Here is a 223068-nt window from a genome sequence, read left to right as displayed (position 1 = left end):
TACATTTTTGATTTTAGATCTTATTTTTTCCACGGACGAAAGGGGCGACGGATCCTTTCAAGGTTCCGATCTCCCCGAACCATCAACAGGCGAGTACGGAGTGTTGCTTCTCCGTATCCTCTCCTGCGACGGGGGATGCCAAGCCTGGGCTGATTCTTAGGGGCGACTGGTCCCTTCAAGGGCACCGATCTCCCCGCACCCTGATTGGAAGAGCACATGGAGTGCCGCCTCCACGTATCCTCTTCCGCAGCCCGGCCTATTGCCAGACAACTGGCTCTGTCCACCCGGGGGCTGAAGTCCATGGATGTACAGAGGCCCCCCTCTTCAGCGTCCGAGCAGCCCCCACTGTCCCACCACGGTTAAAGCGGATGGCACAAGGAGGCGGGACGGTTCCTCTCCACCTCCCTAACAAAGGGATGGTCGATTGAGGTTTACCCCTCTATCCCTGCACCGTCGACGCTGCAATACTTGACCTGCAGCAGAACAATAGAGTGCGCGCGCTTTCCTCAGCGCTGAAACCCAGTCATCCGCGGCGGCTCCATGCCAGGACGCGCACCCATGGTGAGGTAACGCTCCGGCCGGCTGCAAAAATTTAGCCCCCGGCTTCGGACGATGTGTAGGCCGCAGACGAATGGGGCAACGGATCCTTTCGAGGTTCCGATCTCCCTGAACCATCAGGCGAGCACGGAGAGTGTCGCCTCTCCGTATCCTCTCCTGCGATGTGGGATGCCAGGCCTGGGCTGATTCTTAGGGGCGACGGGCCCCTTCAAAGGCACCGATCTCTCCTGGAAGCCGCGCCCGCACTATGGCTAGCTAAGGCGGCTCCGCCTGCTTTTCTGGCGCTTCTCGCCTTCGACGGGAACACTCAATTTTCTCGACCACTACAACGCCCCTCACTTCTACCGCCCGCCGGCTGCAGAAATTTAGACCCTGGCTTGCGCCTATTCATGGAAGTCTTGAGGCTCCGCCCACATCGTGTCTGTGGCGCTTCTCGCTCTCTGCGAGATTTTACCACCTCTGCAACTCCCAGTGGCCATCTTGGTCCACCCGGCCGGCTCACACAGGGGCGACAGTTTTTGCATTAAAAGGGCACAACGACTCTACATCAGTACCTGAGTAAGGAAGTACCTGACCAGTATGCCCTGGTCTTTAAAGGCACATGACCAGCATGCCCTGGTCTTAAAGGGACATGACCAGTGTGCCCTGCTCCTAAACGCACATGACCAGTGTGCCCTGGTCTTAAACGCACATGACCAGTATGCCTTGGTCATAAAGGCACATGACCAGTATGCCCTGGTCTTAAAGGCACATGACCAGTATGCCCTGGTTCTTCACATGACCAGGAGGCCCTGCTCTTAAAGGCACATGAACAGTGTGCCCTCATCTTAAAGGCCCACAACCAGTATTCCCTAGTCTTAAAGGCGCACAACCAGTATTCCCTGGTCTTAAAGGCACATGACCAGTATTCACTGGTCTTAAGGGCACATGAAGATGGTCACCCTAAATGAGCTCAGAAGCCATCCGCCGCTGATCCCAGTTTATCCCAGAGTACCTAGTCCCCCTCAGTGGACTTTGTCACTAACCGCAATCCATGGTTTCTCTGACCAAGAGATTGAATCCCCCTCCGTGTACCCTCTGTGGCTCGGAGTGCTCGCAGGACCGATATACATGGTCCCTCTCCTACATGGGAGCCATTGGCTAGCAGGGGCCGCAAGTATTCTAGAAACGTACAGGCATCTAGAAACGTACAGGCATCTAGAAAACAGGAGTTTCATTTCCTGATTTCTCCCCAATGATTTGCTGAGAACAAGGCTCTGAATATGGATTGGATATTGCCTTGGATTGCCAGAGCTTCAGAAAAGGATGGACTCGCCTATTTATATCATCAACCAAATTGACGAGCGATTCACTGGACAGAAGCCTCTACATGGGATGCCATACCTGGTCTGATTTTTAAGGGTGACGGGTTCTTTAAAGGGCACCGACCTCCCCACACCATCAACAGACGAGCACATGGAGTGTCGCCTCCATGTATCCTTTTCTGCATCCAGGCCTAACACCAGACAACCTGCCCTGTCCACCTGGGGACCTCAACTCTGGGGATGTACAAAGGCACCCCTTTTTGGTGTCCGAGCACCCCCCTTTGCATCACCACTATAGCAGATGATGCAAGAAGGCGGATGATTCCTCTCCACTTCCCTCTTAAGAGGATGGTGGATCGAGGGTTCCTAATTTTCTACTCTGCACGACGATGGCAAGAGATGGTTTTTTTCCTGACCTGCTGGATGCAGCCCCGTATTCTGCCACTTGGCAGACTAACCGGGTAGAATTTCTTGTGGTATACCTACCAGTATCCCTGCCCGATTTATCATCAATTAAAATACCACGGACGGTCGGATAGCAAATCTGGTTCGTTCCGTCTTGTGGCTTCGGGTTCAGCGCTCTACCCTTCCTTAGCCGCCACATGGGTTGCTTGAGCAATAGTCTCCTGATCGGAGACCTTTAACTACTTCGATTCACACAAGTAACCTTTCCCCGAAGTCAGTACAGCTGGCCAATCAAATCTTCTGAGTGGGAGACTAACAAGGGATCGTATCATTTCTACAGACCCAACCAGCAGTGGAAGTGTTGTCCAGGACAGTCTAGATCTAAGGGATCATGGTTCCAAAAAGGGAATGAAAAGTAAGACCAATCCTGGACCTCAAACTTTTAACAACCTCTGACAAGGTCCTCCTTTTTCGGATGGAGTTCCTCCGCTCAGCCATTACTTCAACAGGAAAAGGTGGAGTTTCTGGCATCCATAGACATTTGGGATTCTTACCCTCACTGTTGTGAATTCTGCTTTTGGGTTCCCTCCGGTGGTAGTAGGTGGTAATGCAGTTGTCCCTGGGTTGCAGTCCTGTCAGGTGTGTCTGCTGATTGCAGAACTGACTGGGGTATTTAGGTGTGCAGGATTCATTAGTCCTTGCCAGTTGTCAATTGTTGTTGGGAGGTGTAGGACCTCTGCCTGGTTCCTCCTGCCTTTCTGCCAAATCAGCAAAGATAAGTGTCTGGTTTTTTTTTTCCTGTGGCACACATGCTGTGTGCTTCACAATTCAGTGCTATTCTTTGTGTTTTCTTGTCCAGCTTAGATTGTGTCAGTATTTTCTCAGTCTTGTTGGATTCTCTGGAGTGGCAGATATACATTCCATGTCTTTAGTTAGAGTGTGGAACTTTTTGTATTATCTGTTGTGGATATTTTTGGAAGGGTTTTAATACTGACCGCCTAGTAATCTGTCCTATCCCTTCCTATTTAGCTAGAGTGGCCTCTTTTGCTAAATCCTGCTTTCTACCTGCGTGTCTATTCTTCTCCTCCGTCATTATTCGTGGGGGGCTGCCTATCCTTTGGGGGTCTGCTCTGAGGCAAGATAGCATTCCTATTTCCATCTATAGGGGTATTTAGTCCTCCGGCTGTGTCGAGGTGTCTAGGGTTTGTTAGGCACACCCCACGGCTACTTCTAGTTGCGGTGTTAGTTCAGGATTTGCGGTCAGTACAGGTTCCACCGACTCCAGAGAAAGTTTTCATGTGGCTCCAAGGTCACCAGATCATATCAGTACAACTAGCCATTTGTCTGAGGATGAAATGCAGAAGAAAAAGACAAATCAATGCCCAGCCTAGCACAAAAGGCCCGCCAAAACCTAGAAACAAACTGGGAACCTCTGTCGGACACAATATTCTCCGGAATACCATGCAAACGAACCACATGCTGAAAAAACAACGGAACCAACTCTGAAGAGGAAGGCAATTTAGGCAAAGGCACCAAATGAACCATCTTGGAAAACCGGTCACAAACAACCCAGATAACCGACATCCTCTGGGAAACCGGAAGATCATAAATAAAATCCATAGAAATATGCGTCCAGGGCCTCTCAGGGACCGGCAATGGCAAAAGTAACCCACTAGCACGGGAACAACAAGGCTTGGCCTGCGCACAAGTCCCACAGGACTGCACAAAAGAACGCACATCACGTGACAACGAAGGCCACCAAAAGGACCTACCAACCAAATCTCTGGTACCAAAAATACCAGGATGACCAGCCAACACAGAATAGTGAACCTCAGAAATCACTCTACTAGTCCATCTGTCAGGAACAAACAATTTCCCCACAGGACAGCGATCAGGTCTATCAGCCTGAAATTCCTGAAGAACCCGCCGTAAATCAGGGGAAATAGCAGAAAGGACCACCCCTTCTTTCAGAATGCCGACCGGTTCAAGGACCTCAGGAGAATCAGGCAAAAAACTCCTAGAAAGGGCATCAGCCTTAATATTCTTAGAACCCGGAAGATACGAAACCACGAAATCAAAACAGGAAAAAAACAAGGACCATCGAGCCTGTCTAGGACTCAGCCGTTTGGCAGACTCGAGGTAAATCAAATTCTTATGATCGGTCAGGACCACAATATGGTGCTTAGCTCCCTCAAGCCAATGTCGCCACTCCTCAAACGCCCACTTCATAGCCAACAACTCCCGATTGCCAACATCATAATTGCGTTCAGCAGGCGAAAACTTGCGGGAGAAGAAGGCACACGGTTTCATCAAAGAACCAACAGAATCCCTCTGAGACAAAACGGCCCCTGCCCCAATCTCAGAAGCATCAATCTCAACCTGAAACGGAAGAGAAACATCTGGTTGGCGCAACACCGGAGCAGAAGTAAATCGACGTTTAAGCTCCTGAAAGGCAGAGACAGCCGCAGAAGACCAATTCGCCACATCAGCGCCCTTTTTCGTCAAATCAGTCAAGGGTTTAACCACGCTGGAGAAGTTAGCAATGAACCGGCGATAAAAATTTGCAAAACCCAAAAATTTCTGAAGGCTCTTCACGGATGTAGGTTGAATCCAATCATGAATGGCCTGAACCTTAACCGGATCCATCTCCATAGATGAGGGAGAAAAAATAAAGCCCAAAAAAGAAACCTTCTGCACCCCAAAGAGACACTTAGACCCCTTCACAAACAAAGCATTGTCACGAAGGATCTGAAATACCATCCTGACCTGTTCCACATGAGACTTCCAATCATCGGAAAAAATCAAAATATCGTCCAAATATACAATCAAAAATTTATCAATATAAGTCCGGAAGATGATATGCATGAAGGATTGAAAAACAGATGGAGCGTTAGTGAGCCCGAATGGCATCACAAGGTATTCAAAATGGCCTTCAGGCGTATTAAACGCAGTTTTCCATTCATCACCCTGCTTAATACGAACAAGATTATATGCCCCCCGAAGGTCAATCTTCGTAAACCAACTAGCCCCCTTAATCCTAGCAAACAAATCGGAAAGCAAAGGTAAAGGGTATTGAAACTTGACAGTGATCTTATTCAAGAGGCGATAATCAATACAAGGTCTCAAGGAGCCATCCTTCTTAGCAACAAAAAGAAAACCTGCTCCCAACAGTGAAGAAGATGGCCGAATATGCCCTTTCTCCAAAGACTCCTTAACATAACTCCGCATGGCGGTATGTTCAGGCACAGACAGGTTGAAAAGTCAGCCTTTAGGAAACTTACTGCCTGGAATCAAGTCAATCGCACAATCACAGTCCCTGTGCGGTGGAAGGGAACTGGACTTGGGCTCATCAAATACATCCTGAAAATCAGACAAAAACTCTGGAATTTCAGAAGAGGAAGAAGAGGAGATTGACATCAAAGGAACATCATTATGAACCCCCTGACAACCGCAACTAGTCACAGACATAGACTTCCAATCCAACACAGGATTATGTACCTGCAACCACGGGAAACCCAGCACGATAACATCATGCAAATTATGCAACACCAGAAATCGACAATCTTCCTGATGGGCTGGCACCATGTGCATGGTCACCTGTGTCCAAAACTGGGGCTTATTTTTAGCCAAAGGTGTAGCATCAATCCCCCTTAAAGGAATAGGGTTCTGCAAAGGCTGCAAGGGAAAACCACAACGCCTGGCAAACTCAAAATCCATTAAGTTCAAGGAGGCGCCTGAATCCACAAACGCCATGACAGAAAATGATGACAATGAGCAGATCAAGGACACCGATAACAGAAATTTAGGTTGTACAGTACTGATAGTAAATGAACTAGCGATCCTTTTTGTCCGCTTAGGGCAGACTGAAATGACATGAGAAGCGTCGCCACAATAATAACAACCTATTCTGACGTCTGAATCCTTGTCGTTCCGTTCTAGACAAAATCCTATCACACTGCATTGGCTCAGGACTTTGCTCTAAGGGCGACGCCACAGCGCGCACAGTTTGGTGCTCCCGCAAGCGCCGATCAATCTGAATGGCCAGAGACATAGAATCACTCAGACCGGAAGGCGTGGGAAACCCCACCATAACATCTTTAACGGATTCAGAAAGACCCTTTCTGAAAATTGCCGCCAAAGCATCATCATTCCATTTAGTCAACACAGACCATTTTCTAAATTTCTGACAATACAATTCTGCCGCCTCTTGACCCTGAGACAGGACCAACAAGGTTTTCTCCGCTTGATCCACAGAATTAGGTTCATCATATAATAATCCTAAAGCCTGAAAAAAGGAATCTACATTAAGCAAGGCCGGATTCCCAGATTCCAGGGAAAATGCCCAATCCTGTGGATCGCCACGCAGCAGGCAGATGACAATTTTAACCTGCTGAATGGAATCACCGGAGGATCGCGGTCTCAGAGCAAAAAACAGTTTACAATTGTTTTTAAAACCCAATAATTTGGACCTATCACCAAGAAACAAATCAGGGGTAGGAATCTTCGGCTCTAAAGCAAGAGTCTGAACAATATAATCAGAAATACCCTGTACCCAGGCAGCAAGCTGGTCTACACGAGAAGCTAATTCCTGAACATCCATGCTGGCCCAAGACTCCTCAGCCATCCATAAATAAAGAGGGAAGAAAAGACAGAACAGACTGCAGAAAAAAAAATGGCTCAACACCTTTCTTCCCTTCTTCTGAGATGCATTTAACTCATTATGGGCCAGTTGTACTGTTATGATCTGGTGACCTTGGAGCCGCATGAAAACTTTCTCTGGAGTCGGTGGAACCTGTACTGACCGCAAATCCTGAACTAACACCGCAACTAGAAGTAGCCGTGGGGTGTGCCTAACAAACCATAGACACCTCGACACAGCCGGAGGACTAAATACCCCTATAGATGGAAATAGGAATGCTATCTTGCCTCAGAGCAGACCCCCAAAGGATAGGCAGCCCCCGACGAATAATGACTGTGAGTAGGAGAAGAATAGACACACACAGGTAGAAAACAGGATTTAGCAAAAGAGGCCACTCTAGCTAAATAGGAAAGGATAGGACAGATTTTGGATTCTCGTTTTTCGAGGCGGAGGCTTCAGTACCTTGTCAAATGGAAGGGTTATGGCCAGGAGGATAATTCTTGGGTTTTTGCTTCTGATGTCCATGCTGCGGATCTGGTCCGTGCCTTTCATCTGGCTCGTCCTGATCGGCCTGGGGGCGCTGGTGAGGGTTCGGTGACCCCTCCTCAAGGGGAGGGTACTGTTGTGAATTCTGCTTTTGGGTTCCCTCCGGTGGTAGTAGGTGGTAATGCAGTTGTCCCTGGGTTGCAGTCCTGGTCAGGTGTGTCTGCTGATTGCAGTTCTGACTGGGGTATTTAGGTGTGCAGGATTCATTAGTCCTTGCCAGTTGTGAATTGTTGTTGGGAGGTGTAGGACCTCTGCCTGGTTCCTCCTGCCTTTCTGCCAAATCAGCAAAGATAAGTGTCTGGTTTTTTTTTCCTGTGGCACACATGCTGTGTGCTTCACAATTCAGTGCTATTCTTTGTGTTTTCTTGTCCAGCTTAGATTGTGTCAGTATTTTCTCAGTCTTGTTGGATTCTCTGGAGTGGCAGATATACATTCCATGTCTTTAGTTAGAGTGTGGAACTTTTTGTATTATCTGTTGTGGATATTTTTGGAAGGGTTTTAATACTGACCGCCTAGTAATCTGTCCTATCCTTTCCTATTTAGCTAGAGTGGCCTCTTTTGCTAATCCTGTTTTCTACCTGCGTGTGTCTATTCTTCTCCTACTCAGTCATTATTTGTGGGGGGCTGCCTATCCTTTGGGGGTCTGCTCTGAGGCAAGATAGCTTTCCTATTTCCATCTATAGGGGTATTTGGTCATCCGGCTGTGTCGAGGTGTCTAGGGTTTGTTAGGCACACCCCACGGCTACTTCTAGTTGCGGTGTTAGTTCAGGATTTGCGGTCAGTACAGGTTCCACCGACTCCAGAGAAAGTTTTCATGCGGCTCCAAGGTCACCAGATCATAACACCTCACATTCCTATTTTTCCCATCTACAATAATCACTTCGCCTTTCCATTCGCGAACCCAGAGTGTTCGCAAGGGTCATGGCGGTTGTCATGTTCCTCTTGCACCCTAGAAGCATGGTCGTCCTGCCCTATTTGGTCGACTTTCTAGCCGCTCTTTCAGGACTACGCTGAGTCCTCTATATCACCTGCGATACCTTCTCACCTGGGCTGGCAGCTAAACTTAGACAAGTTTTCCTCATTTCCAGCCCAGCAGATCCTTTTTGAGGATGATCCTGCACAAGAAGGATGGTAATTCTCTTTCTCTCGAGTCAAGGTCGTGGCCCTTCAACAGGGAGCTCGCACACTTGATCATTCATCCCCCTCAATTCATTCGATTCGCTAGGAGGGTTCTGAGGAAAAATGGTGACGACGATGGAAGCAGTTTCCTTAGCTCCGCTCGTTTTCAGCAAGTCAATCAGGCTTTAAAAGGGTAGTCTCTGAGCTCCTTCCTCATCCAGGGCCTTCTCCTGGTCCAATGGTTATTAGTGAATACCAATGCCAGTCTTCTCCCAATCATTGCTCTGGGGATCCGTACGGTTCGGCTAATCCTACAGCAGGTCCACTGCCTTCAGGCGGGTCAGACTTTACTATCAGGGAAAGTCGCTCCCTTTTTTCTCTGCGTTCCTGTCATCCTGATGAGTCTTCAGAGCTTGCCGCTCTGTTCTTTTAGACTTTTTTCCTTATTACCATCAAGGCAAGGTTGCCCTCAGGCCATCCCCTTCCCTTGCTACCAAGGTGGTATTATATTCCCACTGTTACAGGGGCATCGTCCTTCTCTCATCTCTTTCGGCTCCAGTCCACAAAACAGAATGGGTTCTCCATAATCTGGACAAAGTGAGTGCTCCGAGTAGGTACGTATCGAGGATGGCGTCCTTCCGAAGGTTGGACACTTTATTTGGGCTTCCCGACGGTAAGAAGAAGGCTTCCTGACGGTCACAGGAAGGGTTTAGCCGTTTCATCAGACATGCTAGCCTGGTGGATTCGTTTCACCATCCAGGAGTCCTTCCGTGCTAGAGGTCAGCCTATCTCCCTGTCTGAGGGCTCTAGGCACCAGACGTCGGCAAGCACGGCTGCAAGCTTGCGGATTCGTCCAGTCTGCATGCATTCTTGAAGCACTATAATTCCCACACTTCCACAGATGTGAGTCTGGGCAGGTGGACTCTGCAAGCCGCGGTGGCGCACTTGTAAGTAGCGGTTACACAGGGCCTGATCTATTGTTGTCCCCACACAGGGACTGCTTTGGGACATCCCACGGTCTGTGTCCCCCAATGAGGCGAAGGAGAAATATGGATTTTTGTGTACTCACCCTTAAATTCCTTTTCTCCAAGCCATTCATTGGGGACACAGCTCCCACCCTGTTATTAGCTTGTGCTTGTTTTTATAATTTGACATTCTATACTCTCATATATAATGTGACATGCTATACGCTCATATGTTGTTATTGATCTCCTACTGCTTTTGCACCAAACTGGTTAGCTGAGAGCCAGCAGGAGGGTGTATACTGCAAGGGAGGAGCTAACTTTTTTGTATCACTTAGTGTCAGCCTCCTAGTGGCAGCAGCATACACCCACGGTCTGTGTCCCCCAATGAATGGCTCGGAGAAAAGGATTTTATGGTGAGTACACAAAAATCCCTATTTTTTCCTCAGCCCAAGCCAGTCTTATGTGCACTGCTTCACAGAATAACATTGGTCCGAGTGCAACGTTTGTTGGATCACACTGGGACTGAAAATCCATCCATGTGCACAAGCCCTTAGAGATATGTTCCCCCACGGTAGATTGGGCTGGACCCAACAGCTCTCTATACCTGTACATGCCGAATAAACCATTTGCTTAATTCCAATTGAGGTATATTGGGCTATATTTAGATTCCCAATAAACCCAAAAGGCATGTCTTGGTTTCAGGGAAAAGTGATTTTTCCCATCAGTTTTTCATCAGCTTTTCCCATATAAAAAAAATCAATTGCAAAACTGCTACCCATTGGGCCAAGTTCACCAAACTATATTCTTGGTCTGTCTGTCAAACACCTGACATAACATTGACAGCAGAAGGACAAATCTTACTCAATTGAGCGGTGCAGATGAGCGTGTTTTTTTTTTTTTTTTTCTTTTCGAGGACAATCTTCACGTGGAAAAATAAAAATCTCAGCTTACACTCATTTTTTCCCATATATCAGATGAGTCTCACCTATTGAGGTCTATGGATGCTCAAAAAACATATCCCACACACACAGATCAACCTTGTAGAATCGGTATTTATGGATACATTGCCATACTTAAGAGGACATTGGATTTGGTCTTTTAAATCATAACTGCGGAGTTAAAGAAAAAAAACAAACAAACTGATGCCATACGAATCCTATACAGACCACCATACCAAAGGTCATTTTTTCTGAGTGAAAACTGTACAATATTCTTTTTATACGCTCATGTGAACTTAGCCTTACAATGATAAGGACAGCCCACTGACTACACACTGATGCTATTCAAGTGCTGTTTGCGATTTTACCGGAACCATAGACTTTTATGGGTAATTTTGATTTATGACATTAATAAAAAATCAGACACATGGCCAGTGTCCCATCCCCTGATAATGCGGTGAAACATGTTGGGGGACTAGTGTGATAAAACTGTGTCCTATTCTGCCAAATAGGTGTTAGCACCCCGGGGTGTTACCCATTAAATATAAGAGATTGAGCATCAAGCACTTTAATGACAAATTTAGGCAGATTAGGGACCCATTTATATACCCTGCAGCAATTTGTAATACTTATATAATAATAAAAGTTACATTTTAGGGTTTATTTGGGTTTCTTCACAATTTGTTAATAATATACAGTATAATTAGACTCACCAGATTCTCAACATCTAAATATTCATAATCTCTTATTTAATATGCCCTGTTCTTCAGGCGTCAATAATAATGTCTACAATTCTTATACTTATTTGTCGTATGACTGGGCAAGCGTTAATATTTGCATTTTTTTTAAGTTACTTTTCTTTTTTATCTTAAGGAAGTAGTCTTTTTTTTACACCAAATTCTTCAAAATGGCAGCACTGTTTTCTTAAATTATGTGCAAAGTGAAAAATGTCTTATGTTTGTTTTTAAAGGGAACCTGTGAGCAGGATTGTGCACAGTAACTTAAGGTACCGTCACACATTGAAATTTTAATCGCTGCGACGGCACGATTCGTGACGTCGCAGCGTCGTATAATCATCGCTCCAGCGTTGTAGACTGCGGTCACACGTTGCAATCACGGCGCTGGAGCGATGCCGAAGTCCCCGGGTAACCAGGGTAAACATCGGGTAACTAAGCGCAGGGCCGCGCTTAGTAACCCGATGTTTACCCTGGTTACCAGCGTAAACGTAAAAAAACAAACAGTACATACTCACCCGTCGGTGTCCTTCAGGTCCCTTGCCGTCTGCTTCCTGCTCTGAGTGCAGCCGTACAGTGAGAGCAGATCGCAGCACCGCTGTGATCTGCTCTCACTTTCCGGCTGGCACTCAGAGCAGGAAGCAGACGGCAAGGGACCTGAAGGACACCGACGGGTGAGTATGTACTGTTTGTTTTTTTACGTTTACGCTGGTAACCAGGGTAAACATCGGGTTACTAAGCGCGGCCCTGCGCTTAGTTACCCGATGTTTACCCTGGTTACAAGCGAAGACATCGCTGGATCACTGTCACACACAACGATCCAGCGATGTCAGCGGGTGATCAAGCGACGAAAGAAAGTTCCAAACGATCTGCTACGACGTACGATTCTCAGCAGGGTGTCTGATCGCAGTAGCGTGTCAGACACAGCGATATCGTAACGATATCGCTAGAACGTCACGAATCGTAACGTCGTAGCAATGGAAATTTCAATGTGTGACGGTACCCTTACAGACAGTGTCAGGTTGGTGCCGTTATACTGATTAAAATGATGACGAAATCCGTCTTGTGGTTGTTGTTTAGTCTTTATTTTCAGTTTTGAGTTAATGATATGCTCGTGCTCCGGGGCGGCCTGTGGGGGGGTCTTCATGTGGTGCTCTGCTTACATATTCATCTGTATGGCTTAAGACAGGTTACTGATCCCTCAGTGACCTGTCCTCTATTTTACATAACACACATATGGTTGATAATGCCTATAATATTGTTGGCTATTGTGAGGCTTAGAAAATAAAAAATACATCCAGCAAAATGGCACCGGTGCCGGCAGAGTAGCATCTATCTCTTTCTGATAGACAATACTGGGCACGCACTGCCGTAAAATAGTTTTTTCCTCCAGCAAAATGGCAATGGCTCATGCACAATAGCATCAATTGCTTGCCGATAGATGCTACTGCGCAAGCGCCACTGGCGACGCCATTTTGTTGAAGAAAAAAAAAACAATTGGTAGCAAAATGGCATCTATGGGCAAGCGATAGATGCTACTGCGCATGCGCCATTTTGCTGGAGGAAAAAACAAATTGGCTGCAGCAAAATGGCAACGCTTGTGCAGTAGCAGGCACCATTTTGCTGCAATAGCCGACAATAATATAGGTATTATCAACAATAATATTAACAATATTCTATGCGGTATGTAAAAATGTAAACTAGGGGGCAGGTCAGTGAAGGATCAGTGATCTGTCGTAAGTCGTACAGATTAATATGTAATCAGAGCACCACATAAAGACCCCTCACAGCACGAGCATATCATTAACTGAAAACTACTGTGTAGATCTCAGGTTGTGGGCTATAAAAATCACCTAGACAGGTTAACGATGCAGCTATTTTTATTCCATACATCCATGGTTGTACAATAAATCCAGGTAAATGGCCAAAATACAATGTCCTCAATACACAAGATCCCATCCCCCGGGTCAATAGTCCCACTGCCCAAGTATCGGGCAATACCCACTGTCTCCCAATTTTTGGTTGTCTCACAGATTTCATATCTCCTGCCAATATAGTCTGTAGTCACAGTCCAGGCTTCTCCAAACAACAAATATCACAACCGAAGTCCATGTAGCCAGGATCCAAAATCCTTAAGAAAATTTGTTAAATGTAAATGACAGATCCCTCAAACGTAGCATGAGGATCCAGCCCAGCCGGCAACAGATCTCCAAAACTCCATAGACCATCCATCCCAGCTTGGATCCTCTCTCTTCAAAGTCACTCCAAAAACTTCCTGATCCAAACCATGTGTCTTTTTCTCCCTCCCCATTAAGCCGGTTTCACACTCCCTGATATTTCCGGTACCGGAGATATCCGTGTCCGTTTGTCACATTCGTGTGGCATCTGTGTGCTGTCCATGTATTGAAACGATTTGTTTCAATTTAAACCCTATGACTTTAAAAATGTACACGGACAGCATCCGTGTGCAGTACGTGTTTACACGGACACATTGACTTGTATGGGTCCTTGTGATCCGTGCTGTCGCTCAAAAACGGACATGTCAGCGTGTTTTGCACACGGACACACGGTCCGTGAAAACACGCTGACATGTGCAGAGACCCATTCATTTGAATGGGTGTACGTGTACAGTGTCTCCGGTACGTGAGAAAACTGTCACCACACGTACTAGAGAAACTGACATGTGAAACCGGCCTTAGGCTACTTTCACACATTAGGCTTTTTGTTTCAGAATCCGGCACTTTAGATCAGTTTTTTTTGTACGCCGGATCAGTTTTTTTCCCATAGAGTTGTATTAGCGCCGGATTGTGCCTGATGATCAGGTTTTCACACCATTTTCTATGCAAATCTCTCTCTCTCTCGTCTCTCTCTCATCCCAGAACCAGGAAGTCCAAAAAAAATTCATGCGCATTAAAGAGGACCGGATCCAGCTAAAAAAAAAAACGGATCCGGCACATCAGTTTTTCGCAAAAAAAGACGGATCCGTTTTTTTACACATTAGCCGGATTTAGCCTGACACAAAAAGCCTGATGTGTGAAAGTAGCCTTAAGGTACCGTCACACTTAGCGACGCTGCAGCGATACAGACAAAGATCCCGATCGCTGCAGCGTCGCTGTTTGGTCGCTGGAGAGCTGTCACACAGACAGCTCTCCAGCGACCAACGATGCCGAGGTCCCCGGGTAACCAGGGTAAACATCGGGTTACTAAGCGCAGGGCCGCGCTTAGTAACCCGATGTTTACCCTGGTTACCAGCGTAAAAGTAAAAAAAAACAAACACTACATACTTACCTTCCGCTGTCTGTCCCCGTCAAAAAAACGGATCCGTCACATCAGTTTTTCACAATCTGCGCCGGATCCAGTTTTTCCAACATTCACCGGATTTAGCCTGACACCGAAAACCTGATGTGTGAAAGTAGCCTATCTCTTACAGCTGTGGACTACAAATACAGATTAAACAACAACCACAAGAGAGATCATCAGCCAAGGTACCATTTTAAACAGTATAACAGCGCCGACCTGACACTGCCTGTAGTTTACTGAGCAAAATGTTGCTGATAGGTTAATTGTAACCTTGTTTTGTGACTATTTTGCACATTTTTAAAAATGTCCTTAACCCCTTTCTGACAATAGACGTACTATCCCGTCGAGGTGGGGTGGGCCCGTATGACCACCGACGGGATAGTACGTCATATGCGATTGGCCGCGCTCACGGGGGGAGCGCGGCCGATCGTGGCCGGGTGTTAGCTGACTATCGCAGCTGACATCCGGCACTATGTGCCAGGAACGGTCACGGATCGCCCCGATACATTAACCCCAGGCACACTGCGATCAAACATGATCGCAGTGTTCCGGCGGTGTAGGGAAGCATCGTGCAGGGAGGGGTCTCCCTGCGTGCTTCCCTGAGACCCCTGGAGCAACGCGATGTGATCGCATTGCTCCGAGGGTCTCTTACCTCCTCCTCCCTGCAGCAGGCCCGGATCCAAAATGGCCGCTGTATCCGAGTCCTGCAGGGAGGTGGCTTCACAGCACCTGCTCAGAGCAGGTGCCGGGAAGCCTGGAGCTGTGCACGTCAGATCGCCAATCTGACACAGTGCACAGCAAAGTGTCAGATCGACGATCTTACACTATAACATGATGCCCCCCCCTGGGGCAATGTTATAGTGTTAAAAAAAAAAAATATTCACATGTGTAAAAAAATAAATAAATAAATTCCCCCCAAAAAATATATTGTTCCTATAAATACATTTCTTTATCTAAATTTAAAAAAAAACAATAAAAGTACACATATTTAGTATCGCCGCATTCGTAACGACCCGACCTATAAAACTGTCCCACTAGTTAACCCCTTCAGTGAACACCGTAAAAAAAAAAAAAAAAAAAAAAAAAGCAAAAAACAACGCAAAAACAAATTGTACAACAGCTTTTATGGTCCATTTTCTCCTGTTACCCTTGGTAAAATAAAACAAATTGGAGCTGAAGTAAATTTTTTGTGAAAAAAAGTTAAATGTTCATTTTTATTTAAACATTCCAAAAATTCCTGTGACACACCTGAAGGGTTAATAAACTTCTTGAATGTGGTTTTGAGCACCTTGAGGGGTGCAGTTTTTAGAATGGTGTCACACTTGGTTATTTTCTATCATATAGACCCCTCAAAATGACTTCAAATGAGATGTGGTCCCTAAAAAAAAATGGTGTTGTAAAAATGAGAAATTGCTGGTCAACTTTTAACCCTTATAACTCCCTAACAAAAAAAAATTTTGGCTCCAAAATTGTGCTGATGGTAAAGTAGACATGTGGGAAATGTTACTTATTAAGCATTTTCCGTGACATATCTCTGTGAATTAATTGCATAAAAATGTAAAGTTGGAAAATTGCGAAATTTTCAAAATTTTCGCCAAATTTCCATTTTTTTCACAAATAAACGCAGGTAATATCAAAGAAATTTTACCACTATCATGAAGTACAATATGTCACGAGAAAACAGTGTCAGAATCACTGGGATCCGTTGAAGCGTTCCAGAGTTATAACCTCATAAAGGGACAGCGGTCAGAATTGTAAAAATTGGCCCGGTCATTAACGTGCAAACCACCCTTGGGGGTAAAGGGGTTAAAATAACTCAAAAAATTTGTTGCATGCATAAAATCACTCTAAGGCAGGTTGGGCTATTGATTTTCCCAAGCGACCATATGAGAGACCTTGACTGTTGTGAAGGGCCGAACCAACAAACTGAAATTAATTTTGCTCAATATCAACATATTAATTATTTTATATTAACAATTATTGGATCACTTAATTTAGAGCAGAATTAAGTATTCTGACATCTCTTTTATACCGTATGAGCCCCCATATAACGCCCTCTATACCATATGAGCCCCCATATACATGCAAGCCACCCATCAAAAATACAACACATACCTCACTCCTGTTCCCCTGGTGCTCTGCTCCAGTCTGTGGTGCACCGACTCTGCACAAACCAGATGCGATGAAGTGCCGTCATCGCATCTGCTGGCTAAGGCTACTTTCACATTTCCGCCTTTCCTCTGCCATCGCAATACATTGATTTTTGAAAATGCAGGATCCTGCAATAAAATTTGCAGGATCCTGAATTTTCCAATAGACTTGTATTAGCGACGTATCGCGACGGATGGACACACGTTTCGTCCGTCGTGCACTGGATCCTGTGGAATGTGACGGCCCGTCTTTTGCAAAAAACGTTCAAGGGAACGTTTTTCTGTACGTTGAATCCAGTGTTTCCGACTGCGCATGCCCAGCAGGAAATCTCGCACTCACTCTTTCCTCCCCGGGCTACAGACGGAAATGTGATAGGACAAACTTCCGTCGGTACGTCGCGCCGATGCTTTGTGACGGGCGACTACCGACGGAAATGTGAAAGAAGCCTTAGGCTACTTTCACACTAGCGTCGTACGACGCAAGTCGCAATGCGACGTGACGACGTACCGACGCATACTGTGCCAAAAAAACACAACGGGAGCAGCGGATGCAGTTTTTCAACGCATCCGCTGCCCCATTGTGATGTCCGGGGAGGCGGGGGCGGAGTTCCGGCCGCGCATGCGCGGTCGGAAAAGGCGGACACGACGCACCAAAAACGTTACATGTAACTTTTTTTTGTGCCGACGGTCCGACGCATCCGTCGCACGACGGATGCAACTTGTGGCAATCCGTCGCAATGCGTCGTTAATGCAAGTCTATGGAGAAAAAACGCATCCTGCAAGCAATTTTGCAGGATGCGTTTTTTTTCCAAAACGACGCATTGCGACGTGCGTCGTACGACGCTAGTGTGAAAGCAGCCTTAGTCACACACGCTGACTGGTGGAAGGAGCCAGCGTCTCCATCCTCCACCAACATATTCACCGCTGTCTGCATCCTTAGGATGTGATAGGGGAGGCAGCGCACAGATGGCAAATGAAGGCATGGTGCAGCCTGTGGAACACCGTTTCAGCCCTTCACCTGTCTTGGTCCATGGCTCGGACTAGTACAGCCAAAGGGCCGGATATGGCGTTCGGGCCGCAGCTTGACCCAGCTCTACTCTAAGGGGGGGCTGAAGTATATTTTTAACAAATTTTGTGACTTTTAGAAAAGTCTCTCTGAACCAAGTGAAAAGATTTGGAATGCCTAAACATCACCCACAATGGTCAACTAAGAAAAAAAAAAGAAAAAAACATAAAAAGCTGACTTTAAAAAAGGTGCAAATGAAAAGATGCGTGAGACAAACCTGGGCGAACAAAAAAAAGCAATTTTGAATCGCCCACTATACGCTTTCTGTATCAGACAACAATTATCCCATATCCTCATTATAAGGCTACGGTCACACTAGCAGTATTTGGTCAGTATTTCACATCAGTATTTGTTAGCCAAAACCAGGAGTGGGAGATAAATACAGAAGTGATGTGTTTCTATTATACTTTTCCTCTGACTGTGCTGGTCCTGGTTTTGGCTTATAAATACTGATGTAAAATACTAGTGATGAGCGAACGTGATCGCCACTACTCGGTACTCACCCAAATATCACTGTTCTCGGTGTACTCGGCGAGCACCAAGCATTTCCGGGATTATTCGGCAGGAGCTCGGGTCTCCTTTTACTTTTGGCGCTTTTTAGAGCGCCAATGAACATGCAGGGATTGTCTCCCATGCACTGTAAGGCCGCAGCCATCTTTGTTGTGGTATTACATTGATTGGCTGGCCGCACAGCATCATCAGGTCTATAAGAGACCTGGCGCCGCCCTGCTCGCCGCATTCTGCTCCGGAATCGGATAGTGTAGGGCAGAGGTCTCAAACTGCATTCCTCAAGGGCCGCAAACAGGTCATGTTTTCAGGATTTCCTTGTACTGCACAGGTGATCATTTAATCACCTACACACATAATGATTACAGCACCTTGTGCAATGCTAAGGAAATCTTGAAAACAGGCATGGTTTGTGGCCCTCGAGGAATGCAGTTTGAGACCCCTGGTGTAGGGAGAGCTGCTGCTGAGATAGGGTCTGATTCTTTCTTTTATTAGTTAGTGTGGGTCTACCATCACAGAATCCACAAATCCAGATAAACCAACAGTCCTTTTTAGGGCTGATTCGGGGTACTGAGATTGCAGTGCTAGGTAGGCAGGGGAGTCTATGTGCTCATATCCTCATCAGTGCAAGGCATGCAGGCACCGTATGTGAGTATATAGATCTCACTGCATACATCAAAAATCTCCATTACTGTCTGCTGCTGTGTATTTTATATATACCTAGCTGCAAGTATCTGTGGCTAGGTTTTTTTTTTTTTTTGCACCTTATACCTGCTAATTTTATTACAAAGCAATCCATAGCCCCCTTTTTTCTACATTTATTTGCTTGGTCACACTGCAGACTACAGCCAGGTCATTTTAATACAAGAGCGTGAAAATCTAACAATTTAAAACAAGTTTTTTTTGTCCCAGGCATCAGATGTGAGTGCGCAGAAAATTCTGGCCTTTTTTTTGGTACTATAGTATGTTTTGGGGAGTGTCTTACAACATTTTTGGACATTTTGCTGGCCCAAAAATATTTAGCTACAGTTCTTATATTTATCACTGTGATTTGTACACCACACGCATCGCATATCATTGAGCTAAATATTTTACAATTTTAGTACTACAATTTTTTATTTTTTTAGTGTCATAGCCTACTTATTGACACAATTTTGGTGAGCCCAAAAAAATCAAGGCCACATTTTGATCAGTCTGTTATCTCAGTCAGACGCCCGGTCTATCTGAGCTCTACAAATACTTGCTTTTCAGGCATACATTCCACTTTTTTGTCTGTTTGCTACCCTAGGTCTATACAGTATTTTGGGGTAAAAAAATTTTAAAAACCTCCAGGCCACATATTGAAACAGTCTGTTATTTCAGTCAGATGCCCGGTCTATCTGTGCTCTACAAATCCTCGCTTTTCAGGTATACATTCCACTTTTTTGTCTGCTACCCTAGGTCTATACAGTATTTTGTGGTAAAAAAAATATTTTAAAAACTCCAGGCCACATATTGAAACAGTCTGTTATCTCAGTCAGACGCCTGGTCTATCCGTGCTCTACAACTACTTGCTTTTCAGGCATACATTCCACTTTTTTGTCTGTCTGCTACCCTAGGTCTATACAGTATTTTGGTGTAAATTTTTTTTTTTACATAAATCCAGGCCACATATTGAAACAATCTGTTATCTCAGTCAGACGCCCGGTCTACCTGTGCTCTACAAAAACTTGCTTTTCAGGCATACATTCCACTTTTTTGTCTGTCTGCTACCCTAGGTCTATACAGTATTTTGGGGTAAAAAATAATTTTAATAACTCCAGGCCACATATTGAAACAGTCTGTTATCTCAGTCAGACGCCCGGTCTATCTGTGCTCTACAAAAACTTGCTTTTGAGGCATACATTCCACTTTTTTGGCATTGTTAGCCTACTTCATGACAGTAATTTTCTTTTCAAAAAATAAAAAAAGGCCACATATTGAACATTGTAGTTTCTCTGTCAGACGCCTCGACTATCTGTGCGTTAAAAATTGTTGCATTTGAGTGCTCCTTTGAACTGGTTTTGGTGCGTCTTACCCTAGTTATTAATAAAATTTGTTAAAAAAAATTACCAACATTCCATTGAATTAAAAGTGTGTTTTTTCAGCACACTGATCACATATAAGTTTTCTCAAAATTAATCCATTTGTATTGAACTCTTAAAATATTTCATCAGTCCATTTAAAATGGGCAAGGCAAGGGACGGGGAAGTGGACGTGATGGTGCATGCAGAGGCCGAGGCCGTGGCCAAGCTGAAAGTGGGCCACAACAAAGACCCACATCTTCTCGCTTGACCTTCCTGTTCCAATTTCTAGGGGACCGCAGCACACCACTATTGAAGCCAGAGCAGTGTGAAACGGATGTTGGTTGGATAGCAGATAATGCTTCCAGTCACTTTGCCACAACCACCACCATGTCTTCCACATGGTCAAGTCTGAGTAGCCGTAAGTTTGGACCGCATATTACTCACCCTGATCCTCCTTCCTCCCACCATGCCAAGTGCCCTGAGACAACTGATCCCACATTGGACACTCCGAAGAGCTGTTCACTTTTCCCTTTAAACATTCCAGACTCTCGGCCGGTCAACTTAAAAGTAGGGCAAGATAAGATTGCATATAGCGATGCCCAAAGATTTGAGCAGCCACGGTCACATGAAGGCGCTGGTGGGAAAGTGTCACAAGAGGTGAACGATGATGAGACACAATTGCCAGAAAGTCAGGAGGAGGAGCAAGGTGCAGATGTGGAAGTTGAGGTGGTGGATGACATAGTAACTGACCCAACCTGGCAGGAGGACATGCAGAGCGAGGACAGCAGCACACATAGGGAAGGAGGCATAGCACCCCAACAGGCAGGAAGAAGCAGTGTGGTGGCCGCAGACAGAAGGCGTGCATCCGTTCCCCGTAACACCAACATGACGGAAGTCGCTATTCCAACTGTTAGATCTTCCCGAGTCTGGTTATTTTTTAAAGACTGTGACGATAACCCCAAACAGGCCATTTGCAGCACCTGTCATGCCCGCATCAGCAGGAGTAGCAAAACTACCAGCCTGACCACCACCAGCATGATCAGGCACATGGCAGCAAAGCACCCGACTTTGTGGGCCGAACCCCAGGCTCCAGGAACACTGTCTGCAGGTGCCACCACTGCTTCCACTGTTTTGCGTACAAGCCAATCCCCAGTCCATGGTGCATGCGAAGATGCCTCGTGCCCTGAACCTGTTGTTTCCCACAGTCAACTAGCACCATCATCAAGCCCGTCCACGTCCTTGTCCCAGCGCAGCCTTCAGTTGTCTATACCCCAGTCATTGGAACGCAAGCACGCAGCCAATGCTCCACAGGCCACAGTACTAAATTCTCACATTCCTCGTCGGCTTGCGCTCGAAATGTTGCTTTTTAGGCTTGTTGAGACTGAAGCTTTCCACAACCTGATGGCGGTGGCCATCCCAAGGTTCTCGGTCCCCAGTCACTATTTCTCCCGGTGTGTCGTACTAGCATTACACCAGCGCGTGTGCCACATTACCCATGCCCTCAACAATGCTTACTGGGAAAGTCCACCTAACCACGGACACGTGGACAAGTGCTTGTGGGCAGGGACGGTACATCTCACCGACGGCACACTGGGTTAAAATAGTGGAAGCCAGGACCCAGTTGGACCTTGGGATGGAACGCATCCTCCCGACACCGAGGATTGCGGACCCTATGTCAATCAGGGTTGCACTCAGTGTACAGATCCTGCACCACCTCCTCCTTTTCAGCCTCCATCTCTGAAATGAGCACATCAGTCAGAAGCTGGAAGCACTGCCTCAGTCAAGCGGCAACAGGCTGTGCTGAACCTAATCTGCTTAGGTGACACATCGCACAATGCTGAAGAGTTGTGGACAGCGTTCAAAGAGCAGTCAGATTTTTGGCTTACACCGCTGAACCTACAGCCAGGCATGGTCGTGTGTGACAATGGCCGGAACCTGGTGGCGGCTCTGAGGCAAGGTAAGCTCACACACGTACCTTGCCTGGCCCATGTGCTTAACCTCGTCATTCAACTTTTTCTCAAAAGCTACCTGGAGCTGCTGGATCTGCTAGTGAAAGTACGCTGCCTGTCTGCCCATTTTAGAAAGTCAGCTACAGCTTCAGCTGCCCTTGCCGTGCTTCAGCAGCATTTGCAGCTTCCAGTTCACCGACTGGTGTGTGATGTCCCCACGCATTGGAACTCTACAATGCATATGTTGGAAAGGATTTGTGAGCGAAAGATGATAATAATAATAATAATTTTTATTTATATACATTTACATATTCCGCAGCGCTTTACAACTTATAGAGGGGACTTGTACAGACAATAGACATTACAGCATAACAGAAATCACAGTTCAAAACAGATACCAGGAGGAATGAGGGGCCCTGCTCGCAAGCTTACAAACTATGAGGAAAAGGGGAGACACGAGAGGTGGATGGTAACAATTGCTTTAGTTATTTGGACCAGCCATAGTGTAAGGCTCGGGTGTTCATGTAAAGCTGCATGAACCAGTTAACTGCCTAAGTATGTAGCAGTACAGACACAGAGGGCTATTAACTGCATAAAGTGTATGAGAACATGATGCAAGGAACCAGCATCAACAAGGCTGTCGTTATTCAGTTCAGACTCCACACTTAAGACCTAGGTAGTGGACATGGAAGTCAAACATATGTACCATCCTCCAAAACTTGGAGGACTGCACCAAGATGGTGAGCGGCAATGACGCCATAATTAGCATCACTATCCCGCTTCTCTGCATTCTGAAAACCTCTCTGCTCACAAAGAGGATGCATTGCAGACGGAGCACAAGGACATGGAGCAAGGAACCATACAGAGTGATTGCACACAGCACAGCCTCATGTCTTCCCAACGTGGATTGGTAGATGAGGAAGAGGAGTAGAACAGGAGCTACTTTCATGCACTATAGACGGTACTACAAGCACAACTGTCATACCATCTGTTCAGCGTGGATGGCCTGAGGACAGGGAGGAGAACAGCACGGTCAGTCGTCCTGTTGGTGAGGACACGGAAGTCTTGCCAGTTAGCAGCCTGGCACACATGGCTGACTTTATGTTGCGTTTCCCGTGACCCTCGAATTATTAAAAATTTTGGTGACAGCCATTACTGTTTGGTAACACTTCTAGACCCACGCTACAAGGAGCACTTTCAATCTCATCTTCCAGGGGCAGACAGGTGTACTAAAATGGCGCAGTACCAGAGGGCCCTTGTAGCGGAATTACTAAAAAAATTCCCATCTGAGAACGCTGGCAGCAGACGTCAGAGTTTGTTGTACAACCAAGGAGTCCAAGCGAGAGAGACAGAAGTACAATCCAGCACAGGCAGGGGAACAATGGCCAAGTTCTGGGACAGTTTTCTCAGACCCACTCATTGCGCCGACACAGAGGCAAGAGGTGCTGTCACAAGAAGTGCAATGTTTGGGAAGATGCTGAGGGAGTACCTTGCTGATTGTACAAACGTCCTCTGTGCCTTTTAATTATTGGGTATCCAAGCTGGACACGTGGCATGAACTGGCTCTCTATGCCATGGAGGTCCTGGCCTGCCCTGCTGCTAGCGTTCTGTCAGAGTGGGTTTTTAGTGCCGTTGGTGGAATTATAACTGATAAGCGCATCCACCTGTCAACTGAAAATGCTGACAGGCTGACTCTTATAAAAAATGAACAAGGGCTGGATTGGGCAAGACTTCTGTACACCACCAAGTGAAAACAGCGAAACATAACCTCAAATACATTGTCTTTTTTGGGGAGGTGTATTCTAATGCACCTCTTCACAACAACACATGGGTTTACCCTTCCTGATTTTGTCTATTTGGTGTTATCCTCCTCCTTAGGGCTCATTTCCACATGCGAGGCACACGTCCGTATCTCGCATGTGGAAACCAAGCTGTGGAGCCGGCACTCCAGAGCGGAGCGTGCGGCCGCATAGGAACACATGGAGCTGCACAGCTCCGCTCCAAAGTGCCGGCGCCAGAGCTTGTTTTCCACATGCGAGATACGGACGTGTGCCTCGCATGTGGAAATGAGCCCTTATCCTCATCCTCCACAACCACTATAACACCAGGGTGAACGTATTCCGTGATGCAAAAGTCACTCAATTTTTGTGCAACCCGCTCCTTTAATTTAGGAATAGAGACATATGAGGACATCCTTCACGTCTCTTCAGGCACCAGCACTAGAACACCAGGGTGAACGTATTCCGTGATGCAAAAGTCACTCAATTTTTGGGCAAGGGTGTTGTTATGATGTACGTAAATAATTAAAAAAAAAAAAGTGTACCCCCAGGGGGAAATGTTTGTTAGCCCATACACAGTGTATGGGCATTCCAAGTGTAGGTGAAGAGCTTCTTTTTAATGTGACAATTTTTTTATGAGACCCGCCTCCACGTTTCTTCCAAGGGGGATTGTGGTGCATGCAAATTACAGCCAGGCCTTGCATTCACTTCATTAATTTATGGTAATAAAATAAAATAGTAATAATCTGAACTTTTGTTTCATGTGGCCATCCAGTACGTGGTTTCAAAGAGTTATTGGAGTGCATGTAACATTGGTGCAGGGTAGGCCTTGCATTCAATGCATAAGAAAACAGTATGGGAGACACTTTCTTCTAATGGGAACAATTTTGACATGAGGCCCTCAAGTACGTCTGCAGAAATGGTTATTGGGGTACATGTAACTTTAGAGCAGGGCAGGCCTTGCATTCAATGCAACATTTTTTTCAGGAGGCCCTCCTGTATGTCTCGTGAAAGGGGTATTGGAGTGCGTCATAATTTTTGGCAGCCCAGCCACTCCAATACATATAACAGTATAGGAGACCCACTGTTTAATGGCTCTTTAAGAACATTAATGCCGTCTGATGCCCCTCGAAAAATAGGCTCTGTGACTTTAAGAGTCCCTCCTTCATAAATGAAACAAGATGTGTCTGCTTATGTGTCACACAACACATGGCCAGCTAGGGGTGTTAAATGCTACAATAACATTTCCCAGTGAATGCATTTGTATTGGTTGAAAGCATTGCTAAAGCTGAAAACCGCATCAAAAACGCTGTGTGTGAACATAGCCCAAGTGGTGGAGGAACATTCTTTGGTTGGGGTTACTTATTTTGCTTTAGATAATTCATTACCCTGGAAAGGATGTACCTTAACATATTTCCCAGCAAAATCCATTTTTGCTTTAGTTTTTGGTGCGCCTGTAAAAAAAAATGGCGTGAAACTCTGACAACATTGTTTACAGCTGTGACGTAGGAGTCAGAAATGCTTCCAGGGACAATCCCCATGATGTTCCTGTGTCATTTGAGCAGTGTTTCCATCATTTTCAGACCTTAAAAGGACCCCCGGGGGAGATCGCGGTAAAAATGCTCGGCTTTCCCATAGACTTACAATACAGACCAAAAGTTTGGACACACCTTCTCATTTAAAGATTTTTCTGTATTTTCAGGACTATGAAAATTGTACATTCACACTGAAGGCATCAAAACTATGAATTAACACATGTGGAATTATATACTTAACAAAAAAGTGTGAAACTGAAAATATGTCTTATATTCTAGATTCTTTAAAGTAGCCACCTTTTGCTTTGATGACTGCTTTGCACACTCTTGGCATTCTCTTGATGAGCTTCAAGAGGTAGTCACGGGAAATGGTCTTCCAACAATCTTGAAGGAGTTCCCAGAGATGCTTAGCACTTGTTGGCCCTTTTGCCTTCACTGTGGAGGCCAGGTCATCTGGCGTAGCACCCCATCACTCTCCTTCTTGGTCAAATAGCCTTTACACAGCCTGGAGGTGTGTTTGGGGTCATTGTCCTATTGAAAAATAAATGATGGTCCAACTAAACGCAAACCGGATAGAATAGCATGCCGCTGCAAGATGCTGTGGTAGCCATGCTGGCTCAGTATGCCTTCAGGACAGCTCAGGACATACACAGTAGGTGGGGTGCACAGACGCGGTGTGCATATAGACAAATTTTGTTTTTAAACACATTTAATATGAAAAAAAAAAATTTGACAATTTTTATTTATTTTTTTAAATACACATAACCTGATTTAAACAATAGGTAATTTTCTCATGGTGCATTTAAAGTTATTTTCCATCTATAAAAGCAGAAAAAAGGCTTGTCCAAAAGGATTGAAAAAAAAACAAACACCTCTCTCAAAATTATTTTGTATTGACAATAACTGTACCAGATGGACATATCCCTTAAAACAGACTCACATATGTAATGGGCACTGTACCCTGCATGCGTTCCCAAATATGAAGCATAGTGAAGAAAAATCAGCGTTATTGCCTTAGGGCAAATAATGATTTCCTTGTCCAATTTGTTACTTGCAAAATGAGAATTTAAATAACAGTGGAGACTACAGGAACGAGCAGTGCTTCTAGCTGCAATACTCTCAATAGATCAGTCAACTGCAGCAAACCACATTAGGGCAAACGCAGACAACTAGACTCGGCCTTTGCCAACGCATAAAAAAAAATAAATAAAAAACTGATAAAAAGGGATGGTGCGCTGAAGGAGTTTTTAACAGAACCTCATACATTGAATGGCCCATTCTGATAAATAAGAGTATACACACATGAAATCGATGGAAAAAAATAAAAAATAAAAATGGATGTGTGGAGTGCATATAGGTTCACTAAATATTACAGGTCTTATGGGTTTTAAGCCAGATTGTAAAAGGACAAGGAATATTGTTGTGTGAACATGTCCTTTCTCATGCTTGTGCTTTCACTGTACTGATCTCAAAACCGTACCCAGAAATAACTGCAGACATTCCAGCAGCCGATCTCATTTCTTGAGTTTACTACACAGCTGGAATATAACTTGATGAAAAAAACTCATAGTTACTGGTTTAGATATTGTCTGATTAGTACATTTAAGGCAACACTTCATAAAAAACACAACACCACATGTTTATTTCCATAGCAAGACTTATACTGTGTATAAGTCAAATTCAGCTTGTGTACATGGTCACTGTAGAACATCTCGTACAATAAGTTCTCCAATAGTCATTTTTCTTTGTGCCATCAGTGGTGTTGCACAGCTGTATCCACTATCGCTTCATAGAATTCTGGACATTTTGCACCTGAAACTCTGTAAGATGTGACGCAAATAAATGTAATCCTTAGTAGAAAAATTGTGATAATTTAGCAACAGTTCTCATACTTTATTACCAACCAATAAGGGTGGTGTCAAGATAAGTAAAGTCTATAAAATATATATTTTTTTATTGAGTGGAACTATTGATCAGAATCTTCCTCCTCTGAATCGCCAGCACTAGCTTCTGCCTCCTTCCCATTTTCCGTTTTTGTGGCACCAGCTAAAAAAAATAAAATAAAAATAGAATAAGAATTAGGAGGATGAGACTTTTATAATACAGCATAAGAAGTGCAGTAATCAGTCCTCTGCAGGTCAATAGCGGTTACTGCCTGTGCTTCCTTGGATAGTAGGCGAGTGCATTTACCCCAACTTCACCACGAGCTCCGGAAACCCTTAATCCATACATATATTCTGATATTTATCTACTTTATTTTTTTTTTTTACTTTTTGCATGCTTCAATACGCTTCCACAGAGACTAGAAGCTGCAGTACTTTGATCGCCTCTGCTACACACAGGCAATGATCAGAACGCCTGCATGTAGCAGAAAAGCTCACTTGCTATTAGCGCCAACCACAGGGCGGCACTCAATGCAATCTGGCCATGACAACCATAGAGGTCTGCTGATCATGTGACAGGGTCACCGATGGGTAGGATCAGTGATCCGCTTCCTGTAAGTGCAGAGATTGACAGCGGCATTTAACTAGTTAACAGCCACGGGTGGATCACTATATAGATCAGCTTTCATGTGCCTGGAAAGGAGCGAGCTCAGTGCCGAAGCCCACACCAAACGGGGATTCTGACATGTATGTCTTATTATGGCACATGTCAGGAAAGGGGTTAAGCTAGGAGTGCCTCCTCACCTGCAATTTCTTTTTCTGAGCTCAGATAGGGATGAGGAAAAAAAACAAACAACACAGTATTTTATTAACCAGCAGAAGGAAAGTTGACAGCTGGGGGCATATGTTTATAGCCTGGGAAGGGGGTAATACCTATGGAGCTTCCCAGGCTATTAATATCAGCTCATAGCTGTAAACCAAGCATTTACTGCTTATTAAAATGGTGAACTCCCCCCAAAAATATGACATAGCTGTCTGCCTAGCCTTTACTGGTTATTATAGGGGGACCCCAAGTACCAACAGGCGGGTAATTGCAACCTACCTGCCAGTTGTGCATGGCAAGAAAATCGCATGACCTCATCTTACTTTTCTGGACAGATATCGGACCTTTTTTTTTTTCTTAAGATGATGGGTATGAGTCCTAATACCGATTTTGTATTGTGGTATGACCACTATGTAGTGCTCAGTAAGTACTATATAGCAAACAGACAAACAGATGCTTCAGCAGGTCTGTAGGACCTGGCAATCACATGGTTTCTGGGTCTCTGCTGGTATATCAGGGTTGCTAGGTTATTTCAGACACAGATCAGCTCTACAGGGACTTGTGTAACTCTAATGGACTGTTTTCCCATGTAACTGGGACTCCTATGGATGACCGGTAACATTGGGAAAAAAAAAGATCTTTGATTATCTTTTGGGGAACAAACTGTGTATAAAAAAAAAAGTCGCAAAAACAATATATATTTATTTTTATTTTTTTTAAATGTTCCTACATTCAGTCAAAAACCCACCAATAATAGGAAGTGTATTTTATTAAGTATTACAAAAATAGTCATGGACAAGTAGAATGATAAAACCAGAAATGAAAACTCAGGTATAGCAAAAAGGGGTCGGCATAGGTGGACATACAGTGGGGGAAGTAAGTATTTCTCTTTCGCTTCATTGGGGGACACAGGAAACCATGGGTGTATGCTGCGGCCACTAGGAGGCTGACACTATGCACAAAAAAAAAAAGTTAGCTCCTCCTCTGCAGTGTACACCCCACCGACCGGCACTAGGATATTAAGTTTAGCTTAGCGTCAGTAGGAGGTGGACACGGGCCTTTTACTAGACGCATTTCTACCTCGGTTTTCGTCGTTTAACGTCTCTTCTTTTTCAGATAGATCTTCTACCCTTTCCTCTGGAGGTATACAGTGTGAACAGTCACAACTGTACTCTCAGGAAGAGACTGAGTACGGCATGTACTGCCATCCCGTAACCTCATACGTCTATTCGGCAGAACCCCCAACCCCTATCACAGAAGAGTGTTTAGGTGATCCGAACATTGGTCCTGGCCCCTGTCTCCTACCCACTCGCCCACCAGAGCCAGTCGGTTTCAGGAGGCATGGACGTCCCACATTCACAAGAGGCTTGGACGTCCAATGAAAGTCTGGATGTAGAGGTTCATCTCCCTTTCTTCTCACTCTGTCAGGTGACCAGAGGTGTCAGGGGAGAAGATCCGGACAAAGAAGAAGATGAAGAAGAAAAACAGAAGGATGAAGATGACAGAAGATCGATGAGTTTTACTGCCCCCCTATCCCTCTACTTGTTTATTGCTAGAGGGTTTGTAGATAGAGGGGCCTTCCTTTCCCCCTGACTTATTCAGGGTCAGTAGTACAGGGGCCTACCGGACAGGTAGTCCGGGCCTCTGCACTGTTCTCCCCCGTCTCCAGGGCCTCTGTTATAAATATAGGCCAAGGCTTCAGCGCGGCCTAACAGGGTTTGTAGTAGAGGGATTTTTACTTTCAGGTATAGACCGTTTTTGGTCTATAGGGGGTCTGTTTTTTCTCCTTTCTGGGTTATCTGACAGGCAGTCCAGGCCTCCATGCCACGCTCCCCTGTCTCTGGGGCCTCAGTTATAAATTTAGGCCCCAGCATGGCCTAACTCCAGCATTTGGCTCCGCCCCCTTCTCGGCATCTTTTCCCGCCCGTCGATAGCACACCCTCTCCTACTGTTTCCGGAGGTTAGCTCCGCCCCTTCATCTTGGATCTGCAGGTGTCCAGGGCATTGCTGTCTCGCTCCCTCTTGCTTACGGCAGCTAGCTCTGCCCACTTTCGTTACCTCCGTCCACTTCCCGGTGGTTAACTCCCCCCACTCGACGAGAGGGCTTTTGAAGTAACGCCCTCTCTTCTCTCTTGTGCGCACTTTCTCCCTGCAGGCCCACCTCTTCCTCCCTGTGGTTGCAATTTGCCAGCATCGGGTCTCGGAAGGTGACATCCCTGCAAGGAACGCTCTTCTCCTCCACGATTATCCTGCAGCCCTGGTTGTCTCCCGAGACCTCCACAGTCCGGAAGCAGACCTCCACAGTCCAGAAGCAGACCTCAGGACCTGCATCTTACTGTGAGTAGCTCTGCTCTGCAGACTGACACTCTCCTCAGCTCTCTGTCCCCTAACCTTCAGGCACCATCAGTTAGTGGGTCTGCTTCTCATCATGCCTAACCCTAAAGGAGAGTGGTCTCACCCTCCTGCCTCTTCTTCCTCTGCTCTTGTCAGACACTTTGTTTGCACCACATCTAATTGCAAACTCCCTTTTGCCCCAGGAGTGAGTGGTATCCTCATCCCAGTGTGGATTACCTCTCTGTCATAATTGGTCACGAACCTCACCAAGGTATCGCAGTCCCTGGTGTCCGTCCTTGACAGATTTTCCCTTCCTACTTCTGCCGTTACTAACGGATCACAGGAGTCTCTGGCTGTGCCTACCATCATGGTCCGTAATAGATCTAGGTGGGAGCGTCGATCTAGTGCTTCCTCCCACTCCCTCTGACCTCTGCCGACGGACAACTTTTTCCCTGGAGTCAGCTATGGTGGTTTTGGATGTCCTGTCCGAGGATTACTCAGACCTGGACTCTCACCAGGCCTCTAATAGGAAATACATGGTCCAGAGCCTCATTGTGGCTGCAGCACAGGTGCAAGCTACTGATGAGAACCACCCGCTCACTACCTGTGTGAATAGCATTTTATGCAAGCGCTACCTGTGTGCATTTTTGCTACTAGGCAGCCAACCCCTCTATTATTTAGGTGAGTGGGTGGTGCTGCTCCAGCCTTTATCAGTGGGGGCCTGCTGCACCCTGCTAGTGCATTTGTCATTTGACAAGGTTTTGGTGAGTCTTCTTTTTATGATGTGTTTTTTTGAGTTTCTCTATGTTAGCTAGGTTAATTTTAACATTCAGAGATAAAATATAAAAAATAAAATCCAGAAAATCACATTGTATAAATTATATAAATTTATTTGCCTTTAACTAGTTAATAGGCATGGGCGGATCGCGATTCCGTCCACGTCTATTGCGGGCACATGGCAGCTGTTCAAAACAGCCGACATGTCCCGGCTTTGAGGCGGGCTCCCGCGGTGAGCGGGGGTTCTGCCATCGGACGTGCTATTTTGTCCGATGGCAGAAAGGGGTTAAGCATCATGTTTCCTGCAAACACTTCGATTTTTGGTGGCGAAAAATCTGCTGCAAATACTCAACGTGTACACATACCCCAAAGCCCTCTGAGGGATGGTCACTTGGTGGGTTAAAGTTACAAAAGGATGTTATGTCATGGGAGATTTTAACTGTCCAGATATTTGTTGGGAATCTCTCTCAGGCAAAACTACCGGGTCCAGAAAATTCTTATCTTCTCTCATATCTTTCAACAGGTAGAAGAGAGAACAAGAGGATCTGCAATGTTGGACCTCATTCTTACCAACAGGGAGGAAATGGTTGAGGAAGTAAAGGTGGTTTGAATTTAGGAGTCAGTGATCATGCTATCCTCAAATTCTGAACTACAATAGGAGGTAGACCTGTGAGGACTCAGGCTTTAAGGTTGGACCTCAGAAAGGCAGATTTTAATAGACTCAGAAAAAGGATAGAAAAGGTCCAGTGGCTGGATGTTCTAAATGAAAAAAAAAATGTCCAAAAAGGATGGGAGATTTTGCTAAATTAAATTGTCATTGCACAATCCCAAAAAGAAGGAAGAATATGAAGCATTTAACGAGACCAGGACAGATGAACACAGAACTTAAACACTTGGTGAAAAAGAAATGTATATTAAATGAAAATGGGGGGGGGGGGGGGCATATCGGAAGAAGAATATAATGCTCTCTGCTGGGAATGCAAGGCAAGAGATAGAAAAGCTGAAGCCAGTAATGAAGTAAGGCTTGCAAGGGAGACCAAAAGCAGTAAAAAAGGATTTTTGGGGGTTGTCAAAAGCAAAAGAAAAGTCAAAGATGCTATAGGATTTTTATAAGATAAAAAGGGTGAAGTGGTCAAAAATTATGTTGAGAAGGCCGGACCTTTAAATTCCTATTTTACATCTACGTTCTCTAAGAAAGCAAATGTAACATCAACTGTAGCATCAACTGATCTTCACGATGCCATAGAAGGAATAAAAGAATCCACTCTATTCACAAAAAGCGAGATGGTGAGGGAACACTTACTAATTTAAATATCCTGGCCCAGATGAATTTCATCTAGGATACTGAAAAAGTTGGCAGAGGAAATTGCAGAACCACTAGCCAGAATAGCCACAGAAGATTGGAGAGGGCAAATTTTGTCCCCATCTTCAAAAAAGGAAGGAAGATGGAGCCAGGAAATTACAGGTCAGTGAGCTATACTTCCATGCCAGGAAATTTATTTGAGCAAATTATTAAACAGCATGTATGTAATTACTTGGATAAGAATACAGTATTAACCAGAGCCAGCATCGGTCTGTAGCAAAAAGTCATGCCAAACTAAACTAATTTCCTTCCATGATGGGATCACTGACTGGGTGGATCAGGGAAATGCAGTGCAGTATATCTCAACTTCAGCAAAGCATTCGATAAAGTATCTCATACTATCATTATTGAAAAGATAACCAAGTATGTTATTGACAAATTTACGGTTAGGTGGGTTCATAACTGGCTCAGTGATTATACTCTTAGAGTGGTGAGAAATGGTTGCACATCCAATTGGAAAAGTGTTTCAAGTGGGGTACCACAAGGCTCTGTTGCGGCTCCAGTGTTGTTCAACAATTTTATAATGATCTAGATAAGGGAACTGAAGGTAAACTAATCAAATTTGCAGACTATGCAAAGCTAGGAGGGATAGCTAACACTAGAGAAGGCAAAAAGGATTCAGAAGCATCTAAACAAGCTTGAACAATGGGTAGCGATTAATAGAATGGTATGTAACAGGGATAAATTCTAAATTCTACATCTAGGCAACAAAACGGACAATTACGGTACATCTATAGAATGGGAGAAATAGAACTAAGCAACATGCGAAAAAGACTTGGGCATACTAACAGATCACAGACTGCACATGAGTCAACAGTGTGATGCAGCAGCAAAAAAGGAGATTTTTGTGTACTCACCGTAAAATCTTTTTCTCCGAGTCATCATTGGGGGACACAGGACGAATGGGTGTTATGCTGCTGCCACCAGGAGGACACTAAGTTAAACACACACAAAAGATTAACTCCTCCCCTGCAGTATACACCCACAGGCTGGACAATCCAGAGCCAGTTCGGTAACAAAGCAGTAGGAGTAAACCAGTTAACAAAAAACAGAAAACATGTCATAGTCAAAACACAGACTGAAAAGAACAGTCGAGCCAACTAGGCTAACAGGGAGGGTGCTGTGTCCCCCAATGATGACTCGGAGAAAAAGATTTTACGGTGAGTACACAAAAATCTCCTTTTCTCCTACGTATCATTGGGGGACACAGGACGAATGGGACGTCCCAAAGCAGTCCCTGGGTGGGTAACCAAAAGTTATAAATGCTGTGCGTGCCTACGAGCTACAGATGAGACACAGCCGCTTGTAGGATTCGCCTACCGACGGAAGCATCTGCCGAGGCCTGAAAATGCACATGGTAGTGTTTCGTGAACGTATGAAGACTGGACCATGTAGCAGCCTTGCAGACCTGTGCTGCCGATGCCTGGTGCCGGATGGCCCAGGACGCGCCGACCGACCGGGTAGAATGAGCCTTGATCCCCGGAGGTGCGGCGTGACCCTTGACACGGTAGGACTCTTGGATGGCGGAACGAATCCACTTGGCAATGGAGGCCTTGGAAGCGGGAAGTCCCTTCCGTGGCCCTTCCGGAAGAACGAACAAGGCGTCTGACCTACGGAGAGACGCAGTCCTGGAGACGTAACGTCTGAGACCCCTCACTAAGTCCAGAGTGTGGAGCGCCCTTTCCGTGCGGTGGGAAGGAGCAGGGCACAGTGAGGGAAGGACAATCTCCTCATTAAGATGGAAGGAGGAAACGACCTTCGGAAGAAAAGTCGGACATGTCCGCAGAACCACCTTGTCCTGGTGGAACACGAGGAAAGGAGGCCGGCACGACAGAGCTGCCAGCTCAGAGACACGTCTAATAGACGTGACAGCCACGAGGAAGGCAATCTTCCAAGACAAGAACAGCAAAGACACTTCATGCAAGGGCTCAAAGGGGGGCTCCTGAAGAGCACAGAGAACTAGGTTCAGGTCCCATGGTTCCAAGGGCATCTTGTACGGCGGAACCATATGAGAAACACCCTGGATGAAGGTCCTGACCTGCAGCCTGTTTGCAATCCTTCTCTGAAAAAGAACCGAGAGAGCCGAAATTTGGCCTTTAAGAGAGCTGAGGGAAAAACCCAAGTCCACTCCTGATTGGAGGAATTCCAAAATGTGAGGGATAGAAAAACGGAGGGGGAAACGTCCCCGCTTCCTGCACCAGGCGAAGTATGCCTTCCAGGCGCGGTGGTAGATGCGCATAGAGGAAGGCTTGCGTGCGCGGAGCATGGTAGATATCACCGTCTGGGGCAACCCTTTCTGCCTCAGTACCCAGGACTCAACGGCCACGCCGTTAAACACAGGGCCTCTGAGTTCGGGTGGTAAATGGGCCCTTGAGACAGGAGGTCTGCGCGGCTCGGCAGCCTCCAAGGTACGTCTGAGACCAGTTGAACCATCTCGGCATACCATGTCCTGCGCGGCCAGTCCGGAGCGATGAGAATTACTGGAATCCGTTCTGCCTTGATCTTCCTGATCACCTTTGCCAGAAGAGGGATTGGGGGAAAGATGTATGGGAGTCTGAAACCCTGCCATGAGAGAACGAGAGCGTCGGCTCCGAAGGCTGAGGGGTCGTGAGACCTGGCCATGAAGACAGGAACCTGGCAATTGAAGCGAGATGCCATTAGGTCCACGTCCGGGGTCCCCCATCGAGAGCATATCTGGTAAAAGATTGCGGGATGGAGAGACCACTCTCCGGGATCGAGGCTGTGGCGACTTAGAAAGTCTGCTTCCCAGTTTTCCACGCCCGGGATGAAGACTGCTGAGAGTATGGAATAATTCGTCTCGGCCCAGCGGAGAATGAGCGTCACCTCGGCCATGGCCGCTTTGCTGCGAGTGCCCCCTTGGCGGTTGATGTAGGCTACCGCAGTGGCGTTGTCGGACTGGACTCTGACCGCACGTCCGGAGAGGAACTGCTGAAAATGATGGAGGGCTAGTCTGATTGCCCGAATCTCTAAGATATTGATGGGTAGCTGGGACTCCTGCGGCGACCAGCGACCCTGGGTCGAGTGGCGCTGGAACACTGCACCCCAGCCGAAGAGACTGGCGTCCGTTGTGACAACCAGCCAGTGCACCGGAAGGAAAGACTTCCCCCGAGTCAGGGAGGACCTCTCGGTCCACCACCTGAGGGATTGTCTGATTTGGCGAGAGAGAAGGAGACGGCGGTCGAGCGAGGCGGGATTCCTGTCCCATACTGCCAGAATGGCGTGTTGTAAGGGCCGGAGGTGAAAAACCGCAAAGGGCACTGCCTCCATTGCCGCCACCATCCTGCCGAGTACCCTCATGGAGAAGCGTAGGGAGTGAGAGCGAGGTTGAGCAAGCTTCCGGACTTCTCTCTGTAGAGTAGATACCTTTTCCGGAGGCAAGAGTACTAGACCCTGAGAGGAGTCTAAGATCATGCCCAGGTAGGGTATGGTTTGGGCCGGGACTGGGGAAGATTTTTTGAAATTGAGTTTCCAGCCCAGGCGTGAAAGAGTATTTATAGTGACATCTACCGCCTCTGAACAGGACCGGAAAGAGGGTCCCTTTATAAGAATGTCGTCCAGGTAGGGCAACACCACTATGCCTCGAGCATGGAGAATGGCCACGGCAGCCGCCATGACCTTGGTGAACACCCGAGGAGCGGTGGCCAGCCCGAACGGTAGGGCGACAAACTGAAAATGGTGGCCCTGGACCGCGAAGCGGAGAAAACGCTGATGAGACGGCAGAATGGGAATGTGCAGGTAAGCGTCTTGAACATCTAGAGATGCAAGAAACTCGCCCTCTTCCAGAGAGGCAATTACCGAGCGGAGGGACTCCATTCGGAATTGACGTACACGGACGTACCTGTTGAGGAGTTTGAGGTCCAATATCGGACGTACGGAGCCGTCCTTCTTTGGTACAATGAAAAGATTGGAATAAAAACCTTGGTACCTTTCGTCCTGAGGTACCGGGATGATGACCCCGTCGTCCCATAGCGATTTTATGGCCTGGAAATACTGACGGACCCTTGCTCTGGGAGGAGGGGACTGAAAGAAACGAGATGGGGGAAGAGAGACAAACTCTATCTTGTAACCGACGGATACCAGATCGCGGACCCATCGGTCGGGAACTACCGAGAGCCACGCGTCCCGAAAGAAGAGTAGGCGGCCGCCAACTCTGTCGGTGTCCTTTGGCGTCTGCCAAGAGTCATTGAGGAGGAGACCTGTTAGATCTGGACCCCCTGGACCCCTGTTGTCTGGGTCTGCCTCTCCAAGAGGGAGAAGGTTTGTAAGATGGCTGGGAGGTTCTGTCCTTGCGCTGACCTCTCCCGACGCCAGGTGGCGCGGAGGAAGGATTGGACCAGTTGGAACCGAAACGGAAATATCGGCCTCGGCCCTGTTGGTTGCGAAAGGGACGAAAGGTCCGTTGCTGGGGAAGGAATTTGCTCTTTCCCCCTGTGGAGTCTGCGATTATTTTATCTAGTTTGTCCCCAAAAAGGCGTTCGCCCTGGTATGGAAGGGACGTGAGAGATTTTTTGGAACCTGAGTCCGCTTTCCAGTCCCTGAGCCAAAGGGATCTGCGGATGGTGACAGCATTGGCCGCTGCCTGTGAGGCACAGTTGGCCGCGTCTAAGGAAGCGGAAACTACAAAGTCCCCCGCTCTGGCAATCTGGGTGGCCAGGTGTGAAACCTCGGGGGGTAGGTCGGCGTGAAGTGCTGTAGAGGCTAAAGACTCAGCCCAATGGGTCATGGCTTTTGCAACCCATGTGGCGGCAAACGAGGGGAAGAGAGAAGCCGAAGAAGCTTCAAAAGCCGAGCGAGCCATCTGTTCGATTTGTCTATCAGAGGGATGCTTAATGGACGCGCCCTCGGAGGAGGATAGAACCGCCTTAGTGGCTAGCCGCGACACTGGCGGGTCCACGGAGGGTGACAGACCACTCCTTAGCAAGGTCCTGAGCAAACGGATACTTCAATTGCATAGCCTTTTGCCCTGAGAAGCGTTTATCCGGACGGACTCTATGGAGATCGACAATGTCCTTGAATTGAGGATGCATAGGAAAAAATCTATGAGCCTTAGTGGTTCGCCCGAATGACACGGGATGAACCGCCTTGGACGGGGTTTCCTCCTCTAACTGTAGCGTCTGACTTACAGAGTCTATAAGAGAATCTAGGGTCTCTTGGTCGTGACGATACTCTGGGGAACAGGACACGCTGGATGCGTCGTCCAGAAAGGATTCCCTGCTATGAGCTGGAGATGAGTGACGAGAGACTTCGCTCTCTGAGCCGGAGGGCTGATCACGGACCGGAGATATTACCCTGGACCTCTTTCTAGATGAGTGAGGGCTTCTGGAAACGGTACGACCTCTAGGCCGAGAGGGGTTCTTAGGTCGCGTTGCATCATCCGTGGAAGTGCCCTGGGTAAGGGACGGCTCACGGAGGGACTGTATCGTCCTTTCCAAGGATGCCACAGAACGAGCAAGGGAGGACGCCCATGCGGGGGTACTAGGCTCAGTACATTCCGGGTCAGAGGCCGGAGTATCCTGTGCTGCAGACATTTCGCAGGCGGAGCACAGCGGGGTAGTGTGACCTCGGGGTAGAGATACCTTGCAGGAGGTGCACACAGCAAAAATAACAGAGTGGGTCTTTCCAGTCCGTCTTTGCTTAGACTGTGACATCTTTTCCCTTAAGTGAGTGTACTGGTAGGGGAAGAGACAATCGTAGTGAGTGCGTCTCACCAAGTTCAGCGATGCTTGGCAGGGAGATCCTGAGGTCCTGTGTGCTGTGGTGCTGCAGAGCCGCCAGCGCACTTCCTGGTCCAAGATGGCCGCCAAGATGTGGAAAGGGCGCTTCTCGGGAACGAGAGGCGCCCAGCGAGAGAGAGGGGGCGTGTCGTGGGCGGGCGGTGGATTCCCTGCAATGCGCGTCAGAACGCTGCCGTTGTAGCGCCGCCCTCCTTGTATGAAGGAGGGAGAATGATCGCCCGCGTTAGAGTCCGGCCCAGGGCCGGTAAACTGTGCCATCGCTCTAACAGAGTGCCGGATTGCCCGCCATGCTCCCATTATAAGGCTGCCCCGCGGCTGCAGCGCCACAATAGAAAGGGGATAAGGGATCCCTGAACAGGCGTCCTCTGACAGCTCGTCGGCCCCCGCACTTACCTTGTGCGATAGGGCCGATGCTCCATCCACCTTCACCTTAGTAGGGAGAGGGTGGAGAGCTTCTGCCGCCGTGCAACATCCGCTATCTTCAGTGGTGGTGCAGTGGGCGGCTGCACGGACGCCATATCATTAGTCCGGCTGTGCCCTGGCTCCAGGAGACTTAGGTGGATGATTAGTCCCCGTGGTCGCCTGAAAAGGAGGGAGGGAGATCGGAACGCTGAGGAACCGTCGCCACACTGGAAAGTGAGCCAGGGCTGGCATCCATCGTCGCGGGAAAGGATACAGGAGGAACGCTCCGTGTACTTGCCCGTTGTTGGTTCGGGAGAGATCAGAGCTGAAAATTTGCCTGTCGCTCCCTTCCGTTAAAATCAAAAAAATTGGTGGGGTCCTGAGGACCCAAGTGCCTCCTGAGACACTAAGTAAGAACTGGCTCTGGATTGTCCAGCCTGTGGGTGTATACTGCAGGGGAGGAGTTAATCTTTTGTGTGTGTTTAACTTAGTGTCCTCCTGGTGGCAGCAGCATAACACCCATTCGTCCTGTGTCCCCCAATGATACGTAGGAGAAAAAAAAAAAAGCAAACAGTTCTAGGATCTATTAACCCCTTAATGACAGCCAATACGTCTTTTAACTGACCTGAGATATAAGAGAATAGCATCCCCATACAGGTGACAATCCAGCAGCTGTCGGCTGTACACTATAGCTGACAACTTGCTGTATCAGCCATGATCAGTGTTTGCACCATCCAAATCTGTTTAACCCCTTAGATGCTGCTGTCAGTAGTGACTACATCATATAAATGGTTAACAGAGTGTGAGGGCTTCCTCTTTATCCAAATTGGTGCCCTCAGATCATGATTGTGTGGTCCTGATGTTTGCCATGTCAGTTCATGACCAAATAGCAGCCTTACAGTCTGACTGCTGTAGTAATCTGTTCAGAAGTTAGAGGCATTTAGGTGGTAAAAATACACATTTTCATTTCTGTCATGCCACTCTTCATTAATTCCTGTAAAGCACCTGAATGGTTAATAAACTACCTGACAGCAGTTTTCAATATGTCAAGGGGTACTGTTTTTAAAATGTTATCACTTTTGGGGTTTTTCTAATATATAGGACCCCTAAAGTCACTTCAAACATGGATAAGTCCCTAAAAAAAGAAATTGTGTAAATTTCCTTGAAAATATGAAAAATTTATGCTACATTTTTAAACCTCATAAAATGCTAAAAAAACAAAATAACATTTTACAAATGGTGCTGATGTAAAGCCGACATGTGGGAAATGTTATTTATTAATGGTTTGCTGTGGTATGACCATCTGGATTAAAGAGATAATCATTCAAATTTAGAAAAGTGCAAATTTTTTAACATTTTACTAAATTTTTTTATACTTTTTATAAATAAACACAAAACATATTGACCTAGATTTACCATTATCATAAAGCATAATGTGTCATGAAAAAACAGTCTCAAAATCACTGGGATTTGTTGAAGCGTTGCAGAGTTATTATCACATAAAGTGACACTGGTCAGATTTAAAAAATGTGGCTCCGTCACTAAGGGGTTAAGAGAAACATAGAGTCTAGAATAGATCATGTGAAGTAATTATCCCCCTTTTCTTCTCCTTGGTCAGGCCTCACCTGGAATACTGTGTCCAGTTTTGGGCACCACATTTTAAAAAAGACAAAAAAACTGGAGCAAGTTCAGAGAAGAGCTACCAGGATGGTGAGCAGACTGCAAGGTATGTCCTACGAGGAACGGTTATAGCATGCAAAATAGAAGGTTAAGTGGAGACTTAATAGCTGTTTACAAATATCTCAAGGGATTTCACAGTGTAGAGGGATCATCATTATTCTGATTTGCACAAGGAAACAGCAATGGAATGAAACTGAAAGGGAGAAAATATCTAATCTGTCTTAGAAAAAACTTTTTGACAGGGAGGGTGATCAATGAGTAGAACAGGCTGCCACGAGAGGTGGAGTTCTCCTTCAATGGAAGTCATCAAACAGAGGCTGGACAGACATCTGTCTGAGATGGGTTAGTGAATCCTGCATTGAGCAGGGGGTTGGACACGATGACCCTGGAGGTCCCTTCCAACTCTAATATTGTATCCATGCCATTATGCATTTCACTGAAATTAAAGGTTTTTTGTATTTGTAAAAACTATACCTTTTCCCTCTGTCTTTTTCATCTTTTTCTTCTCCTTGTTTTTAAGCCTGCAGAGGGAGAAAAAGTCCAGTGAATATCTAACCCTTTACCACCGAAGTCAGCATGGACCTTCCTGACAGCACAATCTTTAAGGGGAACATGTCACCAGGTTTGGCTGCTATAAGATGCGGCCACCGCCTTTCAGGGCTTATCTAATAATAATAATCTTTATTTTTATATAGCGCTAACATATTCCGCAGCGCTTTACAGGTTTGCACACATTATCGTCACTGTCCCCGTTGGGGTTCACAATCTAAATTCCCTATAAGTATGTCTTTGGAATGTGGGAGGAAACCGGAGCACCCGGAGGAAACCCACGCAAACACCATACAAACTCTTTGCAAATGTTGTCCTTAGTGGGGCTTGAACCCAGGACTCCAGCGCTGCAAGGCTGCTGTGCTATCCACTGCGCCGCTTGTCTACTGGGCCTCTCTGACCTTTCCCGGCGCTTACGCACTGCAGTACTTTGGTCTGCCCTCAACAGGGCAGGGAAGTACGCCTGCGCAGGAGTGCGATGCCGGGAGCGACAATGCAAGCAGGAGGGCAGCATTGCAAGAAGATGGGAAGTGCCAGACCCAGACCTGCAACACCCATCGGACCACACTGAAAACATTTCAACCCTGCTCACACTGATTTCTGTAGTATGTCTGGGTATTTTGTACGAATCCTCTGCCAACGGAGCCATACAGCTCATAGATTGGAAGCTTCTCTTGTCTGAATTGGTAAATAATGTATTGCTGTGTAATGTTTTACATAGTTCATACATATATATCCCCTCTGATTTTTAAAATTGCTGCAGAATATGTTGGTGGTATAAAAATAATATTACTAATAAAAAATGTTTTAATAAACTCTTTATGTGATTCACAGGAATTAGTGCAAAGTGGAATTTAAAAAATTACAGTCTTTCAACTAAAATCTTGCTTTAGCCTCTTTTTTCCAAGGGTAATGAGAAAAAAATGCACCCCAAAATCTACTGTTTGGATGCAGGGCACGGAAGGGAAAGGGCGCCATTTGACTTTTTGGAGCACACATTTCATTGAACTACATTACAGAAGCCATGTCGCATTTACAGAGGTCCAAATGTGCCAAAACAGCATAAATTCCCCCACAAGTGACCCCATGTTGTAAGCTACAGTCCACAGGAAATACTTCATGAAGGTGTGGGGAGAATTTTGAACCCACAGCTGTTTCATAGAATTCTATAATGCTGGTGTTTTGGAAACAAACATTTTCTCAAGTGGTTCTAAGAAAAAATGGACTATCATTTATATTGCAATTGATCCCAAATGCGACAATACCCAACATGTTGTCAGAAATTTCTGTTTGGACACATGGCGAGCGCCGAAGGAATGAGAAGCCAAAAGGCTTTCGAGTGCCAATTGTCCAGGATTTAAGAAGGTGGTTGTGCTGTCTTCTGGTGAAAGTCTGCAGTCACCATATAAGATTGCATCACTCTAAATCTTTATAGTAATCTCACGTAATATCCGGTCCTCCCAAGACCTCCTACTCTCTTCCACACTTATTCGTTCCTCACACAACCGCCTCCAAGATTTCTCCTGAATATCCCCCATCTTCTGGAATTCCATGCCTCAACACGTCCGACTATCCACCACCCCCAGATCCTTCAGACGGAACCTGAAAACCCATCTCTTCAAGAAAGCCTACAGCCTGCAATAACCATTCTGCCGCCTCGCCATCGCCAGGGCAGCCACCTCACCACCACCAGAGCTGCAGCACCCCCTACCTTCTGTCTCTTCCCCACTATCCCATAGAATGTAAGTCCGCAAGGACAGGGTCCTCTCCCCTCTGTACCAGTCTGTCACTGTAAACTTGTTTACTGTAAACGATATTTATAACCCTGTATGTAACCCCTTTCTCATGTACAGCACCATGGAATTAATGGTGCTATATAAATAAATAATAATAATATAGTGTGCGCATCGGTGTTGGCGGTGAGAGTGGGTGGTCATGTGACTGCCAGTGTCACGTGACAGCTAAACATGTGGCCACGTGCCGACTGGATGGGCATGGCCTGGCTGAATGCAAGTGTATTGAGCGAGGCTGAACAAGCCTGTTTGTTGGGCTCTCCATGCACGTGTTGTGACTGTCACACAGCCACGACATATGCAGCTGTGGAGCCGAACAGATGATCAGCCGAAGCGATCGAGGTATCCAGATTCCCGATGCAGCTATTCGGTAAGTTATCCGAAGCGATTCGCTAATCCCTACACACGATCAGTAAACGCTGCGGGCCAATTAACACATGCGGATTCACCTGTGTACAATAGCCGGCAGCGCTTTCAACTCAGTGAACATACACTGTGTCCAAAGCGCTGCCAATTCCTGATCGTGTGCACATACCCTTAGAGAGTGTGAAGGAATCTTTCAAGAACAATTACAATGCACAACTCTATTTTTCAAACTTGGCTTCCATTCACATCAGAGTGACAGGCGCCAGACACAACCACCAAAATCAGAGAGACCCATTTATAGCGAATGGAGTCTTTCAGATGTGTCCGTCATAAAAAGGACCAATTTGAATTAATTTTTCTGGTGCTATTACACAACCTAAAAAATAAATTTACTAGTGCAAATGTGAACTAATCCTTACCTACACACTGACATGCTGGAGTTTTACCATTACTAAACATACACTAAAAGTGTTTAAAAAAAATCTAAGCTTTACCGTTTTAATCGTCGCTTCGCTGTTCTCTCTTCAGCCTGGATTTGGTTCTCTCTTAATTTCTTTTGAAAGTCTTCATCTAATTTTTGCTAACAGAAAAAGATTGGACATAGTCAAGTTGAGAAACTCTATTTGATCTGTTTTATATGATAATCCCACATTTACTTTATGCAGTTCCCTTACAAACATCTCATATTACACCTTAAAAATACTTAAGTTTTCTAAAGTACTGATAGCAAAGTGTTGGTTGCCATTTAGGGCAAATACGACAACCATCAGATCACTTCTTGATTGAAGGCCATTACAACTCACCTTCTCAGACAGGGAATCCATAAAATCTTGTCTTTGATACTCTCTGCGACGAAGGTGTCTATAAACATGAAATTCTCCGCTGCCAGCCCCAGCACTGGACCCTAAAAGATAAAATGGTTAGACTGCACTGCTTAAAGGGAAGTGCTAAAATGACAAACTTACGGTCCTTCGCGCAATGCATCCTTGGGAACGGAGGCCGCCTCTTGCACCGCTAAGAGCCGGGGGCCGACGGAAGGTATGTCTAGCCATATTTTTTTTTACATGAATATGGATCCCAGGGCCTGAAGGAGAGCCTCCTCTCCTCCAGACCCTGGGAACCATCCAGGACCGCTTCCTGCACACGCCGTACCCGGCGTATAAGACGACCCCCGACTTTTGAGAAGATTTTCAGGGGTTAAAAAGTTGTCTTATACGCCGGAAAATACGGTAACTTACAATTTATACATCTTCAAATTTAAGAAAATCTAATCAAAAATTTAATTCTGCAATCCATCCTAATTGGGGTGTGTAAGTAGATTAAAATACTTAAAGGGAACCTGTCACCACGTTTTTGGAAGATGGGATAAAAATAGCGTTAAATAGGGGCAGAGGTGGGCATTACATTAGTGTGTTTGTTATGCGTTTATTACCCACCTAAGTTGCCGAAATACCTTTGCAAAGTCTCCGTTTTCGCCTGTCAATCAGGCTGGTCTGGTCAAAAGGGCGTCTTGTCTTCCCCCAGATTTTGCGTAGTTTTCCGTTGGTGGCGTAGTGGTGTGCGCATGCCCAAAGTCCTGAATCCTCTGCCAGGGGATTTAAAAGAGCGCGCTGTTCGTTTTCATTGGTGATCGGTGGGCGCGGCCATCTTCCTTTGGCCGCGCGTGCGCAGAAGCGGCGCTCTGCTGGCCGCGGCTTCAGGAAAATGGCCGCGGGATGCCGCGCGTGCGCAGATGGATATCGCGGCGGCCATTTTCCTGAAGCCGCGGCCAGCAGAGCGCCGCTTCTGCGCACGCGCGGCCAAAGGAAGATGGCCGCGCCCACCGATCACCAATGAAAACGAACAGCGCGCTCTTTTAAATCCCCTGGCAGAGGATTCGGGACCTTGGGCATGCGCACACCACTACGCCACCAACGGAAAACTACGCAAAATCTGGGGGAAGACAACGCCCTTTTGACCAGACCAGCCTGATTGACAGGCGAAAACGGAGACTTTGCAAAGGTATTTCGGCAACTTAGGTGGGTAATAAACGCATAACAAACACACTAATGTAATGCCCACCTCTGCCCCTATTTAACGCTATTTTTATCCCATCTTCCAAAAACGTGGTGACAGGTTCCCTTTAACGACCACTTTCCACAGGTTCCAGCATCACTCTTGACACAGGATTTTATTCACTGAATGGTTATGCTGAATATTTCCATTTTCACTCAATGTAAGTCTATGGAATCTAGCTCTGAGTCTCACAGGCTTACATTGAGAAAGAAGCTGCCAGTTCACATAGTAGATGCTGTAGGCGCCGGCAATGGAGCGGCGATGGAGAACGGAGCAAACCTCACTCAGTAAGGATTGTAATGTACTACACACCATTTTATACCTAATTAGGGCAGATGATGGAGTAAGAATTTTGTCCAGAACACATGATTGTATTGCACTAGTATAGACGCAAGGACTTCTAGAAATATTGAATGAATATGAACAACACTGAAGATTTCGGACTATTTCCATGAGTGACACTTTCAGCTCATCTGTGCTTTGGTGTTGCCCGTTTCACTTACTCTGCATAATGTATGTTTGCGCATTACGCCATGTCACATCTGTCTGCCATAGGGCAAGAGCCAATATTGCTGTGGTGCAATGAGACACTATAAAGCTTTACTTTAATGCCACGTTAAATAAGTGGAACGAGCTCATCAAAACTAAAAGAACGTCCCTTTATTTCAGCAGCTGCAAAACATTAGGCAAAGTCTAACTTTGTAGAAAGGAAAACAGAAGCACTTGCCGATCTATCAGGATTCCTCTTTCACACTCATTGTCATCTGAACGAAAACAAATGAACAAAAACAGAACTATTCACCCATAACGTCTCTGACAAACTCCGGGGCAGATCTTGGGGTCCATTCTTTTGGTTTTTCTGGTATTGGAGCGACCTTATCCTGTAATAAACAAAATTTATTGTAAGCAGTCTGATTAAAAAGATTAAAACAATACATTTCTCTATAGGTTTACCTTTAGGTGTTGTCACGGTTACCTCGCTGCTGCAGCTTGGGTTCACAATGCACCAGTTTATAGTTCCTACCATGACTTATGAGACCTGGCCAAACCATCACAGTCCGCACTAATGTAACAGCATTACACAATCATTTCCGTCAGCAGCTGTGCCCTACATAAAAACATCACCACTGAGTCAAAGAGATTGACTGCAGCGGTCACTGATGGATGGGATGACATCATTGCAGGGCTGGTGGCGAACAAGAGGGGTAATATAGAGGCGGTGCTGAGCACCATGGATACAAACATTTATTTTTTATACACACTAGTATATTGTATCATAAGCTTTGAAACCCTCTTTACCCTCATTGGTGACATCTGCCATGCATGGACTTGGCTCAGGAACTGAGCAGGTGTCGACTGTTATACAACTTGCACCCAAGAGTAACTGATGCCATTGGAGTTAGCTCTGATTGCAAAAGTTTAAATGCTCTTTCAATAGTGACAGACATTTAAAATACTTCAACATGGCAGCCATCAGTCCACACAAGACACGATCACATGGGACTACTGAAGACCCCCTGTGTCTGCTGAGATTGATAGATCAATTTCACAAGACCGTGAAATACTACAGTATTGCTTAGTTGATCACAGGTTCAAATCCTGCTATATACTATACAATACACTGCAACACTAATGTTATATTAAATACTGGGCAAGAAATAGGTTCAGTGTGTAGCGGCGCTAGTGTAAGTACATAGAGTCAGCTGCAAGTATAGCCCTAAACCACATAGGGAAGTATTAAACTATAAAGAAGAACACAGTATCTGCGCTATAAGACAATATGCATAAGTTAGACAATAGTACGATGTCAATTACCTGCTGAATGGGAGGAGACCTTATGATGTTTAGCAATGAAGGGAATTCAGATTGGCATGTGTTGACACAAACTGAAGTAAGAGGGGAAAGGGGTAATAAGTATAAATGCCACCTGTCTAAATACTACACAATATCTTAGAAGTATTTGAGTCCTCTTAAAAAAAAATATATATATTCTATCTATCTATCCATCTATCGATATATATATATTGTAGCACCAAGCGGCAATACTGGAGAGCTTAGTGCTGAAATACACAAAAATGGGCAAAAGGCAATAAGTATGTCTCCTGGTTGTGGAGCCTTAACATGCAGTGGACAAATAAAATAGCAGGGCTTCTGAATAAGAAGTTGTATGAAAACGGCTGGTTCCAGAAATGTCAAAGGCACCTTTGCTATTAGCAATAGAAAAATGATTTATACTTTGCTTCTCTTCCTCAGCAGTCGGCTTGTGTGTGAGTCCTGAGCGCGCTGTCCCGGCCCGTGACAGGCGCTCGTTCAGTAGGAAGTGTAGCGCTCGTTGCGGAGTGCTGTGCTGAGCAGCAGCTTGCAGAACCTGCGTGACGTTTGGGTCACGTGACTCACCTAGTCACGTGGTGCCCCTGTGAGCAGTACGGGATGCTGTAGGAGCCAATAACCAACGCGTTTCGGAATAGCAACGGATTCCTTCATCAGGGTTGGCTCCCCCTGTGTTAAAGGGCTTTAAATACCCATGGCTCATCGTGGAAGTGTCAATCAAATGCAAAAAGTTCGACTTCATTGTAAGTGTGTCCAGTTCAAAAATATATTGGGTTTCTTCCCTGGACATCTGCTTTATATAGTCCCCATTACGCCAATCCTTCTGGACCAACATAATGCCTGTTACTTTTACTCCCTGTATGGACCCCCCATGGCAAACTGAAAAATGCTTAGACAAAGGATGTTCATCGTATTTGTTTCTTATATTGCGTAGGTGTTCATTGATTCTTTTACATAGGGGACGTTTGGTTCGCCCCACATACAACTTTCTACAGGGGCACTCAATCACATAAATTACTCCCTGTGTGGTGCATGTAATGAAATCTGTGATTTGTATATGTATACCATTCTGCGATAGCACAGATTTCTGTTTTGTCAGATGTAGTGATTTGCACATGTTACACTTTTGACATGGGAAAAAACCTGTTATTAATTGTTTAAAAGGTCCTACATGTTTTTAAACTGGACACACTCAAACCTAAGGGTTTAAACAGTGAAGTCGAACTTTTTGCATTTGATTGACATTTCCACGATGAGCCATGGGTATTTAAAGCCCTTTAAAGGGCCACTGTCACCCCCCTCCAGCCGTTATAAACTAAAAGAGCCACCTTGTGCAGCAGTAATGCTGCAGTCTAACAAGGTGGCTCTTTTAGTTTTTGATTCAGTTATTCCCTCAATAAAGCGTTTTAAAATCTGTACAAAATAACCTGTCCTTAGACCTGGAGGCGGTCCGAAGCTTCCTCGGTGAATCTCCCAACGGCCGTCACTCTTCTCTTCTGGGGATGTGGTCGCCTCCCCCTGCGCGCTGTTTCTTCTTAAAGCCGGCGCCTGCGCTGTGCGTGCCTGCCTGGGGCAGGCGCAGTCTTCATTGTCCGTCATAGGTCAGATGCAGGGTGCCTGACTGCGCCTGTGCCGGCAGTGTGGCCACCCTGTTGCCGAATCCCCGCCCCGCACTGTCTTATTCATTATGCACAGTGCGGGGCTGGGGTTCCTGGGCATGCGCACTGCGCTGTTCAGACGCTCCCCCGGTCCCCTGCCTTCCAGCATTGCCGTAATATACAGGTTTCCTTGCCAGCGTTTGGAATGAAGCAGCCGCAAATAACAACGCTGGAAGGCGGGGGAGCTGGGGGAGCGTCTGAACAGCGCAGTGCGCATGCCCAGGAACCCCAGCCCCGCACTGTGCATAATGAATAACACAGTGCGGGGTGGGGATACAGCAACAGGGTGGCCGCACTGCCGGCACAGGCGCAGTCAGGCACCCTGCATCTGACCTATGACGGACAATGAAGACTGCGCCTGCCCCAGGCAGGCACGCACAGCGCAGGCGCCGGATTTAAGAAGAAACAGCGCGCAGGGGGCGGCGACCACATCCCCAGAAGAGAAGAGTGACGGCCGTTGGGAGATTCACCGAGGAAGCTTCGGACCACCTCCAGGTCTAAGGACAGGTTATTTTGTACAAATTATAAAACGCTTTACTGAGGGAATAACTGAATCAAAAACTAAAAGAGCCACCTTGTTAGACTGCAGCATTACTGCTGCACAAGGTGGCTCTTTTAGTTTATAACGGCTGGAGGGGGGTGACAGTGGCCCTTTAACACAGGGGGAGCCAACCCTGATGAAGGAATCCATTGTTATTCCGAAACGCATTGGTTATTGGCTCCTACAGCATCCCGTACTGCTCACAGGGGCACCACGTGACTAGGTGAGTCATGTGACCCGAACGTCATGCAGGTCCTGCAAGCTGCTGCTCAGCACAGCACTCCGCAACGAGCGCTACACTTCCTACTGAACGAGCGCCTGTCACCGGCCGGGACAGCGCGCTCAGGACTCACACACAAGCCGACTGCTGAGGAAGAGAAGCAAAGTATAAATCATTTTTCTATTGCTAACAGGAAAGGTGCCTTTGACATTTCTGGATCAAGCAGTTTCCATACCTATTAAACAGGTACTGAACTTTTTATTCAGAAGCCCTGCTATATTATTTGTCCACTGCATGTGAAGGCTCCACAACCAGGACACATACTTATTGCCTTTTGCACATTTTTGTTTATTTCAGCACTAAGCTCTCCAGTATTGCCACTTGGTGCTACGTTATATACCGGTATTTATTTTTTTAAGAGTACTCTAATACTTCTAAGATATCGTGTAGTATTTAGACAGGTGGCATTTATACTTATTACCCCTTTCCCCTCTTACTTCAGTTTGTGTCAACACATTCCGACCTGAATTCCCTTCATTGCTAAACATCATAAGGTCTCCTCCCATTCAACAGGTAATTAACATCGTACTATTGTCTAACTTATGCATATTGTCTTATAGCGCAGGTACTGTGTTCTTCTTTATAAATTAAATACTGTAGTAATTCCTAAAAAAAAAAAAAAAAGAAAAAGTAAAACACATATACAAACAGGCATTTTGCAAGGTGGAGGGGTTGAACTTTTTTTTATATCTGCATGCAGGTCATTGTAAAAATGACAATGGATTTACATTTCATCTTCTGTTGCTACATTCCTGAGTAATTAGCAGTTTTATTCATATGCAAATTAGACATTAAGTGCTCTGGATGCAACAAAGCACTTCCCAAGCCTCTTCCTCCAGATCTTGTTTCCCCAGCCAGCACCAGCTTCTTTAATTTGATTGCTGGCTCACGGTCTGCTTTCATTGCCCAATGCTACCCGAGCTAGCCAGGAAAACAAGCTCTGGAGGCAGAGGCTCAGATAGTGCTTTGTTAGGCCTCATTCAGAAGGCCATTTTTTTCATGGATACAGCACGTACCCATTAGAATTCATGGTGCTATGCATATGTCCGGGTGCATATGCACAGGAAGGGACATGCGGGGGGCTGCACGGAATGTGTGTCCGTGCAAAACACAGAGACATGTCTGTTTTATTCCAGTATCACAGATGACAAGGGCTAATGGAACGCCATTAACCTGCAGATTATCAGCGTTATTTTACATGAAAGAAGAGAATGTCCAGCTTCACCGAATCCGTAAAAAAGAGTTTTCTTTATTCGCAAACTTTAAACATAGAGGATACAGACTTCAGCACAAACCATATGGGTAAGAATCTCAACTCGTTTCTGGAGACTAAGCTCCCCTTAATCATGATGCCACAATGCCAGGGAGCCATGAAGAAGCAGAAGGGTGGCATTGCAAGAAGATGGGAGGTGCTGGACCTGCGACACCCATCTGACTGGACCGCTCAGGACTGCCCCCCGGGTGAGTATAATATCACTTATTTTTCTTCACTTGCAGGTGGGACCGGGGGCATATCTACAGCATTATAGAATGCTGAAGATAAGCCCTGAAAGGTGGTGGCCGCATCTTATAGCGGCAAAATCTGCCGACAGGTTCCCTTTAATAGATGTAACAGGGAACCCAAGAGAACATTTCTTTTTTGAAAGGCTTTACTATCCAATTTTTAAAAACAATGAAAATATTAACAATAACAAACTTCATATACTTAGTACATACAGCCGCAAACACAACACACAATCACACCGGTCCCCATGCCCATCCCCCAAAATGTAACTCATTACCATCTTTTGCAGACATATAATAGAACTAAATATACAGAATGCTATTGGGCAGTGTCTGCTATACCTAACCATCATCCCCAGACGGGACATGCGGGGGGGCCGCATGGGTCGTAGCATGCGGGGGGGACTACAGGGGACAGGACATGCGGGGGAACTACAGGGGACGGGACATGTGGGGGGCTGCACGGGACATGCAGGGGGGCCGCATGGGACGTGGCATGCGGGGGGGACTACAGGGGACAGGACATGCGGGGGGGACTACAGGGGACGGGACATGGGGGGCTGCATGAGACGGGGCATGCGGGGGGGGGCTGCACGGGACAGGACATGCGGGGGAACTACAGGGGACAGGACATGCGGGGGAACTACAGGGGACAGGACATGCGGGGGGCCGCATGGGACGTGGCATGCGGGGGGGACTACAGGGACGGGACATGCGGGGGAACTACAGGGACGGGACATGTGGGGGGGCTGCATGGGACATGTGGGGGGGCTGCGCGGTACGGGACATGCGGGGGGGCTGCACAGGAAGGAACATGCGGGGGGGGGCTGCACAGGAAGGAACATGCGGGGGGGGGGCTGCACGGGAAGGGACATGCGGGGGGGGGGGGCTGCGCGGTATGGGACATGCAGGGGGGCTGCACGAGACGGGACATGCGGGGGGGGGGGGGGGGTTGTATGTGACAGGACAGGACCTGCAGCTCTTGCTCCCTACAGAGGAATACTTTCCTAGTAACTGCTGTGGGGGGAGCCCTGCAGCTACTGCTCTGTACGGAGCCTGGACAGCACTGCATAATGTCAGCAGCTCACCGGATTCCTCAGCAGCCTCTCCAGCTTCAGCCTCTGCTCGTCGGTGGCATTTTTCGGGATAATCAGCGGCTGAGGCTCTTTTTTCGGTCGCGCCGGCTTTGTCGCCCCTGTCTCCGCTGCCATATTACGATTACTTGTTTACCTCGACCCGAACTAATGACGTCATCCACGAGGCGCCTTCTCTCAAACGCAACTATATTTATAACAGAGCTCGGCTGCCTCTAGTGGTCAAAAGCATAAACTACAACGTCTAGTGTGAGAATCGGCGTCTGAGGCCGTGCTGCTGTGTGCAGAGCCGCCATATTGGCGGTGCCTCCGTGCAGCCTTCAGTCCTGGAGGTAACTGAGCACTGGACTTACCTGTTGGATGAATGTTCATCCCATCCTTCTGATCTCTTCAGTTGATATATAGGGGAAATTAGAGGGATTGTCCACCTCCTAGAACAATTTCTTTTTACCTTATAACATGTATTTGGGGTAAAAATGATTTAGGCAATTCAGTTTTCTGTCTTTTACTGAGAGTTTTTCCAATGGTTTTGGCCGCGGGTGTTTATATGGGTTTTTTTCCATCATTTTTGTGATGTATTTTTTTACTGTCGTTCTCCAGTTGCCTTTTTCACTGTATTGAAAAATGAAGAAACCGGCAGTAAAATGCTCGAAAACACGTCCAGCCATCTTCCAGGCGTCGTCGGTGCTTTTCCATTGATTTGTCACCTAACCACTGGGCGTTTTTAGAAACTTGAAGTGGTTAAAAGACGTTTAAAAGCTTGAACGTACTGTGCTTTTTGGATTATGATGCACTTTTTTTCTTCAAAATTTGAAAGGAAAAGGGTGTACTTAAAATCCGAATATGTCTTATCTGGGGGGCGGTGGCAGTGGAGAGGCGTCACGGGAGCCACAGTCGCTGATTCAGGAGGTCAGCGGCGGCAGCAGGACGAGTGCTAAAGATGTCGGCACCAGTGAGTGGAGGTCCCCTCTCCCATACATAAACCTGTGGTTGGTTGTGGGAAAATGCCCTGCCAGAGGCAGTGCATGCTCAGATTGAGATCTCAGGAGACGAGATCTGCACAGCATCGCCCCAGCCCCCACTCCGAGGCGTAGCTAGGGTTTTGGTTCGGGGGGGGGGGGGGGGGGGCGAAGCCTCTGAGTGGGACCCTATCCAGATAACCTTGATTACAACTGGGTGACGCCCCCTAATAGTGGAGAACCTCAGCAGAAGACTGCGCTGTTACTGAAGATAATCTCTATATAAAGACCAATGTTGATATTACCGCCATATGGTCAGTGGTAGATTCCAGCCCTACAGAACATATAAGAGATCACTGCACAGTTACAGATAATGACTTACCACTGATGTCCTTTCTGATGGAATCGTTCACTTTTCCCGTCTTTTCTATCTGGCCCAGACTGACATGACAACTTCTCCAGTCACGACTCTGCTACAGAGAATACAACAACGACAAGTTTCACATCTCACATTCCAGCCATCGCCATCTATTCCCGACCCGCACACTCTTCATCCTGCAACCCTCTAGAATACAGTAATGCCGGGTGCAAGTGCCATAGAAAACAGTGCCCACATTTTGTCCTATAAAAAGTAATATTGTCCTGTATGTTCCCCTTTGACAGTCACAGTAACCTGAGTTCCCCTATAACAATAAGGGCCCACATTACATTGTATAATGTCCCGAGTCTCCCCCCTGTACAGCTCCCCCATACAGAGTATGATGCTCTTTTATACACAGTATAATGCCCCCCCTCACTGTATAGTACCACCCACACAGTATACTGGCCCTTTAGTAGCCCCCAAACTGTTTGATGGCTCCAACACTGTAAGATGATCTCCACACATATGATGGCCCCTAGATAGCCTCCATATAGTATAATGCACCAGATAGTCCTCAATATAGTATAATGCACTCCCCATAGGACTCCAAATAGTATAATGCACTCCCCATAGGCCTACTCTATATTATATAATGCACCCCCATAGGCAGACTCTATAGCGTAAGGCAGCTCCCATAGGCAGACCCTGTAGTATAAGGCAGCACCCCATAGGCAGACTCTTCAGTATAAGGCAGCGCCCCATAAGCAGACTCTGTAGTATAAGGCAGCGCCCCATAGGCAGACCCTGTAGTATAAGACAGCACCCCATAGGCAGACTCTGTAGTATGTTAGTCACCCATAGGCAGACTCTGTAGTATAAGTTAGCCCCCATAGGTAGACCCTGTAGTATAAGACAGCACCCCATAGGCAGACTCTGTAGTATACGACGTCCTCAATGCCCCCATTATGTACCTCCCGCTCCCCCGATTATATTTACATGCCCTACTCCGCCCCAATTCATTGTCATGTCTTCTCTCTCTCCCACCCTTCATTCATTATCAACTGCTCTTCCCCACATTCAATACATCATTTTCTCTCCCCCACCCTTAAAATTCATCATTATTTGCTGTCCCCTTAGGTCATCATTTGCTCTCCCCACCCCCCACTTCAATTCATCATTTGCAGACCCCCCTCACTTCATCATGTGCAGTCCCCACCCTCACCTTCAATTCATCATTTGTAGTACCCCTCCCCTTCATCATTTGCAGTCCCCTCCTCTCACTTCATCATTTGCAGTCCCCTTCTCCCTCACTTCATTTGCAGTCCCCCTCTCCCCACTTCATCATGTGCAGTCCCCCTCCATCTCCACTTCATCATTTGCAGTCCCACTCCCTTTCACTTCATCATTTGTAGGCCTCCTCCCCCTCTACCTCATCATTTGCAATCCCCCTCCACTAGCAGTGCATAGGTTAGGTCTGTTTAGTTGAGTCACAGAAGCTTTTCTGCTTTGATGGTCTCCGCTGTTCATTGTTGGCCACTCTCCTCTGCTCTATATACTCCCCTCTGGCAATCAGAATTGCTAGTGTTGGTTTTATACTGCCTGGTGTGGAGTTGGAGGTGTTTGGAGTGTTGTTGTAAAGACTGTTGCTTGGTGATTTGTCTGTATGCATCCTCTTCTATTTGGTTGTTTCTTGCTTTTACTTCCCGGTGTTTCACTCTGTAGTTTGTGAGTGCATATTTGTAGGATTGGTATTTTCATTTATCTGTGTATGTCTTCCCTTGCTAGTCTGGTTTGTGTATTCTTATATATAACTACTTCTTACTTCCCTGGGTGGGGGAGAGGACAGATAAAGGCTGATAAGGCAAGGTACATGGTCCTGGTCTCTACACTGTTAAGTAATCCGGGATGCAGGGATAGCTAGGATGCCCGTAGCTTTAGGGATAGGGAAGGAGCCCCTAGTCCTGGGATATCAAAATGCAGTCTCGTTACATTTATATAATTCTAGCTGAAGAGCCCGGCGTTGCCTGGGCATATTAACTAACTGTGGTTAGTTATAGCACCTCACATTTATAGAATATGCAGCATACAGGTAATTGTTATGCAACTGCACCAGTCCATTAGATTTTCTTCTGCTCCACGTCGTGCTTTGCAAGTAGCCTGGCGTTCTCCCATGTGTCGTATTTCTTAGGCCTGTACAATTCCTCCCAAGACACACACCTGTATCTTGGTATTGTGAGAACACTTTCTAGTAACTGTTTTAGTTTGAATGTGCACAGGGCGCAGTTTCCAGTAACCTTGCTATCTGTCAGTGGAGGACTTCACCTGTTCGTCTGCGGTTTCCAGTAAGCCCTCTACTTGCCAGTGGTTTTCAAGACTTCACCTGCTTGTCTGCAGTTTCCCTGTAACCTTGCTACCCCTCAGTGGTCTTCACTTGTTTGCCTGCAACTTCCATGCTATTTAACTCTCTTATTACTCTGAACGTCTATCTGCTACCTGTTTTCAGTCTTCTAGGACCTCTGCTGCGTGTCCAGTGGTTTTCAGGATGTCTCCTGTTCGCCTGTGGCTTCCATGGTGTTAAGACTTTTTTGTTACTCTGGAGTTTTGCATTCTGTCTGCCGTCTTCAGGACTCCTTTATGACTTCCAGATTGCCACTACATGTCCTCCTGCAGCTTTCAGGACCCCATTAAGACTTTCAGTCCACGTGTCTGTGTAACTCTGCGTGTGGCTGTTTTCCGTGTGTAACACCCATATGCTGCAATGACACTTGTGGCTTTTGTGCCCACACGGATATTGGGCTTAGAAAGTGTGTTCGTTCTCTGTAACAGTAATCACTAGTGACATTATACACAGGAGTGCTATATATAGTATAAAGTGTATAATGTAAATGTACAAGTAATAGAGTGACTTACCAGTGACATCTCTAAATGAAGTCCTTCCTCTTCGCTTTTCTTCTTCATCCAGAACAGACCACTGTGACTTTTTCCAACCAGAACTCGTCTCTGTAGAAAGCAACAGGCAGTCATCTATAGCTTCTGCAGCACATTCCCCAACTTCTACACTGCGCCAGATGGAGGAAAAAAAGCGACATAGGGCCGCCCTGCACAGTAACAGGACCTCCCTTTTGTTTCCCCTATAGAAAACAGTATCCTCAAAAGTAAATTTTATTTACAACAGTAATAATGTCCCCTGATTGGCTTCTACAGTAATTATGTCCCTCACTTGCCACCATCAACCAAATCTATGTTCTTCATTCTGGCCCCCATACAGTAACTGTCACCCATCATGGCTCCTTCCTGTAATAATGTCCTCCACCTTCTTGTAATAATGCCCCATCCTGGGCCACTATGTCCCCCATCCTGGGCCCTTATGTCCCCCATATGACATTCTTCTGTAACACACAAATAAAAGAAAATATCCTTCTTACCTGCCAGCATTCCCCCAACATCCTCTTGTTCCTGCTCCATATTCGGCGCGAAAAAGGCCGACAGCTGACGTCAGCACAAATGTCGCAGGCATTGCTTCTCGCCAAGGTGGCTAGCAATTTTAACAACCAGTTCCCCTAAATCAGTGAGAACTGGCTGAATTCCATCCCTGGAGAGAGAAGAAAGTCGCTGCAAGACTTATATTAGAAGCTTATCTTCCCTGAAAACAAAAAGATTTGGCATTGACATTTCAACTGCCTGATCCTTGTGCAGATGATATCAGACAACAGCTGATTATCTACTCTGAAAACCACATGGTGAAATTCCACCTTCTTGATTCTTGGCTTCTCCGATATCAGCTGTGGGGGGGGGGGGGGGGGGAGATTTGGGGAGGTACCCATACATTAAATTACATTATTTAACTACATGATAAATTACAGGTGATTACATATCACCTGGTCGTTCAGTCTCACCTAATTTGGCAGGTTTAGCTGACTTAGATATTACGAGTATCTACGATGTTGCAAAAGAGCATCTTAATATAACAATGTATATTGGATAAAATAATTTGATGGTTGACTGATAGTTAGGTCCTGCACACTGCAGCTCATATTGGCTGTTACAGTCATTCATTTTGGCCACACATATTCAACCAACTATTTTTCTTGTAAAATTGTTTCAAACAAGGGAAAAGATATTTCATTCCACTATCAGACAAAATAATCTAACACGGCCAACTTCAATTCAGATGACTTCGGCCTGAGATTGGTCAGCTACAATGATCATTCATTGTTAGATTTTATCTGACAAATGTTTATTATGATTTATCTCAGCTATTTTTGCCAACTTTAGTGTGTTGTGTATATTGGCACTTTTATTGAAATGACTATGAATATTGCATTGAATTAACGAATTCACGTCCAGACGTTTTGAAAATGTTCTTATCAACTCTTCTCACGCGTTACATATAAAATTAACGAGACGTAATTAAGCATCTTTTATTAACGACTTTAAAAGCAACAAACACTAAGAGAAAGGAAACATAGAAATATTCATTACCTTACCAAAACTTCGGTTTCTTACGTGTGTATTTTGGCAGTTTTTAAATTATGTAACAATTATACAACAACACAAATGTTTACACTTGGTCTACAATGTATACAAGGTTCTCTAAAAAATATAACATAGTAATTATTGACCGTCTTTATTGTATTGTGGTAACAGAATTCATAGCAAATCAAAGGTGCTTTTATTCTCGTGAATATGTAAAAATAAAGCCAAATGATAGATGGAATCTGTGTTTAGTTCTGACTAGTTAATACCTACTCAGCCGTTCCTCTATTCACAGTACTAACCCAGTGGGGTCTTATAATGCACAAATATAGCGGGGCTTCAAGTCTACAAAATATTACATTTCTGAGGTCTGCAGGCTCTTTTCTTCATAAATGGTGACCACATATGGTCAGAGGTCATGGGCTACTGTAGCAACCAGGTCCACATTGGGAAAAATAACTAAAAATTTTAGATGCTGGACAATACATGGATCCTTATTTTGTAACTAGCTGATATAATGTATTTACCTTATTTAAAAAAAAAAAAACTAAGGAGCAATACCGTACAGCAAGATTCTGGGGAGATGTTTGTAACATCATTACAGCTATGGCTTTCAATTGTCTTAAAGGGGTTTTTCAGGATTTTATCAGATCAGTAGGTCTATGTCTTCCTCAGCTACCATAATCAGAAGAAGCTTTTTAATGGTTTACATCATCACAATTATTGGACCATTTATGAAAACATATTTAATCATACTAGCAATGAAGTTCAAACTGATAAGTGTACATAGTTAGAAAATTAAGGTTTTTGTCGATAATGGACCAATCATTTCTGGCTAAAATGATCCGCCAAATGGAAAAATGCTCACAGGACTTCCCACAGCTGATAGTTGTAGAGCTAGGCTTTAATTGATAGCATAAGCATTGGAAAAAACCAGATGGGTTAATTCTGCACTAGTGTTGGAAGAAGAATGATGGATGCCAATCTAAACAGTAAGTGGTTTATTCATCAATGCGTTTAGAAGCATATGACTTCTTCATCAGGACAATCACGATCGTGGCTGTCCTGTTGAAGAAGCTATATGCTTGAAAACACTTAGAATTAACCCACCTGTTTTTTCCATTGCTTATGCTTTAATTGCTTGTGGGTCTGCAGCAGCCTCCAGCGTTTTTTGTTGGGTGTACACAACCCAAACTAGGTGAGCGCAATTGTGCTAATTTCCTCCATATCTGTTTTTTCCCCACATAAGACCCTATTTGCGCTTTGTCTCTCTCCGTTATGCTTTAATTGATAAAAGGACCTGGAAGTTAGTGTTCATTTCCCCTACAGCCCTACCACATGGGAAATGAAGCATTGCATGTTTCCCATTGAAGTCAATGTTTTCTCTTACTAAGCAACACTCTTTGTAGCCTCTTTCCAGTCATTCTAATAGATGATGTTCCCAAACAGTTTATGCCCTTGAGGTCATTTAAAAATTGGTGATCAAAGCCAAACATCCCCTTAGAAAAAAAAAAAAAAAGTCATACATTTGTGTAAGGATGAACAATGGATTTCATAGGATACGGTAATTTTATCATTGATTTTTGCATTTCCATTGGACAAAAACATTTACCGGTATATATTTGATAATGCATCATTGCAACTTGGAGATCATAAGATAAAAGAGTGCCACTCAATGCAACACATCACAAATAAATAACAATAAAAAAGGTTAATCTTTTTAATTAACTAATAGCAAGTAATTAATCACGTTAATTGCAAGTTTGCTTTCCTGCTCTCCTGCAGAATCTGCCAACCTAAGCATTTGTTTTTTTCCTTTCTCCGTATTTAGCTCTACAAAATAAAAATATTCTCCTGCAAATGTGAAACATGTAATATTATAAATCGGAACTCTAGATCCAAACTTTAATGTGATCAAGGTCACATTATTAATTTATGAATCTGTTTTTTGTGCTGTAACCAAATATTAACATATATAACCAAGCCAAGATGCAATGTAAGAATATTTGTTGTTTAAAGACTAAGGCTACGTTCCCATGATGAGCTTTTGATGTGCAGAATATTCTGCACCATTTCTGCACCCATTAAATAAAATAGCTTTGTAATTTTTTTTCGAAAATACGCAAACATAAAAAGCTCACCAAAACCTCATTGTGAGAACGTAGCCCCTATGGAAATTTTATCACTGCGTTTAGAGTGAACGGGTGGGGAAACTGATAAGTTGTTAAAGCAGCATTTTATTTTATAATTTATAGTACAAAATATCTTACCTCCAGTTATACTACCGAGCTATGGAAAGCAGTTTTATAATAGGAGGTACACTTTAATAAACATTACCATTAGATAAGCAACATTTATTAAAAAGTACATACTGTGCTTTATAAGAACAGTACAGAGGCCAAAAGTATATCTGCTCAATTACCCCTGACCCACGTGGACCTGCAATTTACTCTGCTGGTGCTGATCTGGCAGACGCTGGAGAACGGTGCTGTTTGATGACTAGTTCCACAGCATTATGTAACATGATGCATGTGGATGACCTGTGAATGGCCTAATTTCCATAGCAGAGGGTCTGTGTCTCTTCTACAAAAGACTACAATCTCCATCTTCTATGGGGTGTTTGTGACGATGGCCCAAGTTCTTGAAAAGTCAATGTAAATGGCGATGAACACACTAGATTGCAGTTTTAGTGCAACTTAAAAGGGGGATTTCCATCTTTGAGATCCTACCCCAATATACAATAGGTGTAGTAATAATAATAATATTAGCAAATACCTCCACTTACACTGTGTGCAGTAGCTTAGATATCCATGGTTACAATTAGAGATGAGTGAATATTTAAATACTTGGTTTGGATTACGATCGCCGTATTTGCAATATTCGCGGTACATAGCTGAACGCCATTGGAGTCAATGGGAGCACAGGTGAGCGAATATGTTCGGAAACTATCGTCAAACATAAATTCGGCACAAATATGGAACGAATATGGCAAATTCGGATTCGGCAATCGTTTTCCGAACATATTCGCTCATCTCTAGTCAACGGTCATTATATGAGTAGTCGTAACCATGCATACCTAAGCTACTGCAATACTCTGCACACACAGAGTAAGCGACAAAGCGAATCAGGAGAACTATACTGCATTTCTAATTGGAGATATTTGCGAATATTACATTATTACACCTACTACATATTGGGATAGGATCTTGGAGATGGGAATACCATGGTAGGTGTGTGAGCAGAATTAAATGTAAGTTGTGTCCATAAGCAATGCAGCTGCCAGTGTCATCAGTAGCCTGGATTTGTTGCCTAAACCATGCAGGAATGAATTGTGCTGTGCACCTTTGTGCTTTTGCTACAAGAATTGAAGAGTGTAAGATTTAGATGTTCTGAGTTATTGTGTATAAATTAACGGGAAAGAAACATGGTGGGGACAGGGGCTTCCCAAGAGTGGCCTGTGGCAGCTAGTGAAGGTCTCTGACACTACTATTTTATTGCCAAACTTGCAATATACAACTATATTTTAGCCATTCTGATAAGGACTGGAATTATGTGAGCAAAACACTAATCCATGTTCAACACATGATACACCAATTTACAATAAATGTATCCATTTAGACAACATAGAAAAAAGTTTGCAGAACCCTGGTACAGAGGCCACTTCAAGATTCTGTGGCCACCGGATAAAAGCGCTTCAAATTTCTCCTATATGTCCTCATCCCTGGCATCTCTTTTATTTAGTACACCCGGTGCAACATCACACATGCATTGTGCCTCAGCCACTGTTGTACTGGGCTAACTATTCAGAAGAAGGGCATTTAGGAGAAGTTAAAAGGGCTCTGGTACGGTGTCCGTGGACTACCGATACGTTGCAGCTTTACCAGGGTCCGGAAAAGCTTTTTGCTCAACTCTAGTATTCAATAATCTGCAGTAAACTTTATAAACAACTGGACTTCAAACCGGTAAGATGGGGTATTACTACCAGCCATTGCCACTGGATTCCATGGCACAAGTTTCTCATCTCTCAGTCTATACACTTAGAGTTCTGTTGTTGGTCTGGCTTCTAATAACATCAAATTGCTTACTATTAATTATTATAGGCCATTACTCAAATTATAAATGTGTAAAATTATTAGTGCTGTGTCTTAAAATTGTATTTTTCAGTAAAAAGAATATTGATTTTCGACAGCTCTTGTCCTACTCCGAGACCCATCAGTTTCATGGTAGTCTTCCGTGCTTCCATTTGATGATTCGAGCAAAAGCTCAGCGCTGTTGCTTCGACTTCTGGCACCAAGAGTCCCTTCCACTCTGTGATATGCTGGATGGGGAGTGGAAGATGAGTTTTCTGGAGGAGTTACAGGTTGGATGCTTGTTCCACCAGAAGTAGAGAAGTAGTGTTGGGATTGGGTTTCAGTCCTGCAGACTTGTTGCTGGAAACCAACACCAGAAGGTCCAGGTTCTTAAAAAAACAATAAAAAAAAATGGATTAACAAATTATCATTTGCACCGTTGTAATCAAAATTATTATTAATTAATTAATAGCACAATGTACAAATTTTCTGCTGTTTGCAATAAACTAATGAAACAAAACAATTTAAATAGCCCGACACAGCTAATATAACAAGAGGTTTATCAATATTTAACCCAAAATGCTTTTTTTAATTATTGCTGCAGGTTCAGAGTTGTTCATCCCCTTTATAAGTGTCTTTAGTACTTCGTACAGCCACTCTGGCTGTTATGACCTGCAGTAAATATGATGCATAGCCAGACACCAGCTTCTGGAAGTGTTCCTGAGGAATCTTGGGTCATTCTAGAATCTTCTAGGTCTTGGTGTACATTGAGGTATGATTGGAACCATTGTCTTGATGGAAGATCCAATGACCCCTAAGAATTAGCTTCCTCAAAGAAGACCTGATGTTTTCTCCTGGGTATTTCATGATACTTGAGTGAATCAATCTTACTCCACATGAGGCAGGTTTCCAATGTGAGAGGAAGCACAGCAGTCTCAGAGCATCATTGAGCCACCATAATGCTTCACTGTAGGCAGGGTGTTCTTTTCAGCATATGCTTCACTATTCCTCCTTTAGACAAACTGATGATTTATAGACCCGAAAAGCTCTAATTTTTTTTCATTGTTCCACGGAATAAAATCCCAAAACATCTGTGCTTTACTTTAATGGTTTTGAGCGTATTTGAGCTTTAGAGAAATCAGTTGTTATATTAGTTTGATTGAGGTATTAAAAACTGTTCTTGTTTGATTGATTGCTTGCACAGTGCAGAAACTTTGCAACTTTGTATTTTGGGAATGAGGCTCATGTAAACCCCGGGCTGCTAGTTTGATGTCACTTGTCTATAAATTGGTTATATTAAACAAAGTGCCATAACACAGGGACAGAAATGCTAAAATTACTTGTGCATTAGTACATTGTGCAATGCTATATGTTAAGAATAATTTAGTGTACAGGTTCCAATGCAGCTCATGACATCTGCTCTTTGGGACCTGGACAGATAACTGTGGTAAAGAAGCCACTCGTACTAAAACTCTCACGGATCTCCACAACAACAGCGACCTGAATACCTTTAAAGGTATGCTCACATCCCTCCATGACAAAGCAGAGTTTTCAGCTTACTGTAAAGTAAACCAGCAAGTCTTACCGGCTGATGGGTTCTGTGCAACAACATAACTACGCAGAGTGATGTCCGCAGAGCCACCAGATTCTAGAGGTATTGGATGGGAGTGAAAGTGTTTCAGCATATCAAAGATCGTCTGGAACCAAAGATGCTGTACATGACACTGACCATTCTCATTCAGAGACAATCGCAGGTGCTGAGAAAAAAAAAGGAACAACACTTAAAACCTGTACAATTATTAATTGATAAGCCTTTTCATCGTATTAAAAGTGCAAACTAAAAAGTCATGAAAATATTAATTTTAACATATGGAGTTCTATGATTAGAGTTCATAGAATCATAGAAAGTTAGAGTTGGAAGGGACCTCCAAGGTCATCGCGTCCAACCCCCTACTCAGTGCAGGATTCACCACCAAACCATCTCAGACAGATGTCTGTCCAGCCTCTGTGTGAAGACTTCCATTGCAGTGCGCAGGTGCCGTAAAAGGTCAAAGAGCCCTTGCGTATGCCAACTGCAGTACTTTGCTCTGCCCTCAACATGGCAGATACGCACGCCTGCGCAGGAGTGCGGTGCCGAGGGGACTGTGTGGATGATGCACACGAAGCAAGCAGGAAGGCGGCATCACAAGCAGATGGGAGGCGCCGGACCAAGAAAAGCGACACCCCTTGTACCGGACCGCTCCGCAGGTGAGTATAATAAAAGTTATTTTTCTTCTCTTCCAGGTCGGGTTGGGGGCAGATATACCGCATTATAGAATCCCTGAAAGGTGATGGCCGTATCTTATATTGGCCAAAACTGCTGACAGGTTCACTTTAACAGTGCTGCAGCCAATCAGAGGCTCGGTGCGTCAACTTAGGCCTCTTTCACACTAGCGTTGTACGACGCACGTCGCAATGCGTCGTTTTGGAGAAAAGACGCATCCTGCAAAATTGCTTGCAGGATGCGTTTTTTCTCCATAGACTAACATTAGCAACACATTGCGACGCATTGCCACACGTCGCAACCGTCGTGCGACGGTTGCGTTGTGTTGCATCGGACCGTCGGCACAAAAAAACGTTGCATGTAACGTTTTTTGGTGCGTCGTGTCCAGCATTTCCGACCGCTCCGCCCCCTCCTCCCCGGAGCTCACAATGGGGCAGCGGATGCGTTGAAAAACAGCATCCGCTGCCTCCATTGTGCAGCGCTTTCACAGTATGCGTCGGTACGTCGCCATGTCGCATTGCGACGTGCGTCGTACGACGCTAGTGTGAAAGTAGCCTTAGGCAGAGCCACTCAGCTCAGTTATTGGCTGCAATTCCATCGACGTGATGTATGCACTTCAAACAATCACAGAAACCAGGAGCATCAGTGAAGGCTCAGCGCTGGACCCGGTGAGGGTGAGTAATGGATAACTTGTTTTTCTAAACAAAAAAACAAAAAACTGCAGCCAATGAATGGATTTTACCGAAACAGAAACAACTTTTAAAATCCAACTCTTTTAAACACTTTTTTTCCTTCAAGGTAGAAGTTAACTAGCGGTACGCAGTGATGAACGAACGTGCTCAGATAAGGTGTTATCCGACCATGCTCGGGTGCTAACCAAGTGTCTTCGCTGTGCTCGAATAATATGTTTGAGTCCCTGCAGCTGTATGTCTCGCAACTATTTGACAGCCACAACACATGTAGGGATTCCCTGTTTTGTTAGGTAATCCCTGCAACTGTTGCGGCTATCAAACAGCCATAAGACATGCAGCAGCGGGAACTCTAACATATTATCCGAGCACGCCAAAGACACTCGGTTAGCACATCGCTAGCGGTAGGCTGTGCCCATGCACACAGAAAATATTGGAAGACAATGTACAAACTGGTATGATTTACTGACAGAACTATGTATGGCCAGATAGAACAGAAAAAGTTGAAGGGGAGACCACTTCACTTTACGTGGAAGGCCTCCAAACTGTGCTACCGGTGACCCAGTCCTGTAAGGACCAAAAATGTACAGGTCCTTCTCAAAAAATTAGCATATAGTGTTAAATTTCATTATTTACCATAATGTAATGATTACAATTAAACTTTCATATACTATAGATTCATTATCCACCAACTGAAATTTGTCAGGTCTTTTATTGTTTTAATACTGATGATTTTGGCATACAACTCCTGATAACCCAAAAAACCTGTCTCAATAAATTAGCATATTTCACCCGACCAATCAAATAAAAGTGTTTTTTAATACCAAACAAAAAAACCATCAAATAATAATGTTCAGTTATGCACTCAATACTTGGTCGGGAATCCTTTGGCAGAAATGACTGCTTCAATGCGGCGTGGCATGGAGGCAATCAGCCTGTGACACTGCTGAGATGTTATGGAGGCCCAGGATGCTTCAATAGCGGCCTTAAGCTCATCCAGAGTGTTGGGTCTTGCGTCTCTCAACTTTCTCTTCACAATATCCCACAGATTCTCTATGGGGTTCAGGTCAGGAGAGTTGGCAGGCCAATTGAGCACAGTAATACCATGGTCAGTAAACCATTTACCAGTGGTTTTGGCACTGTGAGCAGGTGCCAGGTCGTGCTGAAAAATGAAATCTTCATCTCCATAAAGCATTTCAGCCGATGGAAGCATGAAGTGCTCCAAAATCTCCTGATAGCTAGCTGCATTGACCCTGCCCTTGATGAAACACAGTGGACCAACACCAGCAGCTGACATGGCACCCCACACCATCACTGACTGTGGGTACTTGACACTGGACTTCAGGCATTTTGGCATTTCCTTCTCCCCAGTCTTCCTCCAGACTCTGGCACCTTGATTTCCGAATGACATGCAAAATTTGCTTTCATCAGAAAAAAGTACTTGGGACCACTTAGCAACAGTCCAGTGCTGCTTCTCTGTAGCCCAGGTCAGGCGCTTCTGCCGCTGTTTATGGTTCAAAAGTGGCTTTACCTGGGGAATGCGGCACCTGTAGCCCATTTCCTGCACACACCTGTGCACGGTGGCTCTCGATGTTTCCACACCAGACTCAGTCCACTGCTTCCTCAGGTTCCCCAAGGTCTGGAATCGGTCCTTCTCCACAATCTTCCTCAGGGTGCGGTCACCTCTTCTCGTTGTACAGCGTTTTCTGCCACATTGTTTCCTTCCAACAGACTTACCATTGAGGTGCCTTGATACAGCACTCTTTGAACAGCCTATTTGTTGAGAAATTTCTTTCTGGGTCTTACCCTCTTGCTTGAGGGTGTCAATGATGGCCTTCTTGACATCTGTCAGGTCGCTAGTCTTACCCATGATGGGGGTTTTGAGTAATGAACCAGGCAGGGAGTTTTTAAAAGCCTCAGGTATCTTTTGCATGTGTTTAGAGTTAATTAGTTGATTCAGAAGATTAGGGTAATAGGTCATTTAGAGAACCTTTTCTTGATATGCTAATTTATTGAGACAGGTTTTTTGGGTTATCAGGAGTTGTATGCCAAAATCATCAGTATTAAAACAATAAAAGACCTGACAAATTTCAGTTGGTGGATAATGAATCTATAGTATATGAAAGTTTAATTGTAATCATTACATTATGGTAAATAATGAAATTTAACACTATATGCTAATTTTTTGAGAAGGACCTGTATACAACTGACAGGATGAAAACTAGACATAGCCCTACCTGGCAGCTAAAAGGGCGAGACACTCAATTACCCGCCAGGTCAGTAGGACATATGTGTCACTTACAGGAGATAGATTCTGAATCAGAACCAATACATGTGGTCAGAGTGGAAAAATCCAACTCAGAAAAAAAAGGGCATAAAACTGGTCTTTGTAGACAAGCTCTCATGAGCTCATGAACAATTCACCTCAATGTAGAGTAAAGACTACGCTCTAATGCTAAAGATCAGCGATGGGAAAATATATATATTAGAATCAGCAATAGAAACTGTGATTTGAAACGGATCTGCACATTGCTTTTCTATGCGGTATCTGAGCAAAATGTTAACCATGTTGTAGAATTTAAAACCTGCAAAGCCATTATTATTCTGCACAGAAATAATATATAAAATACGCCATTCTTTTGCATTAGTTGTCGAATTTCAAAGGATTCTCTCAGCATCTGGATACGGTATCCTAACAGAATCCTGAATGTAAGAACTGGGTAGGAAACCTGATCAGTTACTTTATGAGGAGCATATTTAAATTGGGATTTAAACAGAAAGTTTTCATCTTGAATGGCGCATACACTACTTACGGTCTCTTGTTAGCTTTTCAATAGATTGGAGGACTTATTCCATAGCACACTTGCCTTTGCTTTGCCTTGAAAGTTGAAAGTGAGCACATACTCTCCTGGACGCGTTTCACTTTGCCTGATGACAAACAGTCCATGACTCCGAGTTCCACCCGCGAGCACAAGCTGGGCGGCCTTTATTCTCGACAGTGTCCCGTGGAACCAAGGATACTCCAACAGATTTATCTCTGCATCTTTCTCCCCTTCTTCACCTAATGCCACAAAGGTTTGAAATAAGTCATTTCATTGTTAAAATACTACTGTAGTTGATTGACTTGCATTATGCATTCTCCAGGGTTTTAAGGGGTTCGTCACTTTAAGCAGTACCTATTTGTTAGAAGGAGAAAACCCAGAAGTAATTTTTAATTTCCCTGAAGAGCCTCCACAGGGAAAATTAGGCACTACACTCTGCCCATCCAAATGAATAGGATGTCTGCATAATACAGGACAGGTATTACCACTCTGTTCTTCGCTGGGATTAAGAAATAAGGATTCTAATCAGATGACCACCTTCTATTAACTTATAATTGCCCAACAGGGAATATGAAAACAGGTTCTAAACTGGACAAGCCCTTTAAGCCAAGGAAACCACATTACATATATGACTTAAAGGACAATTTTATTTGCACGCAGCACAGAGAAAAAAATGACGCCTCATTGAAGCACAAAGATGTACAGAGATGAGCCGACACTCAATAAATGAGTGTTTGTAAGAATGCACGATGCTTATGGGCTAATGCCCATGTAACCATATTGTTGATCAACTGACAAACTAGAAAAATACTTATTCATTGGGTGATTGGACAATTGGGTGAAACATCAGCAGCAGCAAGAAAATCCCTACAATAAAAGGTTTCGGTGCCTGCAGTGTCAGGTCCCATAATGGGCAGCATGGTGGCTCAGTGGTTAGCACTACAGCCTTGCAGCGCTGTGGTCAAATCCTACCAAGGACAACATCTGCAAGGAGTTTGTATGTTCTCCTCATGTTTGCGTGGGTTTCCTCCGGGTTCTCCGGCTTCCTCCCATATTCCAAAGACATACTGATAGGGAATGTAGATTGTGAGCCCCATCGGGGACCGTTTCAATAAAAAAAAACTGTAAAGCGCTGCGGAATATGTTGGCGCTATATAAATAAAAAGATTATTATTAGGACCTCGAATCTACTAAAGAAGAAAAACACACACTTGCCCCAAGAAAAAAAAAACAACAACTATGAAAAGCTTTATTTACTTAAAAACACTGCAACATTTCAACCCAAGTTTTGTGACTGTCAAGAATTGGGGCTTGAGAAGACCCAAAACTTGGGATGAAATGTTGTGGCCTTTTTTTTGTTAATAAAGCTCTTCATAGCCGATTTTTCTTGGCATTGTAGGGTTTTGGCATAAAAATCATTTTTTCGTGGCAGCACATCATTACTGTGTAAATTTGCTGCCAATGACATGGTGCTGTATGGTGATAGAACAATCATATTAATGACCATTCTGTTCCCATCAGTTGTTGTAAGCCTGTGTAAATAGGCCAGTAATAGAGCACCAAACTGAATTGGTTCCTCCGTTGCGCCAAAAAACAATTTTATTGTAATATGCAAATGAGGGTGCTCAGTGCAATCTTGGTATAGATAATGCCTCTGTGCAACATTGCACCCACTTCCACACTTCCTTAGATTATGGCCAATCCTGCTATGTTGCTTGACAGATTGTGTCAGAGTTATCTAAAGATAATGTATGCATTGTTTCATGTGCTAAGCGAGAAGACACATCACTCTCTCCTCGCTGCATTCATTGCTCGGTTATAGCTGTGTTGTGAGCAATGTCAACTGCAAGAAGAGAGTGAATTGTGTGCCCACTCCTACATAATAACAGAAAAACAGGACTGTGCTGGCACCAGAAAATCATCACAGCGTGCAGTGTGCGCAATGTGAGGACTCACAAGTCTGCAGTCACATAGTGTGACTTGTGGGCTGGACAACCCCTTTAATCTACAAACATTTTTCCAACCGGACAGAGGAAAAAAACCTGCTTTAATTTTACAGAGTGTCCAGGAATTTGACAGTTGCCAACCCTGAAGGGAGGTCGAGCAAAGTCAGTAGAGAGTGATGTGTGTGCTCACTCCTGCCTTACAGAAGGGATAGCAGAGGAGTCAAGCAATGTCAGCAGCGAGGTGAGAGTGATGTGTGTGCTCACTTCTGCCTTGAAGAAGGGATAGCAGAGGAGTCAAGCAATGTCAGCAGCGAGGAGAGAGTGAGGTGTCTTCTCATTTCTGCACAGGGACAGTGATGACATAACGGAGATTTATCTTCATCCAGCGCCATCAATCAATTTAGAAGGAGTAGCCGTAATCTAAATAAGTGGGTGCACAGAGGCATTCAGCTCACTGAGCACCCTCATTTGCATATTACAACAAAGTCGTTTTTTTAGTTAATTATTAAATGTTATATTTGACTAGTTACAACAGAGCAGCAACTCATTTAGTTCCATAAAGTTAGTTGTTAATGATCTTTTCTAGCCAGTTCATTGCTTTTTTTTGGCCGTTTCCATGGTCAGCTCATCTGCTGCAGCCAATTATTTTTTTTTAAATTAAAAGCACAATCCAGGTGACCGTTATTGAGATGAAGCGATTTCTAATTAGCTACTTCGTGTACCTGCTCCTTGGTTAGATGCAGCAGTCTCCAGGGTCTGCAGAAAGTTCTCTAGAGGGACGTGTATCAGGTGGTCTGCTGAAGCATGCTCCCGGCTCCGGATCTGAGGAGTTACAGCAGGTGGCGGATGAGGAATGGCAGACATTGCAGAAACATCCTGACCACACATTTCAAGCGGTCGGTAAGATCCTGATATAAGTAGAAGAATATCTTGCTCAGTGCTTAATGCATGCACCACATTTCACATATTTAATTTACTGAAACCCATCATACAGTTATAAGGATTGATACAGAACTGTAATTGTATGTCAGTGGAACCATCTATTTACTAGTTTTCTAGAGCTAAATTACTAAACTAAGGCAAAAGTCACATAGAAATCACGGAATAAAATATGTAGCAATGGCTCCTAATACATCAAAATATATTAGTGCATACAACGAGCAGGTTTCTCTCATCCCACTGAATTGTGACTGCGCTGTAACAGCAGAGCACCATCCTGGATCCCATATGTTCGGTTTATGGATCCTGCACATAGAGCTGATTACAGGATCATTCATCTTTCTAAAACATGGCCAGAAATGAGAAACGTTATTGCTTTCTGCCAATAGGGCCAAAAACTAGACAGATGATATTAATATTCATGCTTAATTACAAATATGGCCACTGTGAGGTCTGACACAACTCTGGTTAATCATCGACACAAACAGACTAACGATTTTAATCTTCCCGCTGCTCATCCGCTGTCCGTGCTCTTAGTATGAAGCTGGCCGTACACATTACATATCGTAGATGTTAGCCGAACAATCTCGGCTGATCCGCCATACACATAACCCCTACAAAGCAGACGGTCAGCTGATCCTGACGAAATTGGCGGGTTTGGGCTTCTTTTATCTACATATAATCCACTTAAAGATAATGGCAGAGATTTTGGTTGTTTGTGACCAATGATAATTACCGTATTTTTTGGACTTTAGGACACATTATTATAAGTACACCCCAGGTGTAGTTATCAGAAAATAGAAAAAAACATATTTCCTAATAATTAAAACTAAAAAAAAAGAAGAGATGGGGTCAATATCACTGCATTAGGGTAGAAGAGGGAGGTAGTACATCTACTGTTAGAGGTTCTCTGCAGCATGTTTCCTCATATAGCTGTACTGCACACACATTATGTACACTCTGTGCACACATATACATAATATTGCTGCATGAACACGGCATGTGCATACTCAGCTTTGCTGTACACACACACAGCTCTGCTACATGGACGTGTGCACACACACAGCTCTGCTACATAAACAAGCAATAATCGACACGTTTTAAATGAAGTGTATATGTTACCACATTTTGAAGTTCCTTCCAGGTTTGTCACTGAATACATGACCAGAAAAGTCCTTAAACTAAACATGTGTGGATGTGCAGGTCCTGATGGCTGTCTCTCCTGCCCTGCCCCGATCAGACTGATCGGTATGGGGCTGGAGGAGACAGAACTGCACCACTGCATACTTCTCTCTGCAATCGGGAAGGTCGCTATGTCAGCGTTCTCCTCGATCACAGGAAGCAGCCTCCAGGCAATAATACACACAAACTTTTTAGCAACAATTGTTCTTGCCAACAGTGCACCTTATAGTCCAAAAAATACAGTATATAAAATGTGATGATCCAAGGATTGAAATACACAAAATTATCTTTAAAATATCACTGATGCACTTTTAACCAAAATCTTCTTGGATGTGCTTCAGACACTACCACATGATTGCGTATAAACTATAAAATAAATGTATGTAGGTTTCTGCTCGTCCTATACCTGCACTTGCATGCTTGCAATAACTAGTACACCCTGCGCTGTATCGTCAGCTGAGCCCTTATCTAGTCTGGGTTTTCATGTTGCGGCTGCTGTAGGAAGCTGACACCATGCAGTGCACGATTTTAGAGGTATCCAGTCTCTATTCGCAAAATCATGTGCCAATTAGCCAATGCATGGCGGTGTGTTATTTGGCCATATGCAGGAGCTACAGACTGAAAATCAACCTTAAATGTACAGTACATCCTACCAGGACAACTTTTTTGGGACTGCAGAATGACTGGAGAGCAAATGACGGTAACAGATCTATTACGTGTCACCCCCAGCAATCTTCTCAATGACTGGGGAAGGCTGTCTGCGGGGTCACATTTCCCTTACAGTACTAGCTGAAGGAAGAATACAGTAGTATAAGGTGCCCATCATAATAAATAGGCAACAGTGTATTTACCATCTTCTTCATTCTAGTTTTTGGCTAATAAAGGGTGTTCTGCATGCGGAATTCGGAAGGAGCAAGGAATAAGTCATGTGAGGAGCAGAGAGCCTGCGGACGTGTATGATGCTAGTCTCTACCTAGGTCACTGACTTTGCAATGCCTTTTTCAGCACTGGCTGCTGGTTCATTTTAATCAGCATCATAGAATAAATCCTTACCTTCAGCAAGAAACTCACAGCTACATGATGAGACGCGACTGGGCAGACATGCGCCCTGCTCACAAGAAGAAAGTTCAATGTCATCTCCACTATCTCTGCAAGGAAAGAGGCTACAATTTACCTGTGTTCCTAATGTCACTGGCGATTTATGTACTTTCAGGATCATAAGACGCATTAACTATATGTTGAGAGAATAACAATCTACCATCTTTCCTACTAAACAAAATACTAATGTGACATCTGACATGGCAACATTCGCTATTGTCACATTTGTTAATATTGCCATTATTTCTGTAAAAGAACATTACCGGTAATTCTAAAACCATAAGTGTTACTGCTTTATCAGTATATGGCAAATTTTAGGTTAAAGAGGTTTTCCCCCCACTTTAAAAAAAAGGTGTTCCTCAAAGGATTGCAGACATGTTAAAGAACAAATACAGGTAGTACTCACCGGCTTTCTGCCGCTGCTCTGGTCTCGGTGTTTTGGAACATCACCGCTGAAGCCAATCACTGAGCTCAGCTGATATAGACAACATGAGACGCTGAGCTCAATGATTGTCTGCAGGGATGATTGGCTGCAGCAGTGATGTGCGCTGTAGTTGTGTGACGTCTTCACTGCAGCCAAAACACAGACTGATGCAGTGGCAGAGAGCCAGCTCTGGACCGGAGGAGGGTGAGTACTATTTGGGTTTGTTCTTTTAAATGTCTGTAATAGTTTGGGGACAGCTTTTTTGAAAGTGGAAAACCCCTTTAATCATTTTTACTGTCAGGAACAATCTATAATACTTGCTTTATATCAAATTCTATTACACATAATATCTTGTGACAGTAACATTCATGATATGTAAAATACAGCAGGAAACAAAGAACAGACTCAAGAACACCCAAAACTACATAGTAGTGCATAGTAAGCGTAATATAATGTGTGTGAGTACATTAGTAGTAACGTCAGTCGACCCCACTAATTTTAACAGGACTGGACGAGCATTAAATGAACAACCCAAAGTCTAAAAATTTGGGAAGCTCTTTAAAATGTAAAGAAAACAAACATGGATTGATTTGGAAATCTCTTACTGCAATTTTTTATTCACAGCAGAACATAAGACACAGATCAGAAGGTGAAGTTGGACATTTTTTTATTTTCTTTGAATAAATTAACTCATTTAGAAATTGATGGCAACAACAAATCTCAAAAAAATTGAGACATGGGTGGCCATATCTACCATTGGGCAGTATCCCCTCTTCTTTTTACAACAGTCTGTAAACATCTGGGAAGTCAGGAGACCAATTGCTGAAGTTTCGGGAGAGGAACGTTGTCCCATTCTTGTCCGATGTAGGGTTCTTGCTGCTCAACACTCCTGCATCTTCTTTGCCAGATATTCTGTTTCATAATGTAGCAAATGTATTGTATTGGTGAAGGGTCTGGACTGCTGGGGGCCAGTTCATTACCCGAACTCTTCCTCTGGGAAGCCATGCTGTTGTGATGGATGCAGTATGTAGCTTAGCATTGTCTTGTCTGAAATAGATGTTATCTAAATGAGAGAATATGTTCTAAAACCTCCATATAATGCTCAAGATGTGCAAGTTGCCAATGCCATAGGCACCAATACAACCCCATACCATCAGAGATGGAAGAACTCTGCGCTGATAACAAGCTGGATGGTCCCTCATCTGTGGCTTCCACCAAAAAATTCACATTTTGACCTATCTGGCCACAGAACAGTTTTCCATTTTGCCTCAGTCTATTATAAGTGAGTTTTGGCCCAGAGAAGATGGCTTCGTGTCTGGATTGTGTTGATATTGGGCCTATTCTTCGCATGAGAGAGTTTTCAATGGCATTTGTGGATTGAACATACAACAGGGTTCACAGACATTGATTTCTGGAAGTATTCCTGAGTACATGCAGTGATTTGCATGACCGTATTATCCTTGTTTTTAATGCAGTACCTCCATGACATCCTATAGATGACAAGCATCCAATACTTCACCTGGTCTCTTGGGCACATAGATTTCTCCAGAATTTCTAAAGTTTGTGATGATATTATGTATTGTAGATGATGAAATATTCAAAGTGTTTGCAATTTTACATAACTGTATGGAGCATTATATGGGGCATATTTGTATATGGAGAATCTTATGGGGCCATAATGAACTGCATGGAGCATTATATGTGGCACATTTGTATATGCAGCATTATATGGGGCATATTTTAATATGGAGCATCTTATGGGGCCCATCATGAACTGTATTGAGCATTATATGGGGCTCCTGATTCAATATGGTTATTCAAAAACACTTAACCTACTGATGTCTCAATTAATTTTACTTTTATTGGTATCTATTTTTATTTTTGAAATTTACCAGTAGCTGCTGCATTTCCCACCCTAGGCTTATAATCGAGTCATTAAGTTTTCCCAGTTTTTTGTGACAAAATTAGGGGGGTCGGCTTATACTCGAGTATATACGGTAAGAGAATACAGCAGCACTCTGTAAGCGCTAAGATGTATGCAAACATTGAATATATGAAATTTGAACTGCATTATTGCTATATAGAATAGGTGACCTTTTCCTGCTTGATGGGCTCTCATGAATTGGCCAATTTATGCCCTAAGTACCTTTATTTTTATAAGTATTTTCTATATTGCAGTAATGCAGTACAAATTTCATATATTTAATGTTTGCATATATCTTGGCGCTTACAGAGTGCTGCTGTATTCTCTTGTCTTTCTTAATCATACATCATAAATTCTGAAAATGAGCAAAAACTGGTGCAAAACTGTGGTTTCAAATCTACGCACATAAAGGGTTAATATATTTCACAAAACACTCACCCTGGGTCTATACAGTCCTGTATATCAGCCACCCAAGAATGCTTCTGAAGAGAATCAATGGTTTCTAAAATATACTCTGCGCTGTTCTCTACCTGAGGAGCAAAAACACATAAATCAGGTTATTGAATAATAGCATTCGATATTCAGTGCAATTATTCATAATCACATATAATTCCCATGGAGTGTGATCCTGCTATACATAAGCAGGTGTTTATATATGTATTTTTATGAATATATATATATATATATATATATATATATATATATATATATATATACATACATACATACACACACACAGTATAATTTACACATATGTATACACACTTTATATTCTGTCTCTATAACTTACTAGACATGCTTAAAAACAAGTCATCACAAATCCATCTGGTCTCACTTCTGATTATGCCTCTGTCCCCCATGCTTTATACTGCAGTTCTTGTTAAGATTTGCCATATATAATCCCGAGGTCTCTATTTATTTATTTATTTTACTCACTTATAGAGCGCCATTAATTCCATAGTGCTTTACACACATTATCAGCACTGTCCCCATTGGGGCTCACAATCTATATTCCCTATCAGTATGTCTTTGGGAGAACCCGGAGGAAACCCACGCAAACACGGTGAGAACATAAACTCCTTGCAGATATTGTCCTTGGTGTGATTTGATCCCAGCGTGGCAAAGCAATAGTGCTAACCACTGAGCCACCCTGCTGCCCATCTCTTTATTTCTACTATAGGATTACTATAATTTCTTAGCAGCTAAAAGTGAGGTAATTGAAGCTCAGTAAAGGGAGGAGTAGCAGTTTCCTTGAAAGGTTCTGATTTTATTAGCACGTACATGTGAGTACATTAATATATTGAGCATGTATGATGTCAGTTTAAGGTGATGAATCCATCTGATGACTGCCCTGCACTTATCCCCTGAATGCAGTGATACTTGCTGGATGTATAGTCATCTACTCCACTTGTTTTTTGTGTTCCCGTTTATATAAATGGTTATTCTGCAAGAAGCAAGTAGTCATAACTAGGTGATTGTTGTGTGTTCAGCTCTAGGGATCCCGAAATTATGGCCTCTATATCCTTGTTTTGAATGGAGCAAGGATGTGCATGCTTGACCTCAGCTCCATTCATTGTATAAGGGACTGCCGGAAATAGCCGTGAACTGTACTTGGCAGTCCTATAGTCAATGAATGGAATGGAGGCTGAGAATACGCACCTCTGCTCCATTCAGGACGAGAATCTGCAGAGCCCGATCCTCGGGTTTTAGAGCCCTGATCTTGGGATATTGGGGATCTCAAGGGTTGGACCCCTCAGCGACCAGAAAGTTATCCCCCATCCCATACAAAGGGCCAAGAGCGGACACAGACAGAAGAGGGCCCTTGTGGAAGAACAATACATGGGTTCTTTGCAGTCCAACAGCTCATTATAATCCACAATTCCTCTTGTTTTGGAGGTAGAATTGGGCCCCTTTAGATATGGGGCCCCTGTGCGACTGTACAGTTTCAGTAATGGTAGGTCGACCCCTGCATAGAGCATAACTTGCTTTTTTGAGATCTTTAACTGTCGAGGGCCTTGTTCATGTTTTCTTTGTGTTTATTTCACCATATTAATATCTTTTTATATCATTTTACTATTTTATTTATGTTTTTAGTCATCCTAGGGGACTTCAACCTGAGACAGTTTAATTGCTTGTACTATATAGTAAAATTAAAGATCTGGGACAAAGCTTTATGAAAGGCTCCAAGACGATGGTAATGGTGGAGTTCAGAAAGCCCCTGAAGCCACGGTAAGACATCAGTCCTTAGTATCACAGGAGGGGCATGAGGGGCACACACTTAAAACCATATAAATGTCACTCTCAGAGACAGACAGCAGCATCTGATTGATCCCTGATGAAGGAATACGTCCTATTCCGAAACTAGTAGGAAATTGGTCCACCGTGCTATCTGTAGCAAGTCACGTGAGCAATCACATGACAGTGACGTCACGCAAGGTCCTGCAGAGACAGAAAACCGAGAGCTGCACAACAGCGCATAGTCGCTACTAGCAGTGAGCGAGCATAGGGCTGTTTGCCGCCGGCCGGGGCACTGCCTGGAGCCCGCTCACGTGAAAGCAAAAGAGGAAAAAAAACTCCACCGAAGCCGCATTTTTCCACATTTGGACTTTTACAAAGACCGATTAAAGGGAACTGTGGACATTATCGACTATACCGCACCAGGTAAAAAATCAATTTATTATCTTGCTCAGAATTTCCTTATGGTAATGTCGTGCTCCACGGTGGAGCTATTTTAAAACACAGCACAAACTTATTTTTTAATAGTTTTTTAAAGTCATATAAAAGGTGCAAATACTTATTGTTTTTTGGAGGTATTTAGTGGTCACAAAGCTGGAGAACCCAGCGCAGATTATTTTTATATATATATATACCTGTCAATAAAATATCTGCCTACTATATTCCCCTACACCGTGTAATTACATGATCTGTAGGATGTAGACACTAATTCCGATGCTACATATTACCTAATCAGTATCTCAGGCTGATAGACTTCGGTCCTCTTAGTTATGAGCTGAATTCATTATGGACGTCCATCTTCTCATGGTTTTGTGGCTGGTCGTATCCTTTGTTCACCTTATGAGATCTGTTTAGTCCCATTCATACATCAGGAAATGCCAGAATACCCATAGACAAGCTCACCAAAGAACTAATAATATGCCACGGGATGGGTAACATGTCTTGTCCTTGTCCCCAGGTGCTCCCCTGTCTGCTAACAAATCAGTTTTCGGGCTTGCTCACACTGGTGTATGTCCTCTCCTGCAAGAGAATCACTCGGATGACGCTCAGATCAGTCTCTGACAGAGTTTGAGCCGAGTGTGATCTTATGATCGTAAGGGAATCACATCACAGGTGCAGAGAAGAAGGAGAACTAAATTTCTCCATCTTCTCCATTGTCTCTATGCGCGTACATCGGACAGTACTGGGATTACATAAGAGTCCAGTCCAATGTTTCCCACGCACCCATAGTCTTGTATTGTGATCTGAATATCAGAGCCATCTCAGATCTGAGCTGGCCCAAGTGCACCGCATAGCACTGGGCCATGTCATACGTCAGTGTGAGCGAGGCCTTATGGTATGTGTACACAATATCTTACACACACACAAACCCGCATCATTTTGGGGACAGACATTCCACAAATTACAGAAACAGGTTTAACTGTAACGCCACAGCATTACGGAACCAAAACATACCTGCGTTCATAGAGTCACTGCCCGACACATGACGCCTGTGATTGGGCGGTATGTATCAGCTGTCAGGTTCACTTTATTAAGGCCCTATTGTCCATTGCTTACACAATAGTGAGATAATTCAGGTATTGTCTAATTGTCATTATTTCTTCTCCCTCATAATTACCGTATATGAATATTAAACATACAGTGCCTACAAGTAGTGTTCAACCCCCTGCAGATTTAGCAGGTTTACACATTTGGAATTAACTTGGCATTGTGACATTTGGACTGTAGATCAGCCTGGAAGTGTGAAATGCACTGCAGCAAAAAAGAATGTTATTTCTTTGTTTATTTTTTTTTTAAATTTTGAAAAGTTTTTTCAGAGGGTCATTTATTATTCAACCCCTCAACCCACCAGAATTCTGTTTGGTTCCCCTAAAGTATTAAGAAGTAGTTCAGGCACAAAGAACAATGAGCTTCACATGTTTGGATTAATTATCTCTTTTTCCAGCCTTTTCTGACTATTTAAGACCCTCCCCAAACTTGTGAACAGCACTCAGACATGGTCAACATGGGAAAGACAAAGGAGCATTCCAAGGCCATCAGAGACAAGATCGTGGAGGGTCACAAGGCTGGCAAGGGGTACAAAACCCTTTCCAAGGAGTTGGGCCTACCTGTCTCCACTGTTGGGAGCATCATCCGGAAGTGGAAGGCTTATGGAACTACTGTTAGCCTTCCACGGCCTGGACAGCCTTTGAAAGTTTCCTCCCGTGCCGAGGCCAGGCTTGTCCGAAGAGTCAAGGCTAACCCAAGGACAACAAGGAAGGAGCTCCGGGAAGATCTCATGGCAGTGGGGACATTGGTTTCAGTCAATACCATAAGTAACGTACTCCACCGCAACGGTCTCCGTTCCAGACGAGCCCGTAAGGTACCTTTACTTTCAAAGCATCATGTCAAGGCTCGTCTACAGTTTGCTCATGATCACTTGGAGGACTCTGAGACTGACTGGTTCAAGGTTCTCTGGTCTGATGAGTCCAAGATCGAGATCTTTGGTGCCAACCACACACGTGACGTTTGGAGACTGGATGGCACTGCAATACGACCCCAAGAATACCATCCCTACAGTCAAGCATGGTGGTGGCAGAATCATGCTGTGGGGCTGTTTCTCAGCCAAGGGGCCTGGCCATCTGGTCCGCATCCATGGGAAGATGGATAGCACGCCCTACCTGGAGATTTTGGCCAAGAACCTCCGCTCCTCCATCAAGGATCTTAAGATGGGTCGTCATTTCATCTTCCAACAAGACAACGACCCAAAGCACACAGCCAAGAAAACCAAGGCCTGGTTCAAGAGGCAAAAAATCAAGGTGTTGCAGTGGCCTAGTCAGTCTCCTGACCTTAACCCAATTGAAAACTTGTGGAAGGAGCTCAAGATTAAAGTCCACATGAGACACCCAAAGAACCTAGATAACTTGGAGAAGATCTGCATGGAGGAGTGGGCCAAGATAACTCCAGAGACCTGTGCCGGCCTGATCAGGTCTTATAAAAGACGATTATTAGCTGTAATTGCAAACAAAGGTTATTCCACAAAATATTAAACCTAGGGGTTGAATAATAATTGACCCACACTTTTATGTTTAAAATTTATAAAAATTTAACTGAGCAACAAAACTTTTTGGTTTGTAAGATTTATGCATCTGTTAATAAATCCTGCTCTTGTTTGAAGGCTCTAACTTATTTGCATCTTATTAAACCTGCAGGGGGTTGAATACTACTTTTAGGCACTGTATACAAACTATACTAAGGTATGTTTATAAAAGTTATATTTTAATTACTCATACATTCACAACCTTTTTCTCCATTTATCACAGTAGCACACAGGGAATACAATTTAAAGAAATCTCATCCAAATGAGAAAACAAATCCACACTTTATATATTTTAAAACTAATATATCAGAACAAAACATATCACACAGAAGTGACTGGAGGCCTTAGGGCCATGTAAGAGGTTGTCAAGGACAACAGAAATACTCCAATACGTATGTGCAAAACCAGGAGGACAAGGAGTAGAAATAATCTGTTTAAAAGATGTATAGAAACATTTTATTATAATTACATCATATCACAACAATTCAGTAAGAATAGACATCATATAGACAAAAGAATTTGGAATGAAGGACTCGGATAAAGTAGGTCTGAGGTCAACACAAATATAGGAATCAGGGAATCCCATTCCTAAGTGAAACAAGAGGGGTCAGCATTCCAGGGGTTAAAGATGTAGCAAAACCAAGAGATATTAAGTATAGCAGCATATAAACTATATTTTAGGGAAAAGTATCAGCCAACTACCAAGGTATAGATAGGGGTACACCTCAAATGAATGTGTAAAGCAGCACAATGCTGCAGGAACGCTCCTTACTTATGTTATTCGATGTGTGACGTCAGACTACACAGCCCCAACGCACGTTTCGCGTGAGCTTCCTCAGGGGGCCATAATAGTATGTGTGTATCCACCATTTTATATACATACCCATCAGCTGTTTGTTAATTAGGACATAGTCGGCGGCGCATGTTGCATCACCCTCCAGCTGCCCATGCGACGCGAGGAGTCAGGAAGTTGTCGCTATGGCAACCGTAACTCGCACGTGTCACACCTCAGGCGCCGGAAGCGATGCTCTGGAACACAAGCATCATGGGTATGCGCACATGTCCATCTTGGGAAAGGTATCGCAGGATCAGGGAAAGCTTCAAGCAAACGTAAAACCTCTAAGTCGTGTGGAGGATCAATTAAATCAGTCATATACATGCAGACCAAGTAAATAGGGGGCCGTAAAGTGAACAGAGCAATAAAAGTGAATAAATGCATAGAATATTGAACATGAGCAGTTAAAGGACATTAGAACATAAAATATGTAGCATATAGGAGAAAACATCATTGTATCAAGTAAGTCCATATAATCCATAATAGTAACACACACACACACACACACACACACACACACACACACACACACACCTCACAAAATTAGAATATCACCAAAAAGTTATTATTTCAGTTCTTTAATACAAAAAGTGAAAATCATACACAGTGGGTACGGAAAGTTTTCAGACCCCTTTACATTGTTCACTCTTTGTTTCATTGCAGCCATTTGGTAAATTCAAAAAAGTTCATTTTTTTCACATTAATGTACACTCTGCACCCCATCTTGACTGAAAAAAACAGAAATTTAGAATTTTTTGGAAATTTATTAAAAAAGAAAAACTGAAATATCACATGGTCATAAGTATTCAGACCCTTTGCTCAGACACTCATATTTAAGTCACATGCTGTTCATTTCTTTGTGATCCTCCTTGAGATGGTTCTACTCCTTCATTGGAGTCCAGCTGTGTTTAATTAAACTGATAGGACTTGATTTGGAAAGACGCACACCTGTCTATATAAGACCTCACAGCTTACAGTCATTGTCAGACCAAATGAGAATCATGAGATCAAAGGAACTGGCCGAGGAGCTCAGAGACAGAATTGTGGCAAGACACAGATCTGGCCAAGGTAACAAAAGAATTTCTGTAGTACTCAAGGTTCCTAAGAGCACAGTGGCCTCCATAATCCTTAAATGGAAGAAGCTTGGGACCACCAGAAGTCTCCCTAGACCTGGCCATCCAGCCAAACTGAGCAATTGCGAGAGAAAAGCGTTGGTTAGAGAGGTAAAGAAGAACCCCAAGATCACTGTGGCTGAGCTCCACAGATGCAGTATGGAGATGGGAGAAAGTTCCACAAAGTCAATTATCACTGCAGCCCTCCACCAGTTGGGCCTTTATGGCAGAGTGGCCCTACGGAACCCTCTCCTCAGTGCAAGACATATGAAAGCCTGCATAGAGTTTGCTAAAAAACACTTGAAGGACTCCCAGACTATGAGAAATCACTGAATGGGAGGATTTGTGGGTTATGATCCGCGCTGCCAGCTCATCCAAATCAGACACAATGTACAATTGAACAGTGGTTTATTCTATGCGTTTTGGAGTGCATATGACTCCTTCCTCAGGAAAATACCACAAGTATTGACTTTGGGCCAATATGCGCTTGCCATCACCCCCTCTAATACCAGTGCGGATTCTATCAATGCCGCATATCCTTAGATCTTTAGTGTTACAATTATGTAACTCTCTAAAGTGCCTCGGAAGAGTTTTTAGGGCACCCACATCACTCACTTCACGGGCTGCTAGGATGTCCCTCATGTGTTAACATGTTCTTACCCATATCTCCCGTGATGCAAGTGCCACATGGATCAAACTACAGGTTCAATTAGCGTAGTATACCACATGGGATCCCTGATCTTAAATTCACGGGAGCCGTCTGCTGAAGTGAATGATGTGGCCCTCATCAAGTTTTTACAGGCCAGGCAACCCCCACACGGGTAAAAGCCTAGTCTTGGTTTCCCTGCCCCGAAGCAGTCCAAAGGATTAGCAATATAGTGGCTGTTCTCCAGGATATCTCTGAGGTTCCTGGATCTCTCTTGCTGTCATCATGGGTGATTTGGGTATGGGCCTACGTTTGGACAAGATTGCTTGCATTGATGGTTATGCTTTGAGATAAACCTGGTCACAACTTGACAAGAGTTCTTTTTGGTGGCATTTTTAGAGGAGTGGTTAGGTTGATTATAAGAAAGAAGAGTTTGTCGTGTTTTTTTAGCCCTCTCAAAACTATTTCTAATACTTCTCTTACTGTATCCACATCCTAGAAATCTCTCCTCAAGGTCCAGTGACTGTTTATCAAAAGAATCAAGTGAGATACAGATTCTTCGCATGCGGAGAAACTGACCTACAGGAACAGCTCTGATGTTCGAACCTACATGTACAGATGAAGTGTGGAGTAATGCATTGACTGAAGTCTCTTTTCTGTATACATCAAGGTGGATCTACCCATTGGTCTGGACCTGTAATTTAATATCAAGGAAGGAAATCTCTGGATGGTGGTAGGTATACGTGAGTCTAATGTTGGAGTCACTGCGATTCAGATTGGACATGAACATTTGTAGGACATCAACAGTACCCTGCCAAATAAAAAGAATATCATCAATAGAGCAGTACCAGCCCAAAATTTGGGGGGAGACTATGTCCTAATTATGAAACATCTGTTGTGTACATACATAAGATGGTGGATACACACTATTATGGCCCCCTGCGGAAGCCCACACAAATCGCGTGTTGGGGCTGCATGGTCTGATGTCACACAGGGAATAACATGAGTAAGGAGCATTTCTGCAGCACTGTGCTGCTTTACACATTCATTTGAGGTGTACCCCTATTTATACTTGGGTAGTTGCCTGTTTTGTTTCCCAAAATATAGTTTATATGCGGCTATACTTAATATCTCTTGGGTTTGTTATATCTTTAACCCCTGGAATGCTGACCCCTCTTGTTTCACTTAGGAATGGGATTCCCTGATCCCTATATTTATTGTGTTGACCTCAGACCTACTTTATCCGAGTCCTTCATTCCAAATTCTTTTGTCTATATGATGTCTATTCTTACTGAATTGTTGTATAGAAACATTTTACTATAATTACATCATATCACATCTTTTTGATCTGTGAACCGGAGATATGTTCACTTCTATTTTCTTACACATATCTGATATCACATCCCCTAGATGAAGCAGTAAGCGAAATATAAGCTGGGATACATGCATCACAGAAGAAAATCCAGCTCATCACCTGCAATTCCACACTTCTGGAGCACGGATAGCACCTGGGCAGGGTGCAACATCCAATAGAGAAAGCAGAAGAATCCAGCTCACAGATGAAAACCAAAAATCCACAGGGATGTATATACCCCCCAAAAGTGCATTTTATCATCCAAGGTACATCTCATGCACACACATTGGTTTTTGTGTGATCAGTATTTTGTGCTTTGCTGTGTTTTTTTGGACATAGAGCATGTCACTTTCAGCATTTTTGCTGCGTTTTTTCACCCATTGACTTGAATGGGTGTTGAAAAAACACAACAAAAAACGCAGCAAAAACGTAGGTATCATTATTTGCTGCATTTTGCTGCTGACAATTCAAGCACATTAGCATGGACAAAGAGGAAAAAAACCGCAGCAAAAAAAAAAAAAAACGCACCAAAACCTGCGTTTTTGATGCAGCCTCTTTCCTGCCAAGATCATCAGGTTTTTCTGCAGAAAAAAAAAGCAGCAAAAACGCCCTGTGTGAACTTACCCTTAACATCTCAAAATCGTCTGAAAACTTTTAAGCAGCAAGTTGCAAGAGTGTTTGTTGAGAAGTGTGATGTTAGGTGGAAGCGATGGGGGTTCTACTCCCAACTGCTTTTCCAGGTTTGCACTGGTCTGGAGTCATCTGTTTGTGATGAATTTTGAAAAGAACTCACAGGAGATGCCGGGGGCGTATAGACAATGCAGAAGACGCCGGGGGCGTATAGACAACGCAGGAGACGCCGGGGGCGTATAGACAACGCAGGAGACGCCGGGGGCGTATAGACAATGCAGAAGACGCCGGGGACGTATAGACATCGCAGGAGACGCCGGGGATGTATAGACATGACAGGAGACGCCGGGGGCGTATAGACAATGCAGAAGACGCCGAGAACGTATAGACATCGCAGGAGACGCCGGGGATGTATAGACATGACAGGAGACGCCGGGGGCGTATAGACAACGCAGGAGACGCCGGGGGCGTATAGACAACGCAGGAGACGCCGGGGGCGTATAGACAACGCAGGAGACGCCGGGGGCGTATAGACAACGCAGGAGACCCCGGGGGCTTATAGACATTGCAGGAGACGCCGGGGATGTATAGACATGACAGGAGACGCCGGGGGCATATAGACAACGCAGGAGACGCCGGGGGCGTATAGACAACGCAGGGGACGCCGGGGGCGCATAGACAACGCAGGAGACGCCGGGGGCGTATAGACAACGCAGGAGACGCCGGGGGCGTATAGACATCGCAGGAGACGCCGGGGGCGTATAGACTTCGCTGGAGACGCCGGGGACGTAAAGACATTGCAGGGGACGCCGGGGATGTATAGACATGACAGGAGACGCCGGGGGCGTATAGATATGACAGCAGGGGCTGGGGCATATGGACATCACAGGACAGGCTGGGGGCATGTACACATCACAGAACAGGCTGGGGCTGCGGCTGCTATCATGGTTAATGGTGGGACTGTAGTGCGAGGCGCAGAGCACTGACTCTAAGGTACATCAGCATCTTCAGTGTATGCACCGCAGCATTCTGTACTGAACACTGTGTGCTCATAGTCTCAGGAGCAATTAAAGGATCCATGGACAGCAAAATGCGTCTGCCAGCCTGAGCACGGCGGTCTCCAGGAATCTGCCATAGGGCCACAAACAGCGTATGGGCCGGAGGTTCCCCACCCCTGCTCTACATGATAGAAGTGTCAGTATCTATACATGTGTCTTCAAAAAAGTTTTACCTTCAGTACAAACGTGTTGTCCTTGTCAGGCATCTCCAGCGGCATCGTAGTGCGGACCTCAATAATCGCAGACAGAGGAATGCTTACTTTAGGCTTTGATGACTGTAAGAAATAAATGAGCGTTTTATTACCATATAGAAGTATGGCTCCAGTAGCTCAAGTCTTATCACTGGCATTAACATAAAAGTACAGGAAAGGAAAGAAAATGAAATTTCTCCACTGCCATAATAAAAGAATATTTCCAAACATGAACCCATGTGAGTTGGCACCTAAATGATGTCTGGGCAGCCCTCATGTGACTGATGCGCTGTGTTGAGTAAGTCAGTAACAGTAAGTGCACACATTATTTTTGCTCCCTTTTTTGCGGTGGCTCTCTGCTATTCTTTCCTACACAATAAAACCACTTAGGCTGTGTGCTCAAAATTAGTTTTTGCAAGGTCCAAAACGCAACATCTTACAGTTCCTGCAAAGTGGATGGGATTTATAGAAATTTCCTGCCTGCTGAGCATTTTTTTTTACTGAAAAAGAAGAAACAAAATTCCAAGTGCAGTGAAATGGTGAAAAAGTTCAATTCAGCCATTGTTTGAGTTTGTGTGGCAAAAATGATCCTTTACATCAGTACAACTAAGTTGACACCGAACTTGACACTATAGTAATTTTATATTTTTAGAGTTAATTAATTTTTCATTTCTTAATGTACAGGACATTTTTCAGTATTGCAGTATATAATAAAAATAAAGATTTCCTATGCAGGCCAGCTACAGGCTATGGTTCATAGGAGTAAAAAAATGGCTGCTTTTAGCATTAGGATTGCAAGTATTTCATCACATTTTCCAAAATTTACAACATCTATATGGTTAAACAGCAGCGAACAGAGATAGCTACTGTCATTGCTGTTAGGCACAGGTGTAGGTTGTATGGCACAGCCGGGCACCAAACCTGTCTGGACAAGGTTTGGCACCTGAGACCAGACAAGACACCTGCCATGAGATAAGAGGTATTGGTTGAGAAAGGCTGAAATAAGCACTGTCTGATGGCGTACATAACAATGTTATTTTGGGTTGTGTCTAGTAAATTAGGGTCTATATGAACATCAAAGAATACGCTGGGAGACTTGCAGACAACTCTTCTGCAAAATGCTGCAGGCAGCTGCCACAAGGGGGAGCTAGCTGCACATGTATTTGTATTGTAATGATGGCCTTTAAATATGTATTTACAGGGATTGAAAGAGGACCTGTGAGCAGGATATTCAATGTGTAACTAAAGGTATGAGTAGAAGACCCCTTTAATGCTTATTACGTTCATACCTTTCTAGTAGCATTTATTTGGAGCATTTTTGAAGTTTTATCCTAAAGAACATAGGGGCAGGGGTTTCACTCACAAGCTCTAGTGTTGTTCCCACCCACCACCCGCCTCTGGTCATTGAATAGAAGGTCTCTTTTCGCTCAAAGACCGGTCTCCCCTGTGCAAGCGTCATTATTGCCCGGGTTCGTTAAGTCGGAAGCCGGCGCCTGAGCAGTGAGCTCCTGATGGCGCTGCATGTAATACAAGTCAGGTAGTAATAATAATAATAGTAATAAAAATCAATTGGTACAGGCAAAAACAGCAAACTACGGCCATCTCGTGTCTACTGACACTTCTATGCATCTCCGTGTGCCACGCTGCAGCGTTTTATGGGATTTTGGATTTATGTGTCAATGTTTGTTGGTTTCATATCTTTTATTCATTAATTTGAGGTTTTATTTTTGAATATTATGTTTTGCGTCTATACATATGTGCTGACCTATTGGTTGGTGAGATATATTATACAGTATATATACATACAAATACACTATGTGATGCCGCAGTAGCATCGTACGCAGTGAAGAGGCAGTGACCCACAAAGTTCAAACACAAAAGTCTCTTTAATGTTTAATGTTATCTTCACACAGAAAAGGTTCCAGTCCACACAAATGCTTATAACTTCAGTGCATATAACTACAGTGCATATTATCAGTGTTCAACCCACACCAGTTCATCTCGTCTCAGTGCCCGTTTCATAGCACTACACATCATTCGGCTTTAGATTGCAGTCCCTTAACAGGCCGAACTGCCGTTTGTCCAGTTTCCTTGGGCCACCGCACGCCATATTAAAATCCCCAAACACACAGCTTTACATGTTGCAGACACTACACACGCCAGTCCTCCTCTGACTAGTTCCCGTGGGTGCCCTGCATCACTGTATCACAGTCTCTCTACTCACACAGCTGTACACAGCCCAGGATATCCTATGGATAGCAGTCGGGCACCATATCCACCTGTTTGCAATCATTACCCATGCCAGTCCTCTTTCAGGCCCATGACATCCACCTCTGGGCACAGGACTGTTCACATCCGAGAGCAGTACCATGGACGACTTGCATTGCTGTATACGAAGCGGGTGCCAGGCTATTCACCTGCCCTGGGTGCTGGCTCCGCTGGTCTGTGCGTCCATGCACTCAGCCAGCGTTCTGCAGGCCTCGGCTCTGCACACCAGTACACACCAGACTGACACTGACTTTGCACCTCACACCTGACACACCCATACCTCTTACTGCAGGGCTTTTAAACACACAAACCTGTGGCCTCCAGCCACATGGAAAACCCGGACCGAAAATCTGTGACTCCCATGCATACCTATGGACGTCACCCGTCTCCATACACAACCTAGGGAGAACACACAGCGACCCCTACCTGTGACACGAGTCACTACCTCACATTGCAATCACAGCTACACCTGCGACTCCCATGCACACCTATGGCCTTCATATGCCTCTGTGCGCATTCTGGGGGAGCACAAACCATGCCCCTTAGCTGTATCAGGGGTCACTGCCTCACATATGAACGGGGGAGGATACCTGTGGGTTTGAACACTTGTTACCCCATATGGGCGCGAGATAGGGCATCCGTATGACCCTGTGACATCCCCGCCCAAAACAACATTTTCAGTTTCTCCTGCCAATACCTCTAGGGGAACCTATCAGGATTACACTCTGACCCTAATTTGGCGACCCCTATGGCAGGTATCTCAACATTTTCGGGTTCTTCGCCCGACCGAGTACAGAAACACATTCTCTGCTGCTTCCGCTGCAACTGCAGCGCCTCTTGCTGCTGCTAGAACTGTAGCTCCTGCTGCAGAACCTCTTGCTGCGCAGACTTCATGGACCGTTGATCCACAGCAAATCTTCGTAACCCCACCGAGTTACCGCCAGAAGCCTTCAATCTTCGTGGCCCCACCGAGCCACAGCAAGCTGTTTGGAAAAAAAATTTCCAGCAGATTTTGCACAACGCTATGCAGTACGCTTTGGGGTACGCCTCAGTTCACACTGCCCGCATTCTCTACCATATGTAATGCTGCGGTAGTATCATACGCAGTGAAGAGGCAGTGACCCACAAAGTTCAAACACAAAAGTCTCTTTAATGTGTTACTTTACACATAAAGGTGCATACCATTTTTAGTACAAAATATCAAAGTTCATTACACACAGTTCATCTCGTCTCAGTGCCTGTTTCATAGCACTACACATCATATGGCTTTAGATTGCAGTCCCTAAACAGGCCGGACTTCCCTTTGTCCAGTTTCCCTGGACAACCGCACGCCACATTAAAGTCTCCAAACACACAGCTTTACATATTGCAGACACTACACACACCAGCCCTCCTCTGACTAGTTCCCATGGGTGTTCTGCATCGCTGTATCATAGACTTTCTACTCACACAGCCGTACACAGCCCAGGATATCCTTCGGATAGCAGCAGGGCACCATATCCACCTGTTTGCAATCGTTACACATGCTAGTCCTCTTTGAGGCACAGGACTGTCCACATCCAAGACCAGTACCATGGACGACTTGCATCGCTGTATATGGTCCGAGTGCCAGGCTATTCAGCTGCCCTGGGTGCTGGCTCCGCTGGACTGTGCCTCCATTTACTCAGCCAGCGCTCTGCAGGCCTCAGCTCTGCACACCAGCACACACCAGACTGACACTGACTTGCACCACACCTGACACACCCATACCCCGTACTGCAGGGCTTTTAACACACAAACCTGTGGCCTTCAGCCACATGGAAAACCTGGACCGGAAATCCACGACTCCCATGCACACCTATGGACTTCATCGGTCTTCATGCACAACCTGGGGAGAACACACAGTGACTACAACCTGTGACACGAGTCACTACCTCACATTGCAATCACAGCTACACCTGTGACTCCCATGCTCCCTATAGCCTTCATATGCCTCTGTGCGCATTCTGGGGAGCACAAACAGCGCCCCCTAGCTGTAACATGGGTCACTGCCTCACAACACATAAACAATACAACATATTCAGTGTGTGTGTATATAAGATATCTTCTTGTCAATCCCATATGGGTTAACATCTATACCCCATTAGTCGCCTGTACCCCTATAAATTTGGCATTGCCCTCATTGTTGTGATATGGCCATTTTTTATACTGAGCATTTTTCACCTTTTTTATATATTTAATAAGTTATTTGAATACAGTAGTCTCCTGCGCGTATTTGTATTTTTTTTTCTTTTGTATGATATCAAAGGATTTCATATAGCTTTTTTTAAAGATTTTTATGCAAACTGCCTGTTATGTGAAATAAAAAAAGAAGAAATAGAGAATTTCTGAACTTCTATCACTATTCCTAGACCCACTGACATGAATGGGTGATTGTGATCGGCAGGTCTCCTTTATATTTTATTTATTTTTTGTGAACAATTGGATGGCAAAATTAAAAACATACATGGGAACATGCCCATAGAGTATATTGGGCACTAGTTCTATCTATAAGAAAAAAATGGACAGAACATGAAAATAAAACATAAATGTGTGAATGGGGCCTAAAATTCAGAAATTCAAGGGAACTATTTCTCAGAGTATTAATTCAGTATGATGCAGTGGCGTAACTTGAAACTCATGGGCTCCGATGAGAAAGCTCCAACGGGGCCCCCAAATATTTTAAATCTTTAATAGCAATAGTCTTTTTCTATAGGCCAAAGGGACGTTTAGGCTTTTCTAGGCTCCAGGGCCCAGGTGCGATTGCAACCCCTGCACCTGTTGTAGTTATACCCCTGGTATGACGGCAGCCCTGAGCCTAATTTTGAATGAAACCGGACAATCCCTTTAATTTATTATGAGAAGCCGCTAAAAATCAGGAGAGTTGTCACATCTGCGATCTGCTCAGGAAATGTTTTCCATACATGCGACAGACAGCTGGGAAGCAGGCAGCGACATTGTAATTTGCTAACAAATCACACTGCACAATATGAAGTGTCTGGATCTGTACAATTTATGTCTTCACGTATGTCACCAGATGTGCCATGTATGCCATCATTATAGACCAGACCATCACACATGCCACTGGTATCTCCCAAATGGAGCAAAAAGTCATCAAAGGGTCAAAACAAATCTCCTAATTTCCGAGAGGAAAGAAGCAATCACTTAATGAAGACGTCACAGGGTAGAATTTCATTGAAAGAGTCCAAAACAGATAAACATAATCCGGGAGAAAACGAATCTCCAGGGAACAATTAATTGTATCAGAAGCGGCAAGAAGCATCTGAAATGTAAAATACCCATTTATTCTCCCAAATAAGAAGACAATGCATTATGGAAGGAATTAGCATGTCTCCTATGACCCGGCACAATATTTGGATGACGAGGGCTCATACATAATTCACACAAGTTATGTTACAGCCTGTGCCTTAGGCAAATCTCCCAGCCTCCAGCGCCAATTATGCACAATTGTAATGTCATATACAGCATGCTGCATGGATTATTATGTTACCGTTCACATTATCGTCAGCTTAAAGTGTTGGAGTATTTAGCAGATGTGGAAACTACATCTGAACATATCGGCCTATGTTGTGTAACACAATGATCAGCGCCTTAACAGATGTACCACAAGGATACTAATGTTTAGCCGGGTCGCTCCAGTGTTTGCTGGGTGATCCGAAAGTCACTACTCAATTTAAGTTTATGAGAGCTAGAACGAAGCAAGAATGGGGATCCCATAGACTTACACAGAGTTGGTGAGTGACCATTACTTCTGACTTCTGGACAGCCAGAAGTTGCGGTAACAAGATAGATGTGCAGGCCTGGTAGAACAGAAGACGGTGGCTGCTGAGTATAATACTAAAGTCAGGGAATTTAGATTAGTGGCACCACTCCAGCGCTGAAATAAAAAAAAGATTGCTGGAGTGGTGATTTAAAGGGAATAAGTCATCAGAAGATTAACTGTTTAAATCAGGTTTCTATGTTTTATCTTCCTTGTAAAGCTCTGAAATACGTGATTCAGATGGAACCCCCAGAAGATTCCCTATAATGAGGCAAATGGAGGCACGGTGGACGCCGTCAGGCCTATTTACGCGTCCATAAAAGTGCAGCCGGCCACAGTTTTGTACACTTCTGAAAAGAAAGACACCGATGAACATAGGCCAGACTAAGTCCAGAGTAACTCTGCTGCCTCATTATAGTGAATGGATCCCTCGGGGGTTTCATCTGAATCATGTCACTCAGAGATTTAGATGCAAGGTGTGCCCAGCGTAGAGCGCAGGATAAATGTCATCCCAAACGTTATGTAAAATGGTCACACTAAAAGCTTCAACTCAATACACAAAAAAAGCAAGCCTCCGCTCAGGTTCGTCGTCTGTTAACAGAAATATAGGGGGCTTCCAAGTAACTGGTGTACAAAGGCTCTGGAAAAGTGAAATTGCTCCTCACCCTCCAAAAGAAATTCCGCAAATTCTCTGCTCCCAAATCCAAATGTCCCTCCATTCTGAGCCCCAGCGTGCCTAAACCACATATAGCGTCCACATGTTTGGTATTTCTGTAGCGACGAGAGCCCGCCTAACTTACGGGTGTGTGTCTCCAGAAGCACGGGCTGGGCATAATGTACTGGGCACTACAACAGCAGTTTTCACTCAGCAACATCCACTGCTGCTTGTTTCTGGAAAATATCCATGGAGTCAAAATCGTCACTACACCTGTAGATAAATTCTCAAAGGCGTATAATTTCCAAAATGGGGTCAATTGAGGGGGGATTCTGCTCTTCTAGCACTTAGGGGCTCTGTATATGGAGTCCGCAAACTGTTCTAAGAAAATCTGCGCTCCAGGAGGCAAATAGTGCTCCGTCCCTCCTGAGTCTCTCCGTATGGCTAAGCAGTACTATACAGCCACATATGGGGTATTGTCACATTCAGTAGAAATTGTCGAACACATTTTGATGCTATTTTTACCCACTTCTTGTGTGCAAATGTAAAATCTGGAGCTAAAACTAAATTTTGGTGGTAAAAATGTAATTTTTTCTTCACTGCTCAATGGTATAAAACTCTGACACACACATGGTGTCAATATGATCACTGCACCCATAGATGAATTCTTTGAGAGGTGTAGTTTGTAAAATGGGGTCACTTATGGGGGGTGTAGAGCAGTGGTGCACTCAGGAAAAAATGGACCTCAGTTTGTTGTAAAAATTTATCCTATTAACCCATAGAAAAATTAAAAACTTGGGGCTAAAACAACATTTTAGTGGTAAAAATGTAATTTATTCTTTCTTCACGGCTTAATGGTATAACAGTCTGTGAGGTACATGTGGTGTCAATATGATCACTGCACTCCTAGATTAATTAATTGGGGAGTGTAGTTTGTAAAATAAGTTCACATATGGGGGCTTTCTGTTGTTCTGGCACCCTTGGGGCCCTGCCAATGTACAATGGCACCCTCAAACCATTCCAGGAAAATCTGAACTCCAAAATGGCTCTTCTTCCCTTCTGAGTTTTGCACTGTGCCTCAAAAGTAGTTTTCTCCAACATATGGAGTACTCAGGAGAAATTGCACAACAAATTGCAAAATCTTCTGTTACCCATGTGAAAATGCAAAATTTGGGGCTAAAAAACATTTTTTTGTGGAGAAAATTTGATTTTTTTTTTAATTTTCACTGCTCAACGTAAGAAAACTTCTGTGAAGCACCTGGGGGTTCAGTGTGCTCACCATAAATCTAATTAAGTTCACCGAGAGGTCTAGTTTCCAAAATGGTGCCACTTGTTGGGGATTTTCACTGTTTAGGCACATCAGGGGTTCTCCAAACCTGGTATTCTCTAATTGTTCCTGCACATTTCCCTTCCAAGCTCTGCCGTGCACCCAAACAGTTGTTTTCCCCCTACAAATGGAGTATCAGCATGCTCCGGAGAAATTGCACAACAAATTTTGGGTTCCATTTTTTTCCTATTATTCTATAAATAAAAAAATTGGATATAAAGTAAACTTTTTTGTGAAAAGTTAAATGTTCATTTTTTTCCACATTCCAAAAATTCCTGTGAAACACCAGAAGGGTTAATACACTTCTTGAATGTGGTTTTGAGCACCTGGAGGGGTGCAGTTTCTAGAATGGTGTCACTTTTAGGTATTTTCTGTCATATAGACCTCTCAAAGTCACTTTAAATGTGCGGAGGTCCCTAAAAAAATGATTTTGTAAATTTTGCTGGAAAAAGGAGAAATCGCTGGTCAACTTTTAACCCTTAGGGCTTGTTCACACTTTTCAGATTTTGCTGCGGATTTTTCCGCAGCGGATTTGGAAAAACCGCAGTGCAAAACCGCTGCGGTTTTCACTGCGGATTTTCCTGCGGTTTCTTCTGCGGATTCCTCTGCGGGTTTTCAACAGCACTTTCCTATTGGTGCATGTTGAAAACCGCTGCGGAATCCGCAGAAAGAAGTCACATGCTCCTTTTTTTCCGCAGCAATTCCGCGCGGTTTTTAAAGGGATTTTCCGCAAAGTGGGCACAGCGGTTTTTGTTTTCCGTAGGGTAACATTGTACTGTACCCTGCATGGAAAACTGCTGCGGATCCGCAGCAAAAACCGCAAAGTGTGAACATAGCCTTAAAACTTCCTAACAAAAAAATGTTTGTTTCAAAAATTGTGTTGATGTGAAGTAGACATGTGGGAAATGTTATTTATTAACTATTTTATGTGACATATCTCTGGGCAGAAGAATTCAAAGTTTGAAAATTGCAACATTTTCCTTTTTTTTCTCACAAATAAACGCAAGTCGTGTCAAAGAGATTTTACCACTATCACGAAATACAATATGTCATGAAAAAAAACAATCTCAGTATCAGTGGGATACGTTGAAGAGTTCCAGAGTTATTACCTCAAACTGACACTAGTCAGAATTATACATTTCGAGCCCACACCAAACAGGGAGGAGTCTGACATCGGCGTACTATTACACCTGATGTCAGAAAGGGGTTAATATATAAAAAAAATCTGAAATCTTGCAGGTTTATAATGGAATCATACTTCCTGAGACTTTTCAGCAGTTTCATTATCATTACAGGCAGGATTGCAATGAAAGCATGTACAGAAAAACACAGTATCCATCATTCACTAGAGGTGGTATACAGCTCCCCTCATATGCACTGACAATTATCAAAACTGATGAGAGCGTGCTCATTACAGCAATACAATTCAGTACGGCCTGAGTCAGTCTGTTGCTTCTCATGTCCACGCGCCCAACAGGAGCAGAAGTCTCATATTAGACCGTTTCCAGTGCGAAACTGGCAAGAACTGACAACTGACCAATGCTCAGTAGAGCAGAGACTAGCCCAACCCCTGGAACGGACACCACTGATGATGCTTAGTTTCAGGATGGGGACAAAGGCGGTGGCAGTGACCGCGGCCTCTGCCCCCTGATGGCGACTCGTTTCAGTATCCCAGCATGCAATGGAATTCTCAAACGAAGCAGTGAAAAAAAATAAAGCAGTCCGTGTAGTGAGGGAACGATAATGACCTTATAATTAAAGGTATATTAGAAAAGAGATTAGATTCTGACATTAAATAGATAGGTATTTAGAATTAAACTAAATCTTAGTTGTTTCAGAATAGGAGAAGCTTTATAATTAATTTATTAATTTTTTTCAAAAATGAAAATCACTGATGGTAAAAAACTGACCAAATACTGATGAAACACGGATCCAAAACTGGGTATTTTGTGTACGAGAAAAGAAACTGTCTGAAAGAGGTTTTAAAGTGAATACATTTTAATGAATAATTTATAGATGTATCCAAAAATGGTGCCATTAAAAAAAAAAATATCCATTATGAAAAAAAAAAATCCTCAAATTGATGGAAAAATAAAAAGTTCTCCTTGTTAAAAAATGATATTTAAAAGGAAAATTGCTTAAATGCCAAAGCACAAAATGCTCCTGATACCAGAATAAGTCAGACCCGGAGGTGCTAATCAGAGACAGGGAAGCGATAAGTGTGGAGTGCGGCCTGGAATCCATATTTGATTCTTCACTGTACGCGTACACACCCGTACATTAGACCGCTGCTGCTTGCAGGCAAAATGAATCATGGAGACGGCCCTGTAAGTAGTGGCCTAGAGCCTATTGATGTAATGGGCTCCTGGAGCTTATTGATCTCGTGCGCTTCATTGCGGTGTATCTTACTAACTAGCGCACTTCTCGGGATACATTTTAATAGTCTTTTCTTTGTTCTCATCATTAGCTACAGTATATGTCGCATTTCGGAGTGAATGACCTTTACTTACAACAAGCGCCATTCCCTCGTTGTGTTGTGGAAATGTCTCCTAAGACTCCTGGGAATTTGGGGTCATTCTTCATTCCTGTTCTGCATTTATTTAACTAATTCACCATCTGCCTCCCCTAAAATACCATCTGCCCCCGTACTAGAATAGATTACTTGGTCATGCTTGAAGGCATTCACATACTTGCCCAAATTTAAAGAGGAAAAAAAAACAAAAACACATAAGAAGTTGTATAATTTCATCTGCATCTCCTGCATCCGCATTATGAATACCTGAGCCATAGTTTGCCGATGTCCAGGGTTCATGTAATACACCTTTGTATTTTATTTGTTATATGCTATTTATTGCTTACCTTGTTTGATGTATAGTATGTCCCTCTAGCTTACGTAAATGTCCCTTTCAAAAATGACCTTTTCCCCTTGGGTTTTGGAGTCTAGTAAACACGTGTAACCCCAAATGATAGGCCTGATCATTCCAAGCTAGATGTTATTATTTACACATTTGTTTTAAAGGGTTACATCTTCCAAAATGAGAAAGGGGAAAACTTAATGATTGCTAGGAGTCCGAACACTGGGATCCACATTGATCCCTAAAAATTGGGCTGTGGAACTAAGAGAATACCCAGCTTGAATGATGCAGAGGGGAACACGTTCTATGAGTGCAGCACATGACTATATCTGGCAGTCCCACAGACCATGAAGCGGAAGTTGAGCATGCTCGCCTCTTCTTCATTCAAGATGGATGTTCTCGTGGTGCCAGAATCCCATTCTAGGTATCGTTGGAGGTGCCCATGGCTGGAGCCCCATCTATCACCAAGTGATCCTTTATTCTGTAAATAACCCTATAACTGCATCAAAGAATAAGGCTAGGTTCACATCGCGTTAGTGCCATCCGTTTAACGGATCCGTTAAATGGATGCGCTAACGCTGATGCCCAAAATCTCTTTTTTTTCTAGAGGAAAGGAGCACAGCGGAAGTAAGGAAGGGACAATATTCTCAGATATCAGAGGGGGAAGAAGACTGATTCTACAGTTGTGTGAAAGTGTTTGGTGATCTGAAACATTTAGGTGTGACAAGCATGCAAAAGAATAGGAAATCAGGAAGGGGGCAAACAAGTTTAAATATTAGACAAAGATGACAAGTAATCACAAAATGCAGTTTTCAAATGAAGGCCGTTATTAAGGGAAAAAGAAATACAAACCTATTGGGCCCTGCGTGAAAAAGTGATTACCCCTAAACCTAATAACTGGTTGGGCCACCTTTAGTAGCAACAACTGCAATCAAGCGTTTGCGAAAACTGGCAATTAGTATTTTAAAGTCTCTGGCAATGAGTCTCTGGAGTAATTTTGGTCCAACTCATCTTTGCAGAATTGTCGTAATTCAGCCACATTGGAGGGTTTCCGAGAGTGAACTGTCTTTTTAAGGTCATGCCACAGCATCTCAATCGGATTAAGGTCAGGACTTTGACTAGGCCATTTCAAAGTCTTAATTTTGTTTTTCTTAAGCCATTCAGAGGTGGACTTGCTGGTGTGTTTGGATCATTGTCCTGCTGCATAACCCAAGTGCACTTTAGCTTGAGGTCACGAACAGATGGCCGGACATTCTCCTTCAGGATTTTTTGGTAGACAGCAGAATTTATGGTTCCATTTACCACAGCAAGTCTTCCAAGTCCTGAAGCAGCAAAACAGGCCCAGACCACCACACTACCACCACATTTTACTGTTGGTGTTATGTTCCTTTTCTGAAACGATGTGTTATATCTGCGCCAGATGTCACGGGACATACACCTTCCAAAAAGTTAAATTTTTGTCTCGTCAGTCCACAGAGTATGCTTCCAAAAGTCTTGGGGATCATCAAGATGTTTTTCTGGCAAAACTGATGTGAGCCTTTATGCCCTTATAGCTCAGAAGTGGTTTTCATATTGGAACTCTGCCATGCAGGCCATTTTTGCCCAGTCTCTTATGGCGGAGTCACGAACACTGACCTTAACTGAAGCAAGTGAGGCCTGCAGTTCTTTGGATGTTGTTGTGGGGTCTTTTGTGACCTCTTGGATGAGTCATCGCTGTGCACTTGGGGTAATTTTGGTTGGACGGCCACTCATGGGAAGGTTTTCCATGTTTTCACCAATTGTGAATAATGGCTCTCACTGTGGTTCGCTGAAGTCCCAAAGCTTTAGAAATGGCTTTATAACCTTTTCCAGACTGACCGATCTCAATTACTTTGTTTCTGATTTGTTCCAGAATTTCTTTATTTCGCGGCATGATGTCTAGCTTTTGAGGATCTTTTGGTCTACTTCACTTTGTCAAGCAGGTCCTATTTAAGTGATTTCTTAATGGAAAAGTAATCGGGCCTGGGTGTGGCTAAAGAATTTGAACTCTGCTTCCCAAAGATGTGATAAACCACACTTATTTTATGTTTTTATTCATATTTCACAGAGCCCTGTAGGTTTGGATTTCTTTTTCCCATAATAATAAAGACCTTCTTTTAAAAACGGCATTTTGTGTTTGTGTAATCTTTGTCAAATGTTTCAGACCACCAAACAAATTTAAATATTAAAGTGTGACAAACATGCAAAAGAATTAGAAATCAGGAAGGAGGCAAACACTTTTCACACAACTGTATTTAGGACTCATCCCATAGCAGCAAAGACCAGCAGCATAAAAAAGGAAGCAAATTAATCAGAAGATAACATATTTCTATGCTAGGAATGCTAAAAATTACTTTTAAAAATTACTAGAAAAAAAGTTGAGGTGTGTTCTGCAACACACCATTTCCCCTCGTCCCCACCATTCAGTAATTTGGGCCATACATACATACAAGCAAAAACAATAAGGTCTCATTCAGACATCTATAAATCATGCACGTAGCTTTCAGGGACAGAATATCCATATGATCAACGGGTCTGCTCACATGTCCCCATTCATTTTTTGTGGACACATGAACATCTCCTTTTTTGATACGAGTCATGGATCACAATTACCCATACAAGTTTATGGGTCCATATAAAATCACTGACAGCTCATATTACATTTCATGTGCAGCACGTGATTAATACTGCAGTGGATTGGAGAAGCTTTGTAATTTATATAATTTTTTCATATTAAAAAACCCCTAATGGTAAAAACTGGCACATTGATCAAAATCTGATGAAAATTGGACCTTTTTTAAGACACCAAAAACATCACTTAAACCGTTTTTTCCCAGCACTTGAGTGGTGCATCTAATGTGAGGACCCTGCCCGCGGTCTCATATTCAACTCCTTCGTCTTCACCTTTTTTCAGCGCCACTCCAGTCCTTAAACGCCATCTACTGACTGCAGCTTCTGATTGGCCGGAAGCCAGAAGTTTAGTCACAAGCTCTGGATGCAAGTCCAAAAGAGCCAGAACGAGGCGCTCATAGATTTGCATTGAACAGTGACCGACCTCCAACTCCTTCCAGCAAACACTGGAGCGATCCGGCAGGTCATAAACTGCTGAAGACCGATGGGAGAGGAGGCGATAGAAGGGGAAGACGGCAGCAGGTAAGTATAAGACTAGGGGCAGGGACCTTAGATTTAAAGCATCTCTCCAGAGGTAGAATAAAGAAAACCGCTGGAGCGGTGCTTTAAGTGTGAATGAGGCCTACGAGGGATATATGAAATGTATTGTCCTTCTACATCAGATATCTAAAATTAATGAAAATGATCTCAGTGCATCACTGAGGCTTCACACTCCATGGTAAACAAATTAATGGAGGGATTTTATTCCCCTGTCTCACAAGATGTACAAACAGAATATTCAACTAGCGTCTCTTGGCATCAGCTGCTCTTCTCACAGCCATACGCTTTGTTTTGTGGTTGTGCTAATTGATCTGGGTGGGAGTATCATGAATTCAATGGCAGCCTTAACAAAGGCAGACACCGTGAAAGAACCTACTACGAGGAGTAAAAAGCTGTTTAAGTTTTTTTTTTAATGTGTGTCAGACCATTAAGAGAATCACAGAGGTTCATTGTCCAGGCAAATAATTCCCGCTCTAGCTCAGACTCCGATTCAATAATGAGACTTTCATTATTTTATTTAGCCGAGAGAATTACACACTCGATACGGTTTTCTCACTTACTGTTTTATATTATGGTCTAAGGGCAATGCTATTATGGCAATTAACCCCATAAAGAGAAAATCTGTCTCCATGTTTTTGCTGATACATGTGAGAAAAGCATGATGTAGGGTCAGAGACTCTGATTTCAGTTATGCATCACTTATTAGGCTGCTTGCTGTATTTAAAAAAAAAAATCACTTATCTACTGCAGATCTAACAGTTCTCTGAATGCTGAGCTCTCTATAACCCATCCACAACACTGATTGACAGTTTCTGCCTATGCGCTGTGTACACAGAAAGCTGCCAATCAGTGTTGGGGACAGAGATACACAGAGCTCGGCAGAATGGGGCACTTTTATCCACTTTAGAATGGAGTGGTAATGCATATGATCAACCGTTGCTCCATTCATTCACTCCCTATCGGCTTTTTTGCACTTTTTCAGCGGTACCATATAAAGTGAATGGAGTGGCGTTCCGACATGCACACTGCTTCTCCATTCTCAGCCTGGCGGGGGGAATAAACTTAATTTTCTCCCAGCAGTGGGGTTCTCAGTGCAAGCACCAGGCAGATTAAGAATGCTATTAGTCTGCAGATAAACCTCATATCTGTAGGTTAATAGCGTTTTTTTTTTTTTTTACATGACAGGTTCCCTTTAAATGCCAACGTTCTAGCTGATCTCTTGAGCCAGCTCAATACGCCCGCACGACCTGGAAGACGTATTCTTACGTCATGGAGTGTCAAGGGGTAAAAGTGGACCTGACGGTTTCCTGACCTGTTTATTTTAGTAAATGCATTTATATTCCTCACGAAATAATTTTGGATAATGTTTTCACAAACAGACATTACCGGTTGGGGCATAGCATTGCCCCCAGTGAGTAGGACTTTCCATGAAATCACATCCACTTTACTTAAACTGTTAAAACGAAGCAGATTTTCTGCACAGAAAAATGCAGTTGAAAAAACGGAGGTTTTACCCTACATGTGAACATGGATCGGGATTCATCAAGACCGGCATGAACAAAACCGTTCTTGATGAGGGGACGCTCCTGAGTCCTGATTCATTATATCTCTTATTGAATCTGGCACGTCTGGAAAGTGACACAAATCACTCCAGTTGGTGAAACTGGGGTAAAAATGTAAAGGTCGCAACATTTTTGTGCAGCCCCGTGTAGCGACTTATCAAAGTGTTTTACGACAGATTTCTGGTGAAAACTCTTTGAAGAATCAGGGCCATGGCCTAAAGGTTCTTTTGTTATTTTATGCCATTTCCACAATTTAGCCATTTTTCTGCCGATCTTGGAAAGCTCCATTAACTACCGTAAATACCATCCCCATATACTACACATGCCACCTATACGGTATACCTATACCATCACACATCTAGGCAGCAGTGTAGCACGCATTTGGATAAATCACGGCATACATTCAGAACTCATTGGAATCTGGCACCAGGTTTTTCCTATGTAATCTGAGAGTATATTTCAGCAAAAAGGTTCCTATCAATCAAATATTTGCTGCAGCACGGATAAATATTAGTAGGGGGTCTAAAATCTAACTTTTATTGTGATCATATAAAACCAGGGGAATATACAGTCATGGCCAAAAGTATTCACACCTCTGCAATTCTGTCAGATAATACTCAGTTTCTTCCTCAAAATGATTGCAAACACAAATTCTTTGGTATTATTATCTTCATTTAATTTGTCTTAACTGAAAAACCACAAAAGGGAATGAAGCAAAAAGCAAAACATTGATCATTTCACACAAAACTCAAAAAATGGGCCAGACAAAAGTATTGGCACCCTCAGCCTAATACTTGGTTGCACAACCTTTAGCCAAAATAACTGCGACCGTTGCTTCCGGTAATCATCAATGAGTTTCTTACAATGCTCTGCTGGAATTTTAGACCATTCTTCTTTGGCAAACTGCTCCGGGTCCCTGATATTTGAAGGGTGCCTTCTCCAAACTGCCATTTTTAGATCTCTCCACAGGTATTCTATGGGATTCAGGTCTGGACTCATTGCTGGCCACCTTAGAAGTCTCCAGTGCTTTCTCTCAAACCATTTTCTAGTGCTTTTTGAAGTGTGTTTTGGGTCATTGTCCTGCTGGAAGACCCATGACCTCTGAGGGAGACCCAGCTTTCTCACACTGGGCCCCCTACATTATGCTGCAAAATTTGTTGGTAGGCTTCAGACTTCATAATGCCATGCACACGGTCAAGCAGTCCAGTGCCAGAGGCAGCAAAGCAACCCCAAAACATTAGGGAACCTCCGCCATGTTTGACTGTAGGGACCGTGTTCTTTTCTTTGAATGCCTCTTTTTTTCTCCTGTAAACCCTATGTTGATGCCTTTGCCCAAAAAGCTCTACTTTTGTCTCATCTGACCAGAGAACATTCTTCTATAACGTTTTAGGCTTTTTCAGGTAAGTTTTGGCAAATTCCAGCCTGGCTTTTTTATGTCTCGGGGTAAGAAGTGGGGTCTTCCTGGGTCTCCTACCATACAGTCCCTTTTCATTCAGACGCCGATGGATAGTAGGGGTTGACACTGTTGTACCCTCGGACTGCAGGGAGCTTGAATTTGTTTGGATGTTAGTCGAGGTTCTTTATCCAACATCCGCACAATCTTGAGTTGAAATCTCTTGTCAATTTTTCTTTTCCGTCCACATCTAGGGAGGTTAGCCACAGTGCCATGGGCTTTAAACTTTTTGATGACACTGCGCACAGTAGACACAGGAACATTCAGGTCTTTGGAGATGGACTTGTAGCCTTGAGATTGCTCATGCTTCCTCACAATTTGGTTTCTCAAGTCCTCAGACAGTTCTTTGGTCTTCTTTCTTTTCTCCATGCTCAATGTGGTACACACAGGGACACAGGACAGAGGTTGAGTCAACTTTAATCCATGTCAACTGGCTGCAAGTGTGATTTAGTTATTGCCAACACCTGTTAGGTGCCACAGGTAAGTTACAGGTGCTGTTAATTACACAAATTAGAGAAGCATCACATGATTTTTCGAACGGTGCCAATACTTTTGTCCACCCCCTTTTTTATGTTTGGTGTGGAATTATATCCAATTTGGCTTTAGGACAATTCTTTTTGTGTTTTTTTCATTTAAGACAAATTAAATGAAGATAATAATACCAAAGAATTTGTGTTTGCAATCATTTTCAGGAAGAAACTGAATATTATCTGACAGAATTGCAGGAGTGTGAATACTTTTGGCCATGACTGTATCAAAATAGACAACACCACAAAGAAAAAGTACTCAACATTTCATAAGGAAAAAAGAAAATGGTTTGTTCTCACCCCTTCAGGCCATCCCAGGTAGTAACGGAGAGTTCGGGGGAGGGATATATGTGCTAATAAGGCTACCCTGTTGTGCCCCATGCAGATCTACTGTTCTCACAATGACAGTCCCCAAGTATGATCCTTTCCTAGAAAGTGTCCCTTAGTTCCCTCCCGACGCATTTCATCCACCGAGCAACATGGATTCATCAGGGAGAACCATAGAACAGTCATCGGCGACTAGAATTTTTTTGGGTTCCCCAATAGTGGGGAACCCTATTCTGTCTGCAGAGTGCTGCACAACGTAGTCACAGTAAAGGGTGACTAAATTACGCAGCACTCTGCAGACAGAATAGGATTCCTCACTATTGGGGTACCCAAAAAAAATTCTACCGCTATTTAGCGCATATATCCCTCCCCCAAACTCTCCATTACCACTTGGGATGGCCAGCTCCAGATAGTTAAGGGGTGAGACCAAACTTTTTTTTTCACTTATGTGTACTGATGAACTATTGAGTGCTTTTTCTTTGTGGTATTGTCTTTTTTGATATATTCCCCTGTTTTTATATGATCACAATAAAAGTTAGGTTTTAAAAGCCCTACTAATATCTATCCTTTCTGCTGCTAGTAATCAGAGAGTAGCATGATGGAGGGGCAGAGACACTGATTCCGGCAGTAAGTCACTTAGGCCACATACACACATTCAGTATTTGGTCAGTATTTTACATCAGTATTTGTAAGCCAAAACCAGGAGTGGAACAATCAGAATAAAAGTATAATAAAAACACGTCACCACTTCTGTATTTATCACCCGCTTCAAGTTCTGGTTTACAAATACTGATGTAAAAAACTCACTAAATACTCAACGTGTACACGTGGCCTCACTGGTCAGCCTGGTGTAGTTTTCATGCAGTAACACTTTTCTCTGCTACAGACTTAGCAGTGCTGTGAATGCTGAGCCATGTATAACTGTTGTGAAATTGGATTTTGGGCTCCCCCGGTGGCCACTGGTGGAATTGAACTGGTGTGCATCATCCTCTCTGTTCACCTGTTTCCATCAGGATGTGGGAGTCGCTATTTAGCCTTGCTCCTCTGTCACTTCCATGCCGGTCAACATTGTAATCAGAAGCCTTTCTGTGCATGTTCCTGCTGCTAGACAACTCCCAGCTAAGTTGGACTTTAGTCCTTGTTTGTTTTTGCATTTTGTTCCAGTTCACAGCTGTAGTTTCGTTTCTGTGTCTGGAAAGCTCTTGTGATCTGAAATTGCCACTCTGATGTTATGAGTTAATACTAGAGTCTTAAAGTAATTTCAGGATGTGTTTTGATAGGGTTTTCAGCTGACCATGAAAGTGCTCTTTCTGTCTTCCTGCTATCTAGTAAGCGGACCTCAATTTTGCTAAACCTATTTTCATACTACGTTTGTCATTTCATCTAAAATCACCGCCAATATTTGTGGGGGCCTCTGTCTGCCTTTCGGGGAAATTTCTCTAGAGGTGAGCCAGGACTATATTTTCCTCTGCCAGGATTAGTTAGTCCTCCGGCCGGCGCTGGGCGTCTAGGGATAAAACGCAGGCTACGCTACCCGGCTACTGTTAGTTGTGTGGCAGGATTAGTTCATGGTCAGTTTAGTTTCCATCCTTCCAAGAGCTAGTTCTTATGTTTGCTGGGCTATGTTCTCTTGCCATTGAGAACCATAACATATAACCCGCCCACATCACTGATTGGCAGCTTTCTCTGCACCCTGTATATTAATAGAATGCTGCTAATCAATGATGGGGGGAGGGGTTCTACAGAACAGTTGACTAAGAGGCACGAGACATCTAGTCCTGGAGTGAATCTCCTGCTGAAAAAACACTGATTCTTATTAAAACAGCAAAACACATCCTAGTAAGTGATACATCGCTGGAATCCCACTCTCAGTCCCTACCTATATCATGGTTCTCACAGATAAAATAGCAAAAACAGACTGATAGATTCAGCGTTGGACTGGAGCACCTTGGGCCCACCAGAGAAAATCATTCTTGGGGCCCACTATGTAGCTACATAGAAATAAATTCAAGACCATCAATTGGGTGGTAAAACGCGCTAATGTCAGGGTATAATATAAGGTAGTGCAGCGCCCCAGAGTCCTGGTCGTTGCAGTAATGTCGCTCTGCCGCTAAGGGGAGTGATGTTACGTCTGATGGCACTGAAGGAGTTCATCTGACCAGGTATCACATACACCAATACATTTCAGTCGGGCCTCCAGGGGGAGCTAAGGGTACTATTCATTAGGCCACTCCTCACATACTGGTAAAACTGGGGGTCAGGCAGGAAGTTAGAGAGAAAGCTGACTGGGTTGGAACCAGGCAACACCTTGTGGCAGAGGGTGTTGTAGGGGAAGATTCGGTAGGGTCCCTGTCAGGGGTGGGATCCTGACAGAGGCCTGGCAACGAGAAAGAACGTTACGGGACCGTGCCTGCACAGTATAGCGGCGGTGCCCTAAGAAAGGACAAGAAGCGAGATTTATTGTGCTGAGTGAGAAACGAGATCAAAGCAAGAAGGAGAACATCCTACTGAGGCACACAGCCGGCGGCCGGAACGCCGAAGAAGTACATAGCTCTAAGCAATACTTCAAACCAACGGCAGGACAGTCAGTCACAGGCGGGCTGTCTCACCTAAATCACCTAAGAAGACATAGGGGGCAACCTTTGGAGAGGGGCGACTCTAGGGTCCCGGAAGAGCTCCGAGCCTACCCGTCATACGGGTGCGTCCCAACCATAACATCAGGGAGGGACGGATTAGCAGAACATCATCTAATCAAGTTGTGAGGGAACATCGGAAACAGACACAACAGTTGTGGGGACTATCCCGTAAGCACAGCAGTGGAGGACCACAACACATAGCGCTAGCAGGAAGGCACAGATTTCCACCTGCAAAGGGAACTCTGGAGGTGCCATTGGACCGGCCGCACTTGCGCAGCCTGGTTGACCGTATTCCGGACTGAGGACCCAGAGACCTTCAGTAAAGAGGTAAAGAGACTGCAACCTGGTGTCCTCGTTATTTACTGCGACCGGCACTTCACAACTACACCAACATTCACCACTCTTTCACTGAACGCCCCCGCGCAGGCAGGGCCATGGACCGGGTCTAGCCACCGTGACAACCAACCCCCAGAACAGAGACTCAGGCCCGGTACCAGGTAGCCCCTCGGCCCTGCGGCGGGTGGGGGCGCTGCAGAAACTTGGCGTCACGAACAGGATCTACTTAAGCCTGAGGAATCAGGTCATGTGTGCCTTGGAACTGTGATTTATAGTGCTTGGACTGTGCTTTATTGGAAAGACTGTGCATTGCCATTACTACAAGGATTTCCGCCAAAACCGCCGCCATTGCAGCGCTAAGGAGAAGCGCAGGAGAAGAAGAGGGGCGTGGAGTGGGCGTAGACAAGCTGGAGAGCGCGAAGGACAATGGCCGCCCAGTCTAAATATTTCTGTGTCCTGAGGACGTGTCCGTCAGCAGCTGAGGTCCGCCTCCTCATTCTCTTTGGAGGGTGGAGACCATGGAGACGGGGCCGCCCACGAAAGAGACCGCGGGAAGAAGACACTGGAGAGGAGATAAAGATGGCGATGCCGGGAGCACCGCGTGGGGATGACCTGACTCGGCATGAAGCCGCACTGCCTGACACAGCCTCGGAGGCGCCATCGTTGCGGGGACTGGCCCTCACGGAGCTACCGATGGGTCGACCCAACTGGCCACCGTCCGAGGAGTGTGTGGCCGCAGCCGAGGCCTGACAGATAGCCCGCCGCCTGGAGGCTGATGCCCGTGTGCTCGCTCGGCTGGGCCAACCCAGGGAGGTCCGCCTGTCTCCGGTGTCTCCTGCTCCTCCCAACCCGGCCGCGGCTGAAGGTGTGCCACGGACGCAGGGCCTGAAAATTATGCCGGAGGCTGAACACCTGCGGCGCCTGATGGCAGCATGGAGAAACAGACCCCAGCCTGCGGCCCAGGTCGATCTGACCAGTGTCGCAGAAACCCCATCGTCCCACTGGGGTGTAGTGGTGTCCTTCAATCCCGGGAAGGGGAGTTATACAGGAAATCGGGGAGCCACTGCGGGTCCGTGTCGACCGGGAAGAAGTGGAGCCCTGCGGAGGAAGGTATGATCGCGACCTGGAGCCCGGTGATGTCGTGACCTACACCCGGTGGAGAAGGGAGGTCGGCTGGATGGCCCGGGGCGTCCAGCGGTGCGTCGCACTCCAGGCCGCTGCGGGAACATCGGAGGATGAGTCTCCTGCAGGGAAGGCGACGGAACCCGTCCCCGCGGAACCACAGGAACTCCAGACCCACCGCGTGCCTCGGGGTCAAGCCTTCCTACGGACAAGGAGGGCATCCCGAAGAGGGAACCTGTCATTGCTGGGGCCGGAACCGGTCCCTGGTGCACCAACGCGACCCGTGGGCCTGGTGAGGCCTGGGAGGAGACCACCTTCTGCACCGCCAGCATCAGAGTAAGATTACAATGCTGCATTACATGTATATAGTTCAGTTAACTGTTTTCCTGATTTTGCTGCTAAGACCTGTTCAGGGTTAACTCTTAAAGGGATCCCTTTGTTGACCCGAGATCCCTATTGCTTTTGTTTTTGTTTCCACTTTTTGCACCAGTTATAAAGACTGCCGAATCATGGACGGTGAATGATTCACAAACTGATATTGTAAATAGTTTGCACCTTCTTAAAGGTGCTCTTTACTGGTTTTACTTAACAGAAGGACTCTTTGCGAAGATACGGTTCTTGGAACCCGCACCGGAGTCCTTGCTGCGTACGGACTTGCAGCTTGAAAAGTTGCACTACCTCAGAGACTTGGTCCCCTCTTAAAGGGAACGTTCACTCCTAGCACTTAGAGTCTAATGATGCCTTAAGAAAAGAAGTAACAATGCTTACATGTAAAAGTTATATGTAGAAAAATAGTTAATTGTCAGAAATGTTTAATAATGTTGATAGAAGAATGAGGACAGAAAGTGAACCCGTACGGGGTTAATTAGTGAGTCCTCCTTGGAGCCATACGAGAATGGCTCAGTGATCCTGAACTGGAAGATAGATGATACGTTCTATACTGTGTATAGTGGTGGAAGGGCAGTAGGCCCGGGCGGAAAGGGGCGGTCCTGTACAGAAAGGAGAGGCAGCAGGCCTGGAGCAGTTAGGACAGGCGGTCCTGCAGACTTAAAGTAGGAGAATGCAGAAAAGTTGCTCAGTTTTATAATGTTTAATGAGTAGGTCTTTAGTGGATTCAGCGTGTACGTCCTTAAAGGCAATGTTAAATTATGGTTCAAAGTTTGCAGTAAGTAGAATACCCGGTTGGGTAAAAGAAGTTATTTATAGCATGTTGCTTATAATATTTAACCATGTTTTGTAACGTTCAAGTGTCCTCACCTCCCATAAAGGGAAGCTCTGTTCAAACTTGCTTATTGTTATTGCATTTTTAAACTTGTATGTCTTTTTGCTAACCTGTATTGTTGTTTCTTCCCAGTCCAGGAGTACTGGATTTAACCGGGGGGGGAGTGCAGCGCCCCAGAGTCCTGGTCGTTGCAGTAATGTCGCTCTGCTGCTAAGGGGAGTGATGTTACGTCTGATGGCACTGAAGGAGTTCATCTGACCAGGTATCACATACACCAATACATTTCAGTCGGGCCTCCAGGGAGAGCTAAGGGTACTATTCATTAGGCCACTCCTCACATACTGGTAAAACTGGGGGTCAGGCAGGAAGTTAGAGAGAAAGCTGACTGGGTTGGAACCAGGCAACACCTTGTGGCAGAGGGTGTTGTAGGGGAAGATTCGGTAGGGTCCCTGTCAGGGGTGGGATCCTGACAGAGGCCTGGCAACGAGAAAGAACGTTACGGGACCGTGCCTGCACAGTATAGCGGCGGTGCCCTAAGAAAGGACAAGAAGCGAGATTTATTGTGCTGAGTGAGAAACGAGATCAAAGCAAGAAGGAGAATACCAGTAGGAGTCGTGCTGTAAGACCGAGGCAACATCCTACTGAGGCGCACAGCCGGCGGCCGGAACGCCGAGGAAGTACATAGCTCTAAGCAATACTTCAAACCAACGGCAGGACAGTCAGTCACAGGCGGGCTGTCTCACCTAAATCACCTAAGAAGACATAGGGGGCAACCTGTGGAGAGGGGCGACTCTAGGGTCCCGGAAGAGCTCCGAGCCTACCCGTCATACGGGTGCGTCCCAACCATAACATCAGGGAGGGACGGATTAGCAGAACATCATCTAATCGAGTTGTGAGGAAACATCGGAAACAGACACAACAGTTGTGGGGACTATCCCGTAAGCACAGCAGGGGAGGACCACAACACATAGTGCTAGCAGGAAGGCACAGATTTCCACCTGCAAAGGGAACTCTGGAGGTGCCATTGGACCGGCCGGACTTGCGCAGCCTGGTTGACCGTATTCCGGACTGAGGACCCAGAGACCTTCAGTAAAGAGGTAAAGAGACTGCAACCTGGTGTCCTCGTTATTTACTGCGACCGGCACTTCACAACTACACCAACATTCACCACTCTTTCACTGAACGCCCCCGCGTAGGCAGGGCCACGGACCGGGTCTAGCCACCGTGACAACCAACCCCCAGAACAGAGACTCAGAGGCCCGGTACCGGGTAGCCCCTCGGCCCTGCGGCGGGTGGGGGCGCTGCAGTAGTACACATCTTAATTATGTAGCAGGGGTTGGGGTAGCCCCCTCATAGAATATAATGTAGCCTCACCAGAGGCGTAGCTAGGGATTTGGTTCAGGGGAGGCTAAGCTTCTGGGTGGGCCCCTAACCAGGTAACCTTGATTACAACTGGGTGACGCCCCCTAATAGTGGAGGAGAACCTCAGCAGATGACGGTGCTCTTACTGAAGATAATCTCTATATAAAGACCAACATAGATATTACCGCCATATGGTCAGTGGTAAATACCAGCCCTACAGAACATATAAGAGATCACAGCGCAGTTACAGATAATGTCTTATCGCTGATGTCCTTTCTGATGGAATCGTTCACTTTTCACGTCTTTTCCATCTGGCCCAGACCGACATGACAACTTCTTCCAGCCAGGACTTGTCTGCAGAGATTACAACAAAGACACGTTTCACTTCTCACATTCCAGTCCCATCACCATCTATCTCCAACCTGCACAAACTCCTCATCCTGCTGATACCCCAATACTGAGCCACTGCTGCCGTATGTGTCCCTATTACTGCACCTGATACCCCAATACTGAGCCGCTGCTGCCGTATGTGCCCCTATTACTACACCTGACCCCAATACTGAGCCGCTGCTGTCGTATGTGTCCCTATTACTGCACCTGATACCCCAATACTGAGCTGCTGCTGCCGTATGTGTCCCTATTACTGCACCTGTTACCCGGATACTGAGCCTCTGCTGCCGTATGTGTCCCTATTACTGCACCTGATACCCCAATACTGAGCCGCTGCTGCCGTATTTGTCCCTATTACTGCACCTGCTGTGTGGTTCTCTGTACCCTCTAAATTCTAAAGCACCTCTCTATAATATAGTAATGCCGGGTGCAAGTGCCCTGGAAAACAGTGCCCACATTTTGCCCCCTAGAAAGTAATAATGCCCTGTGTGCCCCTTTGATAGTCACAGTAACCTGAGTTCCCCTATAACAATAAGTTCCCACTTTACATTTAATAATGCCCAGAGTCTCCCCCCGATACAGCTCCCCTATACACAGTATGATACTCTCTTATACACAGTACAATGCCCCTTCACTGTATAGTACCACCCACACAGTATACTGACCCCTTAGTTGCCTCCAAACTGTTTGATGGCTCCAACAATGTATAATGGCCCCTTCACTGTAATCTCCACAATGTATGACGGCCCCCATAGATAACCTCTATATAGTATAATGTGCCAGATAGTCCTCAATATAATAGAAGGCAGCACCCCCATAGGAAGACCATGTAGTATAAGACAGCATCCCCCCATAGGATAGGCAGATCCTGTAGTATAAGGCAGCACCCCCCAATAGGTAGATCCTGTATAAGGCAGCACCCCCCCAATAGGCAGATCCTGTATAAAAGGCAGCACCCCCCCAAGGCAGATCCTGTACATAAGGCTGCACCCCCATAGGTAGATCCTGTATGTAAGGCAGCACCCCCCATAGGCAGATCCTGTGTATAAGGCAGCACCCCCCCATAGGCAGATCCTGTATATAAGGCAGTACCCACCCATAGGCAGATCCTGTATGTAAGGCAGCCCCCCCATAGGCAGATCCAGTATATAAGACAGCACCCCCATAAAAAACCCACAATACTCACCTCTCTTCCTCCTTGTTCCAGTGGCACTCCCTGCTCCCGCTCATCTCCTGACAGCGGTGCTGGGCGGTGACCTCATCGCGCCCGCTGTCAGACGATGTGGGGGATGATGGGAGAAGGAGCGCAGCACTCCTCTCATCACCTCGGTCAGCTGTATCGGCTATATGCCGATACAGCTAACCTTGCGATGACAGAGGGGGGCCCACTGCTGGCACTGGGCCCTCCGCCTGCTCAGGGGCCCCATAGCAGCAGAACAGGGACATTGATTCTCCCTGCTCTGCCGCAGAAGGTTACTGTATCGGCGAGCTGAGCGCGCCGGTGCACTTACAGTAGCGTAGCTCCGGGTGGGCCCCCTCGGGGCAATGGTCCCCTCTGCCCCCCCCAGTAGCTATGCTACTGAGCCTCACTCATGGAATATAATGCAACCCTCTCATAAGGTATAATGCAGCCCCCCATAGAACATAATGTAGCACCCTCATATGGCATAACGCAACCCCCCTCATATAGTATAATGCAGCCCCTCCACAGAATATAATGTAGCCCCCTCAGCATAATGCCACCCCCTCATAAAGCATTCCCCATAGAATATACTGTAGCCCCCTCATAGGGCATAATGCAGCTCCCCTCATATAGTATGATGTAGCCCCCTGAGAGAATAATGCAGCCCCCCACAGAATTATAATGTAGCCCCCCTGAAAGGGTATAATGCAGCCCCCCTCCACCCCCATCATTGTACTCATTGCCACCTCCTCCATCATTGCCTCCTACACCACCATTGTCCTTTCCACCACTACCATCTTTGTCCATTCCACCACAATCATCATTGTCTTCTCCCCCACTACCCCATCATTGCCCATTCCACCACCTCCATCATTGCCTCCCCCCACCACCATCATTGCCTTCTACCCCACTACCCCATCATTGCCCATTCCATCACCTCCATCATTGCCTCCCCCACCACTATCATCATTGCCTCCCCCACCACCATCATCATTGCCTCCCCCACCACAATCATCATTGCTTCCCCCACCACCATCATAATTGCCAATCTCCAATACACACACACCAATATCACACAAACAGCACCGCACCACTCACACACACACACACACACACACACACACACACAAAGCACCGACCACATACACACACAGTCGCGCACACGCAGGCAGGCAGAGAGACAGACACAAACACACACAGCACCCACTCACCTCTCTGCATGTTCCCAGCAGCCGCAGCACATCCTGGCAGCTTCCTCTCTGAAACAGCAGCGCCGAATGATGACATCATCCGGACAGGAAGTGCAAGGCAGGCGGGCAGGGATCAGGACGGCGTCAGATCCCTGCAGCTCTGCTCTGGTCCCAAGCTGCAGGGATCGCAAACAAGGTTCGCCACCCTTTAGGGGACCACCTCCAGGGCCCAGATTCAGCAGCACCGGCAGGCAGTGTTAGCCTCAGCCTGCGGCTAACGCTGCCCGCTATTAAAGTGAAATGGTATTCACTCCTCTCCATGGGGGCGTGGGGAAGCATAAATTATTAATTTCTGTTTAGCAGCGGGGACAGGCTGTCTCCCGCTGCTGCTCTCTAGCACCGGGAGGGCCTCCCTTGACTCAGGGGTCTCATAGCAGCTGGGTGTGCCGCTGTTAGCGACACGCCACTGCCTAAGGGGCCCTTGGAGCAGTGGAGGCCCTAGGCAGTTGCTGGTCAGTATGCCAGCAGGTGTCAGTGCCTGGGCCCACCGAAGAATCCTCCGGTTCTCCGGTTGGCCAGTAAGACCCTGGATAGATTCCCTTTAAAAGGTGTGAATATAGCATTAGCTGGATATGACAGTCCTTGAAAGACAGAACAATTTGAGCAATTTACCCAATTTAAAACAATTGGATATACTTTTTATTCTTTTTTTCTAATAAAGTGGATATGTTATACATAGTTCTTTTGTGAAAATTCCTTTTTGCCAGTTCACAGGCTAAAGCTGCAGTAATTGTCTAATAACGTACCGTATTATGAATCTAATCTCCATGGTCTGCTTAAGCTTGTGTAGGAGGACCACAGATATTCAGCAGCTGGACAAAGCCCCCTTGGCTTTACAATATTCCATATTCTGTGCCAGAACAGACAAATGCTCATGCACCACTGGCAGAATGAGCCTGAGGTTTGCTGCCAATGTTATGCTCAATTATTTCTTCACAGTAGATATAGATTTTCATGAGTTTTTATTGTGCACACACAGACTTCATTCTATAGATCTATATTTTCGTTATCAAACTAACTTAAATTCAGCAAGAAGTCAGAAAAAGTTATAGACAATACTCTATGGGAAAACAATGCAAACTTTGAATCTGTAAGAGAATAGGTTGCACATATTTTGGCTGGACAGTAAGCCAACATCTCCATCTAGAAGTATCGATATAGTCTTAGAATGATAATGGTCCTTTACCTCTCAGCAGTACATAGCATGAATCTGGTTAGGAATGTAATGTCAAATTAAAAAGAATGACATGGATGGTAGGGAGAATCTCCCAACTAACCAAATGCCTTCTCTACCAATAGGTGGTACAAAGATCAAAATAGTTGACATGTTGAATAGGCCATGATAGTGGTCTACGAATGCATGGGGGGAGTACCGCCTCTTACCTGCCAGTATCCTTGGATCTTCTTTTGATTAACCAGCCTGGTGCAATATCAGATGTGCATCATCCCGCAACAATGACATTGCGCCAGGCAAAAATGGGACAAAATGGGACATGCCTTAAGGTAAGTTCCCACGGTCAGTAAACGCTGCGGGTTGGACACTGCGTACATCTGCAGTGGCCAGATGTTACAGCATAGTGGATGGGATTTGAAGAAATCCCATGTCCACTATGCGTGCACCGGCACCCTCGGCTTCCTTGTGGAGACGCACATGCAGCGTGTCTTTCCAGACTGCAGCATGTCTATTTATCTTGCGGAGACGCTCAGTCTCCACAAGATAAATGTCCCCGTCCAATATATTGGGCGCAATAATTCCGCATGGTTCAATGAACACATGCAGAATCATCTGCATTCAAAAGCCGGCAGCACTTTGGACGGAGTGGATATGTGCTGCGTCCAAAGCCCTGCTGGTTCATGACCGTGGGAACATACCCTTACTATTTCCTTTCACATAACACTGATAGGCTGACAGCTTGTGGCCGCTACTGATGCCTCAATCCAATGACAAATCCTCTTCAAACCCTTTGACGGCACTTTAGAGGTAAAGTTCACCCTTTTAACAGAGTGAAAGTTACAACTCATATAGTGACAGTTAGCTGTTAATGGTCATAATCATGGATACCTAAGCTACTGCAATGCCCTGCACATGAGGTAAGTGACATAGCAAATCAGAAGAACTATACTACATTTGTAATTGGAGGCATTTTCTAATATTATTATTATTACACCTACTACATATTGGGATAGTATGTTGGAGATTGGAATACCCCTATAATTCAGTTTATTTTGATCTTAGGATCATGCACTAATATTGTCCTGCAGCTGTTTTGCACAATCCATACGATTCTTTTTGCTGGAGAATTACAAACAGTCTTCATTTCAGAAATACAAGCAGTTTAGGATGAACATATCCTTATTTCTTACCTTAGGAGGCACATAGAACTCAAGGAGAAATCTTTCCCCTTCCATTTTCACAGCTTTTCTCAAAAGCAAACGACATTTTTGCCACTGAGAGCTACCAACACAATTGGTGTCATCGGCAACCATGTACCTGAGAGTTCCTTCTCTCTGGATATCGACAGCATCTACCTTAGCAGCCTGCATTTTTGATAGGCGCAATTTGTGAGTCCATTTTTCCCGAGGCTCCACTTGTTCCTTGTTGCCTGATGGGCAATGTTCCCGTTCTGACCGCTTCATTGTTCCATTGTCTATGCCAGGCTCCGGAGAGGACTTTCTGTGCCACATCTCCTTCATGCCATCCACCACACACAAACTCATATTCCGCAATGAGAAACCCTTTTTAAATTTTGCCTTGGAGCTTCCATGTACTGAAACATCCTCAGAACTTCGCGAGTGTCCATACGATGAAACCTTGTGAGCCCTGGCTTGAGTCCGATATTTATTAGTCATAGCATTCTCCATGCTATCTAATGACTCGGTGGAGGTTTCCTCTTTCCTGGAGACAAAATCCCTTGCTAAAGGCACCTGGCAATTTTGTAGTCCTACAAAGGGTACAATATTATATTTTGTTGGCGAATCAGATACATATACCCTGCTAACCTCAAAACTAAAGAAATCTAAAAAATTGGCAGCAAAATGGTGGGAGAATGAAGTCTCGGCTCCCGGAGCATTATAGTTAGGGTTCTCCTTTAAAAACTGGCAGAATTTCTGAGCAAAGTCCACGGCAGCGGCTTGTGCGTGAAGCTCACAGAACTCCTTCCAGTCAGGAAGCTGGGAGGAAGAGTCTTGATTAAGTGCATCACCATTCATGGCTGTTCCATTCCTCTCTAAGAAATCTGCAAGGCAAAATGAAGAAAATGACCAGCTGGAAGAGAAAAAAAAAAGCTGGAAGGCATTGACAAAAGCTTGTGTTGAGTTGGTATCAATCATAGAAGAATACAGAAATCTACTTCCATTGTGTTTGCATTTATTAGTTTTTGTAGTGGATAACGGCATGATACAAACAAGGTAAAATTAATGTGTAAGTTTCAGGTTTTGTGTTACTTTTTGCATTTTGTTTTTTTCTTTTATTTAAATAGTTAAAAATATTATGTTCTCATTAATTACAGAACATATCTTTTTCAAAGGGGGTCAGAGCTCCATTTTTCATAGGAACAACCATATCCCTCTGCTTTCCTTTACACAGTCAGAGTTACATCAAAACATTCTGGCTGCATGAATCCACCAACATTAATTGTAGATCTGCATTTAGTAACCTCCTAAGCTCACCAGGTGGTTACTGCTTTATTTGAAATATGGTATGTCAAAATAGTATTGCATTAATTGCTTAGTTTGAAAAATAAGTAAGAAAACAGATAACATTTACTAATATATCCCAATTAAAAAATTGCTTTCCCAAGTCCTGGAAGGTTCACATGTTGAGTTTGTCCCTGTAGAGAGCCCCTGCATTGGCACATAGACAGTTTTGTGGAAAGGGTGCTCATTATTTGATAAGCCAGCCCTCTTTGCTGATGGAGAAAAAGTGGACTGGCTTGGGAATTGGGATACGCCAGCCACCTCCATACCCAGCACTGGTCATATGCTAAGATAGGCATCTTTCACTTGTGCTGAATTAAAGCCAGAAACTGAAGTACCGAAATTGGAACTAAACTAATAAAAATCGGGACAGATTTTGTTTCATGGCTGATATTGGGATAACGCTGTTCAGCTATGACCACAATCATTTCTATGGGAGTTATGGTATTGGCGTTGCTCAGGCTCTCCCGGCTAACTTTTAGCTCCTGTAGGAAAGACCAGCCCTACTGCTCCTGAAGTGTACGTGCTCGAGGAACGAACCGCAGTCCTGTGTTCATGTAGGCAAGAAACCTCAGCACCGAAATGAACATAAAGTATTTTATATTGATCCGGCAAGAAAAGATCCAACATTTTGATCAATAGTGGTCTTCATCAAGGACCTTTGTACTGCAGAGGATTCGGGTGTCAGATAGATGCGGCTGTGCGCAGGCTGTGGATCCATGGTCTGCACACAGCCACATCTACCTAACACCTGGCTCCCCTACAATACAAATGTCCTTGATGAAGACCGGTCTTGATCGTAACGTTGGATCTATTCTTGCTGGATCAAAATAAAATACTCCCTTATTGCATAAAGATCTTCGTTCTCGATCACCATTTCGGTGCAGAGGTTTTTTGCCTATAGTTTGTAGCTCCACCATCAGTGGTCAGAGCTGGATGGAGTTATTCCCATTTTAGCGATAAAAGGCTGAGGTGGGAATAACCCTTTAAAGAATTACTAAACTTCTTCCTAAAATGATTCATAAGCCTTCCCAAACATGAATTTGTTGACATACTACCTTCTTGTGCCTCCTTGTCTCTCAAACACTGTCTAGCAGCGCTGGTTACTGCCAAGCAGAGAGGTTCAGACAAGAAAGCCCCGAACACAGATTTTTATAACTAGAATATGGACTCATCTTTTTTACTTGAAAAACAACAAGACAAGTATTTTATGCTGGACTACTGTAAAAACATCATTATTTTCTGTCTAATGATATCATTAATCACATTAGACTGCGTACATATCAACGTCATTTTCTTTTCTCGATTTTAACAATGATTCTCTTAATGGAGTCTAAAAATAATTTCAGCAGCGATGTGTGTGGTGTGAACTGAACTGGAGCAGTAATAAGCAAAAACACACTTCTGCCAGCTTTGGGCAACCTATTTGAATTACATCAATTTTAATAGCTGTAAATTTTAGCAGGATGACCTGCAGCAATGGCGCTCAGAACACTGTCAAGAACTGTTCATCTCAATTTTTTTCAAGATTCAGCGAGTTCAAGGAGCAGCAAACAGAATCTGAATTTTCAAGATATTTAGCTTGACCAAGATTTGCCTTCCATAGCGCCTGACATCATTAACTGTATTTGTGCATTAAAAGCTAAACCTGGAGAAAACAAAGTGTATATATACAGTGTGTGTATAATTATATATTATTGTATTTAGGATCAATTAATAACATTTCTTGAAATATATCAAAGTTGTATTCCGGGGATAAAAGTCTATAAATTATGAGAATGGGAAATCAATTCTTCTACTTAAATCACTTATGAAAAAAGGTATCAGCCTCTCGGAAATCACACATAGGTTAGCAATATAGCACACTAACTTGTGACTCTTCTTGCTCCTTCTCTCTATATCCAATTATTCATTTTGATTCATTTACATTAAGAAAAATTTAAGAAACCGACATTGGTGCTTTTCCTCAATTACTACTGACTATGATCATCCTAGCAATACAAGATGAAATGCATATAGACAAGAGCATTTTCATATTATCTATGATCGTTGGCTGGAGGCTGGCCTGGAGCCCAAACTTCGAAGAGTTGTCTCTCTTTAATGGTCCTTAGACTTCTATATACAGCTCTGGCAATAATTAAGAGCCCACCACATCAAAACCCTGTCATGGGCAGCCCAATCTCCAGACCTGAACCCCATTGAAAACCTCTGGAATGTAATCAAGAGGATGATGGATAGTCACAAGCCCTCAAACAAAGAACTGCTTACATTGTTGTACCAGGAGCAGTGTGAAGGACTGGTGGAAAGCATGCCAAGACGCATGAAAGCTGTGATTACAAAATCATGGTTATTCCACAGAATATTGATTTCTGAACTATTCCTGAGTTAAACCATTAGTATTGTTGTTTCTAAATGATTATGAACTTGTTTTCTTTGCATTATTTGAGGACTGAAAACACTTTTTTTTTCTATTTTGACCATTTCTCCTTCTCTGAAAAAAAATACAAAATTAATTGATTGGAAATTCGGAGACATATTGTCAGTAGTTTATAGAATAAATGAAAAATTTACATTTTACTCAAAAATATACCTATAAAGAGAAAAATCAGACATACTGAACATTTTGCAGTGGTCCCTTAATTTTTGCCAGAGCTGTATATATGTCACTTTCATGCATTATGTAAATCTGATCTCTGTGCCCTAAATCCCCATTCCTGTCCTCTATTACCTTCACTTTATTCTTGTATTGTAAAAATCTGCATTTGACCCCCTGCGAGGGGAGCAATTTCTGGAAAGCTACTTTATAATGTCTATCCCAATAAAAAGTTTGAAACTAAATACATATAAAAGATATATGAAGCATTTATAAGGATCTAATGCATACTTTTATAAATAATTATCCTATTAGAGCACAGTGGAAATGGGAGGAGGAATTGGGTAGGATAGAGGAAGATGGGGGGTTCCAATATGCACAAGTACGACATGCGTTTGTGGCTCAGAATGAGGGGGATTGCTTCCAAATTCAAAGTGACTTAGTATTGTATTACATCTGTGGAGTGGGGACAGCGAGGGGTGTTATCTCCTCTCTATATAAGGATCTACTCCATATTCACTTATTGGGATATCCGATTGGCGCGAGGGCTAAATGGGAAAGAGAGTTGGGTCGCTTAGAGGATGAAGAGGCCATAGCAAGAAATTGGATTAAAGAGGAGCCTCCCTCGAGGGGAGAATATATTTAATATGTGAAATAGGTCATTACCCTGGAAAAGGGTGTATATCAGAAAAGAGGGAACATGGTCCTGTATGATAAATTGTGGACGCCTTGGCTGGAACTAGGTTAGGGGGAGGTTAAGGGAAGCAAGGCCTGAGGAGGGTTCGCCTATATAATAATGGTTTATATGTTCATAATGGAAGTCACTACATATGGATAATGTATATAATGTTACAAGACATGTTAAGAGAAGAGCGTGAGCTGTCTAAAAGGGAAGGAGGGGGGAGGGGTAGGGAAGGAGGGGGGGTTAAGGGTGGGGAAAATGAAAACTTATGTCTTAATGTCAAATGTTTTATTGGAATCTTATATTTAATAAAAAATATTTGAGTTAAAAAAGGATAGAGGAAGATAAATGGGAAGTGACTATGGAATATATTCCCCAATTATCGCTGAGTGAACGGGGCAGACTCTCACAGATATACACTCACCGGCCACTTTATTAGGTACACCTGTCCAACTTCTTGTTAACACTTAATTTCTAATCAGCCAATCACATGGCGGCAACTCAGTGCATTTAGGCATGTAGACATGGTCAAGACAATCTCCTGCAGTTCAAACCGAGCATCAGTATGGGGAAGAAAGGTGATTTGAGTGCCTTTGAACGTGGCATGGTTGTTGGTGCCAGAAGGGCTGGTCTGAGTATTTCAGAAACTGCTGATCTACTGGGATTTTCACGCACAACCATCTCTAGGGTTTACAGAGAATGGTCCGAAAAAGAAAAAAAATCCAGTGAGCGGCAGTTCTGTGGGCGGAAATGCCTTGTTGATGCCAGAGGTCAGAGGAGAATGGGCAGACTGGTTCGAGCTGATAGAAAGGCAACAGTGACTCAAATCGCCACCCGTTACAACCAAGGTAGGCCTAAGAGCATCTCTGAACGCACAGTGCGTCGAACTTTGAGGCAGATGGGCTACAGCAGCAGAAGACCACACCGGGTACCACTCCTTTTAGCTAAGAACAGGAAACTGAGGCTACAATTTGTACAAGCTCATCGAAATTGGACAGTAGAAGATTGGAAAAACGTTGCTTGGTCTGATGAGTCTCGATTTCTGCTGCGACATTCGGATGGTAGGGTCAGAATTTGGCGTAAACAACATGAAAGCATGGATCCATCCTGCCTTGTATGGAGCATCTTTGGGATGTGCAGCCGACAAATCTGCGGCAACTGTGTGATGCCATCATGTCAATATGGACCAAAATCTCTGAGGAATGCTTCCAGCACCTTGTTGAATCTATGCCACGAAGAATTGAGGCAGTTCTGAAGGCAAAAGGGGGTCCAACCCGTTACTAGCATGGTGTACCTAATAAAGTGGCCGGTGAGTGTATGTACTCTATAGAGTATATAGGACCCCTGAACGGCTCTATAGAGTGGGTCTTAGACAGACTTCTGAGTGTCCTCGGTGCCGGGTGGAGGGGGCTGGAATTCTCCATATGTTATGGCAGTGTCCAAATCTGAACCCATATTGGACAGCGGTGCTTTATGCCATAGGAGCATATGGTTGCATGATTGAGAGGGATCCTGTGGTGTGTATACTGGGATATGTGGAGGAGGTCCGGGTACATAATGAATATAAGGTGGCAATAGCTAGATTATTATATATTGCAGGGAAACTAATCGCCAGATACTGGATAAATGAAGATCCGCAGACGTTGAGGGAATTTTTCAGACAGTATGACTCTATTGTGAATATGGAAAAAAACATTTATGTTAAGAGAAAAGGCATAAGAACATTTGAGACACTATGGACACCTTGGGTGGAGAGAAGATGATCCTGAACATAGGTTATACCATGCATTTTTTGCTGCTCTTGTATGTAATGGGGGGGAGGGGGAGGGGAAGGGGAAGAGAGTTAATTTCTGAAACTAATGACCATTGTTAATGTTGTTCTCATTGCGATTTTTGTTTTATTGCTTTGTACAGTACCTTGAATTTAGTTAAGTAAAAATGTATCTGATTTTTAAAAAAAAAAAAGATATGAAGAACTATCAGGGCTGGTGATTGGTAACTGTTATGAAAATGCCAGGGGCTAACTGGGAATGGAAGAAAATAGAGCAGGGGGGGGAAGGAGAATCACAATAGAAAAATTTAACCTAGGAACGAATGTGCCTGAAACAGACACTCTTGTCAAAAGGGGGAATTTATGGCTGATTTCTTTCAGTTTCAGCTAGTGATTATGGAGTTGCTTAGACCTAAACAGGTTTGTGTGACAAAGCAGAGGGGGGAGGCTCCTGCTGCAGCCATCTGTCTTACAACTAGAGACAACATGAGGTGGTGGAGAGAAGGAATAGTTGAACTCCTATGACAAAATAAGAACATTTCTATACACATTTCTCAATTTTAGTTTCAATAATTTTTATTTTCAATAACATAGTAATTGAACAACACTTTCCCTTACAAGGGAATTCAATAAGAAAAAACATACATATATTAACTCAAATTCAAAGATACAAATATGACAAGACAAGAACATGGGGAGACATAAAAGAGGGAAAATGGGGAGGGTAATGAGATGCTGCACTTTATTTCGTGATAAGCAGCAGTATATTTACCAGACAAGGACATACCATGTTCCATTTTATGAGTTCTGCCTCCCACCTCCTCGCACCCCACCCCACGCCGGCTCGACCCCAGTGTCATCAGAATCTCCCACAGGATAGAGTCTCAAATAGATAGAGTCAAGGTTTGTTCAAGATTTAAGTTCGCGTTAAGATCTATCCACGGTTTCCAAACCTGGTAGAAGGTTTCCCACACATCTTCCCTAGTCGCATGTATACGTTCATATAAGAGGATTGAATTCATTTTATCTCTAACTGTCTGGACAGAGAGAAACGGCGACCTCCAGCTGGTAGCTATATGTAGCTTAGCAGCCATAAGCAGCTGGCCTATCAGCCTGTGAAATTTATTAGTGAATCCAGGGTATTTGGCTCCCAAGAGGAATGTGGCCGGGTCAGGTTGTATTGTCCCGCCATACATTTTTCCAATTATTAATCCTACTTCCTGCCACATAGCCGAGGCTATCGGACAATCCCACCAAATATGCTTCATATCTCCCACTGCGCCGCATCCTCTAAAGCATTTATCTGAAATGTTGGGGTATATAGCGTGAAGTTTACTTGGGACTTGGTATGTTCTGTGTAAGACCTTAATGGACGTCTCTGCACATTTCTCAATTTTAATAGGAATATGAGATAAAATAGGATCAAAAGAAAGGTGGTAAATGTATGATTGCAAAAACCACCACAGATCTAGAGAATCCGGTCCAGTGTCCCTACATGAATAAAGCAGAGGTCATACATGTGCACTACTGCTCTATTCAATATCTATGGGACGGAAGGAGATAGCCAAGCACAAGGCTAAGCGACCTTCTGTCAGTCACATAGATTCCGACTAGGACAGAAATGGAAGTCCCCACCGATCTTTATATTCCATCAGTGATAAAACGATAAGGGATTAAACCAGTGACTAATGTTGGATTTTGTTTTTAGACCATTTCCTGCTGTCAGATTAATTTCTTAAGCCAGTTAAACCATTTAAAAAGGTCACCCAATTTCACCCTTCACTCCAGCACTACAAAACATGAGGCCTCCTTAACATGGTTCACAAAGGTCAGGATATTTTTGTGACACACAATATAGATGATCCGAGCAATGCTGAAAGAAAATGATCCTCTAAGATTTACAGTAATTACAATTCTTATTGGTAAGTCGTCTTTTGTCTTTCCTATGGACATTACAAGAAATAAAGTCATACTGTAATCCAAGAAAGTGTGTCAGATTATTTCACATACAGTGTTCTCGAGACAACAACAACTCCCCTCACACTTCCTCAATCTGGTCAATGCCCAGTGAAGAACTTGAAACTGGAAAGACCCCAGGAAGAAGTATGGCAATGAGTCAGCATAGGCAAGAATCATGGAGACAGTAATACCAAGCCAAATCACGCAGCACAACGCCAACCCTGTATAATGGTGAATGGCAGAGGGAAGTGGGAAGAAATCACGTCAATCAGTGCAAAACAGCAACTTCCTCACGGGGAATAAATTAAAAACGCTTTTATTAATGCTAAAAAACAGGAAGTAGGAATTGTCTATGGTCTCAAAGCAATTCAGAAACATGTCAAAATAAGAAAATACGTGAAAAGCTAAACCACTTCCCAGACCATTCACTGGATACACAACATAAATCTTTTAATCTAGCACCAAATACTATTTTCTCCATTCTTGTGTCTTACAAGATGATCACCTGGTACCCCGCTGCTGAAATTAACAGGTGTACAGATGACCTTCATTCTTGCAAATAATGTGGACAATAAATCATAAACTCCATAATAGGCCTTTTATTTATTTTTGTAACCAGACAAACCCTTTACACTAGCACACATTTTATTAGGTATGTTACATTTTAATTGCATTATGAGACTCACCTATACAAGTCAATGAGTGTGAGAACAAAAAAAAAACAAAAAAAAAATCGGATGCCATACTGAGCCACAGTACTGTACAGCATCTGATTTTTACGGATACATTGCAGTTCGGTAAGATAGGAAATTGTTAATGGTCTTGTAAAGGATTTATAGATGCGGAATAAAAAAAAAACAAAACAGATTGTACGTACACAGATGACAAATGAGAAAAAAAATTGTCACACTTTTCTGGATGAAAATCAGACTAATTTTTTTTTTATACTGTGCTGTGACCCTAACCTTAGGATAGGCCATCAGTATCAGATCTGTGGGGCCGATAACCGTCACTCCCACCAATCAGCTTCGTTGGAAGCTTGATGTAAACGCTGAAGTTAGCTGCACTGCACTACTCTGTAGCAGTCGCTGCCAAGAAATGCAGATCAGGTTCTATTATCTTACATAGGAGCTGATGTGCAGCATCAAGCAGCATGTGCCGCGCACTGAACGGCTCTAGACAATGTGTGTACATAGCTGCTGCTGACACTAATAACAGCTGATTGGTGGGGGTGCTGGACTTCCACCGTTCTGATATTGCTGACCTATTCCTGTCACATAAAGAAGAACTCCCATCAAAGTTTTAATGTTTTTAATATATTGTAGTCATCATATTATATAGCACTTTGTAGTTACAATTGCTCATTTTGCCTTTCTACCCTTAATTTTTCTTTTTTCCATTAGGTCTATAAAATCATGTGATTAATAACAGACTTGCTGAATCCTTCTAAGTTCTATGTAGAAACAGGAAGTCTCTCTACACGAGTCATCATTAGAACTACAATTCTACATCACTGCAAAGTCCCCAGCAATTCCAAGAGCTGGAAAAGCCTTGTGTGACTGGAGCGGTGGTCGCTCATGCACACTGCCGCTCTGTTCATTCTTAATGGGAGTGCTGGAGACAGCGAAGCACGGCGCTCAGCTGTCTCCAGTGATACCATTAAAAATAAATGCAGCGGCAGTGTGCATGAGCGACCACCGCTCCAGTCACACAAGGCTCTTCAGTGCCCTGATTCTCAGGAATGGTGGGGGTCCTAGCGGTTGGACCACCAGCAATCAAGGATAACTTCTAAACTTGAGAATAGCCCTTTAATTAAGCATTAATCTATGACTGCTCTACATTTGTATTTGGCTCTTTAATCGCATTCAATCGTCCTTGCTTTTTGGGCACACAGCCCTTTTCATGGCACTGCGGTTGATACATGCATCACAATAAAGCCAGAGATGACTCCGGCCAGTGAAGTTTTCCTCTGGGGGAGAACTTTCTGTGGTCTGCGCTCCTGTTTTGTGTTTGGCATAAGGCTGTGTGCTCATCTTTTATTCAATGTTTACTGCTCTGCACATGCCGGAGTCTCATCAGTGGCCCCTAGCAATGCCACTTCACAGGCCCTTGAATGCAAATGTAACACTATGTTCCTGTCTAATGGTGAGCTTCTGGTTTTGAAATTTATGAAGCAAACCGTAAGATTCACGCTCGAACATTCCTGGGCTTTCAAACAAGGCATCTTTTTCAAGCTATTTTTTTTCCACAGTGTTGCATCTATTCATTCAGCTAGTTTGGATCTCTCGTGTGTTGCCTTTGCTGACTTATCCGGAAAAAGATCAATATCTTTTATTGATTTCTTTATAAAACAGCATTAAATATTTAGAACGTGTACATTTTTTTCAGCCTCATAAATATCATGCTAGAGGAAAATATCAAGATCATAAAAGTAATCACATTACAGGACAGTTTCTACAGAATGATCTTTTTTATTTGGAATCCTACTTGGAATATTATTGTAAGCTATGAAGCACAATGTATTAAAATATTTTATGGTGTTATAGATCTAGAGATGGAGAGATGGTCGCGAGCCACATCCAGTGCACCCACCCACCCCATTGTAGTGTCACCCAGAGCCCCAATTACTGGTACAATGGACAGCCAAAGCTTCCGCCCAGAAGGTACCTTGTGCCATCCTCCCTTACGGGCAGTATACCTATATCCAGGGGTTCCCACTTTATACCCACTCAGAATTCTCACATCAAGCATTCCCACCAAACTATCACATCCAGCTTCCACTCCTATCTTCAGCTTAGCATATTTATTCCCACCCCCACCAGTATACAGTGGGGAAAAAAAAGTATTTAGTCAGCCACCAATTGTGCAAGTTCTCCCACTTAAAAAGATGAGAGAGGCCTGTAATTGACATCATAGGTAGACCACAACTATGAGAGTGAAAATAAGAAAACAAATCCAGAAAATCAACTTGTCTGATTTGGCAAAATTTATTTTGCAAAGTATGGTGGAAAATAAATATTTGGTCATTAGCAAAAGTTCATCTCAATATTTTGTTATATATCCTTTGTTGGCAATGACACATTTTCTGTAAGTCTTCACAAGGTTGGCACACACTGTTGGTGGTATGTTGGCCCATTCCTCCATGCAGATCTCCTCTAGAGCAGTGATGTTTTGGGCCTGTCGCTGGGCAACACAGACTTTCAACTCCCTCCAAAGGTTTTCTATGGGGTTGAGATCTGGAGACTGGCTATGCCACTCCAGGACCTTCATATGCTTCTTATGAAGCCACTCCTTTGTTGCCCTGGCGGTGTGCTTGGGATCATTATCATGCTGAAAGACCCATCTATGTTTTATCTTCAATGCCCTTGCTGATGGAAGGAGGTTTGCACTCAAAATCTCAGGATACATGGCCCCATTCATTCTTTCATGTACACGGATCAGTCGTCCTGGTCCCTTTGCAGAGAAACAGCCCCAAAGCATGATGTTGCCACCCCAATGCTTCACAGTAATTATGGCGTTCTTTGGATGCAACTCAGCATTCTGTCTCCTCCAAGCACGAGTTTTGTTTTCTATCAAACAGTTCTACTTTGGTTTCATCAGACCATATGACATTCTCCAAATACTCTTCTGGATAATCCAAATGCTCTCTAACAAACTTCAGACGGGCCTGGACATGTAGTGGCCTAAGCAGGGGGACATGTCTGGCACTGCAGGATCTGAGTCCCTGGCAATGTAGTGTGTTACGGATAGTAGCCTTTGTTACGGTGGTCCCAGCTCTATGCAGGTCATTCACTAGGTCCCCCCGTGTGATACTGGGATTTTTGCTCACCGTTCTTGTCATCATTTTGACCCCACAGGGTGAGATCTTTCATGGAGCCCCAGATCAAGGGAGATTATCAGTGGTCTTGTATGTCTTCCATTTTCTTATTATTGCTCCCACAGTTGATTTCATCACACCAAGCTGCTTGCCTATTGCAGATTCAGTCTTCCCAGCCAGGTGCAGGGCTACAATTTTGTTTCTGGTGTCCTTTGACAGCTCTTTGGTCCTCACCATAGTTAAGTTTGGAGTGTGAATGTTTGAGGTTGTGGACAGGTGTCTTTTATACTGATAAGTTCAAACAGGTGCCATTACTACAGGTAATAAATGGAGGACAGAGGAGCCTCTTAAAGAAGAAGTTACAGGTCTATGAGAGCCAGAAATCTTGCATGTTTTTAGGTGACCAAATACTTATTTTCCAACATAATTTGCAAAATAAATCTTACCAAATCAGACAAGGTGATTTTCTGGATTTGTTTTCTCATTTTGACTCTCATAGTTGTGGTCTACCTATGATGTCAATTACAGGCCTCTCTCATCTTTTAAGTGGGAGAACTTGTACAATTGGTGGCTGACTAAATATTATTTTCCCCACTGTATGTGCATCCACATATACTCTTCAATGCAGGGCAACTCACAAAAGTCACCATCTGGAGACCTCTTCATAGTCATTTAATAAACAATGTAGTAATTCACCAAGTTGGCGAACCACACTTCATGGGCCCGCGAGAAACATGTTGTTCCTGAACCACCGGTCGGGAACTCCCTGTCTATACAATAAAGTCTCATTCAGACATCCGGTTTTTTTACATGAGAAAAAAAAACTGCTTGATTTCCATTAGTGTTTGGGATCAGTTTTTCATCAGCGTTTGCTCAGTATGTCAGTTTTTACCACAAGGATGGAATCAGTTGTCCGTTATTTTGTTGGACCCATAAACTTGTAATCTGTGACTCAGTTATAAAAACTGACATGTCTGTGATATTTTGGACGACGAGTGGTCTGCAAATAAATACAGACATGTGAACAGCGCTGCCCATAGATAGTATATGTACCCATTATAATTATGAAAAACACAGATTGAACGCAGAAAGAACCAGACATCTAGATTAAGAACAACACATCCCACATATAAATAAACATGAGGGTATAAGAAGATATCCAGCAAAGTACTTAAATTGATAATTTTATTTGATCCATTTAAAAGACATAAAATAAAGACAAAATTAGAAATGCCGTATAGGTGACGCCAAGCAAAAATGAAGTGAAGTGGAAAAATAAGAGATAAAGGTAAACAGCTGATCAGCATTTCCCCATAATTGCCCAGGCTAGCAATCACCTGACAAACAAGAAAAATGCTCGTATGACAGATGAAATTATTTTTTTAAGCTTGCTTAAAAATCAGCTTTCTGAGCAGCACATCCTCATGTGTAAACAGGACATGTTCCACAGAGAACAATGACAGTCCATGCGCACAGAACAACCAAGTTAACACAGGCTGACTAGTCTAATTTCTCCTGAAAGCAGCCCCCTCACAAGGTTAGAAAATGAGCAAATGTGTGGTTGGTTGCCATAGGCTAAATAAGTTTTTTCGCTACGTAAGGTGAAAATGACTTAACTGGCGACATGGAAAATTAATTGGCGGAATGGAACAAGAATATGAAAATAGAAATCGAAAAGTGTGAGAATGCAAGGATATAGAAGCAGGATGGTAAAAGGGCCTATAAGAGAAAAACAACCAAATATTTCCTATTGGGGCTTACAGATGTCACAGATTGAAAACTCTCTATCTCAAATAATAGTCAAGGCGTACTTGGAGGTCTCAGATCAGCCAAGTGTCACAGATTTCCATTCACTTACTTTACGGAATTCAGAGAATGGGACGGGCTGTGATCTAAGAGACTGTGGAGGTATGATAGATTAGGGAGGCAAAATACAGCTAATTGTGACAAGGTAAAATAGGTTAAAGACTACCTATTATTTTCAAAACCTCTAATGTGTCATCAAGACATGTCAGTGATTTTGATCAGTGAGATTTGTGTTTTGAGACCCTCAGTAAAAGCAAAAAAAAACAAAAGCACTCGGCTAAACTGTGTGCTGCTTCATTTCTGCCCTGTTCAGATGATGTCGTATTCAGATTCATAAGATGTCCAAAGACTTCTCCGCTTCTGTCTCACTTGACAGCTACTTACTCCTCTACCTCTTTCCTTCTCTATAGACTTTTTTCAGCAACTTGTGTCCTTTAAAGAAGGGTTGTCTGGCAATTTAATATTAATTGCCTATCCGTATGATAGGTCATCGATACCAGATTGGTGGGGGAACAACACCAGGACAACCCCACCGATCGCCTGTTCCCGGTGCTGCTCAGCAGTTGATGAGCTTCACAGCAAAACTCCGTCAACTACATAGTGGCCACAGCCGGTACTGCACATCTGCCCCTATTTGTATTATGCAGTTGACAGCTGCACTGTTACACTACGCAACTAAGCACATTTGGCCACTGCTAGCACCAATAACAGCAGATCGGTGATAGCCTTGGGCTACCACTATCATACAGCATTATATTGGTCAGTTTTTCATCAATATTTGTTATCCAAAACTAGGATTAGATTTTTCATGGAGAAAGTACAGCTGCTTCTCACAAAATTAGAATATCATCAAAAAGTTACTTTATTTCAGTTCTTCAATACAAAAAGTAAAATTCATTATATAGAGTCTTTACAAACACAGTGATCTATTTTCAAGTGTTTATTTCTGTTAATGTTGATGTTCATGGCTCACAGCCAATGAAAACCCAAAAGTCATTAGCTCAGTAAGTTAGAATAATTAACAAAAAACACCTGCAAAGGCTGCCTAAGCGTTTAAAAAGGTCCCTTAGTCCGTTTCAGTAGGCTCCACAATCATGGGGAAGACTGCTGACTTGACAGATGTCCAGAAGGCAGTCACTGACACAATCTACAAGGAGGGTAAGACACAAAAGGTAATAAAGAAGCTGGCTGTTCACAGAGTGCTGTATCCAAGCATATTAATGGAAAGTTGAGTGGAAGGAGAAAAAAAAAAGTGTGGCAGAAAAAAAGTGCACAAGTAACCGGGAAAACCGCAGCCTTAAAAGGATTGTTAAGAAAAGACCATTCAAAAATTTGGGGGAGATTAACAAGGAGTGGACTGCTGCTGGAGTCATTGCTTCAAGAGCCACCACACACAGACGTATCCAGGATATGGGCTACAAGTGTTGCATGCCTTGTGTCCAGCCACTCATGACCAATAGACAATGCCAGAAGCATCTTACCTGGGCCAAGGAGAAAAAGAACTGGACTGTTGCTCAGTGGTCCAAGGTGTTTTCAGATGAAATGCAAAATTTACTTTCATTTGGAAATCAAGGTCCCAGAGTCTGGAGGAAGAGTGAAGAGGCCACAATCCAAGCTGCTTGAGCTCTAGTGTGAAGTTTCCACAATCAGTGATGGTTTGGGGAGCCGTGTCATCTGCTGGTGTAGGTCTGCTGTTTTTATCAAGACCAAAGTCAGCGCAGTTGTCTGCAATTTTAGAGCACTTCATGCTTTCCTCTACCAACAAGCTTTCTGAAGATGGAAATTTCATTCTCCAGCAGTACTTGGCACCTGTCTACACTGGTAAAAGTACCAATGCCTGGTTTAAAAGCAACAGTATCACTGTGCTTGATTGGCCAGCAAACTCACCTGACCTATTGTCAAAAGGAAGATGAGCGACACCAGACCCAACAATGTAGACGAGCTGAAGGCTGCTATCAAAGCAACCTGGGCTTCCATAACACCTCAGCAGTGCCACAGCCTGATCGCCTCCATGCCACACCACATTAATGCAGTAATTGATGGGAAAGGAGACGTGACCAAGTATTGACTGCATTTACTGAACATATATTTCAGTAGGCCAACATTTTGGATTTTAAAATCATTTTTCAAGCTGGTGTTATAAAGTATTCTAATTTACTGAGATAATGACTTTTGGGTTTTAATTGGCTGTAAGTAATATTCATCAACATTAACAAATAAACATGGGTTGACCCATTCCTGGTTTCGTCTTACAAATACTGATGGGAAATACTGACTCATTTCATACTACAATGAATGTGTCTTCTTTACATCATATTCATTCTTTGAACATCCTTGGGTATAAAAGTAAAATTAATTATAGATATTTTCTTAATATTTTGCACAAAATAAAATACAACTCTCCATAGATTGCAGTAGGTTTAAAGGGGTTGTCCACTACTAGAACAACTGTTCCTCATTCCTCATATTGGCACCTTTAAAATGAAAACACCTATAGTCACTTTCAGTGCCAGCGCCATTCCAGCGGTGTTGGCACTCGCATTCCCATGGCTCAGGTGAAGTTGTTACGTCACTTGAGCTTTACACACGCATGTGGCACTTGTGGTTTCACAGACCCACTGTGCCATGGGGGTGGGCTTACCTAGGAGGGGCATAGCTAAGTGGCTACCAGGTGTTCACTGGAGCTTCTGATGGTGGAGTCATGCTAGGCTGCAGGTAGCCCCCAGGTACCACTCCTAGGCAGTCCCCAGTACTGCAGCTGGGGTCAGGTAAGCAGACACGTATAGGACTAGGGCTTTGTTCAGACTATTAAGTTCTGAATCCTCTATAGAAGGGTTACTGACATAGACTTGGGTTCCGTTCACACTACTAGGTTCAGGATCCTCTGTGGAATGGTTACAGACACAGAGTCTCAGACATGGCTGATTCAGAGACTGGTTATAGCAGTCCAGATATATGGGGCACTCAGATAGGCACATTCAGAAACAGAGGTCTCGGATACTGATTCAAGTACTGGTCGCACATGGACTAGGGGACAAGGTAAAGGACCTGGCCGCACTAAGACCAGGGAATTTAGGTTCATTACTGGCCACACAAGGACCAAGGACTACAGATTCAAGACACTGGCCACAACAGGATGAGGGGACCTCACAACTCACTAGGAGACCACCTAACTCACTAAGGATTAATTATGTTGCTTGACATCTCCCTATTGGAGAGGGTACCTTTTAAACAAGATGCCTCCTAGCTATTGGTATAGGCCACCTTACAAGTGTACTCTAATACTAAATGCCTCCCAGCCATTGGCTAGGGGCATTTAACTATGTACGCGTTGCCCCTTTAAGAGCAGGGGAGCGCATGTACTAGGCATGCTGCCAAGAACTGCGATGCACACACCGCTGGAGACAAGGATACAAAGCAGCAGGCACACTCAGGATTCTATGTGTGTAATCCGAGGACTGAGGTCACATGCCGGTTAGCATTGTCGGCCATTTTTTTCTGCTGGGTAACGCCACCGGCCAGGGTGCCCCTGGCTCTGCGCGGACGCTCCTTGATCCCCACTGCATCGGAACACCTTTCATTACCGTCACAGCAAACTCTGTAGGAACGGACAGGATTCCATGGCACAGGACCAGGACAGAGTCACAGCAGGTTAGGACACAAACCATTGAGGTTGTACTGATTGTTTATCGGCTGCCTTTTATTGCATCTTTCTTTCCCTGAGCAGTCCTAGCTGCTGCATACTTTAACCTCCTTCCTTTGCCCAAGCATCATTCGTATGTGTACCAATCTACGTACATTGGTGAGGACGCACATTGCCTATGGTGCTTTCAATAAGAAATTGTTCATTATTGCATTAGATTTTAAATTTGAACACCGCAATTCTAATCAGCCATTCTAATTGATATATACTGTGTGGATTAAGCATGCAGCACGGTATGCTGTACCCGGCTTGTTAATCCTGAGGTACCACTAGTGGAAACATATGTTCATTAGTTATCCATTGTTATGCATATTAATGAATATCATAAGGATTAGCGCGACAAACTAAATTTTAACATCAAGAAAAGTCAGACATGAGCTGCAGCCCTGACTTCCTGTTGATGTTCAATATGTCAATACGCACACAGCTGCAGACAGGGAGCATGCAGGGGACTATGTGGCATGACCATCAAGCCATCCTCAGCATAGCGAGTGTAATACCAGGAACTTGGCATTGGAAAGTCTCTCTCCAGTTGTGGAGATCAGCTATGCTCCCGGAGGATTCAAGTGCCAACTGAAGTTCCTCCGCCTGGTTGGTGGGTTGCAGAGACTTGGAAGATGCCACTGCCTTGAGGTTTTCTTCACCAGACCACCTAGAATCTGAATTTACCTCCTCTTAGTCCACCTTCAGCCTGGTCTCCAAGACAACTCGTGCATGAGGATTCTGGGGGCAGATGGACAATCATCAGGACTGTTTGGGGACAACGCCTCCACTTATTTTCCTTCGAAAATGCCAGCACACAGCGAGTTGGCATCTTGCAGACCTGGTGGAGAAGATGGCGACACTGCTGACTGATCTGGATATATGAGGATCAGACAAATCTTGTGCTTCATTGGTTACAGACGAGTCACAACACGGGTTCTCCAGACTAGAACGGACACCCAAGTTCTCAGCTATGGGCGACCCATGGGAAAACCAGACAGCACAAGGAAGGTGATCATCTCCGTATACATAGCTTTAATATGGAGATCTTGTTGCTTGGAATCAACTTGACTGTCTTTTGCTAGGGTTTATCCTTCACCTGACAACACCCTCACTGGATTCTGGAGCTTTTGGATGGGAAACGGACACTGACTCTTCGCAGCTTGCAGCACGAACTTTCTTGCCGAACAAAAAGCTTCCATTTGCCATTTACACTCACAGTCTTTGGTGTAAGAGGAATATTCTTGCCAAGGGCAGCTTCTCGCACTGGCCCAAGGCTTTGGAGTTTTTTTTAGATTTCTCAGGACAATGACTATCATGATGTTCCACACAACCGCAGCAATACCGCAATCTCTTCTCTCAACTGAGTTCCGCTTTCTGCTCAGCCAGCCAAATACGGTCCACCTTCATGAAATCTGTATGTGTTGGTTGGAAAAACGGGTGGTCTTTGGAAGAACAGGGCCCACCTTGACCCGATCAGAAAAAAACGGTGGCCCAAAACCTCATAGTGCCATGTTCACTGCTCTGGAAACACACGGCACTGCTTCAGATCCCCACAGTACCATGCCTGATCAGACAGGACAAGTTCCACTCCAGGAGATTAAGGTGAAAAAGGCACAGGAGAAGGTATTGCAATTTGGGATAGCGCAACTAATGTCAGGGTTTCTAATTGGCATCTAATGTCTGCAGATATAAAACATTTTTCCTGGCTTTCTCACTGGCAGCTCAGCTGTCAACACAGCGCAGGAAGGACTGGGAGTAAACTGGGCCCATGGCCAAGCAAACCGTTACACACGCAGGTGGCGCACTTGGTTTTGCAGTCCCACTGTGCCATGGGGCCTGGTTTACTTATGAGGGGCATATCTAAGCAGCTACCACGTGTTCACTGGATCTCCCGATGGTGGAGTCAGGCTTGGCTGCAGGTAATCGCCAGATACTACAGCTGCTGTTCCCAGGGGTCAGGTACGCAGATACGGATAGGACTAGGGATCCTTTCTGATTACTAAGTTCTGGATCCTCTGTATAATGGTTACTGACATCGACAGGGACTCAGGCTCCATTCAGACTACTTGGTTCAGGATCCTTTGTATAACGGTTATTGACAGTCTCAGACAGGGCTGATTCAGAGACTGGTTGTAGCAGTCCAGATATACTAGGCTAGGCACACGCTCAGACACACAGGTTTCAGATACTGATTCAGTGACTGGCCACGCATGGACCGGGGGACGAGGTTCAGGCAAAGGCCACACCAGAACCAGGGACTACTGCACCAGTACCAAAGGACCTCACATCTCACTAGGAGACCACCTCACTTACTAATGATTCACTATGTTGCTTGACACTTCCCTATTAGTGAGGGTAACTTTTAAACAAGACGCCTCCCAGCTATTGTCTGGGAGACATCTTATAAGTGTACTCTAATACTAAATTCCAGTCAGCCATTGGCACTAAGCAAACTGCCAGGAACTGCGGCGCACACACAGCTGGAGACAAAGAGCATGCTGGCCTCCCTACAATGTAGGGGGAAGGGGAACCAAGCAGGGGCACCTGCAAATAGAGTTACATGAGCCCTGCACCCAATCAGCGTTGGCGTCACTGTTCCCTCCTGTGGACAAATCAAACATCAAGAGAAGTCAGAGCAGCCGCAGCCCTGATTTCCTGTTCATATTCAATATGTCTGGAGGTGGGAATGTGACACTCCAGTGGAGTCCGGGCTCGTTGACAATACCATTAAACAATTTGTGGCTACATTTTCATCCTAATATATACTACTGATAAGATGCAGACAGGAACAGGAAAGGGTACAGATCTGTCAAAAGGATTACAATATAACACTAACAAGTAACTTTAAGGCCATGTGCACACGTTCAGTATTTTTCGCGTTTTTTTCGCGTTTTTTCGCTATAAAAACGTGATAAAAACACGAAAAAAACGCTTACATATGCCTCCCATTATTTTCAGTGTATTCCGCATTTTTTGTGCAAATGTAGCCTTTTTTTCCGTGAAAAAATCGCATCGTGGAAAAAAAAGCAACATGTTCATTAAAATGCGGAATTGCAGGGGATTCCGCACACCTGGGAGTCCATTGATCTGCTTACTTCCCGCACGGGGCTGTGCACACCATGCGGGAAGTAAGCAGATTATGTGCAGTTGGTACCCAGGGTGGATGCCGATGACGTCGCCGTCTTGTGATTGGTCGAGACCGGTCATGTGACCGCTCACGTGACCGCGACGTCATGGAAGGTCTTGCGCGCACACACACCATCTATACGGAACGGACGCCGGTGAGGAGATCAGCTGTCTGCGGGTGAGTATAAGCATTTTTTTATTTTTTTTAATTATTTTTAAACATTCTATCTTTTACTATAGATGCTGCAAAAGCAGCATCTATAGTAAAAAGTTGGTCACACTTGTCAAACGCTATGTTTGACAAGTGTGACCAACCTGTCAGTCAGTTTTCCAAGCGATGCTACAGATCGCTTGGAAAACTTTAGTATTCTGCAAGCTAATTACGCTTGCAGAATGCTAAAAAAACCGCGAAAAAAACGAAAAAAAAACGCAAAAAAAAAAATGCGGATTTCTTGCAGAAAATTTCCAGTTTTCTTCAGGAAATTTCTGCAAGAAATCCGGACGTGTGCACATACCCTAAGGCCATGTGCACACGTTCAGTATTTTTCGCGTTTTTTTCGCGTTTTTTTGCTATAAAAACGTGATAAAAACGCGAAAAAAACGCTAACATATGCCTCCCATTATTTTCAGTGTATTCCGCATTTTTTGTGCAAATGTTGCATTTTTTTCCGCGAAAAAATCGCATCGCGGAAAAAAAAGCAACATGTTCATTAAAATGCGGAATTGCAGGGATTCCGCACACCTAGGAGTCCATTGATCTGCTTACTTCCCGCACGGGGCTGTGCACACCATGCGGGAGGTAAGCAGATTATGTGCGGTTGGTACCCAGGGTGGAGGAGAGGAGACTCTCCTCCACGCACTGGGCACCATATAATTGGTCAAAAAATAAGAATTAAAATAAAAAATAGTCCTATACTCACCCTCGATGTCTTCCCGCCTCTCCGCTACATGCTGCCGCTTCAGTTTCTGTAGCTGGTGTGCGGTGAAGGACCTGTGATGACGTCACTGTCTTGTGATTGGTCGAGAGCGGTCATGTGACCGCTCACGTGACCGCGACGTCATGGAAGGTTCTGCACGCACACACCAGCTATAGGAAGAGGAACGGACGCCGCTGAGGAGATCGTCTGGGTGAGTATAAGCATTTTTTTTTTTTTTTTTTAAATTATTTTTAAACATTCTCTCTTTTACTATAGATGCTGCATAAGCTGCATCTATAGTAAAAAGATGGTCACACTTGTCAAACGCTATGTTTGACAAGTGTGACCAACCTGTCAATCAGTTTTCCAAGCGATGCTACAGATCGCTTGGAGAACTTTAGCATTCTGCAAGCTAATTACGCTTGCAGAATGCTAAAAAAACCGCGAAAAAAACGGAAAAAAAACGCAAAAAAAAAAATGCGGATTTCTTGCAGAAAATTTCCGGTTTTCTTCAGGAAATTTCTGCAAGAAATCTGGATGTGTGCACATATCTCTAAGTCTGTGGATTAGGGTAAGTTTAAAAAAATTATTGAGTTTTACTTACCGTCTCCAGGTTCAGCACTATTTTTTGCCTCTGCCCCATCTTTCCTAATCAGCTGCAGCATTGGCAGCAGTGCTGTGGCTAATCATTGAGCTCATCTACATCAGCTGACCTCCTGAACTCAGCGATTGGTTGCAGTGTGACATCACCCCTGCGGCCCATCAACAAAAACTGGGGGAGGAGCGGAGAAACAGCGCTGGATTTGAAAGGGTTAGTAAATCTCAGAATTTTTTTTTCTCATCACTGAGATTATGGGTTAAAATTAGTTGAAAGGGATAGCCCCTTTAAACTTGTATCTCGATAAGCTGATTTTGTAAATTCCAATGTTTTGTTTTCACTTTCAATAAATACATAAACCAATAAAATAATACATAATATGGAGACAATCGTGCAATAACATACACCGGATGTTACTGAAGGTGTTAAAGGCATTACATCAAGAATGGCAATCGCTTCTTTGTTGTTAGACGTATAACTGAGTGTTTTGTATTTGTCCCTTGCAATCCGTCATAATTTCTATATAATTTACTTACTATAACTTACAACAAAAACAGACACCCAACAATACTGATTTCATGGGAAGTGAAACCTCATGTCATCGCTCTCTTTTATTTCTAATGTTCCTTATCACTTGTATCTATGGCAGTAATTCCTGGAACAGAGAGATCTCTGCCAAGCAAGAGCACAGGAGTGCCAATTAGTAACAGAGATTGATGATATAGCCTGTGTTAATTGGTTTACCAATATTAGGCTTTGTGATGGCCATTTTGGATCAGAGGAGCAGTTAAGGTACCGTCACACTAAACGATATCGCTAGCGATCCGTGACGTTGCAGCGTCCTCGCTAGCGATATCGTTTAGTTTGACACGCAGCAGCGATCAGGATCCTGCTGTGATGTCGCTGGTCGCTGAATAAAGTCCAGAACTTTATTTGGTCGTCCGATCGCTGTGTATCGTTGTGTTTGACACCAAAAGCAACGATACCAGCGATGTTTTACACTGGTAACCAGGGTAAACATCGGGTTACTAAGCGCAGGGCCGCGCTTAGTAACCCGATGTTTACCCTGGTTACCAGCGTAAAAGTAAAAAAAAAAACAGTACATGCTCACCTGCGCGTCTCCCAGCGTCTGCTTCCTGCTCTGACTGAGATCCGGCCCTAAAGTGAAAGTGAAAGCACAGCGGTGACGTCACCGCTCTGCTGTTAGGGCCGGAGCTCAGTCAGTGTCAGGAAGCAGACGCTGGGAGACGCGCAGGTGAGCATGTACTGTTTGTTTTTTTTACTTTTACGCTGGTAACCAGGGTAAACATCGGGTTACTAAGCGCGGCCCTGCGCTTAGCAACCCGATGTCTACCCTGGTTACCCGGGGACCTCGGCATCGTTGGTCGCTGGAGAGCGGTCTGTGTGACAGCTCTCCAGCGACCAAACAGCGACGCTGCAGCGATCGGCATCGTTGTCGCTATTGCTGCAGCGTCGCTTAATGTGACGGTACCTTTATTCATGGAAATCAATCAGCATTTATGATCCTTTGTCAGCTGATTAAAACACTATGCTATGACTCGGGTAATATTTTTGCAGCCCATGACTAGAGTTGTCCAAAAACCTGCTGCTTTGGCTTTAAAATAAATTACTTATATAAATGTAGATACTAGCAAAAGTAAGAAAGTGTTCCTTCCATGCTGCAATAGTCAAAATATGTGGTTGAGTGTCCATAATATACAGTACTGGGCAAAAGATTTGGGCAGGTGTAGAAAAAATGCTGCAAAGTTAGAATGCTTTAAAAAAAATAGAAGCGTCAATAGTTTATTTTTATCAATTAACAAAATGCAAAGTTAATGAACAAAAGAAAAATCTAAAATGAAATAAATATTTCATGTGAAAACCTTTTGGCTTTAAAACAGCATTGATTCTTCTAGGTAAACTTGAACTTTTGTTGGAACTCGGCAGTGGGGTTATTCCAAACATCTTGGAAAACTAACCACAGATCCTCTGTTGATGTAGATCGGTAAAAGGTAATTACCAATTGTATAGATCCTGCCTACATCTATAATGGGGAAATACCTTTTACTGATTTCATTTTTATCATAAGAATCTTTTTCCCTGGTGTAGACTTCTTGTAATGAATGGGGATGTCAGCCATGGTTACTAAATAAGGATCTTGATATCACCTTTTCTGTTGTCTAATAGATAGGCAGCAGTTTGGCTCTAGCCTCCTATCTTCTCTATATCTATAATATAGATCGGCATTCTCACTCTATCTGCGACTAAACTACAGGGTATAAAATTACTTTTCGTGTGATATTATTCATCTTATTGTATCCTGACCTGATCCGTGTCCTATCATTCCTGTTATCTTTTCACTGTTTCTTATCTGTACCCATCACTGTCACTGTAAATGTAATTGAATGTGTTTGCATTTCAATAAATATTATATTTTACTAGCTATATTGACTCTAGTCCTCCAGTGCTTATATCTTTATAATTGTGGAATGTATTTAAATGAAAGTGACCTGCCAATTTATTGTTTTTAGCATTTCAATTGTAACAGAAGACAGAACAGGAATAAATATGAGGGGGGGGGGGGGGGTTGATATTACTATTGACATAAGACAGAACAGGAATAAATATGGGAGGGGGGTGATATTACTATTAAGCCACATTTAGTAGTCCATGCACTTAGTTCTAGTATGGACTGTAATGCATGGACTGGTCAAGGGTCTCTTGACATGAACTTGACAGCCTTATAGGCACATATGATACACGGAAGTCTGAATGAGGCTTTACTAGTTCTGTTTTCATAGATATGTGTTAAAGAAGTTGTCCACTACTTTTCCATTGATGGCCTATCCTTGGGATAGGTCATCAATGTCTGATTCGTTGACAGAGTCTGACACCCGGCACCCCTACCGATCAGCTGATATCGTTGTCAGCAGCGGTGGCCGCTAGCAGGAACTTTCCAAGCTGCTCCATCTACTTGTAGTGGCAGGGGCATGTTACTATAGATGTGAATAGGAGGTGGATGTGCAGTAACCAGCCTGGCCACTACCAGAATATGGAGCAGCTCGGCAAGTGAGTGCTGTTACTTCCAGCTGACATCGATAACAGCTGATCGGCGGGGAAGCCCGGTGTCGGACGCCAGACAATCAGACAATGTAAAAGTAGTGGATAACCTCTTTAACTATAGCTTCTTTTTAAAAGTGATCAGTCACCAGGTTTTTGCCATCCCAAATTAAAGCAGCAGGATATAGGAGCGTGTTGTGAATTAGACTTTTTTGGCTCCCTCTACTGGTTACTAGTGATATCACTCTGGGATTTCCTTTCCTCTGTCTGCACCCAGCTGGGTCGTTACTTCAGGGGTGTTGCTATATAAACCTCCTGGAACCTTAGTCCAGTGCCTGGCATCGGTGTTATCAGACACATTCTGTTTGCTCCTGTTTGCTGGTCCTGGTTCGTGTTAAATTAAGCCAAGTCTTGCTTCTTTGTTTTTTGGGTTATTTGTTTGCTATCATTTTTGTCCAGCTTGTACTAAATGTGATTCCTGACCTTGCTGGAAGCTCTAGGGGGCTGGTGTTCTCCCCCGGGCCGTTAGACGGTTCGGGGGTTCTTGAATTTCCAGTGTGGATATTTTTGATAGGATTTTTTGCTGACCATATAAGTTATCTTTCTATATTCTGCTATTAGCTAGTGGGCCTCTCTTTGCTAAATTCCTAGCTCATTCTTATGTTTGTCTTTTCCTCTTACCTCACCGTTATTATTTGTGGGGGGCTTCTATCCAACTTTTTGGGGTATTTCCTCTGGAGGCAAGAAAGGTCTTTCTTTTCCCTTCTAGGGGTAGTTAGCTCTCCGGCTGGCGCGAGACGTCTAGGATCAACGTAGGAACGTTCCCCGGCTGCTGGTATTTGTGGTGCTAGGATTAGTTATATGGTCAGCCCAGTTACCACTGCCCTATGAGCTGGTTTTCTGTATTTACTGACTTAGCATTATTCCTGAGACCCTCTGCCATTGGGGTCATAACAGGAGCGGAGACTCTGATTCTAGAGGTGTGCCACTTACTGGGCTGTTTGCTGCAGTTTTGCTAAAATCACGGTTTTATTTATTGCAAATCTACCCATCCACACCACTGATTGACAACTTTCAGTTTACACTGTGCACAGGCAGAAAGCTGCCAATTAAATGTCGGGCGGGTGGTATAGAGCTTATGATTATGAAGAACATATGGTAGCAGGTTTGCTAGTCCTCTAGTGATAATAATCTACTGATAAAACATTATTTTTATCAAAACTACAGCAAGATTCATAGCAAGTATTATATGGCTACAATTGGAGTCTCCGTATTTAGATTATGCTCCTCTCAGATTAGGTAGTAAAATCCTGGTGATAGTTTTCAAATATATTGCTTAAAGGGAATCTCCAAGTGCTTCTCACTAAATTAGAATATCATCAAAAAGTTAATTTATTTCAGTTCTTCAATACAAAAAGTGAAACTCATATATAGAGTCATTGCAAACAGAGTGATCTATTTCAAGTGTTTATTTCTGGTAATGTTGATGATTATGGCTTACAGCCACTGAAAACCCAAAAGTCATTATCTCAGTAAATTAGAATAATTAACAAAAACACCTGCAAAGGCATCCTAAGCGTTTATAAAGTTCTCTTAGTCTGTTTCAGTAGGCTCCACAATCATGGGGAAGACTGCTGACTTGGCAGATGTCCAGAAGGCAGTCATTGACACACTCCACAAGGACGGTAAGTCACAAAAGGTAATTGCTAAATAAGCTGGCTATTCACAGATTGTTGTATCAAAGGATATTAATGGAAAGTTGAGTGGAAGGAAAAAAAAAGTGAGGTAGAAAAAGGTTCACAAGCAACCGGGATAACCACAGCATTAAAAGGATTCTTAAGAAAAGGCCATTCAAAAATTTGGGGGAGATTCACAAGGAGTGGACTGCTGCTGCAGTCATTGCTTCAAGAGCCACCACACACAGATGTATCCAGGACATGGGCTACAAGTGTCGCATTCCTTGTGTCAAGCCACTCATGACCAATAGACAAAGCCAAAAGCGTCTTACCTGGGCCATTGTTATGATCTGGTGGCCTAAGAGCAGCATGAGACGTACTCTGGAGAAGGTGGTACCTGTACTGACCGCAGACCCTGAACTTAACACCGCAACTAGAAGTAGCCGTGGAATGTACCTAGCGCTCCCTAGACATCTCGACACAGCCGGAGGACTAATTACCCCTAGAGATAGAAAAGGGAAAACTATCTTGCCTCAGAGAAAATCCCCAAAGGATAGACAGCCCCCCACAAATATTGATTGTGAGAGGAGAGGGAAAAAACATACACAGACTGAAATGAGAATTTAGCAAAGGAGGCCACTTCTAGCTAAATAGAAAGGTGTCTAGTACTATGCAGTCAGTATTAAAACACTAGAAAATATCCACCACAGAAAATACAAAATCTCCACAGCTAACTAAAGATATGGAGGGTATATCTGCATCTCCAGAGATACCAGCTTGGCTAAACAAATCCTTATACAGACCAAGCTGGACAAGACAAAAACATGGAAAAGAACTGAACAATAAGGCCACAGCATGTGGACAGCAAAAATCAAGGCCAGAACTTATCTTTGTTGAAATGAACTGCAAAGCAGAAGAGACCAGGCAGGGATGTGAATCCTCCAGGAACAATGGACAACTGGCACTGACTAAAGGGTGAAGCAAGACTAAATAGCCCAGTCAAAATTGCAAAAAGTGAACACACCTGATAAATGCTGCGATTCAGAGACAGCAGCGCTACCACTTACAACCACCGGAGGGAGCCCAAGAGCAGAATTCACAACAGGCCAAGGAGAAAAAGATCTGGACTGTTGCTCAGTGGCCGAAGGTGTTGTTTTCAGATGAAAGTAAATTTTGCATTTCATTTGGAAATCAATGTCCCAGAGTCTGGAGGAAGAGTGGAGAGGCCACAATCCAAGCTGCTTGAGGTCTAGTGTGAAGGTTTCACAATCAGTGATGGTTTCGGGAGCCATGTCATCTGCTGGTGTAGGTCTACTGTGTTTTATCAAGATCAAAGTCAGCGCAACCGACTAACAGGAAATTTTGGAGCACTTTATGCTTCCCTCTGCCGAAAAGCATTTTGGAGATGGAAATTTAATTCTCCAGCAGGACTTGGCACCTGTCCACACTGCCAAAAATACCAATACCTGATTTAAAAACAACAGTGTCACTGTGCTTGATTGGCCAGCAAACTCGCCTCACCTTAACCCCATAGAAAATCTATAGGGTATTGTCAAAAGGAATCTGAGAGACACCAGACCCAACAATGCAAATGAGCTAAAGGCTGCTATCAAAGCAACCTGGGCTTCCATAACCCCTCAGCAGTGCTACAGGCTGATCGCCTTCATGCCTCGCAGCATTGATGCAGTAATTGATGCAAAAGGAGCCCCGACCAAGTACTGAATGCATTTACTGAACATACATTTCAGTAGGCAACATTTTGGATTTTAAAATAATTTTTCAAGCTGGTGTTATAAAGTATTCTAATTTACTGAGATAATGACTTTTGGGTTTTCATTGGCTGTAAGCCATAATCATCAACATTAACAGAAATAAACACTTGAAATAGATCACTGTTTGTAATGACTATCTAATATGAGTTTCACTTTTTGTGTTGAAGAACTGAAATAAACTAACTTTTTGATATTTTAATTTTGTGAGATGCACCTGTATACCCAAAACGTACATATATTCCAATATCTGGCAAACATGAATCCTATTGGTGTCACTAGAAATTTATTACATGACCACTGGTCTGAGATCTCCATAAAACATCTGTTTTAGTGATAAGCGCTTTACCCTGCGGTACGTGTCTCTCCTGGCAGTCAGCAATAAAAATCCTGGCAGTTGAATGCATTGCTAGACCGAACATAGAAATAAGCTGAACAGGTGCAAAGTAGGGCTGTGGGATCTTTTAGTGTCTCTACAGAATGCCACTTCCTTTAAAAGACTATGCCACCTTTAAACACCATTATACAATTTGAATAACATAAATCTGTGTGTTATAAATTTATTGCATGACATTGTATTATTCCTGAGTAGTAACAGATTTGCAAATTGTCATACTTCGTTCTAAAACTTTAGAGGAGTGTTCCAGTTTCTAAGAACCCCATCTTCCTCAGCTGCGGTTTGTTGTAAAACAACAAACTCTGCTTTACTGACTCTCCCCCTGGTTCAGCACTGATTTTCCACTGCTGTTCCTGGTGTCCGTTACTGGCGACAACCCTGCAGCCAATAATTGAGATCAGTGGCTCTGCCAGAGTTAAGCATGAGTGCTCAGGTCTGCTACGCTCAGTTATTGGTGGCAGCATCGACAATAATTTCAATGGCCGAAGGTGGCCGTCAATCGCCAGCTGATTAGCATTTTGCTCCTTCGTCAGCTGACTGGCAGCCTGTTTATACTGCACACTTATTGGGAAACAATGCTTGTTCTTGATAACTGACCAGTGTTCATAATTCCTACATCATCTTTAGGGGCAGACATACCACCGATGCAGCTGTACTGGGGCTTGAAGGTGGAGGAGGGCCCTTACAGGTGGCAGGGCAGGCCACACCATTTGGTGCGTGCCAGAGCACACCGGCTGTAATAATTATAGGGGATAACTCAGGAGACTCTTTGCGGGGAACAAGACAACTACAGGACACAGTTTTACAATTGTAGAGTCTATATTATCACACGGTGATTCAAACAGGTGCAGAGAGAAACTCAAGTCCACAACACTTGGTGTAAATATTAACCCCTTCATGACCCAGCCTATTTTGACCTTAATGACCTGGCCATTTTTTGCAATTCTGACCAGTGTCCCTTTATGAGGTAATAACTCAGGAACGCTTTAACAGATCCTAGCGATTCTGAGATTGTTTTTTCGTGACATATTGGGCTTCATGGTAGTGGTAAATTTAGGTTGATAATTTCTGCATTTGTGAAAAAAAAAAGAAATTTGGTGAAAATTTTGAAAATTTCGCAATTTTCACATTTTGAATTTTTATTCTGTTAAATCAGAGAGTTATGTGACACAAAATAGTTAATAAATAACATTTCCCACATGTCTACTTTACATCAGCACAATTTTGGAAACAAATTTTTTTTTTGCTAGGAAGTTATAAGGGTTAAAATTTGACCAGTGATTTCTCATTTTTACAACAAAATTTACAAAACCATTTTTTTAGGGACCACCTCACATTTGAAGTCAGTTTGAGGGTTCTATATGGCTGAAAATACCCAAAAGTGACACCATTCTAAAAACCCCTCAAGGTGCTCAAAACCACATTCAAGAAGTTTGTTAACACTTCAGGTGTTTCACAGCAGCAGAAGCAACATGGAAGGAAAAAATGAACATTTAACTTTTTAGTCACAAAAATGATCTTTTAGCAACAATTTTTTTATTTTCCCAAGGGTAAAAGGAGAAACTGGACAACGAAAGTTGTTGTCCAATTTGTCCTGAGTACGCTGATACCTCATATGTGGGGGTAAACCACTGTTTGGGCGCACGGCAGAGCTTGGAAGGGAAGGAGCGCCATTTGACTTTTTTAATGTAAATTTGGCTCCAATCTTTAGCGGACACCATGTCGCGTTTGTAGAGCCCCCGTGTGCCTAAACATTGGAGCTCCCCCACAAGTGACCCCATTTTGGAAACTAGACTCCCCAAGGAACTTATCTAGATGCATAGTGAGCACTTTAAACCCTCAGGTGCTTCACAAATTGATCCGTAAAAATGAAAAAGTACTTTTTTTTTTTTTTTCACAAAAAAAATCTTTTAGCCTCAATATTTTCATTTTCACATGGGCAACAGGATAAAATGGATCCTAAAATTTGTTGGGAAATTTCTCCTGAGTACACCGATACCTCATATTTGGGGTAAACCACTGTTTGGGCACATGGTAAGGCTCAGGAGGGAAGGAGCGCCATTTGACTTTTTGAATGAAAAATTGTCTCCATCGTTAGCGGACACCATGTCACGTTTGGAGACTCCTGTGTGCCTAAACATTGGAGCTCCCCCACAAGTGACCCCATTTTGGAAACTAGAACCCTCAAGGAACTTAACTAGATGCATAGTGAGCACTTTAAACCCCCAGGTGCTTCACAGAAGTTTATAACGCAGAGCCGTGAAAATAAAAAATCATTTTTCTTTCCTCAAAAATGATTTTTAGCCCAGAATTTTTTATTTTCCCAAGGGTAACAGGAGAATTTGGACCCCAAATATTGTTGTCCAGTTTGTCCTGAGTACGCCGATACCCCATATGTGGGGGTAAACCACTGTTTGGGCGCACGGCAGGGCTCGGAAGGGAAGGCACGCCATTTGGCTTTTTGAATGGAAAATTAGCTCCAATCATTAGCGGACACCATGTCGCGTTTGGAGAGCCCCTGTGTGCCTAAACATTGGAGCTCCCCCACAAGTGACCCCATTTTGGAAACTAGACCTCCCAAGGAACTAATCTAGATGTGTGGTGAGCACTTTGAACCCCAAAGTGCTTCACAAAAGTTTATAACGCAGAGCCGTGAAAATAAAAAATAATTTTTCTTTTCTCAAAAATGATTTTTTTAGCCCGCAATTTTTTATTTTCCCAAGGTTAACAGGAGAAATTTGACCCCAAAAATTGTTGTCCAGTTTCTCCTGAGTACGCTGATACCCCATATGTGGGGGTAAACCACTGTTTGGGCACATGCCGGGACTCGTAAGTGAAGTAGTGACGTTTTGAAATGCAGACTTTGATGGAATGCTCTGCGGGCATCACATTGCGTTTGCAGAGGCCCTGATGTGCCTAAACAGTAGAAACCCCCCACAAGTGACCCCATTTTGGAAACTAGACCCCGAAAGGAACTTATGTAGATGTGCGGTGAGCACTTTGAACCCCCAAGTGCTTCACAGAAGTTTATAACGCAGAGCCGTGAAAATAAAAAAATAATTTTTCTTTCCTCAAAAATAATTTTTTAGCCCGCAATTTTTTATTTTCCCAAGGGTTACAGGAGAAATTGGACCCCAAAAGTTGTTGTCCAGTTTCTCCTGAGTACGCTGGTGCCCCATATGTGGGGGTAAACCACTGTTTGGGCACACGTCGGGGCTCGGAAGGGAGAGTGTTGTGAATTCCGTTCTCGGACTCCCTCCTGTGGTCATGAATCGTACTTTGGTTAGTTCTGCTCTTGGACTCCCTCTGGTGGCTTTGAGTGGAACTGCTTGTCACTGAGGTTGGCTTTGTCAGCTGCTCTCGATTATTGCTTGCTGGCTTCCCTATTTAACTCCACTCAGATCGTTACTTTATGCCAGCTGTCAATGTTTCAGTATTGGTTCAGATCTCTCTTGGACTTCTCTGAGGACCTTTCTACTCCAGCAGAAGCTAAGTCTTTGCTAGTTCATTTGTTGTTATGCTTCCTGAATATATTTCTTAGTACTGCTAATTTCTAGTCCAGCCTGCTATCATGATATTCCCTTGCTAGCTGGAAGCTCTGGGGGTGCAGAGTGGCACCTCCACACCGTGAGTCGGTGTGGGGAGTCTTTTTGCTTACTCTGCGTGGTTTTTTTGTAGTCTTTTGTGCTGACCGCATAGTTCCCTTTTCTATCCTCTGACTATTTAGTGAAGTCTGGCCTTCCTTTGCTAAAACCTGTTTCATTCCTGTGTTTGTGACTTTTCTCTTAACTCACAGTCAATATGTGTGGGGGGCTGCCTTTACCTTTGGGGAATTTCTCTGAGGCAAGGTTAGGCTTCTATTTCTATCTTTAGGGGTAGTTAGCTCTTAGGCTGTGAAGAGGCATCTAGGGAGAGTTAGGTACGCTCCACGGCTATTTCTAGTGTGTGTGATAGGAGTAGGGTTTGCGGTCAGCAGAGTTCCCACTTCCCAGAGCTAGTTCCGATTTTGAGCTTACTCATCAGGTCATTCCGGGTGCTCCTAACCACCAGGTCCATAACAGGAGAGAGCACATTTGACTATTTCAACGCAAGATTGTCTGGAATCAATGGTGGCGCCATGTCGCTTTTGGAGACCCCCTGATGTGCCTAAACAGTGGAAACCCCTCAATTCTAACTCCAACACTAACCCCAACACACCCCTAACCCTAATCCCAACCCTAACCGCAACACACCCCTAACCCTAGTCTTAACCCTAATTCCAACCCTAACCCTAAGGCTATGTGCCCACGTTGCGGATTTGTGTGCGTATCTTTCAGCACCGTTTTTGAAAAATCTGCAGGTAAAACGCACTGCGCTTTACCTGCGGATTTACAGCGGATTTCCAGTGTTTGTGTGGATTTCACCTGCTGATTCCTATTATGGAGCAGGTGTAAAACGCTGCGGAATCCGCACAAAGAATTGACATGCTGCAGAAAATACAACGCAGCGTTTCCGTGCTGTATTTTCCGCACCATGGGCACAGTGGATTTGGTTTTCCATAGGTTTACGTGGTACTGTAAACGTGATGGAAAACTGCTACGAATCCGCAGCGAGCAATCCGCTGCGGATCCACAGCCAAATCCGCACCGTGTGCACATAGCCTAATTCTAACCCTAATTCCAACCCTAGCCCTAATTCTATCCCTAATTGTAACCCTAACCCTAATTGAAACCCTAACCCTAATTCTAACCCTAACCCTAATTCTAGCCCTAAGTGCAACCCTATCCCTAAGTGCAACCCTATCCCTAAGTGCAACCCTATCCCTACCCATAACCCTACCCCTACTGGAAAAACAAAAATAAATATATTTTCTGTATTTTATTATTGTCCCTACCTATGGGGGTGATAAAGGGGGGGTTTATTTACTATTTTTTTTATTTTGATCGCTGTGATAGAACCTATCACAGCGATCAAAATGTACAGGGAACGAATCTGCCGGTCGGCAGATTCGGCGGGCGCACTGCGCATGCGCCCGCCATTTTCCAAGATGGCGGCGCCCATGCGAGAAGACCGAGGACACCGGGACTAGGTAAGTATGGGGGGGTGCGATCGGACAGCGGGGTGGGGGGGCGGAGGGGAGGGGCGGAGGGGAGAGGAAGGCGCTTAGGACAGGACGGAGGGGTAGGGAACACTGACTGCGGCTGCAGATCGCCGCCGTCAGTCGGTGGGGGGGCCAGATCGGGGTCTCCAGCCATGGCCGATGCTATTGCAGCATCGGCCATGGCTGGATTGTAATATTTCACCAATTTTCATAGGTGAAATATTACAGATTGCTCTGATTGGCCGTTTCACTTTCAACAGCCAATCAGAGCGATCGTAGCCACGGGGGGGGCGAAGCCACCCCCCTGGGCTGAAGTACCACTCCCCCTGTTCCTGTAGGTCGGGTGAAATTGGAGTTAACCCTTTCACCCAGCCTGCAGGAACGCGATCATTCTGTGACACAACATATGCGTCACAGGTCGGATTGGCACCGACTTTCATGATGTATACGCTGTGTCACAGGTCAGGAAGGGGTTAAACGCAGCTTAGCAGTCTATAGGAAACTTCAGAGGAAAATGCAATCAAGCAGAAAGTCTATGAAGCACAGTTATTCTTGAGGATACTTGACACGAATAAATCCTTGTCTTAGTCCAAACACAGATAGATAAGCTTATAAGGCAGTTCAAATCATATCTTAGCTCAACCAGGGAGGCCTGGTTAATAGTCTCAGGTCTTTGCAGAGCAGAAACAGCTTACATGTCTAGCAAATGCAGATGGAAGCAAACACGAGCAGCAGATGAAGGAGGATTACTGGAAACTGGTGTATGCAGCAGGAACTCAGAGCAGAGTAGCAGGATCACCACAGGTTCACAGGAGCAGATATATAGCCAGGGAGTAATCAGAGGTCAGGAGCTGGATGCAAGGCAGAATACTCTAGCACAGACTGAAGGCTGGGGTGGAGTTTTATAGCAGGAAGACACAGTGCACATGAGACCAAAGACGCCATCTTGGAAAAGGGCAGTAATGCACAAAAGGTAAATAATGTTCAGAGTCCTGACACCGGCACGCTATGAGGCCTATGAGTCGGGGGGAGGACAGTGTCATACTTGCCTCTCCCTCTTCCTCCGCAGGTCCGATCTCTTCCACGTCTTGTGGAAGAGAGCAGAGGCAGCAATGATATCACTACAGCGTGCCCGCAGTGCTGAGGAGCCTGGCCCTGCGGCAGGAAGTATTTGATTTTTTTATTTATGGAGTACAGTCTGCTCAGTTTCTCTGTGGAAAGGCGAGGAATATTATTCTTTTTTTTAACTCTTTTGCAGACATCAATAGCGTCGGTGGAATGGGTGCGGTCATAAGAATGGTTTAATTAACATTTATTAAAGGAGTTTGTCATTCTTTCAATTTAAAGGACATTTTTCTGTATGTTTTTATACGATATGAATATGGGGTTAGTAATGAGGGCATCTTATTGATGCCTCTCCATTACTAACCTCGGGGCTTGATGTCACCTGACAATACAAAGGTGACATCAACCCCCCAACCCTACTTGCCACTGCTACAGGGAAAGTGGGAAGAGCAAGGCAAAGTGCCAGAATTGGAACATCTTAGAGATGCAAGTTTTCTGGGGTGGCTGAGAGCTGTTTTTAGCCTGGGGAGGGGGGCAGTATCCATGGCCCCTTCCACATTGCTGTCTGCATAGTCTTTGCTGGTTATTAATTATAGGTATAGGGGAACCCTACGTCATTTTTTTAGGGTCCCCCATTTTAATAGCTAGTAAAGGCCAAGTATACAGTTGTGAGCTGATATTAATTACCTGGAAAGCTCTATGGATATTACCCCCTTCCCAGGCTATAAACATCGGCCCTCAGCCGTTGGCTCCAGCGTAATTTTCTTAACCTGCAGAGGGAAAGCCAACGCCATTTTTTTTTTCAGAAAAATAATCTTTTATTAATTAAATAAATGTACACGGTTGCTTAATTGCCGGCTTTTCTTCCATCTCTGTAATATACAGCTTTGGCAAAAATTAAGAGACAACTGCAAAATTTTCAGTTTGTCCGATTTTTCTCTTTATAGGTATATTTTTGAGTAAAATGCAAATTGTTCTTTTATTCTATATAAACTACTGACAACATGTCTCCAAAGTTCCAAGCAATAAATTTTGTATTTATTTTCTGGAAATGAGAAATGGTCAAAATAACAAAAAAATGCATTGCTTGGAGACCTCAAATAATGCAAAGAAAACAAATTCATAATCATTTAGAAACAACAATACTAATGTTTTAACTCAGGAAGAGTTCAGAAATCAATATTTTGTGGAATAACCATGATTTTTAATCACAGCTTTCATGCATCTTGGCATGCTTTCCACAAGTCTTTCACATTGCTTTTGGGTGACCTCATGCCACTCCTTGTACAAAAATGTAAGCAGTTCTTTATTTGATGGCTTGTGACTATCCATCTTCCTCTTGATTACATTGCAGAGGTTTTCAATGGGGTTCAGGTCAGGACATTGGGCTGCCCATTACAGGGATTTGATGTGGTGGTCCTTTATCCACACCTTGATTGACCTAGCTGTGTGGCATTGTCCTGCTGGAAAAAACAGTCCTCAGAGTTAGGGAACATTGCCTGAGCAGAAGGAATCAACTGTTTTTCCAGGATAACCTTGTATGCGGCTTAATTCATACGTCCTTCGCAAAGATAAACCTGCCCAATTCCAGCCTTGCTGAAGCATCCTCAGATCATCACTGATCCTCCGCTAAGTTTCACAGTGGGTGCAAGACACTGTGGCTTGTACACCTCTCCAGGTCTCCGTCTAACCATTAGATGACCAGGTGTTGGGCAAAGCTGAAAATTAGATTCATCAGAGAAGAGTACCTTACTCCAGTCCTCTATGGTCCAATCCTTATGGTCTTTGGCAAACTTCAGCCTGGCTCTCTGTTGCTTCTCATTGATGAAAGGCTTTTTTCTTGCTTTACATTACTTAAGTCCTGCCTCTAGGAGCCTGATATGAACTGTTCTTGCCGTGCAATTCACCCCAGCTGTCATTTGCAATTCCTTTTGTAGGTCTCTTGATGTCATCTTACGGTTGCTGAGTGACATTTGAATAAGATGACGGTCATCCTGGTGAGTTGAGAGTCGTTTTCACCCTCTGCCGGTCTGTACCTTTGTTGTCCCCAATGTCTGCTGCTTGACGTTATTGTAATGGACTGCTGTCTTAGAAATTTTAAGGACGGAGGCAGCATGACGCTCACTGTGTCCTTCTGGTATTAAAGCCAGAATTGAGCCCTTCTTTTCCTCACTCAAGACTTTTCTTTTCAACTCCTTTGGCATGGTTAAAAGTCATTTTTTCATTCCTATTACTTTTGGGATATTACTAGCACTTGTTTTGCCATCCAGCTTGTGCTATTGCAAGAGGATTGAGAACACCACAGCAGTTTTTGTTTTATACTATCCTTCGTTAATTAAGATTTGGTTCAAGTGATCACCTAAGCAGAAGCACATTAAGTAGAATCAGGTGTACTCTGGTTGGAATTCAACTAACACTGGAATGGAATGGCTGTCAGACATGTAGAGAAGCTGATTTTTATAAAACACTGCAGTGGTCTCTTATTTTTCTTGCCAGAACTGTGTGTGTGTGTGTGTGTGTGTGTGTATGTGTATATATATATATATATATATATATATATATATATATATATATTACATACATACAGTGGGGAAAAAAGTAATTACTCAGTCACCAATTGTGCAAGTTCTCCCACTTAAAAGATGAGAGAGGCCTGTAATTGACATCATAGGTAGACCACAACTATGAGAGTCAAAATGAGAAAGCAAATCCAGAAACTCATCTTGTCTGATTTGGCAAGATTTATTTTGCAAATTATGGTGGAAAATAAGTATTTAGTCACCTAAAAACATGCAAGATGTCTGGCTCTCAAAGACCTGTAACTTCGTCTTTAAGAGGCTCCGTCCTCCACACATTACCTGTAGTAATGGCACCTGTTTGAACTTGTTATTAGTATAAAAGACACCAGTCTAAAACCTCAAACAGTCACACTCCAAACTCCACTATGATGAAGACCAAAGAGCTGTCGAAGGACACAAACAAAATTGTAGCCCTACAACAGGCTGGGAAGACTGAATCTGCAATAGACAAGCAGCTTGGTGTGATAAAATGAACTGTAGGAGGAATAATAAAAAAATGGAAGACATACAAGACCATTGATAATCTCCATTGATCTGGGGTTCCACTAGGGGGACCTAGTGAGTTACCTGCATAGGGCTGGGACCACCGTAACAAAGGCTACTATCAGTAACACACTATGCCGCCAGGGACTCAGATCCTGCAGTGCCAGACGTGTCCCCCTGCTTAAGCAAGTACATGTCTGGGCCTGTCTTTAGTTTGCTAGAGAGCATTTGGATTATCCAGAAGAGCATTGGGAGAATGTCATATGGTATGATGAAACCAAAGTAGAACTGCTTGGTAGAAAGAAAACACCATACCTACTGTGAATCATGGGGGTGGCAATATCATGCTGTGGGGCTGTTTCTCTGCATAGGGACAAGGACAACTGATCCGTGTACATGAAAGAGTGAATGGGGCCATTTATTGTGAGATTTTGAGTGCAAACCTCCTTCCATCAGCAAGGGCATTGAAGATGAAACGTGGATGGGTCTTTCAACATGATAATGATCTCAAGCACACCGCCAGGGCAACACAGGAGTGGCTTCGTAAGTAGCACATGAAGGTCCTGCAGTGGCTCAGCCAGTCTCCAGATCTCAACCCCATAGAAAAGTTCTGGAGGGAGTGGAAAGTCCGTGTTGCCCAGCAACAGGCCCTATATATTACATGAGTTTCACTTTTTCTATTGAAGAACTGAAATAAATTCACTTTTTGATATTCTAATTTTGTGAGACGCACCTGTATGTTTATATGTATGCATGTATGTATGCGTTTATGCATGTCTATGTATGTGTATCTATGTGTATATGAGTATGTATGAATTTATGTATGGATATGAGTATATGTATATATATGTTTGTGTGTGTGTGTGTGTGTGTTTATATGCATGTCTATGTATGTATATATGTGTGTGTGTGTGTGTGTGCGCATCTATGTATATATGCAGGGCCGTATTTGCCACTAGGCACTCGAGGGCACGTGCCTAGGGCGGCGACATTGCGGGGGGCGGCACCTGAGCAAGGTTGTTTTTTTTTTTTTTTTTTTTTTAGCCCCAGGTCACAAGCGAATGATCATTATACAGTATGGAGCATCATGTGTGGCCGTTATACAGTATTGAGCATCATGTGTGGTCATTATACAGTATGGAGCATCATGTGTGGCCATTATACAGTATGGAGCATCATGTGCGGTCATTATACAGTATGGAGCATCATGTGTGGCCGTTATACAGTATGGAGCATCATGTGGGATCATTATACAGTATGGAGCATCATGTGTGGCCATTATACAGTATGGAGCACTGTGTGGCCATATTTTTTCGTTTATAATTATTGTATATAAAACATTGTGATCAGCAGTGCTAATATGGCTGTGGTTGGGACGTGGATATGGGTGTGACTAGTTGTGAAATGGGTGTGGTCAGAGGCGTGGCCTAAAATTTGCTGCGGCGCGCGTAGCGCGCCGCACACTTTGTGCCTCCTTCCCTTCTTCAAAAGTTGGGAGGTATGGTACCACATTTGCCAGATCATGGCAAGTGCCGCAGATACCATAGGGAATGAATGAGGCCAACCGCAGTGTTGCCGTAAGTGATCCGTTACGTGGCAGATGCAGAAAAACTGCCCCATCTGCTGCAAAAGGCAACTTTCACATCAGCGATTCTTGCCAAAGTCCCTGCCAATAGTGTCATACTCACCGATGGGGGGGGGGCAGCTCTAAAAGTGCCTAGGGCAGCAGAAACTCTAAATACGGCCCTGTATATATGAATTTGTATGCCTGTGTATGTATGTATGTGTGTATGTATGTGTGAACATATTTGTCTTTGGCTCATGTATGATACTGTAATTGTAAGGAACAGGAAAATCAAGCAGGCTGTTTAAATGGTTATTCACCAAATAATCAAGTTATCTCTGATCTATGGGATCAAAACACTGCCCCACCACCCCACAAATTCTGAGAACAGGGGTCTGCAGTCTTGTCCTGAATGGGGCAAAGTTGTGCATGCTCGGCCTCTGGTCTATTCATTATCTATAGAGCTGCTGAGAGCTGCGCTTGGCTATTTCCATCAGTTCTATAGACAATGAACAGAGCAGAAGTCACGCATGTGCCCTCCAATCCATTCATGGCTGAGCTGCAGAGTCCTGTTCTCATCGAGATTGGGGATAACTTGATTTATTTGGGGAATAGCCCTTTATCAGATACCAGATGATGTAGATACCAGACATATAATATTTACATCATTGGGCTCAGCAGAACCGAATTCTAACAGAAATAAATATCTCCATGTCAGTAAAAAATATATAAATACATTTTTATACGTGTGGGGGCCCAAATAAAACTTTTGCTATTGTGCCCTGTGAACTCCCGTACAGTGCGGTGATAATGAGGGGAATCTGGCCTGTTGTTCAGAGCCCAAGGCGCCGGAGGTCCCATGGCCAGATTGTCTTCATCATAAGCGGCATGCCGGGCACGGGGGGCCCAGACACATTTCTTGCACAGGGGCCCCAAGCTGTCAGTGTCTGCCTTTGATCAGATTACTTTACAGTCTTTGATTTAAAAAAAGTAAATTTTTTAGAAAGAAAAAGCAAGCGAAAGACAGATAATGCTGGACAGTTTAAGCTCTGTAGCCTGAAGAATTGTAAATTCGTCTCTGAAGTTTTACAAAGAAAATGGGAACTGTAAAAATCATGTCAGCGATGTTGAATTATTTCCTTCACTAATCCTAAAACTGGTTCTAAAATGAAATTTCGGTGTACCTGTATACCCTCTAAAATGTACAGACCTGTATTGCCATGAAACACTTTATCAGTTACAATACATCTTTTGTCGAATCACACAACTGTGCTTCTGTTGTGGCCACTTTTATTGGTGGTAAGGTTTTTCGGACATTTATTTTTTTTTTTTAATCAGCCCCAGTGCCCCATACTTCTCTGAATTAAGATTTTACACATACTTCCACAGTAAACAATAAGTTAGTGAAAAAGAAAAAAGTATTAATTCTATTACGACCGTACGTGAGACAATAACAGTGTTTCATTGTGCACTTTCATGCATGACAGAGGAGCTTTTTTTAGCTGTGCAACCACATAGAAAGTAGAACTGAAAATCTGCTTTAAACAAAAATAAATTAAAAAAAAGGAGTTATGCAAGGTCTGAAAATAGAAGTGCTGAAATATGCTCAACTCTTCATATACTGTACATATATGCTACCTAAAAGGTAAACAAAGTGTTCCATGAAAGACACCACAAAAGTTCAGACATAGTGCAGAATTTCTATGGATGGTCCAACTGCACATGACAGAGTTTGTCTACAATGAGGTTATATTCACATTGCTTATCGCTTGAAATGAAGGGAAAAAAATGTTATGTTACTTAATTTTAACAATTTCTTATTAAAAGTTTCTTATATGCATTGGCAGTTGTATAAGGATATAACGGTCCCTTAAAAAAAAACCACAAGTGCCAAAAAGCACGCTGCCCCTTTTCGACACACAATAAAACAACTTTTGATGCACATACAGTTGAAACCAGAAGTTTACATACAAAATATAAAAAGAAACATCTGCATGTTTTTTCAAAATATCTGACATGAAATCAGAATAAACCTTTCCTGTTTTAGGTCAATTAAGATTACCATAATTATTAATATTTGTCAAATGCCAGAATGACTGGTGTAACTGATCCAGGTTTGCAGGTCGCCTTGCTCGCACCTGCCTTTTCAGCTTTGACCATAAATTTTCAATAGGATTGAGATCAGGGCTTTGCGATGGTCGCTCCAAAACATTGACTTTGTTATCCTTAAGCCACTTTGTTACCATTTTGGCAGCACACAGTCATTGTCTATTTGGAAGACCCACTTCCGCCCAAGCTTTAACTTCTTGGCGGATGTCTTGAGATGTTGCTTCAGTATTGCCACAATCTTCCTTTCTCATGATGCCATCTATTTTGTGAAGTGCACGAGTCCTTCCTGCAGCAAAACAACCCCATAACATGATGCTGCCACCCCCGTGTTTCATAGTTGGGATGGTGTTCTTAGGTTTCCAAGCTTCTCCCTTTTCCTACAAACGTAACAATGGTCATTATGACTAAAAAGTTCAGTTTTATTTTCATTTAAGGTCTTTGTTCCTGTGTGCATTTGCAAACATTAATATGGCTTTTTTATGTTTCTTTTGGAGTAATGGCTTCTTACTGGCAGAGTGGTTTTTCAGCCCATGTTGATACAGTAATCGTTTCACTGTGAATATTGACACAATCTAACCAGCTTCCTCCATCATCTCGCAAGGTCTTTTGCTTTTGTCCTTGGGTTGATATGCACATGTCGGACTAAAGCACGTTCATCTCTGGGACACAGAACCCATATCCTTCCAGAGCGGTATGATGGCTGAACATTCCCATCTTGTTTGTACTTGTAAACAATTATTTGTACAGATGAGCGAGGCACCTTCAGGTATCTTGAAATTGTACCCAAGGATGAGCCAGACATAAGCAAGTCCACAATTCTCTTCCTGATATCTTGGCTGATTTCTTGAGACCTTTCCATGATGCTACACAAAGAAGCAGTGTGTTTCATGTGTGCATTAAAATAAATCCACAGGTTTGTTTCTAATTAACTCAGATGTTGCCAAAAAGAAGCTTCCAAACACATGACATCATCATATGCGAAGTCCAGAATTGTTTAAAGGTATAGCAATCTTAAGTGTATGTATACTTTTGACTTTGCATTTGTAATAAAAATGCCTTAAAACATTCTCTCTCATTATTCTGGCATTTGGCAAATATTAATAATTATGGTAATTCTAATTGACCAAAAATGGGAAAGGTTTATTCTGATTTCATGTCAGATATTGAGGAAAAACATGCATATGTGTCTTTTTATATAGTGTATGTAAACTTCTGGCTTCAACTGTACCAGACTAATATGTCCAGAACATTCCCAATTCTCATGAACACTAACTTGCAATCCACTCTTGTTGAGGGGTAGATTCCTCTTCATCAGCATTTTGCCAGCACTCTAGGTGCTAGAACTACTTTTTCCTCATTATACATTTTTCAACTCCCACAAATGTCCAATGGCTTGTCCTCTGCTGAACTGAAAACTTACCTCTCTGATATGCCATTACCCAGTTTGGGAGACAGCAGCCCAGGAACAGAGATACTTAAAAAGTCCAAGACTGGCGTAAAGCACGCTTGTGCTGTGTCGGTTGTGCTGGAGTAGAAGGCGCGTCTTTGGAACTAGCTGAGCGCTGCACTTGACAGTCCCATGGACAATAAATGGAGCGGAGGCTACACAGGCACACCTCCACTTCATTCAGAATGGGGTTGCAGAGTCTTGTTATTGGGTATTGTCAGTTGTCCCAGGTTTTTATACCTCCTGAGGTCAGCAAATTATCACATGTCATAGATAGAGAATTACTTTTTTTGAAGAAGAAGTAAACATGATATTAAGTGGTCTGAAAGTGCAATGAGCTAACCATTAAAGAATGAAACTAAAGCATTAAAAAAATAACGGTAAAGGTGGTATTGAATTACTGAACATCATTTTCAATGCAGCAAAAAAAAACAAAATACAGTATAATGGTAAAAACGTTCCAAATCTATAACACAATGTTAATAGAGTCTTATTGAACTAAGCTGATAATGAAGCCTAATTCTGGGGATATAAAACTAGTCATTGGATTTAGGCACTGGAACCGCTGGCTTATATAATCCACCCTCCCATCCCTGCTCTCATGAACAGAGGATGCCACATAAAGAAGACTTGTGGGTTGGGAGCTAAATCTGCATCATTTTCTTTTTAATTTTCAGACTTTGATCCAGACTCATTTAGGACTTTGCAGTTCCTTTGAATTTGTGACAGTATATAAGCAATAGATGCAGATTTTTATTTTTTTTCATAGTGAGAGGAAAATGGAAATGTCTTTGTATAAAAACAGATAGCGATAAGGCTGGAAATGAGTAAACTGACCCACAAACAAACCACAGGCATATGTAACAGCTCTTGGGCTAAAAACAACTAAGAGCTCATTCACACGTCTGTAATATTTCTGGTATGAAAAAACTGCCCAGTTTCATCACTGTTTTGATCAGTCAGAGTTTGGTCAGTGTGCGAGTTTTTACCGTGTTTCATCAGTATTTCTCAGATTAAAAAAAAAAAAGATTGATGGAAGTTTTTGTAGGCTTCTATCAAACAGTCTATGAAAAATAGACAGCACATGATGGTATCCAGGCACATTCTGAAATTTTCACTTTTTTACTGCACTGGTGAGTTTGATCCAACACTCGAATTAATAACAGCCAAGTCTCCGTGCTTTTGTGCAGACCACTTATGCAACACCCACTAGGGCTGTGAGGCACTCGGAACCAGGTCGGATGGTTCTTAAAGGGGTGGTCACGGCAGCGGTGACCCGGTCCATGGCCCTGGGTGCGCAATGAAATAGAAAAAGGGGGATGGATGATGGAAACAAAAGTTTGTAGGGGATAAAGGGAATGTTCGTGACGCCACCTGTGGTATTCGGCTATAAATGACCAACGCTGATTAAGGAGACTGCTGGTGCTGATGGTGATGCAGCGGAGATGATTCTGCTCCCCACAGGTGGAGCGGGGGCCCCAGGGCTACCAGGACAGTCTATGAGGGGTTGTGGATGTTGGGGTGCTGGAATGATTGGAGGACACAGTGACAGTAGTTTCTTTACCTTTAATTGCAGATGCAGTCCGGGGCAAAGGTGACAGGTGATCTTGGAGGTCCGGGCAGCCTGGAAGCATTTCAGGATCCACCTAGCCAAGTGGATTTGGAGGCCTTCCCTCGGCGCTGCTCCCTAGGTCCTTGATGCCTTATGCTCTATTCAAGTCCCTCTCTGAGTCTGTCCCTTAAGTGGAACACCACCCGCATGGAAGGCAGCTCGAGCCTTTTCCAGGTGTCACTCTCTCATGGTGACTCTGGGCTCTAGTTTGCTGCTGTGCCTTCGGGTGTCAGTTGTGGCCAGGAGACCTGCAATCTCCTGTCCTCTGGACTCAGTTGCTGGGCATGCAGTCCCCACACAACCACGGACTCCGGTGTCCGGTCTTTTACGCTCAGTCCTGGGGTGAGTTCAGTCACAGCTCCACTCCCAGGCTCTACACACTTGCCTCCTCTTCCTTAACTGTCTGCTCTCTGACTGAAACTAAACTAACTCCACCTCCAGGCCAGAGTTTATAGGGAAGTTCCCCTGAAAACCAGGTTAGATCTCCCCCTTCTGGTCTGGAGTCAGGAAAGTGTTGCATGCTAGTGTTACCTGCCAAGGGGATCCCTTTCTGCTTCCAGGCATGACATCACCCTCTGTGAGAAAGGCAATGCCACTGTGGCAACCGGACCCCTGGGGTGCCATACTTAGTCCGAGGAAATGTGAACTACCCATTAGACTATCATAGGTACAAGAAATACAGTACATGAATAGTTAATACAGTAAACGTTAGGTGCTGTCTTTCTTAGAATATCTGTAGGCAGAATTATTATTGTGACGAAAGGTAGAATAAGTCAAAGGCAAAAGGGGTTATACTAACAGGTAATCATAAAGCAAATAATAGGTCTGGGCATCAAAATATCAGAATATCAAAATACAGGCCACATAGTAAGCACATCACTGAGCTGAGGCTACAATTGGCAATCATCTCACATTGTCAGGCAGTTAAATAACTTGGCAATTATCTGGAAAGGAAAACACATGGAGGAAACCAAAACACAACACTGAAAACCCGAAACATCCCTGCTATCCATAGGGTGGCTGAGCTGTCACTCATAGTACTGACAGTCCAACACATCAGTTCTATACAAAGGGCGGCTGAGCTGTCACTTACAGCGTCCCTAGGACACAGCGAGAGGAGCAATCGAGACAATTATGCAACCTATTTGTTCAGCTAATTGCACTGAACTTTCATGTTGAATTTGTCAACCATTCACATCAGAAGACACTCCTGTTTAGGTTTTAACTTCTGTGGTTTGCCTGGACGTCTGTATGAGATGGTTGCAGTTCCATCTTTGTCTCTATTAGTTTTGCTTCAGTATTCTGACTGATAAAGCTTTCCTTCTTTTAGCCTACACCTTTCTTGTTTAAAAAAATTGACATTTCTCTTCTTTGTGGTGCCATTACTGACAGCAGGAAATAGGAAGGGGTTTTCTTTGTTAAAGGGGTATTCTCATCTTCAAGATCCTATCCCAATTTGTAGTAGGTGTTATTATAATAATGTTAGCAAATACCTCCAATAAGAAATGTAGTAGAGTTATTTTGATTCGCTGTGTCTCTTTCCTCATGTGCAAGCATTGCAGGACCTTAGGTATCCATGGTTATGACAAGGAGCAACTAGCTGTCACTATATTAGTGGTTGTAACCATGGCAATTACAGCTGCAAATCATTTTGGATAAGCCTCTATGAGCTTTCCACTGCGTTTTGCCCGCTCAAGGCAAAACTACTCTAGCTTCAAGTTAGATGGTTTCCTCTGGTCAACAGCAATCTTCAACTCTGACCACAGATTCTCAATTAGATTAAGGTCTGAGCTTTGACTATGCCACTCAAAAACTATTACACGTTTAACCTTAGACCGCTTGAGTGTTGGTTTAGCAGTATGCTTTGGGTCATTGACTTGGGTCCGTCCCAGTATCAAAGCACTGACAGACTAAAACAAGTTTAACTCAAGAATATCTCTGTATTTGGCATTATCCATCTTCCACGTGACTCGGACCATTTTCCCTCTCCCTGCTGCCAAAAAACATACCCACAGCATGATGCTGCCAACACCATGTTTCAATGTGGGGAGGATGTTCTTGGGGTGATGAGCGTTGTTGGTTTGGCGGCAAACAAAACGTTTTACCTTAGTGGTCAAAAACTTCAATTTTGGTCTCATCTGGCCACAGCACCTTCCGCTATACATTTGTGGTGTTTTATACATTTCTTTTGGCAAACTCAAAATGAACCTTACAATTTTTGTATTTTTTTCTGCCCGCTCTTCCATAAAAGGCACCTCTATGGCGTGTATGGCTTATTTATTGTGGTCATATGGACACATACTTCAGTCTCTGCTTGGGCCTCTGCAGCTCCTTCAGGGTTACCTTTGGTCTTGGTGCTGCCTCTCTGATTAATGCCCTCCTTGCCCGGTCAAAGTTTTGGTGGGCGGCACTCTTGGCAGGTTTGTTGTGGTATTATGTTCTTTCCATTTGATGATAATCAAATTGATGGTGCTCCGGGGGACCATCAAAGATTGGGATATAATATATCCCAATATAAGTCCCTGACTTATTTGGAGATCTACTTGATCTTTATGGTGTTTGGTTAGTGGTGCCTCTTGCTTATTGGTGTTACAGCCTCTGTGGCCTTTCAGAAAAGGTAAACTGTATATACTGACAGACCATGTGACACTTAAATTGCACACAAGTGGACTTCCTGTCACTAAGCGTGTGACATATGAAGATAATTGCTTACACCAGAAATTTGCAGAAGCTTCATCGCAAAACGGGTGAATACATATGCACATACCAATTTTTAGTTATTTGATCCCATAACTTTAATGTATGCCTATATTTTTCTCACTTCACCAACTTAGACTATTTAGTGCTGATGCATCACACACAAATCAGATAACAAAAATATTTAAAAACACAGGTTGCAACGTAACAAAATAGGTAAAAAGCCAAAGGGAGATGAGATACATTTGCAAGCCACTGTACATTCAGATTCCCATGGAATAATGAGAAGTTGTTATAAATAACCAGTTTCCATTTTCCTATGTTTGCATAACCATCAAGACTGATCTGACAAGACAACAGAATAAAAGCAGAAATAGATTTGTATGATAATATTACACACAAAATTACAGCACTAGATGAATAATAATGACCAACCTTCCTTGCACATGTGAAAAATAAGTTATGTCAGAATTTCTAAACATGTTATCATTGTTAGACTTGTTCCAGTCAATTCTATAACATGATGTCACCTACCAACTATATTACTTTCCAGGAATAATGTCATCTATGGACGCACCCACCATAATTCACCAATTATTAATATTCCTTGTGTGAGCAGACTCCTAATTAAAGGGAGGTCCAAAGCTAACATTTTAATTCTAAATGCCTATTTGATGTAATAATCTAATTTTTTTCTAATGTACTTTGATTTAAAAAGCCCATATCGTTCCCTCACTACGGTATCCAATTGCTTGTTTTTTCTTTTTTTAATCTACTAGTTGTTTGATGACGCTTCATCTGAGAATGCCTAGCACATGCCTCATCCTCTGTCACCACCCTGAAGCAAAGCATCATCAATGACATCAGTTTAAGGGGCTGGGCTAGTTCCTACTGTATTGAGCATGCGTTGGCTATCAATTTCGACGTATGCTCATTAGGATTTTGTCACTGTTCCTAATATTCTTTTCAATGCATAGTGGCAGTGCGCTCCTTCACCGGCTCTAATGAGAAGTAATGAGCTGGCAAGAGAGCGCACTGTCAGTGCACACTGTAAGGAGAAAACCCAGCAAGCAGAGACCAGCCGCACCTCTGCAAGTGACATCATTTGCCCCTCTTTAGATCAGAAGAAAATCTATTACTAACTGGTGGTCCACAATCAAAACCCTGTTTCTTGCTGAAAAACTACGCTTGTGATAAGTTAACTATGCAGAGAATAGGCTTCAAGATGTCTACCTACATTGTGCTCACATATTCATTAAAGAGTATTAGATTCCATGCAGCCATAGCCACACACCAATTGCAGATTTTTGGATTACAATGCAGCTTGTGAAAAATGTTATGTATGCCATTATCTATTACCTTTAAAGTGAACCTGTCACTCAATGCTGCCCAAGCCATATTCAGCATGAACCAGAGCCTGGCTGCAAAATTGAAACCAAGTACTCGGAAATACTCCAATTTTTCACAGAAAACATAGTTTGAAGATTTGGTTGGGGACCAAAGGGAAAGCTAGTCCAGTGAAGTTTGGCCTGCTTCTCCCTGCTCCGATCCAGTTGATGAAATGTATCTCCTTATGTACACACATTTGAGAGATCTGTCAATTACCTGGAGTGGTGTGGGGAGAAGACAGTCAAGGGTGGCTTTTCAAGCTATGATTACTTTGAAATACCAGAGTGTTTCAGACTAAAATGGACCTGGCCACAAAACCATGCAGCCAGGCTCTAATTCATGCAGCCCGTGGTTAGACCATCACTGAGTGTGACAGGTTCCCTTTAGTGAACAATACTAGAAGGGCTTTTTTTATACTTATTCTTGATTCTAAAACCATCATTTTTTAGTTTTTCCATAAATATAGCTTTTTTTTCAGGATGAGCTGTATTTTAAAATGGAACCTTTTTGGAATACATATAACATACTTTTATTAATGCTTTCTGTTGGGGAAAAGGCAAAAAAATAGCAATTCTGGAGTTATATATTGCATTATAAATTTTGTAGCATTACAGGTGTAGCATATATAACATTCTGTATTTATTTTGCTAGTCGTTACAATAACGGCGATACCAAACATATACTTTTTTGTGTTTCATTACTTTCTAAAAATATAAAATGTTATTGTAATAGAAACCTTTAGTTTTTTTTGCTGCTATTTTCTAACAGCTATAACTTTTTTTTTTTTTTTTTTTTTTTGAAGTTTTGAAAAATCAGAAATTCTCAGCTTTTTTTGTGGGGCGAGAGAACCATAATCAGTCACAGTGTAGCATAAATGATGTGTTAAAAGGAACCTCTCTCCTCTAATCACCTGCACATATAGATGCAATCTGTGTGTAAATCCTATGGCACAGACTCACAGGAGCAGCAGCAGCAGCAACAGGGAGAAGATGAAGTTTCATTCCCCATGCAGCCGCTGGCTTCCAGTCATTGTGGCACTGTAGGGAGGGGTTGCAGTCAATATTACACAGCAAGTGCAGCTGTAATCACTCTTTGGTACTTTGACAGCTTTGATCTGCAGCCAATGTGTGCAGAGCAGGCTGTCAATCAAAGTGCAGGGCTGTAATTACAGCTGCCGTCACTGTGTAATAAGCTATAACGGCTCCCTGCACCTCTCTAATGATTGATATTGAGCAGATGCAGTAAGTCAGCTTTACATGATTTAAATGCTTTTTGCCTACTGATTATCAATATATCTGCAGGTAAATAGTTTTTCTGGACATAAACCTTTAACTTTGCTCTGTGGGTCAGTATGATTTATATCATACTACTTTTGCACAATGGAAATCTTTTTTAACCAGTTCATGGACAATTTTACCCTTTCCTGAACAGGCACAATTTTGGGTTGTATTGTACATGCACGGTTAACGGCTCTATAAAAAAAATTTTGTTCGGATATTAACCCCTTAACGACCTTTGACGCATACGCTGCGTCATGAAAGTCGGTGCCAAAACGACCTATGACGCAGCGTATGCGTCATGGAATGATCGCGTCCCTGCAGATCGGGTGAAGGGGTTAACTCCTATTTTACCCGATCTGCAGGGAGAGGGGGAGTGGTGCTTCAGCCCAGGGGGGGTGGCTTCACCCCCCCGTGGCTACGATCGCTCTGATTGGCTGTTGAAAGTGAAACTGCCAATCAGAGCGATTTGTAATATTTCACCTAAAAAACTGGTGAAATATTACAATCCAGCCATGGCCGATGCTGCAATAACATCGGCCATGGCTGGAAATACTAAAGTGCCCCCCCCCACACCCACCGATCGCCCCCCCAGTGCTCCGTTAGTCCTCCGGTCCCCTCCGTCCGCCTGCCGGCTCCCCCGTCCTGCTGTCCGCTCCCTCCTTGCTCAGATCCCCCCCCCCTGTGCTCCGATCACCCCCCCTGTGCTCCGATCCACCCCCCCACCACCCCTTCATACTTACCGATCCTCCCGGTGTCCGGCCGTCTCCTCCCTGGGCGCCGCCATCTTGGAAAATGGCGGGCGCATGCTCAGTGCGCCCGCCGAATCTGCCAGTCGGCAGATTCCTTACAGGTACATTTTGATCGCTGTGGTAGGTTCTATCACAGCGATCAAAATAAAAAAAATAATAAATAACCCCCCCCCCCCTTTATCACCCCCATAGGGACAATAATAAAATAAAGAATTTTTTTTTTTTTTTTTTCCACTAGGGTTAGGGTTAGAACTAGGGTTAGAACTAGGGGTAGGGTTAGGGGTAGGGTTAGGGTTACGGGTAGGGTTAGGGGTAGGGTTATGGCATGTGCACACAGAGCGGATCGGCCACGGATCCGCAGCGGATCCGCAGCGGATCGGCAGCGGATTGGCAGCGGATGGGCCGCGGATCCGCAGCGGATTGGCAGCGGATTGGCCGCGGATCCGCAGCGGATTGGCAGCGGACCCGCAGCGGATTGGCCGCGGATCCGCAGCGGATCGGCAGCGGATCGGCAGAGGATCGGCAGCGGATCCGCAACGGATCGGCAGCGGATCGGCCGCGGATCTGCAGCGGATTGGCAGCGGATCCGCAGCGGATTGGCAGCGGATCCGCAGCGGATTGGCCGCGGATCCGCAGCGGATCGGCAGAGGATCGGCAGCGGATCCGCAACGGATCGGCAGCGGATCCGCAGCGGATCCGCAGCGGATCCGCCGCGGATCCGCAGCGGATCGGCAGCGGATCGGCAGAGGATCCGCAGCGGATCCGCAACGGATCCGCAGCGGATTGGCAGCGGATCCGCAGCGGATTGGCCGCGGATCCGCAGCGGATTGGCCGCTGCAAATTCGAAGCAGTTTTCCATCAGGTTTACAGTACCATGTACACCTAAGGAAAACCAAATCCGCTGTGCCCATGGTGCGGAAAATTCCGTGCAGAAACGCTGCGTTGTATTTTCCGCAGCATGTCAATTCTTTGTGCGGATTCCGCAGCGTTTTACACCTGTTCCTCAATAGGAATCCGCAGGTGAAATCCGCACAAAAAAACACTGGAAATCTGCTGTAAATCCACAGGTAAAACGCAGTGCCTTTTACCTGCAGATTTTTCAAAAATCGTGCGGAAAAATCTCACACGAATCCGCAACGTGGGCACATAGCCTTAGTGTTAGGGTTGGAATTAGAGTTAGGGTTGGAATTAGGGCTAGGGTTTGAAATAGGGTTAAGATTAGGCTTGTGGTTAGGGTTACGGATAGGGTTAGGGGTGTGTTGGGGTTACAGTTGTGGTTAGGGTTGGGATTAGGGTTACGGTTGGGATTAGGGTTAGGATTAGGGTTGGAATTAGGGTTACGGGTGTGTTGCGGTTAGGGTTGTGGTTAGGGGTGTGTTGGGGTTAGGGTTGTGATTAGGGTTATGGCTACAGTTGGGATTAGGATTAGGGGTGTGTTGGGGTTAGTGTTGAAGTTAGAATTGAGGGGTTTCCACTGTTTAGGCACATCAGGGGTCTCCAAACGCAACATGGCGCCACCATTGATTCCAGCCAATCTTGCGTTCAAAAAGTCAAATGGTGCTCCCGCCCTTCCAAGCCCCGACGTGCGCCCAAACAGTGGTTTACCCCCACATTTGGGGTACCAGCGTACTCAGGACAAACTGGGCAACAACTGTTGGGGTCCAATTTCTCCTGTTACCCTTGCAAAAATAAAAAATTACTTGCTAAAACATAATTTTTGAGGAAAGAACAATTATTTTTTATTTTCACGGCTCTGCGTTATAAACTTCTGTGAAGCACTTGGGGGTTGAAAGTGCTCACCACACATCTAGATAAGTTCCTTCGGGGGTCTAGTTTCCAAAATGGGGTCACTTGTGGGGTGTTTCTACTGTTTAGGCACATCAGGGGCTCTGCAAATGCAATGTGACGCCCGCAGACCATTCCATCAAAGTCTGCATTTCAAATGTCACTACTTCCCTTCCGAGCCCTGACGTGCGCCCAAACAGTGGTTTACCCCCACATATGGGGTATCAGCGTACTCACAACAAACTAGGCAACAAATATTGGGGTCCAAATTCTCCTGTTACCCTTGTGAAAATAAAAAATTGCTTGCTAAAACATCTTTTTTGAGGAAAGAAAAATGATTTTTTATTTTCACGGCTCTGCGTTGTAAACTTCTGTGAAGCACTTGGGGGTTGAACGTGCTCACCACACATCTTGATAAGTTCCTTGGGGGGTCTAGTTTCCAAAATGGGGTCACTTGTGGGGGGTTTCTACTGTTTAGGCATATCAGGGGCTCTGCAAACGTAACATGATGCCCGCAGACCATTCCATCAAAGTCTGCATTCCAAAACGTCACTACTTCCCTTCCGAGCCCCGGCATGTGCCCAAACAGTGGTTTACCCCCACATATGGGGTATCAGCGTACTCAGGAGAAACTGGACAACAACTTTTGGGGTCCAATTTCTCCTGTTACTCTTGCAAAAATAAAAAAATTCTGGGCTAAAAAAATATTTTTGAGGAAAGGAAACACATTTTTTATTTTCACGGCTCTGCGTTATAAACTTCTGTGAAGCACTTGGGGGTTCAAAGTGCTCACCACACATCTAGATTAGTTCCTTGGGAGGTCTAGTTTCCAAAATGGGGTCACTTGTGCGGGAGCTCCAATGTTTAGGCACACAGGGGCTCTCCAAACGCGACATGGTGTCCGCTAATGATTGGAGCTAATTTTCCATTCAAAAAGCCAAATGGCGTGCCTTCCCTTCCGAGCCCTGCCGTGTGCCCAAACAGTGGTTTACCCCCACATATGGGGTATCATCGTACTCAGGACAAACTGGACAACAACATTTGGGATCCAATTTCTCCTATTACCCTTGGGAAAATAAAAAATTCTGGGCTAAAAATCATTTTTGAGGAAAGAAAAATTATTTTTTTATTTTCACGGCTCTGCGTTATAAACTTCTGTGAAGCACCTGGAGGTTATAAGTGCTCACTATGCATCTAGATAAGTTCCTTGGGGGGTCTAGTTTCCAAAATGGGGTCACTTGTAGGGGAGCTCCAATGTTTAGGCACACAGGGGCTCTCCAAACGCGACATGGTGTCCGCTAACGATTGGAGCTAATTTTCCATTCAAAAAGTCAAATGGCACGCCTCCCTTTCCGAGCCTTGCCGTGCACCCAAACAGTGGTTTACCCCCACATATGAGGTATCGGCATACTCAGGAGAAATTGCCCAACAAATTTTAGGATCCATTTTATCCTGTTGCCCATGTGAAAATGAAAGAATTGAGGCTAAAAGAAATTTTGTGTGAAAAAAAAAGTACTTTTTCATTTTTGCGGATCAATTTGTGAAGCACCTGGGGGTTTAAAGTGCTCACTATGCCTCTAGATGAGTTCCTTGGGGGGTCTAGTTTCCAAAATGGGGTCACTTGTGGAGGAGCTCCAATGTTTAGGCACACAGGGGCTTTCCAAACGCGACATGGTGTCCGCTAACGATGGAGATAATTTTTCATTCAAAAAGTCAAATGGCGCTCCTTCCCTTCCGAGCCTTACCATGTGCCCAAACAGTGGTTTACCCCCACATGTGAGGTATTGGTGTACTCAGGAGAAATTGCCCAACAAAATTTAGGATCCATTTTATCCTGTTGCCCATGTGAAAATGAAAAAATTGAGGCTAAAATAATTTTTTTGTGAAAAAAAAGTACTTTTTCATTTTTTCGGATCAATTTGTGAAGCACCTGGGGGTTTAAAGTGCTCACTATGCTTCTAGATAAGTTCCTTGGGGGGTCTAGTTTCCAAAATGGGGTCACTTGTGGGGGAGCTCCAATGTTTAGGCACACAGGGGCTCTCCAAACGTGACATGGTGTGGGCTAAAGATTGGAGCCAATTTTTCATTCAAAAAGTCAAATGGCGCTCCTTCCTTTCCGAGCCCTGCCGTGCGCCCAAACAGTGGTTTACCCCCACATATGAGGTATCAGCGTACTCAGGACAAATTGGACAACAACGTCCGTGGTCCAGTTTCTCCTTTTACCGCTGGGAAAATAAAAAAATTGTTGCTAAAAGATCATTTTTGTGACTAAAAAGTTAAATGTTCATTTTTTACTTCCATGTTGCTTCTGCTGCTGTGAAACACCTGAAGGGTTAATAAACTTCTTGAATGTGGTTTTGAGCACCTTGAGGGGTGCAGTTTTTAGAATGGTGTCACTTTTGGGTATTTTCAGCCATATAGAACCCTCAAAATGACTTCAAATGTGAGGTGGTCCCTAAAAAAAATGGTTTTGTAAATTTTGTTGTAAAAATAAGAAATCACTGGTCAAATTTTAACCCTTATAACTTCCTAGCAAAAAAAAAAAATGTTTCCAAAATTGTGCTGATGTAAAGTAGACATGTGGGAAACGTTATTTATTAACTATTTTGTGTCACATAACTCTCTGGTTTAACAGAATAAAAATTCAAAATGTGAAAATTGCGAAATTTTCAAATTTTTTGCCAAATTTCCGTTTTTTTCACAAATAAACTCAGAAATTATCGACCTAAATTTACCACTAACATGAAGCCCAATATGTCACGAAAAAACAATCTCAGAATCGCTAGGATCCATTGAAGCGTTCCTGAGTTATTACCTCATAAAGGGACACTGGTCAGAATTTCAAAAAACGGCAAGGTCATTAAGGCCAAAATAGGCTGGGTCATGAAGGGGTTAATTTCTATATTCCTTTTTTTCTGATGTTGGGGGAAAATGTAAAGAAAAATATTAAATGTGTGAATTTTTCACATTTTTTATGACCAATAATAGTAAAAAAAAAGTGTAGAAACTATTTTTATATGTCTCTTTTTTGCATAGTTTTCTTATGCTTTTTTATCAATCTTTTCAACTTCCATTTATTGTATTCACTGTGCTCCCCATAACGTGTTACAAGACTTTCGGGGTATTTTAACATATTAATACATTCTATTTATTGAGGATTTTCCCTGTACCTGGGACTGGTATATTAGCCCCAGTTACAGGGGAATTTCTCCTAAGACCAAGCAGTTCCTGCTCTCTTTTTACACCCAGTGATAACATGACCATTGAGTCTGAAGGAGGAAACACAGTAATCTCTTCCTAATCTATATTAATAAGCACTGGCTCAGCTTTTGTGTACAGTGATGGAGAAGATAAACACCATAATAATCCATGCTTATCTTCTCTCTGGGAAGTCTGGCTGTGTCTGACAGCCGACTCCCCACCCCCACAGCCGCATTATCTTGCAACCTGCTTACACTACAATGACGTCGTAGAACGACAGTGCACAGTAAAGTGGGGACTGTCCGGATGTTTATGGCCTATGCGAGGTCCGGAAGTAATTTAAAAAAAAATACATACCATATTTATGTTGCTACGATCAAAGATTTTTATTTTTCTGTCTAGGGAGCTGGGCGAGGGATTTTTTTTCTTGTGGAATGAGCTGTAGTTTTTAAGTGTGCCATTTGGAGATACACAGAAATTTTTAATTTTTGTCTTCATATTTAATTATTTTTACAGCATTTACTGTGTGGATTAAATATATGATTCAATAGAGTTGCTACAGATGCAACAATTTCAATGATATTTATAAACTTTTTGTTAATACTACTATTTAAAAATTTTACAGTAAGAAGCATTTTTAACCACTTCACGCTCCATGATGGATATATACAACAGGGAGAATGTCAAAGATTTTGGAGCGGGCTTAAAAGCAGAGAGCACTCCACACAGGGCAGATGCCGGCTATATTACATAGCCGACATCTGTTTCTAACAGCAGTGATGGGTGTGTCTGACGATTTTTGCTGTTAGGCTACTTTCACACTAGCGTCAGTACGGGCCCGTCGCAGTGCGTTGGGCCGACGTACCGACGCATACTGTGAAATAAAAGCACAACAGGGGCAACGGATGCAGTTTTTCAACGCATCTGCTGCCCCATTGTAATGTCCGGGGAGGACGGGGCGGAGTTCCGGCCGCGCATGCTCCGTCGGAAATGGCGGACACGACGCACAAAAAAAGTTACATGTAACTTTTTTTGTGCCAACGGTCCACCAAAACACGACGCATCCGTCACACGACGCATCCGTCGCACGACGGATGCGACGTGTGGCCATACGTCGCAATGCGTCGCTAATGCAAGTCTATGGAGAAAAAACGCATCCTGCGGGCAACTTTGCAGGATGCGTTTTTTCTCCAAAAGGACGCATTGCGACGTGCGTCGTACGACGCTAGTGTGAAAGTAGCCTTAACCTTTTAAATGCTGGAGTCAATCAAGGATAGCAGCATTTAAGCACCACGATCTTGTCCGGACAATAGATCAGGAACTCATCATCCATACCCCATGTGAATGCTGGTAGCTGTGACAACTGGAGGGGACCCAAGTGCCTGCCATGTGATCTCTCCTGTGACATCCAGTCTGTAGGTGGATGTCAAATGGGACTGTGATTTTTATCATAAACAGCAATACTACCAGATCTCAGGTTCAATATTGTATAAATATAATCACCAGTTTTCCACACAAAAAATAAGCACCCACACACATCCATTGATATGGATATGAAAATGTTACAGGTAGTGGAAAATGGCAACGCCAACCTTTTTTTTATTTTTTTTATTTTTTACAAGATTCAGAATTTTTTACTCCAATAAAATAGAAAAAAAATGCACTGTTGATACCATGGTAATCACACTGATCTGATTCACGTTTCCAGGTCATTTTTACTGCACAATGAAAACAAAAACAAATAATTGCATTTTTTCACCATTTCTCCGCACTTGACATTTTTTTAAGTCAATTTTCTCTACTCTATGAATGAGAACATGAATGACGCTATTAAATATATATATATATATTACAAATAGCCATACAAAGGATAAATTTAGACCACAAAAACTGGCTGCGTACTTAAGGGGTTAATAGGAAAAACAATGGCAACAACAGTTGGCATTGTTTAACAGAAGCAGCAAGATAGCATACATCAGAGCCATTGTTAGGCACCTCCAGCTGACATACAGGTGCTTCTCACTAATTTAGAATATCATCAAAAAATTAATTTATTTCACTTTTTCAATACAAAAAGAGAAACTCATATATTATATAGAGTCATTACAAACATAGTGATCTATTTTAAGTGTTTATTTCTGTTCATGTTGATGATTATGGTTTACAGCCAATGAAACCCCAAAAGTCATTATCTCAGTAAATTCAAATACTTTTATAACACCAGATTGAAAATTATTTTAAAATCCAAAATGTTGGCCTACTGAAATGTATGTTCAGTACATGCACTCAATACTTGGTCGGGGCTCCTTTGGCTCAATTACTGCATCAATGGGACGTGGCATGGAGGCGGTCAGCCTGTGGCACTGCTTAGGGGTTATGGAAGCCCAGGTTGCTTTGATAGCAGCCTTCAGCTCATCTGCATTGTTGGGTCTGGTGTCTCTCATCTTCCTCTTGACAATACCCCATAGATTTTCTATGAGGTTAAGGTCAGGCGAGTTTGCTGGCCAATCAAGCACAGTGATACTGTTTTTAAATGGTACTTTTGGCAGTGTGGACAGGTGCCAAGTACTGCTGGAGAATTAAATTTCCAATTCCAAAAAGCTTGTTGACAGAAGTGCTCTAAAATGTCCTGGTAGACAGCTGCGCTGACTTTGGTCTTGATAAAACACAGTGGACCTACACCAGTAGATGAATGGCTCCCCAAACCATCACTAATTGTGGAAACTTCGCACTAGAGCTCAAGCAGCTTGGATTGTGGCCTCTCCACTCTTTCTCCCGACTCTGGGACCTTGATTTCCAAATGAAATGCAAAATTTACTTTCATCTGAAAACACCTTGGACTACTGAGCAACAGTCCAGTTCATTTTCTCCTTGGCCCAGGTAAGACGCTTCTGGCGTTGTCTTTTGGTCATGAATGGCTTGATACAAGGAATGTGACACTTGTAGCCCATGTCCTGGATACATCTGTGTGTGGTGGCTCTTGAAGCAATGACTCCAGCAGCAGTCCACTCCTTGCGAATCTCCTCCAAATTTTTGAATGGCCTTTTCTTAAGAATCCTTTCAAGGCTGCGGCTATCCCGGTTGCTTGTGTACCTTTTTCTACCCCACTTTTTCCATCCACTCAACTCTCCATTAATATGCTAGGATACAGCACTCTGAACAGCATTTTCTTCTTTAGCATTGACCTTTAGTGGCTTAGCCTCCTTGTGGAGTGTGTCAGTGACTGCCTTCTGGACATCTGTCAAGTCAGCAGTCTTCCCCATGATTGTGTAGCCTACTGAAACAGACTAAGGAACCTTTTAAAAAGCTTAGGAAGCCTTTGCAGATGTTTTTTGTTGATTATTCTAATTTACTGAGATAATGACTTTTGGGTTTTCATTGGCTGTAAGCCTTAATCATCAACATTAACAGAAAAAAACTTGAAATAGATCACTCTGTTTGTAATGGCTCTATATAATATATGCGTTTCACTTTTTGTATTGTAGAACAAATAAATTAACTTTTTGATATTCTAATTTAGTGAGAAGCACTTGTAGTAGCCCACCAGCACCCATGATCTCACGGCTTGGGGTTGATGGGTGACAGACTGTGCTCCTTTCATCTGTCTAATCAACTAGTAGCTGCAGTTGCTATTGGCTAAATAATAAAGTCCCACTTCGGCTGGATCAATTATGTAAATAACACTTGGATCAAACTCTAAATCAGAGTTTGATCCAAGTGTCGGCTTAGTGTGATCGGATTCTCTTGTATGAGAGAATCATAGCACAGGTGAGAAGATGATGGAGAACAAAATATCTACATCTTTTCAATTGTGCTTGGAGGACCGATTTTTTTTCTTCCACCCATAGACTTGAATGGCTAAAGGTACCTTCACACGAAGCGACGCTGCAGCGATAGCGACAACGATGCCGATCGCTGCAGCGTCGCTGTTTGATCGCTGGAGAGCTGTCACACACAGACCGCTCTCCAGCGACCAACGATGCCGAGGTCCCCGGGTAACCAGGGTAAACATCGGGTTGCTAAGCGCAGGGCCGCGCTTAGTAACCCGATGTTTACCCTGGTTACCAGCGTAAAAGTAAAAAAAACAAACAGCACATACTTACATGCGTCCCCCAGCGTCTGCTTCCTGACACTGACTGAGCTCCGGCCCTAACAGCACATCGGTTTCACTTTCACTTTAGGGCCGGCGCTCAGTGTCAGGAAGCAGACGCTGGGGGACGCATGTAAGTATGTGCTGTTTGTTTTTTTTACTTTTACGCTGGTAACCAGGGTAAACATCGGGTTACTAAGCGCGGCCCTGCGCTTGGTAACCCAATGTTTACCCTGGTTACCAGTGTAAAACATCGCTGGTATCGTTGCTTTTGCTTTCAAACACAACGATACACAGCGATCGGACGACCAAATAAAGTTCTGGACTTTATTCAGCGACCAGCGACATCACAGCAGGATCCTGATCGCTGCTGCGTGTCAAACGAAACGATATCGCTAGCCAGGACGCTGCAACGTCACGGATCGCTAGCGATGTCGTTTCGTGTGAAGGTACCTTAAGTGCAATCTGATTTGAACTGCAATTTTATTTTCTCATGCCAAATTGGTATGAGAAAAAAAAACGCTGATCAGCACTGCCCCATAGAATAACACGGGTCCACGTGCTATCCAATAAAACATCAGATGGCACTCGTCCGATGTACACGTTCGTGTGAGAGCCCTGATGACAATTTACATTGCAGAGGGGGAACTGGCACCCGGCTGTGATGTACATTATCCCTGCTGTGCAGGAAACAGCACACCTGTTTAGCTGGAACTACGCTTCATCAGATATCATGTACTCTAATAGGCCCAAATGTCCCTCTACAATCATATCCAGTAGCCCACTACTAATACACCATCCACTTCTAATTATCCCTCTCATTTAGCTCTCGCACTGCTGACACACAGTATTGCTTCAAATGCACAACATGTTCTGCTGACGCTCGCTTGCTGGGATGATTTTCTCGTTAATTTACTTGGGCTTCTCATATTTCTCTCTTGGAGGTCACCAAGAATGATGAGAATCCAAACACATAGGACCACATTCATCAAAGCTTTTAAGCTAGTATTCTGGAGTTAAAAGGTTTGAAAAGTGGAATAATTTTGGAGCAACTCAAGGCTGTGCTAAAATTTTGCGACTTTAGGTATTCTCACAACATTTTTGCACAGTTCTGACAATATGGGCAAAACTGGAACTGGGGCAGGAAGGGGGCATGGCAAATTAATGACAAGCAGGATTTTTGGAGAGGTGCACACCGCTCGGCCACACCACACTTATGATTCCTTAAGAGATGTATGCCTCTTCATGAATCAGGAGCGTTGGACTCCAGCACATTTAATCAAGACCGATGTTGTTCACACTGGTCTTGACGAGAAGATGTGCTGGAGTCATATGCTCCTGATTCATGAAAAGGAATACACCTTTTCAGGAAGAATTTTATTTTTTTTACCAAATCCTGTATTATACCACTCACCATCCATTTATACTACAGGAACGGAAAGGTCCAGAATTTGACCGGCAGGACAGTCGTGTGTTTCTGTGATGGAGCCTGTGTGTACGTAGGTGAACACACTCACAACATTATTTCCCTCTGCAGAGTACCACCCGACTGACAGGGAAGGATGTGATTGACCTCATTCATTTCTTACTCTACTCTGATAAAATGAAGCGGAGCTCTGATCATTTTGTTCTTGTGCATTGTGATGAATAGAGGAAGACATTAGGCCAAATAAGGGACTGTCCATATACATGTGCAGGGTAGCGACTACTTTTATTACCAGTAAAAAATGCTTTCAAGAATCAGAGATGACAGCGCTGAACAGGAAACATGAAAATGTAGTTACTATAAATATAGCAACATAATTTCATCACAAACAGGAACAATAAATACATCACACAACTGACATGTTACTTGTACCTATCTAATGGCACTGGAAGATGTTAATTAGTAATTACAGTGATAATTTAGCTAGTAATTGAATGCGTTCAGTGGCACATGATCAGAGTTGATGGCTGGTAAGATATTATGCTAAACTGAAAATACAGCCGCAGATCTGCCTGGACTACTGGCCTCATGCCTTCACCTTCCAGAACAATTTCTTACTGTAAATCTCCAAATAACAAAGCAATACTGGGCAAATGTGCCCAAACTGTAGTTTTTAAAGGGAACCTGTCGTCATCTGATTCCAAACCACGGATGGCATCAATCAGATCTTACTGCACGATTGCGGCCAGCTTACACTTTAACTGGGTATTCCCATCTCTAAGATCTTATTTCAATATATAGTAAGTGTAATAATTATAGCAAATAATTACAAATGTAGTATAGTTCTTCTGATTTGCTATGTTGCTTACCCTATGTGAAGGGCATTGCAGTAGCTTAGGTATCCATGGTTATGGTTATGTTCAATTGTGTTTCTGGGGAGACAGACTTCATTTAATGTATTTATAAATGTATCTTATTTATACATTTGTAGAAGTACCATAGGAAACTGAATCAAATGCATACATGGGTTATCCCAGACCTGCTCCATAAACTTACTGACTACTGTCACAAATTGATGACTATAGACAGCCGGTGGTTTAAGTGCACCTACATTTTCCTAGAGCTTTACAAAAATCAATAAATGTCCCAAAAATCAATTTGCTTTTATTCCCCATTCCATATAACTTCCCTGCTGTGTGTCCAGCAACTGATAATGATGATGATGACGATAACAGCACCAAACCATTGTTTCAAGTCTTAAACAGCAACAGAATTGCCTGAAATCTGCGTTACTTTTTCCGCCTTGTTTTGAATCAAATTACATGAAATTCATCAAGGTAAATTCTTATCAAGACTGACATTATTATTATTGCTATGTCGCCATTTGTTCCATGGTACTTTACATGTGAGGAGGGGTACACATAATAAAAACAAGTACACTACAGTAATCTTAAACAACAGAAGTCACAACTTTTGTGGTCTTGATCCAGGGTCTGCTGGATTAAGCTTTGGCAAATTTATTAAGCACTGCACGCCTCTTAGGCTACTTTCACATTTCCGTTTATTTGGATCCGTCACAATAGGTCGTTTTGGTAAAAAAACACATCCTGCAAATTTGCCGGCAGGATGCGGTTTTTTTCCCATAGACTTGTATTGCCGACAGATCGCGACGTATGGCCACACGTTGCGCCATCGTGCACTGGATGCGTAGGGTTTTGGCGGACCGTCGTCTCGGAAAAACGTTCAAGGGAACGTTTTTCCGTACATCGCATCCAGTGTTTCACACTGCGCATGCCCAGCAGGAAATATCGCTCTCACGATCTTTCCTGCGGGGCAACGCAGACGGAAATGTGAAAGAAAACACTTCCGTTGGTACGTCGCGCTGACGCTTCGTGACGGCCCCGTAAAGACGGAAGTGTGAAAGAAGCCTTAATCACATTTTTCTGACCACAAAGACAGCAAAGAAGATACTTCAGTAAAAAAGGAGCGCATGCTTTTTCCTACAGCGTCTTCCACTTTAAAAACTTGGAGGGTAAGCTGGAATCTAAAAGACGTCATATGCACAGTTACCCTCAGTGTTTGGTCGCCATTATTAAGTTTAGGGGGGCAGTTACTTTTTTCACATGACTGTTTTGGGTGTGGCAAATGATAGTTGTAAGCATAAAGAGAAGTATTGCCTGCCATGAGTGATACTTAACATTTGCCTATATCTCAGACATCAAGGGGACAATGGATTGGGCAGAGGAAGGTTCCTCTACCTTTAAAACATACCGTATTTTCCGGCGTATAAGACGACTTCTTAACCCCTAAAAATTGTCCCAAAAGTCGGGGGTCGTCTTATACGCCAGGTACGGCATGTGCAGGGAGCGATCCTGGATGTTCCCAGGGTCTGAAGGAGAGGAAACTCTCCTTCAGGCCCTGGGATCCATATTCATGTAAAAAATAAAGAATAAAAATAAAAAATATGTATATACTCACCCCTCCGAGAAGCCTGGCTGTCACCGCTGCAAGCGTCTGCCTCCGTTCCTAAGAATTGCAGAGCGTGAAGGACCTTCGATGACGTCACGGTCAGGTGACCAGTCACATGAGCGGTCACGGACCAATCACAGGACTGTGACGTCATCGAAGGTCCTTCACGCTCTGCAATTCTTAGGAACGGAGGCAGACGCTTGCAGCGGTGACAGCCAGGCTTCTCGGAGGGGTGAGTATATACATATTTTTTATTTTTATTCTTTATTTTTTACATGAATATGGATCCCAGGGCCTGAAGGAGAGTCTCCTCTCCTTCAGACCCTGGGAACCACACGCCGTATAAGATGACTGGGCGTATAAGATGACCCCCGTCTTATACAGCGGGCATATCCCAAATTCCATATTTTATATGGAAAAGTTGGGGGTCGTCTTATACGCCCAGTCGTCTTATACACCAGAAAATACGGTACATGCATGTTTGGCCAAGAGTGACTTTGCCATAGAGGAAGCTCAGAGGTGTAATTTAAAGCTCCTAGTACACTACGTTATATACATGTACTATTATTTATTTGCTTACTACAGGGTATTCACTCATTTTGTTTTTATCTTGGGTTCTGTTTGTTAATGGCCACAGTGTGAATGTGCACCTACATATTGCACTTATACCAACATATGCTCAGGCTCAATTTTTTGGTTTTAACAATGGATCAGTGAAACAACAGATGGAACATGTATGACAGCACTTTAAGTCAGAAGTTTGTGCATTCTCTCCGAGCTTGCACGAGTTTCTCTGGTTTCCTCCCACACTCCAATAGACATACTGATAGTGAATATAGATTGTGTTCCCTAATGGGGACAGCGATGATAATGTCTATATTGCCTCTGAAAACAGTCCTACTGCAATAAATGGGAGATTCTAAAATCTAAAGTCAATAGACAAAGTGATCTAGCACTCTAAGGCTTCTTTCACACTTGCATCGTGTGACGTACGTCGCAATCCGTCGTTTTGGGAAAAAAACGGATCCTGCAAATGTGCCCGCAGGATGCGTTTTTTCCCCATAGACTTGCATTGCCAACGGATTGCGACGTATGGCCATACGTCGCGTCCGTCGTGCACTGGATCCGTCGTGTTTTGGTCGGACTGTCGGCATGAAAAAAGTTCAGTGTAACTTTTTTTCGTACGTCGGATCCGCCATTTCCTACCGCACATGCACGGCCGGAACTCTGCCCCCTCCTCCCCGGACTTTAGACTGGGCAGCGGATGCGTCGAAAAACTGCATCGCTGCCCATGTCGTGCATAATTTTCACAATGTGCATAGGTACGTTGCGCCGACGCTTAGCGATGGACCCGTACCGACGCAAGTGTGAAAATAGCTTAAGGGACACCATGGCAGCTTGATTTTAGAGATTGTGAAAGTCACGGTAAATAACTTCACCATTACATTCTCTAGCAGCTTTCAGACAACTTTGCCTTTTATATCTGGGCTACCAGTGCAGACCTACAGGTGCTTCTTATAAAATTAGAATATCATCAAAAAGTTAATTTATTTCAGTTCTTCAATATAAAAAGTGAAACTCATATTATATAAAGTTATTACAGAGTAATGTATTTCAAGTGTTTATTTCTGTTTATGTTGATGATTATGGCTTACAGCCAATGAAAATCCAAAAGTCATTATCTCAGTAAATTAGAATAATTAACAAAAAACACCTGCAAAGGCTTCCTAAATGTTTAAAAAGGCTTGTTTCAGTAGGCTCCACAATATATGAATTTCATTTTTTGTATTAGAGAACTGAAATAAATTAAATTTTTGATGATATTCTAAATTTTGTGAGAAGCACCTGTATGATCAGTAAGCTGCACTGACTAATTGGCTACTGAATGCAACTCCATCATTCCCACATAACTTACAACACAGAGCGGCTTGTTCACATTTCCTGTTACAACGCACCACACCAATTAGGCTACTTTCACACTAGCGTCGTGCACTGCACGTCGCTATGCGTCGTTTTGTAGAAAAAACGCATCCTGCAAAAGTGCTTGCAGGATGCGTTTTTTCTCCATAGACTTGCATTAGCGACGCATTGCCACACGTCTTAACCGTCGTGCGACGGTTGCGTCGGACCATCGCCACCAAAAACGTTGCATGCAACGTTTTTTGGTGCGTCGTTACCGTCTTTTCCGACCGCGCATGCGCGGCCGGAACTCCGCCCCCTTCTCCCCGCACCTCACAATGGGGCAGCGGATGCATTGAAAGACAGCATCCGCTGCCCCCATTGTGCGGCCCTTTCACTGCTTGCGTCGGTACGTCGCAACGACGCAATTCGTCATGCGTCGTACGACGCTAGTGTGAAAGTAGCTTAAGTCTGAACCAGAGGTGATAATTAGGTCTCTTTAAGGCCGGGTTCACATTAGCGTATGTGTGTGCAGCATATGATCCGCATACATCCGCATGTATCATGCGTACATATCTTTAACATGGTGTACGCAGGGACATGCGTTTGCATGCGTCGTTTCACGGTGTCCAGCGAACGCAACATGTTGCATTTTTTAGGCTTCAAATATTGCGCAATCATGCGCATGCGTATGAGTGCGTCAAAATAACACATTACTGTCTATGGGAACGCATTGGTTCGACATGCGTTCGAGGCGCTTGCGTACTTCAGAATGCGCATGTCCAGGAACCGATTGAGTCACGCCCATTAAGACACGCCCTCCTGGAAATATGCGCATAAACAACACAAACGCAGGCAAAAACGCATACAAACACATGCACACGCAGCGGGTTTTTTTGCAACATGCGTAAGCTGATGCGGAGGTGTAAGCATGCGTTTTGGCATACATTTGGGTATGCAGATGATATGCTGCGCACAGAAATGCTAATGTGAACCTAGCCTAACAGTACTTTTTCAGCTTTTTTTAACACTTGTAAAAAAAAATGGCATTTATTTCAAGAGTTTTCAATGAAGTTTATAATTGAGACTTTTTTTTTTTAAGTCCTGGGAAAAAAATAAAAATAAAAATAACACTACTGAAACAAAAAGCCAGAAAAAAAACAAACCAACCACTGTGCATGCTTTCCAATATACTGTTCTGTCTGCAAACAGCAGAGACACAGACCTTGCCGTACTTCCTGTAGTCTGTCACCCTGCACATCAACATAAGGGTACAGTCACACGAGATCTGGGAAAAATGGTCCAAATATTCTGATCAGAAGTGGCATCAGTTTTTTTCAGAGAGAAAAAAAACCCTAAAAGTTTCTCCACCCTTTCTATTCTGATATGCTGTGAAAATCAGACTACACTCGGAAGTCATCTGAGTGCAGTCTGACGAACTCATAGACTTGCATTGCTGTTTTGGATCTGACACTCAGATCAAAATGGAACATGTCTCCAGTTTTTACCTTGAACCACTTGGTCAGAGGAAAAAAAAAAAAAAAAAACAGACGTGCACAGCCCTATAGAATATCATGTGTACATCCTAGAAAACCACAAATAGCAATCATCTGATATAATCGGTCATGTCTATGAGCCCTTAAAGAGAGACAGGTTTTCAGTTCAGGACAGCCACGTCATTGGATATAGGCAGGAGAACTGCATGCTGAGAAATCAGGTAGCAATTTCCAGAACCTAAAATACTGGCAGAATACTGATGAAGTGGAAGACAAGTTACAAAGCATGAGAAGGAGGGACAGTTCCAGGACTTATTAGGCTGGCATATGCCCCAAAAGCCGTTTTAACTTGTTGCAGAGGATGAGGGCAGCGAGGCTATGGGTTTTTAAGAAGCATGGATTATTTGGATACAATATCTAGAGGAATATGAAGGATTCTTCTGCAGCCTTGTTTCTTTAGAATGTGATGTCCCATCTTCTTACTTGTGTAAGATAAACCCCCCATAGCTGATGCTCATGTTGTTAGTCTCCAGTCTGTTGTTGACCCCTAGGGACTGTAAATTCAAGATCACAAAGCATATGTGCTCAACACTAATTGTACGACATTAGATAAAAAAAGCCTGTTTTACTGACAGGCGAAAGAACGGATGTTTGGAACACAACTTCATTTTCTAAATACATTCACTTACTTAAACCATTATATCAATTCCCCTACATAATGTAAAATAATTCACAATCCTAGTACACGCTGCAATAACAAACCCAAGCATAAACACCAGTGACGTGCTCCAAAACCAAGGCAAAAGAAGTAATTATCACGATTCCTACCACCGTCTGCACAAATCCTATGCCATTACAGGCAAAGAAAATGGCAATATTTTCATCACAAATGTTCTGATCTTCTACCTATAATTCATCATCCAAGTGTTCCTGTCAATGGCTGCAACCATAAATCTTTGAGAGGTATTTTTCTAAACAAAGGATCTAGTAAATACACTGCTCAAAAAAAATAAAGGGAACACTAAAATCCCACATCCTAGGTATCACTGAAATATTCCAGTTGTAAGTCTTTATTCATTACGTAGTGGAATGTGTTGAGAACAATAAAACCTAAAAATGATCAAAGTAAATCACAACTAATATCTCTTGGTGGTCTGGAGTTGGAATGATGCTCAAAATCAAAGTGGAAAATGAAGTTACAGGCTGATCCAACTTCAGTGGAAATGCCTCAAGACAAGGAAATGATGCTCAGTAGTGTGTGTGGCCTCCACGTGCCTGTATAACCTCCCTACAACGCCTGGGCATGCTCCTGATGAGGCGGCGGATGGTCTCCTGAGGGATCTCCTCCCTGACTTGGACTAAAGCATCCACCAACTCCTGGACAGTCTGTGGTGCAACGTGACTTTGGTGAATGGTGCGAGACATGATGTCCCAGATGTGTTCAATCGGATTCAGGTCTTGGGAACGGGTGGGCCAATCCATAACTTCAATGCCTTCATCTTGCACTCTGTCACATGTGCTCAGTGTGAACCTGCTTTCATCTGTGAAGAGCACAGGGCGCCAGTGGCGAATTTGCCAATCCTGGTGTTCTGTGGCAAATGCCAAGCGTCCTGCACGGTGTTGGGCTGAGAGCACAACCCCCATCTGTGGACGCCGGGCACTCAGACTATCCTCATGGAGTCGGTTTCTAACCATTTGTGCAGACATATGCACATTTGTGGCCTGCTGGAGGTCATTTTGCAGGGCTCTGGCACTGCTCCTCCTGTTCCTCCTTGCACAAAGGCTGAGGTAGCGGTCCTGCTGCTGGGTTGTTGCCCTCCTACGGCCCCCTCCATGTCTCCTGGTGTACTGGCCTGTCTCCTGGTAGCGCCTCCAGCCTCTGGACACTACACTGACAGACACAGCAAACCTTCTTGCCACAGCCGCATTGATGTGCCATCCTGGATGAGCTGCACTACCTGAGCCACTTGTGTGGGTTGTAGAGTCCGTCTCATGCTACCACGAGTGTGAAAGCACAACCAACATTCAAAAGTGACCAAAACATCAGCCAGAAAGCATTGGTACTGAGATGTGGTCTGTGGTCCCCACCTGCAGAACCACTCCTTTATTGAGTGTCTTGATAATTGCCAATAATTTCCATCTGTTGTCTATTCCATTTGCACAACAGCATATGAAATTGATTGTCAAACAGTGTTGCTTCCTAAGTGGACAGTTTGATTTCACAGAAGTTTGATTTACTTGGAGTTATAGTCTGTTGTTTAAGTGTTCCCTTTATTTTTCTGAGCAGTGTATAAGTCCTTGAGTCTTGTTCTATGTCAATTCATTTTCTTAACCCTTTAAGGACCAGTCATTTTGGGGTTTTCATTTTTCCGTCTACATCACCATAAGAGCGTTTGCTTTTTCCAGGTCGAGTCTTTATTGACCCTATTCACTTGGAAAAAAGAAAAGAAAAAAAAAAACACTTCAAGAGTGTTGAAATGGTGAGAAAAAATGCAATTCTGCAGTTTTTTTAGGTTCCGTTTTTACAAGCGTTCAGTGTGCAGTAACAACGACCTGGCAGCACGATTCTCCAGGTGAGTGTGATTACGGCGATAATAAACTGTATAGATTTTTCAGATTTTAGAGTTTAAAAAAAAGAAACAAAACAGAATTTTCTAAGAAAAAAAATTGGTTTGTGTAGCCATATTCTGAGAGCCGAAACCATTTTATTTTTAAATTGGTGAGCGCTTGTTCTTTGAGTGCCAAGATGCCATTTTTTCATGGTATTTTTCAGGAAACATTAAATTTTAATCACTTTTTGGAGATGTTAGCCAAAAAAACCTGTAATTCTGACATTTCAATCGCCTATTTTCATTACGCACTATAGTGCGCACTTAAGTTAAGTAATTTTACATTTACATAGATCAGACATTTTTTTCACACAGGGATACCCAATATGTATATTTTTTTCTTTACTTTCATATGGAGAAAAGGGGGGTGAACGCTATTTATTATGCTTTGGGGTTTTTTTTTATATTATATTTGACTTTTTTTTAAATCCCTCCTGAGCATTGCTGTATATTGCAAAAATAATGATCTACTTTGAAGTCCAGCTACACTACAGGCATATGGCTACGCTTAATAGATGCACTATTATTCAGTCGACAGATATTCAGGAGGCCTCTGGCTGTTTGGGTAACATATTGACAACTCACACTTGTGTTTTGGTGAAGGGATGGGAAGACCAACACATGGCAACCAATTAATTGGTCAGACTGAGAGCAGCATCTAAATGGTTAAACAGCAGTGACTGGTGCTAGCGCCAGTCATTGCTGTTAGAGGAAGATGCGAGAAAACATGTCCTGTGACAATACTATCTATCAAAAGTTGTTTAGGGGTCAACACCTTTGCCTCTGAGCCCGTTTTCGCATTCCTGACAAGTCCAAACTTTTCAATTTTGACAAGTGTCACTTTACGTGGTAATAAACCTGGTACGCCTAAATGTGTAAGCAGCGGTTCTGAGGCTGCCATCACACTAGCAGTATTTGGTCAGTATTTTACATCAGTATCTGTAAGCCAAAACCAGGAGTGGAACAATTAGAGGAAAAGTATAATAGAAACATATGCACCACTTCTGCATTTATCACCCACTCCTGGTTTTGGCTTACAAATACTGATGTAAAATACTGACCAAATACTGATAGTGTGACAGCAGCCTGAAATTGTTGCTTCGTGACACATTGTACTTTATGTTAGTGGTAAGTTTAGGCCGATATTTTTTGAAATTATTTGTGAAAATATCAGAACATTGGAGCAAATTTTGCAATTATAAAACTTTCAATTTTTATATCCTTAAACCAGTTAGTGATGCTGTACAAAACAATTAATAAATGACATTTCCCATATATCTACATCAGCATCATTTTTTATTTTTGTTAGGAAGTTAGAAGGCTGCTCAAAACCACATTCAAGAAGTTTATTAACCCTTTTACGCACTTCACAGGAGGAATTAAATGTGGAAGGAAAAAAATTTACATTTTCCTGGAATGCTGTAGATAAGCCCCCGATGTATCCTGAAAGATGAGAAAGAGAGGTTAGATTATACTCACCTGGGTGGGCGGTCCGATCCGATGGGCGTCGCGGTCCGGGGCCTAATATCTTCATAGGATGACGTCCTCTTCTTGTCTTCACGCTGCGGCTCCGGCACAGGCGTACTTTGCCCTGTTGAGGGCAGAGCAAAGTACTGCAGTGCGCAGGTGCTGGGCCTCTCTGACCTTTCCCGACGCCTGCGCACTGCAGTACTTTGCTCTGCCCTCAACAGGGCAAAGTACGCCTGTGCCGGAGCCGCAGCGTGAAGACAAGAAGAGGACGTCATCGTAAGAAGATGGGAGGCCCCAGACCGGACCGCGACGCCTATCAGACCGAACCGCCCCTGGGTGAGTATAATCAAACCTCTTTTTCTCATCTTTCAGGATACATCGGGCGCTTATCTACAGCATTACAGAATGCTGTAGATAAGCCCCTGATGCTGGTGGGTTTAGCTAATCTTCAATTTTGGGGGTGACAGGTTCCCTATAACATCACAGAAAGCAGTGCTGCTGTAATTCACTAGTTTCTTGCACAGCTGCCCCCTCTGAAGAGGTCCTAGATCTTGGATAATGTGATTGCTGTGCTGTGTAGTGCTCCGTTACCTTGACATGAGACAGACATAAATGTAAATGAATAGCAGAGGTGCTTAGCGTTGTAGCAATACGGGAGAGCTGGTGAAGGCAGCCATGATGGTTGTCAAACCAGTTTTCCCAGAGAGATGTAAAAATACAAATGAATTAATTCTTCAACGACTTAATGGAAAAGGATTACTCAATTATTTGTTTTCTTCTTTCTTTTCCTAAGACAAAATAACTTGTCATATGAACCCTCTTAACATTTCTAACAAGGCACTTTCACGCTGCGTTTTGGTACCCGTTCGTTGGCCCCATCGAGGCTTACGTATGAACCCTGCCCAAAATGGGATTCAGGGCCATAGACTATAATGGTGCCAACAGAATTAACGTGTGCTCTGTGGTGCCTACTGGAGAGGGATACACAGACGGCTTTCTACAGTGTGCTCGCGATTTGAGGATTCACAAGTCTGCAGTCACATAGAGTGACTACAGACCTGTAGTTGAAGACGGATGACCCTTTTAACTATGGGCCTAAGAACTAACAGGCAGGTATCTACCCACATACTTGACGTTTCTACCCAACGCTGGCTCAGAGTGGTCATGGACCACTTTTGCTGATAATTTTTCTGCTTCACGTCAAAAAAGTAGCTCTTCCTGGCTGTTCTATCAATGATGCCTAACTGACGATTTCATGCTGATTGACAGCCAGCTTCCAATCAGCATGACATCGGCAGTCATATCCTGTCAAAAGAGCAGAGAGGAAGAGACATGACGTCAGCGGAAGCCGCAGAACTGCAGAGCAGGATTGCAGGCAGGTACTTAGCAACTGCCGATAAACTCTTAGGCCTGTAGTAAAAAAATAACAAAATAATCCTGGATAACCATTTAAGGGTCCCTAAATAATCCCGGATAACCATTTAAGGGTCCCTAAATAATCCCGGAAAACCCAATTTAAAGTCGATATAACGTAAGCAATGGCCACTCCATGTGCTGTGTGGGGATTATCTACTTAAAATGGCCAACAGTAAATTACATTTATTGTTTAGCCATGAATTGGTTAGAGTGAATCTGACAGCTGATACATGCTGCTCGATCCACAGGTAGCATGTAACAGACAATGGATGCAGGACACCAGTCATATATGTTCAATTCTAAAACGCCGCGTTTCAGAGAAAAACGGTTTAATAGCTGTCGGGGACTGAGCCGTGCTGGAGACAAGTTAAAGAGTTGGGTCCCTGGCAGCTTCTTCCCGCCTGCTGCCCTGGATTGACAGGCGCCTGTCTATAAGCGCGGGTAGGCATAGACTTGTCAAAGCAGGGCAGCAGGTGGGGAGAAGCAGGCGGCTATAAAATTATGTTTTTCTTTGAAACGCCACCTAGTTTCAGAGTTAAACATACACGGCTGGGATCCTGCAGTCACTGTCTGATACAATCTGCCTGTGATTTGGGCAACATGGATCTGCTGTCAGGGTCACTTTAAAGATAATGAATGGAGGAATACTCACATCGTCTGATGAAATGCTCTTCTGATCACATGACTATTGCAGCTGATCACAGGCTGCAGCGGTGCTGGGATTTCTAAACAGGACAGACAACACTTTTTGCGAAGATCTACAGAGGGGTCTGCACTGGATCCGATGGAAGGTGAGTCTGCTTCTGTTATTATTTTTAATCAATCCATAGCTAAAATAATTATATAATAATTTACTCTTGTACGAACCCCTTTAAGTTCTTACCTTAGGTTGAAATCGTTCATTCTCATTGGCGCCTTGATGCAACATCCCACCATGAAGAATAAAAGACATGTAGGGAGGTCTCTCTTTATACCTGACATGTACAGTCATGGCCTAAAGTATTCACACCCCTGCAATTCTGTCAGATAATACTCAGTTTCTTCCTGAAAATGATTGCAAACACAAATTCTTTGGTATTATTATCTTCAGTTAATTTGTCTTAAATGAAAAAAACACACAAAGAATTGTTCTAAAGCCAAATTGGATATAATTCCACACCAAACTTAAAAAAGGGGGTGGACAAAAGTATTGGCACTGTTCGAAAAATCATGTGATGCTTCTCTAATTTGTGTAATTAACAGCACCTGTAACTTACCTGTGGCATCTAACAGGTGTTGGCAATAACTAAATCACACTTGCAGCCAGTTGACATGGATTAAAGTTGACTCAACCTCTGTCCTGTGTCCTTGTGTGTACCACATTGAGCATGGAGAAAAGAAAGAAGAGCAAAGAACTGTCTGAGGACTTGAGAAACCAAATTGTGAGGAAGTATGAGCAATCTCAAGGCTACAAGTCCATCTCCAAAGACCTGAATGTTCCTGTGTCTACCGTGCGCAGTGTCATCAAGAAGTTTAAAGCCCATGGCACTGTGGCTAACCTCCCTAGATGTGGACGGAAAAGAAAAATTGACAAGAGATTTCAACGCAAGATTGTGCGGATGTTGGATAAAGAACCTCGACTAACATCCAAACACGTTCAAGCTGCCCTGCAGTCCGAGGGTACAACAGTGTCAACCCGTACTATCCGTCGGCGTCTCAATGAAAAGGGACTGTATGGTAGGAGACCCAGGAAGACCCCATTTCTTACCCCGAGACATAAAAAAGCCAGGCTGGAGTTTGCCAAAACTTACCTGAAAAAGCCTAAAACGTTTTGGAAGGATGAGACAAAAGTAGAGCTTTTTGGGCAAAGGCATCAACATAGAGTTTGCAGGAGAAAAAAAAGAGGCATTCAAAGAAAAGAACACGGTCCCTACAGTCAAACATGGCGGAGGTTCCCTGATGTTTGGGGTGGTTTTGCTGCCTCTGGAACTGGACTGCTTGACCGTGTGCATGGCATTATGAAGTCTGAAGACTACCAACAAATTTTGCAGCATAATGTAGGGCCCAGTGTGAGAAAGCTGGGTCTCCCTCAGAGGTCATGGGTCTTCCAGCAGGACAATGACCCAAAACACACTTCAAAAAGCACTAGAAAATGGTTTGAGAGAAAGCACTGGAGACTTCTAAGGTGGCCAGCAATGAGTCCAGACCTGAATCCCATAGAACACCTGTGGAGAGATCTAAAAATGGCAGTTTGGAGAAGGCACCCTTCAAATATCAGGGACCTGGAGCAGTTTGGCAAAGAAGAATAGTCTAAAATTCCAGCAGAGCATTGTAAGAAACTCATTGATTGTTACCGGAAGCGGTTGGTCGCAGTTTTTTTGGCTAAAGGTTGTGCAACCAAGTATTAGGGCTCATTTCCACATGCGAGGCCCACGTCCGTATCTCGCATGTGGAAACCAAGCTCTGGCGCCGGCACTTTGGAGCGGAGCTGTGCAGCTCCATGTGTTCCTATGCGGCCGCACGCTCCGCTCTGGAGTGCCGGCTCCACAGCTTGGTTTCCACATGCGAGATACAGACGTGTGCCTCGTATGTGGAAATGAGCCCTTAGACTGAGGGTGCCAATACTTTTGTCTGGGCCATTTTTGGAGTTTTGTGTGAAATGATAAATGTTTTGCTTTTTGCTTCATTCTCTTTTGTGTTTTTTCATTTAAGACAAATTAAATGAAGATAATAATACCAAAGAATGTGTTTGCAATCATTTTCAAGAAGAAACTGAGTATTATCTGACAGAATTGCAGGGGTGTGAATACTTTTGTCCATGACTGTATAAGGTGGAACATGCAATCTAAACCTGTACAGTATAGTCAGAGAGGTGTACGGTCGCCATATAGGCTGAATACCGGGGGGCATCGGATCTTTGCTCCGACTGATCTGCAGATTGCACATCTTTTACAGGGAATGTAAAATGCCCTAAAAATCAAGCAGATATGGTATATTAATATGACCGCTATTAGTATCTTCCGTTCTGACTTGTAGGATGTTATTTCTTTTTGGAAGTAACACAGACATACAGTATAACGATCCTTTCCCGGCATCCTTCACAGCACACGTAGACCACAGGGCTGCTAGCATGTTCTCCGAGCAGTTTTCCATTTCCGCAGTCAATACTGGAAGAGTGATAAGCTTTTATGATGTACAGTACAGCAGCTGTGTGCCGCACATCCAGCAAGGAGACCCATCTGCATGATGATGTGAGCGGAGTCTGCCTGGACCTTTCCTACCAGTCATTATCCTAAATACATTAAACCTATAAATGACCACTCAGCTCGGCCAGCGCCGTTATGAGGAAACACTGAAGCCATTAATTCAATAGAAACAGGGATGTTTTCAAACTGAGCTCCATGTGAATGAAGCCTGTACTGCCAGCGACCTCCTGTATGTGTAGCACAGCCCGCTCGCCTCCGTCCAATACGTCCATGTGCGCTGGAGAATAAGATTATGTTTCACGTCCGCGAAATAACAAAGCAGCCTCTTATCCATTATAGCCTATAGCCATGTTTATTTAGGTAAATGGGCAATAAATGTCCAGATGGCCCCCGCTACGGCTATAGAAAAGCACTCGCAGCACTCACTATTAAGAGCTATGTGAATGGGTCCTGTCATAGGTGTGAATGTAGTATTTAATGGAGCGCTTATAATGTAGCCACTGTGTCTACAGTAAGAGAATGATCAAGAGCGCGGCAAGTGTCAGCGATCCAGTGATCGGGTGGATCAATGTGTCCGCTACAGAATGGTTATCGCTCCCTATAGTTATAGACAAATTAGGGTATTCTTGGTGGACCACCCTGCCGATGGCGTCTCTAATATGGGAAGGGATGCGGTTAGATCATCGCCTATAGTGCCACATATCTTACATCATGGCTTAGAGAAGATCTGTCACTGTAAAGGAAAATGCTCTCCATTTTCTCAAAAGGTTTTAGTAGTAACTAAACTTGAGGGTTTTTTTAATTTATTTTTTTTGTTCTTTAATTCAGTGCGTGGTCCTGCGTTCCTCACCGATCACTCAGAAGACCACTGAAATGTGCAGCTCCGGAGGCATGAGCACAGCCCCTGCCTGCTGGATGGCAGCTTTGTATTCAATCCATTCTCCACGGTGCGATTCTGCCTCCCGAGCTGCAGGAGATTACAGGGTGTATATATATATATATTATATATATATATTATATATATATATTTATTTATTGTGTAAAAAATGTACGTGACGTTTGTGCATTTTGAGGACCATGACACATAGCTCTCGTGAATGTCACAGTTTTCAATTTACACAAGTGACAATACTAATTGTGGCCCTATATCCTCAATCTGAGAAGGGCAAGTTGGTTACATTGGCCACAGAAAGTAAAAAAGGAACTGTACAGCAGGGTGACCCTTTCATAGTGTGGGCACTATGGTTCTCAAGTAGGGTCCTGGCCAGGTAACCACACAGGTCCATGACAAGGGCCGGCTATTGATTTTGTAGTATAGGGGAGACCTACAGCCCAGTGATGGGATTGTATGATTTTTAGTGACATGGAACATATAATACAGTGGGTTAGCAGTAGTGATGAGCGAATATGCTCGTTACTCGAGATTTCCCGAGCACGCTCAGCTGTCCTCCGAGTATTTTTTAGTGCTCGGAGATTTAGTTTTTCTTGCCGCAGCTGAATGATTTACATCTGTTAGCCAGCATAAGTACATGTGGGGATTCCCTAGCAACCAGACAACCCCCACATGTACTTGTGCTGGCTAACAGATGTAAATCATTCAGCTGCGGCAAGAAAAACGAAATCTCCGAGCACTAAAAAATACTCGGAGGACCCCCGAGCGTGCTCGAGAAATCTCGAGTAACGAGTATATTCGCTCATCACTAGTTAGCAGCCATACAATTTCCCGTAGTAATCCACTGTATGCGTCGGAGGTGGTTAGGGGAGACTATACAGCCACAAGTCACATAAATGGAGGGCACACAATCTTCTGTGGATCTTGTCATGAATCTGCAGAAGAGGTACATGCAGATTTGTTGCAGATTCTCCGTATCCATCCCAAAATATATAAGTCTTCACCACTCGTCAAACTGCTTAGATTTGGCCAACTTGTAGCCACTTTGCTGGTTTTATGATCCTCTGAGGATTTTCCACCTAGAAAACCAGATGAAAAATCTGCCAACCCATGTGAATACGCCTTCAGATCTTGAACCGCTTAAAAAAAAATACCTGAAAAATCACTTAAAAATCAAAACAAAAAACAACCACACACTTGAGAGACTCTTCCTATTCATTTCTATTGTGAAATAATCACTTGGCTATTCATATGTTCAGGCTTTTGAGCGTTTTTTTTTTTTTTAATTTAGATCTGGAAAAACACTGTGGTAAAAAACAAAGCGCATGTCACTACTATGAAGCGTTACCTGATGGAAAAACGTCCCCAGTCTTGAAAAAACTATCCAGTCAAGAGGCTGGAAAAAAAAAAAAACGCTTCCAGAAATAAAAAAAACTTTCCAAAGCAGTTTCCACTATAAAACGCGTTGTTTTTTGACCACCTGATAAAATCCGCTGTGCGAACACCTGAGGGTAACAGCGTGGGCGCCTCACAAAAGCCACAGTCCTAGCGATATCCCACCCGCCAGGCACAAGGGTCCCCCCATACATTGCGTCTATCCAGCTCCCCAGAAAAGTCCTGGACTACGTCCATACACAGCCCCGTATTCTGGTCACGGCTGATCCATAAAGCATGGGGTGGCCCACGTCTCCTCACACACTCCACACCAGCCCACAGAGCTGCTTACACATATTTCTCTCTGTTATGCCATGAATGTGATCCTGTCACACCACATTCACCTGTCCATGATCCTGTGCAGGGCAGCAGGGCATGTCCTCCCCCAGAAGGGCGCACACATCTGCCTGCACCAGCCATAGTGCAGGGGGCACAGGGGCAGCACAGGACATGATGGATGCAGAGCACTGGGGATGCTCCATCAGTGACACAGGAAGACCAGAAGCAGCTCAGCCCTACAACGTGCACTTGTCCCTGGAGCCCTCCCAATCCCCGGCGTGTCCCCAGCAGCCTTGCCCAGTGAGTGAGGGCACAGCCGGGTGCCAGGGTCACTTACCCTGTGATGGGGATCATTGCTGGTGCACGATGCGCAGGGGGATTACATCCCTGGCTTTGTAGTCAGCAGCATGCTCCACTAGTGCTGTCACACTGGCGACAAATAACACGATCACACAAATCCCTTTCTTGTTTTCCACACCCCCGGAGCTGGAGGCGGCGCCCGCTCCCTGCACAGCTCTTAAAGGGCCAGCGCCATGTCTGCGCCGCTGCTCCTGCTCAGATTTCCTCTCCAGCATCTTCCTCCGTGGCCGGCTTGTATTCAGGGGGCTGCTTCCAGTCAGGGCATGTCACAGCATTGGGAGCCTGGACCCATAACCGTAGATCCAGAGGGAACAGCCAGCTTTCCTCAATGTACCTAGTGATGCGGTCATTATGTGTCATTGAAAGCTGGGTGAATTGGGAGAGTTGATGACACCCATAATGATCACCCCCCCCCCCAAATAATGCAGGGTGTCAGCGATCTAAATTGGAGACCCCAATTCATTTGCAGTTGTGTCTTTTTTTTTTTTTTTTTTTGCAACTGCTGATTTTGTTGAAACTTCAAAGACCTTTATTTTTTGTCTCTTTCAGTCTTTTTAGGTTGTGTGCCCACAACGAGTTTTTAGCACTGCAAATGTTCTCGTCTTAGGCCACGTGCACTCGTTGAGTATTTGGGGAGGTTTTTTTTTTATATCAGTTCCACTCCTGGATTTGGCTTATAAATATTGAGGTACAAAAATTCCCCAAATACTGAACATGGGAATGCGACCTTATAGAAATCTCCTGCCCACTGTGCTGTTTTTACTCAGCGTAAACTGACCTGACGTGCGTGTTTCAAATCCGCAACATGTCAGATTCTCTTGCAGGTACTCTGAGTTAGGCCGGGGTCACACTTGCGAGTGTGATGCGAGAAACTCGCACATCAATACCCGGCACTGCCCCGGCACTCGGGACCAGAGTGTGCGGCTGCATAGAAATACATACAGATGAACTACCGGCGGCAGTGCCGATTATTGAAGCGAGAAACTTGCGCGAGTTTCTGGCATTGAACTCGCAAGTGTGACCCCAGCCTTAGGGTATGTTTCCATGGTCAGGAACTGGCAGTGCTTTGGACACAACAAATGTCCGCTCCGTCCAAAGCGCTGCCGGCTTTTGAACACAAGGTGGGTACTCGGTACCGGGTACTCGGTACTGGGTCCGGTCACAAAGGGGAAAGTCACGGTGGCTGCGACCTGGTCCGTGGCCCTGGGCATCAACGTTAAAGGGGGGTTAAATGTTCAAAGTTTGTCGTGACGCCACCTGTGGGGTTCGGTCAATAGGGGGACCAACGCTGCATTAAAGGGGTCCCCTGGGGGATGTTGCGGCAGCCCAGATGTTACACTTCCTACAGGTGAGGCGGGGTCCCCAGGGGTCCTATGGTGTGTGGCGTAGATGGTAAAGCCGGTGAATAAATGTAGGAGACTAGTGATAAGTCTTTACCTGGTTTACTTGTGGGTGACAGGCCACAGTCCAGGGTACCAGGCACAGATGATGGTGGTCCGGCCGACTCAGAGGCAAATTAGAGTTCTCTTTTCCCAGTAGAGGTCCATAAGCCTATCCTACTTGCGCCTTTCTAAGTGAGGTCCCTGCTGCTTTAGGCTTCCTGCAAGGTCCTCCAGTTTCCCCCCTGTCCTGGGACAGGTACCTGCAGGACGGGCAGCTTGAGCCTTTTTACAGGGACTCTCAGATGCCCTGGGCTCCTCCAGTGCTGCTGCGTCTCAGGTGTGATGCGGGCAGGTGACGTGTAGTGTTATGCCCTCCGGTTCTGCTCCGTGTTGTAGAGTCCATGAAAGCCTCGGGCTCCCGGTACCTGGCTACTGCACTTCAGCTCCGAGGGTGCACTGCCACAGTTTCCCTCTGAGCTCTGTCTCTCTCCTATGCTCCTTCCTTTCCGGCTGCTCCACATGAAACCCAACAGGTTACTCCTTCCCAGAGGCTGCAGCTCCCTCATGGCTGCCAGGCCTCTCACGTCTGCTCCAGACCTCCTTCTCCTCTGTTTCCCTCCAACTGATCTAACTCCTCCTCCAGGTCAGGAAACATAAAGCCTAGGGAAGCTCCCCTGAATCCGGGTCTTGAGCTCCCCCTCCTGGCCTGGATTCAGAATGTGTTGCATGTGGGTGCCTTACCTGGTGAAGAGAACTCCCTTGCCTCTGAGTATGATATTACCTTCCCTGAAGGAAAAGCAACATCACTGCAGCAACCGGTAACATGGGGTGCTGCAATTCATTTTCTTCTTTTTCAACGCAATTCATCCTGTGTTCATAGAACCATGTGGAATCACCGCACCCAAAACATTGGACGGGAAATTTATCTTGCGGAGATGGAGCGTCTCTGCAAGATAAATTGACATGCTGCTGTCTTAAAAGACGTGATGCATATCCGTCTCTGCAGGGAAGCAGGAGCTGTCCGTGCATGCATAGTGGAGATGGGATTTCTTGAAATCCCATCAATTATGCTGTAAGGGTATGTGCACATGTTGCGGAATGGTGTGCAGATTTTTCCGCACTGTTTTTGGTAAATCTGCAGGTAAACCGCGGCAGAGGAGCAGGTGTAAACTGCTGCGGAATCCGTACAAAGAATTGACATGCTGCGGAAAAAACAACGCTGCGTTTCCGCGCGTTTTTTTCCACAGCAAGTGCACTGTGGATTTTGGTTTCCATACGTTTACATGGTACTGTACAACGCATGGAAAACAGCTGCAGATACGCAGCGTCAAAACCACTGCAGATCTGCAACAAAATCCGTAAGGTGTGCACATAGCCTCACATCTGGCCGCTGTGGGTTTGACGCTGCGGATGGATGCAGCGTCAAACGCACAGCATTTACTGACCGTGGAAACATACCCTTATAAGTGCAGATTTTCCCCATACACTTGAATTAGATGCAGAAAATCTGCAAGAAAAAATCACACGTTTATGTGCATTTCTGAGGCTGAAACGCATTAAGGAACACAAGTAATCCGCACTTATATCAAAGTTTTGCCAAAGCCAAATACGAGGAAGTTTGAAAAACAAAGCAGCTTTCTTTAACCCCTTTCTGACATTAGACGCACTATCCCGTCGAGGTGGGATGGGCCCGTATGCCCACCAATGGGATAGTACGTCATAGCGATCATCCGCGCTCACGGGGGGAGCGCGGCCGATCGCGGCTGGATGTCAGCTGACTATCACAGCTGACATCCGGCACTATGTGCCAGGAGCGGTCACGGACCGCCCCCGGCACATTAACCCCCGGCACACTGCGATCAAACATGATCGCAGTGTTCCGGCGGAATAAGGAAGCATCGCGCAGGGAGGGGGCTCCCTGCGTGCTTCCCTGAGACCCTCGGAGCAATGCGATGTGATAGTGTTGCTCTGAGGGTCTCCTACCTTCTTCCCCCTGCAGGCCCCGGATCCAAAATGGCCACGGGGCTGCATCCGGGTCCTGGAGGGAGGTGGCTTACCAGCGCCTGCTCAGAGCAGGTGTCGGGAAGCCTCCAGGAGTGCACGTCAGATCGCTGATCTGACACAGTGCACAGCAAAGTGTCAGATCAGCGATCTTACACTATAACATGATGACCTCCCCCCGAGGCAATGTTATAGTGTAAAAAAATATATATTCATATGTGTAAAAAAAAAATAAATTTAAATTCCTAAAAAAAAATATATATATTGTTCCCATAAATACATTTCTTTATCTGAATTTAAAAAAAACAATAAAAGTACACATATTTAGTATTGCTGCGTCCGTAACGACCCGACTTATAAAACTGTCCCACTAGTTAACCCCTTCAGTGAACACCGTAAAAAAAAAAAAAAAAAACGAGGCAAAAAACAATGCTTTATTATCATACCGCCGAACAAAAAGTGGAATAACACACGATCAAAAAGACGGGTATAAATAACCATGGTACCGCTGAAAACGTCATCTTCTCTCGCAAAAACGAGCCGCCATACAGCATCATCAGCGAAAAAATAAAAAAGTTATAGTCCTCAGAATAAAGCGATGCAAAAATAATTATTTTTTCTATAAAATAGTTTTTATCGTATAAAAGCGGCAAAACATAAAAAATTATATAAATTAGGTATCGCTGTAAAGGTACTGACCCGAAGAATAAAACTGCTTTATCCATTTTACCAAACGCGGAACGGTATAAAAAGAAATTCATGAATAGCTGTTTTTTGGTCATTCTGCCTCACAAAAATCGGAATAAAAAGCGATCAAAAAATGTCACGCGCCCGAAAATGTTACCAGTAAAAATGTCAACTCGTCCCGCAAAAAGACCTCACATGACTCTGTGGACAAAAATATGGAAAAATTTTAGCTCTCAAAATGTGGTAACGCAAAAAATATTTTTTGCAATGAAAAGCGTCTTTTAGTGTGTGACGGCTGCCAATCATAAAAATCCGCTAGAAAACCCGCTATAAATAGTAAATCAAACCCCCCTTCATCCTGTTCTTAGGGAAAAAAAAAAAAAAAGTATTTCCATTTTCCCATTAGGGCTAGGGTTAGGGTTAGGGTTAGGACTAGTGTTGGGGTTGGAGTTAGGTTGGGGCTAGGGTTAGGGTTTGGATTACATTTACGGTTGGGATTAGGGTTAGGGGTGTGGTTAGGGTTATGGTTGGGGTTAGGGGTGTGGTTAGGGTTGGGATTAGGGTTAGGGGTGTGTTGGGGTTAGGGGTGTGGTTGGGGTTAGGGGTGTGTTTGGGATTAGAGTTAGGGGTGTGTTTGGGTTAGGGTTTTAGTTAGAATTGGGGATTTCCACTGTTTAGGCACATCAAGGGCTCTCCAAACGCAGCATGGTGTCCCATCTCAATTCCAGTCAATTTTGCATTGAAAAAGTCAAATGGCACTCCTTCCCTTCTGAGCTTTGCCATGCGCCCAAACAGTGGTTTACCCTCACATATGGGGTATCAGCATACTCCGAACAAATAGTACAACAACTTTTGGGGTCCAATTTCTCCTGTTACCCTTGGTAAAATAAAACAAATTGGAGCTGACGTACATTTTTTGTGAAAAAAAGTTAAATGTTCATTTTTTTTAAACATTCCAAAAATTCCTGTGAAACACCTGAAGGGTTAATAAACTTCTTGAATGTGGTTTTGGGCACCTTGAGGGGTGCAGTTTTTAGAATGGTGTCACACTTGGTTATTTTCTATCGTATAGACCCCTCAAAATGACTTAAAATGTGATGTGGTCCCTAAAAAAAATGGTGTTGTAAAAATGAGAAATTGCTCAACTTTTAACCCTTATAACTCCCTAACAAAAAAATATTTTGGCTCCAAAATTGTGGTGATGTAAAGTAGACATGTGGGAAATGTTACTTATTAAGTATTTTGTGTGACATATCTCTGTGATTTAACGGCATAAAAATTCAAATTTGGAAAATTACAAAATTTTCGCCAAATTTCCGTTTTTTTCACACATAAACACAGGTAATATCAAAGATATTTTACCACTATCATGAAGTACAAATATGTCATGAGAAAACAATGTCAGAATCACTGGGATCCGTTGCGAGCGGAGAGTGCGGCTGCATAGCAATACATGCCGCCGCACGCTCCGCTCCTAAGTGCCGGCGCCACAGCTTGGTTTTCACATGCGAGACATGGACGTTTAGCTCGCAAGTGAAAAGGAGCCCTTAGACTTTTCCTCTGATTGTCCCACTCCTGGTTTTGGCTTACATATACTGATGTAAAAACTCAGCAAATACTCAATATGTGCACAAGGCCTAAGTCCCCATAATGAGTTTTTGGCATATTTTCAATTTGCAAAAAAAACGCAGCATCTTAGAGTATGTTCACACATGGCGTTTTTTAGTGGCTTATTTGCAGTGTTTTACAGTGCCAGCAAAATCAATGAGATTCATGAAATCTCATGCACACACTGTTCTCTTTTTTTCTCAAGCATATTTGTAGTTTTGCTTCAATTTTGCCAAAATACAACATATCAATTCTTTCAGCCTTTTTTTCAGTAGTTTTTGCACATTCAGATGAATGGGAAAATAGTTATTAACCCATTCACCCCCAACCCTGTTTTCACCTTCCTGACAAATCTTACAAATCTGACCACTGTCACTTTATCTGGTAATAACTCTGGAACGCTTCAACGGATCCCGGTGATTCTGAGATTTTTATATATTGTTCTTCATGATAGTGGTAACATTTCTTCGATAAGACTTGTGTTTATTTGTGAAAAAAATTGAAATTTGGCACAAAGTTTGAAAATTTTGCACTTTTCAAACTTTTAATTTTTATGCCCTTAAATCAGAGAGTTATGTCACACAAAATAGTTAATAAATAACATTTCCCACATGTCTACTTTACATTAGTACACTTTTTTTAAACAATTTTTTTTTGTTAGGAAGTTATAAGGGTTAAATGTTGACCAGTGATTTCTCATTTTTTTAACAAAATTTACAAAACCATTTTTTTAGAGACTACCTCACATTTGAATTGACTTTGACAGAAAATACCCAAATGTGACACCATTCTAAAAACTGCACCCCTCGAGGTACCACATTCAAGAAGTTTATTAACCTTTCAGGTGCTTCACAGGAATTTTTCAGTTAGCCATTAAAAGGTATCAACCACTGAGGACTCTCAATTCTAAATATTTTTCTATCTACTGGCTAACACGGTACCAAGATATATATCTTTCCTGTATCAGGAATTTTTAGAATGTGGAGTGAAAAAAATGAACATTTAACTTTTTTTCACAAAAATTTTACTTTAGACCCAATTTTTTTTATTTTCACAAGGGTAATATGAAAAATTAGACCCTAAAATGTGTTGTGCAATTTCTCCAGAGCACGCCGATACTCCATATGTAGGGGAAATCACTGTTTTGGGGCCTGTCAGGGCTCGGAAGGGAAGGAGCGTCATTTGGCTTTTAAATGCAGAATTTGCTGGAATAATTAGCAGATGCCATGTCATGTATGGCGTGCCTCTGATGTGCCTAAACAGTGGAAACCAGGGCCGGCGTCAGCACCCGGCGTACCCAGGCAAGTGCCGGGGCCCTGGCGAGACAGGGGGGCCCATTCAGGGCCGGCGTTAGGAGCAGGCATCTGCGGTCTGAGGTGCACGCTAGAAGAGAGGAGGCAGAGGCAGCACGGAGCTCTGGGACTTTTGCAGCTGCTGGAGAGCCGCCCCCAAAATCCGTCGCCATGGATACGCAGAGCAGAGTGACTTCCGACCGTCCAGTGCCTGGAAAATGAACCGAGCGTCGCCAAACAGGAAGTGTGCAGCACCTGCCACCTGGAGCAAAGGATTGCGGGGGCCGGGGGGATGCAGAGCCTGGCTGGGAGGACAAGGTATGGGCTCTTATATACTGGTTGGGCTGTATTATATACTACGTGGTGGGCTGCTATATGATACGTTGGCTGCTATATACTACATGGGCTGCGCTGCTATATACTACGTGGGCTGCTATATACTACATGGGCTGCGCTGCTATATACTACGTGTGCTGCTATATACTACATGGGCTGCGCTGCTATATACTACATGGGCTGGGCTGCTATATACTACGTGGGCTGGGCTGCTATATACTACGTGGGCTGGGCTGCTATATACTACATGGGCTGGGCTGCTATATACTACGTGGGCTGGGCTGCTATATACTACGTGGGCTGGGCTGCTATATACTACGTGGGCTGGGCTGCTATATACTACGTGGGCTGGGCTGCTATATACTACGTGGGCTGGGCTGCTATATACTACGTGTGCTGCTATATACTACGTGGGCTGGGCTGCTATATACTACGTGGGCTGGGCTGCTATATACTACGTGTGCTGAGCTGCTATATACTACGTGGGCTGGGCTGCTATATACTACGTGTGCTGCGCTGCTATATACTACGTGGGCTGGGCTGCTATATACTATGTGTGCTGGGCTGCTATATACTACGTGGGCTGCTATATACTACATGGGCTGGGCTGCTATATACTACGTGGGCTGGGCTGCTATATACTACGTGTGCTGAGCTGCTATATACTACGTGGGCTGGGCTGCTATATACTACGTGTGCTGCGCTGCTATATACTACGTGGGCTGGGCTGCTATATACTATGTGTGCTGGGCTGCTATATACTACGTGGGCTGCTATATACTACATGGGCTGGGCTGCTATATACTACGTGGGCTGGGCTGCTATATACTACGTGGGCTGGGCTGCTATATACTACGTGGGCTGGGCTGCTATATACTACGTGTGCTGCTATATACTACGTGGGCTGCGCTGCTATATACTACGTGTGCTGCTATATACTACGTGGGCTGGGCTGCTATATACTACGTGTGCTGCTATATACTACGTGGGCTGGGCTGCTATATACTACGTGGGCTGGGCTGCTATATACTACGTGGGCTGGGCTGCTATATACTACGTGGGCTGGGCTGCTATATACTACGTGGGCTGGGCTGCTATATACTACGTGAGCTGCTATATACTACGTGGGCTGGGCTGCTATATACTACGTTGGCTGGGCTGCTATATACTACGTGGGCTGGGCTGCTATATACTACGTGTGCTGGGCTGCTATATACTACGTGGGCTGGGCTGCTATATACTACGTGTGCTGCTATATACTACGTGGGCTGGGCTGCTATATACTACGTGTGCTGCGCTGCTATATACTACGTGGGCTGGGCTGCTATATACTACGTGTGCTGGGCTGCTATATACTACGTGGGCTGGGCTGCTATATACTACGTGTGCTGGGCTGCTATATACTACGTGGGCTGGGCTGCTATATACTACGTGGGCTGGGCTGCTATATACTACGTGGGCTGCGCTGCTATATACTACGTGGGCTGCTATATACTACATGGGCTGCGCTGCTATATACTACGTGTGCTGCTATATACTACGTGGGCTGGGCTGCTATATACTACGTGTGCTGCTATATACTACGTGGGCTGGGCTGCTATATACTACGTGGGCTGGGCTGCTATATACTACGTGGGCTGGGCTGCTATATACTACGTGGGCTGGGCTGCTATATACTACGTGTGCTGCGCTGCTATATACTACGTGGGCTGGGCTGCTATATACTACGTGGGCTGGGCTGCTATATACTACGTGGGCTGGGCTGCTATATACTACGTGGGCTGGGCTGCTATATACTACGTGGGCTGCGCTGCTATATACTACGTGGGCTGCGCTGCTATATACTACGTGGGCTGGGCTGCTATATACTATGTGGGCTGGGCTGCTATATACTACGTGTGCTGGGCTGCTATATACTACGTGGGCTGGGCTGCTATATACTACGTGGGCTGCGCTGCTATATACTACGTGGGCTGGGCTGCTATATACTACGTGGGCTGGGCTGCTATATACTACGTGGGCTGCGCTGCTATATACTACGTGGGCTGGGCTGCTATATACTACGTGGGCTGGGCTGCTATATACTACGTGGGCTGGGCTGCTATATACTACGTGGGCTGGGCTGCTATATACTACGTGGGCTACGCTGCTATATACTACGTGTGCTGGGCTGCTATATACTACGTGGGCTGGGCTGCTATATACTACGTGTGCTGGGCTGCTATATACTACGTGGGCTGGGCTGCTATATACTACGTGTGCTGGGCTGCTATATACTACGTGGGCTGGGCTGCTATATACTACGTGTGCTGGGCTGCTATATACTACGTGGGCTGGGCTGCTATATACTACGTGGGCTGGGCTGCTATATACTACGTGGGCTGGGCTGCTATATACTACGTGGGCTGGGCTGCTATATACTACGTGGGCTGGGCTGCTATATACTACGTGAGCTGGGCTGCTATATACTACGTGGGCTGTGCTATATACTACGTTGGCTGCTATATACTACATGGGCTGCGCTGCTATATACTACGTGGGCTGTGCTATATACTACGTTGGCTGCTATATACTAGGTGGGCTGGGCTGCTATATACTACGTTGGCTGCTATATACTACATGGGCTGCTATATACTACGTGGGGTGGGCTGCTATATACTACATGGGCTGTTTTATATACTACGTGGGCAGTGTTATATACTACGTGGGCAGTGTTATATACTACATGGCTGTGTTTATATGCGATCATGAATCGTGGTATGTGTTAAAGAGGGGGCCCACTGAGACTCTTTCGCCCGGGGCCCTCAAAAACCTGGAGCCGGCCCTGGTGGAAACCCACCACAAGTGACATAATTTTGGAAACTAGACCCCCCAGAAAACTAGATCTGTGCTGAGCACCGTGAACCCCCAGGTGCTTCACACAAGTTTTATAACATTGAGCCGTGAAAATAAATTTTCACAAGGGTATCAGTAGAAAATGTAATATAAATTTTTTTTGTAATATCTCCTGAATACATGGATGCCCCATATGTGATCAAAAACTACTTTTGAGGCACAGTGCAACATTCAGAAGGGAAGAAGGGCCATATTGGAGTTCAGATTTTGCTGGACTGGTTTGAGGGTGCCATGTCACATTGGCAGAGCCCCTGAGGTGCCTGGGCAACCGAAACCCCCTATATGTGAACTCATTTTACAAACCTCACCCCCCCTAATGAATTCATCTAGTGAATCGAGTGCAGTGATCATATAGACACCACATGTGACTGTCAGAATTTCACACAATTGAGTGGTAAAAAAACAATAAATTAAATTTTTGCGCATTAGCAGATCCCCTGAGGTAACAGAAGAGCAGAACCCCCTATAAGAGACACCATTTTAAAAACTACAGCTCTCAATTAATTCATCTAGGGGTGCAGTGATCATACTGACACCACAGGTGGGTCACAGAATTTTATATTATCAGGCAGTGAAGAAAAAAATTATTACGTTTTTACCACCAAAATTTTGTTCTGGCTCCAGATTTTACATTTTCACATGGGGAAATGGGTAAAAATGGCACCAAAATTGGTCCCACAGTTTCTGCTGAATGTAGAAAACCCTATACATGGATGTACAGTACTGCTTAGCCACATGGCAAGACTTGGGATGGACGGATGAAGCGCTATTTGCCTCCTGGAGCGCATGTTTTCCTAGAATAGTTTGCAGACTCCATATACAAAGCCCATAAGTGCTAGGAGAGCAGAATCCCCCATCAATTGACCCCATTTTGGAAATTATACCCCTTTGTGATTTTATTTACAGGTGTAGTGACAGGCAGTGACAAGCAGGAGTGTATGTTGCTGAGTGAAGAATTGCAAACTGCCATTTTAGTGATCAGTATATTGTAGTGACCAGTACATTATGACCAGCTCATGCTTTTGGAGACACGCACCATAAATTAGGCGGTTGCTTATCGCCAAACATGTGGACACTAAATGTGGCTTAGGCACACTGCGGGGCTCAGAATGGAGGGGGATTTGGATTTGGGAGCACAGAATTTGCTGAATTTTTTTTGGGGGGGGAGGGGGCGAGGAGTCATTTAAGTTTTCCAAAGCCTTTGTGCTACCAATAGCGTGGAAGCCCCCTATATTTCCATTGACAGGTGACAGATGTGAGGACTTTTTTTTGGTGGATTTAGTTGAAGCATTTTTTTTAAATTCGTTTATTAGTAACAAAATCAGTTGCGTTACATTCGAGTTATGAAACATAGCATATAAAGTATACACATTAAACATGTAATAAAAGGTATTTGTATTTTCTACCCACAACCAGTATTATCTTGTATTTGTTATGAGTGATGAGTTTATTGTAACATATGTATTACATAGGTGAGAAAAAACCTGAAAAAAAACTAAAACTCTTAAATTGAGCCTATACCTACTCTAATTGCTAAATACTTCGCCGTGTAACCTCGTACCTGTCCCTCCATGCGATGTCCCTGGCCACCCCCAAAGAAGAAACCATCATAACATATCTAAAGGGTAAGATGAGAAGAGTTCCAACGGCCCCAGATTTTGTCAAATTTTCCCGGACAGCCTCTATTCTGATATAGCGTACGTTCATACGGAATGACGGAATTAACTAGGTCAATCCATGCTCTTCTTGATGGACAGGAGTTTCCCATCCATCTCAACGCTAGTACCTTACGCGCCATAAAAAGCGCCTCCCGCAAGAAGATACTGATGTAGTGATCCCAAGTCTCTTCCTCCCACACTCCAAATATACAAACTAGTGGGTCAAGGGGAACAGGAATCAGCAGCACTGATGTTAGTAGTAATGTCACCTCTTTCCAGTAGTAAAGAATAATAGGACACCTCCATACCATATGTATAAAGTCTGCATCTGACGAGTGACACCGCATACATTCTGACGTTTGGAACCGACCCATTTTAAAAAGACGTATTGGGGTTAGGTATGATTGATGTATTATATACAACTGGGTCATCCTGTTATTAACTGATGGGGATACTTTAATCAGAAATTCAAGGATATCTTCCCATTCCTCCCCCTGCATATTAGAAAGCAATTACCCCCATTTCTCTCTAATAGATTTGACGGTAGCTGCGGCTCCCGAAGATAGCATATAGGTGTATAAGGAGGAGATAAGACCCTGGGGGCCTTGCGATTTAAGGATTCCTATCAAGGGTAAAGAAGATATAGCACGACCTGTATCCACATGTCTCATATATGTTTGAACGGCTGATCTTAGCTGTAAGTAACGAAAAAATTGGGATCTCGGTATATCATATTTATTTTGCAATTGTTCAAAAGACGCAAAGACCCCTCCATCATACAAATCCCATATTGAGGAAACCCCATGCCCTATCCAGAAATCTGCAGATGGGTGATTCAATAGAGTGGAGAAATAACTATTGTTCCATAGGGGCATCTCCGCTATAATATCTATATATCCCGTAGTTTTTTTGATTTGTCTCCAGACTAAACGTGCCAGACGGAGCAGGGGTAGCAGTCGGGAACACTAATTTTCTCCGCCTCCAAAAAGTTTAGTGGGCAATCAATTTGAGCCGAGTGAATTAAATGATTTTCCGAGTTGGGGAGGTGATTATTGGGCATCCATTTATTAAGAGCTTTTGCCTGGCCAGCCAGGTAGTATAAATAAAAATCCGGGAGTGCCGCTCCTCCCCCCTGTTTTGGCCTCTGAAGTGTAGATAATTTAAGTTTGGGCCTAGATTTCCCCCATATGAAAGTGGTAAGTTGAGAATTCAGTGTTGCGAAAAAGGACTTAGGTATTGGCATAGCACTGTGCTGGAGGCAGTAACTGAGTTTGGGAAGTAAGATAATTTTAATTAAATTACCGTATTATAAGACGACTTTTTAACCCCTCAAAATCGTCTTAAAAGTCAGGGGTCGTCTTATACGCCGGGTACAGATAAATGTGCATATGGTGGGTGGGGGGGGAGTGGTCCCGATGACTAAGAGAGGGGGCGTCTCACAGTAAAGTGTGAGTGGAGTACCCCCATTACCTCATTGCGGCAGCGTGGGGGTCTCTGTACTGGGAGCGGCAGCTCCTCTTCGTGCCGTGGGTGCTCTGTGCTGTGGGGCGGCAGCGCATCTTCGTGCCGTGGGTGCTGTGGGGCGGCGGCGCATCTTCTTGCAGCGTCGGGGCTCCTCCGGCATCTCCTCCAGGCCCGGAGGCACCGGCATCTCCATTGCTGCGATGCGGTGGCCTCTGGGAAAATGGCCGCTGGGGGCGGCGCATGCTCAGATTCAGATCTCGTCCCAAGATCTCGAGAGACGAGATCTGAATCTGAGCAGCGGCCATTTTCCCGGAGGCCACCGCATCGCAGCAATGGAGCTGCCGGCGGGGCCTCCGGGCTTTGAGGAGATGCCGGAGGAGCCCCGACGCTGCAAGAAGATGCGCCGCCGCCCCACAGCACCCACGGCACGAATAGGACAGCACAGAAACCCTATGCTGCCGCAATGAGGAGCCGCCGCTCCCCAGCACTGAGACCCCCACGCTGCCACAATGAGGTAATAGGGGGATATACTCCACTCACACTTTACTGTGAGACGCCCCCTCTCTTCGTCATTGGGACCACTCCCCATGCCAAAAGGCACATATTCACCGGCCCTATAAGATGACATACGGCGTATAAGAAGACCCCCGACTTTTAAGAAGATTTTATATTTTAACTGGAAAAGTTGGGGGGTCGTCTTATACGCCCAGTCGTCTTATATGCCGGAAAATACGGTAATACGACCAGCCACGGATAAAGGATGGTCGCAAATTTAAATTTAACTAATTCTAACAGTGGGAATATATTGAGTTGCAAATCAGATCTACTATACTGAGATATGTATACCCCTAGATATTTAAAACTGTACACAACAGGAAGGGGGAATAAAGTTTCAAGACCAGCTGTTGGAGAGTGAGAGAGGGGCATCAACGCAGATTTGTCCCAGTTTATATATAAACCTGAATATCTACTAAAGTTATCTATGGTGGCTATTACCCGCGGCAATGTTTCCTCCACCTGATCCATGAATATTACCATGTCATCAGCATATAGGCCAATGGTGTCTACACGACCAGCTATTTGTATACCATTAATAGCAGAAGAGGACCTTATTCGTATCGCCAACGCTTCCAACGCCAGGGCGAAAAGGGCCGGGGAAAGGGGGCATCCCTGGCGTGTCCCTCTGTACAAAGAGAAGGGTTTAGAGATGGAACCATTTATAATGATGCGGGCTCTAGGTTTCATATATAGCAGTCCCACCCATTTAAGGAAATTGTCACCAAAGCCGTATTTTTTCAAACATGCTAATAAAAAGGGCCATTCAAGAGAATCAAAGGCCTTGGCCGCATCCAACGATGCCAGTGCCCAAGAGTTATCTGGTACCAGTGAGCTGTATTGGACTACTGATTGGACTCGTCTAATATTAATAGAGGTATTTTTACCCGGCATGAAGCCTGTTTGGTCTGGGTGTATGAGATTTAGTATAATCGAGTTCAGCCTGGTAGCCAGGATTTTGGTGAAGATCTTATAATCTACATTGACTAGTGATATAGGCCGATAAGGTCCACAATCCAGTGGGTCCTTCCCCTCCTTTTTGAGTATAATGATATTCGCCTCGTAAAATGTGTCCGGCATAGAGCCCCCTCCCTGCATCCCCTGGAATACCCTCAACAGGAGTGGCACTAAAATATCATGGTATTTCCTATATAATTCAACAGGAAATCTGTCTGGACCAGGAGCCTTCCCAGAGGCCATATCCGTCAAGGCTTGCTCAACTTCCTCCAAGGTGAACTCAGCGTCCATAAAGGCACGCTGAGCTGGGTCTAATACAGGGAATGTCACGTCTGATAAATAATCTAGGTTTCCCAAAACATCAAAGCCACATTTAGATGTATATAATGACTCGTAATAGTCATGAAAACAGTGAAGTATTTCCTCAGTTGAGGATACTAGTGAACCGTCTGGTGTTCGAATTTGCAATATAGTGTTGGACATGTTATGTTGTCGTACCAAGAAAGCTAAAAATTTGCTAGCTTGGTTTCCCATCTCAAAGTAGGATTGGCGAGTAAAAAATAGTTTACGTTTAGATTTCGTATCTATGTGTTGGTCATATAATCTCTGGGAAGTCTATTGCTGTTAGTTGGATTAGATACAAATACAGACTCCGACTCTTTCAACCGTTGTTCCATCTCGTCGTCCTCTCTCGAGGTCGCCCTTTTTATGTATGATATTGTAGAAGATAGACACCCTCTTAAATATGCCTTAAGGGCATCCCAAAATATATTGGTGTTTTGGGGTCCAAAATGAGATGAAATGAAGCATTTCAGTTGGCCTACAGTTCTATCACTCGAGTCAATTAGTTTAAGCCACAATGGGTTCAGTTTCCAGGCTATACTTTCTCTGGATTGCCCATATTTGAGTTTGAGAATGATCGGGCTTGTCATGATATGTACTTTTGCCCTGTCCTGTATTTGAATAATGTGCCATTTGATGTATGTAACTGTTCTCTGGTTTCTGTTGGCTGTAATTTATGTATTTTCTTGTGCTGGGAGTCACCTGTAACAATGTCTCCTTCCCCCAATACTTGCAGCCCTAAGCTTTAATGTAATTAAGCTTTGTCAACTAGTGAAGGAATAGCCATTCTTCCTCACAGCAGGTGGCTAGTCAAATGTACATACTACGTAGACTAAGCGGAGCCGACCAGAATAGAATCTTCTGATGGACCCAACCATTGAATAGAAGGTGTGACCCCTACCCCCTTCATGGGCGGATTCCAGGAGCTCAGACAAGCCATTCTTATTTTTGAGATCAGATGAGAGTTGATCCTTGAAGGAGGAGTGGGGATTCTTAGCTGAGGCAAGACCCCATGTCCATCTGTGACTGCGGAAGCGAACGGGGCGAGACTTGAGCTGAGGACATATCTCGTCGTTCGTGGAATTGTTTTGGGATCCCTTGGACTCGTGTGGACTATTGTTTTGTTAGCTGGCACAAGGATTATCGGGAAGTGCCCCCGAACCGGTTCCGGTGGACTAATTGTGGACTCTGTAGATCTACCTGTTGTTCCAGCGTTCTGGATAATAAATCTGTGGAATCATCCCTTGGCCTGTTGTCCCTTCTTGCTCTGCCGTACACCCCGTCACAAACTGGTGGCAAGCAGCGGGATCAGAGCAGAAGGAATGGAGGACAATGGCCCAACATCGGGAACCAGCACCGCAGAGTACAAGAACTGGACTTTGGGGAGCCTACAATCAAAGGCCCGTGAAGTAGGAGTCCGTTTTAAAGGACTCTCCAAGGAGCAGCAAATTGAGGCTTTGGAAGCAGTTCGCCTGTAAGATGACGCTGAGGAAGGATCCTTACAGCAAATGGAGGAAAGACTGCAGCCAGAGGTAAATACCCAAAAAAGTCAGTGGGTTGTGTGGTACGAGGAGGAGTTGGCATTGCTGGGAGAGGAGGCCACCATAGACGATAAGAGAGAGGCCATTCACAGAGCTCAGGAGAGGGAGAGAGAAGCCATTCACAGAGCTCAGGAGATGGCATTGCTGGAGAGGCAGCCACCATGAGGGAACTCCCCAGAGTGTCCCGCAAAGACTTCAAGCCGTTTAATGAGGCTGCAGGCGACATTGAGGGCTTCTTCCAGGACTTTGAGCATCAGTGTCGATTAATGGAAGTCCCGGAAAGGGAGCGAGTCAGACATCTTGTGGGGCTCTTACTCTTAGAGGGTGGAGCTGCCGAAGCCTATAGAGCTATGGACCCTCGGGGGAACCGTGAGTATGCGGAGATTAAACAGACTATTCTAGAACATTATGCTGTGATGCCAGACACTTACAGGACTCAGTTCCGTACTTTAGCCTGTGATGGGGAAGTGTCTTTTAAGATATATGCTCATAGACTCAAACAAATATGTCATCGCTGGCTGGAGGCAGAGGAGGCCTTAACCTGGGAGACCTTCCTCCAGGTTATCCTAAAAGAGCAGTTTTACTTCAAGTGCCCTGCTGAGATCCGGGAATGGGTGCGTGAGAGGAGACCAGCCACAGTGGAAGAAGCTGCATCTCTCGCTGATGAGGCTCTCACCATTAAGCCTCAGTGGAGGGTTCTGTTGGAGGATGGAGAGAGGCCTACCAGCTCCACAACATCGGTGGCCACCAGTTCTTCTGTCCCCATTGTTCCCCGTTCCTCTAAGCCACCACCTCATGCTGATACCCATGTAAATGTGCCTCCAGTTGCTTCTACTGCATTTTCTGGAATACGACGAGGAGAGGAAGTAGCAGAGCGCAGGTGTTATGGTTGTGGGCATCCGGGGCATCTGCAGGCCTCATGCCCAGCCAGCTCATGGAGGAGTCATCCTCAAACCTCTCCAGCACCTTCAGGTGGGAGCCGGCCTCCAGGTTCCCTTACCCCTCGCCCAAGAGGACGCCTTGGATGGAGTGAGACCCAGCACAGATGCTATCGATGTGGGCAGCCGGGGCATCTGCAGGCCTCCTGCCCAGCTGTTCAAATGAGGATTGATCCTGTACCCAGTCGTATTATTAATTATGTACAGCCAAGTGCCATGGAGGAAGACGTGTCACCACTACGTGAGGACCGGCCTAGTGCCTCACCCACCCATGTTGCACCACTAGTAGTTTATGGTGTGCGACCCGCAGCTATAACGACTTCTGCTCATCGAGGTAAGCACTTGCAGGAGGTCGTGCTGGATGGACAGAAACTTATTGGATTTTGTGACTCAGGGGCTTTCCTCACACTGGCTGATCCCCGAGTGGTTCAGCCTAAGGCAATCCATAGAGGACCTGGGATTGTCATTGAACTGGCTGGTGGACAATGGAGGACTATTCCCACAGCCACTGTGGATCTGAACTTTGGTTTTGGGGTCAGGCGATGTGTGGTTGGGGTGATGGGTGGTCTGCCTGCAGATGTTCTCCTGGGCAATGATGTGGGAGAGCTACGATGCCAATTCGTGGCTGCATGAAGCCACATGTAAGTTACGCTCTGCCTGTGTGTACTTATCCAGCAACCTGTAGAGGTCCCTAGTACGTACACAAATTGGGAGGGGAAGGGATTGTCATGATATGTACTTTTGCCCTGTCCTGTATTTGAATAATGTGCCATTTGATGTATGTAACTGTTCTCTGGTTTCTGTTGGCTGTAATTTATGTATTTTCTTGTGCTGGGAGTCACCTGTAACAATGTCTCCTTCCCCCAATACTTGCAGCCTGAAGCTTTAATGTAATTAAGCTTTGTCAACTAGTGAAGGAATAGCCATTCTTCCTCACAGCAGGTGGCTAGTCAAATGTACATACTACGTAGACTAAGTGGAGCCGACCAGAATAGAATCTTCTGATGGACCCAACCATTGAATAGAAGGTGTGACCCCTACCCCCTTCATGGGCGGATTCCAGGAGCTCAGACAAGCCATTCTTATTTTTGAGATCAGATGAGAGTTGATCCTTGAAGGAGGAGTGGGGATTCTTAGCTGAGGCAAGACCCCATGTCCATCTGTGACTGCGGAAGCGAACGGGGCGAGACTTGAGCTGAGGACATATCTCGTCGTTCGTGGGATTGTTTTGGGATCCCTTGGACTCGTGTGGACTATTGCTTTGTTAGCTGGCACAAGGATTATCGGGAAGTGCCCCTGAACCGGTTCCGGTGGACTAATTGTGGACTCTGTAGATCTACCTGCTTGTGTTGTTCCAGCGTTCTGGATAATAAATCTGTGGAATCATCCCTTGGCCTGTTGTCCCTTCTTGCTCTGCCGTACACCCCGTCACAGGGCTGTGGTCAGATATTCCCCTATTACCATGCTCAATACTGTCTACCCATGTTGCCAACTCCCCTGATCCAAATATGTAATCCAGGCAGGAAAGAGTACGTCTGGTAGATGAGTGACAAGTGTAACCCTTTACCCCAGGGTGATGCATTCTCCACAAGTCTAACCATCCACTCCCCTCCATAAACAGAGCCAATTGGGATGGGGCCTGAAAGGATGACTCCCCAACCAGCTCCTCACCCAATCTCAATCAATCTAAGTGTCCATCCATAACTAGATTGAAATCTCCCATACATATGACATTTGCTTCTGGGAAGCCTAAGGCAAAACTCATTGCCTTTTTAAGAATGGATATATTAGCTGGTGGAAGGTTATAAATACATAATATGACATATTCTCGAGAGTTTATTGATGCGTGAACAAAGACGAACCGACCTTCAGAGTCTCTCCTGGCCTCTTTCACCTCCCACCTGATGTCTCTATGGATTAGTAATGAAACCCCCCTGGAATAACTAGTGTGAAACGCATGTATAGACCATTGTACCCATGGTTTTTGTATACACCGAGCCGTGTCTCTTGTCAAGTGTGTCTCCACCAGCGCCAGTGTGTGGGGGTGGTAGCGTTTGATCAGCAAAAATACTTTGATCTTTTTTCGGGGAGACTTAATACCACGCACATTCCAGGCCATGCATATCATTTCAGACCCCATACTCACTCATCAAGACATAATAAAACACAGGAGAGGAACCGCTATCCGGGCAAGGCCTAGGAACCATATGTGGAGGGTAAGAGGACCATTGGCGGCGATTTCTATCTATAGAACAAAATAAACAAACATAGAAAACATGGAAAAAGGAACAGAGCAAAAACCAAACAGTGTAGGAGTATAGTCCAGTATTCCCATTGGTAAATAAAATTGGGGATACCCTCGCTAGACTCAGTGTCCGGTATGTTGTTAGGTTGACATCCACATAAAGAGCTCTATTATGCGATTATCTGTACAGATATATTAGGGTTTCTTTGCATTGGGGATTTTGTGGACCCGTAGCCACTCAGCCGCCTCCTCCGGATCAGTGAAAAATATAGATGAGCCCTCGTGAACAACTCGCAGGCGAGCCGGATAGATCATGGAGTATATGACATTTTGATCTCTCAGTTGTTTCTTAATCTCCATGAACCGTGCTCGTTGTTTCTGGAGCTCCATTGAAAAATCTGGAAAATCGATATCGTGGTGTTGTGAAATTTGATGGGGCTTTTTTGCCGTGCCAGTCGTAGGATGGTGTCCCTGTCTTTGCAGTTGAGAAGACGCACCAAGAAGTGTCTCGGGGGAGCTCCGGGAGGGAGGGGCCTTGTGGGGACTCTATGGGCTCTCTCCACAGCAAATGTTGAGGAGAATTCGCCTCCCAGGGAAGTTTTAAGCCAATCTTCCAGAAATTCCTCCGGTTGCTGACCCTCTGATCGTTCCGGTAAACCGATAATTCGGATGTTATTCCGACGCAGTCTGTTTTCTAAATCATCTGCCTTCTGTTTCCAAGCATTTATTGAGCCAGACACTTTTGTCAATTTAGTTTCCATAGGCACGATGGTATCTTCTATTTGTGACACTCTCGTTTCCACCTCTGTGATGCGTCCTCCCATAGTTTGCATATCTTGTCTAAGACGACCCACCTCGATGTGCACATCCTCTATTTTTTCAGTGAGAGAGGACCTAGTTAGGGAGATGGCCTGCATGAGCTGTTCATAGGCTTGTTTAAGGGTTAACTCATCCTGTTCCCCCTCCTCATTACTATCAGAGGGATGGCCTTTACGTTGTATCTGTGAGGAACTACCCCGAAGGGTCCGCACGCCCTCCGAGGGGTCCTCTCTGGCGAATTTTTTAAGTTTGTCAGCCGCTCCTGACCCTTTGGCGTGCTGCATAATTGACAAGGATGAGAGGGGCAGGAAAACGGCCCGATTTATATTATGGAGTGGTGCCAAAGTCTTATTACAGAGATATAGATAGCAGGGCCCGCAGGGAGCTGTATATGTGTGAGGTTGTTGTTGTTAGGCAGTCTTAAAGACGCTGGGTATGTCCAATATGTCTGGAGAGAGGGGGAGGAACCCACAGCGCCGACAGAAGAGGCTTATAGGAGGGGGGCCACCTTCCCAATAGCGCTGCAGATATGAGCTTCTGTGCCGCGTCTCCACTGTCAGAGAGCGCGCTTATGGGTGAGTCACCTCCGCTGCCAGCACCGCCTTGTAGTCCTCTCCGTCTGATACACCGAAGCCTGCCGCACACTGGAGATCCCCCTGAGCGCCAGGGAGACTCCGGCACTGATGAGAGGCCGGCGCCGCTCTGTGCTATCAGAGCGCCTGCTTGCAAGATGGCCGCCGCTTCACTCCAGTCCTCGTGCTCCCTTAGACACCGCCGATCTCAGCTCTCCTCCACACTCCTCCCGAACTCCCACGGCAGCCAGATATCTTCCAGGGTCCAGAGAGACCATAAATCAGTCCAGAAACCCACGCTGAAGGGGGTCTAGATAACAGGATTTCCACAGGATGACAGGAGCTCTCCTAGGATGCGTCTGCTTCCCTCAGCTACATAGCCACGCCCCCCCTAGTTGAAGCATTTTACATAACATTTTGGATCACACGGATCACAGATCATTTGGATTTATCGGGCGCTCTACACTGAGCACTTACTTTGGGGTTTCCATCTAAATCTCCGAGTGACGTGATTCAGATGAAACCCCTGAAGGATCCATTCACTATAATGATGCAGCAGAGTTACCGCTGTCCAGCGATGTCCTTTTTTCAGAAGTACGCAAAACTGTGGTGGACCACGTTTTTACGCATGCTTAAAATGCACAATTGGTGGAGAAAGATTGATGGACCTAGGTCTTTTTTCAACCTATGTAGCTATGTAAAAATACAGACACATTGGATCATAGGCCAGACAGTATCCACAGTATCTCCATCTGCCTCATTATAGAGAATCTTCATCTGGGGTCCCGTCTGAATCATGTATTTCAGAGATTTACATGGAAATCCCAGTGTAAGCACTCAGTGGAAAGCCCAGGATAAATGTGAGCCAAGCCTTACTGTGATCTTTGGGAGGCAGAATGAACATATCAACAGCAGGTGAAGAATTGTATTTATTTTTTACGCCAATGCTCGTGCGGTATAAGTGATTACACAACTTCATTCTTCGGGTCAGTGCGATTACAGCGATACCAGATTTATATCAGGTTTTTATGTTTAGCTGCTGTCACACACTGTTTTTTGTGTGCATCATCATATTTTGAGAGCTATAATTTTTCCATATTTTGGTCGAAACAGTCATGTGAGGGCTTGTTTTTATTGTGGGACAAGTTGACATTTTTTGGTACCATTTACCATTACATTTTTTCGTCGCTTTCTATTTTGATTTTTGGGAGCCAAAATGAACAAAAACCAACAATTCATGATTTATTTTTTTTAATGTTGTTTCGCATGTGGTAAAATTGATAAGGCAGCTTTATTCTTCGGGTGAGTACGACTACAGCAATACTACATTTATATAGTTTTTTATGGTTTGGTGCTTTTACACAATAAAACTTTTTTATAGAAAAAATAATTATTTTTGCATCACTTTATTCTAAGAGCTATAACTTTTTTATTTTTCCACTGATCGAGCTGTATGGTTGCTTGTTTCTTGGGGGACAAGATGAAGTTTTCAGCGGTACAATTTTTATTTACATTCATCTTGTTGATCACGTTTTATTCCACTTTTTGTTCAGCGGTATGATGATAAAGCATCGTTTTTTGCCTCGTTTATTTTTTTATTTTTTGTGGTGTTCACTAAAGGGGTTAACTAGTGGGATAGTTTTATAGGTCGGGTTTTTCCCGGATATGAAGATAACAAATATGTGTACTTTTGTTGTTTTTTTTTTTCATAAAAAATTTATTTATGGGTAAAATATACACTGCTCAAAAAAATAAAGGTAACACTAAAATCCCACATCCTAGATATCACTGAATTAAATATTTCATTTGCAAATCTTTATTCATTACATATTGGAATGTGTTGAGAACAATAAAACCTAAAAATGATTAATGTAAATCAAAATGAATATCCCATGGAGGTCTGGATTTGGAATGATACTCAAGTGGAAAATCTAATTACAGACTGATCCAACTTCAGTGGAAACGTCTCAAGACAAGGAAATGATGTTCAGTTGTGTGTGTTTGTGTTGCCTCCATGTGCCTGTATGACCTCTCTACAACGCCTGTTCATGCTCCTGATGAGGTGGCGGATTGTCTCCTGAGGGATCTCCTCCCAGACCTGGACTAAAATATCAGCCAACTCCTGGACAGTCTGTGGTGCAACGTGACGTTGGTGGATGGTGCGAGATATGATGTCCCAGATGTGTTCAATCAGATTAAGATCTGGGGAACGGGCGGGCCAGTCCATAGCTTCAATGCCTTCATCTTGCAGGAACTGCTGACAGACTCCACCCACATGATGTCTGGCATTGTCCTGCATTAGGATAAATGTCATGATTCCCAATGGCAGGGACATGGGCAAAAAACGGACTAGCTCTAGGAAGATGGTATCTCAGGTAACCGCGATGCTGAACCTAACACGCAAATAAAAATAGCCAGGGGGTGTGCCTACGTTGTATCCCTAGACACCTCGCGCCAGCCGGAGAGCTAACTACCCCTATAAGAGGAATACACAGACCTGGCTTGCCTCCAGGGAAACCCCAAAAGTTATAGTAGCCCCCCACATGTAATAACGGTTAGGTAAGAGGAAAACACAAACGCAGTATGAATATAGATTCAGCAAAGTGAGGCCCTCTGACTAGATAGATGAAAATACAAAAGAGGACTTCGCGGTTACCTCAAAACCCTAAGCAGCCATCCTGAAACTACCTTAACTCCGTTATCAACTCATGACACCGGAGTAGTAATTTCAGATCACTAGAGCTTCCAGCAGCACGAGAAATATAAATGCATGCTGGACAAAACAAACACAAAAAGCCAAAGATTTCAACTTAGCTGAATTGCAGACTTGGAGCAGGTAGCAAGCAACAGAGATGCTCTGGTAACATTGATTGCCGGCACTAGAGTGACTGAGAAGCCAGACTAAATAGGAAACTCCCAATTTCCTGATGAAAACAGGTGCACTGGAAACACAAGACCAAAGTCAACCAGTACCACCAGTAGCCACCAGAGGGAGCCAAAAACAGAATTCACAACAGTACCCCCCCCCCTTAAGGAGGGGGCACCGAACCCTCATGAGAACCACCAGGGCGATCTGGATGCGCCCTATGAAAGGCGCGAACCAAATCAGAGGCATGAACATCAGAGGCAGTCACCCAAGAATTATCCTCCTGACCGTATCCCTTCCATTTAACCAGATATTGAAGTCTCCGTCTGGAAATACGAGAGTCCAAAATCTTCTCCACAACATACTCCAATTCACCCTCCACCAGCACAGGAGCAGGAGGCTCAACAGAAGGAACAACCGGTACCTCGTACCTCCGCAACAACGACCTATGGAAAACATTATGAATGGTGAAAGATGCTGGAAGGTCCAAACGAAAAGATACAGGATTAAGAATCTCCAAAATCCTATAAGGACCTATGAACCGAGGTTTGAACTTAGGAGAAGAGACCTTCATAGGGACAAAACGAGAAGACAACCACACCAAGTCTCCAACACGGAGATGATGACCCACACGACGATGACGATTAGCAAACTGCTGAGTCTTCTCCTGAGACAACTTCAAATTGTCCACCACATGACTCCAAATCCGGTGCAGTCTATCCACCACAGAATCCACTCCAGGACAATCCGAAGACTCCACCTGACCAGACGAAAAACGAGGGTGAAACCCTGAATTGCAAAAGAAAGGAGAAACCAGAGTAGCAGAACTGGCCCGATTATTGAGAGCAAACTCTGCCAACGGCAAAAAGGCGACCCAATCATCCTGATCAGCAGACACAAAACACCTCAAATACGTCTCCAAGGTCTGATTAGTTCGCTCCGTCTGGCCATTAGTCTGAGGATGGAACGCAGATGAAAAAGACAAATCAATGCCCATCCTGGCACAGAACGCTCGCCAGAACCTAGACACAAATTGAGATCCTCTGTCAGACACGATGTTTTCCGGGATACCATGTAAGCGAACCACATTCTGAAAAAATAAAGGAACCAACTCCGATGAAGAAGGCAATTTGGGCAAGGGTACCAAATGAACCATCTTAGAAAAACGGTCACACACCACCCAAATGACGGACATTTTCTGAGAAACCGGGAGATCCGAGATAAAGTCCATAGAGATGTGCGTCCAAGGCCTCTTCGGAATAGGCAAGGACAACAACAATCCACTAGCCCGAGAACAGCAAGGCTTGGCCCGAGCACAAACATCACAAGACTGTACAAAGGTACGCACATCCCGAGACAGGGAAGGCCACCAGAAGGACCTGGCCACCAAATCTCTGGTACCAAAAATTCCAGGGTGGCCCGCCAACACAGAAGAATGAACCTCTGAGATGACTCTACTGGTCCACTCATCTGGAACAAACAATCTCCCAGACGGACAACGATCAGGCCTATCAGTCTGAAACTCCTGCAAAGCACGTCGCAAGTCTGGGGAGACAGCAGACAAAATCACTCCATCCTTAAGGATACCCGTAGGCTCAGAATCACCAGAGGAGTCAGGCTCAAAACTCCTAGAAAGAGCATCTGCCTTCACATTTTTCGAGCCCGGCAAGTATGAAACCACAAAATTAAACCGAGCGAAAAACAATGACCAGCGCGCCTGTCTAGGATTCAGACGCCTGGCAGACTCAAGGTAAATCAGATTCTTGTGATCAGTCAAGACCACCACCTGATGTCTAGCACCCTCAAGCCAATGACGCCACTCCTCAAATGCCCACTTCATAGCCAAGAGCTCCCGATTACCGACATCATAATTTCGCTCGGCGGGCGAAAACTTTCGAGAGAAAAATGCACATGGTCTCATCACTGAGCAATCGGGACTTTTCTGCGACAAAACCGCCCCCGCTCCGATCTCGGAAGCATCAACCTCAACCTGAAAAGGGAGCGAAACATCAGGCTGGCGCAACACAGGGGCAGAAGAAAAGCGGCGCTTAAGCTCCCGAAAGGCCTCCACAGCCGCAGAGGACCAATTGGCAACATCAGCACCCTTCTTAGTCAAATCAGTCAGAGGTTTAGCAACACTTGAAAACCCAGTTATAAATCGACGATAGAAATTAGCAAAGCCCAAGAACTTCTGAAGACTCTTCAGGGAAGTAGGCTGCGTCCAATCACAAATAGCCCGAACCTTGACAGGATCCATCTCAACAGAAGAAGGGGAAAAAATATACCCCAAAAAGGAGATCTTCTGAACCCCAAAGATACACTTTGAACCCTTTACAAACAGAGAATTTGACCGCAAAACCTGAAAAACCTTCCTAACCTGTTGAACATGCGACTCCCAGTCATCCGAAAAAATCAAAATATCATCCAAATACACAATCATAAATTTATCCAGATATTTACGGAAAATATCGTGCATAAAGGACTGAAAGACTGAAGGAGCATTAGAAAGACCAAAAGGCATTACCAAATACTCAAAATGGCCCTCGGGTGTATTAAATGCAGTTTTCCACTCATCTCCCTGCTTGATCCGCACCAAATTATACGCACCCCGAAGATCAACCTTAGAGAACCACTTTGCCCCTTTAATACGAGCAAATAAATCAGTCAGTAGTGGCAAAGGATACTGGTATTTGACTGTAATCTTATTCAACAGGCGATAATCAATACAGGGCCTCAGGGAGCCATCTTTTTTACCCACGAAAAAAAAACCTGCTCCTAAAGGGGATGAGGATGGACGGATATGTCCCTTTTCCAAGGACTCCTTAATATACTCTCGCATAGCAGCATGCTCAGGCACAGATAGATTGAACAAACGACCCTTGGGAAACTTGCTGCCCGGAATCAAGTCTATAGCACAATCGCAATCCCAGTGAGGGGGGAGAGAACTAAGTTTAGGCTCCTTAAAAACATCACCATAATCAGACAAAAATGCCGGAATTTCAGAGGGAGTAGATGAAGCAATGGAAACCAAAGGTACTTCCCCATGAGCCCCCTGACATCCCCAGCTTAACACAGACATTGTTTTCCAGTCAAGGACTGGATTATGAGTTTGCAACCATGGCAATCCAAGCACTAAGACATCATGCAAGTTATGCAACACAAGGAAGCGAATCACCTCCCGATGGTCAGGAGTCATACACATAGTCACTTGTGTCCAGAACTGTGGTTTATTCCTAGCCAAAGGTGTGGAGTCGATACCCTTCAGGGGGATAGGAACTTCCAAAGGCTCTAGGCTAAACCCACAACGTC

The 223068-nt window shown here is 44.1% G+C and overlaps 2 protein-coding genes across 3 annotated transcripts; both read right to left on the bottom strand.

The window, feature by feature from the left end:
• Positions 1-27050: 27050 nt before the first annotated feature.
• Positions 27051-52441, bottom strand: PRKRIP1 (PRKR interacting protein 1). Its single transcript, XM_077294440.1, has 6 exons — positions 52220-52441; positions 46122-46200; positions 44068-44168; positions 43759-43844; positions 41031-41077; positions 27051-27584 (listed from the first exon to the last, which is right to left on the bottom strand). Exons 1-6 carry the CDS (start codon positions 52340-52342, stop codon positions 27505-27507), a joined length of 516 nt encoding a protein of 171 aa, XP_077150555.1. The 5' UTR covers positions 52343-52441; the 3' UTR covers positions 27051-27504.
• A 6221-nt stretch (positions 52442-58662) lies between these two features.
• Positions 58663-195730, bottom strand: SH2B2 (SH2B adaptor protein 2). Of its 2 annotated transcripts, XM_077294438.1 has the most exons (9): positions 195579-195730; positions 116346-117217; positions 86501-86602; positions 75817-75908; positions 72986-73080; positions 70534-70719; positions 67911-68104; positions 63677-63848; positions 58663-62480 (listed from the first exon to the last, which is right to left on the bottom strand). In XM_077294438.1, exons 2-9 carry the CDS (start codon positions 117189-117191, stop codon positions 62182-62184), a joined length of 1986 nt encoding a protein of 661 aa, XP_077150553.1. In that variant the 5' UTR covers positions 117192-117217; positions 195579-195730; the 3' UTR covers positions 58663-62181. The 2 variants fall into 2 exon arrangements, with proteins under 2 accessions (XP_077150553.1, XP_077150554.1); XM_077294439.1 differs by lacking the exons at positions 116346-117217; positions 195579-195730 and adding an exon at positions 88815-88904.
• Between the last annotated feature and the right edge of the window lie 27338 nt (positions 195731-223068).

Source organism: Ranitomeya variabilis, chromosome 3 (assembly GCF_051348905.1).
Source record: "Ranitomeya variabilis isolate aRanVar5 chromosome 3, aRanVar5.hap1, whole genome shotgun sequence".
Lineage (NCBI taxonomy): Eukaryota > Metazoa > Chordata > Amphibia > Anura > Dendrobatidae > Ranitomeya > Ranitomeya variabilis.
Note: the sequence above shows the minus strand (reverse complement) of the source record. Positions and strands in the feature narration are given on the sequence as shown.

What these genes read in the sequence shown, in the direction of transcription:
- PRKRIP1 (XM_077294440.1), bottom strand. Translation starts at nt 52,342, where the DNA reads ATGGCAGCGGAGACAGGGGCGACAAAGCCGGCGCGACCGAAAAAAGAG. An exon ending in GTTTGTCAGAGACGTTATGG is followed by an intron (nt 44,169 to 46,121) that starts GTGAATAGTTCT and finishes TTTATCTTTTAG; the next exon opens with GGTCCAGTGCTGGGGCTGGC. An exon ending in GCGAAGCGACGATTAAAACG is followed by an intron (nt 41,078 to 43,758) that starts GTAAAGCTTAGA and finishes CTCCCTCTGCAG; the next exon opens with GCTTAAAAACAAGGAGAAGA.
- SH2B2 (XM_077294438.1), bottom strand. Translation starts at nt 117,191, where the DNA reads ATGAATGGTGATGCACTTAATCAAGACTCTTCCTCCCAGCTTCCTGAC. An exon ending in CTGTGAGTTTCTTGCTGAAG is followed by an intron (nt 70,720 to 72,985) that starts GTAAGGATTTAT and finishes TACTTATATCAG; the next exon opens with GATCTTACCGACCGCTTGAA. An exon ending in TGCATCTAACCAAGGAGCAG is followed by an intron (nt 68,105 to 70,533) that starts GTACACGAAGTA and finishes TTGTGGCATTAG; the next exon opens with GTGAAGAAGGGGAGAAAGAT.